The sequence below is a fragment of the Ochotona curzoniae genome, unplaced genomic scaffold (genome assembly GCF_017591425.1).
Source record: "Ochotona curzoniae isolate NIBS_2020 unplaced genomic scaffold, NIBS_Ocur_1.0 contig_3498, whole genome shotgun sequence".
In the NCBI taxonomy this organism is placed as follows: Eukaryota; Metazoa; Chordata; class Mammalia; order Lagomorpha; family Ochotonidae; genus Ochotona; species Ochotona curzoniae.
The window spans coordinates 29649419-29931679 of NW_024465885.1; the positions used below are offsets into that span (position 1 = coordinate 29649419).

At 38.0% G+C, this 282261-nt stretch overlaps 1 protein-coding gene and 2 non-coding genes across 15 annotated transcripts; 2 read left to right on the forward strand and 1 right to left on the reverse strand.

The window, feature by feature from the left end:
• Nucleotides 1-115723: 115723 nt before the first annotated feature.
• On the forward strand, nt 115724-241729 carry USP25 (ubiquitin specific peptidase 25). Of its 13 annotated transcripts, XM_040980653.1 has the most exons (28): nt 137465-137562; nt 137909-137992; nt 145500-145577; nt 146824-146886; nt 148193-148337; nt 158565-158701; nt 170386-170548; nt 173582-173668; nt 175669-175806; nt 178023-178099; nt 182459-182532; nt 187981-188129; nt 194043-194170; nt 194477-194572; nt 196081-196242; nt 197801-198027; nt 202400-202470; nt 203511-203739; nt 204464-204664; nt 213379-213518; nt 218223-218336; nt 220394-220489; nt 228285-228463; nt 230247-230325; nt 233624-233703; nt 236732-236855; nt 240876-241071; nt 241370-241729. In XM_040980653.1, exons 5-28 carry the CDS (start codon nt 148242-148244, stop codon nt 241540-241542), a joined length of 3216 nt encoding a protein of 1071 aa, XP_040836587.1. In that variant the 5' UTR covers nt 137465-137562; nt 137909-137992; nt 145500-145577; nt 146824-146886; nt 148193-148241; the 3' UTR covers nt 241543-241729. The 13 variants fall into 13 exon arrangements, with proteins under 13 accessions (XP_040836580.1, XP_040836587.1, XP_040836588.1 ...); XM_040980646.1 differs by lacking the exons at nt 137465-137562; nt 137909-137992; nt 146824-146886 and adding an exon at nt 115724-115869 and having other exon boundaries at nt 158578-158701; XM_040980654.1 differs by lacking the exons at nt 137465-137562; nt 146824-146886 and having other exon boundaries at nt 137865-137992.
• A 22275-nt stretch (nt 241730-264004) lies between these two features.
• On the forward strand, nt 264005-264074 carry LOC121156988. The gene has a single exon (XR_005883966.1). It is a non-coding gene; the product is annotated as a small nucleolar RNA SNORD104 (small nucleolar RNA).
• Nucleotides 264075-277306: 13232 nt separating this feature from the next.
• Nucleotides 277307-277380, reverse strand: LOC121156989. The gene has a single exon (XR_005883967.1). It is a non-coding gene; the product is annotated as a small nucleolar RNA SNORD5 (small nucleolar RNA).
• Between the last annotated feature and the right edge of the window lie 4881 nt (nt 277381-282261).

The window sequence follows — 282261 nt, forward strand, 5'->3', positions numbered from 1 at the left end:
AATCCCTGGCTCATGCAGACCAATTGTGTAATAGCCTAGCTTGACTTGACCTGTGTTCCATTATGATTTCTGTTCTTTGTGAGTTAAGGTTTGCTCGGCCCTGCCCGGTCCGCCCCCTTCCAGTTGCAGCTTGGCCCACCTCACATCCTGTTTTAGGATTCACATTCATGTGCTGTTGCCTTGACCTGCCCAGACTGTTGTTGGTTCTTTTACCTCTAAATGATGGTAGGTTCCACGGTCACAACTAGCTTAGCCCATCACCACCCCTACTCATGGGCTAACCAGCAGGACTTGTATTCCACAGGGTTGGACCCACACATCCCCAACAGAATCTGCCCTCGGAACCAGTACTCTCACGTGCTGGTTAGTGACTTGACCCTGCCAAGTATGACCCATCCCCTGCTCCACAAATCAGTCAGGTACTGGTACCTAGCCCAGACAGACAGGCCCCCAGCCATGGTTTTCATGCGGACTGGTGTATGGCAATCAGTGATGCTCTATGCTAACAGGTCATCTCTGAATTCCCATGTGGGCTGGTGAATAAGTCTGGCCCAAATAGATGGACTCTAAACTCCAAATCACCAGCTCTCAGTCTCCATGCTTACCAGCAAGTTCTGTGACCCCATCACTGGAAATCACCAAGGATTCATTCCTCACCTACACTCACACTGGCCTTATCCATGGCTGTCCCTAGGCAGCAATTATATACCCCAAAGACCCCAAGCTTGCCGCCAGGCAGCCAGCAGGCAGAATCTAGTGCCCAATAGACCCACTGCCCAAAGCCTAGGATGTGGTCACTACTTGGCAGCAGTGACCATAGCCTGAGTCCCCAGCATTGGGTCCAGCCTGGCTGGGGCACCCCCTGAAGCAACCATGCTGCAAGAGGCTCCTTTCATCCCAGGCCCACGGCTGACCAGTTTGGTTTTCACTGACAACAGCTAAAATAGCGTTTTTGGAGATATGTTAGTTTGTTGACACTGCTGCTTCCTGAATAAATGAAAAACAACAAGAGCAGGAACCCCTCCAGTTCTCTCAAACTCTCCTGTATGAGCATTCCCTGAATTTGGAGTCATAAACAGGGTTTTCATTTTATGATCTGCTTGCTTTTAGTAACCAATAATTCTCCAGTCAGCATAGGAGAGGCAAAGCAATTAGTTAGAAATAAAGTTGAGAAACAAGGATCTAATTTTGAGTTTTTCATGAGACAGAACATAAAAATCAAAGTTTTGCAAGTGTCCAGGAACAATTTGTGCAGCACTGAGAATAACTCACTGGATTTCCCAAGGCCTTCCTCATCTCCACTGGTAAAGAGGACTGATTTGATGATGCAGAGGCTAAGTTGCTCACTTTCAGCATATGGATGATGAGAAGATAACTGAAATATCTCACATTTCCATTTGCTAGGACATAAATCCTTTGTAAACAGAAACCATTTCCTGGGCCCGGCGCGGTGGCGCAAGTGGTTAAAGGTCCTCACCTTGCACCCCCGGGATCCCATATGGGCGCCAGTTCTAATCCCGGCAGCCCTGCTTCCCTTCCAGCTCCCTGCCTGTGGCCCGGGAAAGCAGTCGAGGACGGCCCAAAGCTTTGGGACCCTGCACCCGCGTGGGAGACCCGGAAGAGGCTCCTGGCTTCAGATCGGCATAGTATCGGCCGTTGCGCTCACTTGGGGAGTGAATCATCGGACGGAAGATCTTCCTCTCTGTCTCTCCTCTCTGTATATCTGTCTTTCCAATAAAAAAATAATAAAAATAAATCTTTAAAAAAAAAAACAGAAACCATTTCCTATATTATTTTTATTTTTATTTTTCTGTTATTGAGCACACAAGGTCGAACTTAGAAAAATTCTGTTTATGTATTGAAGAATGTGTTTACAGAGATTTTTCACATTATTACTGTTCATAGACTTTACTGAGTTTTGCAACATAACCTGTCTGGTCTATATTGAAAAATCAGTCTTGATACAGTTTGTTTGCCTTTTGACTTTTCTTTAATCCCTAATTTAATCCTTTTAGCATCGTAGGAGAAAGGATCTATGGACTTCACTTTGAAACAGTTCATTTCTGTATCATCTTTTTAAATACAAATCATGCAATGATTGAGTTCCAGTTAGTGGCTTAATCCTCTGTGTAGTCGGTTTCAATTCTGCAGGCTGCCCTGTGCTAGTAGGTAAATTCTCATTAATATCCAGGGACCTGAAGAGGATCATTTGTAGGGTTAGGTAAAATTTTTTCACATTGTCAAACTCTATAACAATAAGATAACTCAGTGTATTATAGCATTAACATATGAAGAAACATATGGGGCTGCTAGATCTGTACATATGTGTTTTCTCAACTTTCAAGAGAGTTTCTTCCCTAGGAAAATAACAAACTCAAACCTTCGTTTACACTAGGGGCTGATATTGTGACTAGCAGGTCAAACTACTATTTATGATGTGTGCATCTCAAGTGGGCATTTGTCCTGGCTGCTTCTGATCCAGTTCCTACCTAATAGCCTAGAAAAGGCAGGGGAAGAGGGTCCAAGTGCTTGGGATTTTATCACCCAGGTAGGAAACCCAGATTAGACACCTGCTTCCTACTTTTTCCTTAGCCCAAGCCCTGAGCCTTGTGAGGAGTGAACCGACTGATGCATGCCCCATCTCTTTCTCTCCCCAATCCCTCTACGTTTGCCTATGTATTCCTCTGTAAATATGCAAATACATCTTAAAAAAAAAACCTTTAGTACCCAATGTTCTTGCAAACAAAAGTTTGCAAAGCAGAGAAATACCAACACTGCTCATCTACCATTAGGTAAACACATCAATTATGTTTGCTTATTTTTATCCATGTTTGTCCCCAATATGCTATGAATTCTGATTTACAAATAAATAATTTGGGGTTAAGTAATACACAGGTATCATAGAGATTCACGGGGATCAGAAGCAAAAGCTCAGCCCCGATTCAATCACAATCAAGCTTTTAAAATTATTATCATCACTATTTCACTTGCAAAAGCCTGCTAAATATTTCCTTTACTTGGTTTATGTCCATCTGCTGCTGCTTTCACAGGTGTGTCAGCAGGGACTGGATCAGAAGCAGAGCAGGTGGGGCTTGCACCGGTGCTCTGATATGGGATGCTGGCATCGTAAGTGATGTGTGTTCAGTACTTTTTTCTTTTCCTAATGATTTTTTTTTTAATTTTTTATTTCAATTGAATCAGCTGTTGAGGAATTTACAACTACGAAGATCAGAACAGTATATGGTTAAAAAAAATTCTGTTACTTCAAGTAAGGTGCAATTTGAGTTTTCAAAAAGATATGTTTATTGATTTTTATTCTAAAAACTTATTTCAACTTTCCGCTCTTCTAAAAACCATTTCTTCTGCATCTAGAGTAAACAAAGCAGGTAATGCAACGTACTGCTATTGTGGTATATGAGTTCCATCTAGTGGACGTCAGTGGTAACACACTGTAAAGGTGTCACCGAGTTAACATTATGTAAATTTGAAGGAAAATGTCTGATTTTATCATTCATTTTTTCCGTGACCAGCACTGCGAGAACAGGGTTGGAGAAGAGTTCACGTGCAATTGAAAGAAAAGCCAAGACACAGACACAAGATAAAGACAACGGAAGCTGGTGGTCAGAGCGAAGCCCCGTTCTCTGAGGAAGGAGGTCGACCTAGAAGGCTCCGTGCCTCAGTATTTTATTGTTTGGGAAGTCAGATTACGGGAACTGACGTGGCACAAACATCGATAACTATGTCCATATTGACATTAACCAGCTGATTCTTGATGATCCGGAAGCAACATTGTGACCTATGTATACATAGTCAGTACCGGACTGTCTCAAGCATCCCCTAAAGCACACAGTCCTGTGGCCTCGGGAAGTTGCCCCACCGGGAACCCTTGCCCACAGGCTTGGGCCTCAGTCTGGGACCATTGCCTGCAGAGTTTGACCTCAGTCTCCAGTGCCAACAGTCTGTCAACTCAAGATTCCAGCATCGTCTGTCCTGCTCTTCTTTGCTAAGTCACACCGTTATTTTTACAACTTCAGACCTAAACTATGTCTGAAATGAATAAGCAAATTTAGCTTACCTTGTGGGTGTCAAATGTTGGCATTTAGCTTAAGTAAATTGAAACATGAATCACAGTGAACATTGCAATTATAAATTGAAAGCTTTGTGGTTCCACATAATTTTCATTGGTTTACATGTTTTAAACACCTTGACATTGCCTGTATGGATGCCGTGCTGGGCTTGTTGGATTAAGATCCATGTATAGCAAAACCAAGTAGCAATTACTTGCTCTTTTTGCTACAATTGGACACAGTATCCTACATTTTCTGCTAACCTAAATCGTCCCAGTTTTATTTTTGTTAGCTTTAAAGCTTTATTATTGTTTTTTTTTTCTAAGTTTAGTCAAACATTGGATTCTTTATTTATAATGTTAGACTGTTCTTATAGGAAGCCAGAAACCAAAGTTATGGAACTCAAGTAAGTTTAGAATCATGAGTTGGACAACCATTCAGTTATTCTTCTAGTAAATATTTGTTGATTTTTGGTGTTTCCTATATGCAAACAGTAAATATGACAAAGTCTTGAATTCAAGATAATTGTAGTTTATTATGGAAACAGAAACACAGATAGACAACTATAATGCAACAACCCATGGGTTAGTGGGATTCAGGATGCAACAGCCCAAAATATAGCACCTTGGCCTTTGAGGAAGCAGGGGCAGGGGAGTCTTTAAATCACTTTGTCCTGCTCTTCTCCATTCAGTGAGTCAGAAGACGCTCATTCCTAAGCTACCCTCTCCATCACTGGAGGATCCTCTGGATGGGCAGAGAATAATCCCAACAAGCAGGCTTTTCCAGGCTTCCCCCAGTTTATTGCTATTAGATCATACTCGCTTTGCCCAGTCATACTGCCCACATTTTATCAAATGTAAACAGAAATATGAGATGCCCATGTTCTATTTTCTTTGCTAACTTGTTTTGTTCTAGAAGTCTCAACTGTGATGGAAATGAAAAGGTAGTCTTTTTCCTACATGGCGCTATGTGAAATGAGTGAATAACAGTGTCTCCTCCTCATAGGGTGTTTCTAGGAGCAACTAAGTGTCTAATGCATGCTAAGGACCAAGTATTTTGTGGATTAAAGGATACAGTATCATGACAGAGACAAGCAGAAAATGAGAAAAGACAGCTACCCACAAATGAAAAGGTTGAAATAGGCTACCTGAAGGTGGAAGCAGGGCTGGATTGCGTTTGGCATTAACAGTCATGGGAAGGTTTGGAGACATGAGTTTCAGACAGATGTTCATGATAAACAGATCTAGAGGTGACTTCAGATTTATTTCATCGAAGTCATTGGAAAAGGAAAGAAACTGAACACAAAACACTTTCCTGAAGTCACATGATGGGAATGTCACAACAATACACAGGCTGGTCTTCCAATTTTCTCTCTAATCTTGAATTTATGAGTAACTTCTAGTAGAAAGGGAAGAGGAAACAAATGGGATTACAAGAAAGACACATCTGAGGAGGAATGTATAGTATTCAGCCGAGGACTGGACACGGCTGGACAAGAGGGGTGGGGAAGGAAGGAGGAGGAAAAACAAAAGCAAAAGGCTGCAGTTGAACTTGGAGCACATTTTAACATGTTGATCACATTATTTATGCTATTCCTGTTAACAATAAGAGGAACCAAGGAGAATGGAAATACTGTTCCTGAGGGCAATCTTGGGAAATGATTGAGGGACACCCTGAGGGATGATACACAATGGTCTTGCAGACACAGTCATTGAAAACCTGCATCTCAGTGCCAATAAAGGGAAAATAGAAGAAATAGTGTCATGTTTGGGGTAGGCTATGCGCTCTTTCAGGATTTTTAAAATGTACACAGAAGTGGGTTGAAAAAGCTCCCTGGGCAACAACAGCACAGTTGGAGTGTCACAGAAGCCCATGAGTTGGTGACAGCTGTGCTGCTCACCACAGCTGTGGATTGGCCTGCTGCATCTGCATTGCTGCTTCTCTGTTGAACACTGCGGTCATCACACATCTCTGCAGTGTGCACATTTCTGGCAAACAGAAGGAAAGTATTTTGAAGACATGTCTTTTCTGCATTCTTACAAAGTAGCCCATTGGGCAAGTGGAAAAGCTGCTGTCCTTGTTTCTGTGCTTTGTGGTCCTTGCCTGGAAAATGAGCAGGTTGGTCTTTCCAAAACCACTGTAGATTCCTACCCTAATTAATATGTTGTTCTTCAGATCATACCTGGCTGTTGAAAGAAGGTAAAACAGAGAAAAAGATCAGCATGCTTTTTGCAGTCACCCAATTTGCCACCATCCCTTTCTCCCAAAAAAGGCAGGCAAAGATGGTTCTTTGAATCCTGCACCCTAGTCTGGTACTCGTCCACTGGGACCTGCCAAAACTATTGATCAAGCATAGCATTGAAAAGCCTGTCCGGAATAGGCCATGGAAAGTTACCTACGGGCATACATTTGGCATGGGTCAGGGGCAGACCAGGCTGAATCATTTCACATCATCCACTGGCAAATACAGGATTCAGAACAGTGTGGGTCGAGCCAGGTTCGGTCGTGACAAAAACTAGTGCACAATTCAGAATGCCAAGGTGAGGTTGCCTGTACTGGATGTGACCACAGTGCGCAACAGCACACATGAGATCCAGGAAGAAAATGGGGCGGAGCAGGCAGGGGAATAAGGTGGGGTTCCTTTGCTGGACAGCTACTCCTGCTGGAGAGCATGAGCTGGGATAGGGGCAGACCAGACTAAGCAGGGCTACAACACCTGTGCGCCTCATGTGGACTAGATCAGGACAAAGCCAGGCTGGGCTGATTATTCCTACTGGTGAAAACTAAATTAGAGTGGGTAAGGGTTGTTTGGGCTTAGCCTCAGCATTGGCTGACAGAAGCTGGCACTGGGGGCTACTTCTGTCAAGTCAAATCACAGAACTACCTGGAGAGTGTATAATCTGGGAGTGGGAGAGGCCTGGGAGGGAAATAGTGGGCTCATCCTTCTTGGGTTACCACTTCTATGGGAGGGCACGAAAACCAGGACCGAGGCTGGGGTGGAATGGGGTGTGGGACAGAATGGACTAGTCTGCTACACATACTGGCAAACCAGGGTAGCGGGCAGGCCTGGTGGGGGTTATTGTGGGTCACTCCAACTAGGCTGCAGCTCCCACTGGTTTATGCAAGGGCCAAGAATGTGCTGGGCAGAACCAGGCTGGACTGCAACATCCATTGGTTCCAGTGGAAGTTGGGGCTGAAAAAAGAACCAGCCCAGCGATTGCAACCACTAGCTGATTAGGGCCATGGACTGTGCCGGGCCCTGTACTTGCTAGTACATACATGAATCTGGTCTGGGAGCACCTCAGACAAAGTTTCTTTGGAGATTTCCCCAACTGAACTGCCGGAGTCAGAACCCTAACCGTGAAAAGACAGAAGACAGAACAAGTCAATCAACCACCTCAGCTATATGTTGACAGCGATATATGGAGCAAACAGAGACTCTAAGATGGACTATGTCAAACAGTGGAGTCTTCAAAGACCTCATAGTGCTTGGAGTGGCAAGATTGGCAGCAATCCATAACTGGTGAACTATCAAAACCACTTGAGCAAGTCCCTCGGAGCATACCCTACATGTGGGACCTGGGGAGGGTGGGAAATTGGGTGGGGCTTCTCCCTTAATACCTCCCTTTAAACATGAAGGAAACAATATGGAAATAATAGTCTTACCCACTTTCCTATAGCCCTTGAACCTTTTAACCCCAATTAACTATGTAAAGATTGTAAAAAATATAATTTACAAAAATGTATAAAAAAAAAAGAAAGAAAAGGCCTATCCACTCCCACTGATATTTGTGTTATGGTTATATTCTGTTTTGTGATTGGCTATTCCTTTCCTTCTTCTGATACTGCCAAGCTTTTTTCCTAAGGAAAAATACACCCCCAAAATGCTAGTATGAAGCAGGTATCTAGCCTAGTGTTTAAAACCCTGGTTGAGATGAACTTCTCCTACATCTGAGTATCTGAGTTTCACTCCTAGCTCTGGCTCTTGACTCCAGTTTTCTGCTTTGGCAAGCCCCAGAAGACAACAGCAATGTGTCAAGTAATCCGATCACAGCCTTCCATATAGGAGGCCTGAACTGAGCTTCTAGTTCCAGCTTTAGTCCTGTGTCTGCTGCGGGCATTTGGGAGAGAGTCAGGAGGTGGGAGTTTCCTTTCTCCCTCTCTGTCCCACATAAGCCTATATATATATACATACATATATCTTTTTTAACATTTCAGGATGGGAAAGATTTAAAAATAAGTGGAGTTTGGCCTTTAAGAAGCTATTGGCTTTGAGAGGTTGAAAGAAAAGCTTGCTTTTTTTACAGATGTCCTACAGAGCCCACAGCTGGCTGACAGGAATTTTTAGAAGATAATGATAGAAGATAGTGTTGTAGAGTTTAGCTGGCTAAGCAATGCTGGCATTCCATATAGATGGCAGTTTGTGTCCTGGTTACCTTACTTCCAATTGCCTGCTATGAGTGCTGCTGGAATAGCAGTAGAAGATGGTTGAATGCTGAGTCCCCTGCTCACACATGGGAAACATGGATATAAAGCACCTTCCTCCTGCCTTTGGCCTGTCCCAGAGCTGACTGTGTTCCACAGATGACTGTTGCAGGCTTCTGGGCAGTACAGCAACAGATAGAGCCTCCTGTCTCTCTCTCTCTTTGTTTCTCCCTCTCAACATATAACTCTGTCATTAAAAAACTAAAATACTTTTTAAGAAAAAGAGGATAAAGGTAAGAAATGTAACTACAGGCCAAGGCATTAAATTTTAATTAACACAGTTTTCATCCTCAGTAGGTACTTTGTAGGAAAGGATAAAAGCCATAATGAAACACCCTTATTTAATATGCTATGTGCAAGATATATTTGAAGATGCTAAATCAGAGACAATCAACTTTCATGTTTTTTCTCTGAAGAAAGAGGACTCTTTAGATAAGAATTATTCAGTAACTGTTATGGATTTGGATCAGCTCAACTGCATTCATTGCGGCCGTTTGAGGAGTGAATCATTGGATGGAAGATCTTCCTCCCTGTCTCTCCTCCTCTCTGTATGTCTGACTTTGCAATAAAAATAAATAAACCTTTTTTTAAAAAAGTCATCACTACTTTATCTTTAAAATATTAAAGGACATCTACTTTGCGTTGTACCATGTATTAGCATTAGAAAAACACTAAGAATGACCAGCCTTTGATTGCCAATGTCTGTTCTCTTTAACACAAACTATTACTCATTAAAGAATTCTACATATTCACATACGTAGGTACTTTATGTTAACATATGAATACATTACTTACATTTATATTTGTACATTTTTAGTATTTTCCTTCATTTAATTTCACAACTGCCATATGCAATATACTATCATTACCATTTTCTAGATAAAGGAAATAAACAGGATGTATACAGAAAGGAGTCAACATGGACGATTTGATTACTATCCTTCCAAATATTCGTCTATGTAGTTGGCTGCTGACTGGCATCAGGAGATTTGAAATCAAATGGTTCCAAACATTCTCAGAACTGATCCAACGCAGCTAACTGCTTACACAGCCAGGCAGACTATTGTAAACACCTGCTTTACTTTAAGTGTCTAGACTCTTGATGCCTGCTGCATAGAAGTTGTTGTCGTCATCAGTACAGCAGTGACGGTCCTGAGCACTGGGTCTCCATAGAATTGCACCGGTTGTCAATATTCCATAGGTATTTTCTCAACTCCTTGCTGCAAGAATCCAGCCTTGTGTGTCTCCACTGGGAGACCACAAAAGGAAGCTTGCACTCAGTGTCCTCCAGACACAGCCCCAGAGTTCCTTCGTTTTGCTGAATGTTCTGAGCATCATTTTGCTGTAGGAGATCACAACTTTAATTTGGCACAGTGATCTGTTGTATAGTCAAAATTGTGAGGGATATTTGGGATGCCATTCCAGTTAGAACCATTCAACATAAACACCTCCACAGCAGCTTGTGTTCCTTTAAGTCTAAGATGCATAGAGAAAGAATGCTTTGGGGCCCGGTGGTGTGGCCTAGTGGCTAAAGTCCTTGCCTTGAACGCACCAGGATCCCATATGTATGCCGCTTCTAATCCCAGCAGCTCCTCTTCCCATCCAGCTTCCTGTTTGTGGCCTGGAAAAGCAGTCGAGGATGGCCCAAAGCCTTGGGACCCTGCACCCGCATGGAAGACCTGAAAGAGGTTCCTGGTTCCTGGCTTCGGATCTGCGCAGCACCGGCTGTTGCGGTTACTTGGGTAGTGAATCAGTGGGCGGGAGATCTCTCTGTCTCTTCCTCTCTCTGTATATCTGTCTTTGTAATAAAAATAAATAAAATCTTTAAAAAAAAAAAAAGAAAGAAAAAGAATGCTTTAGTTGGAAGAGAGGAAGACCAAGAGGTGAGAGATCAGCAAGTGAAGACATGTGATTGGACTCCCCAATAAAATATAACACTCAGCTTCACAAACCCTGTTTCTTTCTGCTCTCAACATTGACTTAGCAAATGGCATTTGAAAGGGATTATTGTAAAACATTGGCCTGGTGAAGAAAAAACAGTACTGCCTGATCCAGTAACTCACACTTCAGCCTTCATCAGAATCACCTGGAGGATTTGTTAAACCATCCTGGTCTCCACACCCAGTATAGATCTCAGGTGAGGCCAAGCATTTGTACATCTGTCAGGACCTCAGAGTGGTGCTGTTTAGCAAACCACATGAGAAAAGCCACAATCTACATATCCTAGTTTGCAAAGAGATGATACCAAGCTTTTGAAGACAAGATGTCTTTATCTCAAGCATGGCCCAGAATAAAAGAATACAGAACAGCTGATTATTTAGTTATCATGTTTGCTTTAAAAATTAGGTTTCTAGGCCTTTTAACTTGAAAACATATTTTTTAGAACAACTTCCAGATTGTTAAAATTGGTACAGAGGGAAAATTTTAAGGATAAGATTAACTCAAAATATGCCATTCTCTGCTACTATTTGATATTGATTTTATATATTGAATTTTATATTATAAATTTTTAATTCAAATGAATTTTTCATGGGTGGGGCTACTTAATCATTTAAATCTCTAACATCAAGAAACCTGGTTCTTAAAACCTGTCAGATTCTTTCTCACTTCCACTATTAAAATGGATCATTTTAACCTGGAATAATTTGTTCAGTTTTGATATCTTAAAATTTGTAGTTAAAAGAAAATCATTATCATGCCTATTTCCTACATGGCAATGTTGGGAACCTTTGCGAAATTCCTTCTCTGCCCAGAGCAAATGCCAAGTCCTATTTGCCAGGGCATTTGGACAAGCATGTGTTCTGTTTCATTGATCTCAGGCTGATGAGACATTGAATCATACCGACAGGGACTAAATGTACTCTTCGTAAAGAATCATTTAGTGATAAAACCTCAATCTATTCTTTAAGTTAAATTGACCCCACTTCTTCTAATAGGGCCAATCAAGTGGCTTCCAGTTCTGAGCTGAAGCCAATCAGGCAATTTACCTTCAGGCACCTTACACACCTAATACAGCCGGAGTGAATGAGTGCAGAGAGGGTTTCCAGACTTCCCATTCCCTAGGTTCAGGATGTTGCTTTGTTTCCATTGCTTAGTTCTTGATACATTGCATTGTTGCAAATTCCCTCTGTGTCTTAGGGTGGTTCTTTTCTTCTTTTCTTTTTTCTTTCTTTCTTTTCTTTTTTTTTTTTTGCCATTTTTCCCTTCCTACCTTATGTCGCTGCTCTCATTTCTGTCATTTCCAGTGTGGATGCTGTCAAGTGCTACAAATCAAGGCATTTTTCTCCAATATCTAGTAAAATATGTAGGTTAGTGTTTCTGACTTACTTCCTTATTCTCTGTATTCATTATTTATTGCCACAATTACGTTGCCTAAACACTATGCCACTCAATAACAAATATTTTTATTATGTGTAAGCTGGGATGTTTTGGTGATTTTGTTCTATTTGAAAGGAAGAGTTACACAAAGAAGTGGGAGGGAGGGAGAGAGAGATTGATTTTATCTGCATAAGTACAATGGCATTTCAGAAGCACAAGTGATCAAGTGGACAAGAGAGATAGAAGAAGCAGTCACAGACAGAACAAATCCAAGTTGGACCTTCAAATAGAGGCAGGCGAGAGTAGATAACCTTAAGATAAAGGAATACATATTTTATTATTATTGCAAGAAACCCCTAGCAAAAGGCTTCAAAGCAAATAAGCACAGTGAGAGGTCAACACAATGCTCTAACTAACATTATCCACACTGCAATATGTAAGTGAGATTGTAGCATACTTATCTTCATTCTTGGTGGCCATTTCACACATTTGAATGTAAGAGACAGGAAGAACAGAAATTTTTAAGAAATGAGCATGGACCCTACCTCAGATAATATTGGGGTGCAAGTTTTAAACCAACACTACTGTTTAAAATCACAAATGTAGTAATTCTCCGAGAGCCCGGAGAAAGGGGCAGACGAGAGCATAGGAAAGCAAATGCAATGCAATTTTCAAATACAGTTTACTCTGCTGAACAGAGGTGATGGAAAACAAAGCACACTGCCATGCAAAGCAGGCTGTTCCAATTTCAGTTCTCTGATCCATGTAACATGCCTCACTAGCTTATATGCTCTTTCTCTGATTGGTTCACTCCACATGCCTTATTAGCATATATGTTCAGTTCCCGAATTAATTGGCCTCCTGATTGGTTTTTCTCCCTGCCTTCTGATTGATAACTATTCCACTCTTCCCCCAATTGGCTTGATCCAAATAAGGTTTTCCGAAAGGCGTCAATCAGAAGGAGCCAGTCTCTGTGTAAAAGAGCCAGTGGCCACAAACTTCTCTGACTGTTCCTGAAATGCAATCCCCTCCCCAATGCTGCAGCAGGAAATTTCTTGCTTTAAATCAATCTGTTTGCTCATAGCCCCTGTCTGCATGGAGATTCTTCTTCAGCATGAGACAAGAACTAAGAACATAATTATCCTCCTACAACAACACACTACTTCTGATATAACTAACTGTAGGTTCTACTGGAAGTGACACGCAGCACACAGCAGTTAGCAATTGTACGCTGCTCTACTTCAAATATTTTAGCATGCCTTCCTGTTTAATTCATTTTTTTTCTGGTTCTCAATATGTTAGAACGAACTGTTTTGTTCTTTCCTTTGGGGGAACACAACTCAAATCTGTGTAATTTTAATTACCACTTGTCTACTCTGTTCTTCACACCATTTGTATTTGTGGGTCACTGTGTCATGTGACAAAGCAAGCCATGAGCCACCAAATGCTGACGCGCAGTAAAGAATGAACTTAATATTCCCAAGCACATTCTGTGGCAGATTCTTAGAGCAGAGTGCGCTATATGCAAGCTCATATACCTACCATTTTCAAAATTTTTGCAAAATAAACTAAAGCAACTATAGAAGAGAAAAATATGGAGCTCTTTTTAACCAGATTAAAGTCTCGAAATGTCCCTGCCCTCCAAACCTTCCATGATTGTTCATTTTATGTCAGTTTGGCTGGACTCTAATGCCCAATTCTTTGACAACACTAGTTTGAATTCTGCTGTAAATGTATGATTTAGATGTGATTAACATCTATGAGCAGTTGACTTTAAATACAACAGATTATCTACTATAGTGTGAGTGAACCTTCTCCAGCCAATAAAGGCTTTAAAGGCAGATCTCAGGGGAAATTCCAGCCAATAGGCCACAAGACCACGGAGGGGTAAGGCGACAGTGTTCTTCAGCCACAAGAACCACAGGGGATGCCTGGGACAGGGGATGTCCATTTATGGTAAAGCAAGTACCATACAGACTAGGCACAAGGGTATTCCCCCACAGTCCTCCCACCCCACAATGACAGTGTAATTGGCAAAAGGCACTCTCTCCTTTTAGACCCTCCAGTTATGTCACAGGTCACATTCCTCACCCACTGGAAACTATATCCTCAGGTCATGGGCAGGTAGGCAGTGGGTCACACTCGCCAGGTGGCAGGCAGAGATTTAGGGGTGATCTCCCACAGGCAGAGGCCAAGTTTTCCCAAAACATAAGGAATTTTATCTCCAGAACATTATGGACATTTTTTTCCTGAAATACCAGACATCAAACTCAGCATCGAGTCTTGCCTCATTTTCTCTTGTTTACGCCTGCTCTGTAGATCTCAGATTTCCCAACCTCTCAGTTGTGTGGACCAATCCTTAACCTTTTTTTTCCTCTGCCCACAAACATGTACATGTGTGTTTGTGTGCGTGTTTATTCTATATTTCTGGAGAGCACTGACTAATATACCTGCTAAGTGATCAAATAAGAAACTTGTAGATTTCAACAATTTTAAACATATTTTATCTAATTGTGTATGAAACTCTTAACACACGTTCCTTTCAAGACAATCTTTTTAGTTGTGACTTACACATTCCATTCACCATGCAACGGCGTTAGGCCTTCTAGGAAGACATGTGCCTTCACCCTCTCAGGTTCACCCCTTTGTTTACCCTGGTCTTGCTTTCATGCTTAGCCTTGAAAAGCACTAGAATCTATTCCTCACTCAGCAAGTACAAGTAATAGTGTTGTATAATTTTTGAGGTCACTAGCACACTCCAGGCCAAGGCTTTTTTTTTTTCCTCATGAAAAAAACTTTTGCCCTCAGTGTTTCTCTTTCTCGAAAAAAACAAAATATCTCCACAAGGAAATACTACCCATTCTCTAAAACAGTTACCAAAGACCCATGTTTAATGGCAACTTACTGATGCAAATGTATTTAGAATCATTTGATGACAGAAACTTTAAGTGGTGACAGGGGAAAAAAAAATCATTTTTTGTTAGCAAGACAAATTGAGGGAGAAATGGAGATATCCAGAAGGAAATTGTCTTATGAGTATATTAAGACTGGTTTTAGAATGTTATCTAATTCTTTCCAATTTTTTTTTTAACTGTTTGAAAGGCCCAGAGATAAAGCGGGTAGGAGGGAGAGAGAGTTCTTTCATTTGCTGGTTCACGCCACAAAAGGCTCCAGTGGGCAAAGCTGGGTCAATTAAAAGCTCGGAACCAGGCACTGCATCCAGTCTTCCATGTGGATAGCAGTTGCCCAATGCCCAAATATCTGGGCCACCTCCTGCTTTCCAAGGGTCATCAATGGGTAACTGGATCAGAGGTGGAGCAGGGCCTGGCACAACAGCACAGCAGCTAAATCTTCCCTTTGAACACACTAGGATCCCAAATGGGTGCTATTTCATATCCACTTCCCATGTAGCTCCCTGCTTGTAGTCTGGGAAAGCAGTAAAGGATGACCCGAAGTCTTGTGACCTTGCTCTTATGAGAGGTCCAGAAGAAACTCCTGGTTCCTGGTTTGGATTGACTCAGCTCCCACCAATGCGGCCACTTGAGAAGTGAATCAGCAGACAGAGGTTTCTCGCTACATATCCTTCTCTCTAAATCCACCTGTCAATAAAAATAAATAAAATAAAAATAAAAAATAAATAAATCTTAAAAAAAAAAAAAAGAGGTGGAGCAGCAGCAGGATCTCTAAGCAGCACCTATATGGACTGCCTACATCAGCACCTATATGGACTGCCTACACGATGCCAGCGCCAACATTTTTATTTTCATCTCTGTCTTCTTGTCATTTCCTGGTGCAATGAGAGATTAGGCTAGAAAGTAAGATGGAAGAATTCTCAAAGGTACATTTCAAGTTGTCTCTTAATCTTTTTGCAAATCTAATAAAACTGATTCTATCACTGATAGATGTGATGGGTAATAAGCTAAGTGTAGGCAGCTAAGTGGAGGAGATGGAAGGAATGAAAAGAGAACAGTTGATAAAATGTCCAAATTGCATAATCCATTAAACTTGTAATTTTTCTTTATATAGTCACTTGGAGATGAGTAACTGTATTAGTTTCTTCAAAACACAGATAGGAAGATTTTAACAAAGTTATGTAAGTACCCACATTCTCAATGTGGCAAGAGAATTTCATCTTAGCAACTGGTACCAGTGTTCTAAAAATGCTTCATGAGTACCTTAAAATCCATTCTTATGCAAACTTTCCAGCTCTATTCCAGCATAAATCAGTAAGTCTTTGATTCCTTTTTATGACTGTGACATCCCCCAACTTGTAAGTTTTATAGGTAGCTTACATCCTTTCCTATTCTAATACCTAACTCGGGACAGATACATATAAATAAGAATACGAAGAGATATTTATGTGATGGGCTCATCTTCAAGAAAGTTACTATGATGGAATTGTAACAGAGCAATGCACAAGATACTGAGAAAGAATCTTCAGAGAAGAAAACAGTAGTTAGTTCTGAAGTAGACAATATTTACCATGAGAGGAATAAGTGCCACCTCTATGAGTATCTGCTTTTCAGATCCTGAGTATAGCCGTTTGGGGTTGTAAGTTCTTTTCTTCATACATGATCTGAATCCATCAGGAGTCCTGCCATCATACATTCCATGCAACCCTGCTTCCATATATTAGTGATAGCATTAAGGTTTCTCAAAGATTGTTCCCAAGTAAACTCGGCTTTTTCATGATTTTTTTTTTTTTGCAATAGATGGCTGAATTATCTTATTGAAATATTAATAAGATACTCAATAAGATAATCAATTGAATGCCTCAAAGACCAGATAGCAAATCTCAATTTCTCCATATTTTGACAGGCAGTGATAATGTGCTTATGCCAGTCTGGGCATTTGGCTTATAGTTAAGACACCATTTGGAACTCTGGCGTCCCATACTGGAGTGCCTGGGTTCTAGTCCCGGCTCTGTTACCAGCAACAGCCAGTTTATCTCTATTTCTTTTTGCCGGATGAATAATGAATTATAGAAAAAGTTTATTGAAAAATGTTCCAAGAGGGTAACAGGCCAGTAGTGAACAGACATGGTAACCTCTCTTCCTGGTTTGTGGTCTTTGTTCCTTTTGTAGGAGAGATATCGATTGATGTGGCTGTGATGTTCACGATTGACTTTTGACATTGACATCAGTGAGCTGCATCCCTTTGGACTTTTGGCACGTGTGGCTACAAACTACTTTTCTCTAGTTAGGCTTTGAGGCTGCATGCCATACAGAGACCAACATGCGGACAGAGTGTGCCCAGCATGGCAAACTGGGCATTATTTGGGGGGGGGGGGCCTGTAATTCTTAGTTGGCCTGTGAGAGCAGCAGATTCTTAGGCTAGGGCTGGCGGGCTCAGGCATTCCAGAGGCCTCGGTCTCGGGTAATATTGGTAGCAGCAACTGATGCCAACTCACATATATTAATAAGTTAAAAAAGCCAAGGGTCAGGCTTAGGGTGGGTCCTAGCAGAGAGCAGAATCCTTGTAATTACCACTGGAGGATTATCTTGTGGCTGTTCCATAGTCACATTTAATTATCTAGCTCATAGCTCTACTTCCAGTGCCAACTTCCAACCACTGCACACTAACAGGAGGTAGTGGATGATGGCTTTAGCACTTGAGTCCCTGATCAACATCTGGCAGACCTGAACTGAGTTCCTAGCTCATGGCTTGGGACTGTACCAGCCTCAGCTGTGACAGGCATTTAGAATCTGAAGCAGACATTGTGAGATATCTTTCTGCCTTTCAAGTAAAACAAAAATAAAATAAAATAAGTTAAATCAATTTTAAAACTTTTTAGCAGTAAGTAGCAGAAATAAGTATCGTAGCTACTTATATAAGTGTGTGCATATATAAAGACATATATACGTGTGTGTTTCTGCATGTGTTTATGCCTACACATACACACATGAGGATCTTCAAAAAGTTTATGAGAAATGTGTCTTCCCTTTCAGCAACTTTTCCATGACTATATTTAAGCGCCCTCCTAGATGTCTGAATGTGTGTATATTTGTACGAAACTTCACATGACAGGACTACATCATCGTTGCTAGGTAGTAGCCAAGTTTGCCCTCTGCTCTTGTCCTTTGCAGTAGCAATAAGCTGCAGCCTCCCAACAGCGTAACACATTGTGAGAAAGTCTCTCCAGCGGAACAAGCAAGCCACCTCAACACGGATGTTGGTTCTGAAGGTTTAGGTATGTTTACACTTAAACTCTCTTCCATTGACTTAACCCTGAATCCTTTATTTGTGAATATGTCTCAGCTTTTTACTTCCCTTAAGAAGCATCACACACAACTTTTTTCCATTGTAATGCTGAATACATCATGAATCAGTTAATTAGTGCAGTTCTGTAGGGCTATACTGAAATGGCTGTCACAAGAACAAAAGCCAAACAGCCTTTGGTCACAGAACCATCAATAATATTCATTCATTGTTTGCTGGCATGAGGTGATTACTTTTCTACTACAGAAAGGTCATTTTCATTAAACTCATATTTCCTGTTTCCCAGGCTTTTTAAGTTAGTAAGAGGGCAGGCCTCCTCACCATCTCATGGAGTGCCTTGTATCATATTAATTTGGTAGGAGTCTAACACCCTCAAATTTCTGTTTATCTGCATTCCAAACTATGGGATGTGGCAAACAGCCCAGTTATTTAATTCCAGAAACTGTTTGATGTTGTCTTGCTAAGCTTTTATTCAAGCCTTCAGGAAGGGTGGGAAACTTTTGAACTCTGGGTTTCAGTGTATTTATTAAATATGTAACTGATCATAAGACACATGCTTGTTGAATTTCAACTTTTGAGGCAAAGAGCAATAGTTTTCTCAACACAAGAGGATAGAATACCAAGAAACTCTTACTCATCACTCATTCCAAATAAAACAAGATCCAAATGATTGAAGCAATAAAGGATAACAAGCAAATCAATTAAGTAGGGGAGGCTATAAATACCATTTAGGATGTGAACATTTCATATCACAACACCTGAGTTCAAGAGTGAACTTCAATTCCTAAATTAGCTTCTCGTTAACAAACATTCTGAGAGCAATCAAGTGAGCGATTCTGGGTTCCTAGCTCAGGTGTGGCCCAATCCTGAGTATCATTGGCATTTTAGGATTGTATCAGTAGATATCCTCCTCTCTGTCTTTCATATAGACCAAAATACAAGAACTTTCATGGCTCTTGAAGCAGTAAAGATACACTGATTGGTTTTAGTTCTTTCTCATGTGTTTAAGTAAAAGTTGACCAAATTCCATGAGATTTGTGTCCTTGCCTTCAAAAGCCTAGATGATACCTTCCTGTAAAGTTACTCTGCCATTAGCAGAAACACCTATGCAAATTGACTTTTGAATACAGACTTTGTCACCCAATCTGTGTCTTCCGCATATGATTTCAATTGCCAACATCAAATATGCATGACTTTGTGTTGTACACCCAGTTCAGACCTCGGGAGAAATCATTCCCAAGATGCTGTATCCAAAGGAAAATGTCAGAGAATGTGGCTTGGGTCTTTGTACTTCTGTGTTTTAAGCCTAAGGAGATGTGCATCTATTTCTATTGCAAGTCTCCAGAAGACTATGCTCTCTCTTTCTTTCAATTAAAAAAAAAAAAAAAGATTTACTTATTTGAAACCAGAAACGAAGAAAGAGAGAGAGAGGGAGAAACAGAGAGACCAAAAAGAGATCATCCATCTGGTTCACTGCCTAAATGGCCACAGTGATTTGAACTGGCCCAATCTGAATTCAGGGGTCAGTAACTTCATCAAGGTTTCCCACATGGGTGCAAGGGATCAAGCACATAGATAAAATATTCTTTCTTAGGTTTGTTAATAAGGAGCTAGGTTGAAAGTGGAAGATTTGGAGCATCAACTATTGCCCGTATGGGATGTCTATGTTGCAGGTGGCAGTTTTAAGTGCTCTTCCACAGTGCCAGCCATAGTCTTTTTCTTCTTACTTTTCAGTTTTGATAATTTTTATATTAACATGTTCTTAGCCTCAAGTTTCTGCCTTGTTTTCATTCAGCAGAAACACTCTTCAGCTTTGCTACAGTGTACTTGCACTTTGTCACTTCCTTATGGTTCTGTTAGAGTTTTCACAGCTGATGATGTTACCCACCCACTTTTATGTGCCATCTTCTTCATGCCTTAAAGCCCTTTGCTTATTAATCATCATAGTTTTTAATTCTTGGTCTGATAATCCCAATGCTTCTAGATTGTCCAGGTCTGGCTGTGATAATTGTTTTGCTGCTTCCAACGGTGCTTTTTGCGTTTGTATTCTTTTTCTCTAGAAGGACATCTGGTACTTGTCAAGGGGACCTAAGGAACTATATAAACTAAGACTGGTAACACGGTGAAAAGATGTAAATTGAAGGAAAATATTCTGCAGTCTGATGGCCAAATCCTGCTGGATATTGAAATTTTGTCTCTAGACTGTGAATATTACAAATATTTTTCTTGTCTTTTTCAGGTAAGATAGGATGGCTAGAGTAGGCACAGATAGGCATTTGCCCATGTGGAAATTCGAGATACTTGTAATTGGGTTATATATCCGTTTAGGATTTGATAAAACTCTACCAGCTTAGTTTCTGCTGAAGTAATTTCTTCTGGTGGTGGTTAGCATTGCTAAGCAGAAAAGAATGCTCTGGTGTATTTCAAGACAGCTGTTTCTCCTTTGTCTGCTGGAAGAGTGAAGGTGTTTTCCTTTTCTGCCCTTCATGGAGAGGACCCGATAGAGCACATGGAGGAAAATTCAACTGAATTGGGGAGGGAGAGCACAAAGACTGGGTCCTGTTGGGTCCTTAATCCATTAGACTTGTGCACATTGAGTCTGCAGCAAGCTGTCATTATGGAATTACACCTCAGGTTTCCTCCTGCTTCGGTAGTGAATTTGGATTGCCTCTCTTCGCAGCTTCAGGAGCAGAGCTTGCCCTGTGACCTCACATCTGCTGTAAATCCCAGAAAGTTGTTGGTTTCCTGTTTGTTCAGCTTTGTCCTTGTTGTTAGGATGCAGCAGCAACTTCTCAACTCTTTACAAGATCAGAAACTCAAAGTCTCCAACAAGGTAAATTATTTTCAGTGTATTTTATTAAGTAATGGCTTAGGAATGAGGAAGTAGAAATATCCATACAGTTCAAGATCATTTGGCATTCCCAAGTCCATTAAAATTCCCAATTATTTGAGAAGGTGAAGGTTATGCTATAAATCATTACTTCTCCTCCTCCTTTTCCGCTCCCCTCTTCTTCTTTCTCCTCTTCTTCTTTCTCTTCTTTGCTGATCTATCAGCAAAATATTATTGCCAAAGGCACATGATCCATCCCAAAGGAAACATAGTATAGGCTTCTCGGATCTACATGAGAGAATGGCATCTAAAATTTTGGGGAAATCTATCATCTCTTTTTTTTTCTCACATGATATTTTATATTTAGGGGTAAATCTTTACAGTACCAAAAAAAAAAAAAGGCAGAGGTGACATGAAGATAACCAGAGGATTGTGTATTAATGTGACTTAAGCATTCTTACTCACATTAGAGTTACACTGGTTTTGTAGAACATTTTATGGAAGCACTTTGTTTTCTGTGCCTGTATGGCTTCATTCCCCAATTCACATCCTTCTTTAAGAAATACAGTATTCAGATTCAGTGAGCTGGTGAATACTAACAAAAGCTTTAGGACATAGAGCTCTCAGCCCTTCTTTTAATTTGCAAAATAGATTTTCTAGTAATTTTGCAACACTAGCCTACCACTGATTGCTGAAGAGCTTGTGAGATTCATTTTGTTGAAGATAAGAATGAATTATCACTGATAAGCCTCAAAATAGCAAAGTATGATAGTTTAACCAAGAGTGGAATATTTTACTTCCAACTAGATAAGGAAGGTATTGCTTTGATCCTAAGAACATGAAATTGTATACCTTAGGCCCTCTTCTGACGTTGTTTCTGGTCTCTTGGAGATAATAGTGAAATAAAGAAAACCCACTTGCTCCACTTTGTTAATTGGGATTAGCATATGTGCTATCACATTCTAGCCCCGTGAACGTCATATGAATAGGTATGGCAAAGGGTCTGAATAATGCCAATATTGCTGGTAGGGAGAAGATTCACTTTCACCTCTTGAATTATTAGGGAATACAACAAGTACAGTAATTTTGTTAAAACTTTCATCCATCACAAGAGCCTAGGGTCTCGAACATGTGCTTAGGTCCTAGGTGGGTGGATTGGGAAGAGTCCCAGGGTTGCACTTGTGCCACAGGACTGGGTCTGGGGACCTGTGCATGCACTTGGTCCCACATGGGCAGGCAGGGCTTAAGGCCAGCATAGCACTCTGCTAGAATACTGGGCAAGGGTACTCACCTACCTACAGATTCAGTTGCTGTTGATTGCTCAGAGAAGGGGATATGGGATGTGAGGGATGGGTGACTGCTGAGGGAGTATATTGCATGTATGGAATTAAATCTAAGGGACTTCCATCAATAAGCTCACTGCACATTCAGGTAAGAGAGAGGCCAGATATGAACGGGTTTGAGGAAGGAAATTGGAGGTCCTTTCTGGATCAGACTGATAACATCCACACACATGGAAGGCCTGAACTGGGCTAGTTAGTATCAACCACCACTAGCTAACCCCCAACAGCACACATAAAATCTAGGGCTGGGCAACCCACCTGACAGAGCTGGACCACAGTACTCACCAATGAGTATCAGAACAAGGGATGAGTCACATTAGCCTGAACCATGACACTAACCAACACATGAGAGAATCAGGTCTGGGAGCAGATTCTGTGAAGGATATGTGGGTTAACCCCTGTGGAACTGAAATATCTACTAGTTTGCTCAAGATCTGGTGGTGGTAACGGGTTGAGCTAGGCATGATCATGTAACCACCCCCCTACCCCCGCCACCTCAATACTCATGGGTACTGGGGTTGGGAACAGGCCAGCTTAACCCAGAATGTTGCACTCACAGGTGCACCCAAGAATTGGCTGTGGGACGGTCTGGGCTGCAACATTCACCAGCACACACAATGGCCAAGACTACAGGTAGACAAAGCCAGATAAGGGCCCACACTGGCTGGTATGCATGAGATCTGGGTCTGGGAGTGGACCAGGAGAACTTGGCAACTGAGGAACTCCCGTTGTGAGCTATGGCTCGCTCTGGTGAGCACATGAGTCAGGGCTGGATGTTGAACAGGCAGTGCAGGTGTATGGGTTGACTCTGGGAAGGGCGGACCAGGCAGGGCCAAGCCAAACCATAGCGCATTGGCATATTTAGGAGCCAGGATGGGGTGTGACCATGCTGGGCTATGCTGTCATAACTACCAGTTTGCAGAAAAGACAAGGATGGGAGCAGGTTAGGCAGGGCTACGGTGCAGCATCCACCAGCAAGAGTTGGAACTAGGGTCTGGCCGGGCCAGGCCTGGCTGCAGCATCTGATGGCAAAATCCAAGGCAGAGGATGGGTTATGCTATGCTTGGTGAGAGCAATTACTGATATGCACAAGATCTGTGGCCTGCAGCCAGCATGCTCATGGAGCTAAAGGGATGTCCCTGCTGGGCTGTGGTTCTCACTGATGAACTATTGGGAGCTGGAGTGGAGGAAGTGAACTCAGTTGGAAATGGCTACATCACCCCTATGCATGTGTAAGGAACGGGTCTAAGGTGTGCCCGACTGGTCCAGGCTCCAGCATGTGCTGGTGCTTGTGACAGTCCAAGCGGGTATAGGACAGGCTGGCTATGTCCCAGCACCTGCTGAACCAAGTGAGATCCAGGTCTGGGTGGGCCTTTTAGGGCTGGACTATATTCCCCACCAATAAGAGCCAGAAACGGGGTGGACCAGTCTGGCAAGACTGCAATATTCACTGATGAATGCCGGGACAAAAGGGTCAAGTCATGCTGAGCCAAGCACCCACCAGTGTGTGCCTGGTAAAGGATCTTGGGGAACTCCTCTATTAGGATGCAGTTCCTGCTTGTGAGTGCAAAAACAGAGGCTGAGAGCAGCCCAGCCCATGCCAGGCTACAGTTTCCACGAGCCTATGTGTGGCTCAGGTCTGGGGTTGGGCTTAACTGGGCCAGCACATAGCACTCACAGGCAGATGTGAGAACTGGGATCAGTTGTGGGACAGGCCAGTCTCAGCCGGCTGCAGCACCACTGGCAAATGCATACATGAGTCAAGCAGTTAGACTGAGCCACAGTACCCACCATTACATGCAAGACTTAGTACGGGGATGGGGACAATATAGGGTGTGTGAGGGTGACCCTGCTGTGCCACTGCTCCCACTGGTGATTGTGAGAGTTTGGACTTGGGGGCAGACCAAGCTGGGCAGGGTTACAACACCCATCAGCCTGCATGTGAGCTAGGTTACGGGGAGAACAAGACTGGCTAAGCAAATGTATCCACTAATGCATGCATGAACCAAATTAAGTGTAGGCTGATTGGGCTTTGCCACAGCATCAGCTGGCAAGTGCTGGGACTGGAGGCAAGTCCAATTACACTAGACCATAGCACCACCTGGAAAGTGAAATATCTGGCACTTGGAAATGAGAGTAGGGAAACTGGGTATTTCTCTGATGCACTGCAGCTCCCCCTGGTGAACGTGAGAACCAAGGCTGGGGACGTGTCTTACTGGACAAATAGTAGCACCTGCTGGCCTAAGTGTAGGCTGAATGGTGGGTTTGTTCTAGCTGAGCTAAGTTGCAGCGCCCATTAGTGTGTACAAGAGCTGAAAGGGATACAGGATGGACTGAACCAGTCTGCTACACATACACAGGAACTGAGGCTGGGGGCGGGCCTGGTTGAGGTTATTGGGGGCAACTTTGACTAGACTGCAGTTACTGTTGGTGTTGTGAGCACCAGTTTTGGTAGGCAGAATTAGGCTATGCTGCAGCATCCATTAGTTTGTGTATGAGATGCAGCTAGGAACAGAACTGACCAGGTGATTTCACCACCAGTGTGTGTAGACTAACATGGGTGACAGGTGGTACTGGCTGGCACACACAGCAGTCCAATCTGGGGTCACCTCTGGTGAGTTTCTTTAGTGACCGCCCCCTGCCCCCTATCCAAACTGGACAGTTGAACTTAAAACTCGAACCGCAGGCAAACCAAAGGATCTATCATTTGATTGTGGAGTACAGTGTCAGAGCTGGGCCTCCTTAGTCACTGAAGATTGTGCAGTGGACAGAATGCCCACATGTACATGGAGGACATGACAGCTCACTGAGGCCTAAGGAGGACAGCTAGTACCATGACAGAGGATGGAGGGCAGAACAAATTGGGCAAATCTCTGAGCCAAACTTTGACAGCAAGTACCTGGATGAGTGGAGACTCTAAGGTGGACTATGTCAGGCAGTGCACCTTGAAAGATTTCTTCAACCTCAGGCCAACTGAAATCAACAGCATCTCAGAACTGTAGAATCCACTTAAGCAGTACCCTCAGAACATGTTCCACATCAGGGATTCTAGAATGACTTCGAGTAGCTCTCCCTTATCTCCAGGTGCTGCTATGATTAGGCTGATAAAAGCAGTCCTCTTTCCTTTCATCTTCTTTTTTCTCCCAGATGTAGGAAGAAAAAAAATGGAATCAAAAAAAATAAATTCCAGCAAAAAAAAGAAAAAATTCAACTCATGCTCACCATCAAGTAACATAGAGGTCCTTAGAAGAAAGAAAGAGGTATTAAGCTTTAGTTTAAAAGTAACTTTTTTCTTCAATAATTAACTACCTTGGAATTCAAGAGTTAAAAGTAATCTGCCATACACAAAATGGACAAAAATTTTTCAGAAAAAAATGTCTAATTGTCTAACAGCAAAAAGAAGAAAAATAACTTGCATGCACTAAACGATCAACAATATGCATATCAAAAAAATTGTAGGAGAAGGGCAGAGTCCTTCCTGCACCTTATGTTTCTTAATTTCCTTCTGTTACAAATATCCAATATGCAAGGTCTCATTAGGATACTTTATCCTAAATCCCATGACCTACTTCATTATCATTTGAAGAAGAAATTTACCAACAAGAAATTCCTGAGTTAAAGGATGTGACAAAATTCTGTTCACCTCACTATAACTTGAGGAAAACAGTAAGTCCCTCCTTCCTTACATTTTAACTTTTTCCATTTTTTTTTTTTTAGAATTATTTGAACTACAGAGTGGCAGAGGTGGGGAAAAGGAGACAGATCTTCTAGCCATTGGTTCCCTCCCCAGATGACCACTTAAGCTGGGTTGATTTGAAGCCAGAATCTTGGGAAATATATGAGTCTCCAGGCAGGGTACAGACCAAGCACTTCGCACATTGTCTTCTGGCTTCCCAGGCATCTTGGCAGGGAATTGAATGGGAAGGGGAGAAGCTGAAACTGGAACTTGTGCTACAGGATGACCATATTCTAAACAGTGCTTAACCCACGGTGTCATGATGACAGCCCCAACTGTGTGCATTTAAATCAAAGCCTTTCAAATAAAAATTATGAATGCACTTGTGCTGTGCTGCATTTCTAAGCTTCTTTGTTTAATTGACCATTCTGAAGTCTGGGTGAAGGAACATCCATACGACCTCCTGGAGTGGAGGTTAGGTTACAGCCGACCAGCCATCAATCAGAAGTGGACCAGGAGCTGTTTGTGTTCGACTGTGGAGAAGAGGAACCAGTCATCTTTGCAAACAAAGCAGCTTATGTTGGATGTAGGAAGTAATTCACATTAATACACAGTTAGTCTCTACCAGGAATCATTTTAAATAGAAATGCTCCCTGATTACAGAGGACTTATTGCAGATTTTGTAGTGTGATGGGTATTAAACCAGGTATGTTTTGACTTTGTCTTAGGATCTTGTAGCATATTTCTGTATTTTGCAGCAAGTCTATGAGCCTGTCCGCTGTGCAATAAACAGAAATGCTCATATAAAACATTGAAACACAAAGAAGTCTGATGTTTGTTCTACATGGTTACATAAAAAATTTGATAAAGGCTGTAGCCTAACACAAAAAGGAAAATCCCCCAACATATATAGATCCATTTTAAAACAGTAACTAAGTTTTCTCAGATATTTCCTGTCTCTCTCAAAAATCATGACATTTCAATTTATTACACTTTCTATGCTGTATTCAAGTTTTAACTCTTCCTTGATGGCCATATTTTACAAGTTATCAACAATATTTCACCCTCTTTTAAAGTTTCCACAAACTAGAAATATTTATTAAAAAAGAAAAGAATAATAAGAGTGCTGAGTGTTGAGATGGCTTATCAGAGAATGAACTATCTCCATTCACGTATGTGATCAAATTTACACCTGTTTTAGTCTTAGTTGAGGCTACTACACTAAAACATTATGGACCAGGTAGCTTATGAACAAGAAAACTCATTTTTCTCAATTTTAGGGTTTGTGACCTCCCAGTTGAAATTCTCGCGCTTTTGACATCTGATAAGGGTCTTCCCGCCGGCTCAACGGTGACAGCTTCTTGTTGTGTCCACATGGCAGAAAGGGGAATGAGAACTCCTTCCAGAGCATTTTGTAAGGATACCAGCCACTCTATTTTTTAAAGGATACACCCTCAGACCTGAGCACTGTCCCTAAAGCTAGGCTCCTAAACCCTGGAGATTAGGATTGCAGAGAAGGAATTGGGCACGTGGCGGGGCAGACATACTATCTCAACATAGCAATTGTCTTATGTTCATGCTAGTTGAAGATCAAAATGAGTCAATCTGAAGTGCACCTTCTTGGTCATTTTCACTCTACTTTTCCCATGTCACATCTCCCTCTCTCTGCTTAATACAACCATCATGCTTTTATATTCTTGGATGTTCTCAAGTTTACTACCTTCCTTCTGGGTCACTGTATTCATTTAAACCTAAAAACACTTACTGCCACTGAGATTTTTCTTACGTAGCTTCACTCTGAGTCTCCCAAGCTGAATGTCTGCCTGACTCCATCACATTCTTTTCCACTTTGACCCGTAGCTCTCCAGTCCATCGGAATGTGGGCTGGGGTTTATGAGCCTTCCATGTATCATAGTTCTTACACAAAATGTGTCACTGAACAATTGCTTAAACAACATTTCCATACCTAATTCAGTTACGGAGAGAGAAAAACACCTTCCTAGGTGGTTACAAATGTTGTGAGACAGAAGTCTTTATCTTTCGATCTCAGTTTTAATTTAAGCAAACAGCAGAGCTCTCAGATTCTATAATAATAGAAGTGACTTACTTCTTAGTGACTCCAGAGAAAGCTATGGGCAGAATGAGATAATATCAATATTTACCAAGATCTAAAAGAAGGAGCTGTTCTCGAAAAGAAAACTTAATTATCTCCTCAAATTAAACAAAAGAACTTATCATTAATTCTTGTTACATTGCTATGATTCCCAACTAGCAAATTTCTTCTCTAGCATAATTGTGTCAGTACATGAAATTGTTAGCAGAGCCCAATTAAAAAGAAAGAAAATGAGAGGTTTTCCTGAGACATTGCACTTACTTTGACATAAATCATTGAACCATTCTGATTTGTTCGCATTCACTTACATAGGACTAAGCAAATGCTTGACAAATTGTTTTGGCTTTATTCCTTTATGTTCAAGTTTGACAGAAAATTAATTCCTATTCATCTTTATTTTAAATTTAGTTTGCTGATATATCTTAAAGTAATACTGGTCCTCCTTTCTACAACTTCCCAGTCCAGCTTTAATTAATACATTAATATGTCTTTTGGAAGCATACAAAAGACATTGACATTTCCTTATGTTCACTATTATTTTATCCAGATAAAAGATCAGGGAAGGAGGAAGTGTCTTTAATTGTGAACCTGCTGTTTTGTCTAAAATGACCAAACCTCTTTTGACTGAAATTTTGGTAAAAATAAATATTATATATAAAGGGAAGCTGCAAGTTCAGTTAAGCTCTTTAGTTATTAAATCTCATTTGCAAAAAGGACCTGACTGAATTAGAGCTTTCACATAGAATAAATCAAGTGCTGGTGGTGAAAACAAATACTCCAAGTTTTATGTAACAGAAGATGTTGCTTTAGAGATGCTGTTTCTTGTGGATCACAAACTGAAAATGAAAACAAAAACTGAGTTTTAAACATTAACTTATTACACTGCATTGGAAGCTACCAGATGGTCTTTGGGAGTCCGTGCCCACAAAGAAGTCCACGGAAATAAAACAATATCAGACTGATCATGTTATAAAAACAACAGCAGCAAAATGGCAGTAGTCACTTGATGATCCATTGTTCCCAAAATATTTTTCAGGCAAATTGCATTTTATTTCAGACAAATACTATCCTTCCCTCAGTTTCTTTAAAACAATACATAATAGAATATGGCAATAATAATATTGCCCAATTTTTGACTGCCTATGGTATACCAGATGCTAATTGCTTGCCCCCTTATACATTAGCTCAGGTAGGAAAGGTTCATGTCACTTTTATTTTACAGATATGAAATTTAAGCAGGAGAGAAGTTAAATGATTCGCTGACCTTCTCAGAAGTCGAGGCTGATGTTGTGACATTGTAGGTTAAGTGGCTGCCTACAGTGCTGGCATCTCATAACTCAGCACATATTCGAGTCCTGGCTGCTCTGATTCCAATCTGGCTCCCTGCAAATGTCCGTGGGAGATCTGTGGAAGTAGACCCATGATCTTGGATTCCTGGAACCCACATGGGAGACCAGATGGAGTTGCTGGCACCTCACCCTTGATTTCAGCCTAGCCCAACATTGTTCATTACTGCATTTTGGAGTGAACTTAAGAGATGGAAACCTCTGTGTCTGTCTCATCCTCTCATGCCTGTTCTGCATTTTAAATAAATTTCTTTTTAAAGTTTCAGAAGCTTTACAGGATAGGAATTGGGATTTGAACAAAAATCTGATTCTAAATTCTGTGTTTCTTCTCCTAGACTTTCCATGTCACAGTTCCTTTTATGTGACAGAAACGAATAGATACAGTAACAATGTCAGTAGTTTTCAAATAAATCACTATGTCAGCAAATCTGTATGTAGGATGGACTTGTTGCTGATGATCTGTGTATATGTCATCACATGGAGATGGTTTCTCTCGTTCACCTCTCACCTGTTCTCCCCACAGGCTGATACACTGAAGCAAACCCTGATGACGAGCCTTAGGGGAGAGCAGGCAGGCCAAACGCCTAGGCAGGAGTCTATAATTAGCCCCACTCATTCATGTTGTGACATTTCATGGAGCCACAAAACACTTCTGACCTTTCAGGAGGAGTAAAACTATTCAGTTTGTTTTTAATTTGAGGTTTTCTTTTTTTTTTTTTTTTAACATCCGTGTGCCACAAACTTCCTATCTATCAAAGTACAATCCAACAGGTATTTTGTGAAATCTGTCTGTGTTTTCTTCTTTCTGTTCCAACAGGAACACACTAAACAGCTGTTATTCATGATAGAATCAAACGAAATAGTGCAGGAAAGAGGAAACACTTATAAACAAACAATAATCGATCTGAAGTTGACCATGACAATCATGGAAAGTATAATCTCTCATGCTTCCAAAAGAAAAGCTCTAAACTTTACTGCGTGTCCCTCATCCCGTTTTAAATTTCCATCCAGTTTCAAGTACCTAGCATTAAAGTTAATTCAAGCACTAAGGCAGAGGCTGATCTTAAGGCTCAGCAGTTACAGTTAGCACTCTGCTTGGAGGAGCCAGTGTTGTGGCTTAGTGAATTAGGATGCCGCCTGGGACACCAGCTCTCAATAGAGGCATGGATTCACCTGGGTCCAATTGTTAGCCACTCCACATCTAATCCAACATCCTTGCAAATGGACTGGAAAAGCAACAACAATAACAATAAAAAAATGGCCCAAGTGTTTGGTCCCTGCAACCTTTGTGTGAGATCCAGAAAAAGTTCCTGGTTTCCAACAGGGCACACACCACATTCACAGAGAGAAAGGCCTTTTCCTAGTTCCTGCAGCCTCACTGAGTGACTGTGTGGGGTTCGTCTCACTCCCCTTGTCCCTGCTCCTGTGCCCTAAAGCTTCCTTTCTATCCTCATATCTTGGCCCTCAGTCCTGCAGGCTCAAATAATAAAAATTAAGACTTGTGGCTTAGGCTGGCTCAGACCCAGCCATTGCAGCACAGCAAAGAGAAGCTTAGAATGTGGGTGTGGGTGTTAGTGTGGGTATGGATGTGCATGTGCATGTGTGTATGTGTGTGTGTGTGTGTGCATGTGTGTGCACATGTGGGTCTGTGCATGTATCTCCGTTGCTCTTGCTCTTGCTCAAAATTCTCTCACTCTCACTCTTTCTCCTTGTAACTGCCTTTCAAATAAATTAAAGGATTAAATCTTTAAATTCCTTTAGCTGTCTTTCAAATAAATAAATTAAGGAATTAAATTTTTGAAAGTCTTTACCCAATATTGATGTGCCTCTGATCAGCAGGAAACAGCTGATGGCTAAGTATTGGGTTCCCACAACCCATTTGGGGAGCTGGATCAATTTCCTGGCTCCTGGCTCCGGCCTGGTATAGCCCAAGCTATCGCAAACTTCAAGGGAGTGAATCAATGAATAAAAGATTTGTTTCTGTCTTTCAAATCTAATAAAAATAAATAAGCAAAGTTCAAAAGTTAAAGTGATGAATGAGTAGAAAAAAATTCCTAAACAATTTCCCTGTTTTAAAATGTTTAATTTAATTATCTTTATTTATGTTAATGTTGATAAAGAGAGGGAGACAATAGGAGAGAGAGAGTATCTCTTACCTGCAAGTTTATTCCTCCAAGTGCTTGAAGAGCCAAATTATGTTACGGTGCAGCCTGGAGCCCCTAACTCTGTCTAGGTCTCCTGTGTCGACAGAAGAGACCCAAGTACCTGAGCTGCCAGTTACTGTCTCCTCAGGTGTGCACCAGAATGTAGCCTGATCAATAGTACAGCCAAGAAATGAACTTGGCGCTCTAGTATGATATCATATCACAACCAGCATCTTAATTGCCATGCCACACACCTATCCCCTGAAAGATACACTTAATACTCATGAAGTTTTGCATGTCTAAGCTCAGAGGTAGTAGGAATTGTACCACAAATACATGTGATTAAAGAGGAAAAAAAAATCTTCCAAATTATTTTTGCAAAGGTTAAATAAACACTGGTGCATTTACTTGATGGAATAGTTGACACTAAACTTGTAGCTCCAATGCATCAGATAATGGTTTGAAGTAGGAAACACACACACACACAGAGCCAGGCAAAGGAAAATCCTGCAATATAATCATTATAAACAACACTATGTTTTTGCTCAAAGTAATGGAATGATAGATAATTCTGTATCCCTTCTTTCGTGTATCCACTTTATGGAAAGACTGTTAAAGGGAATGACTGGGTCTCTGTACTCCTGGACAGAATTCCTAACTAGAGCTTGGCACATAGACTCCTCCTCTGCCTAAGGAAGCTATACGACATCACACATTTGAGCTGTTATTTAAGGAGGTTGCTAGGCAAAGTGGGGGAGGCAGCTTTCCAGACATGGAAGAGAACAAAGTGTCTGAGTAACAGTAATGTGTTCTGTATTTGTGATTAAGCCATGATCCCAGTAAGTTTATCCACAAGTGGATCTTAAGCAAGTAAGAATATATGCAAGAGGAAATACAATTTCATGAAAATACACTATCTTAAACTATTTTCAAGTAATTTTGACAAGGGTATTATACTTTAGCCACTTTAACCACTTGTCGTTCACCTACCGGATTATGCTCACTTATTTTAAACAATGTGCAGTAATTGTAATAAAGCAAGACCACAAGATGAGGTTCTAGAGAGATGGACTGGACCACATATGCTATGCTCTCTTCTCAACTAACGCCAGCAGGGGCTTCTCAGAAGGTGGGAAGGGACAGCCTTAGATTTACTTCTGTAAGAAGCAAATTCTTGTAGTGTTATGAAGGGTGATCCGAATAGATACAAAGCCAGAAACACAAAGTTCAGAGGGAGAGCCATTCAAATGGTTCCAGGGCAGTAGGATAAAGATGACAAGCAATAATTGTGACAGATTGCCAAGTTAAGGTCCCCTCAGTTAAATTGCTTCCTAATTCTCTGGCCTTGTATAAAGCTTCTACATCTTTCTGCTTTTATCTATAAATGGACATATAGAGACCCTCTTCAATATACCACTGCAAGGAGAAAAAAGAGTGAATATCTTATGATCACCTTAAAAGAAATAGAAACAGCATTAGAGATGCTCCATGCCACCTGACCAACAGAAGCTGTGGAGCTACAGATTGCCTGGAGAAGGGGGTTTCGGGATAGCCAGGAGTGGGGGCCACAGGTGTGGAATGACTTCTGGTTGGTTCCAAGAGCTGGGCCACTAGTTTGTTGGTAAATGGGGGAGCTGAGATTGTGTGGTTTAGAAAGGGGAAACTGGAGGGCATGCCTGGGTCAGACCAAAGCAATGGAAGATCTTGGCGGGTCTGAGCTAAGTAGCATCACCTGCTACAGTACATGTGAAAATGAACTGAGGTGCCTCCCTGGCAGGGCTAGTCCATCATACCCACCAGTGTCAAGCAGGAGATGGACTGCATAAGCTTTTGCTGTGTCACCAACCAACATGCTAGAAAACCAAGTCTAGGGGTATTTCCACAGGGGATTTGGGAGCCCACCGCTGAAGGACCACAGTACCCACTGGTTTGTGTGAAAGCTGGGAATGGTGATTGATCAAGCTAGGCAGGACCTCGGAATTCACTGACACTCACAGGACCTGAGTTTAGGAGAAAGCTGGGATGGGCCTGCAGCACCTGCCATCACATGCAAAGACTGAGACTTTGGGCAGACCATGCCAGGAAGTGCCTAGCACTAGCTGGCATATGTGAGATCTGGGACTAAGAGTGAACCCCGTAAAAGAACTTGGAGAGGGCCCAGCGCGATAGTGTAGTAGTTAAGGTCCTCACCTTGCACGCCCGGGATTCCATATGGGTTTCGGTTCTAATCCCGGCAGCCCTGCTTCTCATCCAGCTCCCTGATTTTGGCCTGGGAAAGCAGCCAAGGACGGCCCAAATCTTTGGGATCCTGCACCCATGTGGGAGAGTCGGAGGAAGATCCTGGCTCCTGGGTTCAGATTGGCTTGGCTCCAGCCATTGTAGCCGCTTGGGGAGTGAATCATCAGACGGAAGATCTTCCTCTCTGTCTCTCCTCCTCTCTGTATATCTGATTTCCCAATACTAACAAATCAATCTTAAAAAAAAAAAAAAATTTGGAGAATTCCCCTGCTCAGCCATAGCTGGTGTGCACTACAGCCAGGACTTAAGGTGGACTAGGCCAGGCAGGTCTGCAACATTTCTCAGACTGTATATGGGGTAGATGTAGGTACTGGTCGAACTGGTCTAGGAGCGAGCAACAATTTTGACTTGCAAAACCCAGAGTGGATAAGTGATGGGCCAGGTCAGGCCAGACTGTCACAATCATTAATAAGTGCCAGGACTGGGGCCAAGTCATGTCAGGATAGAAAGCAAAACAGGTTGGACAACTCTCCTGGCCAAGCTTTGTAACACGTTCCTGAGTCTGTGGATGCACTAAGCTGAACTTTGTCAACCAACAGACTAGGAAAGATTTTCTTAACCCTGGAACACCTCTCAGCATTATCAAAACCACTCATGTAACACCCTCTGAACATTTTCCCCTACATAAGAATCTCTAAGGCATCATCAAATGACTGCCCTTCATCCCCAGGTGCTGATGTAGTTTGACAGCAAGGAGCAGCCCCCTTCCCTTCAATCTCCCTTTCCCTGCTGACACAGAAGAAAAAACAGTTTGAACATTTATCCCAACCACATTCCTCTTTACCTCAGTCCTCCCCACCCAAATTAGAGGCCCACATGGGCTCACATCCCGCTCAACTGTGTAAACAATAGCAAAAATAAAAGAAAAAAATTTTTTATGTAATTCAGTATCTATTCAAGAATGAATTAAGTATAGAAATAGTATTCTTTATCATAATAAAGGCTGTGTGTGACATATTTAACAGGAAAAAGCCAAAGCCATGTCCTGTATTATACAGATATAGACATAGATACTATAGATATTCCTGTGTACAGTCAATATACATATATATGCCTGTGTATAGTCAACATTATTCTATATATGGAAAAATCTAAAGATTTAAATAAAGAGTACTAGAAATCAAAAATTCAGTATTGTCCAGTATACAAAATAAGCACCCAACATCAGATTTTAAGATATCATTAATGAACCTGTGAAGAAGGAAATTATAAGAACAGTGCTACTCAAGTAGTTATAAAAGTTAACTACCTTAAAATAAATTTAAGCAAAAATATGTAAGGTATCTATGAGGGAAATTTCAAAATAAGAATTAGTTATTGAAGAAGACACCAAAAAATGGATTCTCCATGTTCATACCTTAGAAGGAGTAATATTATTAAAACATCCTTATTGCCTATAGCCATTTAAAGATTCAATGCTATTTCCAGCAAAATGACAATGACATTTTCCACAGAAATAAGAAAACTTCTAAAATGCTTTGGAAGTATCAAAGATCCAGATCACCAAAGTCACCTTGAACAAAAGAACAAAATTAAAGACATTACAATACCAGATTTCAAGACTATAAGAGCTATTACCAAAACAACATTGCACTGGCATGAAAAGCCAAAAGCCTAAAAGCCAACAGAGCAGAGACCTGAGAAGCAATTCTCAACAAAGACATCTCAACTGGGCACTGGAGAATGAACAAGTTCTTCCAGAAACAGTGCGGGGAAACCTGGCTACCTGTAGGCAAAAGACAGAAATATGGATGGCCCCATCTCTCACATTTCTCAAAAACTAACTCAAAATGGACCTCAAAGACCTAAAACTACTAGAAGAAAACAAACAGTTCATACTTCAAGGTATAGACAAGATTTAGACAAAGCCTCAGAAGTATAGGAGACAAAAGCACATCTAAGCAAAATGGGATTTGATCAAGCTAAATTTAGATAAATCCTGGCTCCCAGCCCGTCTGCAGAAAAAGCCAGCAGATGCAGGCTCTCTCTGTCTGTCTTCTCTCTGTAACTGGCTTGCAGTCCCCAAAAGACAAATATTATATGTTTTCTCTTATCTGCAATAAATAATACATAGTACAAAAATGTAGTCTATATGAGCAAGATTGACATTCTGGGATTTTATTATTGTTCGCTTATAGCCTCTCCTGAGTAACAGTGAAGGTTTTGTTTGCCTTTTTTTGCTATCTGCTACAGCTTGATATATTTACCTAATGGGGTGTCAAGCCTGTGATTGTAAAGCAAAATGAAAATACTCAATTGTGAAAATTAGGTTAAAAATTAAGGAAGGAAGAAGGAAGGTGAGGAATGTGGTCAGGGAGGGCAAGTAGGATGGAGAAATATCTCTATGTTCCTAAATCTATAATGTGAAATTTTTTCACTCATTTCAATAACAAAAACAAATCAGAATCATTCTTAGAAAAATAAATATTAGGAAAAAAAAGAAGCATCTTTGCTAGCAAAGAAAGCATCAACAGAATGCAGACAAATGTGAGAAATATTTGCAAACTATTTATCTGACAGATTAATATGTAAATATATTACAAACTGAAAAAGCCTTTAACAAACTGTAGAAAATAATTCAGTTAAGAAATGAGCAAAGGATCTGAATAGATAATTCACAAAAGAACAAAAATCATTTACATATAACATTAAATATAAGTAAAAGCCAGAACAAATGCTTTAAAGTTATAGTGTATATGCAGACCAAAAAAAATGAAATAAATTTTCAAGTTAAGTTAAACCAAACATAAACTGTAAGTATTCAGACCAATAACTAAATATGACAGATAATATTAGGTTTGATGAAAAGGTGGTGTAACCTTAGCTTTATTTTTTTAGCTGATATGTTTCTGAATTTTTACATGAATCCTACCAATCTAAAATCTGCCTATTTACATTTATATACTGTAGTCCCAAGACTTCCAGCAGAAAATAATCCCAACTTACCTAACAAGAATTGCAACTGTCAGTCCAAGACGGAAAAAAACTGGATGAAGCTACATGGTTCACTTCAAACTGAGGATAAACTTTGTGGCTTTCTTAAAATCAGCATCCATTTTTTTCTACCTTATTGATTACTGGAGTTGCAAGCAGCAAATTTCTCCATGTTGTGTTTGTTCCTCATTGTTTGTTTTATTTTGGACCAAGTTATCAAAAGCCAGATTGAGAAACATTGATGTAAAACAGCCACTTGCCAAATGAATGAGGTAAACACGTACCAGTTGACTCCAGACTTTAAGCCAAAGGATTGTATCGTGCTATTATCCAAACCACACGAACACTGCCACGGTAAAGCATGAACTTGAACGCCACAGTGAGCACAAAACACAGGATTCAAGGAAAGCAACTTCTGATCCTCAAGACACCATTGGCCAACTTCAATCTGAGACCTTTTAGGGAAACTCTGATTATGATTATGAAAACAGAAAAAAATGATTGAAATTCATTTCCTTAGGAAAAAAGAAATATGATTAATTAGATTAGACTGAATTAGAGCAAGTGCTACTGAACAGACAAAATGCAATTTAGATACAGAGAAAACTCACCTCCCTGTATCCTGAAAAACAACAACCTTTGTGGCTCAGGGAGAGAAGAGGTTGAAGTGAAAGCAGCCTGAGAGTCTTAAAAATTGCACACGCACATATACTTTCCTTGATTTCTTAAGGTCAATGCATTGTTGGAGAAAAGACTATAGGAAAATAAAAACAAAGTGGACCTGGTGCAGTAGCTTAGTGGCTTAAGTCCTTGCCTTGCACGAACCAGGATCCCATATGGGCACTAGTCCTAAACCTGGCAGTCCCACTTCCCATCCAGCTCCCTGCTTGTGACTTGGGAAAGCAGTCGAGGATGACCCAATGCCTTGGGACCTCACACCCCTATGGGAGACCGGGAAGAGGCTCCTGGCTCCTGGGTCAGCTCAGCTTGGCCACTGTGGCCATTGCAGCCACTTGGGGAACGTACCAATGGATGTGAGATCCTCCTCCTCTCTGTATAGCTGACTTTCCAATAGAAAGAAACAAAAAATCTTCTTAAAAAAGTACACAGTTTTCTTGGAAATGTAGTCATGCTGAGAATTCCCTCATAAACTACACAGAATAATGCAGGCATATGCAAATAGGCTCCCTTTAAAGTGCGGAATCTGGGAAAACGTTTCAAAAGCAACCAGCGTCAGGCCGTGTAGATCACCTTTTTGTTTGCCAACGCAGCCCTGACCGCCTTGGACAACGGCGTGATAACATCAAGCCTTCGAAGATCAACTCGGATCCAAGTAGATTTTAACTGAGAAAATCATGTAATATGCTAATTGTTGACTCACTTATTGTCAAAGCAAGGTTATGACTTTAGTATTGCACATTTAAGTTAATTAAGGACTGAGGCATAGGACATCTATCCATTTTTAAGTCGATAGTTTTATTCTATTTCTACTTTCCTCAGTGTGTGTGTATGTGTGTGTGTGTGTGAGAGAGAGAGAGAGAGAGAGACAGAGAGACAGAGAGACAGAGAGAGAGAGAAAGAGAGAGGCCAGAACTGTCCAACTTTAGTCAATGGAACAGGTGATTAATTCTTAGAGCATTTTAGCTAACACCAAATTACTATATGTTGGACTAAAACTATCAAATATTGTGGCTTTTTTCTCTTTTTTTAAAATTGACACCTCTAAAAACTTTCAGGGAGAATATTATTATACCTTTCCTGTACTTATGCAACACATAACTAGAAACAGAATCACTACAGAACCAAAGTAGCTGAATACAAATTGTGCATTGAAGAACACCATCAACAGGGTGAAAAGACACACCATGGGATGGGAGAAAATATGAATCCTATAATAAGAATAATATGAATACAGGATGAAAGAATCAACCAAAAACATTCTTTCTCTGCAAGGGTCATAATTCTAAAATCAACTTTTTTGTGAGGAAGCTATTCAAATGGCCCATAGTACATGCAAAGGTTTCAACATCATTAATCAGTAAAGAAATACAAACAAAAATGCAATAAGATATCGTTCCATGCCTTTTACAATAATTACAAGCACTCACAAGAAAGTATGTTTATGAGGATGTGCAATGCAGACCTTTAAGTAAAAAGACAGTGCTCCCGTGGGAGAGCATGCTGGTTCCTCACAGAATTTCTATCTGATTTAGCAAGTGTTTTAGTCATGCACTCAAAAGAGTTGATGACAATGGAACATATTATTTTTATATTGAATTTGCACCAGAGTCTTTCATAAGAGACATAAGGTTAAAGTAACCCAAGTATCTACTGGCAGATAAATAGATGCAAGAAGTGTGATTTGCATAAATAATGGAATATTTTCTAGCCTTAAAAAAAAAGCTGGAAATATAATACAAGACAGGTGATTTTTGAAGACATTATGCTAGGCAAATCTGCCAGTCATAAAAGTGAAACTATTGTGTTATTCCGCTTACATCAGGTGTCTAGAGTAATCGAATTCATACACACAGAATGATTTCTATCATGATTGGCGGGGGGCAGTCAGGGACTAGAGACGGGTGATTGCATAATGTGCACTGAATTTCAGATTTCAAAAAATGAGAAAGAAAATACTGTAGGTGGAAATTGTTGATGGCTTCATAAAAATGAATGTATTTAACATATTAATGCCATTAAGCTATACACTTAAAAGTGGTTGAAATACCAAATGTTAAATGTACATCTTTGACACCTTTTTAAAGAATAAATAATAATAAAATTATATTAAGTAGAACAAAAAGTTAGGAACAAAATTTGGACTCTGAAAATATTTTCTCTTTCCATAGTAGTTATTTTTCTCTGGATGACTCATATTTTTAAAAAACACTATCATATTCTTGCCTTGTACAGTAAGAGAGTGGTATTTACGCTGCTTCTCTTAACCCAAAAATGCATTTTCTAGTCACGGATTATCACTGAGATCAGCCACCTGAGAGGACATCTATGAGCAAATGTGAGTTTCACAATGAAAACGGCATATCATAAACAACTGTCTCACGATTAGTATCGCTACAATTTTATTCTTAAAGATGTTTATTTCTGCTTCTGAAACTTTTCCACACAATTTTAGAATTTTACAAGGTGGTGAATTACCTTTATGCTTCAAAAAACTTCATTTATTTTTAAAATGATGCTTGTGCTAACCGCTCAAATACTTGGCATCCTCATTACAACCACCCTATCCTTGTTACAAAAACTGAAATGAAGTAAAACATGTAAAGTAATCCCCAAAGAAAGAAAAACTAGAACCTGTTGTCTTTGCTTATTTTCTGCAAATAGAATTGATAGTTATTGTTTGACTGTTGTTTTCGTCTACAAGTCAATGTAAACCTATGCTTTGATTATCTCCATAGTATGTCAGCTTACCAAGTCAGAGTACAAAGATTCTCACATTGTAGAGGTATCCTTGTATTATGATGTTCGCATGAGCACTGCCTGTGAACTAGACAGCCAGGTTTCAGTGCTGCTAGTATGCTACACATACATGACTGATGAAGGAACCTGTTGTATTATGAGAAAGATCAAGCAGACTGGGACGTCTTTATTAGGGATTTAATTAAGAAGTGAAGGAAGAGTGTGAGTGTGAACTATCATGGCTTACCCTTAACTCCTCATTCTAGCTGATTCTCCCTTCTTATTCTTCTGGGTGGTGAGTTCATAAATGATTACTGCTACTATCTAATATCCTTTGTTATTCTTAAACATTGAAACATTTTCTGGTTACCTTTTTGTGCCTGGAGCTTTATATTTTGGGAATTACATGTGCTTCATGTTGGTTTTGTAGACTCTGTATAATTTTGACACTGATGTCACATTTTTAGGAGCCTGTAAATGGCTCCATACAATATTGAAGGTTTGTTTTGCATGCATAAAAATCTTTAAATATGGATGTTTTTTCCTGTAGTATGTTGAAATATCTAAAGATATCACTAGTTAGGTTTTTAAAGAAGCCTACAAACTCAAACTAATACTGATTTTTTTTTTTTACCTTTCCTGAAAATACAATAGCTTTTTATGAGACAGGAAGAAGAACAGTTTACAAGGGAATCATTATGGAGTTACTTGGTAATTAAGATTTGTGAAGTCTCTTTTCTTCACGATGGGCTTCACAGGATGACTGCCTCCGGAGCCCAGATGGGTCTCTACACACAAGCCACTGATGCCACAGAGAGGTGATGCTGTGGATATCGCCCGCTCCGTCACCCACGAATGAAGGAGAGTTGCTTTAGCAATGTGTCTTTTTAAATAAGTGTAATGCTCAGCTTCTCGTAAGCTATTTTAGCATTATTGAGCTTGTTTTTTTCTTTTAAGTAGACAATGAAGAGTACAATAGTGAAAATCATTGAAGGCTGATTTTCTATGTACTGGAATCTTCTCAATGCAGAACTACAAGGTCCTTCATAAGTCTTAAAGTCCAATTAAATATTCAGTGTAGAAATGTTTGTAAAATATATTCTACAGATGAAGTGGAGCTTCAGCTTGGCTATCTGCTAGACGAGAACATATTTTGCTCTAATAAAACACTGACAGATGAGTAAAATGCAAAACCATGGTTTGCACAAATGCTACATTTTACACTTTCCTGTATCTACCTCACTTGAAATTCCCAAGTTTAAAGAACAAGGGCACATCAGAAATTTGTGGAAAAAAACCACTGAATTCAAAGACATTTATTTTGGTGCAAAATTGTTGGAAATCTACATGGAGCTTTTGGAATAATATTCCATTTCATTGGACTTTTTTGAAGACCTCTCATGCTCCTGCCTTGTGGAGTGTTACTATAATTACATTTGGTTTAAAGAGGTAAAAACGGAAATAAAGGTAAAATTTGGAAGATTGACTTCTCTAGTTGATTCCTTTTTCCTTCCATCAGTGTGTCACAGGTGCTAAGCAGATGCATTTTAATGTTCAAGATAAACTCAATAAAATTCTTCTAGCAGCTACAGTGACATTCAATCCCCCACTCTAAGTCACGGGATTCTTGATTTTGCTGTGTCTACAAAATGGTGTAATCACCCCCACCGTGTAATTGTAAAACATCCCCAATCGATCACTTTCAAGATGTTTTGTTTAACTTTAGATATTCTGTGTTTCTTAACAAATGTAAAAGACTGTGTTGAGGAAAAAAAAAAAAAAAGAAAAAAAATAGCTCCACATTTGACATTTGGCATGAAGGAAACAATAGATAATTATTTTGTTTTCTTATTTTAGCAATGTCTGTGTTTTTTGCTTTTTTTTTTAACCCTCAAGGTTTCATTTTCAACCATGGAGATACTGGAAAACAAAATATACCAAACACCAAATGTAATTACTACATTTTTAAAAACAACAAGAGGCAGGGCCCAGCGGCCTGGCCTAGCGGCTAAAGTACTCGCCTTGAACATGCTGGGATCCCATATAGGTTCTGGTTCTAATCTCCGCAGCTCCACTTCCCATCCAGCTCCCTGCTTGTGGCCTGGGAAAGCAGTCGAGGACAGCCCAAAGCCTTGGGACCCTGCACCCATGTGGGAGACCCGGAAGAAGTTCCTGGCTCCTGGCTTCAGATCGGCAGAGCACCGGCCATTGTGGTCACTTGGGGAGTGAATCATCGGGCAGAAGATCTTCCTCTCTGTCTCTCCTCCTGTCTGTATACCTGACTTTGTAATAAAAATAAATAAATCTTTACAAACAAAAATAAGAGGCAGTGTTTATAAGGCAAACTTCTAACATCATAAAGCTTTTTATAATTCTCCTTTGATGGATTTAAATTACTCTAAAAAGAAAACAAAGTTTCTTATGCTTACTCCCCCCTTCCAGTCTGTCAGTTCTCAAGACATTTTTTCATGTGATTTCAAGATAGTAGTGTGTTTCCAGTCTCTGCTTCAACATGAATAGTTATTTGATGTCCTAAGTACACTGTAAAACAAGAGATGCTACATTATAGTATGTTCTAGAATAAAATATGCATTCCTTTCCTTTACATTCACTAATCTTGGTAATTCTAATTAGTTTTTGTGATTTGGATTTTTTTAGTTGCTATTATATGAGTTAGAAGAAGGTCAATGATCACCTTATATGATGGATTTAGTAATATTTCTTTATCTTGATTACCACTGCATTGGGTTGTCTTTGGCAATTTTTACCTAAACATGATGTAACATTAGTACCAAATCAACAGTGTGCATGCTTTTGAACTACTTATTCTAGATTTTCTGTCATGATTTTTTTCTCTGATTTTCGAGTGTTTATCTACAGAACACATTAAAGAAAATGTTTCAGAAGTAGAATTTTCTGCATCTCTCTGGATCTAATAGACTAAGAGCACGGCTTTACTAAACATGTCAGGTGATCCCTTATACAGATGCCAGAGAGAGTGAGAAAGAGAGAGAGAGAAGCAGGATCTGTGATTTTCAGAATTTCAAATTACAATGTTTCAGTTAAGAGATGAAAGTCATTAAGCTAAAGCACCATAAGAGCAGAAACTGTATCCCTGTCTTGTTCCCCACCCTTTTCCTGGCACTTACTGGCACATCACATACAAACAATGATTGGTTAAAGACAAAAACATTTATTTATGCAAAGATTAGATCTGACATAAAAAATAAATACTAGCTAAAGCAATTCAGAAAAGCAATAGATATTTTTGTATGACTATTGTAACAGATACCTGCAGTTACTTTAACACTAAGAGAATTCTAGACATCCTGCTTGCATTTACCTTTCTGGGTGTCCATTACAGCAACAGAAAATAAACAGGAGCAGAAGAGGTTTGCAGGAACCAATCCTGTATCATTTAGTACTAACTTGAAAAATCAGCTTTTCCAGAATGTTTCGCAGTAGAACAAGAACCTAGACCTAATCCTGCTTGCTGTGCTTGTTTTTCTGAAGGAATGCTATGCACACTTACTCACTCAGCCAGGTACCTGTTGATGTAATTTTCTAGGGCAGGGCCTCACTTTGGAAGAGCGAAGCCCGCATAGCTGGTTTCCCTGGCAGCGTGACTGGAATTCTTTCTGAGCCTTTGTGTTCACATAAAATGTTACCTTAATCTCAACTGACAAGTATGTTCTTAAAACAAAACTCAGGGGGCACAGAGCTGGAGAAATGCTTCGGGGAGCTCCAGGATAAGGGAGATGAATTGGATCTGTACAGCAATTGCATTTAGAAACTGAAACTTGTTACTCACAATTTAGGCGCCATATGGAAAAGACAAATTGTTCTTTCTATTTTGGGGTGAAGATTTTAATAGATCATAATAGTGGCTTTTCACATGAAATAATGTTTTCCATTTCTGTAAAGGAGGTTTTAATGCCAAAAATGAAGGAAAATTACTTAGTCATAGTAGTGTAAAAAATAAACTCAGTAGTAGCAATAATTTGTTTATCTCCCTATCCAGCAGTTGATTAAAATGAATGATATACTTGCCAAAGAAAGAGAAAGATGTTCTTGAAAGGGGAATCGGGCACTGTGGAAACCTTTAACCAAAGGGTACCTCCAACCAAAGAATGAGATAACAGGGACAGATACTTATAAATGGACAACATGGAGATTTTGGACATTGAATCTGAAGCATTTGAAAGAAATACAAAAAAAAAATGTGTACATTGTCCTAATGCTATGATGGGAACCTCTGCGTGTCTGAGGCATACATTACTCAGAAGAAGAAAAAGCAGCCCAGTAATCATTAGAGGGACAGTGAGTATCTGATTTAAATCTCTCTCATCATCCCTTCTCTATGAATCCCAACAGTTGATCTTCACACTAATCAGATTCTATGCTGAGAGCTGAAATTAGGAGCGGAGGAACGCCTGGAGCACACTCCTGGCTTATAAAGCCTTGCGAGCTTATTTTTAATTTTAGGCATCAAAATTATAAAAAGAAGGACTTGTCCCTGCTCTAAGGCGCAAGGACACGCTTCTTCCTCCCTGTTCCTCCTCCTTTCGTAATTCCTTCCATTACTTCCTTTCGCCCCTCTCCTCCCTTTTTTCTTTCCTCCATTCTACTCTCTTCCATCTCTTTTCTTTCCATTCCTCTTTTACTCCAGTGTCACTTTTTTCAGCTTAGCCTCAGACCTCTAGAAACAATAAGCTCGGCACATTGCTAATGGTTCATCTTTTGCATCCACGGCACAAGTCGCAGAGGAAGCACCAGTCCCTGAGGGATTTCCATAGCAGTTACATAGGGCTGGGATGTAGGTAAATCAGCAGAAAGCTATTTGTAATTAGTAAGGAAAGAGGAGTTGAGGAATGAAAACAAAGGGTAGGTTGGATGGATGTCATGTTGTCAGCACTGATGATGAAGCCAACCCCCTGAACTGTGCCTTGGATTCTGCACACTCCCAACCCCAGTCTCCAGCCCCTCCCCATTAGTCTAATTCATACTATTAAAAGAGTGCCCCAGCTGGCTGTATAATCAGATGGGAAGTCCAAGTCAGGGCAAAAAACACTAATGCACACTTGGTCATCATAAACACTGCCTGAAGAATGTTGTGTCGCCGCCCAGCAGTGACACTAAAAAGATGAGCCACACTCTTGAGGGTCTGGGAAAAGCCATAACAGCAACCGGACCCCTCACTGCCAAAAGCGGCTGTGTTTAAGCCCTTTTATTCGCTGCCCATTTTCCCATTGGCCTTAGCTTTCCTCTGCCACTTCTCCAGCCCTCTCTCCACCACCCTTCTTCATTCTTGTCCCCGTTTTCTGCTGCATTTCTCCACTCTTTTCCCCAAACTTAGGTCTTACTACTTCTGTACCGCTTTTCCAGCCCTCTCTCTGCCACTCTTCTTCCTGCCCATCCTTCTTCTCCCCGTCCAGTCTTTCTCCATCGCAGTCTCTCCATCTTTCTCGTTGTCGTCCGTCTGTCCCAGTTTTTACAACGGCTACTTTTATATCGTTCTCCACCAATCACTTCTCCCCATGGGTCCACTTGGCACTACGTGATAGGCCAGTAGCAATGACATAATCGCAGCAAGGGTATTAGCCTATCCCTGTGACTTCCTCTTTACCTGCTGGCGAGACCAACTCTGCCTCCTGGCCCTGGGCCAGCCTCCATCTTACAACGGCCCTTCCCAATCCCAGGAGCGACATCAGCATCCTGCTCACCACAATGTTGCATTTCTGATCAATCAAGATCGTGGACACATCTGAATATGAAACAGGACCAGTTAACCACTATCACTCCAACAGGCCCCTTATGTCCTGGCAAGAGGGCAACAGGTGGTGGCCCCTATCTTTTATTCTCTTCACTCCTTTCTCCTTCTTTGTGGTATCCCTAGAAATTCCAAAAGATGCTCACTCAGGAGCTGGTTAGCTCTTGATCCAGAAGTCTGCTATCCATTCATCTGTCAATAGATGCAACTTTCTCTTTCCTTTACACCCAAATTTCATTCCTGCTATTTGATCCAGCACTGTTGATAGAAACTGAACATTCAGTAACAATGTTACATTTCAATCCTTTCTTACAGAATGCAAAGGTTAAAGTAATAAAAAGTGATGAACAATAAAATCTCCAGAATTATTTTTGTTCCATTTCCCAACATTCTGTCCTTTTGAAACTATCAAAGTGAAGAGAAATCTTAGGCCGAAGGCTGAAAGGAAACTGATAATTGTGAGGAAAAGTTTTGGGAAAATGAGAGGGAAAATGCCTTGAGAATACCTTACCATACCAGGCTGGAGGTGACTTAAGAGAAAGAACTAGAAATACAGGGCACAGCGCAGTAGCATAGTGGTTAAAGTCTTCGCCTTGCATGCCAGTATTCCATATGGGCAGCAATTTGTGTCAGCGGACCTGCTTCCCATCCAGCTCCCTAACTGTGGCAAAGGAGGGCAGTCGCTGAGGTCCCAAAGCCTTGAGATCTTCTATCCACATCAGAGATCCAGAAAAAGCTCTTAGCTCCTGGCTTCCACGCAGCTCCAGCTGCTGTAGTGACTTGGGGAGTGAATCATTGGAAGGAAGATCTTTTGCTCTGTCTCTGCTCCTATCTGTGTATCTGACTTTCCAATGAAAATAAATAATATTTTAAAAAAGAAAGAACTAGGAATGTAACAGCTTTGATCATATGCTCACTATAGTTAAGCAGTAAATTTCCACTTTCAACCAGTGTCTCAAACACCACTGTTAACAGGATGGGAGAGTGTTTATTCTGACAGAAGTCCTTTCCTGGAAAATCTCTAGCTAAGAAGAAACTACAAATTTCTTGGAATAGAATATAAAGACTGTAGGGTAACTGAAGGAGGCCAAGTTGACCCTTTAATAGTCATCAGCTTCTCTTGTTAAATATTGACAGCTCCCAGCAAAAAGGTAGGTGTTGACTGACAAACCATTTCCATAGAACGATGCTACCCTTCTGAATACTCACAGTGAAAACAGGATTTAGGTGAAGATTTGTCACACATTTACTAACAGATAAGAACTGCTCTTGCAAGCTTGAGGCACCAAAGCTAAGACTTTCTGAAGCCTGAGCAGCCAACATTCCAGTTTGGGTCAAGCAACATTGTCCTCCTTGAAATGAGCAGGCCTGACTGACTAGAGCTATGAACCCAGTATGCTGTTCCGAAGATGATACCACCATCAAGAAAGGTACCATTTCTTAATGGGTGCCAGTACCTTTATGCATTATACTCAATCATAAATGCTGAAGCACAGTTCAATTCACTGTTGTAAAATCATTTCTACTCTTTTATGCTGATTAAAAGCTCTTGGGTATAGGTACTTACAATAATATTTGAAGCTTTTGTATAATTATCTGTAACACCTGAACACCTGACCAAAGTACTCTAAATATTCAATACTCCCTTATGATAGTGAACTTAGCAAGCATTCACACGCTAATTATTATTATTATAACCCTTATAATTAACAGGTTTGTCAACTTCATCTCTATTATATTATATGACATGTTCAGCTGTCTCTGCATATTTAACTTTCTCATTAAGTCAGTGTTTTTCAAATCTACTATAGACTGTAAAACGAATTCAACAGTTTCTATGTAGTATTTTAATGAAATAGATAAGAAGAGAATAAAAACATCAGAGTGCTTCTGTTTTTTACTTCAACCCAGTTGCCATCTAAAGCACCACTTCTACTATGGATCATGGTCCAAACCAAAGCTCTGAGCTAGTTGGTATGGCTCACAAAGACACTGTCCGATTGATGCTGGATGCTCAGCCAATGCTTGAATATGAATTATTCTTTTCTTCAGTTAAGAGAAATGTTGCTGTAGCGTGAAGCTGAAAGATATTGAGACCTTGTTGCAAAACCTGAATCAGAACAAGTGTAAGAAATTGTCATTTGTAGGTCAAGGAGTAGATATGCTTCTTTGCTGTTCTGTTTGAAGGAAGCTGTGCTTATGACACTCCATGCTGGACAACTTTATAGATCTCTCCTTCCACCCTTTCAGAACTCAATGTTTAAAAAATAGAAATTATCCCTAAAAACTACATTATTGAACTCTTCGTATTAAATTGCAAAACAATGCAGTGAGAAACAGCAGCAGACAGTTATGTAGGATGGAACATGGCAGAGGTATGGGACTAAAGTGTTACAATGTAGAATATTTTAAATCAGTAAAGGGTAATAGCGGTCTATGTAAGATGTATGTGGATATGTATATATCAGGAAATATGCACCAAAATATTCCCAGGCACTGCTTGAAATAGCAAAAAGACCTAGAAACAATGAAAATAATATCTGTCATACCACAATAATACCTAACATTGTAAATAAAGCAATAATACTGAGAGCAAAATAAGAATACTTTTAAGAATTTTGAGGAAAAATGGAATTTGCTGAGGAATACAAATAGCCAGATTTCTTGACATAAAACTTTAAAACAGAACTATATAATCTAATTGTCAAAGTGACAAAGGTTGGAGAAAGAGCTATGTCCTGAATATTGCTGCCTTCGCCAAAAATGATATGTTGAAATAAAATCCCTTTTATGTTGATACACAGAAAAGGTGTTTTTGAGAAGTGTTTAGGTCATGAGGGTGGAACCACAAGAATAGTATGAAATCTGTTATTATGGTGATTTTAGTAAGGATGTTTGCTTCCTCTCAGGTCTTTATCATCTGCTCTTCATCTTGGAAGAAGAGCATGAGCCCTCACCAGACACTGGGTTCTTGATCTTGAACTTCCTAGTGTCCAAAACCATAAGCATTAAATTTATGCTGTCAGAGCAGGCATTTCAACAGTGATGAAGGCACATATGTTCATAGCAGGGTGCCTGGGTTCCAACCAAAAGCCTGACAAACCTAATCCTTCTAGCTATAACGTCTTCGTAAAGTTGTATAACACACGGAAAACTTCAAAAAGCATGCAACACTCTTCGTTTCTAACTGGATAATGATCTCACGGATGTTTATATTCTTACATGTTACATATGATCTAAATATAACATTTAATAGAATAAACAGAGGAGTAGTTGTTTTGCCTGCTGGTTAAGATGCTTGTGTTCTTAATCAGTCTGCGTGGGCTAATCGCCCACTCAGGCTCTACACTTCAGCCCCCAATCACTGAAACCCTGGGTGGCAAGAGATCATTTAAGGCACTGCGTTCCTGCCTCCAGGGTGGAAAACCTTGATAGAGCTCCTGTCTCCTAAATGAACCAGGCAGATGAGAAATGAACCAGGCAGATGGGAGCTCTCTCTTCTGCCTGTATCTCTCTCAAATAAAATAATAATAACAACAACAATTGTAGAAAAGAAAGGAGAGAGATGGAGAAATGGGAAAAGGAGTGTAGGTTTTCCCTTTCACTAGCAGAAAGACTCAGGCAGCATAGTAACCTGAGTGTACAAGGGATTTCCAATGTTAGAACTAAATGTATTAGTCTGATTGATTTCATGGCTTCTTTTAATTGCTACCTGTATTAAAACTCAGCTTAAGCTGGGCCCAAAGTATAGAAGTAACATCTCTTCGTTCTAGTTCAGCCTTTTGTGACAAGTCCTAGGCCTGATCCCACACCAGCTGTGTTAGAGCCGGAGCCTGTACTTCTCCCCCCATTAACAGAACAGAGATTTAAATGTTTCCTGGTACACAACTTTCTAGCACTGTAATATGCCTTGCTAACTTCACCCCCAGCATCTGGGCTGCCTTTTTCTCCCATTCTAGGACTTCCTGCCTCTCATTATTTTGTCCAAGGCCATCTATGCTGTGGTAGAACCATTTCTCCTGTAGATATGACCGATTGTCACCTTTGTATTTCTGCTTAGATAGCTGCCTAGCTAAAATTGTGATGTTAAAGAAATGCAGCCCCTCCCCCAAAGGCAGGCTTTTATGTTACATTTGAGAATGTCTTATTCAGTTAGAATACCAGAAGGCAAATGCTTGAGCCATGTAGAGACAGAGAAACCAGTGGACTAATTCAAGTGAGTGAAGATGATCTCAATATAGACGATGAATTTTACACAAAATGTACATAGAAGTAAGAGAATATATCTAAGGGAAATTTGCAAGGAGCCTTCTTCATCAGTAAACCAAGAGCTGTCTGGAGAAAAGGCTGTAAAAGTGAGCCATCATTTCCATGACATGGCAGTGGGCAGACAGATTTCAATTTCAAATCTAAGCCTATTGTCTACGATGAAAAAAGCCAAAAAAAAAAACCCAAAAAACCCCAGCACATTTGAAAACTGCATATTACTGAGCAAAGTTGTTAACTGAATGCCAAGTACCATTACTGCCTGCAGGAAGCAACAGAGCGAGAGCATTATTACTTGTCATCTAATGAAACTGTAACAAATCAGTGATGACTCGTGCTCATGACTTGCTGTAATTATTAGTATTAAACACCGAGTGAACTAATTTTTGGTATTTTGCAAGGATTCAACCTGCCTTTTTGGTAATTCTCAGCTATTCCCATTTATTTGCTCTTGTTCCATGGAAGTGAAAAGTAGATTTACACTCTGGAAAAACATGGTGATGACTCAGTGTTAGTGCTTTGCAAGTGGACAACTTATTCCTGTAGTATTTATGAGGACTTTCTGTGAAAATAAGAGAATTAAGAAAAAAATATTGTAAGTATAAATAGTGATAAAAACCCAGAGAAAAGAGGTAGGGTAGGAAACGGCCTGCTTACATCAACGAAGTTCTACTGTAGATAGTCTTAAAAAACAGATTCTGAAAACAAGAGTTGACACACATTATTTTTTCAAGAAGACTCAAGACAGCATTTTAACCTTGAAAGTAAGAAGTCAAGTACATTTTATGATTCATAGTTTATTCTAAAATATCTCAAGGTCAAGTATGTATATCTTCCCATGAGATAACCATATTTTTATAACAATTTGGCAGCCACTTTACTATCATGTTAATCTAACAAAGAAACTACTTGGGAAAAATTATTCAAATATCCTTTAAGAAGAATTCAAATTAAGTGTGGAGTTTCTTGCCTCCCTTCTATAGTAATGCTAATGTATAAGTCTGTGTTTAGTAAAGCTTACCTCAAAAATGTGAATTCCTGGGCCCAGCACAGTGGCCTAGCAGATAAAGTACTCGCCTTGCATGTGCCAGGATCCCATAGAGGCACTGGTTCTAATCCTGGCATCCCACTTCCCATCCAGCTCCCTGCTTGTGGCCTGAGAGGGCAGTCAAAGACAGACCAAGACCTTGGGACCCTGCACCCATGTGGGAGACTGGAAAGAGGCTCCTGGCTCTTGGCTCCAGATTGGCTCAGTTCCAGCCGTTGCAGCCACTAACGGAATTAATCATTGGACAGAAGAGCTTCATCTCTGTCTCTCCTCCTCTCTGTATATCTGATTTTCCAATAGAAATAGTAATGATAATATGCATTTCCTCTAGAAAAGATATTTCCTACAGGCTGTGTCTCATATATTTGTCCCACAGCAGATATGTTAATATAGATCTTTAACTGTTGCTGTCATTGAATTACATAATTTTTTAGTTAGTTTTCTTCATTAGAACAGTGGACAGGGAAGGTATTATGACTCTATGGACTATCCTTTGCAAAGCCAGCATCCCATACTGGAGCATTAGTTCAAGTACTGGGCTTCCAGTACTAGCCGCCTGCTGATGCACCTGGAAAACAGCAGAAGTTGCTGCCAGCACTCGGTTCCCTGCCACCCACATAGAGAACCAGGATGGAGCTCCTAGCTCCGAGCTTCAGCCCGCAATTGTGGGTATTTGAAAGTAAACCAACTGACAAACATCTCTGCCTCCCTCTCCCTCCCTCCTTGTGCCATGCCGCCTTTCAAATAAATAAGTATGTCTGTTTTTAAAAGACGCTGAGGACATAAACTGGCTTTTTACTATTCACTGTAGTTCTTTGAACAATGCACAATACACAGTAAATGCTCAGCTAATGAGTATATATGCCTATAATGACTATTCTCAGGATATATAACTTTACCAAAAGTTGCTAATTCTGACTATGGTGGATAACACAGGCATTTTTGTCTATATCAAATGTAATATAATGACTGCTTAGGATCTATAATTTTATATGGTATCTGTAGAGAAAGTTTTGATCATTCTGAAAATACTACATAGATTCTAGAAACAAGAAAACCTCTAAGTATATTTTTTCCATGAAATGTGATACAATTAGGCGAATTTCTCATATTTTTTGAGAGGGACTATCTCATCCAAAAAACACAATGGAAAGACATGAATTTTAACATTTTCTAAAACACAGCCCCCAGGAGTGTGAATCCTCCCTTGTTCTCAGACATGCTTATTCTGCTCTGTGGGTTGCTAAGATACACTAAACTTAAAAGCACAGAAATGCAATTTGGCTCTTTAAAAATAGGCTAGGCAGTTTTCTTATTTCTGACAAAATTAATCTTGAGGGAATGCACACAACCTTAGTACAGTCACTTTTTGGCCTTATTAATTAGTGTTATGATCAGCAAAATTATTTGCAAGCATTAATCAACAACTATGCTTTTGGTTTCCCACCTTTCATTTAGGTACTTGGCAGAAAACAACCAGAATCTAGCCCATATTACAGCCCCTGATCCTAATTTCCACAAGCAGCTAATTCGTGTCCTCTTCCATTCCTTTTGCCTGAAAAGTTACACCACAGGGTGAAATCAATGTATTTTGAGGCAAGGTGGTAGCGAAATTAGTTGGGAATACCATTTGGACTGTGAGAAATCTTTGCCAAACATATTCTCCCAAATGACCCAGATAAATTAATGACTTGTTGAAGGATTATACTATTGTAATACTATATGAGAAAGAGGGAGATTGGAGGGAGAAATCCCTTAGCCTATGGGACTGTGTCATGAAAAACAAAAATTTGGAAAAAAATGATCTCTAAATTATGTCTTTGTCTACTACACTCTTAATTCACATATTTGAAGCTCTATTTCCCAGTGTGATATGCATAAAATCAAGCACTCCTAGCACTCCAGGCTGCTTCCTTCTTTGTTGCCCTTGATTGGGAGAGGGGAAATGGAAATTTACAAGTGTAAAGTTTTTACATCACACATGAGCTGTTACAGTATTATGTTGTGCTAGATGAAACTATGTAAAAGATGTGTAGCATAAACAGTAGGGCAACACAACAGTATTGCAAAGATAGCATCTCTCCAAACAGATGTCACAGAAACTTGTAGCAGCCTGTGTGTGGTACCAAGTCTGTTAGTACTAAGGAGATGCTTGGAGAAAGATGGTCACCTTATTGTGCAACAAAATGAAAACAATGTTATATAATGGAAATAAACACAAATTGTAACCATGGAATCCGTACAATTTCTGGGAGAAGAACACATCAAGAAAATGGAGGCATTTTTGCATATTTGGGAAGCAGAGAGATTGAAAGAGATAAGTCTCCCATTTGCTGATTCACTTGTCACCATTTGTTGATTCACTTGTTAAATGTTCAAAACAGCCAACATGGATCAGGCCAAAGACTGAAACCAGGAAAGCCATCCAGTTCTCCTATGTGGGAGACAGGAAGCAGTAACTTGGACCATCATTGCTGCCTCCCAGGACCTGCATGTACATCATAACTGCAATCGGGAGCTAGAAACAGAAATGGAACCAAGGTACTTTGAAGTGAGATGCTGGCATTTTCATGAGCATCTTAACAGCAAGGCTGAACACTTACTCAAAAATCTTTCAATACAAAAAAAAGTAGTGTCTTAGTTCCCCTTTTTTCTTTGTTGTTAAACAACTTAGGATGACAATTTAGTTTTTGCAGATACAAGAAAAAGAAAAAAAAATAATTGATTTTTGAAAGTTGTTCAAGCCAGACACCATTCTTCCTTTTTGGTCTAATCATTAGTTAATCTTTCCCATATTCCCTTGAGCAAAATAGCTATTGCCAAAACCAATTTCAAACATCTGAATACAAAAGTTCCAGAATGTTAAAAGTTCCAGAATGTTATAAAGGCAAATGTGCTGTATTTCTGGAGTTCAAATCTGAGGACACACAGGCAAGGAAGGAACTACCTAGATTGGCACAGTCCTGCTCTTGCCTGAGGCTTTAGAAATCCAAATGGACTATTTGGCATTTCTTTAATATATTATCTCATTAATTTTATTTTATTGCTCAAATGTCTTCACAAGAGAACATAAAAGGATTCTTGATCAGATCACTTGCTTTTCTCTTGCATGCTGCTCGGGTGCTTGCTCACTGGAGGTCACTTTGTTAGCCCTTGCCAAGAGACTTCTGGTGTTGCTGATGACCTGGCCCTGCCCTGGGAATGCCTGTAACACAGCTGTCACCACCATCTGGAGAATTTCATTATCTCTGTGAAATACTTTTCTCCCATTCGTTGATATGACCTTTGCTAATTACTCCAGAGGAGTAAAAAAATTTTTTCCCCATCATCATTAAATCCTGTTTGCTGGCATGTGATTCACCCCTATAATTTCCTTGAAGAACTGGTAATCCAGCTTTTTACTTTGAGTCTTTATCATAGCTTTTGCCTCCTAAGCACTTCAGCCATACTCCAAAGTGGACTAGAAGACAGATGAAACTGAGTGTCACACCACTATAGTGTACTGGTTACCCAAAGAAACATTCAAATTATTCATCTTTCCCCATCGAAGTGTCCCTGAATGAAGCTAATCTTCCCATGTTTGACATTGTAGGATCATCTATACTGACATCGTCATGTCTCAGCTGATCTCTTCTCAGTGCTCCTTCGTAGCGCAACATGCTACTGATGTTCTTTTACTTTCTTGTATCCACCTGTAGCTGATGTTTTCAGCAAGGCAGGTCTGTGCTTGCACTAAATCCACATGCTCTCTGCCAGAATTAAGTAGGTACTGAATTACTATCCCATTTTGCAGATGCACAAAAGAAAGCAGAGAGCAACTAAATAATGCACACCCTCAACATTTAGCTGTGGAACCGGAATAAGCAGAGCAGAAGATTCTGCACTCTCAGCTGCCACTAACCTATCATAAAATACATTCCAACAACTCCTTAAGCAGACCTGTTGATGGATATTCATATTGCTATCATGACTAATTTCATGTGTGCACCATTTCACACATGAAAATATGTCAATCCAACAAACATCCTGAAGTCAATTTTTTTAGTCAAAAACCACGACATTTTATATTTTGATGAGTATTGCCAAATGTTCTACATTAGCTATAGTCAGAATTTATTTTCACAAGAGCCACATATTAAAGTAAAGCCATGCATTTTATAAGCTTCAACTTATTTTAGAAGTGAATCTACATGTTCTTTCCTTTCACTCCCTCGGATTCCCTCCCACACTAAATTGATGTCATTATCCGAGGACTTGGACACAAAGATTTTTGTTCAAATGTGCAAAATCTAGGCAAAGGTAATATTTTAGCACTCTGAAAGAGAGGGATAAAACTCTGGGTAATAAGATCTCCATATTTTGTCTAGTATATTTAAATTTTCAGATGTTAAACTGGGTTATCCCTTTATCACTCAAGATTTTGATAATCATGTATCAAGCAGACATTATCTGTTGTGATGCCCTATTACAAGATCTCCTTTCTTTCTTGAAATGTATTGGAATTTGTCTGAAATATTGGAATATTTCATTTTTTCATAAGTTTCTGTACATTTTTACTATGTCCAAGGACCTTGAAAGCTTGAAAAATACTAGAGCAATGCTGTATTTCCATGCATATAAATATATGTAAAATATTGTTCTATTTGTGAAGGAATCAGAAAGTGCAGCCTCTTGTTGTTCTTTGGGGTGCCTTACATATCAATATTAGTGACTGTTTCATCACCATGACAAAGTACATGACAGAGGTTACTAATGAAAGAAAGCAGTTAGGATTTTTTGGGGGGTAAATATTTGTTTATTTTGAAGTCAGAATTACGTAACAAAAGACAGAGACAGAAATTCTCCATCCAACAGTGCACTCCTCAGATGGTGCAACAGGCCAAGCCAAACCCAGAGCGAGGAGCTTCATCTGGGTCTTCCACATGGGTAGCAGTGACCTAATAAACACTTTCATTTCCCATCACCTATCTAGTACCATTAGCAATGAGCTGGATCATAAGTAGAGCAGACAGATACAAACCAGGGGCCACTTGGGATGTTGATGGTGCAGATTATGGCTTTGCGTGCTGCGCCACAAATGCTGGCCCCAGGGTGTTTAATTTGACTCATAGTTTTAGAGGTTCATAGTACAAGATTGGGAGGGCCCATTTGATTCAGCCACCAAGTGAGGCTGGAGAATGGCACTGAAGGAGCAGATGAGACAAAAGTGACACTTGGCTAGCCAGCAGGCAGAAGGAACAGGTAGGCCCATCTCAGCTTTCACTCTCATCCTTCTTGTGAGCTCTGCCTTTAAGGACAAACTTCAGTGACCCGCAGGCTTGGCCTCAACCCTACCTCATACCAAGCTGAATTTAATATTCTAACTTCTTACAAACATTAACTTATAATTTTGAGGAGTGAAACTCCTACCAGTTGGGCCAGCATTTTGGAGTATCAAGTTAAACTTCTGCTTGTAGCACCTGCAACCAGTATGGGCGGTTCAAGTCCTAACTACTCCACTTCCAATCCAGTTCCCTGCTACTGTGTCTAGGAAAACAGGAGAAAATAACCCAAGTTCTTGGGCTCCTGATCCCAAATGTGGAACCAGAAGAATCTCCTGGCACCTGGCTTTGGCTTGGCGAAATCCCAGCCATCGTGGTATTTGGGAATGAATCAATGGATGGTAGATCTCTGTCACTCCCTCTCTCTCTGCAACACTAATTTATAAATAAATAAATATTCACAAAACATATGAGTTAGAAGTCATATTCTAGTTCAAACCAACCATTATGTATAAAATTATGAATGTTTTTAATTGATGCCTGAGTCCCTAGTGATGGCTAGAAAAGAAGACAAAGACTTGTTTTATTGTTCTTCATTTAGTCATAACAATTTAAAAAGAGCATTAGAATTATAGTATAACATGGGAGAAGACAATGAAGCAATAGTTTTCATTGCTGTAATATACTTTTAAAACAAAAATAGTGCTTAGATTTAATAAAATATTTTATGTAAACTCCAATAAAGACTGACCGAATGAATATATATAGGTTCAATTCATACTTAGCTATGCATTGAAATTTAAATACAAATAAAATGGATTCAGTGGATGCACTGAATGCTAGAATTGAATTAAGCTGAGTTCTGTTTCTTCATCTTAATAGTGTGCTGTCATTTTTATTTGAAGCTGTTATTTAAATTTGGAACATGTTCTACCATAGTAGTTAAAGAATCAATCACAAAGCAAGCTCAAACGTAGCAGAGTATGTTTGTGAGGTGTGTATCTAGGGGGAGGCAGAGCTTTTCAAAGAACTTTCCAAAGCAATATTGTACAGCACACAAGGAAAACATCCATAATAGAAAACTGTTGTTCTGAAGCTTGCATGTAAGCTACTAAAACTCAACAGTAACAACACCCTGTAGAATTTAGAAGCATAAGAGATATTTTTTCCCATGAGGGTATTTTTAGCATTGCTATTATCTAGAGATATTGATGTCTGGTGATAAGAAAATGTAGACTGACTGTGGTCAGATTTATTTTTTTTTTAATCTCTCCAGGCTGAGCAATTCTTGATTCTGGCTTCTCCCTTCCTATTCCACTGTCTGAGCCCTACTATGCTTAACCCAGAGAGTGAATGGGAAAACCCCATCACCTGGCTTGCAGGAGTTATTTTCCAGTGGTGAGGACAGTGGTGACAGCTAATCCTTGGCAAGGTCTATTCTTTGTGAATTAAACAGATGATTCTTTTAAAAAACTTCTGGTTAAACATGTTATATTAGAATTTTTCTTTGAACTACTACCACAAATAGACATCAGCTATTGTTCCTATGAAATGGTGGTTATTTCTTTTTTTTATGCTCAAATATATAGCAGTCCTCAGATGTCAAAATTACCAAAAAGCCTTTTAACAAATTACAGTGGGCAATTTCAGTATAGATCTTAATGCCTCGGCTGTTCCATTAAACCTATCTGTGACTTCTTTTCACCAATGTCAAAAATTATAAGTAGCGTGACCTTGGAAAATGTCTTAGTATCTATAAAGCCACATAAAATTGTTATTTCTTCTTTTTTTTCCTTTTAAAGATTATTTGTTTTTATTGAAAGGTCAGATTTACAGAGAGAAAGAGAGATAGCGAGAGATATTTTCCATCCATTTGCTGAGCTGAGCTGCTTCAAATCCAGAAGACAGGAGCTTTTTCCAGGTCTCTCACGGGAGTGCAGAGTCCAAACTTGAGCCATCCTCTACTGCTTTCCCAGGCCACAAGCAGGGAGCTTGATGGCAAGTGGAGGAGCAGGATGTGAACCAATGTCCACATGGGATCCCAATGCATGCTAGGCGAGGACTTCAGCCACTAGCTACCATGTTGTGCCCATAAAATGATTATTTCAACTGCGTTTGGTTTCACTGATTTGTTGGGGAATAAATTAGGAAATGAATGTCAAGTATGCCCCAACATATCTGAGATTGTGAATAATGATATATTCGAAACTGTTAGCTGCTCTTAACAATTAAAATTATAATAAAAATCATATATTAAACGTGATTGTATATCTAAACCATATTAATTAAATAAACCACAGGAAGTAGTCGCTAATTTCTCCTCCTCCTTCTCTTTCTCAGTGATACATTGCTCTTGCTGCAAGAAGGTAGAATAATCATAAAAAATGGCCAGGCCTGCTGTTTTCCACAATCTATTTTTTAAAATATTTTAATTTAATCCAAGACATTCTCCTGTCACAGGAAGCTAGTAGTTCTTTTTCTGTGACACACACTGTATTCACAATTTCCATTTTACACTTTGTGTAAAACACTAACCATTTTGTCAATGGCATATTACTATTTCCAGATTTAAGAAAAACCTGATATTTGCTTCACTTAGATTTTAGTGAATCATTTAAAGTCAAGAACTCAGCTTATTTTAAAAATAATAATAAATTTAAAAAATAATAATAAATTAAAAGCTGAACCATAGGCAATCTGAAGATCTAGGCAGACTGGTACCATATGCATCTCAAAAGCAAATCAAGTGTTGGTACAGTGCAAAGCCAGCCACACACACACACACACACACACATTTCCCACAACAATTCCAAGCAATCTAATTTTAGTCCAAAGATTTTCAAAATCAGTAGAATATGAATTTGAAGCTGGAATCGCAGCAGTATCTCCACCGATCAATAATGAAACTGATGATGATGATTCTAATCTCAAAATATCTTATTTGGGAAGGTCAGGGAGTAAAGCTCAAGTTGACACTAACAAAAAATAATTGCCTCTTCAAAAACAGAAGTCTGCTTTTAAAAACTAACCTATATTTTTAAAAAATATTTATTTATCTATTTTTATTTGCAAGATAGATTTTACCATAGGGGACGCAGAGAAAGAGGTCTTTTCTCTGCTGGTCCCTCCCCAATGGACTATAATGGCTGTAGCTGAGCCAATCCAAAGCCAGGAGCTTTCTCTAGGTCTCCCATGTGGGTACAGGTACCCAAAGATTTGAGCCATTTTTTTTTTTTTTTTTTTTTTTTTTTGCTTTCCAAGGCACAATAACAGGGAGCTGGACAGAAAATGAAGCAACTGGGACACAAACAGGTCTCAACTGGGGTAGCAGTGCTGCCTGCAGGGCTTAGCTTCCTATGCCACCACCTTGTTCCTCACAAAGTCATCTCAGAAAGTTATCAAGTAAGACAGTGTAGAGAGGTCCCAAGATGGTAAGATGAACATATTTCAATAGTCTAAAAGCAAATTCATAATAATCATTCCTAACTAAAGTCAGAAATATTTCATCAGCTGAAATTATTTTCTTCATTTAAACTATGCCTATGACTCAACTATGACACAGTCAGATCCTACTGTTGGTTGAAATTCAATACTATTCCATCTTGATAAATCACAACTGCATTTTCCTAATTTTATATAGTGCCAACGTTATTTTTAATTGAAATTTTGCTCTGATTAATAGTACCTGCTAATTATTTACCTTAGAATAATGATGTAGTTTGGTTCTTTTGTTATTGAGCTGAACTTATGAAGTCAACTCTTACCATACTTTTATAAGTATCTTATAAAAGTAGATGCCTATGCAAAATATTTACTACATTTTATACACAAATTAATTGTTTAGTACCAGGGTTTAATTTTATTAAATTTAACATGAAAAGCTGAATATTAGATGAAAACCTGGTCATAAGAGCAAGATTTCACTATTTCTCAAATTTAACACTGAGGATTTAAGGCATTAAACTAACTATTCATGTTATCTCTTGTTCCAGAGAAAATAGAGTATTTAAAAGTTCATCTTTAGCACTTTTTCACAACTCAACTGAGCTCATTCCACCTCTGGTTAACCAGGAAAGATGCCACATTAATGTATGATAATTAGCACCTTTTTTCCACATTAGCATTTTTTTTGTGTTTACAGAACTCTGTTTTTTGATTTTCAATACATTTGATTATCTACACAAATCTAAATATGTATAATTTTACGTAACATTCACTTGCTCTGCCTATGAAAGTCAATTAAATTCTGTTTATCTTTACTTTTGAAATTCAAATATGTTCTAATATAATGATGTTCAAGAAAACAAGAAATGATTCCACGAAATGTTTTTGATGTCACCTTGAAGAAATTGTCACACCATCTGCCAGTTAATTGAGCATCCAGAATGGCGATTTTGATGTATTCTTCTTTAATAAATGATACACATGGACAAAGACACCAGCTATATCCTAGTGACCAGAAACATAGCAAGGTGCCTTCAAACACAGCCAGCATAAATTATCCATGTGCCTTTTGCATTTGCACAGTAACTAGTACCATAAATAATCTATTTTGGTTTGTGCTATGATTCATTTTTGCATGTTAGTAGGTGTGTCTTTCAGTCTAGCTCAGAATGAGGCAGGCTAACAGTTTTCCCTGCTGGCATTGTCCTTGGAGGGTTGTCATCGGAGAATTCTTACCCTATTTCAAAGGTAACAGGCTGAGGAAAGGTCAAACCAGTAGTGCATCAAAAATAATGTAGGGAGCTTTCTCTGTGTTTTATTCCTTGAACTAACATAAGTGGGGGGGAGGAGGGAGGAATTTACAATGCCAACCTGATAATGCAGACCATTCAATGCATCATTAAGATCAAACTTTTTCATGACTCCCAAACAAAAAGATGACAAAATCTAATTCTAAACCAAAAAAAGTTGGGAGTCCAAATGTGGGTGATGAGAAAGCCATTGCGGTGCAGTGAGTTAAGCAGCCCCTTGAACACTCTCATACTAATTTGGAATTCAGGTTAAGTCCCAGCTACTCTGTTTTGGGGGGGTTTGCTTTGTTTTTGTTTTTTTCAAGATTTATTTTTTCATTGGAAAGACAGATTTATAGAAAGAGGGAGAGACACAGAGAAAGATCTTCTCTCATCTGGCTCACTTTCTCATCTGGTTCACTTTCTAAGTGACCACAATGACCAGAGTCGAGTTGATTCAAAGCCAAGAGCCTCTTCCAGGTCTGCCACATGGGTGCAGGATTGCAAGGCTTTGGGCCATCCTCTACTGCTTTCCCAGGCTTCAAGCAGGGAGCTGGATAGAAAGTGGAGTAGCTGGGATGCTGCACCCATGTAGGATCCCAGTGCACGCAAGCTGAATATTTAGCCATTGAGACATCATGTAGGGCCTGCTACTCTGTTTCTGAATCGGTTCCATGATAGCAGATATTGATGAAAGTGTTTGAGTTCCTGTCAAAAATACAGCAGACCTGTACAGAGCTCATGGCTTCTGTCTTTGGCCTGACCCAGCTCCATGGTGTGTCCGTTTGGGAATGAGTCAGCTGACGGAAGGCCTTTGGATCTCCACCCTCTCTAACCTGACCATTCAGTGCTTCAAATTAAAACAACAAATAAATAAATAATAATAAATCAGCGACTAATTGTCATATTCAAAAAATTAGTTTTCATGAGTCATGTGAAAGAAGATCATAGAATACTTCTAGAACTTACCTTATGAATATAAAGACATAAAAGTAATTAAGTTAGCCAATTATTGTTCACTAGCAATTTGCTTTTTCTTTATAATTGAAAGAATGAATCAGAAATACATTGTCAGTCACACTAGGTTAAGTTTTTTTAAAAAGGATTAAATCAGGGAAATATGTGAAATCTCTGAAGGAACTGGGATTCCGCACATTTTCAAAACTTGTCTAAAGGTTGTAACTTCTGTCAGGATTAGAAAAGCCTGGAAACAGGAATTGCTGATAAAGTGATGTACACGTGTGTGTGTCTGTTGCAGTGATTAGTTCAAGTTTGTGGGTCCCTACACCCAGGTGGGAGAGACAGATTGAGTTCTGGCTTCCTGGCTTTGGCCTCACTACGCCCTGTCTGCAGGAGGCATTTGAGAAGGGAGCCAGTGGATAGAAGATAGCTCTATCTGTTTGTATCTCAAAAAATTAAAAACAAACATTCTTTCAAAAAGTCAATGGAAAAGAAATCACTATGCCTGTTTTGCAGAGGAGGAAATCGGTTGTTTGAAGTTATTCTGTCTAAACTCATAGATGGAACAAGTGCTTGAGATGATAATTTGACAGCATACAAGTTTGCTTTGAAATCACCTTGATTAATCTCATGCTGCTTCTATAGATGTCTGACAAGTGAAATCATTATCTCCTTTGTTGCGAACAGCTATAAAAGAAAAATCCATCTAATTACATCAGAGAAAATTAAGATTATTACTTGTAGCTTGGCAGCTTCCACTCCTCTAAAATGCTTCTTTGGAAACCCTCCTCTGCAAGATGCTGAAATTAAGACATGGAGGACCTAAGGGGATGGCTATGTCACATAATTATTGGAAGTGGTGCCTTATTTAAAAGAACAGGAGAGCTAAGAACACACACATTAGTCAGTGGAAGTGGAAAGCAGGCCCTGACAGTGTTGCTTACAAGTTACCTAATTCATGATACGCAGGTTGAACAAAGACAATTATTCAGAGTAAAAATGAGAAATATGAAATGTTATGTTCTGCAATAGAATGAAATACAAAATAAATTGAGCCAAAAATGGTAACCTGAAAAGTAGCCAGGTATTCAAACTTCTGACATAAGAAATGTCCATTTCATACTTCTTTTAAATGACAGAAGTACAATATCATTTTGACTTGGAAAGAATATGTAAAGACTGCATCAAAACTAAGTGGCTATCTCTACACGGTGGTATTTCAGTGTCTTATGTCCTGTGATTTTATCCCTTTTCTGAATCAACACATTTTATTTTAAAAAATCAATAAACACTACTCTTAACACAAGACAAAGCTTCTAAGAGCGCAAAAACCTTAATAAATAATAGACAAACAAAAACGTACCTGCAGTAATAAAGTCTCTCTTTAATAAAGAAAGGAGTTGAAAAAGGCTTAAGAAACATGTAATAACAGTGTGGTTACTATTAAGAAGGAAAAAAGGAAAAAAGAATATGTCCTCAAATAAGTGCTAGAAATATTAAGATTTTTACATATACTAACGGAAAAATCAGACTTTCTTATAGTTAGTTTATTTTTCTTTTAGTCAAGAAATGCAACCCACATGCCTTATTTTAGAAATCATTTTTGTAAAATAAAATATCCTTAATATAATATTGTTACAGGAGTTGAGAGTTGGCCTTTTGTCTCACAGCTAGAATAATTATGACACAAATAATAAGGGCAGGTGAACAAAGCAAGTGAAAGTAGATTTTATTGACAGAGACTTCTAGTATGAACTGAGCTGCTATCAACATGGGGCTATGGATAACTCTTTCATATGCTGCCTTCATTTCCTTTAGATATATTCCCAGGACAAGGGTGCCTACATAACATTGTAGATCCATTTTCAAACTTCTACGAAATTTCTATAATGTCTTCCATAAGTTTAAATTTACACCAGCTTAAATTTCCACCAAGAGTATTTTAGGGTACTTTGTCCTCTATATCCTTGATTTTGCTATATTTTTTATTTTTGGATGATTGCCTTACTGAGATGAAGTGAAACTTGATTGTGGCTTTTATTTGCTTTTGCTTTTTCTTTGTCTTTTGTTTTGTTTTGTTTTGTTTTGTTTTGTTTTTAGATTCATGTATTTCCTTGAATGTAAAGTCTGAGAGAGAGGCACAGAGAATCTTCCATCTGCTGATACACTCACCAGAAGGCACAACTGCTAGGGTTTAGATGGAGTGAAACCAGGAGCCTGTATGCCCATCTCCTCTGCTGCTCTCCAAGCAGATTTAGTAAGGACGTGGATTGGAATTGGAGCAGCCAGGGTAGGAATTGTCATTACTCACATGGGATGCCAGCATCACAAATGGCAGCTTTGTGCCACAAACCAATCTGTATTTGGTTACCTTCATATCCTTTACTCATTTGACATGTAATCATTCAAATAATCTTTAAAATATTTTATTCACTATCTTGCATTATTCAATATTTGTAACATGAATGTCATGGTTTCTTATAGCAATATTTTAGTAAGATGAGTACTTTGTAAATTTTATAACAATTTTGAAAACATGATTTACACTAACCAATCTGTAACAATAAAAGTAGAAAATAATCTTAGTTGAGTGAAATAATCAAATAACATGAGACATGATAACTGGAAACTTCACCCACAATTTTCTTTAGTTTCAAAGAAGGAATAAGAGGCTAAAATTGTAGGCTATATAATGTCTCAAATTATAGAATGCCATTTATGATTAATCATTGGATTTTAAGATTAAAAAAATAATCCTGACACAATATTTTTCTATGAATTCCAGTCTGCATCTATAGTTCAACAAATGGAATGAGGAGGAAAATGGAAATATTCTTCATAGCCGAGTGATTTTAAGTGATTTCCAGAAGTAAGAGAACCATAATGTTTCTACTTATCCACTGAAATCCATTAAAGCTTATTCTCTAAAATTTAAAAAATCTAAAAATATGAACATGTAATCAATATTACTTAACTGGAAAATGATTGATCATGGTTATATATTGACTGATTTTTTAATATGATGGATTTTTTAATATGGTTCAGCACTCCAGATAATATTATGTAGTCTATTAGTCTGTTCTTCATTAATATATAATTTATAAAATGTATAAAGCTGGGTAGCATTATAAGAAAAGAGGCATGTTTAGGCTCACAGTTCAGAAAGCTAAATATCAGCATGATGGGAGCTCTTGAGAGAGCTTCCTGCAACTGCCTGTCAACTCAAGGCACATGGTAATGGGAATCCATGTGTAGCGACAAATCACTGTTCAACACAGAAAGTCAGAGGCAGGCCATGGTGCCACAATTCCTTCAACGGGCATGGCCTGAATTACCCAAGAATCTCTTGGAGGTCTACAGCCTTGATGATTCAGCGCTGTCTGTATCACCACAATGAAGGCCAAGCTTTCAACACAGCAATCTGGAAGGCAGATGACCTTCAGATCACAGTAGGATATAAAACTCCAAAACATAATCAATACTTGCTCTCATAACGAAAATTTTGAGTCTGATTATCTTTGACGTCATCATGTACTGAAAAACAAATCAATGGAAATAATTCCTTTGATTAGGTTGTTACAATAAAGTATGAGAGGGCTTCATAAATCATCATCAAAAATGTTATTAAAAGTGTATTTCTGTGAACTTTTAAAGACCCCCTCATCTGCTTGTATTCCATTTTTTGTAACAAAAATAAATTCACATTTTAATTTCCTTTTCCAATAACTCTTTCATGTACTCACTTAATCAATCATTTAATACCCAAGAAGAATCTAGAAGTAATTATTGAAGTAGGACATGTACAGATGCTAACAGTTATGATTTTTGTATAATCTAGGTATAAGTACACAATGTACTTTAATCATCTGGTTTTTTTCCCTCTAGCTTCAAATTCTATTTTTGTAACAATATCTTAGATCAAGAGGTTCATTATTAAATCACAATTAAACCCAACATATAGGGCCCGGCGCGATGGCGCAGTGGTTAAGGTCCTCGCCTTGCACGCCCAGGATCCCATATGGGTGCCGGTTCTATCCCAGCAGCCCCGCTTCCCTTCCAGCTCCCTGCCTGTAGCCTGGGAAAGCAGTCGAGGGCGGCCAAGGCTTTGGGACCCGCGTGGGAGACCCGGAAGAGGCTCCTGGCTTCGGATTGGCATAGTATCGGCCCATTGCGGAAGATCTTCCTCTCTGTCTCTCCTCTCTGTATATCTGCCTTTCCAATAAAAAAAATAATAAAAATAAATCTTTAAACCCAACATATTTAAAATACAGAATTTTATTTCAAACACTCAAATTATGACCTTTCTGCATGTACCAATAAAAGCAAGATAATTTTTTAATTCTGAATTCTTAAACCACATATACAATACAATGCATATAAACATCCACATACATGAACACATACAAATGGTTCTGGTTAGAGAATATTTTAAAAAAAATGACAGCTTGGCTGTGCTTTACTACACCAATCAAAAAGAATTAGTCTGTTGTTTTTTTCCTTCATGAGTATACTAAAAAATAATATTATTATTTCTCAAATTACCTTTTACACATTATCTTTAGAGCATAACACACAATGTGACTGCATCTGGGTTATTGGATTAAACTTTGATTTAAGGGGTCTTCTTTAAAAATCAATAAATATCATACAGATTTGATTACAGGGATAATTTATAGATTGCTACGTCAAATGTTGATGAAAGCATTTGAGAATAGATTCTGGATTGAGCAGAGATGAAATTTCAAGTCGGTTGAATGAGGATTAGCTGCTACTGTTTTGGAATCTCAGGCCTATGGAATGCTAGCCTGTTACACTGCCCTACTCAGATGAGCTAGCTCAACAGACTCACAATGTCAGAGCCACTCATCCCAACCACCTCTGCCTACTTTCCCCAACAGTCTTTCCCTACGAACATCTCTATCACCATTTCCTAATTGTTCAGTCTTCCTCCCACAAATATGTTTATATTTTTCAGAAATAATCGTGTTCTCCCAAGCCCATAATCTCCCTGCCTTCTCAACTCAGAAATGGATGTTAGCCCAGACATTCCTAGTGGATGATTGGTAGTCTCCATTGCTAATATTAGTGGCAGCACTGAAAACCTGGACGATCTCAGAAGGCACTCCTATCATTTTCATACCAGAATCAACCCACTGTTAACATCCATGCAGCTCAAGCCCTTCCACCAACTCACACAAGCAATATTTTCAATCTTTTTGTTGTTACGGAATGCCAACTGATTTGACTATTTGAGTTGCCAGCGCCTAGCTTCTACCTGGCCCAACCCTGGCTAATTTGGGTATTTGGATGTAAACTAGAACTCTCTTCATTTATCTCTTGGGCAAGAACACTCTCAAATAAATTTAATTAAAAGTGTGAAAGGAATTAAGATGCGTGACGTACGCTGGAATTTTATTCAGACAAGATAATAAGTGTGAGAATTTAGATATGTTAAATAGTCAATCTCATTAAGTCCATCTTCCCTAGATTTTTCTCTAGTTTTTTTTTTTTCTTCCACCATTTGTTTTTCCCCGTTTTACAGCATCACAGAGGATATTGGAGGTTAGTTAGGTTAGTTAGGTAATCCTGAACCAGGGGAATGCTAGGAAGAAGAGAGAATGCCTTAAAACGGAATGTAGAGGATAGTAGAGAAGGTGAAAGGACTAATTTTTCTGTTGTCACTGGGCAAGTCAGATTAAAGGAGCAGCAAGGGCTCCTGCTGTGGCTGCCAAACTGGTGATTTCACTTCAAAGGCAGCTGTAACAGAGCTCCTTCCAAAGTAGGAATTGGTAACTGGTTATGTCAAGGGCAGGATTGCCCAACTCAGTCTCCAGGGAGTTATCTTTGCTATTTCTGAGAGGTGTGTCAGAATGTTTAAGGACTCCTACACTTTGTGATTACAGACAATGAGTGGAGTAAACATTGTTGGAGGCAGGGAGAGATGCTTGACACCTACTTTCTATGCCTTTCAGAGAGGGGAGAAAAGAGCTTTTTCCTCACAGGCTCACAGGATAATCCTCCACCTGCAAGCTCTGGCTTCCCACATGGGTAGCAGTTCCTGTCCTACCTGCTCCACTTCCAATCCAGTTCTCTGTCCATTACCAGAGGAGGATGGCTGAAATCCTTGAGTCTGGCACACCCTCAAGGGAGACCAGGAAGAAGCTTCTGGATCCTGGGTTCAGATTGGCTTACCTCCAACTGCTGCAGTTGTTTGGGGAGTAAACCAGAGAATGGAAGATATTTCTCTTTCTCTCTCTCCTCTCTCTAAATCTGCTTTCCAAATAATATACCATATTTGTTAAGTTATTTACTGTCAGCAGTGTGGAAGAGCTGTCAAAAACGTAAAACATCAAAAGCAGCTGTTTGGCATGACTGTTAAGACACTAGGTAACGTAACACATCCCCTGTCTAAGTGCCTGGGTTCAAAACACAGGTCGTGATCTTGATTCCAGCTTCCTGAGAAGTTGGATCCTGGGAAGCAACACGTGATGGTTCAAGTAGCTAGGTTCATATGGAGAACCAATATTGAGTTGCAGATTTTCATCTTTGACCCAGAGTACTCCTGGCAAGAATTTGTGAATCAAATAGGTCGTACTTCCTAAACACCATGATAGGATTTAATTTTTACTCCTCTTGGGATTATTCATTTAAGATTCTGGGGCCCGGCATTTATATAATCTACTCTATGCAGGGCACTTTTGGAAAAATGTTTAAAATGTTATTACAGTTAGTTAAATTTGTTTTAATGTGGCATATTTTTAAATCCATACAGTTTCATCATCATATATATTTCCTATGAACTTTTTAAAGTATTCCATCAGCTCTTGCTTCAAACATTTATGCTTTAACAAGTAAACCTCATTTATGATTTCTTTACCAAAAGTATTGATTCATATGAAAATAACATCAAAACATATTCTGCTGTTTTTCACAAAAATTTTGTTTGGCTACCATATTAATCAATAATATCAATGTGCAAAATACTAGAAATTTTACCAAATGTCCTGTCAATGTATAGTTCTTACCAGTACAGATATGAATAACAACAAAATCCTAAGCTAGGAGTCTGCAGCATCAACATTTATCAATAAGGAAAAGTAGGTCAAATCAACCTTGAATTTTTAAGCCATTTTAGGATTAAAACTTCTAACTCTTAGGTTATGCTAAAGATGAATACATTTGACATCTGTATTTACATCCATCTACCTATATAGACTATAATATTTTTCACTCTCAACTGGGAATGGTTTTTGTGTAATTACTTCAGCCAATTTCCTGCTAAATATAGTGGCCTTGGTAAAAACAAACCTATTAACTTATCAAATGAAAAGTGTCAAGCAATAGGTTAGTAAAGAACTGTGAGAATTATAAATATACTTTCAATGTTTATTGAATCTTTTGCAGTTAAGCTTAGAACTTTATGCATTTGTATGTTAAGCGTTCCCAATTATTATGAACGAAATTACATAACTTTATGCATAAAAGAAATGTTTACATAATTTAAATTTTAACACAAAAAGGTATAGATAATCCTAAGCTGTTTTTGAGAAACCTAAGATTTCCAGACAAATTAGTAACAGGAAAATCAAATCAAATCATGTCTACACAGACACAACATTCTTAAGGACACAAAGAGTCAGTTACAGAAGGACCATTCAACATGCAAGAATGCAGTCTAAAGACATGAGGATGTTCTTATCACAAACGTGAGCTTCCATCATGCAGAGTACTTTGCTCTGAAATGAGAAAATTCAACTCAGAGTGGCTGAAAATTTAAATAGAAAATATTATCTCATGCAACAACAACAATTACAAAAAAAAAAAAAAGAAAAACAAATACAGATGTTGCTTAGGTGGGGCTTGAGCTGTCTGTCTCGTTGTCTTCCCAGGCTGCCTCCCTGAGAGCTGTGATCCACTTCCTGTCATACCATGATGACTGATGACTGCAGACTGATTCCTGGAACCCATGTTTCATAGAACACATTTGCACTCTGGAGGAGAGTGTGTATCAGCATTCTCAGCTACTGTCTCAACATCTGCTGTCTTTACAGTGGCTAATACTATTTGTCCACCTCCTGCTTCCCAAGTTGTATCCCATGTTGAGTGATGGAATCAGCTAATTGAAGATGCTTAATCACATACTTCATACTTAGAGTTCTATTTTACCTTCCTTGACAACATAAATAAACATACACACATGATCAAACACAAAATATGACACCATTGGGAAGACACACTATATACTGCAAAGGCATTCATTTCATGGTCATGGTGAAAAAATGGTTCCCCTCATATCTTTTTTATTCCTCTCATATAGGAAAAGCTTTATATAATGAATACATAAAAGAAAAATCATACAGAATACATAAGTAGAAATTTTATCAATAGTATCTACATCATTTAGTCTATTGGAGTACCTTTGTGCATAAGTACCCAACTGTATCCTAAGTCAAGCTCCCTCCTCAGATTCAGCAATTGTGGGCACTTGAGGCATTGAATAGGATCTCTTTCTCTCCCTTTCAGTCACCCAATTAAATATAATAAAACAAACTTATCGAGATAGATTTTGAAGAAGATAAAAAGTGGTCACACATCTGTTATGTATGGATCAAAGATGAAGTAAATAATGAACATCAACTTGTTAATCTCACCATGTTTTCTAAACGTTTTTAATAGATAAGGAAATAATAAAATATTAGAGAAAAATAAAAGCTGTGACACCAGAATACATTTTAAAACTTACATACACAATCCATATTTTGCAAATAACATGGGCACTTTTGATCACTGTTAGTTCTCCAGTAATATTTACTTAACTGAGCAATTAAATCTGGAGAAGACAGCAAGAAGAAGAAAAACATCCTCCCAAATCTAAAAAATAAGTCATATTGATTTAGAATTGAGTTTTAATTTAACCCATTGAATATGAACCTTAAATCCCTCATTTCCTTTTCATTGAATATCCTAAAATTCTTATTCTGCAGTTATTAATAAATATTAAGTTTCCTAAATTTATTAAACTGTATGTGGGATCAATAGTTTGGTGATGGGCTCAGTCATTGTGTCACCAACTAGAACACCTGCATGTTATATTAAAATGTCTGAGTCTGGGTCCTTGCTGCATGCCCAGTTCTGGTTTCTTGCTGTTTGCACATGCACTGGAAAAGCAGCAACAATGACTTAAATAGTCCGATCTCTGTCCCCTGTGTGGGAGATTCACAGTGTGTTCACAGCTCATGACTCGGGCCAGGTCCAGAGTGAATCAGCAAACGGAAGATCTTGCTCTCTTTGCTCTCTCTCCTTCTCTCTTTGTAAATCTGTCTTCAAAATTAAAAATAATAGAGTGTGACACAATGATACAGCTGGCTTGCCCTCTGCCCTGCAAAGACTATAACCCATATAGGATCCAATTCATGTCCTCAATGCTCTACTTCTCATCCAGCTCTCTTCTTGTGACCTGGGAAAGCACCAGAAAATGTCCAAAGTCCTTGGGAGCCAGCACCCATGTGGGAGACCCAGAGTTCCTGGATCCCAGCTTCAGATTAAATCAGTTGAGTTCTGGCCATTGCAGCCATTTAGGGAGTGAAACAGCAGATGGAAGATCTTTCTGTGTGTGCTTCTATTTCTCTCTCTGTAAAACATGCCTTTCAAGCACAGATAAACAAATCTTAAAAATAAATGGATTGAAAAAAATTATTTCATAAAGAATTGTGCACTTCAACAAGAATGGTATTAGGAGAATATAAATCTTTAAAGATCATTCCTTGTTCCTACAGATGTTTATAAATTCAATTGTTTTATAAATTTAGTCTCATTTAGTAATATGTAATTTATTATGTAAAATATCCTTTACATAAGTTGTACTTTGAGAAATGAACGAAGTGTTGGGTGTTATACAGTGGTGATTAATAACCTCAATATTCTTTATCACTGAAGAAAATAGGCTGTAATCACAATCTAGAATGAAGATGTGAGTCATGTTTATCCAAAGAATTAATTTATACTGAAGCACTTCATTTCTTTTTTTTTACATTTCTTAATAAATGTGGTTATGTACAAATATTTTAGGCAATTATTTGAATACAAGAGTAAAGCAATAACAGCAAAGTTGTTCAATATTCCAAGTATTAATTGATATTACTTATCTGAGTATTTAGAAATTACACTTTAACCTTTAAAATATTGAAGGGGCTAGTTTTCATTATCAACCTGTGAACCGTTACTTCTTGCTTTACAATGAGTGCTTTGATGTGCTGTTATTACTCTTTAATTTGTGTTTTTTTTAACTGTGGTTTCCAAAAGTTATAATAAAATCCATTCCATTTTTTTAATTTGTTGGTCCATTTATGAGTATAGGCAAGTATTGACAAGATGGGTGACTGAATGCTAAATGCTCTCTTTGTTAAGCAATAAGTCAATGTAGGGAATAAAACTATCACTTAGGCACAAGCATAATATATGTTCAAGAACGGCCACTGGAGAATGACAGTAACCTGATAAAATGCCTTCCTTTTTAAGATTACTACTTAACTAGAATTAATTTACCTTATGTGTATGATTACATTTTGTATCAAAATTTCCCTTCTATTCTATGCCTGTTGCTTTGATTCATTGTACTACCCTTTTTCCTTGAACTAACACAACATCTAAATAGATCTCCCTGAGTCTTCTCTTTCTTACTTAAAATTCATTTTCTACATAGCACCAGAGCAAATGTTAAACATTGCAGATTATATGCTCAAAATCCTCCTGTGAGCTTCAGTCGTATTTAAAATTGAAATTGACATGATCTGACTGCACTCTCCTTCTGCAACTTTGCGCCATCAGCTATCTTTCTGCTTTTCAGACATATCAACATGGATCCTGCCTTGGCTCCTCTGCATTTTTTGCAACATGTGCTCCTTCCCATCATCTGAATCTATCTCACATATTTCCTTTATAGACCTGCCTTCTCTATGAGTTTTTAAATGTACTATTACACTGTTTTCATGATATGTATTACTATACACTACCTTATTTAAAGCAGTTTAAAATATTTAGTGTTCATGTTGTCATCTCCTTTAAACTTAAAAAAAATGTATAGGTAAAATTACATTTTGTGAGTTTCAGGAAAGTTTCAAAATATCTGCCTTGTGTTCAAATTCAATTATAGTAGAAATCTTGTAACACTAGAGTTATGCAGCTGGTAAGCATTATTTTTCTATAAGAATTTACATAACTCAGATTCTGATCATTGTTGAATTTGCAAACACTCAACAGAAAGAGATGTTGAAATATAATATCTTGCTTCATTGCAATGGAATCACATTTATCTATTTTATGTTTAAAGCACTGAGCAGACAGCACACACAGGTCTTCTAGAAACATTATGAGTCAGATCCCAACCATGCACTGCTGGCATATTCCCTATTGTAATCACAGGTTCAGACACAAATGAAAACGGTGCATAAACTTTCCTCAGGTGACTTGAGCATTGCACAACCAACAGGAATTCTTCACTTGCGTCACCTTCCCCAGAAAGGGAACAAAGCTGGGTCTTTATCACATTGTCAATATTTGGAATCAGATCTGTTGATGAATGAAAAGTGGCAATAGCCAGCATCTTTTTAATCAGTCATTGATAAAATGAAAATAGTTTGTCCTAAAATTCCATTTCCACACCATTCATTTTTCTCTGAAAATGTATTTCCCTTGTTCTTTCTCAGCTGGTGCAATAGATCTAGACTGAAAAGTGCTTGGACCCTGGTGGGTCAGTTTGCTCCAGGGGAGAGGCTTGGGTCTAATGATCTGACCTGATCAGGTGACAGGGCTCAGGCCAAGTGGATTGCTTTGTCCTGGACGTTATTCAGGTCTGGATGGAGGCCTGGGCCCATTGACCTGCCATGTGCTTGGACCCAGGTGTAGTCCCTGGGTGGGGCTTGGGTGTGATGATCTGAGTCATTTGATCTGCCAGGTGCTTAGAGCTGGAAGGGGCTGGCTAAGCCTGGTTCTGAGCTCCCAGGTGGCAAGACTCAAGCCAGGTGGTCCGAGGGCTTCACCAAGTGCCTTTGGCACCCAGATCACCCAGCAGTGGGGACTTGAGGGGTAAATGCAAGGGCCTTTACAGTTCAGACCAAAGCACCAGCCCTTGTGGGATAGCAGGGCTGGATTAGTTAATGTTATCAATGCCAAATACTGCTCACCAGTACACACTAAAGCTAGGGCTGGGGACCTACCTGGCAGGGCTAGATCACAGTTCTCACGAATTAGAGTCAAAGCAGGGGACAGGTAATGTTAGTCTGGGCAACAGCACTAACTACCATGCAAAAGAACTGGCTCTTGGGGCAGATTCTGAGGGAGTATGTGGTCCCAACCTTATGATCTGGGGCAGTGACAGGCTGAGCTATGCATGAACATAGAATCCATGGGCACCCACGGGTACTAGGGTTGGGTAAAGGCTGGGTTGTTTCAGGGTTCGGCACCTGCAGACACACCCAAGAATATGGTGTTGAGTGGCCTGGCCGAAACATCCACCACTCATACATATGCAGAACGGAGGCTGTAGCCTATGACCGGTAAGGGCCTATGACCCATTGGCATGGGGAAGATGAGGGTCTGAGAGTGGGTCTGGTGGAATAACAAAGGAAACACCCCTGAGGTGCCATTGCTCCCACCAGTGATCAGGCCTGGGTGTTGGTCAGACTGAGCAGGGTAGATCCACCTGTCTGCACATGTGTGGGGTGATTTTAGAAGGGGGTGAACTGGGCAGGGCCAGGCCAACCTTAGCTAACTGGCAAGTGCAGGAGTCAGGCTGGAATATGGAGTATGCTAGGCGAGGCTATCAAACCTGCTGGTTTGAATGAATCAGAGATGGGAGCAGACTGGGCAGGGCCAGACTGTAGCACTTGCCAGTGAGGGTTGGGACTGAGGGTGGGCCAGGTCAGGCCAGGCTGCAACATCCAATGCCAAAGGATAAGACAGAGCTGGGTCACAGCATCCACTGGCATGTCCAAGATCTGGGGCTGGGAATAGGCCTGGTTGCAGAGCTAAGGGGATGGCCCAGCCTGGCTTGCTTTGAGCTTTGCTGGAACATCAGATCCCAAGTGTTAGGACTGGGAGCAAGTCTCGTCGAGCTAGACTACAGGACCACCTGGAGAGTACAATAGCCAGGGCAAGGAGTGGGTCCATGGGAAGGTTGTATGTGCTTCTCTGATGTGTTGCAACTTACACTGGTGAGCATGAGAACCAGGACTGGGGATGGGACTGGCTGGATAGATCCTGAAATGAATGTGGGCTGGAAGGTAAAGTCAGTTGGATATAGTTAAGCTTCAAAGTCCAATGATGTATATGAGATTTAAATGGGGTGCAGGGCAGACCAGACCATTCCACTGCACTGTGGGCAAACAAAGGAACCACAGCTGAGTGGCCAGTCCTGTGGGGGTTATTTGGGGTCACTCTGATTGTACTGCATCTTCCCTTGTGGTATGTTGGAGCAAGCACGTGTTGGGCAGGGATGGGCTGGCCCACAGAGCCCATTGGATTGCTGAGGATGGAGGGCAGAAAAAACTGATCAACTACCCCAATGAAGCTTGACAGCAAACATCTGGGCTAGTGAAGAGGTGGACCATGACTATCAATCAACCCTGGAAGGATTTTCTTATCCGTGGGGCATCGATATCAGCAGTGTCTCAGAACCATCAAAACCACAGGAGCAGAACCTGCAGAAAATGTGCCACAAAGGAGACCCTGGGATGACACAGAGTAGCAGTTCCTCATCCCCTGGGCAATGCATGTGGTTTCTCCTCTTATATCCCCCTCCCACCCATACAAAAGAAGAAAAAGAAAATATGCAAACAATGACATCACTCAGTATCCCCTGATCCTTCACTCTTCCAACCCTAACCAACTATGTAAACATCAACAAAAATAAAATTTGAAAAATATATGATCCAGACACCAATATCAAGTATTTTAGTGTTTATTAGAAAGTTATAATCTGGAACTTGTAAACCTCTGCCAGAGGTGCCAACATCCCATACAGTTGCTGGTTCATGCTCTGGTTGCTCCACTGCTAATCTAGCTCTCCACTTAAAGGGGAAAGAAGTGGAAAATAACTCAAGTCCTTGGGCCCCTGCACCCACCTGGGAAATCCAGTGGAGGTTCCTGGCCCCTGGCTCTAGATATGTCCAGCTTCAGCCATTGTGGCCATTTGGGGAGTGACCCAACAGAGGGAAGATCTCTATCTCTCCTTCTCTAACTCCACCTTTCAAATAAAAATAAAGATCTAAAAAACAAACCAAGAAAAAACAGAATCTGACCCCTCAAGCAAATCTAAGGAATATGAATCAACTTTATAAAGCTCTCCAAATGACTTGTTTTCACATTAAAGCTTAAAAATAATTGTCCTAGACTTTTATTTAGTATAGATATCTCATTTGATTAGTGAAAGAATTTCATTACATGCTATTTTGTCCAAATTTGCTAAATGTAACTCTCTGCCCCATAGTATGTGGTTATTTAGCATTGAGTTGTAGAGGCTGGCATTTTTTGCGTAGTAAGTCAACTGCTGTGATCCTGGCATCTGATATGGGCACTTATTGAAGTCTGGCTTTTCCATTCCCAATCCATTTCCCTATTAATTTACCTCGAACAGCAGTGGAGGATTGCCCAAATGCTATCTGGCAATCCCAGATGGAGTTGCATCCTTCTGGCTATGATCTGTCCAATCTATTGTGGACATTTAGGGAGTGAACCATCAGATGGAAGAACTCTGTCTTTCTCTCTCTTTCTGTCTCCCTCTGCAACTCTGCCTTTCAAATAAATAAATGAAATTTTAAAGCTATCGAATGATAGGGGTCAAATTGTAATAGCTAAAGAAGTTAGCATTTTTGAAAATATCTTTATTCCTCAAACTTTTCTTTTCCCTTATCTTCAATATACATATACACAGGCATCCCTCTTTAAAACACACCAGCAGATGTTTGTACTACCAATTAAGATGTCCATTTCACAGGGAAAGACATTTAGCACAACAATTAAGCCACTGCTTTGGCCTCCCACAATCCATATCTGAGTGCCTGATCTTAGTGACTTAGTGTTGTCTCTGCTTTCGATTTAGATTCCTGCTAAATTGCACCCTGGAAAGCAGCAGATGATGGATCATCAAATACTTAGTCCCTACCATGCATGTAAGAGATTCAGATTATATTCCAAATTCCAAATTCCTGGTTTGAGTTTGGCCCAGCCCTGACCACATGACCATTTTGGAAGTCCAAAATTTCTCTCTCTCCCTCTCTCTTTATCCCATTGGTCATCTTCTATGTTTCTGTTCCAGTAGCAGACTTTTTTGATACCAGTGCCCTGTAGTATGCTTTGAGATCTAGAATTGTGATTCCTCCAGCTTTATTTTTATTCATCAAGATAGCTTTTTTTTTTAATTGTGATTTTCTATGTCTCACTTTAGAGTTGATTCCTGTTCTATAGATGTTTTTGTTTTTTCTTTGAGCCTTGATATTTAATGAAAAGTCTGTTTCAGGGATGACATTTTGGAAACAAGGAAGAGAGAAGTTAATGTCTACTCTCTTGACCAAGCCTGGGGGAAATTCAGCCTCAGAGAGAAAGGGGGCTGCAGGGTGATAAAGATTAGAAAGGACTGTGAACCATGCTAGAAGGAGAAATTCGTAGCAAAAGAGTCAATGGAAATCAACTCCAACTCTATATGCCACCATGCTAAATATTTCCAGCGACATACAATTTCGATTATCCATTTCAGCTTAGTGGAAATGATTTACTGATTCTACAAATATGGAGTTTCTCATATTAAGCTCTGATAAATGAGGGCAAAGAAGACAGCCTCCTACTTTCACAGTGTTTGCAATGAAGAGAAAGACACTTAGAAATAGATGTCCATCATGGGACACCGCTCAGATCAATGCACAGGGAGAATCTGAATACACAAGGAAATTGTTGATGCAGATTACACATGTCAAGGATGCCTTTACGCAAATGAGGCTCAAGTAGTCTATGAAAGGATGACTAACAGTAAATATGTTCAAGCAAAAGTCACATTTCACAACCAGCAACTAGCAATGAGTACAGAGGTACAATTTTCTTTAAAAAAAAAAAATTGGCTTCATTTATTTTGAAGTAATGATCCCCCACTTGCTGATTCCTTTCTTTCGTCCTGACAACGTCCAGAGTGGGGTCTAGCCAAAGTCAGAAACTGGAAAATTAGTACAGGTCCCCTACAAGTGTGACAGAGACTCAACAATTTAGACCTTAACCCTAAAATTAACAGAAGACTGAAACTGGTAACGCAGTTAGGACTTGAACTTAGACAATCTAATGTGGGATGCAGGAGTCCCAGGAGGCGTCTTCATTGCTACACCAAATGCCCAGCTCCAGATGTGCAGTCTTCATATAAATACTAGAAACATGCTTCAACAGTATTTGTGTTGTCACACAGCACTCAGGAATTTCTCTCTCTGCAGAAATGAATCCTATCCAAATCCATCCAGTCCTGCCCCTAAGGATCTATCAATGCTTCAGTGACATTTTTTGCCACTAGGGTCTTCAATTTTCCCTCTTTCCATGTTCCTTCCCTTCTGTATGAAATTGCCTCCTAATGTCCCCTGTTTTAAATCTGATTTAGAATCTCTGTCCCAGTCTTACGTCCCCACGCTGCTGCTGTCTCCTGTCTGGTTCATTTTCTGCCAACCATCTCAAAAAGAGGAGAGTTTTAGAGCTCCTGTTGTCCTAAAAACTGAAAATTTTTGTCTTAATTCCAAATGACCCCTGCAAACCTGTCAAAAACCGATATCACCCAAAATACCCCACAAATGCTTTGTTGAAATCAAACATGCTTTTTCAGTTTTTATTCTTCTGAACTATCAGACACTTCTAAAACTGTTACTGAATTCCACAGGTTGATTTCTTCCTCTCTCTTCTAGAGCAACATGATTGTACTTCCTTCAAATTGGATGGCAAGCTTGCAGCGATCTTCTCCTTCCTCTTTTCCTATACCTCCAGTAATAATTTTTAACATACATCTGCTATGATCTGATTGTATTTCTACCAACATTCATATTTGAACCCCAAAAGCCAATGAAATAATTAAGCAGGCCTTTGGGTGCAATTAGGTTATGAGGGTTCTGTCCTCACGAATAGAGTTAGATCTGTAACAAAAGATCAAAATAGATGATTTGTCTCTAACATGTGAAGATGCAGTGGAAAATTGTCATCTGCGAAGCAATGAACAAGCCCTCACCTGGCAATCATTCTTCTAGTGCCTTGGAATTGAATTTCTCAGCTGACAAGATTTTAAACAATTTTCTAGATCTAACAATGGTCCACCTTACAGTGATTCATTAGAATCTTGAATAGCCCAAGATAGCTTTTCTTAATAAATTTAGGAGATGATTCAATTAAATGGATACAGTGTTTAAAAATATTTAAAACACTTCTTCAAATTCATTCTAAGAAGATTCAACCTATACATACTTGGTTCAGTTACCACAAATCACACCACAAAGGTCTGACATTGTCATCAGAAAAATAGACTACAGAGAGTATAAGCAACCTGGCTATCAGCACTAGAGTATGAGAAATGTGATGGTTTGTGCCACTTCATAGCTACATTTTTCATCCTAGGCATTTCTGTAACTGTTTTGTAAAAGTAAATATGCCAGCTTGATGTGAAAGAACTTTGTTGAGTAACAGTGTGGGAAAAGGATAAGCCAGTGGAACAGAGGGAGCAGAAATTAATTGTGGGTTATGAAATTCACTTTGGAGTCCTTAATGAGTGTCTTAACAATGATCAAAAGTAAGATACCAATGTTTTTTAAATACAAATTTCATTTTTAATTAGTAGCAACTTTTTTCACAAGACACAAATGGAATTATTAACGATAAATAAGTTGCGATCTCTATTTCTTCTCAAATGCTTTTTTTTTTCTCTAAATAGAAAACACCCCTTTGAAAAAGGTCAGGATTATTTTCCTTGTATTCAAAAATATTTTACACTTACAGGACTCTGCCCACATGAAGAATGGCTTTGAAATAAAAGTTCATTTTGCTAAGGAAAGAGCTAGCCCAAGTATCTATGCATTTTGAAAAGATTCGGTGGGCAGGATCTTTTGAACCCCAGCTTGCTTAGCAAAGCAAATACTATGTAAATTGGAAACACAGGGCTTGGGTAATTCAGCAATTCTCAGTAAGATACAGAGTTGTTTTGCACATGCAATAAATAACTGACTTTGCAGATGCCTCTTTGAAGTAGAGACGAATAGACTCCAGGTTAGAATCATATTAATATTAAAAAATTTGGGCTTAAAGTCTACAGAAATGTAGTAATCACAGTAAAGATAAGTGGCATCATGTCTAAGTTGTGTAAAACTCAAAATGGGTCCAGGGATTATTTTTACTTCATAAATGTAATCATTTTTTTTAAGTTGATGTATTATTTTCCATGATGTGGTTTTATAGGCATAGGGGTTTGCCCCTCGCTTGTTATGGGGTGCGAGCGAGATCATACCAGTTATGTCCAAGGTTTTATTAAGGAGTCTTTATTAACCAAGCTTGGTGACAATAGAGCATACTAAAAACAGCAGATCACAAGTCCATAAGGCAATCCAACCAATCATAATCCAACCATAGTCCAACCGAACATAATCCAACCAAACATAATCCAAAGGGGTCAATCCAAATGATCATTACTCTAAAGTCCATCCGTTAGGCTGAAGACCTGTGTCCCAGCTTCCACAACAATATGCAACAAATGTCTGAGAGACATGTAAAGAATAACTGACACACACTTACAAAGCTACAAACATTCACCTTTCCTTGGCTTCTCTGCCCACATTCCATCACTGCTAGGCCTCCCCTCTCCTGGAACTCCTGATAGTACACAGACCAGAAACAACATTACGATATTCCACTGTCCCATCTAAGCAGTACACAGGGACCATGCTCAGGGGATTACCTGTCCTGGGTCAGCCAAGAGTTGAGGTGCCAGAGTAGTGGAAACACCTGGCCAGAAAGAGAGTGAGCCCCCACTTCATGGGCCTTTTAAAGGGGCTTGTGGGGGGAGTGGTTACACAACAATGCAATTCCATCCCCTCTCAGTTGGTAGGTGCGTCACAGGTGGGCAGGAGCGAATACCTAAGTGTTGTGAGTTAAGGAGTTAATTGGCACTCACTGGGATGGGCAGGAACAGGACCTGGGCTTGTAGCTAAAAAGACTGATTGGACTCATCTGCATCCAACATCTCTGCCGAATTAGGACAGGTGAAGGAGCAATCAATGGCTGCACTCCATAACATCCCCCACTTCTCTTCTTTTTTTAAAAAAAGATTTTTTTTTAATTGAAAGGTGGTTATACAGAGAAGAGGAGAGACAGAGAGGAAGATCTTCCATCCATTGGTTCACCCCACAAGTGACCACAACGGCTGGAGCTGAGCTGATCCGAAGCCAGTAGCCAGGAGCTCTTCTAGGTCTCCCATATGGGTGCAGGGTCTCAAGGCTTTGGGCCATCCTCTACTGCTTTCCTAGGCCTCATTCAGGGAGCTGGCTGGGAGGCAGGCCACCGGGATTAGAACCGGCGATTATATGGGATCCCAGGTGTGCAAGACGAGGACTTTAACCACTATGCTATCGTGCTGGGCCCACCCCACTTCTCTTCTAACACTTGAGTGTAATCATTGACTCAGTCACATGTAACACCCTCAGTGCTCTCCTCCTCACCATTTTCCCCTCCTGTTGTTTGTCCCCATGTCATCTGTGAAAGTGTAGTCCCTCAGTTCACTGTTATAAGCTCAACTTCTGATATTTAAATAAATCATGATGTGGTGAGTATAGGAAAAAGAAGAAAATATATTATCATAATGTAAGGTAAATTTACAAGTATTATTTGGTACTATCTAGTATGCATCTGTACTCCTGAATAAAAGCAATAATTACTTTTTAATATTCAAGACTAAGCAAATATTTTTAACACATTGACTCTGAATGTGACTAGTTATAACATTCTTATGTTGTTATAAATTAATAATTGTTTTATGTAAAACCTCCTTTGTAATTGCCTGATGATTTGCGTCTGAATTCAGCTTACAATATGAAAACCACAGTCAGTACAGTCCGTTACAATCCCTTATGTTTCCTATAAAATACAGTCCGTGTTATTTCTAAGCCATAGCTGAATACATAGATAGCCATTAGCATAGTAAACAGTCAACTTTCCCTTTTGGCTGGAGCCAGGCTGCTTCTCCGTAATGATCTAATGTTGCAGTTTGCTTAAGTGTAGGATGCTTGGAAAGAAACATGAGGTATTAAATGCAGAGCCACAACTTGACGGGAGAAGATGCATTTCCAGGACAGGCCCATGAAAACTTAGCAAAAAATAAAACCTCAAATTTATTTATCTTTCTTTCTTCTTCTGTCCTTTCCTTCAATATCTCTTTAGCCGTTTTTTACAGTATACAGTTTTCTAGGTTAGCCATAGCCAAATTCTATAGAGTCACTGTCTGAAACATAAACATTTCCCCTACAGTTCAGGATCAAGGCAGCAGCACTGTTTCTTCTGAGGGTTCTGACCTTGGTTGCCAATAGCCACTCTGTTGGGATCTTCACATGGTATCCTGGTGTGTCTGTGTTTTAACTTTCCCTCTTTCAAGTACAACAGCCATGCTGGATGTGGGCTTTCACTAACAAAGTCATTTTACCTTAATTATTTCTTTAATGATTTCATCTCTAAATACAGTCCCATTTCAAGGCACTAGAAATTAAGAATTTTAACAGATATGTTTTAGGGAAACACAGTTCTTCACCTAAAATACTACTCATTTGATCTCTTTATATCTGCTGACAGGCATTGTCCAAAGCATTAAACATATCTGTGAAATTTGTGAAAAATTTTCATGCATGCATATGTATTGATCTAGTGTTAGATTCTCAACATGAAACAAGTGTAATTTTTCCTCCCAGTAGTCATTTGTCCCTGAATTAGTGTATTTTCTCTCACTAAAATAAAATGCCTCAGACTGGGTATTTCATTTGAAAATAAGTTTCTTTAGCTGACAGTATTGGAGGGTTCAGGGAATGGCAACATCATCGACTCAGCTCTTGTGAGTGGCCCTTTGACCACACCACATGTTGGATGACATTTTCATGGTGAAAGTGCATTTTTATGGTGAAAGTGCATATCAAAAATCATGTGTGAGACAGGAAGCAGAGACTGGGTAGGGCAACAATTCTCTCCTGACACCTGACAAGGGTCTCATGAAAACTACAGTAACCCCTTTCAGGAACAGCACATTGAAATCACCTCTTACAAGGCTCTACTTCTCACATGATCAGTTCATGCACATCACCGCAAAAATGCTTCCAACACTTGAATGTTTATAAGACACATTCAATTCTTATCCAGACCAAAGCAGTCCTCCAGGAAACATTTGCCTGGTAATATTTTAGTTAAGACTGAGACAAGGGGTTTTATTACAACTGGTGGATGGAGGACAGGATGCTGTTATTCACCCTACAAGCAGAGAACTATTCTTCCTGGCAGAGAATTGTCCAACTCATAGTGCTGACAAACATCAATGTTGAGAAACCCTCACGGAGCTAAACCAGAGAGCAACATTATATTGGCTTTTGCTACCCATGGAAATATGAACAAGGTACTACATAATATTATGAAGTATCTATCTCCATTTCTTGTCTCCTTAGACTTTTTTCTTATGCAAATTGTCCTTTTAGAGTTTAGTAAAAATTTTCTTTCCCATCATTCATATTTGTACTTTTTGATCACAATGAATCCTGTGGATTCACCAACATTCCAAGTGGTTTCAAGCCTGGAAAAAGAGAGTTTAGGTAAAAGGTGAGAAGAAACCATTGTTCCTTTGGTCACGGTTATGTGTCTAATCAAGGGAGGTCATTAAATTATATTGTCTTTTTTTTCTCACAAAGAAATGAATAAATATCTCCCAAATGAGGCAACAAAACTGCAGTAAACTCAAAAGCCATGATTCTTAACATATAATCACACAGAACCAAAGGAACACTTCCAACAACTTATTCCCTTAAAAATGAATTATAATATAGAAAAGACATTGTTAGAATTTTTAATAGGGCTTGCTTTAAAATTATGATAAAGAACATCATTTAAGATTCACAATAACTAATAACATAATTTTCAAAATCTGTCACCAAGTATAAAAATTTGCTGAGGCAAAAAGAAAAAAATCACAACATAAAGCATATAAATAAATAATAAATAAAGTAAATAAATAAATAAAGCATCAAAGCATTGAAATTTCCAACTGTCACCCCATATGGCTTAAAATTCTTTTATATGCCTCCATTTTACATTGCATACTAAGACTATAATAAATATTTCATGAATTATTAGATATCTTTCCAGGTGAGATGTTTGAACCTCTTAGGTGGTTCTTTAGAGGTTCAGATTCCAGTGTTCTGGGTTATTGATTGGCCATGACCAATGTCACCACTAGCTCCATCTGCACACCACTGCCACCATCATTCCACAAACTCCACCACTACCCCTGCAACATTTCTTCCAACAACACACCCTGACCACTATGCCAATCATCATCACCATTACTATCAAATACATCTTCTCTCAGAAATAATTGCTCTGTGTTCGATCATTTCTGAATCTTAAGATAGCCCCAGATAGAAATTTGAATCAACTGTTGACTGAAGCAAACAGAGCTAGGGAATATAGATTTATGAGTACTTTCAGGCCAGGGACTTGGCCACCGGAATTGCTGGTAAACAATGAGACTAAAACTGGATGGCTTGGAAGTGGAGGAACCAGAGGACCTGCCAGAGTCAGAGACACTTGTCCACATGGAAGACCAGGGCTGGGCTAGCTGGAATCTATCATAACCCACTAGTGCACATGCATATTAGAGCTGGGAGGCCTGCCTGGCAGGACTGGACACAGTACCCATTAGTGAGCGTTGGGGCAGGAGGCAAGTCATGTAAGGCTGGGCCATGATACTAACTGGCACATGAGAAAGCAAGGTCTGGGGGCAGATTCTATGGGAAACGTGTAGGCTCCTCCCTATGGAAATGCAATACCAATGAGTTTCTGTGAGGGCTGGAGAGTGGTGATGGCTGAGGTAGGTATGACCATGGAATTCACCAACACTCATGGGAACTTAGGTTTAGAGCGGATTGGATTTGCCCAAGCTACAGCACCCATAGGTGCACCTAAGAATTGGGTTTGGGGACAGGCTGGGATGCAACATCCAGCAGCACTCACAAAGGCCAAGACTGGAAAATGAACTATGCTCAGCAGAGCCCTAGTACCTGCTGACACAAGTGAGATCTGGATCTGGGAGGAACTCATGGGCTGTAGCTTGCTCTGGTGAGCTCAAGAGTTGTGGCTGGGGGTAGGCCAGACCAAGCAGAGCCACTCCATTTGTTGACAGGTGAGTGGGTTGGCTAGGACAGTGCAGCAAGCAGGCTAGGCTTAATTGTAGCATACACTGGCATTCATAGAAGCCAAGACAGTGTACTGCCATATGAGGTTAGGGTTTTATATCCGCCTATTTGGATGAGAGCCAGGGATGGGACAGACTAGGCAGGGCTAGGTTGCAGTATCCTCAAACAACAGTTGGGACTGGTGGTAGGTCAGGCCAGGCTAGGTTGTAGCATCCAATGGAAAAGGCAACATGGAAGATGGGTCATGCCAGGCTTGGTCCAAGAAACCACCGGTGTGTGAAAGACCTGTGGCTGGGGACAAGCCTGTTTGGGAAGCTGAGGCAATGCTCCTGCTGGGCTGCAGTTCCCACTGGTGAATGTAAGAGGCAGAATGGGAGCAGTGAACTGGGCTGGGCGTTGCTGCAGCATCTCCTGGCATGAATGTGGACTGGATCTGGGGTGTGCCAGAATGGGCTAGCCTTTAGTACTTGCTGGAGCTCACAAGGGCTAGAGTGGCTGTAGGATAGGCTGGGATAGGTCTTGGCACCCATCTCACCCATAGGTGAGATCTATGTCTGGGAACTGGTCAGTGGTGCTGAGCTGTAGCACTCTAAGGTAAAAGTTAGAATGAGTGTAAGCCGGTTGGACAACCCTGCTGTACCTGCCAGTGATGCCAAAATGAAAGGCAAGCCAAATCAGGCTGGACAAAGAACCCACTTGTGTGTGCAAGATCTGTGACTGGAAGGTGGCCTGATAAAGGAGCTTAGGGACCTGCTCTGCCAGGGTGCTGTCCCCATTAATGAGCTGGTTAGTACTATAACCAAGGTTGAGAGGAGCCCAGAATGGGCTGGGATATCGCTACAGCACCCGCCAGTATGGGGCAGGTCATTCAAAGCCAGGCTGCAGCACCCACTGGCAAATGCCAAGGTGAGGGGAGCTATGCCAGACTGGGCCACAACAACCACTAGCATAGACAAGACCTTGGTTGGGGGCAAGCCTTATAGGGGGGCTGTGGGAAGTACCTTGCTGTCCACTGCTCCAACTGATAAATATGAGAGCTTGGACTTGGGACAGACCAGGTTGGGCAGGGCTACAAAACCTGTTGGCCTGCATATGAGCTGGGTTAGGAGGAGAGCCACGTTGGGCAAGGCAACCATATCAGTTGGCACATGTATGAGCCAGAGTAAGTGCAGACTGTTTTGGCTTTGCTGCAGTATCAGCTGGCAAGTGCTGGGACTGGAAGCAAGCCCTGTCAGATTAAACCACAGCACCATCAGAAAAGTGAAAAATCTGGGACTGAGAGCGGGACTTGTAGAGAAAGTGTGGGCTTTCCTTTAGTGGGCTTAGGATGCTCAGTGTCTCATACAATGACCAAGTTCAAGTCCTTGTTCCATTTCTAATTCTAGCTTTCCTCCAACATGCATACTAGAAGGCAAGAGATGAAATGCAAGTACCTGGGTCCTTGAAATTCACATGGGAGGCCAGCCCTGGCTTTGGTCTGGCTTAGTCCTGGCTATTGTAGACTATCAGGAATGAATAGGCGGATAGCTGGAGTTTCCACCTATCTCTCTTTCAAATACTTTGTTTTTAATTTTCTAACATTCAAGAAAAGATTATATTTCTTGAAGGCAATGTCATTCTTGGGCATTTGTCTATCAACGTAAATTAAGTGTTATTCCATAACCCAAATTGTGTTCTTCAGCTTGACTGTCTTTCCCTAAAGCTGCAGCAAATTCCAAAGGGTCTTTCCTCTGGCACTATGTCGAGCTTTGGAACCCAGTCTCCGAGCTGCATCTGAATGCTGAGCTGCATCACATCTGCAGAGCCAGATGCTGACTCAAATCTCTCTTAAATGACAGGACATAAGTAGTGCCTTTCATTTTAGAGAGACAAAGGAAGAGAATGATAGCGCTCACTACTCTAAAATAAGAGAAGTTTTAAGTTTAACAGGTACAGCTCTCACTGAAGAAATTAAATCAGTGTCATATTTTTATAAATTTTAACTATTAAAACTTTTTTAAAAGACCTTTTAATTTTTATTATTTAGCATCTAGTACCTGTAATATAAACTTTATGTATATTTCAAAAGGATGGTGGAAAATCAAGCTAGAAGATCACTTTATGTTGATATAAAATTTGAAAAACATATATATACAAGAGATCTTTAAAATGAAAAACTCATATTATGGAAACAATTGCAAGAAAGGATACTTTCAAGGAGTGGTGAGAAAAATAGAATTCAGAGCATGCTGAGTCCTGGCATCAAGCAAAAACAGTGTTTCCAGAAAAAAAGTGTGTTCATTCGAGTCCAAAGTTGTTTATAGATTGCAATATCACAATAGAGGAGATTATAATTTTTGTCCTCATGGAGTTCAGTCGCTACCCTGAACAAAATTACTTGTGTAAGTGAAGAGATGGGACACTGATTGAAGCAGTGTTGAGAGAAATTGGCAAGCAGTATTTGTAGGTATTGAGTACTGACAGTTGTATTTAAAGGGGATAGCTGTTATGGGGAACCAAGGAAAAGGAGAATGGAATTGAAAGAGATATTTTCACTATCGAGAAGAATATAGGATATATGAATACATATGCCAATACAGATGTCTATTTGTCCCATGAAATAAGAACCAAGTCAATCAGGTTAAAGGAAGAAGCAGATACAAACTTTAGAGACTTTTGTCAGAGAATGTGTAAAATAGTTGTGAGAATAGGAACTTGAACTGAACTGTAAAATTCTTCCAGAATGTTCTGTCAGCTCAGATACCTATCATGAGGATTTCCAGGTTAATAAACAGTACGGGCCTTTTAGTGTGCTCTGTTTCACTGGAATTACCAAGGAATACTAATTACTTTCCAGGCTTTATAAACTACATCATAAAGACCTGATGAAGTAAAATATACCTTCCTCCTTGGCCAACAGAATTTCAGGGTTTACTCAAGTTAAAGCTATACTCACATTTCAGTTTATTTCTATTTCAGCCTACATTTATAGAGCAATTCAGGAAACCGCTGCACCTCCTTCCCAGTATTTATAGACGGAAACCACTGCCTTGAACAACGGGTCCCATCTGTGCCCAGATTTGGCTTGGAATCTGAAACAAAATATCAAGTTACCCTGGAGCAGCTTAAATGAGAAAAGAGTTCATTAGTCTCTACCAAAATAAAAATCTCTTAAACTTGTATAATATACATTTGTCAAGGACTACGCCCAACAAACAGAAAATTAAACATAAGAAAATACTGTGATATAGTTTTCCTTTAAAACTAAGAAGTCTCAACAATAAAAACAATCCTGAAATTGTGTGGCTGTTTGTGATGTGAAAAAATATTTTAGGTCAAGAACACAAAAGTGAAATGTTGAACTTGGTCAAAATTTTCAGGTATCTCACCCTATTTGTTAGTATTTGTTTATTTTTATTGGAAAGGCAGGAGTACAGAGAAGAGACTAGAAAGAAAATTAATCCATCCACTGATTGACTCCCCAAGCGTTGCAACAACCCAGAGCTGAGCCAATCCAAAGGCAGGAGTCAGGAGCATCTTTCCAGTCTCCATGCAGGTACAGGGCCTCAAGGCTTTGGACCATCCTTGACTGCTTTCCCAGGCCACAAGCAAGGAGCTAGATGGGAAAGTGGAGCAGCCAGGATAGGAACCAATGGCCATATGGGATCCTGGCTGGTACAAGGTGAGGTCTTTTGCACTAGGCTACTGCATGGGGCCCCAGATATCTCAACTTTTTTTTTTTAAGACTTATTTTTTATTTTTATCGGAAAGGCAGATATACAGAGAGGAGAGACAGAAAGGAAGATCTTCTGTCCGATAATTCACTCCTCAGGCAGCCGCAACGGCTGGAGCTATGCCAATCCGAAGCCAGGAGCCTCTTCTGGGTCTCCCACACGGGTGCAGGGTCCCAAAGCTTTGGGCCGTCCTTGACTGCTTTCCCAGGCCACAGGCAGGGAGCTGGAAGGGAAGCTGGGCTGCCGGGATAGAACCGGCGCCCATATGGGATCCCGGGTGTGCAAGGCGAGGAACTTAACCACTGCGCCATCGCGCTGGGCCCAAGATATCTCAACTTTTAAAAGAAATAGTCTAATACTCTAAACAATTTAATAGAGTACTATTAGATAAAATATGACTCATGATTAATGGAAATTTAAATAATACATCTACAGAGAAAGTTTTTACAAAGTGACTGATTCCGATTGCTGCACTTATGACTGCAGAAGCAAATATTTTATAAATTAAATAACTAAAGTTTTAACTAACAGTTTAGAAATCATCAAAGATTCAACATTTAACTCCAACTAACATCAAGCACTAACAGGTTTAAACAGTAATTTTGAAGTTTTTTTTTAAAGATTTTTTTAAATTATTTTGTTTATTGGAAAGGCGGATAAACAGAGAGGAGAGACAGAGAGGAAGATCTTCCGTCCGATGATTCACTCCCTAAGTGAGCGCAACGACTGATACTATGCCAATCCGAAGCCAGGAGCCTCTTCCGGGTCTCCCACGCGGGTACAGGGTCCCAAAGCTTTGGGCCGTCCTGGACTGCTCTCCCAGGCCACAGGCAGGGAGCTGGAAGGGAAGCGGGGCTGCTGGGATTAGAACTGGCGCCCATATGGGATCCCGGGCGTGCAAGGTGAGGACTTAACCACTTGCGCCACCGAGCCAAAGATTCATTCCAGTGTAACACCTGAAAATCTTGAAAAATTATTACATGTGGCTACAAAGTAACATGATTGGAAATAATTTAGTTAGGCTTCTGACTTCATCTCTGAAACACAAAGAGCTTAAAATGTTGTTACTGTTATTCTAACAGATAGGAAAAAGAGACAAATGGAAAATTAGTAACCATTGTTGAACCCATCAAAAAAATTTTTGATCCCATGAGAGAACTGAGGTTACACAGCAAATTTTACCCAAAACTGTAACACAGGCGCTATCAGAGAGACATAGTTGAGATTTGCTTATCTGTAACCGAAGCTTCAGGAGGCAGAAGCAAGCAGGAACTTGGAAATGGTGACTTTGAAGAACGACTGGAGGCCAAGTCTGAACTAAGTTGGACCACTGTCTTGAGTGACTTTTCATACTCTGCTTCCAGTACCATCACCATCAAACAGCAGGGCCAGGAGACGTGGCCTAGCAGCTAAAGTCCTCGCCTTGAATGCCTGGGATCCCATATGCGTGCCAGTTCTAATCCCGGTGGCCCCACTTCCCATTCAGCTGCCTGCTTGTAGCCTGGGAAAGCAGTTAAGGACGGCCCAAAGCCTTGGGACCCTGCACTTGCTCGGGAGACCCAGAGGAGATGCCTGGCTTCTTGCTTTGGATCTGCTCAGCTCTGACCATTGCAGCCACTTGAGGAGTCAATCATCAGATGGAAGATCTTCCTTTCTGTCTTTTCCTCTCTGTGTATCTGACTTTCAAAAAAAATCCAATATCAATTCCTATGTCTCTGACAGTCCAGGGGCCAAGAGGGGCAGGAATAATTACCATAAAGCAAGCCTTTTCTCCTTGGGAAGGGATATTGCCAGAGTCTATTCCAGAACGTGCAGGGAATTCAACCTACCCACTCCAAGATTCCTTTTTAACCTAAAGAGGAATGGGGGGGAGGGTTTGTGGCAACGAAAGTGGATACAGTCTACAGGGGCAAGGGTAAGGGCTTCAAATAAATAGATTGCATCCGGGGAATGCCATAGGAGGTCATGTACAGTAAAAATTATTATTACTGGAAAGATGCTTGTGTAAGCCACAATCCAAGAACAAAGGCTCACTAAAAATGCTTTTTTTAAAAGAGACAGAAACAGAAAAGCACTCATTTTTTACTTCATTCCTCACACAGGATCTTCGAATTTAACTCTGATATTTCATGTGGCTGTCTGCCATCACACTTGCCTTCAGCTAAGCAATAGCAGGAACCAGGAATCAAGATCAGAGGTGAGAACGAATTGGGGCACTGTGAAATAAGATTCAGGATACCAATAGAAATCCATACCACTGTACTAAACACCTGTTTAAGATACAGAGATTTCATCCGAAGGTTATAATAGTGTGGCTATTTGGCCTGATGGTTTAGATTCTGAGTTGTGATGCCCACATTCCACCTTGGAGTGCTGAAATTTGAGTTGTTCTGTTTCCAATCCAGCTTACTGTTAATATGTCCCCTTGAAGGCAACAGGCTATGGTTCAAGTGGTTTCCTCTATGCTGTGAAGCCTGAACTAGGTTGTCAACTCCAGGTTTGGGCCTGGCTCAACCCAGAGCGGTTCTTGGCTTTCCAACAGATGAGAAGGTTTCTCTTTCACTTTGCCTCTGTCTTTTCTTTTTTTTCTGTGCCTGTCAGATAAAATGAAAATAAATATACAAAAATTCAAATAAGTAAATAACTATAAATTTGTATAAAAAGATTCCTGGGCGTTCCTACTCCTTCGTGACATGCCATACTAATAGACTGAAAATCTAGGCAATCTATGAGAATGGACACTTTGTGAAATCTGTAAAGAAATCAAAAGAAAGGCACTAGAATTTTAAGCTTCTGGCCCCTATAGCTACAGCAAACATTACATGCAAATACACTAACAGAAATTCCTGTGCTGAAGACCTATGTTAGTTCCTATTATTCATATGTATTAAGTTCATCTCTCAACTAAAATTTGCAAAGCATGCCAAAAATCAAACAAAAAACAGAGAGAAAAAGTGAGAATTAAAGCCAGATTCAGAGATCACACATATTTTATAGTTATCAGATATTTAAATATGAGTTAACTATGATTATGGATTAAGTATCCTAATGGTAAAAGGAGATGCAAGAATAGGTCAGAATTGTAGGAAGAGAGATGGGCGGGGGAGGTGAGCATGAGAAAAATCTCTGTGCCTGTGGAATCATATCAAGAAAAGTAAAATTCATTTTAAAACTTCAGAGCTAATTTGAAAATAAGAGATGAAAACCCTAATAAGACTCCAAAGGAAATTTAAGAAATCAAGAACACTGCAGTAGAAAAAAGGAATGATGAGATATGCATCAATCAGTGGATCCAACACGGTCCGACTACAGACAGGTCAATAGGAGTAATTGAATCAAATAAACTCTGAGTGTTGGCAGAGACATTTCAGAAGTGACTAGGATGTCTATTCATTTACTTTCGGATGCGTTAGATCAGATATACATTCTCTTCACTGATGAGATGTGTGTTGTGTATTCATCTAATCACTGCTTTGAAGATTTGCAAATAGCAGCACATAATTTTAACACAAGTAGTAAAGATGAAACAAATTTAGTTCTTCCAATACCATTTGATCGCTAAATAGCATGCGACATTCATATTATATACACAGACATTACCTTTCTCCCACCATTTGTATATTATGTTGGCCAAATTTTAAATGTCCTACACCCTTCCTGTTATATCCTTTGTACTCAGCTACTGCTACGTTGATCCTTTCTGAGAATGAAGGATTAGTCGTCGAGCCCTGAAACTATGAGCTCTGATTTACAGCCTTGCCTCCTTGGACTCCAGGATTGAACGTCATTCAAGCCCGTGTCAATTTCAGTCCAGCTGTTCATGTTTGAGCATTTAGGTAACTTGCTTCTAAATATTCATGACCTATTAAAGGTCAAATGACTGCTAAGTGGACTTTTTAATACTATAATAACAGAATTGTGTGCCTGCTTTTAATTAGCTTTTCCTGTTTTCACTGACTATAATTGGTATTTATGCTCTAACACATAACTGTTTCATATATATGAAATTCATCATGCTCAGTGAAATAAGCCAGTTCCAGGAGTATAAATACAAAATATTCTCTCTGATATAAGGCAGCCTTCATGCAATATTCAATATATACATATATAGAGAGAAAGAGAGAATAAAAACTATATAATAAAAATTAGCATGTAAAAATGTGACAATACATATCATATATTACACCAATACTCCCAAATAAAGGATGGACTGCCAATGAAACTGCTAAATGTATCTTGACCATAGGATGCAGGAATTTCTGCCATTGTCTATATCTGAAATGTCAGGATACATTTAAATAGCAGAATGATGAACTTGTGACTGTTGCTGAAGGACTTTACTATTGCAACAATATGAGAAAGATCAGCTGGGGGAGAATGAGGAGAGTGGGTGGAGAAATCCCTGAACCTATGGAACTGTATCAAAATAAATTATTAATTTTTTTCAAAAAAATCTATGCTTGTGTAGAGATGATTAAGAAGTGTCCCCGACCCTTTATTTATTTGTTTTTATTTGTTTGGCACAGAGAGGAACAAAGAGGAGAAAGTTCCCACCTGCTGGCGTGCTCCTGTCTACAGCTGCAAGATGTGGGACAGCACAAGAGCCAGGAACTCAATACACATCTCCCACGTGAGTGGCATGGACCCAATCACTTGTAATACTGTCTGCCTCACAAGATCTGCATTGGTAGCAAGTTAAACTCTCAAAACAGGACCAGATATCCAATCCAGGTCCTCTAGATACAAGACATGGGCACCCCAGCCAGCATCTTAACTGCCAGACAAAATGTGTGGCCTCTACATTTAAGACATGATCAGGTTTTATTTGTGATATTAGAATCACCTTGGAAATTTTAATAAATTCCTGTCATTCGAGTCTGCTTTAAGTTGGAGCTTAAACATTGATATCTTTTAAGAGCTCATGTATTATTTTCAACTTCATTCAGGATTAGAAATACTGACCTACATTAGAAAAAATTACTGACCTACATAGTAAGAAAAGAATTACATATTTTTTGAAGTAATAGATAGAAAAATGTCAAGTGTCTTTCTCACACACACACACTTACACATTCATAAGATTTCAGAGGTTGGAGACATCACATCCAATATAAAATAGCAGAAACCTTTCTGAGTTTGAACAATTGTAAAGCGTTTGAGAATGACCTGGTTAAGTGGAGGAGCATTGCTGAAGAGGCTATGAAAAAACAAGAGTGTCAAACAAAAGTATTTCATTTCTGAACAACATACAAAAAATGCAACAGGAAATTGTTGGATCTTACACAAAACAGAGAACCAGGTCCTAGATTGAGTTTCAAAGTAGTCAGATATCAAGAAGCTTAAATCCGTCATCCTGTTCCCCAGTTTGAAAAGTAAACATGGTTAATATGATGGACATCCCTGTGATGTCATCCATAATCACAACTGTTTCCTATCAACAAAGGTAATCATTAGCATAAATGGGGTGTTTATTATTCTTAGGCAATTCTAATTGCTCCAACTGTATATGTGACCTTAAGCCTACCTATTAATGTATCAGGGAAACTGAAAATGGTTTTAGAAAACAGAATTAAAGCATAAATTTATTTTGCAGCAAGAAAAATTGAGACCTTATACAAATGAGTAAAGGAAGTTTTTGTGTCATGGAGGAATACTTGGAACAAAATGAGAAAACAGACTTGTAAGAACAGGGTTGAATTTCAAAGAATAGAAAACAGACCTTGATGCTTTCACTATAGAGTGAAAGATCAGGATGAGTCAAAGCAAAGACACTGGATTTCTGTCCTGGAAATTAAAGTGATGATCTTGTATGGACAGATCCAGTGAATCATGCAGTAGGGTCTAGTTTCCAGGAGTGTAAATGTTTTGTGGACCTTGGCCCTGCTGCCTATTCCATAATTGTTGAAGCACTCTACAAACTTGTATTCTACCATCTCTCTCTTCTGGCTTTCTTTGTACCTCTTCATTCCTTCAGTCTTGTTTATGCCCTCCAATGAATCATGGAATCATGAGCTTCTTACAGCTTATACTCTCCTCATGGACTCATCTCCAAGCCTTGCTGTACAAATACTGATGACTTCCACATGTGTAGGGTCCCCACCTCTGATTTCTCACCTTTATGTATGATTTGTAATTTGTTAACAATATCCATCTTAGCAGCCACTTTTAACACATTCAAAGTTGGTTTTCTTTCCATTAAACTTGCCCTTCTCTGTTATTCACCACTTTCAGTATTGCTTATTTATTTGTTCTGTGATATAGAAGCAAAAACCAGTTCAGATACATTTCTTCTACTGGGCACACAACACAGATAGCTTCAGACATGAGATGATTGGGAGGTTTTTTCTACGTGACAAGCCAATAAGCAGTACATTCTGCAGCATCTGACAGCAGCTGGCTATCCTCTAACTCAATTTAAATTTGACACTCTGCCTAGAGTCACAGCTAATAGCATCAGATCCCAGATAGAATGCTCAGCTTCCAAAAACCTCCACTCTCTTCATAATACAATCACAAATATCAGGTTTGTCTAACCTACTTGCTATTAATCTGGGTTTCTGTAGTCACCTCTTGGGTTCAATTAATTGACTTGAATGACTCACAGAAGTTAGAGAAATGCATTTACAAATTATTACCCAGGATGTCACAAATGGTAGGAGTGAAGACATGCATTGAACTAGAATTGGGCTTCCAATACTATATTGAAGAATAGTGGTGAGTGGACATTCCTGTCTTGTTCCAGATTTTAGTGGAAAAGCTTCCAGTCTTTCCCCCATTTAGTGTGATGCTGGCATTGGGTTTTATGTAAATTGCTTTGATTGTCTTACAGAACGCTCCTTCTATGCCTATATTTTTAAAAGATTTATCTTATTTTTATTGGAAAGTCAGATACACAGAAAGGAAGAGAGACAGACAGAAGATCTTCCCTCCACTGATTCAGTTCTCAAGTGGCTGCAGTGGCTTGAGTTGAGTCAATCTGAAGCCAAGAGCCAGGAGATTATTCCAGATCTCCTGCAGGATTCCAAGGCACTGGGCCATATCCTTGACTATTTTCTCAGGCCACAAGCAGGGATTTGGAAATGAAGTAAGGCCACCAGGATCAGAAACAGTGCCCATATGGATCCCAGCACATACAAAATAAGGACTCTAGCCACTAGGCTATCGTGCTGGGTCTTACGCCTCTTTCTTAAGGCTTTCAGCATGATGTGGTGTTGAAGTTTATCAAATGACTTATCTGCATCTATTGAGATGATTATATGGCTTTTATTTTTCAATTTTTTGATGTGGTATATTACATTCATTGAGTTGTGAATATTGAATCCCTTACATGCCAGGGATGAATCCCACGTGATGTGCGGTTGCATCCTGTTGGCTAGTGTTTTGTTGAGGATCTTTGCGTCTATGTTCATCAAGGATATCAGTCTGTAGTTTTCTTTTTGCTTTGCCTCTATCTGGCTTTGGTATTAAGGTGACATTGACTTCATAAAGAGAGTTTGGAAAGATTGCCCCCCTCATCCCATGTGTTTTGATGTTTGTTTTCATTTTAAGTTTGTTTTCTCTTGTTGAATCCATCGCTGGCTCATGGATCACACGGTGGCATAATTTTCTCCAAGATGCTTTAGCATTTTCTTTTCTTTACCCTTGCATTGGTTATTCAGTGGCACATGTTTCAACTCCATGGTGCTGTAAATGTTTTGTTTTAACTTCATAGCTGATGTTGACTTTGTTTTGTGGCTTCTTATATGAGGGAATGTGTAGTGATGATATAATAGAGACTATCATATTGAGATGTGAAGATACAATGCAGTATGCTTCCTTATTTCCAAATCAAAGATCAACTCCCAATGAAACTGTTGGACATATCTAGATAATGGGACACTGGACTGTCCGACATTGTTTGTACCTTCAATGTCGTAGCACACTTAAATAGCAGATTGATAGAAGTATGACTGCTTATGAAGGATTATACCACTGTAATAATATGGTGAAAATCAGTCAGGGGTAGGAATTTATGGTGTCTTCAAGAGAAGACAATATTTCATGCTCATGTACATTTTACTTCCATTTAATAATGATGTAGTCCAAAATAAGGAAAATACACATTGTTTTATCTTTCTTGAGAGTTCAGGAGTGAGAATATATAAAATTTCTTACACCTTTGGATATCTATACACACTACGTATCTTATTTTGTTCACTGATTGCATCTCTAAGTGCGATTTCTTGATATAGAGTATTTTTCAATACAATTTTGAAACACAGGAAACCAATTCTAATTTGGTTTAGTGTATGCCTAGTATCAGAGTGCTTGACTGTTTAAAATTTAAACACATTAATTAATATTTAAACAGCAAGGTACATCTGTGGGGTAAATTCTCACTGACCTAATAAAAATTAATTTTCCCTTCTAGGATTTATAATTCAAGTTTTAGGGTTCAAATGTTGAAGTTTTTGGTATTTGTGTGTGCTTATTCAATAATTTTTATCTTACTAAACATAATTTTTAGATTAATTTTCATCAAAGTTAAATAAGCAAAAAAGCTAGTTGGAAGGGTAAGGTGTGTCTCGAACTTCATTTATCTATATGTCACTTAACTAAGTCATTTTAAAAGAGAAATAACATCTTTATCTTGAATTCTTAGCTATTTGTATATCTGCTTTTTTTTTCCTTTACATACCTTAGCTAAACGGTGAATTTCCTGCCATTAAACATATACAGGTTAGAATCTTTACATTATTAACATTTGCAAATAAAATTTTGCAGTTATGCCCCCTGATATATACAACAAATATCTTAAGTGAAAATAATAACAGAGTGTTTTTTGTATTTCCTAAATGACTTGTTTGGTTTATTATGACAAAGGCTTTGATATACCTGGCAATCAAAGTAGGTTAACTGACAAAAAAGGGTAATTTATTTTGGTTCATAAATTTTGGTTCGTAAGTAAGGACAGATTCTTAGTTAAATAAAATCTTTTGTAAGTTCTTATTCCAGCAAAGAGCTGACATTCATTCAATTGAAGTGCATTGAGAGCAGTTTTAAAGCCATTAATGTCCCAAACACATGCTTTGAAGTGGAAAAAAGCAAGCAAATAATGCAATTTATAGGGTGCTGTCTTTCTCCTCTGATTTGAATATGCTTGGATTTATGCACAGATTATATCAACAAAAAGAATAGTTTTTCCATGAGAACAAAGGAGATGATTAAATAAAAACATATTTTTAATATATCCTTTTGAAATTAAAAAAAATTTCTTATGCTTGTTTGATCCATTGGAAAAGTCTACACAAATGATGAGGGCACAACTGTACTGAATTAATGTCTCTGGGATCTGACTAAGACACTTGAATTCTGATAAACTTTAACTACCACGTGTCTTCCCTTAAAGGATGTTCATATAATAATAAAATGCATAAGTGTCTAATCAGAAAGACACTTTGTGTTGGTGGCAGCAAAGATGTGGCTTATGTTCCCTGTTGCATTCCAGTTACAGTGAGAAAGGAATTTGAAAATAGATTTCAGCATGACTGATCAGATCATTAGAAATTTCGCTTTTAATTCTGTCAATCAAATCCAGCAAGTAGCGATGTGTGACATTCTGAACAACTTGTGTTTATGAAGAGCATATTGTTGAACTGAATCTCAACAGCAAGCGCAAACTGTGAGATCTAAAGCAATAAATGATGTCATGGGGATACGTTTTTCTTTCTTTCTTTTTTTTTTTTATTAATTACATTGCATTATGTGACACAGTTTTATAGGTACTGGGATTCCCCCCACCCCATCTCTCCCCACATGGTAGATTCCTCCATCTTGCTGCGTTGCCATCGTTTAAGTTCAGTTGAGACTTTTTCATTGCAAGCATATACCAAGCATAGCGTCCAGTATCTTATTATCCAGATAAGTTCAACGGCTTCTTGGGGAGACCATCTCTGGTCTGAAGGCAGAGCCGGCAGAGGGGGATACGTTTTTCACGAGAAAAGTGTCACGAGGAGTGAGACTTTTTGTAAAAGAGTAACAGAGGTCAGAGGTCAGAGGGTGTGATGGTTCCTTGACTTCTCTTTCGTTGATAAACCCTCAGAAGAATACACTTGTTTATGTTTTGGGGAGCTTCCATGAATATTGCTACACCATTTTTTTAATACATGCTGAAAACTTCCTTTCTTAATAACAACCCACATGGCACAATACTTGAGGGCTGGGCTCCCCTTAGTTCTGTTCTGTGGTTCTCTTCTCTGAGCACAAAAACACTTCTTGAACATTCTTTGAATAAATTAATAAAAATAAATTAAAATTCTTCTTACAATTCACTTTATTAAAATTAATTTCTTTTATGTAATGCTTCTTACATTCAGTTCATCTGCTAACCAAGGACTCTTTCCATGTCTGAAGTTTGTTTTGTCCTTTAACCAATCTCAACTGAGGAACAAATAGTATCTATTAGCTAGTCTAGCTTTTGGATATAACTGATGACTCTGAGCATTGCATAGTCTGGTATGGTCTTAACTTCTGGGATTTGAGGATTCATACAAGCCACTAAAATAATGTGTTTTCTTTCATATTCATTTATGAAAATATTCTGCCCCTGGGATATCATAAACTGTCACTTGCAATTTTTAAGACAGTTTGAAAAATGTGTTTCCCTCTAAAATTGACATTTAGAAATGCTGTTCCAATATACCAATGTATTACTTCTATTCTGTAACTTGGGGAAAACTGAGCCAGTAGAACATTATTGTTATAAATGGCAGAAATCAATTCTGCCTTAAAAAAAAAAAGAAATGTATTAAAAATATACTTGACAATTGATGGATAAATGGGAGTGCTAAGACTTTGGCTTGGAAAGTGGGTAGGAGTTCAAACTTCATTATTAGCTTGTGCAGTTTGTTGCTACATGTTTGGCTGGACAGCGTGGCGAAACCCTCAACACCATGATCCCGCCTCCAACTACCAGAATACATGTTAAATTCTTTTTTTCTCTGCCTCTCAGCTAAAGTGCATCCCGAGGAACATTTAACTGACAGTTTGTAGCATGGATCAGAGAAGCATATACTTGGCATTTGTTATTGCTGTAGCAGTAGCTGGAGCCATACATTGGATCAAGAGCCACTGCTAAGGTTTTCAGACGATTATTCTCCTCTGAAACTCATGTTGAAACTTTGCTCTTATTGTGGAGGTATTTGAATATAGGGCCATTAGAAAATGATTGGAACATAAAGATTCTTCCCTTATGAATGGAATATTCCATTCCAGGACTAAGCAGTTGTGGGAATGGCTGTATTGCAAAAGAGCTGTGTTAGGCAAAGCTTACCCTGTCTTGCATCTGCTATCCTCAACCATACTGAGATGTAGCTAGAAGACATTTTCCTCTTAGATGTGGATCAAGTGTTGGCATCATACTTTTATTTTTTTTTGCATTTTTTTAAAGATTTATTTTTATTTTTATTGGAAAAGCGGATATACAGAGAGGAGAGACAGAGAGGAAGATTTTCCGTCCGATGATTCACTCCCCAAGTGAGCGCAACGGCCGATGCTATGCCAATCTGAAGCCAGGAGCCTCTTCTGGGTCTCCCACGCAGGTGCAGGGTCCCAAAGCTTTGGGCCGTCCTCTGCTGCTTTCCCAGGCCACAGGCAGGGAGCTGGATGGGAAGTGGGGCTGCTGGGATTAGAACCGGTGCCCATAAGTGATCCCGGGCGTGCAAGGCGAGGACCTTAACCACTTGCGCCACCGCGCCGGGCCCTGGCATCATACTTTTGAACTTTAAAACTCCAGAGCTAAGAGCTATTCCCCATTATGTTTTGTTCAGATAACAACAGAAAACAGATCAAGACGTTTGTATCACAGTCAATTTTTCAAGCTTGGGATTCAGATATAAGCGGTTTTACTCAAGGCACAAAACCTGATCTATACAGTAGAAAGTATCAGTATCTTCAAGAAATAGACTTGGTTTGATGGTATTGTTGAAAGAAAATGTGGAGCAACCTACATGAGTTTAAGAAAGAAAAAGATATTTGGAGCATTAGGATAAATTATGTAATGCCCAAGCAGTGGATCACTCATGATAATAATTACAGAAATGAGTTGACACAAAGTGATTCTGGACTCCCCAAGACTGCTGATTATGGCACAATAATGGATGATTCTGATTGTAATGGGGATTCTATATTTTTCAACAACCCTGATTATTATTTTCAAGGATTTTTATCTAATGTGTTATACCTGACTGCTATAGAGACTCTGGCAGATCTCTTATTCACTATGTCCAAATGAGTTATCCTAATTGACACACGTGTCATGTTGGGACTAAAGTCAATGCTATCATTTCATTGTATCCCGTTCCTTCTTTACTAAGGCCTGTATTAGTTGCCACCTTCTCTGAGATATCTTGCTGTATTCTCCCAGATGGATCCATTTCTCTTTCCTCTGATTTCTAATAATTTGCAAATAAATATGTAAGTGAATGTCACATTTTCCATATTCCTGACTCTACTATCAGATTGTGACCTGTGTCATAGTAACAAGCATATTATTTAAGCAGAGTTGGGCATTCCCTACTCTTGATTTCCTTTTCACATTGAATATCATGAACATGTTTTCTGTAATTGTTTTCCCACCAGTCTAATGGATCTTTCAAAAACGTTATTTTTATTTTTGTCTGTAGTACTGAAATTTTTCTGTTGTGTGGGTCACTTAGTTTGTCTTAAACAGATTCATAATACAAGAGGTGGACAGAATTTCTATTAGTTTAACAAAAAGTATTGCAATTCAGGAATATCAAGGAAATTCGGATATGTGATTTCTAGTCGTAGAAGTGAATCACAATATGCCAGGTTAAAGACAGTTAGCATTACATCACTAACTCTTTGAAGATGGAAAAGCTTTTGATGATTGAGTATAAACCCTTAATGAAGGAACACATATCATCTTTGTCTGTTATCGCTCTCCTGACAAAGATTTGCCTAAGTGAAAGCTAAATAAACAGGAAGATACACCTTTTTCAAATTCATTTCAAGTAACGAATGCAAAAGAGACACTGTTGCAAATTCATTATGGTCTTTTAAGTCATAAGAGTGACTTATCTTTATTTATTTTTTTTACTTATGGTAAACATATTTTTAAATTTTTTTTTTTACAATCTTGACATAATTAGGGTAAAAAGGTTCAAGCGCTACAGGAAGATGGGCAAGACAATTAGTTTCGTATTGTTTCCTTAATATATCTGATGTAAAAGGGGATATTCAGGGAGAAGCCACACCAAGTCTCCTGCCCACCCCAGGTCCCAGATGTGAGGCATGCCCCGAGGGTCTTGCTCAAGTGGTTTTGATAGTTCACCAGTTATGAATTGCTTCCACTCTCACCACTCCAAGCATGATGAGGTCATTAAAGAATTCACTGATTGACATAGTCCATCATAGAGTCTCCATTTGCCCAGTTTTTCACTGCCAACATATAGCTGAGGTGGTTGATTGATTTGTTCTGTTCTCTGTCTTTTGATGGTTAGAGTTCTGAGTACGGAAGCTTGATTGGTGGCTCCCCAAAGAAAGTTTGTCTGAGGCGTTCCCAGACCAGATTCTTGTATGTACTAGCAAGCACAGGGCCCTGCACAGTCCATTGCCCGGATCAGCTGGTGGTTGCAATTGCTGGGTTGCTTCTGTTTCCATCTGTGTCTTCCACTGGAACCAATGGGTGCCACAGTCCAGCCTGGTTCTACCCAGCACATACAAAGCCTTCACACAAACCAATGTGGTCTGCAGCCTAGTCTGAGCGACCCACAATAGCCTCCACCAGGCCTGCCCCTGCCTTGGTTTGCCAGTATGTGTGGCAGATTAGTCCAGTCTGTCCCATATCCCCTTCTGCTCTCATATGTCAATGGGTTTAAAACCTTGTTCCATCTAACCAGCTCAACTACCCAGCCTTCACGGATGTTGTTGGGTGTCTCTGTCTAGGCACCCCAGCCCCTGTCCTAGTTTTCATACCCCGCACCCGAGGGGGTGGCAACCCAAGAGGGAGGTGCCCACTATTTCCCTCCCAGGCCACTCTCACTTCCAGATTATGCACTGTCCAGATAATTCTGTGGTTTAACTTGACAGAACTAGCCCCCAGTGCCAGCTTCTGCCATCTGATGCCGTGGCTAAGCCCAATCAACCCTCACCCACTCTAATTTTGTTTGCACCAGTAGGAATCATCAGCCCAATCTGGCTTTTCCCTGATCTGGTCCACATGAGGCGTACAGGTGTTGTAGCCCTGCCTAGTCTGGTCTGTCCCCATTTCAGCTCAGGCTCTCCAGTGGGAGTAGCTGTCCAGAAAGGGAACCCTCCCTTATTCCCCTGCTGGCTCTGCCACCTCCCTTCCTGGTTCTCCTGTGTGCTGGTCAAGTACTGCAGTCACATTTGGCACAGGCAACCTCACCTGGGCATTCCATGTTGTGTACTGCTTTTGTCGCAACCGAACCTGGCTCGACCCACACTCTGTTCCGGTGCTCAGATTTGCCAGTGGATGACATGAACTGATTCAGCCTGGTCTTCCCCCGACCCATGCCAAATGTATGCCAGTGGGACAATTTCCATGACCTCTTGGCTGTTCCCTTCCATGCATCTTGCGCTTACTTGTAGGATCTGTGTCCTGCCAGGGGCGTTGCCCAGGCTTCTTCATCAGAACCCCTCTGAGTGCCAGATTTCACACATACCAGTGGGCCCATGAGCCAGCACCACTCAGTTCACTTCCTGTCCTAGCAGGAACAGTGGCTTTTCCTAACTGGCCTTCAACCCATTCTGGTTCTTGCTGTTGGATGTTTCAGCCCAGCCATGGTTTGTCCATACCCACATACAGCTCATATATGGCTCAGTCGGAGTTGAGACCTTGCCTAGTCCATCCCACCTCTACCCTGGCCCTTCAGAACACCAGAAGATGTTGCAGTCTGACCCAGCCTGGTGTGTCTAGTGCCAGTCCACACTTGTGCCAAGGGATACTACAACTGTATCCTGATCAGAACGCAGCCCCATTCCAGCTGTGCGCCCCTTAGTGGGAACCTCCACCCAGTTAGGGTGTCCCCTTAGCTTCCCAACCGGGCCTGTTCCCAGCCAGTGTTCAGCATGAACTGGCTTATCTTTAAATGATTTGTAATCTTTATTTCTTTATTCAATAAACAAGCATGAGACCTTATGCTAAATGCAAATTTTCACACCATTGTAGCCTCCCTGTGTAATATCAGGAAATAACTCAGATACTCTACAGCTGGAGCTACACATTTGTGGAACAGAAACAGACCGTGCCCAGCCTTGCAAAATAGCATTGATTACAGTGGAAATCAAATGAGACACCTGGTTTGTTCTAGAGACTTATATATGGTAAAGAGTTTAAATAAACAAAGTTATTTTTATGTTAGCATAATTTTAATACAGTTATATGTTATATTAGCTGATAAGATGATGTTTATTGAATGTTACTACGGTTATGTATCAGCATCAATTACCTACATCCACAATTTCATTGCCACAAAAATATTGTAATAGCTCAGGATCATATCACAATTTTGACTTGTCCATTAGCATGTTCAGTGTATTTTCACATGTTTTATTTTGGTCCTGTTTCTGTTTTATTTGCCAGTGCAAATATTTCCAGACTGTGTTTCCTAGATATGTAATGCTTCCAAACTAAAGCTCAGCTAGCTTTTGGTAGTACAAGAATGAAGAAGAAATTTTGGTTCAATCTTTTTACACATAAATTTCTTAAACACAAGATATTCAAAACATCCATACAGACTCTGCTTTAAGAAACAACTATGCTACTGCTTTGATCCAAAGTAAAATTCTTTTTTAAAAGATTTATTTTTATTGGAAAGTCAGATTTACAGAGAGGAGGAAGAGATCTTCCATCTCCTGGTTCACTCCCCAAATGATGAGCAATACTGAAACAGACAATCTGAAGCAAGGAGCCAGGAGCTTCCTCTGGGTCTCCCATGTAAGTGAAGTGTTGAAGCATCCAGGCCATCCTCTCTTGCTTTCTGAAGCCATAAACAGGGAGTTGGATTAGACACGGAGCATGCAGACACAAATCAGTGCCCATACTGGGTGCCACCACTGCAGGCAGAGGACTATCATGCAATGCAACCATTCCAACCACTCGACAAATGTTTAAATGATGCTTAAGAGACAAAAGAAGCTGTGGTATCAGTTTTATATTTAGCTCTTGAAAACACCTGGTAACAGTGGAAATCTGTAGCAATGGGTCATAACTTTTTGGCCTACAACTGCATAAAATTCTTAAATTTTTTGAGGACTCCAAATGTTTTTATGTATATAACTTACAGCTGGGATTAATTATTAAATAAGAAGTTAATGTTCAAGTTTTTGAAAATACTTTTATTTATTTTCATTTTATTTAAACATCACAGAAAAAGAGTGAATGAGAGAAAACTAAAATTTAATCTAGTTTTGCATGTGGATATGAGGGGCACAAGTACTAAAACCACCCACTTTAGGGGGAATTTGGATCAAAAGTAGAAGGCCTGTTAGGAGATGCAGAAGTGTTACACATTGTGTCAACACACTCACCACTAAGAAAATGCAGATTTACTTAATCATTTAGTTATAAAATCAGATATACATTTTACTTCTCAGAAATAATAATAATGAAAAATAGAAATATTTTCTAAAACTAAATAATAGTGGGGAATATGGCATTGTTTTATTCTTTCGCCTATCTCTAATGTTGATTTAACAGAAGACAATGGTATTTCCCATAAGTGGTCTCTGCTTTCAATCAGTCACCATATGTTGCCTGGATTAAAGTATATGAAGAAAAGCTGGCAACCTCTACATATAATTGAATATGTTTCCCATTGATAGGATTTGAAGACCTCTGGTAATGCATCAGCCACATTTTGTGAATGGCTGGTTCTATCATGTAGGGGGTGAAATTCAGAAGCAGTGAAGTCACACAGATCTGCTACCTGGTTCATTCTGGTTGAACAGGTTGTGTGCCCTTAGGTTATTTACCTTAATTATCAATCTTGGCTTCATCCTTAGCAAAAAAAAAAAGTGTTGTAATTCTAACTTTGTAAGATGATTGCAAAGATTAAATAAATAGAAGTTTCTTAGCAATGATTTTAGCACATAGACAGTGCACAAAAATGGCAGTTGGTTCACAGGTTGACCCCATATCCCTCTCATAATGGAAGCCCTAGACCTGCCTTCCAAACTCACCTGACAGAAAGGGTAGAGGGAAATGCTTAAAATTGAAACACAAGGAATCTAATTTTAAACTATACTATTTTTGGGCACAGCGTGGGAGCCTAGTGGCTAAAGTCATTGCCTTGCACAGTGCGGGATACCATATGGGCGTTGGTTCCTATTCTGGCTGCTCCACGTCCTTTTTAGCTCCCTGATTGTGACCTGGGAAAGCAGTTGAGGATGGCCCGCTGCCTTGGGGTCTTACACCTGTGTGGGAGACCTGGCAGAAGCTCCTGGCTCCTCGCTTCAGACTGGCTAAGTTCCAATCATTGTGGCCATTTGGGGAGTGAAACAATGGATTGAAGATCTTTCTCTCTGTCTCTTCTTCTTTCTAAAATAACCTAAATTTCCAATGAAAAAATAAACATACCTAATATATATATACTATATATATAATATATTATATATATTATATATAGTATATATAATATATAATATTTTATATATAATATATTAATAATATATAATATATTATAATATATATAATTATATATAGTGTATATTATTATATAGTATATATAGTATATAGTATATATATATATACTGTTCTGCTTTATGCTCATATTTTATTCTCAGTATTCTCATATAATTATGGATGTTAATCCCTTACCCATGACTTCTTTTTCCACCATGTCAATTATGTGAGACAAATTATGTTCTGAAAATATTAAATAGAAAATTAGGAAAATAATCTTTAAGTTTTAAATTAGGTGCCATTCTAAGTGGCATGTTAAAATCTATAACTACCCAGCTTCATCTTGCCTGGAACGTGAACCATGTCCTCACCTAGCATAGCCTCACTGTACATGCCAGCGCCTGTTAGTCACTTACTAGTCATCACAATCATTATGATAAGCCATGTTAATATTGTAGTACTTGTGCTAAGGCAGCTGGCTTTTTTTTTTTTTCACTTAGTGAATATCTCAAAGTACAGAAACACTGAGTCTATACATTCAGATAAACTGAAGAAAAGCTATAGGATTTCTCTAAATGAAAAATATAAAAGCACAATATTTTATACTATAGTATATGTTAGTAGAATTATTTTATTTATTATTACATATTCATTATTGCTTACCATGCATAATTTTAAAGTAAGCACTATCATAGGCATGTATATATAGCAAAAAAAGAAACTATTGGTGGTTTCAGGCATCCAGTGGAGGGTCTTGAAATATATACCCTACTGGAAAGTGACAGCTCAAATTGAAACTTATAAGAGAATTGCAAAGAACTATGCAACCAACATTTTCTTAAAACAAAATTCCATGTATTATTCTTGATGGAAGAAAAAACAGGCCAAACTCATAAGCTGAGTTAGTGGTAGATTGCTCATATTTTAATTCTATAAGGTGAATTTGAAAGTTGTTGTGGCACACTTCATCTATTACTAGCGATGTCCAAATGCTTGGCTTTAAGTTTCACCTCTGTTTCTCCAGATGTTCAGACACAGATGTCTTTAATTGTTAAAAATATATACTAGAAATATGGATTGGATTTTAGAGAAACATACTATTAGCCAGTTGAAACAAGTGAAAACAAGTTTTAGACAAAAATGTTTTGGATTCTGCACAATGACCTTTATATTGCAGGGGTGTAATTCTTTACCCATTGTACTGTATTTCATAGCAAAATTCCAGGGAAAATTTTGCCTGCCACTATTAAGAACAAACTAGCATTAGAAACCTATCAACATTCAAGAAAAGCACCCACCGAGACCTATTTGAAGTGCTTCCAGACCGTTATTATTCTTAGTCATTACATCTATTGTATTTGGGTGATATACACATAGAGGATTTTCATGTTAGTCATGCAGAACAGTGTTGAGCAACTGTTTTCTCTTTAATACCGTATCTAGTCCTGGCACTTCTCTTTTAAAAATTAATCAGTTACCAGGTCCGGCGGCGTGGCCTAGTGGCTAAAGTCCTTGCCTTGAACGCGCCAGGATCCCATATGGGCGCCAATTCTAATCCCGGCAGCTCCACTTCCTATCCAGCTCCCTGCTTGTGGCCTGGGAAAGCAGTCAAGGACGGCCCAAAGCTTTGGGACCCTGCACCCCTGTGGGATACCTGGAAGAAGTTCCTGGATCCTGGCTTCAGATCAGCCCAGCTCCATCTGTTGTGGTCACTTGGGGAGTGAATCATCGGATGGAAGATCTTCCTCTCTGTCTCTCCTCCTCTCTGTATATCTAACTTTCCAATAAATAAATAAATCTTAAAAAAATTAATCAGTTACCTTCTTTTTGGGATACCTTGTTTTCTAAAGGTGTTTATAACCAATCATGTACTGAAAAAAAAAGAATAATCTCTGTCCAGTACAAACTCAGGCTGCTTACCTAGAGTCTGCCACTTTAAGTCCAGCCAATGTAAGTTCACTGTGTAATAATAAATTAAAACTGACTCTTATGAAATGCAGAAGACATAAATACTGACTAGAATTTGATCCTGTACTTGTGTCTTTCAAGCTTACATCCCTTTTTGCAGAAGCTGTTTATTTCTGTTGGCAATATAGAAAGACTGTTTTTTGAGTGTGGTATGAATGGAAAGAAACGAAGGAAAGGAAGGAAGGAAGGGAGGGAGGAAGGATGGGGGTTTAAGACCTCTAGCCACCTGCCATCTGTGATTATGACTGTCATCTTGTTAAATGTAAGGCAAAGTAAGCAAGGTACACAATAAATAAGCACTTTTGAACTGACTTTCAGTTGATGAAATGTAACATTTCTCCATATGAAATTTGCTTTCTGAGTAGACCCTGAAAACAACAGTTCATATTTCACAAAATTTCATTTTCAGTTCTAGAATTCTTTCCCCCAAGAAATGATTCCAGTTGGAAGTGTCAACATAGTCAGAGAAATGTGTAAAAGTAGTATCCTTCAAAGTGTTAATGTATTTCTTACCAGTCTAAAAACTCATGGGATTGGATGGGAAAAATTGGTATTTGAAGGCATAAAAGTATAAATGTGAGATTTAGTGAAGTTGATTGAATACGGTTGTTCTCAACTGTGTGCACTAGAAACTTACAGATGTCTAAATCTCTGCTGTCTTTGCGTATATTCCTATTTCATAGTGAAAGCTATAGAAATATGATCAAGCTAAAATTTGAGAGGAACCATAATTCAACATGACTGGTGTCCTTAGTAGAAGATGAAGAAATACCACGGTGGGCATGGCAACAAGGCATGGTTCTCGGCAAATAAAGGAGGAAGTTTCTAGGAAACAGTTCCGCTGACACTTGATCTTGGGTCTCCAGTCTCCAGAAGTATAAAAAAGAAAGTGCTATTTGAAAAAATATTTTAAAGATTTTGTTTTTAATTAAGAGATAGAATTTACAGAGAGAGGAGACAGAGAGAAGTCTCCCATGTGCTGGTTCCTTCCTTAAATGGCTGCAATGGCCAGAGCTGAGCTGATCCAAACCTGGGAACAATTATATATTTTTTTTATTTTGGATGATCTTTGCATAGTTGATTAGGGCACAAAGGGTCAAGGGTTACAGAAAAGTGGGTTAGACTATTATTTCCACATTTTTTTCATCCCCCCCCCCCTCCGTATCTGGGGTCAGGGGAGAAACAAAGGGAGAAGCCCCACCCAGCCTCCCACTCATCCCAGGTCCCCAATGTGGGGCATGCTCCGAGGGTCCTGCTCAAGCAGTTTTGATAGTTCAACAGTTCTGAATTGCTGCCAATCTCGCCGTTCTAAGCACAATGAAATCTATTCAGAATCCACTGGCTGGCAGTCTTTTCATGGTTGGGTTTCTGAGATCAGCAGTTCAATTGGAGGGATCTCCAAGGAAACTTGGTCTGAGGGGATCCCAGACCTGATTCTTGTGTGTGCTGGCCAGTACAGGGTCTGGCACCGTCCTTCACCCCAATCAACTTATGCACATGTTGGTAGTTGTGATTGCTGGGTCAGTTCTGTTTCCAGCCCTGTCACCCACACAAACCAATGGTAGTTGCAGTCTAGCCCGATCCTGCTTACTTCATACTCGGCCTTCACACAAACCAGTGAGAGCTGCAGTCTAGTTGGGGTGACTCCCTATAACCCTACCAGGCCTGTCCCCTACCCTGGTTCCTATGCTTGCCAATATGTACTACAGATTTGTTCAGTCTGTCTGTGATCCTATTTAGCTCTCATACATATCAATGGGCATTGAAGCCTATTTCAATCCAACCAACCCTATTATCCAGCCCACACACATACTGGCGGGTGCCTTTCTGTCTAGCCACTCCCGCCCCTGCCCTGGCTTTCCTGCTCTCTAATGGAAGTGGTAACCCAAGAGGGAGATGCCCACTATTTCCCTCTCCCTGATTATGTAGTTTCCAGGAGGTTCTGGAGTTTAACTTGACAGAATTAGCCCCTAGTTCTAGCCTCTGCCAGCTGATGTTGCGGCAAAGCCCAACCAATCCTCACCCACTCTAATTTTTGCTTGCACTGGTCAGATCAGCCCAATCTGGCTTTTCCCTGGTCTAGCTAACATGAGGCCCTCAGGTGTTGTAGCTGAGCTGTTCTGATCTGCCTCAATCTCAAATCATGCTCTCCAGTGGGAGTGGGTGTCCAGCAGGGGAGCCCTCCACATTCTCCCTGCCAGCTTTGCCCCCTCCCTCCCTGGTTCCCTCCTGTGCTGGTTGGGTGCTGCAGCCCAGTCTGGCAAGGCCCACATCACCTTGGCACTTGCCAATGGGTATTATAGCCTGGCCCGGCCCAGCCCACCCCCAGTCCAGCTGATGCTGGTAAAGGTTATAGGGACCAATTATTTTTGCTGTGAATTACCTTTTAGCACTCCGTATTCATTTGTGTCTTTTTTCAGTAAGTCCTTGTGATTTATTCATAGATCATTCATGTAAGACATTTTGATTATACGCACCTGATGTTGTAAATTCCTTTTCAACACTGTTTTTGCTACACCTGATGGGCACTGTTGTTCTTGTGTTTATTGCCATTTCTTCAGTGTATGGGTTATGCAATAGCATTTTCTACAAGATGATTTTTAATTTTTTTTAACCACTTTAGCAACACATTGGTTATTCTGTGATATGTTATTTAACTTCATGTTGTTGTAAATTTTCTGTTTTTCTCCCTGTTGTAGATTTTGCTTTCTGGCTCTGTATTTAAGAAGATGCATAATAGAATGCATCCAGAACAAGGATGGACTTCCAGAGAAACTGTTGAAAATAGCCTGATAGCAGGGTGCTGGACTGTCTGACATTGTCTGTGCCTACAATGTCGGGAAGCACTTTCATAGCAGAATGATGGAATTATAACTGTTCATGAAGGACTACCCATTGCAATTCTAGAGGGGGGAAATCAGTGTTGGTGGGTGTGGGGACAGGGATGGGAAATTCCAGAGCCTATGGAACTATATCACAAACTTAAAAAAAAAAATCTAGGACCACAAACTTGTAGTCTCCCACATGGGTATGATGGCCCATTATCCATTATTTTCCCAGGCCAGAAACAGGGAGCTGGATCTGAAATTAAACACCCAGGGAATACATTAGCACCTTTATAGGATACTGGCATTTATAGGTAGAGAATTAGCCTGGTATGGCACCTTAGAGGCCCACAAAACACAATTTTTTCAGATATGTACAGTCTGTTGTATTTGGTTATGTTAGCCCTAGCAAACCAATGCAATAGCAAAGGAAGAAAAAAAATATTAAGTTCTGGAGAACTTCAGAATATAAGGCACTGGTGTTAATTAGAGATATTAATAGATACATGTCTTGTCATACAGCAAAATATGGCCAGTTATTGGAACCAGAATTTATCACTTCGGGTGGTTCCTAGAACTGGGGAAGCGTGTGACAGAGACAGAGCTAGAGAGAGGATGGCTAACAGGTACAGTTGGATGGAAGATACATATAATGTTCTGTAGCACAGTGGGTTAGTAGGGGTGACTAGTATAAATGGAGTATTTCAAAAGACCTAATAGAATTTTGCATGTTCCTAACATAAATACCCTGTGGCAGGTGATAGAAAAGTAAATTACTCTGATGCGATTGTTACACGCTGTGTACACATAGGGACATGACACAGTGTCCTGCTTAAGTATCTAGAATTACAGTCAGTGAAAAAGTATTCAAAACTAAGACACTGTTTCCACTGGCAGCAAGTGAGAATTGGACATGTCAAAACAAAAATGCTTTCTTTCCTTAAAGGTTATTCATTTATTATTTTATTGTGCAGCACTAGATAGGCAACACTTTTAAGGGTTCTTATCCATTAACACCCTGTTACTAAACAGACCACTTTCTTTAAGATTTATTTATTTTTATTGAAAGGCAGATATACAGAGAGGAGGAGAGACCGAGAGGAAGATCTTCTGTCCATTGGTTCATTCCCCAAGCAGCCACAATGGCTGGAGCTGAGCCAATTTGAAGCCGGGAGCCAGGAGCTCTCCTGGGTCTCCCACGTGGGTGCAGGGTTGCAATGCTCTGGGATGTCCTCCGCTTCTTTCCCAGGCCACAGGCAGGGAGCTGGATGGGAAGCGGGGCTGCCGGGATTAGAACCAGCGCCCATATGGGATCCCGGCACGTTCAAGGTGAGGACTTTAACCACTATGCTATCGTGTCATGCCCTAAGTAGACCACTTCTGACATCATGTATTGACTGGGGTGTCCAACACAAGGGGAACAGCATTTCATATTAGCCTCCTTCCTGTTTCATCCATGGTAAGAAGGCAGACGGGCAGGCCATTTCCAATGCACTGTATTAGCAGCCGTCATTCATGAAGGCCTAAGCATTTGTCATTAAGCTTCACCTGCAGATACTATGCTTGTGGAACTGACTTCATTACTGCCCTCCCCTCCCCCCCCAACACCTTTAAGCCACAGCAGGGTTAACAGCTGAGTTTTTTCATTTTATTGGGATGCCGCTGTTTAGGAGTTACAAATCAATATCATGGTCATGTGTAAGTCCAGTACCAGGCATAGGAAAACTGACCCAGGAACAGCATTGACATAAGCATACATTTTGGAAGTAACTTAGGAAGTTCTGGAAATGGATTTTATTCATTCCTTTATCTCAGTTCCTCCATCCTTTATTCATTCTGAGTATTCTTAGAAAGGAATGTCTCTGAAAAAACTTGAACTTTTCAAAGATCTCTTATAATAGAAATTAAAATAGTAAACATGTTAAAACTTGTTAAGAACAAGTAGGAAGTAGTCCTTAGTAAGCCGGAAATGAGTAACCCAAGTAGGCAATTATGTCTTCCCTATAAAGAAGCACTGGTGAGTCTTTTTCATTGAAATCAACAAGTTTAACTTAGAACACTGAATTGTCAAATTTTTGAAATTAAACCTTGGTATCTGGCAATACTATTCTTAGTGCTACATTTTCATGCTAAATTTAACTTTCTTAAACTAAAACATATAAATTTGACTTTCTTTTTGGAGCAACACGAGTATGTAAAAGCGAAACTTATCTTTTATCTGTGAGGCCCATGGGGATCTGACACATGATCCTCTTTTCTGTCTCGGCGTTTTCATAAGAAAATCTAACGCACTGCCTCAGAATGGTTGCATAACCCCCCAACATGCTGGTTTCCCATTGTAACTATTCAAATTTTTTCTGTCCAAGATGTGGGACACCAGTTACAAAGTAACCAACCAATGCGATCCGCTGGAAAGCCCACAGAGATGGTCCGTTAAGGCCTCCAGAAGGGTGTCAGGTGAACAGCAGGATGAGAACTGCAGCCAGGCTTCAAAAAAATTAGGTAACATTTCAAGGATCACTTAACAAGCTTTGCTAGTCATGGCATTTAAACAATTACTCCTCCATGTGCCTGTGTGTGTTACATTTGTGACAGTGTCCCTGTTTATCCCTTCCTCTCCCAGCGCAGTATTTGTGACTTCCGTTGCCAGATTTAGCTCGTGGAATTCAGGATATTTTTTACGACTACGGATTGCTTCCTCACAGCTTGGTTTTCCTCCCAATTCCTACGGGCTAATTATTCGCTTAATTTGATACCTTGGCTAATCAGAACATCACCCCGACAGTGATACTTTTTGGTCAAGTTAGTTGCTGTGTCCAGCCTGTTTCACTTAGCATTCACTAAGTAAACCTTATTTCTCCCTATAGCCTGGCAGTAACTGGCACACACTGGAACGAACGAAGTAGATGCCAGATGTCAGCATTCAATTACGCAATGACTAGAGCAGGAAAAGAAGTACAGTTCAGCTGGAGGACTTCTGCCAAAGCCCTTCGCTTATTTGACTCTTCCTTTGGGAAAAGTTGAGTGCTCCTTCAATTCCTAGAAAGGCGAAGGGGAAGGTGCGGGAGACAAGGGAGGGAGCCGGACCCGGGGACCGTGAGTGCAGCGGGAGGGGGCTGCAGGCTTTGAGAAAACGACCACCCCGGCAGCCCAGGGCGGGGAGGACCGGGCTCTCGGTCAGCCCAACGCCGGGAGGACGCGGCCAGCAGGGCTGCCCTGCGCGCGGGGAGGACGCGGATATCGGGTCAGCCCTGCGCGCGGAGGACGCGGATATCGGGTCCGCCCAGCGCGGGGAGGACGCGGCTCTCTGGCCCCGGGCGCCCGCTCCGCGCAACCTACCGCAACGTCCGCTCCGCGTTCCCGCCCGCGCGCGCCTCTTTCCCAGCCAGAAGCGCCGGGCCCGCGGGCAGGGGCGGAACCCAGGCCTGGAGAGGGGCGGGGATATCTCGAGACCACGCCCCTCGCGCCCCGGCCCCGCCCCGCCCCGCGGGTCACAATGTAGGGTTAGGGCGGTCGGTGGGCGGGGCCTCGGGGCGGGGGCGGGGGCGGGGGCGGGGCCGGCGGCTGGGGGCGGGGCCGGTGGGGAGGAGCAGTCTGGAAGGGAGGAGGAGGGAAAGGAGGAGGACAACGCCATTCGGCCGGCCGCTCCCTGCCGCCCCTCTCTCCCCATCCCCGCAGCGGTCCGCCGGCCCCGAGCGCGCGACCCCGTGACGCTGCCCTGCCGGCCGGCCCGCGCCTGCCCTCCCTCCCGCGCCCGCGCGGCGTCGTCCTGCCGCCCTGCCGCCCCTGGGCCGGGCCGCCGCGGGCCGGGCGCGCTGAGGCGGGCCGCCGCCGTGGCCCTGGCCGTGCGCGCGTGGCCGCCTGGCCGCGGGGCCGGCGCCCGGCGAACGCCGCCGTCTTCGCGCCCGGCTGGCGGTCGGCGCGGCTCTCCGGAGCTCGGCGGAGCGTGGCAGGCTGGGCTGGCGGGGGCGCGAGCAGCCGGACGCCGTCGCCGTGGGGGCCATGACCGTGGAGCAGAACGTGCTGCAGCAGAGCGCGGCGCAGAAGGTGAGGCGAGCCCCCCGACGCCCGCTGCGGCTTCCGACGTGCGGGGCTGGCCGGGGGCGGCCGCACGCTGCGGGGCCTGGCCGCCTGGCCGCGCCCGGGCCTCGGCCGCCCCTGCCCCTCGGCCGCCCCAGCCCCGACCCCTCGGCCGCCCCTGCCCCTCGGCCGCCCCTGCCCCTCGGCCGCCCCGACCCCCTCCGCCGCCCCGGCCCCTCGGCCGCCCCGACCCCTCCGCCGCCCCGGCCCCTCGGCCGCCCCTGCCCCTCGGCCGCCCCGACCCCCTCCGCCGCCCCGGCCCCTCGGCCGCCCCGACCCCTCCGCCGCCCCGGCCCCTCGGCCGCCCCTGCCCCTCGGCCGCCCCGACCCCCTCGGCCGCCCCGACCCCCCCGGCCGCCCCGACCCCCTCCGCCGCCCCGACCCCCTCGGCCGCCCCGACCCCCTCGGCCGCCCCGACCCCCTCCGCCGCCCCGACCCCCTCGGCCGCCCCGACCCCTCGGCCGCCCCGGCCCCGACCCCTCGGCCGCCCCGACCCCTCCGCCGCCCCGGCCCCTCGGGGGGCGTACGCCCCAGGCCGGGCCCCGTGTGGGGAGCCCTGCACAGTTTGTGGATTTCAGTCGGGTTCTTTCCTACTGTTTGTCTTGTAACAGAAGATGCCAGGTACTGATAGAGACCCTCGCATTCCTGCAAGTCTTCTGTGTGGCTGCTTCTTTAAACTTAGGCTCCCTCCTCTGTCCCCTGTATTTACAAGAAAATAGGAGAGCTAAGTGCCCTCCAGGTGAGCGCAGTTTGGGTTTCCCCGAGGCATTGCTGGTGGAACCTGTGCGGGGCTGGGTTGGGCTGTCTCCCATTTAGGTTTATTTCATTTTATGTTTTTTTCTTCTTCCTTTTCTCACCGGAGAAGCCTTCGCTTCGAGGCAACCTTCTGGCTCTGTTATTCCAATAATCTGTTGTCCCCTAAGTTTGACCTTGTTCCCTCTGTCACCTTTTGCAGCGCTCATACATTCGCATGGTCACTCACCAAAGGGCGAAATAAATGTTGAAGCTTCAGAGCTTTAGGGTTGAGCACTGGGACACCATCGCTTTCTGTTAAAATCTGCTTTCAGATTTTTTAGTGCACTATCATGGCTTTTGCCACATCCTGAGCAGTAGTTGGTGGTGACTTCTCTCCCCACCCCGTGTGAGAAAAGTCCTTTCAGCAGAAGGGAGACAGTTGGCCTAGCTGTGTTGGAATTCTGGGGACAAGGTAATTAGAGTTTACTCCGAGCAGCCACCAAAGCTGTGTTTAGTTGATCTGGGTGAGTAATGACTGCTCCACCCTGTTGTAGTATTGGCACAGATGGTTCCTAACCTATGCTTGACTGGAGGGTGAGGCCTTCCGTCCTAAAATGGACGATCTCTGCTCTCAGCCCGCTCCGTTTCTGCTTTAGGATTATTTTTAGAATTTCTTGGTACTGTTTGAGATAACTGAAGATGCGCAAGGATTTTGAAAGCAAAGGTAGTGCTTTGTTACTTCTGGCAGGTTGAAAGTGGACTTTGAAACTCTGATGCACCTGTAAATTTAGATTATTGTGGACCGTAATTTACCTGTGGAGAAATGATTCTGGGTTTTATGCTGGGAGTTTGGAAGAGTTTACTTCCTCATCCTCTTTATTCTGTTTTTAAAGCCTTAAACTTTAGTTTTTGGTGTTGAGTATGGCCAGGAATTAAGACTGATGAAGCATCACATATTTGACTAGTAGGCAGTAATTAACAGTTTGATGTCATTCTGCTGATCCTTGTATTTGGTGTTGATTTTTGAAACTTGGTTGTTTCATTGTAGCTCAGGCTTAAGCACATCTTACTGTTAACTTTTTGCTGGTTGACTTTGACTAAACTGCACCTTTAGCTAGAGTCAAATACTGAAGATGCGGTTGTGTGGCTCAGAGAGGTTTACACACGTACAACTGTAGAATAAAGAATCAAGTTACTGAAAATGGTATTGGCTTGTCAAGTCTAATTTCCCAGTTTCATTGCCAGTGGAAAGGGTAGTTGATCCAAAATATTACCATTATGATGTTAATTTTAATGTGTTTAATGTTATTTCATTGATACTGGGGACGTTTTCTGGAGCAACATAATCCTTACTATACTCCCATTATACTTAATTTTTTAAAACTTTTAATTTGCTTTCCATATTACTATATAATTACATTGACATTCTATTATGGCATTTAAACTATTTATATAAGAATACATTCTTTTAAACTGTTTACCTCACACAGGTTTATAGTTGTGAATCCGTTAAGCTGGTAACTAGGAAGTGAGCTTCATTCTTCAGGAGAAACAAAAGTGAAACTCGGGTGTATATTGGTTGGCCAAAATTTCAGCCAGTTTTCTGCTGTTTTTAAAAGAAAATGTGTGTACAGGTAATTGGTATTTCAGAAAGGAACAGCTGTTTTATAGTTATCAGAATGATTTTCTATAGATTCAATATTCTTTTTTGTTTGTTTTGCAGGGGGATGGGAGATTAACAGTCTGTTTTTGAGAAAGCCACACTACTACAGGAAACTTCAGAGCAGCTTGCCACCGTGTAGTGATGAGAGGAGGGCTTAGTTTTCCTCCTGTGTCCTTCGTTTAAATTTGTTCAAGCTGGACAATTAAGGCAGTAAAATTTTTTAGAAAACTGCTTTTTTTTTTTTTTTTTTTTTTTTTTTTGCAGTGAACAGTTGCCAGTAGATTTAACAACAGTTAAATCCTGTGCTAATTTTGGTTTTGAACTTGTGTGTTCAGCCTCTGTGTGCTAGCATCCCTACTTAGTAGAGTTAGCTAGTAAGTAACCTGTTCAGTTAGTAGTGTCCTTAGATCTCAGAAATTTGAGACTGATTTGAATTCCAGTCTGCTTTAGGGCTTCCTGTAGGAGGTTTCCTCCAGGCAACAAGTTGATTTAGAGGGAAAGTGAGCAGGATAATGTTTACATAAAATGTATCTCTCTGACTTGATTGAAGTGCAAGGTGCCTAAGAGTAGTTACTTTTCCTGTGTTTCACTGGAGAGCTTAGAGCAGTTCCTTGAGCTCAGTAGAATTTGGCCAATATTTGATGAATGAAATACTGCGTGGATGGTTTCTGAAAGAAATGCAACAATAGTTCTTGCCTCAGTTTCTGAGATTCAAAAAAAAAAAATGTTCATGCAAGGAAAATAGTAGTGGGAATGAAAAGGGGCATGAGTTAGATTAGGTCACTCTTCTGTGACCTTATGCAAGTTATTAAATCCTTCTGTGGCCTTCTTTTCAAGCCTAAAGCTGGTGTGATGAGACATAACCAAATTTAGGTCTGAGTAATTAATGGCACTTAAGAAGTATTCTGTCTAGGGTGATTTTTTTTTTTAAATAGTGGAATATGTAAAGAAGCTTAGAGATCTGCAGTCACTTTAAAGAAAGGTTTTTTTTGTTTTTTTTTTTTTTAAATTTTATTTTTATTGGAAAGTCAGATATCCAGAGAGGAGAGAGAGAGAGAATGAATTTCCATTCACTGACTCAGCTGGAGCTGAGCTGATCCAATCCGAAGCCAGGAGCCTCCTCTGAGTCGCCCACACAGGTGCAGGGTCCCAAGGCTTTGCACAATCCTTTACTGCTTTCCTAGGCCAAAGACAGGAAGCTGACGGGAAGCATAGCCACCAGGACATGAACCTGAGCCCATATAGGATCCTGGCATATGCAAGGAAAGGACTTTAGCAGCTAGGCTAAGGCACTGGGCCATGTATTCACTTTGCATTACATTGTTTCAATAATAAGAGTTAGGAGAGATGTCACAAATTAGCCAAATTTGAGAGTCAAAAAGCCTCTGGATCTACATATAAAGTGGCTTCATTGTAATTTCTTAATTAAAATAACCTGAAGTTAGAAGAATATACAGTATAGCACTTGACAGTTAACCATATTTAAATCACTTTAAATGTTATATAAAGGAATGCTCTTTACTAGAAAAAGTTGTTGTCTTGTGCCTCCTGTCAGACTTGATTCCCACAGATGACTCAAGCTGCATGGTTTCTTATTTTTTTGCTGCCTTGTCTCCTAGTTGTGGTTTGTGTAGTAAAATTGCCACTAGTTTTTATGAATTCTAATTTGTGCTAAGCTAATATTTACATTTTTCATCAATATTTTATGTATAGTCCATACAAATAAATCTGACCTTTTAATGACAAGTTATGTTAATTTTCTTGTTTCATTTCCATTTGCTGAAGATATATTAGTAGCATTAATGTTAGTTTCTGTTGCATGTTATCACTATTTGGAAACTTATTCTATTTCCTATAGGTTTCCAAAATAAATTTAGGTGTTGATGCTTCTCAATTTTTTTTCTTTTGTGATGAATGATGATGTATTTCATGTGTCAGTAGTATGTTAAGAACAGTAATTGTAGTGGATGACACAAATATTTACTGTGTAGTGTTAGGCGCTGTGCTGTGAGTCATATACCTTTTTTTTTTTTTTTGAATATTCTCTTCCTGACCACCTTAGGAAATGAGCACTGTTCTTTTTTCCTGTCTTATACATGAAGGGTCTTAACAAAGTTCGTGACAACTATACATGGATTTCAAAATTTCTTTTGCACCGAAGTGTATCTATAAATTCAGTTGTGAAGTGCCGTTGTGTTACTGAGTGAGGCAGCATCTCATCTCCAGTTGCTGCAGAGGGGGAGTTTACCTCAGTGACTCCTTAGACTCTGCACCTGACCGCAGTGCAGTGCAGTGTTGACCTTGCCTCTTTGGTAAAGTACTGATAGTGATGCATTGTTTCAGTGTATTTCCGTATTTCCAACCTTACTACATTACATTTTAATGTATTATTTCGCATGTTTGTGCATATGTGAGATTAATTTGAGATACTGCTTCTCAATATATGAGCTTTTAAGATAGGGTTAAATCATAAATGATTAGAAACCTGTTTTTTTCCCATGCTTCTCACATTGTTTAGGATTAGATTAACCTATTCAAAAATGATCTTCCATCACTTTTTTTTTTAACATTTATATTTTTTGATGTGAGGGTTGTTGTGGAACTCTGATGCTCTGTGCCATGCATTGGTTCGGCTAAAATACCTAAAGTGGAGCCAGAGACTCCACTTGGTCTCCTGCAGGTCCCAAGGCTTGAGCTGTCCTCCGCTGTGGCCTCCTGTGGAGTCAGGAGCCAGTGTGGGAGGAGGCGAGGGGGGGGGGTGAACTCAGTCACTGACACAGGATATGGGCAGCTTACCTGGCATCCTAACAAGTAGACAGACTTCTGCCCTGTTTGTTCATGTTTGGTACAAAGATTACTTGTTGCTTTGAAGATTTGGTGAATATGACATAGCAGGCTTGTTGCTTATACAGAGCGAATTTCAGTAAACTTTGTGAATTTTACTCTGTTTTTATGCTCTAAACTCTTTCATTCCAATTTAAAATTGATAGTTTTAAAAATTTAGCTAATTTCTTTTCATTTCGTTTAGATTTCCAGTTTTCTGCCTTTGTGAATATCCCTGTTTTTGCTCCTCTTGCTTTTATCGGTGTTCAGCAGGTGCTTCCCAGAATTCAGCTCTTTGCTTGATTTGTCAGTACTGTTTTGTTTTCTAATTCATTTTATTTGTATCGTTATTTCAGTTTTCTGATCTGGTGGTTATTGAATTACTATAACTTGAATGTTAGGACTCTCACCATTGTACTTAAGTGAAAACGTTTTGGGTAGGGAATGTTCATCTTATTTGTTGTTTGGCTTTTGACCTTCTTTATTAACTTTTTTTGGGGGTTTTACTTTCCAAAGTGATATTTCTGAAGATTGATTTTAATTATTGATTTTATTTCACTATATTGAGAATAGAAGATACAGTTTGGAATAGTTTTGCAAATTTGTTAACACACATGATCAAGTACATGAGATATTGATGACGATATGAAAGAGCTATGTATTTATATAAATGGAAGCTATGTATTTATATAAATGAAATGAACACTTATTGTTTGAATTGTGAATAGTTTTTTTGTTAATTTCTGAGGGATGTACCTCTGCTTTTAATATGCTTTCTTCAGATTTGAAATTTGATTTGTGCTAATTCATCTTGTATTTCTAATAGATATCCAGCTTTACCTTTTTGTCTCTTAGAAGTTCATGATTCGCAGGTGGTAACAGAAATACATTAAATCTTCTTATCTTTTGGCTTTGTGTTTGTTGTATATCTTCTTCAGCTTTGTGGAATGATGGAGTTTTTCTTACATCATCGCCTGCACTCTTGACTTTTACATTTTTAAAAAATTTCTGCTATTTTACTTTTAACCAAATATATTATTTACATACATTTTCTGATAATTAGACAATTGATTTTTAACTCCTTCCCCTTGTCCCCCTAATCAGGCAGGATATGTTAGCACATCTATACAAGTGCTGTGGAGAGAACATGTAATTGCAGTTGTAGATAATGAATTCTCTTAACTGTGCTACAAATACATTAATACCTGACTCATTTAAAAATTAATTTGATTTTAACTTTGACATTGTGTAATATTGTTTGATGCTTTGCTGTCAGTCTACTGTTTTGTAGATACATTTTTAAACTTTTTGTAAACTTTAAAATTTTCTCTAGTTTGAGAATGTAGTAATATTAGTATCCGTAAAAATGCTGACTGATTTCTTTTTAAAACATATTTGGGTGTTAAGAGGGTAAGAGAGAGGATGCGGGGGAGGGAGGGATAGGGATAGAAGGAGGAGGAAGGAGAGGGGCGAGGGGAGGATCAAGCAAGTACCCTAAATGCCTGAATCAGCTAAAGTTGAGATCCTAGAACTCACTTCAGGGCTTCCATCTGTCACAGGAACCCAGCATTTTGAAATGAGGACATAAGTCTCTTAATTGCTAGGCTAATTGCCCGCTTCAGATTATTTTGTAATACTGGTTTTATAAATTTATGTTTAAAATGTATTTTTGCTTCGTTGTTAAGTACAGAGGAGTAATATATCAGTTGTTTCATGAACATTTAATACTTGCTCTGAAGTGTAGATTACTCTGCTTCAGGCCATGAACCTTTTGTGTTATAACATTCTTAAGAATCTCAGATGAATCTTTTGCACTTTGAGTTTGAGAACCACTGGTTGAAGTTAGTATTCTCAAAGATGGGAATGCCCTTAGCACTTATTTGAAGAACTTTAGTGTTCTTTGGGGATTGGATTATTGTGAAGCATCCAGTTTAAATATGGGAGCAGAGTCTGAAACATGTTTACATATTCTCATATTAAGTATTTCACCTGTGTCCTTTGCTTTCCACTGTAGAGGAGCCGAGTCTTCTCTCAGGCTTTTTTAGCCAACCTGCTTAGGGGAACCCAAAGCCTCAAGTGCACACAGATGGGATTCTTGCTCCTCTCATTGCAGTGGGGCAGTTGGTCTTCATGTGTTGAACCTGTGAGTCAAGGAGTTGGGAAGTGGATTATGTTATGCTAAAGTAGTGATTTTCCTTTTTTTTTTTTTTTTTGTAATCTCAGGTTCGTGCACACACAATTTATAAAGGATTTTTGGTCTAATATGGCATATGAAAGTGCATATATAGTTGAAGAAATATATTAGAATTACTTTTGTTTGTACCACTTTGGATATGAAGTTGAGTATTTTCTAGAAATTTGCATTATGTCTCTGCCAAATTGTGTCTCTCTCACAGGCCCATGGCTGCTCTTAACTGTTTCTCAAATTGGTGTTACTATGATCTTAACAAGTAAGAATGAGATGAAAGTACCAATTTCAAGTGTATAAATAAATAGGGAATATAGAATATTTTCAGTGCTAAAGAACATTCTTGTGTCACCCTTATCCTTCTCATTGTTATCACCACACTCCTTATTCTTGGTCATTATTGATCTGCTATTTATCCCTGCAGTTCAGTTTTGGCTCTTCTTAGGTTTTCACATAAATGGAATCATTCAGTATTTTTGTTTGTTTCATCACCTCTTGCTTAAAAACATGTTGTCAGGGTTTGGCTATCTTTTGTTGCGTGTATCAGTTTGTGTGATTGCTTAAGTAACATTTAGCTATGAATATTCCTGAACTGTGGATTCATGTACTTATTGATGTAGAGGTTGCTTCTGGGTTTTTACACTTAGGTATGATATCATAACACAAGTGTTTGTAAGCAGATCTTTGAATAGACATTTTCATTTCTCTTGGTAATAATACACAGAAGAAAATGATTGTGTCATTTTATGTTTCCATTGGTAATCAATAACAGCCTCCTTGGTCTACTTTTTTTTCAACAGTGGTATTGCTTACATGTTTATTTCAGTGAGTATAAAGTGATACTAATTATATTCCATATAGTGATAGTAATTCTTATTTTCCTGATAGTTAAAAGTGGTTGGAAGTTTTTGCTATACTTATTGGCAGTTTTTTTGGGGGGATGATATTAAAAATATCACTTCTCTTATTAATTTTTATTTTGAGGATTTATTTATTTGAAAGTTACAGTTACAGGGAAGGGAAGAGAGTGAATGAGAGGGAGGAAAAGGGATAGAGAGGGGCAAGAAGTGAGAGGGAAGAAGGGAGAGAGGGGTCAATCTTAAATCTGCTGACAGAGTTGAAGTGGCTAGATGAAGCCAGAGTATTCTACAAGGTCTCTGCCACAGATGGCAGGGACTTAAGCACGTGGAACACCTTCTCCTGCTTTTCCCAGAAGTGTTAACAGGGAGCTGGATTTGAAGTGCAGGAGCTAGGCCTTGAACCAGTACCTCTCTTGGATTCTGGAGTTGAAAGTGGCAGCTTTACCGCATGTGCTACAATGTTGGCCCCTTATAAACATTTTAACATTTAATAGAACTCAGCAACCAAAGTTGCTGTCTATTCTTTCAATCTTGACAATGACAAAAACTTTAAGTATGTTGCCAGTTGTAAAATAGTGGCATGTTACAAAGAAAAAATGATTTTGCACAATTTTTCCTGTTTTGTTTCCTGTAAACTAAGGTGATAAAAAAAGACTCACTACTGAAGAATTTACATTTACAGTGAAAATTTGAATGTTTTTATGGTATCTATTTTGCTGCATAATTTACAAAACTACTTCCACATTTTGGTTTGAAAGACTTTCAGCACCAATGGAAGGGGGGATGCAGTGATCTGTGGAGTATGGTAATTGTGTGGAGGAAGTCTTTATAATTTCTGGTCCAGCTAAGAGTAAAAAAGAAGAGGGTTCTAACTTCAACTTGAAAAAATACAGTTAGTTATGTATCTTTTAAAAAGAATTATGCATTTGTTAAAAAGTTAGAGAAATATTCCACCTGCTGGTTTACATGCCAGATAACCACAACAGCGCACACTCAGCTAGGCCAAAACCAGAAAATTCTTCCTGGTCTAAATGAGTGGCAGGTGCTCAAACATTTGGGCCATCTTTTGCTGCTTTCATAGGATGCTCTCGGGGAGATGGATCAAAAGTAGAGCATCTGGGAAATGACTCAGCTCCCAAATGGGATGCTGTGTTGCTTGTGGCGACTTAACTACTTCACCTCTACGTCACTCTCATTAATTGCATTTTTGTTATTACTTTTCTGTCTGCAAGCAGGTAGAAGTATGTTGAGAAGCACTGGGCTGTTGGGGCTGAATTTACTACAGAAGAAAACTAGGTCCTGATTTAAAAAGCAGGTTGGGTGCATGGGGAGGGAGGGATGTGGATGGAGAGAGGGGCCAGGACAGATGCCCTTTCAGAGCCTAGAGCCTATTGCTGTAACACTGGTGTGAGGACTGACCACAGGCTCAGAGACATTTATATCCTGATCTGTGCTAGAGTATACACAAGCTCAATGACTCATTTCCTTGGGCTGGAATTCTAGAAGCACAGCAATGGGAGAGCTGGGCTTTCTGTGTCCTCTGAAGCCGCAAAGCTAGGTTTGGAGTGTCAGTGATAAAGCTCTGAAGGTTTGTGTTAGGGCTTTGGAGCTGAGAGGCCAGAGCCAGAGGGTGAAAAGGAAACTAGAAGTGATAATGCGCTCTCAGGGTTAGAGATGCCATGTTTAGGAGGAAGCAGCCACTCTGCGCAGGCCACCTGGGATCATTGACCCCTCTTTGTGCTTATAGTGGTGGCACAATACAGACTTTTAGAACTGATTCCTGAGTTTCCTTCTTAGGGGACAGGACCTTCAGCCAGTTACTAAACTGCAGACCAGTGTAACTGACAATTTTGCATCTGTGGTGGATGGCATTTTAAGGGAAAGCACCAATGCACCTGTAGGCTGGGTAGGCAAATGCAGCCTATGAGATGTCCTGGCAGGTGCTGTAGTATCTGTCTTGGTGAGTGCACGGTCAGGGCTTCTTGGGATGCAGGGATCAAAGTCACCCCTAAGATCCTGGCACCCTGGAGTAGAGGATGTGGTTCTAGGTCTTTGCGAACATTGGTAGGCTTTGGTGTTATCATTAGCTTATTCTTGGCCTTGTTAAATTTGACTTTGGTAAAACTTAGGGTCTGTAGTTTTTGCATTGAAGTGAATACTTTTGTAAGCAGTCATGACTAGCCGAAAAGAGCAACCACAAGGTTCTTTATGTTTAATGTCAAAGTGGATCAGGGCTGGCTAACAAAAGGGATTCTCTCCCTGCACCCCTTCCCTGGCCCACCTCCTCTCTCCACCCATGATAGTGGCTCCTCAGCCACAGAATTGGAAGGGAGTCATTTAATGATGGCAGGGAGGAGGGAGAGACAAGAAAAGAGTCAGGTAGCCCTCTACCTTTGTTTTCCTTACCTATAGATTTATATAGGCTTTTTGATCTGTTTAGATCATTTGCCAATTTCTTAACTGGTTTATCTTTTTGCTGTTGAGCTGTGGACTTCTTTACATATTCTGATTGTCTTTTTTCAGACATGGTTGTAATTTGCAAGAATCTTCTATCAGTTTTTGACATGACTTCTTACTTTCTTACCAGTTTCTTTTGAGTTGAAATGTTTCAAAATTGATAAAACTTAATGGTTAGTATTCTGACCTAATTTTAACTTTTATTTTGTAAGCATTTTTGCATATGTTTTATTTTTAAAATTTTGTACTTTAGCTTTTTTCTGTTTGTGTGTTTGCTTAGGTGTGTGATCCTCTTAAAATTAGGTTGAATGTGCCCTTTGAGAGTTACTCTTCATTTATTTTATATAGACATCTGTTTATTTCAGCACTTTTCTTTGAAAAGCTTATCCTCTTTATAGAAAATTAATTGATGAAATATAGGCATATATGTTTCTGAACTGTGTGCTCTTTTGTGTGCTGTGCATGTTGTCTTTAAGATTTGTTTTTATTGGAAAGTCAGAGAGGAGAGACAGAGCGGAAGATCTTCCGTCTGATGAGTCACTCCCAAGTGGCTGCAATGGCTGAAGCTGAGCCAATCTGAGACCAGGAGCCAGGAGCTTCTTCCAGGTCTCCCATGCGGGTGCAGGGTCCCAAGGATTTGGGCCGTCCTCTATTGCTTTCCCAGGCCATAACCAGGGAGCTGGATGGGAAGCAGGGCTGCCAGGATTAGAACCAGCGCCCATATGAAATCCCAGGCATGTAAGATGAGGACTTTAACCACTATGCCATTGTGCTGGGCCCGCATGTTGTCTTGATTACTGTTGTTTTCAAATGCAACTTAGAACTGGTAACAACATGCTTGTTGATTTTGCATTTAAAATTGTTTTGTCTATTATAGGCATTTTGGTACAAATAACATTCTGAATATTTTGTACAGTAAAATGCCTGTTAGACTTTTTTCAATGGACTTTTATTGGATGCATGCAAGGGCCTCAAGAAGTTAATGGGAAAATGGAAAGAAGTTTATTTTGGGGCAGAAATATTTTTTTTTTAGATTTATTTTTATTATTTTTTCATTGGAAAGGCAGATATACAGAGAGGAGAGACAGAGAGGAAGATCTTCCATCCGATGATTCACTCCCCAAGTGAGCGCAACGGGCCGATACTATGCCAATCCGAAGCCAGGAGCCTCCTCCGGGTCTCCCACGCGGGTGCAGGTTCCCAAAGCTTTGGGCCGTCCTCCACTGCTTTCCCAGGCCACAGGCAGGGAGCTGGAAGGGAAGCGGGGCTGCCGGGATTAGAACCGGCGCCCATATGGGATCCCGGGCGTGCAAGGTGAGGACTTAACCACTTGCGCCACCGCGCCGGGCCCTGGGGCAGAAATATTTTAAAAAATGCATAAACTGGAACTTTCAAAAGTTATTGCCAAGTGTTTATTGTTAAAAACTAGTGGATATAAAAGTTGGCATGATAATAAACTTAGCATTTAGCTTCATGTTGCCACAACCTTGATACAGTATCCTTAAATATATCATTTTCTGAGTGAATGGACATCTTAATCGTATTTTAATTTTTCAATCCAGAAACATACTCTATTGTCACATTCCCTCAGGTTTTCTTTAATTTGTTTTACAACAGTTAGTAGGTCTTTGCATAGCTTCTGTTACTGTCTGTGATACTACTGTGAGTTTTGTTTTATTAAGTTTCATGTTCTTATTTTTCTTTGCTGGTATGAAGAGTGCATCTTTTTATATATTAAGATGTCATCTTGTGATTTGGCTAAATCTATTGTTTCTGATAGTTTCCTTTATACTCTTTTTGAATTATCTTTTTCCTTTGTTTTATTGCCTTTTCTGGGGTCTCTTGCAAAAAAAGTGATGATAACAGACATACTTGCCTGATTCCTATTTTTACCTTATTTGTTTATTTGAAGGAGAACCATAGGCAGACAGGTGTCTTTCTTCTGCTGATTTCTTTGATGTCTGCAACAGCTGGGTTGGGCCAGACTGAAGCCAGGCCTTGGACCTCTGTTGATGTACCACAGGAGTGGCACTGAGCAAACTGAGCTGTCACCTGATGCCAGTGCCTTCGCAGAAAGCTGGAGCTGCAACAGAGGACGAACTGAGTTTCAGTCATTGTTGTTCTGATGTGGGATGTGAACCTTCTAGACTGTATCTTACTATTATGTCGATCCCTGCTCCATGATTTCTATATGGAAAATATTCAGTTTTATATTACTAAGTATGATAGTAGCTTCATTTCTTTCTGTAGATAACTTCATAAGGTTGAGGTAGTTTTCTAGGTGGCTAATAGTCTGTTAAAAACATTAGTTTCCATTACTGATATTTCTGACTTTGTGTACATTAAATATTCTCTATTGATCAAAATTTTGCTATGCTTTTCATAGGTTTAAAATCTATTTTGGTTCTTTACTGTAAAATTTATACTTGGTTGTTTTGTCCATTTTCTAGAAAATTTGTTTGTGAAGCAGATAGAATAGTAGAAGGAGAAAGAGTATATTTCCATAACCAGTGTGCTCTCCAAATGCCCATGTGAGGTTTGGCCTGGGGTGAAAAAATGAATCCTTGTTTGTTTCCTGTTTGTTTTTGTTTTGTTAGTTTAGGAGATTTATTGCATTTGCAGATTCAGTGCATGAATGGCTATAGTGGCTAGAGTTGGCCTCCGGTAAAAGCTAGGAGTCTGGAACTGCATCTGGGTCTTTCACATGGGTTGCAGGAACCCAAGAACTTGAGCAATCTGCTTTCACAGTGTGTTAGCTGAACTGCATTGGAAATGGAGCAACCAGTAGCCGAACTGGAAGTAATTCACATAGGCTTCTTGCTTGGCAGACTGCAGCTTAACTTGGTATGCTCCTGGAAATTAAGCCTTGTCTTCCCCTTGATGGTGGGAACCAAATCTGAGCTATCACTACTGCCTCCCAGGGGTTAACAGTAGAAGGAAGCTTGAATGAAGAGCTGGAAGATGGAGGTATTGAGTCCAGGTACTTCAACATGGATCATCTTAATTTCTAGGCTAAATTCCTCCCTTTCTCTCTCTTTCTTCTTTAGGGTTTCATTTAAGTGAAAGGCAGAGTGACAGAAAGGAGGACGAAACACAGAGATGGGTATCTTCTGCCCTCTGGTTCACTCACTAACTATCTGCAAGACAAGGATGACGAGGCAGAAGGCAGTGTCCATCAAACCTTAGAACATCTTTCTGTATTCAGTAAATGTAGCAGGTCCAACATTTGCTTAGGAAGAGTGTTGTACAATTAGGTATCAAGTGAAATACCCTTCCTATAAATAAGGGTAACAATTATTGTTTACTTTTAAGTTAGTGCATTATAATATGTATTTGAGCCTGTGGGCACTTTGCCCATATGTGCCTGGCAGTCCAGAGAACGAAATCTTGATGTGTGGCAGGACAACTGCCTTTGTAGACATGAAAGACTCTTGTTGTAGGGTAGTAGTAATTGTTTTGTATTAATCATTGCCTCTCTTTACCCCTGTCTGCTCTGTGGGAGTGAAGGTTTTGTTCAAAGCTAATTATTAAAAGACACAGCAAAGTTGAGGTAAGAAAGCAGTAGCAGATTGGCCTAGTTACCCGGCAGTGTTTCCCTGAGCTTGTCAGCTTTTGCTGTGTGAACTTTATGTACATATTTAAACTGTTTACATATGAGTTATACTGCAGGATAACATTTGGCTGCTAATAAAACATACTGTTTGTGATTCTTAACCATGGGAATTTTCCAAGATATGGTCTCTGATTTTCAGCTTTTTAAATGAATTCTGCCTTTGAGAGTGTGTATTTTCCCAGGTACCTATATTTATCAGTACCAGATTTGCATGCTCAAAGTAATTTTGATGTTACATCCTCCCATAAACTCTACTTTCAGGGTTTAAATTACCTGTTACATATTTCCGCTTTAGATAAGCAGGTGGCACTTAATGGCAGCATGTCTTTTCAGTCCCTCTTGTTTTAAGGAGCTTGAGAGAGAAGTGAAACACAAAAAGGACTACACTTTTGTGTTGTTAGGAAAGAAGGTGGTTTTGTAAGGAAGGGCTAAGGAGAGGCTCTAGGGAGAACTGGCAAAGTCCCAGTGGACACTGGAATGAATTGGAAGAGTATTCCAAGCAAAGATAAGCTTCTGAGCAAGGACAAAGGAGCAAAAGTAATTTGTGCCTTCTGTTATCTACAGGTAACTCTGTGTGGCTGCCTGTGATACTACAAAAAAAAAAAAAAAAAGGTGCTTGGACTTTTCCTAGTTATTGGAATAGCACCCCTAAAAGTCATTGGAATTTGCTGCCTTTTGGGAATATGACTCGAGGGCCAAGGAGGAGGTGGAATCTGTATAGCTCTGTAATACATCTTGAAAATCCGGCATTGCAATGCATTTGGCTTTGGTTTCATAGATTGATTTGTTTTAGCTGTTTAGGATCTTTTGTGTTTCCATATGAATGTAACATTTTTCCCTAGATCAGGGAAGAATGTGCTTGGAGTTTTTAATGGAATGTCATTAAATCTGTATATTGCTTTAGTTCTATGGACATTTGATGACATTAATTCTTCTAGTCCATGAACATGGAACATTTTTTCAAGTTTTGGTGTCTTTCTAATGTTTTATAATTGTGGTGTGAAAGATCTTTTATGTCCTTATTTAAATTTATCACAAGGTATTGAATGGCAATAATCTTTGAAGTTTTTTTAAAATTTTTGCCCTGATTTTGTTTCTGTAAACAAATGCGGCTGATTTCTGTGTATTTTTATACCCTGTAGCTGTTTTTTTTTTTAAGATTTATTTTTTTTATTGAAAGGCAGATATACAGAGAGGAGGAGAGACAGAGAGGAAGATATTCCATCAGTGGTTTACTCCCCAAGTGACTGCAGTGGCTGGAGCTGAGCCAATCCAAAGCCAGGAGCCAGGAGCTCTTCCAGGTCTCCCACATGGGCACAGGGTCCCAAGGCTTTGGGCCGTCCTCAACTGCTTTCCCAGGCCACAAGCAGAGAGCTGGAAAGGAAGCAGGGCCACTGAGATTAGAACTGGCGACCATATGGGATCCCAGACATGCAAGGTGAGGACTTTAAGTACTACGCTATCGCGCCAGGCCCACTGCAACTGTTTTTATAAATATTTATATTTGAAAGGCAGAGTTGGAAAGTGAGAAGAGACTGAGAGCTTCCACCACTAGTTCACTCCTCAAATGGCTGCAACAATAGGAAGGTACTGTGCTGGCCGAAACCAGGAACCCGTACTTCTTCTGGGGTTCCCATATGGGCTTAGGAGTCCAAGCATTTGGGCTGTCTCCTGCTTTCCCAGGTTCATTAGCAGGGAGCTTGATTGGATATGGAACAACTGGGTTTGGAACCTGTGCCCATATAGGATACTGGCATTACATGTGCTGTCTCAACGTGCTGTACTACAGCATTGCTTCCTATATCCTGCAGTTTTGCCAAACTCCTAGAAAAGTTCTGATAGTCTCGTTTCAAAGATTTATTTATTTGTTTTTGTTGAAAAGGCAGATTTACAGAGAGGCGGAGAGACTGAAAGATCTTTACCCACTGGTTCACTGTAGAAATGACTGCAACAGCCTGGGCTGAGCTGATCTGAAGTCAGGGTGTTCCTTTGGGTCTTCCACATGGGTACAGGGTTCCAAGGCTTTGGACCACCCTCCACTGCTTTCCCAGACCGTATGTGGGGAGCCGGATGGGAAATTGGCTAGCTGGGGCAAGAAGCAGCACCCATATGGGATGACAGCTGTAGGCTGAGGGTGAGCCAGTTGCACCTGGTGCTGGCCTCAAGTTCTGACAGTTTCTTAGTGGAGTCTTTCGATTCCCCCATGTATAGCATCGTATTATCTGCAAACATGGATAATTTGATTTGGGCCCAGTCACAAAAAATAAAAACGAGGATATAGAAAGTTTACTATGAAAAGTACTGGCTAATAAAAGATTGATTACTGAAAGACAAGGAAATTCTAAAGAATAAAGGAAGGACTGAGTATGGGAGAGCCACAAGTGTTTGAGATTTTCTTTTGGTTAGAGAGGAAGTGATCGATGCTGATTGTGGAAGGGATGAGTTTACTGAGGCATCTTCCCTAAGGTCTGGGAAAGAGAATGTTTTACATCATTTTCTTTTAAACTGCTAGGTATTACATGAGTGAGTTTCTCAGGTAGTACCTCTCGTTAAGTATCTAGGGAAGTGTTTGGTCATATCTAGAGTGAATAATGTGTGTGACCTCATCCTGAATTTGCTTTAAGCAGTCATTTGTGACACATGTAACTAAGAGGTTATATAGTATTCCACTTTGAAGATTCTGCTTTCACAGATATATTTAGTAGTATTAGAAAACTGAGAATTTAGACTGTAAACGAATTGAAATACTTTTATTTATTTTGGGCTGTAAGTTAATACAAAATTTAATTGCTGATGCTAGATATGGAAAAGATTTAATTGGACAAAAGAGAGCGCTAATAGTAATTTATTCACACCAGATAGGGATAAATTTTGTTTAAATAGTAGATTTGGGTAATTCAAGGATATGAGTTGATTCATATAAGTTTTGTGTTAGCTACATGTTTTCTAGAATGTAAGCATTCCTATTTAAAAACAGACTGTATCCCAAACAATGTTACAAGTTATATTTTTGGAAGTGAAAATATATGTTCCCATAGAAACCAAGTTTCTTGGTGTGGGATTTTTATTTGGTTGTGGAATGCATTTAATTTTTGTGTGAACTTAGCTTATATTGCTATGTAGCATTATTTTTGGGGGAGAATTGCATTTGAGGTTTTTAACTTATGCTGTATATTTATGTATGTTTTGGTCTGCCTGTGAATAGTCTGTATCATTCTTCTAGGGTCATGGATGTGTAGGGTTGAAACACTGGGTGACAGGTAGGGACAGGAGCTTGTGCCAAAAAAACCTGGGCATCCATGGTTTTATATAGGGTCATGTGCTTGCATTGCCTGTTGGTAGTGATTTTCCTCAAAGCATCTCACTTATTTTCCCTTTCTTTTTTGAATACATAAATGCTTACTCTTATTTGTAGTTCTTGGATGCTATAGAAAGGATGAGATTTTTAAAATTCAAGTTTCTGACATTAGTGAGGCCAAATGGAATGAATAAAAATAAAAATACACCTTCAGATTTATGTGCTACAGAAAGGTAAATGAGCTGTTTTGGTGTGAAGGTACTTTTATTTCAGAAAAATGGAGCAGAGCTTTGTGATGGTAGGTAATAACAACAACATTCATGGGGCTATGATGTGGATTATTTTTACATAAGTAAATAAAATGAAGAACACCTGGGTAGACAGAGCCAATTACACCTCCTCAGTGATTCAGAGGTTGCTTGATTTGCACAACAACAAAATTAAACTGACACTGTTTATTTAAATGGCTAAAGAAAGACAGGACTTAAATGTCACCATTCAGAAGTACCCAGCAAACTTCTGATTATATAACCAGGTGCTTTCCAAGAAGACAGATAACTATGTAACCAAGCAAGATAACTATGTAACCATAGCCAGTCAAGTATTTTCTTTGTTGTACTTCTGTGTCTGACCTTAAATGCTTTTCTCCCTTGTATTTCCTGGGTGGATGTACCAGAACACAGGGTTGGAGCTGATTGAACTTCGAGCTATTTGCTCAGCATTGTTATTTGCTTAAACATATTATTGTGTCTTGGTTTACCTTTTAAGTTTGAAAAGTCGTGTATTGAATGCTTACCTTGAGGTAGGATTGTGATTATAGCAAATGTATGCACACCAAATACCAGGGTACCTGTCTGTTTAAAACAAATTCTAATGCATTTAAAGTAAGACATAGACTCTAATATAGTAGTTATGGGGAACACAACCCCTCACTTTAATAAGTGAACATACCAACTAGAAAAACGGCAGAAGCAGTGTTAAGAATGAGGTTTAAAGCAATAAGTATAGTTATTATAAAATTTCAATAATTTGAGAAGCCATTAAATGATCTGTTAGTGCATCCCAAGGATCTAGGACAAAAAATTAATAGGAGGAAAAAGTAATTAAAATTAGAAAAGAAACAGACCAAAAGATATACAAAAAAATCAGTGAAATTAAGAGCTGATTCTTTTGAAAAAATAAAATGGTAAACCACTGACTGAACTACCTTTCACCTCCTACAAAGAAGACAAATTAGTGCAATCAGGAATGCATGAAAAAAGAAGTTACAACAAACACAAGAAAAAAAGAAAAATGAGGAATTACTGTAAATAGATATATGCCAGCAAATTGGAAAATCTAGATGTCAGCAGACTTCTGAACACATAAATAAATCAAGTCATGTGAACATAGAAAAATTATGTGGACCCATAACCCAGGTGGAGATTGAGTCAGTAATAAAGACACCCTCCCAATAGAGAAAATCCCAGGGTGAATGAAGTCACTGCTGAAGTCTACCAAAATTTCTAACAAGAACTAATTTCAAATACTTCCCAAACTTGTATGAGGCCATGAACACCTTTATTTCTTCAAAAGATTTATTTATGTTGGACCTGGCACATTAGCCTAGTGCTAAATGATTGTCTTGCATCCACTGGAATCCCATAAGGGTGCCAGTTCATATCCCGGCTGATCCATTTCCCTTGCAGTTCCCTGCTTGTAGCCTGGGAAATCAATCAAGCAAGGCCCAAAGCCTTGGGACCCTGCACCTGTGTGGGAGACTCAGAAGCAGCTCCTGGCTGCATGCTTTGGATCGGGTCAGCTCCAGCAGTTTTGGCCACTTAGGAAGTGAACAATCAAACAGAACATCTTTTTGTCTGTCATTCTCTCTGTAAATCTGCATTTACAATAAAATTAAAATCTCAAAGAAATGCTTATTTTTATTGGAAAGGAAGATCAGATTTAAGAGTGAAGAAGAGACAGTAAGATTTTCTGTCTACTGGTTCACTCCCCCCAAAGCCATAAACTTTTGAGCTGAACCCATTTGAAGCCGTCATCTTCTGGGTCTTCCACATAAATGCAGGGAATCAAGGCTTTAAACCATCTTCCAGTGCTTTCCCAGGCCATAAGCAGGGAGCTGAATGAAAAGTAAAATAGCCAGGACAGGACACAGTACTCGTGTGGGATCTCAGAGCTTGCTTGCAATGTAAAGATTTAGCCATTGTGACCAGGCCCCATTACCCTCATTTTAAAACCAGAAAAAGATAAAACAAAGAAAACTCTAGACCAATATGCCTGGTGAATACAGATGTAAAAATCCTCCACCACATTTTAGCTAGGTGAATCCTGCACCACATCAGAAAGATGATCATGTAGAGCAAGTGAGATTTATCTCTTACATTAAGGGATGATTGAAGGGGCATAGTAAGTGTACTGTGAAACACAATTTCAAATTGTCATTTGTTAATGTGATTATTTTAGTAAATGCAGTGAAAGTATCTGATAAAATACAACATCGCTTCGTAATAGGAACCAACAAAAACTTACAAATGGAGCATTCCTTAACACAATCAAGGCAATAGATCAGAAACACCTAGTGAGTATCATATTCATTGGGGGCAAAATTGCAGGTATTTCCACTAAGAATGGTTACTTATTTACCTGAAATGTATAGGTTTCTTGTTCATTACGCCATTAATTAGTGTATCTTTTCTTGTGATCTGACTGTACCAGTTCTCTGCTAACTCTGCTGTGTTCATTTTTTTTTCAGTCATTATTGATTGAGTACTTATGAAATACATCAGATACTGCACTAGGTTTCCTGAGTAATAGTAATGAAACAGTAACTGCCTCGGTAAGGCCCTATTATCTGGTGATCAGCCACAATGCATTATCTTACTGAGATCTGTGAGAAGTAATAGTATACTTTCTAACCTTAATAGAAGGCACCTGAATGTGCCGAGACTGGCTTTTCACAAGAACAGTAGTGGTCTGAGGCTATGACATAAAAGTTAGAAGGGAAGAGAAGTTTGGAAGAGAGTAGTATATGTCCGGAGGAAGCATTAGACGAGAGCATGCAAAGCACACGTAAACTATGATAAGGATTGTACTGGAAGAAAGGTTCTTCAGCAATAGTCACAAATCCTACATTCTTTTAGTTAATTGTATCATGGAATTGAAGTATAGACAATGATAGACAGTATCCTATTGTCAAGGTGTGTCTAATAATTTCATTGGGAGTCCTCCATTTATTCAGGAGTATACAAGCATACTGCACATAAACAGTGTGAGGGGGTACCAAAGGTGAAGAGGCTTCTCTGCTTTAGAGTTTATCTCATTGCTTGTCTTTTGTTCTTTTTTTTTTTTTGCTCACTTAACTAGAAAAATTATTTCATCATATTCCCAACCAGCAAACATCCCTCTCTGAACCTTTTTCTGTTTTATTTTCAGTCAAAATTTATGAAAACAAACAATTTTGGAGATAACAACTGGATTTGTTTTCTGGGATTCCTGGCTGGCATTACAATAAAAGATGAATGCCAGTCATAACAGAATTTCATGAAATATATCTGATCCTTTGTATAAAATATTTTATTTTTTCATTTTGTGATGTGATTCCGTAGGCTCTGGGACTTCCCTTAATAAATCCACAAATTCTCTAACCTCAGTGATTTCTCCTTTATTATTACAGTTGTATAGTCTTTCATAAGCAGTCATATGTCCACCTGACATTGCAGGTATGGACAATGGCAGACAGTCCAGTATTCTAATTTCAAGATATAGTTAACAGTTTTATTGAGAGTCCATCTTTGATTTGGAAGTAGAGATGCATATTGCATTATTTCTGCACATTTGGATATGATAGTGTCTATTATACAGTTATATATTTCTTTAAAAGGTATAAAACAAAATCAACAACAGGAACAAAGTTAAATATTTTAACACTGTAAAGTTAAATAATATGCTACTGAGTGACCAATGTGTCGATGAAGAAATGAAGAAAACGAAAATGTTCTTGGAGAAAATGTTGCTACTGTTGAACCTGTAAGTCACTGAAGAATTTAGTAAAACTATTTTGAAGAAATGAGAATTAAAACAAAATTATCAAAGCCCATGAGTTTCAGCAAAAACAATATTGAAATGGCTATTGATCTTATATTTTTCATGAAGGTTGCCTTATATCAGTAAGAACAGATGATATTTGTCCTTTTGGGATTGGCTTGTTTCACTGAGCATAATGGTCACTAGTTGGGACCATTTGGTATAAATGGTACCATTCAATTCTTTTTAATGGCTGAGTGGTTTTCCATGGATTAGATACAGCACAGTTTTTAAATCCGCTCCTTTTTTGATGGGCATCTGAGCTGTTTTCATGTGTTTGCTTTTGTAGATTGTGCTGCTGTGAATATAGGATTACAGATCCCATTTACTTTGAGTATATTCCCCACAGTGGAATAGCTGGGTCATACAACAGGTTTGTTTTCAGTTCTTTTATCACTCTCCATACTGACCATACTGTATATGGTCATTCTATAGTGTTGTACTAGCTTAGACTCCCACCAACAGTGAAGGAGGGTATTTTGCTGCACATATCCATGCCAGCAGGTGTTGTTAGTAGAGTTCTGAAAGTAGACCAGTCTCATTGGAGTTAGGTGGAACCTCAGTGTGGTTTTCATTTGTACCCCCCCGACAGCTGGGGAGCCTGAGCATTTTTTTCATCAAACTACGTCAAACTAAAAAGTTTCTGCACAGCAAAGGAATCTATCAATAAAGTGAAGAAGCAACCAACAAAATGGGAGAAAATCTTTGCTCACTACACAATCAATAGGGGACTAATACCCAGGATTTACAAGCTTCAGAAACTCAAGTGACAGCAGAAGCAAACAATCCTGTGAATAAATGGGAGAAGGAAATGAACAGACGTTTTTCAAAAGAACAAATTCAAATGACTAGCAGACAAATGAAAACATTCTATATTCTTAATGAAAATTTCTTGCACACTGAATCAGTTACCTTATAACTCAATAGTACATTGAAACACTGACATTTAGTTTACAGATCTCCTGGTTGGCTGGTGTGGGGCTTTTCTCCACATGGCCTCATTCTCCAGAGGCAGGTAGCCTAAAGAGATCATACTATCTCAGAGAATTTGAAGAACTTCAAGAGGGCACACCCAACCACATGAGCATGTTTAATGTTTGCCTGCAAGCTGTGTGCTCACATGCCACTGGGAATGCCCATCATCATGGCTACAAACACACAGATGGGTGTCATTTAATAATAGGGACATGATCTGAGGAATGTGTAATTTCTTTCTGCCATTGTTATGTAAATGTCTTAAAAATACTCACTTGGACCTTCATGGTGTAAGTTACTCTACATAACCTTGTTTTTATTGGGTAAGATTTATTTACATTTTTTAATTTGAAAATCAGAGAGAAAAAAGGGAGAAAAATTGATATTCTAGTTTCTGGTTCTGGTTCACTTACCAAATGGCTCCTGCACGTAGGGCTGGGCCAGGCTGAAATCTAGAGCCAGGTAAGTCAACCTCATTTCTCATTTGGTGACAGGGACGTAAGTACTTGTGACATTTTCCAGTACCTTCCCATAAAGAAAGCAGGAAGCTGGATCAGGATTGGAGCAGCAGCAGCAGCACTTTATCTGGTACTCTGATGTGAGATGCGAGTATTGCAAGCTGCAGCTAAACCTGATACAACATTACACTGGTCACAATCTATTGCCTCTGGATATAATCAAACAATGCAGTAAACACAAGATGAATGACATTGTTGCGCTGGTATCAGCTTATAGTAGTGCAGTAAACTTTTTCTGCCTATAAAGGAGAACACTCTAAAGTAAGCGAGTGTAGTGTGAAAGCCAGTAACATAGAGTACAATAGTTGCTTATTGTCATCATCAAGTATTAATGCATAGTTTATAGTTGCTTGGGTTATGCTTTTTGTGTGTGTGACTAGCAATACATACAATCTTGTTTCCCAGTATCCCCACAAGCATGGGAGGAATGCATTGTTCTGCAACTTGTTTTAAGATTTATTGTTTTACTTGAAAGAGTTGCAGAGAGAGAGAAAAAGATGGAAGAGAAATATCCATCTTCTGGTTCAACCCTGAATAGGAGGTTGTTCTAGTCTATTATGTGGATGCTGATGCCTAAGGCCTTGGACCATCCTTTGCTGCTTGCTCAGGCTGTTAGCTGGGAGCTGGATTGGAAATGAAGCAGCTGGGTCTCGAATCTGTGCTCATGTGGGATGCCAGCATGTGCTATCCATTTATATGAGCAGGAGCCTCGGAGCATGCCCTGCGTCGGGGACCTGGGATGGGTGGGATGCTGGGTATGGCTTTCCCTTTATCTCTTCCCTTACCCCGGATACAGAAAAAAAAATTAATGTGGAAACAATGGTCTTACCCACTTCCTGTAGTCCTTGACCCTTTGTGCCCTAATCAACTATGTAAAGATTACCCAAATAAAACATTTAAAAAATTAAAAAAAAATTGAAAAACATTTAAAATTTTATTTTTTAAAGATTTTTATTGGAAGGCAGATTTATAGAGAGAAGGAGAGACAGAGAAAAATCTTCAGTCCACTGGCCCACCGCGCAAGTGGCCACAGCAGCTGGAGCTAAGCCAATCTAAAGCCAGGAGCTAGGAGTTTCTTCTGGGTTTTCCACATGGTTGCAGGGTCCCAAGATGTTGGGCCATGCTTGACTGCTTTCCCAGGCCACAAGCAGGGAAATGCAAGGGAAGTAGATCAGCCTGAATATGAACTGGTACCAGATATGGACCCTGGTGCATGCAAGGTAATGGTGTAGCCATTAGGCTACCACTCTGAGCACATTTTTAATTTTTTAAAAAATTTTATGTATTTATCTTTTTAGTGCCAGCCTCATTTTACAGCGTTTTGATGGCTGTGATATGGGTAGACTATAGGAATTTTTTCAGCTGTATGTAACATTTTGGTAAAAAAAAATTAGTGACCTAAATATCCTTATAGATGCATCACATGTGAAAAGAGGTGGAAAGTTATACATACATTGTGGATATTAGGAGCCCATTGTATTCTGTGCAGTCTTTATTGTCTCTACATCTGTTTCTGCATTCTACCTTGTCATCGCTAGTGGTATTTATACCGTTTTATATTCTGCTTCTACGTAGTATAATTTTGTGGAGATAATTTGTCTAGATTATATACTCTTTTTTTTAAAATGGTAGTTTCCTTGACTTAAATTTTGTTGATAGGTGTGTCTGCATCAACATCATTTGAAGTGCATAGTAAAAATAACCCCCTGGCCTTAACTCAGAAGTCCTAGAATCACAGTATTTGGTCCTGGGGCCAGGGAAACTTCATTAGTAAACTGAATCATCAGGTTGTTCTTGTTCAAATTTGACAGATGCTTCTTTAGTGTAAGGAGATTTGCCTTGTATTGATTTTTCCCACATTTTAACTAATAGTCATCACTTGTTGAAATAACTAGTTTTCTTGGAGTATTCTGTTCGGTTTTCCCTAATCCAGGTTTTAATAATTTACAGTTGAGGAAAATACTACTTTATGCAAAGAATGGCTTTGGGATGCTAGTAAACATGAGATGATAAAGGTTACCAACTTGAGGGTTTATTTGTTGACTGATGAAAAAGAGAGTGATAAAAGAGTGATAAAAGATATCTCTGTTTTTTAATTTGTAAAGTTAGGGATTGCATTCTTATTCTGCTAGTTGCTGGTTTTCTAAAGGAAAGTAGAAGAGTTCATATTATGTATTTATTTTTCTCATTAAAGTTTTGTAAATTTGACAAATTCTTTCTGCAACTTTTGATATTTTTGGAGTATCTTGTTTTCTCACTTGGATACTTTATTATGTGTTGTGCTGTATTAGGAAATGAAATTATTATTATTATTTTTTTTTTTGCAAAGGGAATTTCTTTGATTACATGACAGTACTAATGCTGCCCACAGAAGCTGAATATCCTTTAGGAAATGGTGTCATCAACAGTTGTTTATATTTTTAAATATTTACATGTATTTAAAGAGATACCTTGAGGATGAAACAGTTATCAGCCATTTTATTTACTCTATACCTTATACATATAGTGCAAAGATAATGTTGCACAGGATAGTGAACCTGTGTTTTGACCAGCATCCATTAAGTGTGAGCCTTTCCTCATTATAGTATCAGTGCTCATCAAGTTTCAGATTTGGAGAATTTCTGTTTTTGAATTTTTTGGGCTGGGAATGCTGAATCTAGGTACCTTCTTCTTTCTTAACATGACTCTAATTTTGTTTTATGGCAGCTTTTTTGCCTAGTTGAAAGTTAGATTTCTAGCCACCTCTGAAGCTAGGAGTTGCTACACAGTTTACTTCTGCTCACTGAAGCCTTTAGTGAAGGCCTGTTGGGTGGGACTCAGTAAAGAAGGCAAAGTGAGTGCAGATACTGTGATCACCAGCCATCCTCTTGCAGGGTGGAGAGCATCTTGTGATAGTGATAGACATGTAAGTAAGTAGAACATGGAAGGGTGTTGTAGTGCAAAGATAAGAATGTGGGTCTTGGACACCATGTTTAATTTTGCCTGGAATGTTTACTGACAGTAGTTTCTGTACAGTGGGGCAAGAGGTTAAGACCACATGAATGCTCAATCTGTAACGTACATTGAACCCTGTTACATGTCATTGACTGCAATTTCAAATGTTGTCTTTGTAAAAAAAAATATATAGTCTTTGTAAATCTACTTGGACTCCTTTATCTGAAACTTCTAAAATTTTCTCCCTGTACCCTCAATTCCTGGTCTGCCTCAACCTCTATTTTGTCAATTGATTAGGGCTTTTGACTTTGGAATGTTTAGATGTAATTCTTACTTAAATTACCAGGCATGTTTTGAAGTGCAGTTTATGACTTTTGCATCAAATGATATGAATGTAGAATACCTTAATGTTTGATTTTTTTTTTTTGAGATTTATTTCCCTTTTGAAAGTCTGAGTCACAGAGATAAAGATATCTTGTTCACTTCCCAGATGGCCAGTATGGCCAGAGCTGGGTCAATCCAAAGCTAGGGGAGGAGCTAGTTCTGTGTATCGTCCCTAGGTGCGGGAGCCCAAGGCCTTGGGCCATGCTCTGCTGTTTTACCAGGTCATTAACTGGCAGCTGGATAGGAACTGCAGTGGCCAGGGCTAGAACAGGCCCTGATTGCACATTGCACACTGATTAGCCTGAAAGGATATTGCCCCTGTTATAAATCTTTAATTTTGAATTAATTTCCATTTAAAGTTATGATACCATTAGAAGTAACTTTAATAACTTATTTTTGTTGAACCAGCTGAGAGTAAACATTCCTCTCTTCTTTAAAGCATCAGTGTTTTTAAATATTTAGCAACAAAATGGTTTGGAATATATTTGATAAGAAAATATTGTCTTATGAAACTGTAGATTGACAAATTCAAAAATTTAGTTTTAATTCTGTATCATTGCCAAGCAGGACATATTCACCTGTGTTTCTCCATTTGTTCCCATAATGTGCTGCATAGCCTTTGGGATGAAGATGCAGTCCCGTTTCCTGTGCTGCGTTTACAGCCTTTGTCTCCTTCACTGTGGAGACTTTGTTTTGGTGAGGTAGATATTTTCAACATAAAAGAGCAGTTACTTTGCACAGTGTCCCTCAGCTTGGAGTTATGTTTTCTCAGGACTAGATTTGGTTGTGCTTTTGTGGCAGAATGTATACAATGAGTAGTGGGTCAGAAGGCACACTTGTCATCTCATTTTTGGTAACCTTAGGTGGTGATAGGTTTTTCACTGTAATGTTGTTTTTTGTCTTTTGTAATTTGTGAGAAGAGAGTTTGAACTGTGTCAGTATTCTGTTTCTCTTTAAACTTTGGCCTGATGGTATTAGCCTCCATTGAGATCTCTGACAAAATTAGTACTGATCAATGTAAATCTTTTTCAGACACATCTGCAGATCTTAACTTATTTAAGTGACTGGGCTTATTTTTCCTGTTATATCCATGGAACTGTCTTTATTTCATGGTATTGTTTTATAATTTTTAGAAACTTGTTTTAAGAAATACAAAGGTATTTTGCGTGAATATTGTCCTTTGGGGATTGACTTATTGATCTGCTATAAGGTGATATTCATGTAGAATATAGGACAAATAAATATAAACATATATAAAAATATATTCTCACAAATGAAATGTATAATGGGGACTGGCATATTGGGAAGTGAAGATATGTTACAGTATGCATCTTACTCCCAAATAAAAAGAGAACTGATTCCCTATGAAACTATTAAATATATCTTGACAGTATGATACTAGGTTTTCTACCATTGTCGATACCTACAGTGTCAGGATACACTTAAATAGCAGAATGTTCCATTTGTGACTGTTGCTGAAGGATTATACCATTGTGATAATATAAAGGGAAACACTGAGGGGAGGGAGTTTAGGGAAGCAGGGATGGGAGGTGAAGTGTGTAATCCCTATAATTGCAAAACCGTGCCATGGAAAAATATATGAATATTAATGCTGAATATCATCTATACTTCATGAAATGGTTCAAGAAAATGTGGCCAGGTGCATGTGATTATCTACTGGATGTGTGCTGCAGAAAGCAGTAGAACATGAGTAATTATTATCCAGACCTTCCTGTGTGCATGGCCTTCAAATAAAGGGCTTAGCTTGTTTTACAGAAAGAATAAAATAGGATAAAGTAAAATAAAATAAAAACAGGGCCCGGCGTGATGGCACAGCGGTTAAGGTCCTCGCCTTGCACGCCCGGGATCCCATATGGGCGCCGGTTCTAATCCTGGCAGCCCCACTTCCCATCCAGCTCCTGGCCTGTGGCCCCGGAAAGCAGTTGAGCTTGGCATAGCATCGGCTGTTGTGCTCACTTGGGGAGTGAATCATCGGACGGAAGATCGTCCTCTCTGTCTCTCCTCTCAGTATATCCGCGTTTCCAGTAAAAATAAAATCTTTAAAAAAAAAAATAAAAAAAGTAAAAACTAAAAAAGAAATATATAGGTACATGCAGGAACATAGTTACTAACTCAGGAAGGTTGGAGAAAGTTTTGGTAGTGAAATCCTAAGCCGCCTCTTCTTTTTTTTTTTTTTTCCAGAGAAGCACACAGATGGTATTGACTGTCAGAGAATTGAGGTAGATGGGGGCAGATATTCATTCACCTCAGTCTTTTATGATGGCTAGGTTGAAGAATGGCATGATCCTTTCCTTGCCCTTAATAAGTCCTGGGCTTCAGGCCCGGCGTGGTGGCGCAGTGGTTAGGAGCGTCACCTTGCACGCCCGGGATCCCATATGGGCGCCAGTTCTATCCCAGCAGCCCCGCTTCCCTTCCAGCTCCCTGCCTGTGGCCCGAGAAAGCAGTCCAGGACGGCCCAAAGCTTTGGGACCCTGCACCCGTGTGGGAGACCCGGAAGAGGCTCCTGGCTTCGGATCAGCATAGTATCGGCCGTTGTGCTCACTTGGGGAGTGAATCATCGGACGGAAGATCTTCCTCTCTGTCTCTCCTCTCTATATATCCGCCTTTCCAATAAAATAATAATAAAGATAAATCTTTAAAAAAAAATAAGTCCTGGGCTTCCCATGATGTAATCACCCACAAGCTCATGGCCAAAGTGTGTGTGTGTATCAGCTTTGTCAGGGGCCCAAACGTTCTTCCATGTGTTCATAGTGCAGACCCCTTCTTGTTGGGAGACATAACTGGGGACAGAGTTGAAACAGCACAGGAAATGGTTATTTCAGTAGAATTCCTTGTAAGTAGTAATATGGACTCTACTTTTCAGAGACCTGAGAATGGAATAAGAACTCTCCAAAATCATATGCCTTTCTAGAAGATTGAGATTTTCTTTTGAAATGACATCTGTGTTTCTCTTCTTGACTCTGATCTACATCACACTCCTACCATCCCTCCCTTCCAGGTTATTAATTTTCTTCTCTGTAATGATTTTTTTTTTCTGCTTTTCTCCAGCATCAGCAGACATTTTTGAATCAGCTTAGAGAAATTACTGGGATAAATGACGCTCAGATACTACAGCAAGCCCTGAAGGTATGGCCTCTATTTTCTAACATACAATCTGTGGTAATCCTTCATCTTTACTGTATATAATAGAAAGCTGAGTTATTTAAACGTGCGGGAATGGATGTGCAGAAATATATTTTTTAAAGTAACGTCCTTGCTTGCTATGGCTGTGAGCATCTTGGCTTTCAAGAATCTAATGTTTCCTGGTAACTTGGGAGTGACAGATACCATTTTCCTAAATAAAACAGTTTTCATGCATAATGGTGGACTCTGAATACTAAAGATAATGGTGATTTGTTTGGGAGCCATGATTTTAGGGATTAAAAGGTGTAATATAGCATGAATTGAGAGGAAGAAGTGAAGAGAAGGGAAAAATTGAAAATTTATACAGGGGTGAAGTGTAAACTTTTCCTCCTAGAATAGAAATATAATTGACTTCCATTCAACCAATGCTGTGTTAACATTTGCCTTGAAATTCTTCAGCTTACACAGCAACCGTTTTGATGGTAGCTTAGATGCCTTTTCCCTTTTCATATCGACACACAGATCAGTGAAATCACATGGATATTCATGTTATAAAAGATCAAGACATTGAAAGATGTTCAAGAGCTAGAATTTTTCATTAAGATGCTTTTGTGTTTCACTAAAGACTAAAAACACTATAGCATTTCCAGCACTGTGTTCATACACCTAATTCCAGTCCTTTGGAACTTGCTCCATGAGACAAAGTTGATTATGTAATTCCCTATTCTGAGCCAAAGTATCTTCCTTTGTTTCTAGAAAAAAATTATCTTCTAGATGGTTAACAATCAAAATCATCATAGTGGTGATGGCTAGCACTTATTAATACATAGTAATAGTGGACACTGTTTTAAGTAGTTTCTGTGATGTAACTGATTCTCTGTACTCTGTGTGGAGAAGCTTCTAATAGAAGACAGACAAGTCTCTAGGGCTCCAGGGAGCCATTGGGCTTATTTGGAGAGGCAGCAGGAGAGTGCCTCCTTTTCTGTGATCATATGATCATCAGTCCTTCATCATTGCTTGCTCATTGTAAATCACTGAGTGTGACTCTTCATCCTATCACTTTTGACAGGGTAAATTTGGGGAATAGCCTTTGATTCCTCTAGCTTGGGAAGCATGTAAGTCAAAGATTTATTCACTTTTTTTTTGACATAAATTGTGTGTAAGGCTTTTTATTTTTAGTTTTCGAATTTCCTTTTATGGACAGATATAGCCAGGCACATTTCTTTTCATTTTTTTTTTGTTGTATTAGAAGTCTTGTTACAGGTTACTCTAACATATGTTTTCCAAATGAACTTGAAACTCGATATTCCAGGTATGACCTTGATGAGAATTTTGTAAGATTGATGATGTATTTGACATAGGTACAATATCATCTTGAACTGTATTCAGTATTTCAGGTTAGGAGTTCTGTGTGTCTGTCAACTATCAGGCCTCAGTAAATTTTGCTGTTTCTTCATGTCAGTCCTTGATTTTTGCTTTTTAAGTCTGCGCATCGATATATATCTTAATACCCATTAAAGCACATAATTTAAAGGCAGATGTTTGACTTAGCAGTTGTCACTTGGGAAACTTGGGTTCCATATTGGAGTGTCCAGGCTGAGCTGTGGATTTGCTCCTAATTCCAGCCCCATGCTAATTTAGGCAAGACACAGGGGTTGACTCAACTGTGTGGGAGACCCAGGTTGAGTTCATAGCTCTCAGTTTAGATCAGTGTTGGACCCTGTGGAGTGAACCAGTGAATGGGAGTTCTTTTCTGTGAGGCTAAAAAAGAGAAGTTATTGCAAAACTGTATTAGTTTTGATTAATAAAGGTGTTACTATAGCATATTCTATATATGTAGATTCACTGTGTTAAGCTGGAATCACTTATGGGGCAATTTTACATTAGAAAGTTAGTTTTTTTTGTTTGCTTTTTTGGCTGTATCCGATGTGTTTTGATGTTTCTTCTTAATTTGTTTGGTTTATTCCAAATAATTTCTTTTTTCTTGTTGAATTCATCACAGACTCAAGGATTATATGATGGCATCGTTTTTCCCAAGAGACTTTTGTGTTTCCTTTTTGTCACCCATGTGTTGGTTACTCAGCAGCACATTTTTTTCATGGTGCTGTAATTTGTTGTTGATGATGTTGTTGTGGCTGTTCTAACTCATACCAGTTGGTGACCTTGTTTCATAGCTTCCCACTTATGGAAATGTATAATGATGGAGTACTGGGGTCTATCATATACAGACGTGGGGGTATAATGGAACATGCATCCCTGCTTCCAGACAAAAGATGGATCACTGTGAAATTGTTGGAAAGGTGTAGACAATGGGATGCTGGACTGTCTGACATTGTCTGTACCAACAGTGTTGGGGTACACATAAATAAGAGACTGATAGAATTATGATTCCTTATGAAGGACTGCACTATTGTAACCAAATGGGAAAAATCTGATGGGGTGGGAGCTTGGGGGGAGAATCCCAGCCTATACAAAATTGTACCACAAAATTTAAAATAAAAATATATTAAAAAATAAGGGTATTCTATTACATAGTAGCTAATATGGAAAAAAGAAGATAGACTTTGTAACAATGTATTATTCCCAAGTAATTGAAGCCCCTGTCTTGATATTTGAAGGATAGTAATGGAAACTTGGAATTAGCAGTGGCTTTCCTAACTTCGAAGAATGCCAAGACCCCTCAGCAGGAAGACATTACGTACTATCGCTCGGCACTTCTTGACAATGACAGATATATCAGTGTGGGAAGCCAAGCAGATACAAGTAAGTCTTCTTACCTTCCTTTGTATTTAATAGAAAATTATAAAAAAGTTCTCCTTTGTAATGTTTTACTTTTTGCTTAGGCAACAGTGTATACTTTTACTAGCTCAATATTTTCCACAGATTAGAATAAAATATTTTATTAAGTTATATATTTTCAGAACATTTCATATAGTATTCATTGCTTTAACATTTAGAGCAGGAACATGTGTCATAAAAGAAAAATACCTAGAATTTTAAATGTATTTATTTATTTGTTTTGTGGATTTTGGTTGTTTTGGGTGATTATTACTTTTGAGGATTACATATTGTTTGTTTTTATTCAATTTTCCCGTGACTAACAAAAGTGCATTTCCTTCTCTTCCCCTTTCTGTATAAAGATTTTGGAGAAAAGGTTTCTTATCATGTAAGAGAATCCTCCTTGAAAATGATGCTTAGGAGATAAAAAAAAATTTCACTTGTGACTCTAGATGTTGTTTGTAATATGAATATTTTAGACTTATTAGAACTTAGTTTTTTTAACTTGTAGTATTTTTATTTGATAATTGTTATATATATAAATAGATTTATGCATGGCTTTGAGAACTTTGATTACTGGTATGTGTTTGCACTGAATTTCTGGTTTTGTTTGTGGACCTTTCTAAAGTTAAGAAGCACATTCAGCTAAGTAATGAATGATGCTCATTATAGTTTATTTATAGATGAAATATTTTCACATGCAACTTTTAGAGTAATATTTTTGCTCCATAAGTGGTAGAATATCCTACCTCACACAATTAATGAAAGATGGTCTAAGTTTTGCTACAGAGGATATGTTTGTTTGTTTTGATGTCCAATTGTCTTGACTGAATCTACATTTCTAGTTTTATTTCCCACTGTTTTCCTCTTCTGATTTTGTACTGTAAAATACAAAATGGCTTTAAGTCTCGTAGATCGTGTCCTGTTTAATTTCTCTGGGTTTCCACTTGCCCTCCTGCCTACCTGGAATCTGCTCTGAGCTTTCCCTCCCTCGCCTAATTTGTTTTGGTGTCGAAAAATTTTACTTAAGAACCAGTAAGTGGAGGATGATTTCCCCAGTCTCTGATTGGACCAAGAGTTTCTGTAACATACTGGACACACTTCTGTTTTACTTAGTACTGTGTCGTTTTGATTGATTTGAATATATTTTGTGTTTGCTAAGAAGTGTTCTATGAATTACTCTGTGAAAGTGTATGGAGAAAAGCTCATTGGAAAGAATGAAACAGAATGAGATTAGAAACTTCCAAAAAGTTGGAAAAGCAGAAAAGTTGTATAATTGCAAGAGCATTTACTAGTACTGGAAACCTCTCCTGTGTTACAAGGTTCTGTGAATTGTGTACAGTTACAAACTAGATAGGTAATAAATGGCAAAAATAAATGGATTATTTTGATTGAAAGCAACTGGCCAAAGTAAAGTAAGCATGAAATTGATTTAACTGAGTGCTGTAGTGAAAGGATGAAAAGATGTTAGAAGGTTGGGAACTCACTGCTCATATAGATTGTGTACTTTGTGATGAGAAACTTTCTCTGTGTGTGAAGGGGAAAATTAGGATTGTTAAACTTATGAGGCAAAGTTTGTTTGCTGTGTTAGAATAATCAATTGTTGTTTAACCAACTATTAATGTCTGTTGAAGACTTGATTTCATTAGTGCAAATGTTATGGAAGGCAAAAAGAGAAATTTAAGTCAGTGCTCTCAAGAAGCAGACAAGCTGATGCCCAAGAAATAGTCATATTTGTATCTTTTACATAGACCCTCGTAGTTAATTTTATTTCCATTTAAATCAAAGATTGAAAAATAGTGTCTGATATCATGTTCACTGATCTGTTGTCATTGACTAATTGCTAGCTGTTGTGGTTTCTTTATAAAATGTACTGTCCTTCTAGTCAGGATTCTCACTGGGATCGTATATCCATATGTGGGCTTTAGATTATTGAGAAGTGAACTGCTGTTGAAAGTTCATGTGCTTCTGTTGAGATTGTGTCAGTATCAGATTGGAGAAAAAATGGCTGATGAAATAACAGTAGTTTTCTGTGTAGCATATTTGTACCTACTGTGGAAAAAAGTGTTAAGAAGTATAATTACCAGTGGGCAATAATAATCATTCAGTAATTAAATTTAGTTTCCTGCTATTACATGGCTTAAGACTGAATGTAACATGAGATCATGCATTTAACATGTGCTTAAAAGTGTTACAATCACTCTTTAAAATTTTTTAATACTCTTTCAAAATTACTTTGCATTCATTGCTGGGAAGTGAAATCTTGTGCATGTTTAGTTCGTGGAAGGAGCAGTTAAACTTGCATGTGAGAAGACAAAATATTTACAAGTGAATATACATTCAAATGTGGGCCTATGTTTTAAAAATTGCTGAAATGCTGGAGGAAAACCGTATAGATGAGTGGAGTGTAGTTCTTGCAGGTTTGTTGTAGAGATCAGTACTCTTTTTGAGTATCTTCTTAACTTTATTTGAAATTGTTATTTGAAAGTTGATTACACTTTTTTGGCAGGGTCTTTTTTTTTTTAAGTGATTTGTTTATTTTGCTTGAAAGAGTTAAACAGAGAGAGGGAGAGACAGAAGAGACAGAGAGGCAGAACGAGTGAGAGGGAGTGACAGGGAGTGATCTATCTGCTGATTTTTTGCCAAATCACCATAATTATCAGAACTGGGCTGATTAGAAACGGTGAATCAGGAGCTTCTCCTGTGTCTCCCGTGTGGGCCCAGGGCACAAGAATTAGATTTTTTTCTGCTGCTTTCTAAGGATATTAGCAGGGTGCTGTATTAGGAGTGGAGCAGCCAGGACATGAATCACTGTCCACATGGGATCCAGTACTGCAGGTGGAGGATTAGGGTTTCATTTTTAATCTATTCACCCAACCCCCTTTTAAGTGCAGACCCTAAGAACCAGCATAGGCACAAAAAATGTCATGCTAACTTGAAATGCGTTATCTGCTGGTTGCAGTGTGGATAAAACATCTGTGTTTTGAAATAAACATCTGTAATACTAAAAAATATCCTTTCTTAATGTTATAGACTGGAGTGTCACTGCTAACAACTGTCCCTTTCAGAGGAGTAAAACACTTTCTTGTATAACAAGAAAGAAATTGATTTTTAAGTTAGTGTGTCCAAAAGTCATGTGGATAATTTTTCATTTATGCATAACCATTATGTATTAGAAGGCAGAGTGAATTATGTCACTTCATTGGAAAATCATGTATGGTTATGGACTTTGTTTAATAGTGAAAACATTTTTAAGTTACTAACACGGTAATCATGACCTTTGGTGCATATTCTGTACTTTTGAGAGAAATGGAAAATGTTTAAAGGAAACCCTATACATAATATACATAATACTTTAAAAGTAGTCTATCTGCTGTGTTTGTATTTGGCAAAAGACTATACTGTCAGTTAATATTCTGTTGAATTCATGGAAAACACCCAAATCATTTGCAGTGTAGTTAGGAAAACAAATCTAGGTAGCGTTTACAAATTATTGCTTACATCTGTGGAAATTTGATGTTACAGATTTCCAATGAGTTCCTCCTGCTCCCAGTTTAAATTAGGAATGGAATTTTATGTTACAGATTTGCAATACAAAGCAATAATGAAATAGGACATAATTTGTTGCAGACAGTAAGTATGTTTCATAGTCAGGGAAGACATTCTGTGAAGTTTGGATCATGGCAACATCTGTCATCATGTGGCATATGAGACCTTTGTTCCACTTGAAATATTGTAGTAATAATCTTTGTTTTATGACCATTAAATTCTTGTGAACTTTTTAAAATAGGAAAAACACAATATATGCACATCAGAACAAGATGCATATCAATTGAGTAATCAAAATAATCAAAATGAATCAAAGAATTAAAGGGGCTTGGTAGATAATTTTAATGGAAACCAATAGCAGATATAAGCTTAAATTTTAGGGAAACTCATGCAACACGTTGGAAGGAGTGTTTAGTGCAGTTTCACTTAAGAAACATCTTGAATAATTTGGAAAGGTTGCAGAGAAAGAGAAGCCTTCATGTTCTATTCTGGAATGGTAGTTATAGTTAAAGTAGTTGATCAGTCTATTAGTGATTTAGAGAATATATTGATAAATAGGTCTCTCATGATATTAAAACAGGTTATCTGAGAGAGAGAGAGGAAGAGAGACACAGAGACAAGTTTATTCCCAAAATGCTTGTAGCAGCCAGTGTTTGACGAACCTGAAGCCAGGAACCAGACTCTCTTGGTTTTCTACAGTCCAGGTAGTTGAGCCATTATCTCATGTCTTCAGGCACATTGGAAGGGAGCTGGATAGAAACATGGGAGCTGGGGCTACAGCTGGCGCTCTGATGAGTCATTGTAGGGGCTTTAACTCATTGTGTCATAGTATCACCCTAACCTCCCAACTTCTTGCTAAGGGTTTTATTATTCGAACACTGGCACTTTTCCCATTCTCCAAGTTTATTAAATAAGTGACTTCACAAAAACTTCAGATACAAAATGAGAATGAAATGAATTCTAACCACTTTTGCTTTAGAAACTTCTAACTTATAAACCTCATATATTATGATGTTTTTGGGTAAGGCACTTTTGACTTTTAAGCAATTGCATCCTTTTGGAGTCTTGTGCTGGTGACTGATAAGTTTTGCTCAATTCTTAGTTTCTTGGAAATTGGAAAATTTGTGACTACAGTGTATTGATATGTATATTTCTAGTTTTATAGGAATTTTTTTCAGATTTATTTTATTTATATTAGAAAGTCTGATATACAGAGAGTAGGAGAGACAGAGTGGAAGGTTTTCCATCTATTGATTCACTTCCCAAGTGGATGCAATGGCTGGAGCTAGGCTGATGCGAAGCCAGGATCCCAGTGGCTCTTCCTGGTCTCCCATGCCGGTGCAGGGTCCTAAGGCTTTGGGCCGTCCTTGACTTCTTTCCCAGGCCACGAACAGGGAGCTCAATGAGAAGCGGGGCTGCTAGGATTAGAACTGGCCCACATGGGATCAATCCTGGTGCGTGTAAGGTGAGGACCTCAGCTGCTATGCTATGATGCTGGGCCCTGGAAAAATATTTTAATTTGAACAGCATTACAACTTAAATGCTTTTGTCATGTGACTTATATACAGAGCTGTTGAGCTAATACCCAACGCACCCTGAATATGCTATAGAGTTCTTTGTGACCTCTCTGATATTTGAGCAAGTTATAAAAACAGTTTGGCTCTGGCATTCTAATAGAATGCTTACAGAAGTCAAATCTGAATTTTTGACTTCAATTAAACTATTGGAAATTTTTTATAGCTATGTGTCTTTTCTGTTCCTTTGGGTAGCGTGGGTGAAAATTGGGGCTTGTTTCATTGTAAAGTTATTCATTCAGTATGTTTTAATAAAAATGTTTGTTGCTCTAATTTTAGAAAAAGGAGAGATCCAGCTACATTAGCTCTTGAAATAACATTTAGCCTTCTTAATATCTGCTAATTCCAAATGAATAGATGGTAAGATTATCTTAGATTTGCTGTATTGTTCTAATATGCCCTATGGAAAGAATTGGCTTCAAGGAATAATGAGCACAGCATGGAAAAGCTTATTATAATTAGATAATGGATAAGCTTTCTCCACTTCGTAAAGGAAGACAATGCCACTCTTGAGTTAAGGGTTGATGATGGTCTCAGGTCTCATCCTGTCTAGCACTGGCCATTGCTGTTAATCCATAGCAGGGGCTCTAGGTGCAAATTCCAGTGAGAGATGGAACACTTTCACTATTGGAGATACTGGGAGAAGCTAGGATAGCTGGTAGTTGTTCCTCATGGGATCCAGATATGTGCAAGGCGAGGACTTTAGCTGTTAGGCTACTGTGCTGGACCCTAAATTGTTACAAATAAAATGATTGCTTTGTGATTCCTTTTACAAAAAGTTTGTATAAGAATGTGGCATAGTTATTCTTTTGTTTTTGGTCTCAGAATCCATGTATAGTCATAATAGACACTGAGGAGCTCATTGTGTTTTTGTCTTAGTATACAAAATACTTTCTATATGGGAAATTCAAACTGAGAACAACTTAGAATGTTAATTTATATGAAAATACACTTCTGATTTAGTGTTTGCACAAATTATTTTATGAAGCAAAATAAGTAATTAAGGATTTGTTTTACATTTTTGCAGTTCTCAGACATCAGCTTTGGAAAGAGCTGGAGTCACAGATCTGCTTCTAAAGAGTGTTTGTTCTGTTGCAATATTCTTTTAAATATGAGAACATATATCTTAATAAAGATAAAATCAGAAAAGAAAGGAGTAGTTGTGCTTCAGGTTACTTGTTAGAGAGCAAGAGTGAGTGAGTGAGCAAACTAGGAAGCCAGAGTGTGTCCTCTGGTTCTTAGCCCCAATGACCGGAAGCCGTTGAGCTGAGCCCTTAGCATAACCCAAGTTTCTACTTGAAAGTAAAGAATTCTGTTACCTTAGCCATCACCAAAGACTTCTGGGGGCTGTCTTGGGAGCAAGCTGGAGTCAGCAGTAGAGTCAGATAGATATTGAACCCAGCTTTGTTCTAATTGCCTGCTCAAGGAGGATTATCTTACCCAACTGGATATATTCCTTTAAATGCTGTGGTAAAATTTGAGAGCTATTCATTTTTAGAGATTGGTTGAAATGCAGAACTAGAAATTACATCAGTAATTCTATGGAGCAACTCCTGACCTTTTTGTGCTCTGTTAATAAAATCCATTAGTTTGTCTTCGTATATGAATGGATTATTTTAAACCCACATTTAGATTTGTGACACTGTTCGTTGGTAATTTGGAAAATATTTTGTTTCAAATGTTAGGAGAATGTCTACTATAGTATAAAATGACAAATCCTAGTGCTGCTTTAACCTAAAAACCACTAAGGACTGGAAAACTGTCATTCTTATAGTAGCAAAGGCTAGTTTTTCTGGATTGTGATTTTGCTTGAAAATTTCATATTATACATAGTTAACAAAAATTGAATTATGAATAATCATTATGTAGTTTTTAAATTTGTTTTTTATGACATGGATCCTATATGGCGAGGGAGAGAATCAGTTCAGATTACAACTCTTCACTGAAGGTAGCTAGTGGTTTTTTTGAGCAGTAGCATGTATCAGATATACGTTACAAAAGTCCTTTGTGTATATTTCTTGTTCTATAAGATTTGGTAACATGGTCTAAGATTGAAGATTTAATGATAGTAATCTATATTTTCATCTATTCCTGTATCTTAAAACTGAGTTTCTCAAAATGATGTGTGTAATGTTGAGGAGTAATGCCTCAAATATTGTGCAGCCTGATGTAGCTACTTTGATTTGTGTTAAGTTGCAGTGCTTTTACACTTTGTTACTGCGCATGTGACCACAGGAGAAGAGTCCTAAACATCCGATAACATAATTACTTAAGGTAACCCCTTTCTTAAAATGTCTTGGAGACTCCTAATCAGTTGATCACACTTAATGCTAGTAAGGCAGGATGACAATTGTATTGAGAGGAGTATTTAATTTGATACTAATGTACCATTTGAGATTCTTATATTTCATTTCAAAGAACTTCAGTTAACTTTAATGAAATATTTTAAAAGCTCATCTTGTTTCTTTTGTGTTGCTTGAACTACAATTGCTAAATACTGAAAAACTGTTTAACTAGATGGTATTTTTATATAAGTTTCTGTTCCATCTGGTTTGTCAGTCATAAAACAGTGAACACTAGCTGTTTTCAAAGGGAGTTAAAAAATAACAAACAACAAAACAACAAAACACTGCAAGGATCAGAGAGTGCTCTGCAGCTCAGCCTTCTGAAATGACTCCAAAATCATTGCAGGTCAGGTCAGTTAGGGTAGTTATGCCCTCTGCCATCCTCAGGAATGTTCTGTAGGACTCCAAAATTTCAGAACATCTTTGTAGCTGTAGCCCAGGGAACAGAAAGCCAAGATAAGGCAACTGCCAGTGAATTGTGCCTGGACATCAGAATGCAGAGTCTAGCTGCCACCACTATCACTAGACATCCCAAAGCTGCACATTGAATATGGGAAAGCTGCTGTGGATCAAGGGACATGTGCTCAGTCAGGCTGGAGAAAGCAGCCCGGCCAGCTAGATGATGATTTCTCCTTGTTCTGTCTTCCAAGTCCCATGTCAGTGCATCCAATCAGTGTAGCCTAAATTTTTTCTGGAGCCTCAAGTACAAGTGAACAAAGAAGACTTTTTTTTTCCCACCATAAGTTTTCCAGTGTTTGTAGTTGAAGAAAGCACAGCAGGAAGGTGTAAGAATAATCTGAAGAACAATAGCTCCGAAAATCTGCATTGCTTTGTGATTTTTGAATCATTTCTTCTTTCCTTTTCTTGCCATTTTAATGACCACGATGGCTCTGAGTGTTGTGAATTTCATAACTCTATAGTAATAACATCAACTTTATCAGCATTTTGAATAAGTTGGAATTCTGCATTTAGATGGCACCACATGGTTCTGATGTGAGTGGACTTGGGTTTTGTAATCATTCTCACGGAGCCTTTAGCTTGCTGGCGTGTGTCTGATGCACCATCAGTCCAATGGCTTTGCTTTATAAATGTGCTTCATATTTTACTTCATTGATTTTTCTTGAACCTTCCTGCATTTTCATGAGGTTTCATTATACTTTTTGTTAATGAAAAATACACTTAGAAAAATATACTTTCTATGGCCAATTTTCTATTTTAATTATTATTGTAATCTAATGGTGAAGAAGGAAATGTGACTAGAAGTAGTAGATTTGAAACTATCTTTTTGTCACTGAATGTGGAGCTTTTTTTCTGTGTTTATGCCTGTAGTAAAACAAAGGCACTTTGACTTCAGTCTCTTCCTTTTGCTTGTTTTTTCTCATGTAGTAGTCTGTTGTCTCCCCCTCCCCCAACAGCTTTATAACATTTTTTAAAAGTTTAAAGTTTTTGATTAGGATAATAGAGCCATGGTAGGAGGAGAGAGAAAGAGGAAGAGAGAAATAGAGGACAAATATGAACATGAATAATACACTGGTTTACTCCCCACATATTTACAACACTGGCTGAGACTGGCCCAGGCTCACACTACGAGCCAGGAGCTCAGGCGTGTGTTCTGGTGTGGCAGGCAGTGACTCAGCTCTAGTTCTCTGGCTCCCAGGATGTGCAGTAGCAGGAAGCTAGAATCGGCTGTGGAGCTTCAGGGTGAATCCAGATCCTCTTACACAGGATGGGGGGCTCCCAGCTGGTGCCTTAGCTCCTAAGCCCAACATCTTCCCCTCATTGTTTGTTTATGAGGGTTGAAAAGAAAAAAAAAGTTTAACATGTCTAAAATACAGATAACCAAATGAATATAAAACGTGTCCAACGTAACACACTTTTTCTTACCATGTGTTTGTAACCTGGTATCCTTCCTCACCTGATGGTACACCATTGTCTCTGTTTTGTTTAAATGTTAATAGAATAATGGAATATTTGTCACACCTTTTGGATTGAGAGAGTTGGATTACCGAAGGGGACTAGTAGCTGTAGCCTTTATTATTGGGAAAAATAACCATTATTTGGAGAATCAAAGTTGTTAGAAGAGGAATAATTAATTCATTTCTGTACTTCTAGAAAGAGAATGTTGTTTTCAATTAAACTGCATGTTTTTTAAGAAGTCAAAATGCTACATATGTGTTTAAAATATAAAGTGTCTTTTCTTTACACTTTTTCTTTGCTGTTTTGTCGTGGTTAGCCCCCGTTTACAGTTGGGCCCCTTCTTCCAGTCTTCCTGTTTTGGTTTAGCATGTAACTATGATTAATTTCTCTTGCACCAATTTTGGAGAACCCACATGTTTATGATTATTATGATGACTTTAAAGATGATAGCTGTTTGCTAGGATGTAAAAAAATGTAATGCATATGTAATTGAGTTTATTTCACAAAGTATAACGTGTTTCTTCTATTGTTGATATGCCATTGTCAGTGTTCAGCAGCTTCACTTTTAAAAAGGCCTCAGTAAATTCTTAGATTATTTTGCAGTATTTCTGCTCTTTCTGCTTTAGCTGTATTTTGTAGATGAAAATAGTATGTTGTCACATATAATCAGTTAAAATGTATTTGCCCCACTCCCTTTTAAAATAGGCTTTAAAAAAAATAGATACGTAAGATGGTGCTGACTTTGGTTTGTAAGAGTATATATTTGGTGTAGATCTCCATGATAACAGTACTTTTCATTTTGTTTGTCTTAATTTTGAGAAAGATAGTTTTGCTTTTCAGATGTGATTGATCTTACTGGAGATGATAAAGATGATCTGCAGAGAGCAATTGCCTTGAGTTTGGCGGAATCAAACAGGGCATTCAGGGAGACGGGAATAACTGACGAGGAACAAGCCATTAGCAGGTAAAAGCATACTTGCATAAAGCAACTCTAAATACTATTTGGCTATAGTTATTTTTAAGGAGCAATGAGATATCCTTTATTTATATAAACTATTAAGATATTTCTGTATTGTTATATTTATGTAACCTGAAGTATTGATATTTCTTTGTAATTCAAATGAAGCTTAGAATTTAGAATTTCAAAATTGCATATTAGAGCATTATTTTAAGTGTAGCCTGTAGTGTTGGAAAATTGAACTTGGATATATCTTTCTGTTTAATGTGGAATCATTATTGGCAGGTGTCAGCAGATTTTATTGTGAAGCAATAGTGTCTTGGGGTGTGTTGGTTGTAGTGTTTGTTGCAACTAGTGAATGCTAGTCTTAAAATTAAATCAGATGCAGATGCGTAATATAATGCTTATGCTGAATTCGAATAAATCTTGGTTGACAAAAACAGGCTACCAGCTAGATTTATGGACTATAGTTTACTAAACATTGCTCTGTTATTTAATGTGTGTATCCATTTGTATGTATTGAATATATATTTAAAAATAAGATGCTTCATTAAGTTATTTAGTAAGAAAAATGTTTAATTCACCTAAGGATTAACTAAAGCTAATCTGTCATATAATGCTGTTGATTTGATCCCTCTTCCTAGTATGGTTCTTCCTCCCCGACACTCCCTGTCCCCGCTTTCGTTGCTATACATAGCTGTTTGGTAGCAGGTGCAGTATTAATTTTCTCAAATGATTGCTTTTGTTATAATATCATTGGTATACCCCCTCCTTAGTAATCTCAGACTATTGTGGGGGTAAAGGATACCTCACAATGCTGTGTTTGGCAAGGCACTAAGTTTTTCTTTTCACTGATGATGTTGGCTTTAAATGCCTTTTTGGGAGCTGCTTTGGAAGATTTCATATTAAGTATAATTACAGTGTATTATGGTCTTCTTTAATTGTGGCTGATACTTAATGCCAGCAATGTTAAGTGAATGCCAAAAATGCATAACTTAAACTTGGATATTTTTTGTTAACCTTTTTTTTAATGAAATATTTGAGATAATTATGTTTTGTCTTTTTAACAATATTGATTAGAGTTGATAATTTTCTTACATAATTATGAAACTTGATAATGTTTAAATTTAATGGGTAAATATATTAAATATAAAATATTCAAATTGTATTAAGTAAATAGGAGGCATGTTTATTAGAATGACAGGTTTGGAAACAGAAAATATTGTACTTGTTTTAAAACATTTTAAATGTGTATGTGTATTTTTATGTGACTTCATATTAAGTGAATGGATACAAGAAAATCTTAAAGTTAATGTACCAAATTAGTATTAGGTGTTTCATATCATGTTTTCTAATGAAAACAAGTGCTAATTATTTAATAAAACAGTAAAACTTATTTAAGAATGGAATAAGTCTTTCTATTCTGATAGTGTTTAGTGCAGTGTATATTGTTAAATATATTTTTGTTCAAATTGGAAAAATATAAAAGTTTCTTTTGTTCTGCTTAGTTTTTAATCTTAAGATAGTAAATATTAAATATTTTTCATTCAAGATAACAGATTTAGCATAGCTTAATATATTATTGTTAAAATACTCAGCAAAACAGTTGTATTAATTTGCCATTACATAATCTTTCTTAATAGTAGATTTTATAATTTTTAGTTAACAATGATATTAAAATATAGTTAGCTTTCATATGTGTATCACATATTAGAACAAGTGAGTGGGAGAATTTTAGCTAAGAAATTGAAAGAGATATTTTGGCTTTAATAATGCTGAAGATCCTAAATTCAAAAGGAAACCATGTATTTCTAAGGATGAAAATTATATATTATGCCTAAAAGTAAATTTAACAATACTAGTTATGTTCATATGGAAAAATCTTGTGAAATTAATTCCCAGAATCTTTTATACTCTAGTTTTCAGTAGACATAATCTAATATTCACTTGCACTTTTAACTTACTATATTATGACATAAAATATAATGAAATGAAGCCTCTCCTTTTGTGTCTTTAAACTCTAAGTTTTGCTTGGGCACCTATGATTTTTATGGTGCATTTATCAAGTATAGTTTAATATATGCCTTGTAAACATGATCTCGTGAATGTCAAATTGAATGTGCTTATTATGATTATTACAGTTTGCTGGAGCTCAGGTGAAGTATGGATAGTTGAATTATGATTTATGGATTATAGTGGTCATGGCTCATTTTCCTTCAGGATGATTTACTTCATTAAATAACTTCAAAGTAGTTTAGTAGAAGGTAAGGCTAGGTACTAGTTAAATGTTATTAGTAAAAAGCCCATATGTTTCAAGAAATGATCGTTAAGATTATTAGGTGGAAACAAGAGATCCTTGTTGAGTGTAAAATACTTAAGGAGAGCCTTGTTCTGATGGTCAAGACTAACATGGAGAACTAACTGCAAAGCAAAGCCTGGAGGCTGTGAGGAGCCAAGTACAGAACACTGAGTTCTGTACTTGGTAGAATTTACCTCTGTGTATAAACTTGAACTTCACTTTTGATACCTCTGTTGAGTGGGGCAAGAGAGGTCAGACCGTTGTCAGTAAGAGGTGGGGAGGTTTAGTAAGAGATCATGTCTCTTACTAATTGATATGTAGATAGGTGGCATCATCACGGTAAAGGGGGATTATAAGTGTTTCTGCCGTTCATAGTCTTTGGAAGACTACAGCATCATATCCAGTGTTCATTTCAGGAATGTTATTGGAACTCATCCTGAAGAGCTTGTGTTATGATTTTGCTGCTCAAATTTGTGTCAGTTTAGTGATACCATAAATCATAAATTGGGAATTTAGTACCTTTGTGTTCTTGTTGAATCAAACAGATTATTTTCTTAGGAAGATATTTTTATTTTAGACCTGTGTGAATACTCTTCAGTAGCTTTTAAAGCTCTACTATACCACCATTCTAAATTACCAAGTACTTATGAGAGAAGCAAACAATAGGCAGCAAAAAGGCACTTGTAGCTATTATGAATTGTGCAACAAAGCCTTAACTTTTCTTAGGAAGTGAGAAACATCTTTACAATGTGGATGTTGGAAATTAAAATTGGAATAGCATGTGAAAACAAAGAATGCCTAAAACATAGATTTAAATAGTGGATTAGAAAGAGCTAAAGCACATGGCATTAATGTCGGAGATACATCAAAAGAAAATGCATCCATCCTGTAATTCATACAGTTGGGATAGAAAGTATGGAGATTTAAAAGATATGATTACAGTAAGACTAGTGTGTGTCAGTTGCCAATCCAAAATAATAAGAGTGGATGTCAGAGGCCAAATATAAAGATATAAACACTGAGATTTTTTTTTTTTTTAGAAATGAAACAATAATTTATCATTTCAAAAATCCAATGGCTCCCACTCAGAAAATTAAAAGAAACGCACTCCTAGATTTACTATAATAATACTCCAGTAAATTTAAGTCTGAGAAAATCTTAAAAGCACTCCTGGAAGGGACAGGCACAATGGCTAACCCTTTGCCAGCTGTGCCAGCATCCCATATGGCCCCAGGTTCTAGTCCTGGCTGCTCCACTTCCTATCCAACTTCCTGCTAATGGCCAGGCAGTGCGGTGGCGGATGGCCCAAGTGCTCAGGCCCCTTGACGCCCAGCTGCATACAGGACCAGCTCTATCTTTTGTGGCTGTTTGGGGTGTGAATGAGTGGGTGAATGATCTCTCTCTTTTCCTCTCCCTCTGCCCCCTCACTTTCACTTTATTTGTGTAGCTGTGATTTTCAAGTAAAGTAAATATAGCTTTTAAAGTAAAGCACTCCTGGAAAAAGACATCATCCTAAAAAAAATTAAACAAAAAAAAATGAAAAAGAAAGGAAAAGGAGCAGATGATACAAATAAAATTGAATAATAGATGAGAGAAAGTAATAAAATAATGTACAACGAGTGAAGAGAAAGAACTGCCAGAATTCTATAGTTAATGAGGAGATATACGGTGTGAGAGTCTCACGAGGGTGCTTCTTGAGGAAGAATTCCAAGGATATTTTTGAAAAATAACAACAATCCTTCTTACTCCCTTCTCCCTCAGTACCCCTAGATGTGGGGGTGGTTTTACTCAGTCACAAAATCAGTGTGGATGATTTTAGACTTCCGAATAGCTTCTTCCTGGCACCCAACTCATTAGTTAGACGATCTGGCACAAAGACATTTTTAATACGTTTACAGGGACTGATCCTTCCTCTCTTTGATTAACAGCATTCATTATAGAGGTTTCCAGTGAGTAGTTTACCCGATCAAGCGATTGATTCTTTGTGCTCTTCAGAGCATTGGTTTCCATTTCATACGGGCATCTAGACTTACGAACTGGAGCTAAGTTTTTTTCTGGTAGCCCTCTTGGAAGAACAGCATAGATTTGGTAATGAAAAAAAAGAAGTATCTTGTCTAGGAATAGTCATGGCAGAATTTGGAATTTTACATATAGGAGTATATAACTCCTACTCTTTTCATCTTCACCAACACCCAGGGAGCAGCCGTAAAGGGAAAGTGCATTACAAAAGTTTGTGCAACAGGAGAAACTGAGGAAGGAGAAACTAGAAATCTTTCTGAATTAATTTTTGAGTGGGGTGCCAGTGGTCAAAAAACTATCAGCCCATTTACAAGTGCCTGCTGTCAAAGAAGTGCATCATGGCTGAGAACAGATTCTCTGGAACAGTTGAAAATACAACACAGATAAGGTTCAAGAGCTACAAGAGTGTCATTGGCTGAGTAGGTGGGAACAGTAACTTAAGTGTCAGTAGTAGTGGGATATCACTTAGTGCTCCAAATGAAAGGAACAAAGGTCTGGTATAGATGGTTTCTCAGGAGTCAGGCAGTAGTAAGGTCCTATGCAGAGCTTGCCTTCTTAACAGTAAGAAATATGGAGTCACATATTGACATTGACATGTAGTGGTGGCCCTTTGTGTCAGAAATATGGGATCCTTAATGTAGAATTGTTAAACTGCTATGACTGAATGTGTAGCATTAATGGTGATCTGAATGTTGCAAGGTTGATGAAAAGCTTAGTTCTAGAGAAATCCTTAGGATTTGGTACAACTATACATCTAATCACAGTGACTCAAACGAAAAGGACTCAGCCAACTGACTGTTGGGGCCCAGGCAGAGCAAGTGTGGCATAGCCACCTTGTGATACTGTGGGATCTAAAGACTTAATCTGTGCTGTGGTAGAACTCCTCATTTCCATCAATGAGTGTTGATTAATGAGAAAATAGTATGCAGTGGCTGTATTGATTGTAAGTGAAATCTAGAAATCACAAAATATCCATAAAATGAAATTCTGAGTAATATGTATAAAGCGTTACAGGCGATTAGAGGGTGTGGCAGGATGAATCATACAGAAGCATGTTGTAAAACTCCACTGGTATACAGAAGTGACTGTTGTAAGCTTTAAACGAAGGAGATGACAAAATCCTGGAATTTTTCATTTGTCTACCATATTTTAGCACCATTATTTTGGTGGTGTACATAAGGCATATATTTAATAAATTCATTACTTTAAAACTTTCAAAATAACTTATGGGCAGTGCAGCACATACGACTTAGGAGGGGAATATCAGGTAACTGAGGCACAGTGAACAGTGTGCATCTGTTGATCTGTATGCAAATAGTTTCTACAATTTGTGCTGAATTTGGTGTCCATAAAGAAAGCTACATAAAAATTTTGGGAAAATGATGCTTTGATTTATATCCATGACTTTGTATAAAATAGTGTAGGTGAACTTCCTGTTCCCTAGAAGGTAACATTTGTGACCATGCATTCTTTTGTGATTATGGGGAGAGACTTGGCAAGGCAGCTGAAAACATTTTTGTTGTCTCCTTATGTGAATGTAATTTTTTTACATGATTCGTGTGTGTGTTTATTTTTTGGGTGTGTGTGTAGGAAATGAGACAAATGCAAATGACTCATTTAAATAAAAAACATCAAAAGAAAATCTTCCTGATATTTGATAATGTTAATAATGTTACTGAGATGTGGAAAAAATAGTTGTGAGAGTGCAGGCTAGGTTGTAGATTTGAGATGATTGTTGGCATTGGCGGTTATCTGAGACCTACTTTTGCTCAATGTAATGTTGGCCTGAGTCCTAATTACTTATTTCTTTATGTTATTTATGGATTTTAAGTTTTGCAGATTGGGCAAATTTTACAGAAATAAGAAATTATCACACTTTCCATGACTGTGTGTGGATTTATCACCTGTTGCTTGTTCAATATGATGTATGTGATTGTATCTGTTGGTGTTAATAAGAAATTTTTTTTAAAAAAATTATTGGAAAGTCAGATATACAGAGGAGGAGAGACAGGAAGATATTCTGTCTGTTGATTCACTCCCCAGGTGGCCACATTTGCTGGAGCTGAACTGATCCAAAGCCAAGAGCCTCTTCAGGGTCTCCCATGCAGGTACAGAGTCCCAGGACTTTGTGCTGTCCTCGACTGCTTTCCTAGGCCACACACAGGGAACTGGATGGGAAGCAGTTTCCAGGATTATAACCAATGCCCATATGGGATCCCAACACAGGCAAGGCGAGGACTTTAGTTGCTGGTGTACTGCCCTGGGTCGCTAAGAAGGATTTTTGTTAATGCAACTATAATTACTAGTTAGAATACAATGCAGGAGCTTCCAACTACCAAGAGATATATGATTTAGCTTAGTGCCCCCAGAGTGTTGACTATTATAGAAGCTAAAAGGAAGGAGGAATTTATCAGCTCTCCCAATTCCATGTACTGTAGCTTAGAATATATCAGCTTGTCTCCTGTTTTGACGGTGGATAAGGAATTAGGAGTACTTGAAATGTGGTACCATACCCACCAGGATAAATGCTACTATGAGGTAGGGCCTTTTGGTTCCTGCCTCAAAATCAGTATCTGCAGATTAAGCCTTTAGACTCTAAGCCAGCTGGTGTCAAGGGAGTGGCTGTGCTACTTCTGCCCCAACTTTGGACAGTCAGTGGAACAGGATTCCAGCTCCTGAAGGGTAGGCAGGCAAGCTCAGGGCTGTGCCTGAGCTCAGTGTTGAATGTGCAGAAGTGTCATCTGTGGAAGAAATAGCCCCGCAGTCTGTCTCTCCAGGCCAGTCTTCACAGGCTCATATTCTAGCATCAGTTGTAGCATAGGATGGGATGCTGTTCTAGCAATGAAAGGCCAGCAGCATAATAAAGTTGGAATTGCCATAAAGCACAATCTGGGGCGCCATCTAGTGCTGAAAGAGCAGAAGTGTTCTCAGGATCAGAGAAAATAAACAGCCTAGACTTGCTAGGGCACATAAATACAAGGTGTTACTGAAGTGGGAATTTTTTCCAGTTCATCAGAGTACAGATGATAAAACATAACATTAAGTATCAAGAGCTAACAATATCCAGGTGTCAAAAACTCATTAGACAGTAACTAATACCTACAAATTCTGAGATTCAAAATTTGAAATAACTTTTAAAGTAACTCAGTGAATTTTAGGGAAACTATTAGTAGTTTAACAGAGAAACTTAAATAGATGGAAACTTTTTTAAAAAATCAGATTTCTGGGCGGATAAGTACACTAAATGAAACTAAAAATGATAGAAGTCATTAGAAGCAAAAAAGAACAAGCTAGAGAAAAGAATTAGCTTGGAGGAGGCCTGCGAGAAAATGTCTGGAGAAGACAAAATGAGAAATTGATTGAAGAGAAATAGAATACTATAGGAACTTTGGGCAAGAAAAGCAACAGTGGAAGAGGAGTAAAGAAGCCTGGCAATTCTGAGGCAGCATTATTTAGAGAGCAAATGTGTGATTTAGGAGAGGACTCAACAGAAATGTAAAAAGGCCATAACATAGAAAAAGTGTTCAAAGATAGTACTGAAAACTTTCTTAATCTAGAGAAAGGTAGGACTGTCCACAAACAGGAATATCAAAGGTAACTGATCAGGTATGACTCAGTTAACTCTACCCCAAGGCATATTGTGATCAAACTTGCTATGAGGAACACTACAGCGAAGTTGCAAAGCTAGAAGTGAGAAGATGCAGAAAGAAGCAAATTATAACTGTTCTGATTTGCCCTGCTCCAGATCTTTATAGACTAGGATAGAATTGGATGAAGTTTACCTAAAACAAAAACGGCTAACCAAGAATACTGTGTTCAGCATAGCTGTGTTTTGTATAAGAACAGGTGTAATAGGTAGTTTCAGAGAAGTGAAAGTTTTATGAATTTATCACCACCAGAGCTTGCATATACACAACAAGTGGTCAATGGAGTGTTTTTTTAAACTTGGAAAATTACATTATCAAGTAAAAGAAAATACCAGAAGTTAGAAAAAAATTCAGAATAGATTGCCTAGGTATAATCTGATGTAGCAGTAGTGCTGAAGAGATATAAGTACAGTGTTTTTCATAACTTTTTATAAATATTGCCAGGAAAATATATACATGTGGAACTTTGAAATTATAATCCTGCCTTTCACCATACACAAAACAATGTAAAATTGATTAAAAGTCTAAATATAAGATATGAAACTAGTAGAGAAAAAAAAACATGATGGACTCCCAGTAAAACTGTTGGGGATGTATCTAGACAATGGGGTGCTGGACTGTCTGATGTTGTCTGTACCAACAATGTCGGGGCACACTTAAATAACAGACTGATGGAATCAAAACTCCTTATGAAGGGCTAACTATACTATTGTAACAATATGGGGAAAATCAGCTGGTGCATGGGAATTTGGAGTGGAGGGAATCCCAGACTCTATGGAACTGTACCATAAAATTCAAAATTCAGAAAAAAACAAAAACAAGAAAGGCTTGAGGGCCTTGGTTTGGGTCGTGATTTTATAGATGAGATCCAAAAGCACAAGAAACAATGACAGTGGTAAACGTAAGGGATTAAACAAAAACTAAGAAGTTTAACAGTGGGAAGGAAAATTAGAGTGGAGAGGTAAACTATAGTTGGGAGGAAATAGTTGTAATTTGTATGTGTATGGATTAATAACCCAGATATAGCGGAAACTAAACGTAATAGGAAATACTTCAAGTAAGATGGACAGCTGGAAATAATCATTCTTAAAAGGAATAGAGACAGATGCTGAATGGGTACATGAAAAAAACATTCAACATCACTGGTTACAAGAGAAATTAAAATTGTACCCATTTTAGGTTTTCTCCTCAGTCTAGTTAGAAAGACTGTTATCAGAAAGACAATAGATAAGTGTTGGTGAAAAATGTATGAAAAGGGAAAATTGCAGTCTGTTGTTAGTAATGCAAACTAGTGAACTATTGTGAAAAATGAGGAGTTTTCCTAAAAATAAGAAAGCTAGACCAACCATACAATCTTGTGCTTCCTCTGTAGGTGATAGTCAAAGCACATGATGTCAAGTCTATCAGATATGTCTTCACGCTCATGTTTGTTGCAACACTATTCACCATAGCCATGAGATGCAGACAGCTTAAGTGCCCATCGGCTGATGAAAGGATAAAGAAAATTGGTACATATTTGAAAGTGAATAGTGTTTGAACATAAAAATGATAAAATTCTGATACTTGGAATAATATAGATGGGACTGGAGGTTTTAAAGTGAAAAAGCTTAGTCTCAGAAAGACAAGAACCATATGACATCATTCACGGAATCTAAAAACAGAGTGATTGCACAAAGCCTGAGAATGGAATGGTGCTTACCAGAGGCTTGGGTGAGTTGTGGGTGAGGTAGAAGCCAAAGCAGTTCATGTATGTGTTTACTCAGACATATCCTAGCAGTTGTTGGGCCCTGGCACTGTCTCTGGTGATAACTTGTACCCGTTGTTATTTCTTGTGTGCTATTTCTTTCATTTTTAGAATTTATTTCCAATTTTGGTTCAGTCCTCTGTTTGCAAGAGTAGAAATAAATGTATCTCTACTTAGAATGTACATATCACAAAAAGCAAAATTTCCTAATGAAAACACTCCCATTTCCATAAAAACTGATGAGTTGAATATATCTTTCATGTGCTAATATTGTTATGTTTTTCTATATTGTGCAATAACTTTAACTTTTTCTAGTTTTTTTGTAAAATTCAGTGTTTCATGTTGCATTATTTATTACGCTATGCTGAGCTGCTCAACTTGATCGTTAAGTGGTCTCAAGTTTTTTTTTCTTTTTTTTTACTTTTAAAAATTTCTTTTTTTTTCTCTTAAGTTACATTGTGGTGAGAGTTTGTGAAATATATCTAGATGTATGCCCAACTTGGAATATCCTGGAAGGAGTTCTGTCTGCTAGTTGAAAAAGGCTTTATTATATATGAGAGTTGGGTTTTTATCAAGGAGTATGTTAATCTAATTTGTGTTATACTAGGGAGATAGCAGACTGTTGCTTTATAAAGAAGTGAGGTTTATTTAATTCATAGTTGCAGAGGTTCAGGGGGCTACATCTGGTGATGGTTTTCTGGTTGTAAAATGTGAGATGGCACAGAGCATCATAGTGCAAGAGACAGAGAACATTCACATCTGGGGTTCTTTTTTGTCTTCTTTATACCGTAAGCAGTAAGGACTCATAGTATGGCACACTCTGATAATTTTATCCGGTCCTAAGAGTTACCACATGGCCTGCCTCTAACGCTGTGGGTATACCTCACAGCAGTGTATATGAATCTCCTTGGGGCCAGTGAAGTGATATTGTTATCCTGCCGCTTTAGTTGGGGCACTCTTAGAGGTGGCAGGCATGTTAATGTCTTATATCTTATGTATATGAGTGTCCGATCTTTGTTTTAACATCATGTTGTATTGGTTTCCAGACTGTCCTGTATTCATAATAAGCTATACTACGAGTGACATTTTGGGATTTTACCACATTGTATCTGATATTATGTTGTGAAACTCCTGATAGAAAGAATACAAGTTTAACCATTCATCTGATAGCACAGGGGTTTTGTTGTTGTTGTTGTTTATTTACTTTAAAGATGGTTTAACATGAATGAGATGGCCTCTTTAAGAAGCAAGAAATTTGGAAAATTCACTTCGATTTTGGTAATTAGCACACACATACACGAAGTGTTATGAAATCTGGTTATTACTCTTATTTAGAATGGTAACATATTTCTTGAAAAGACAAAATTCTTCATTAGTTTATGTATGGAAATTAAGGATTTCTAGTGGTGATCATAGATATTGTTACAGGCTCATGAGCAACAGAAACATCTGTGTTGGTGAATTAGTATTACCATTGTCATGTTCATTCTTAAAATATTCTGTAGTTGAATTCATTTGGGAAAGATAAATAATCTTTTATAATTTTTAGGCAGGCTATTGGGTGAAAAACATGTAATTATTCTCTTTGTAAGCGAGCTGTAGAATTGAAAGAAATCCTAGAATTTATATCTTTTTTTTTTTTTTTTTTTTTTGGTTTAGGGGGAAATTAAGGACCAGAGATGTAGCAATAAAAGTTGTTCAGTTTTTAATGTTTTATTATTTGAAATAATTGTTAGAAATTAGTCATTATATTTTAAAAATATACTATAAGATAGTGACTACTCAGAAAACTTGTCTAGTTGCTATATTTCTGATAGTTTTAATTAAAATGATTTAACATAAATATATACATATATTTAAATATATATCTAAATCTGTTTGAAAATCTAAATGCTTAAGAGTTTATGGTATGCTATGATGTAGAGCCCAGCATTATATAATATTGTGTTTTTTCCCCTATCACTTTCTTCCATTGCTTAAGAGTCCTTGAAGCCAGCATAGAAGACAACAAAGCAGGTTTGAAGAGGACACCTACAGAAGTTTGGAGGGATTCTCGAAACCCTTATGATAGAAAAAGGCAGGACAGAACGCCTGTCGGGTTAAAGAATGTTGGCAATACTTGCTGGTTTAGTGCAGTTATTCAGGTAAGCATCTGTATACAGGTTTTCTTTAGTGAGAATGATAGCAGTCAAAATTAGGCTCAATTGTATATTTATTTTCAGTTAGTAAAAGATTTGCGATGTCATTTATCCATCTTGAGTCATCACTCCTGCATTGGGGTTTCAGCAGTAGAACCCCAGGCCTTTTGCTTATTTTGAATTAATATTTGCTCCCTACCTGTTGTTAGCATTTGCTGGTGAGACGGAAAGGCAATATTTTTGAATATATTCCTTGAAAATTTAGGAAAGCATTGTCAAAAAGCCCATATGATTTATGGTGAGTGAAAGGCATGAGATGCTCTTACCATCATAGTGATATCTAAAATATCTAAAATACTGAGAGCATTGAAGAAAAATACTGCAAGTTTCCAAAACATTTTCACGTATCATTTAGAATATTTTCTTATATTTCTTGCTCTTACCTTTTACTTGCTCAGTTTTCATGGAGAGGGAAGAGAAGACGCCAAATTCAAAGAGAGGCAAACAACAACAACAACAACAAACAATAAAAAACTTACAGCTGTAAAAAGCCTACAGTGAAAATCAGTGGTTTTCCTCAGCCCTGCTTCTCAAAAACACCTGTAGCCAGTCTGTTTGTTTTGTTCTCTTTGGTTTCCTTTTTTTCTTCTTTTTATTTTTAAATTTTAATCTTTTATTATTATTATTATCATCATCATTTTATGATCAGTTCCATAGGCCCCTGGGATTTCCCTTAGCCCTTCCTTAAATCCCTCCCCACCTACCCACCGTGTTCCCCTGTATCATTACTATTGTGCAGTTCTTCATACACAGTCATAGGTCCATTATTGTGGGCATGGACAATGACAGAGAGTCCATCATCCCGTTGTCATATAGTAAACAATTTCATTGGGAGTCCATCTTTAGTCTGGAAGTAGAAATGCATACTGCATTGTGTCCTCACATCTGGATATGGTATTCTCCATTTCAGTTATTGTACATTCTCTTAAATGGAAAGTCACAATACAAAATCAACAATAGGAAAAAAAAATAGAAATTTATAATGCCAAGAAGGTAAATAACATGGTCTGTTATCTTCAGTTTCACGTGTTGTGTTTCCCTGTTGATATGAGTTTGGGCTTTCATGTCATTCAGCTAGAACTCCTTTTTATGTTACTTCCTGACATATCACAACCTCAAAGTAATTACCAATCAGTATTCACATTTCTATAATTTGTAAACATTAGGAAGATTCAGTAGGTTTATGGCCCCATAATCTTTGTTTTCTTGCTTTTTCCTCTCTTCTTCCTTCTTATCTTAACCACTTTCTATATATTAGTATCTCTGTTATTATCAATATGGCGTATATGCTCAAGTGTATTTGCTCTATTTTTCTTCTTGGAGTCCTTTCTCTCAGAAGATTTCTGTGTGTCAAATTGGTACTGAATTCTCATTCTTTGTGAAGCATGGTTGTTCACTGACCAAAGGTAGATCTGTAAAAATGGGGTGGTCCCTGTGGTTGTCTGTAAATTTTCACAGAAACCAGATGCAAGAGGAAGCAAGTAGTACAAATCTGAAGTATATTGTTAAGGGAAACACCAGAATAAAACAGAAAGGCTTAATAGAGAAAAAAATGTCTGAAAGTGCAGACACATAGAAGGACTTGTCACTTTCACAAAAGAGGGGAAAAAAAGCAATAACAGCTAACCTTTCAAAGGTGATACCCTGAAATTGCTATAAAAAATTAGCTTAGTAGAATACTGTACCTGGCAAAAATATTTAAAAAGCAGCAACAACCAGATTCCACTTTAGCAACAACTTGGCACCAAATAAAATCTTAACTGTTCAGGAACTAGGTGTGTGATCTCTGTGGAAAGTTCAGGAAGTAGGAGAAAGACTAGGGTTCTCCAAATTTGTCATTGTTCTCTTTCTTCTGTAAAGTTTAAAGATTAGTTCCACAAAGGTAGAGACTGCTGAAGTACCAATTTTGCTCTTCCAGTTTTCAGGCACATAGGTATTGCATAGATCTTTAGTATGTAAGTGAATGATTTCATATGCTCTGAATGTCTAAATAAAAACCTCTTCTATGTTGCAGTAAAAACATCGTATTTTCCTACCATTTATTATTACTGTTGTGGATTTTACCTTTTCTATTTATGTCTTAGTATACCTATTTATCTGTCCTTCTTTCTTAATGTACTGAACTAGCTTTTTCAGTAATTGGCTGTTTTCCAATTGGTTTGTGCTAGGGAGGGAACACGTTGGTCTATTATATAGATCAAATAATCTATTAAGATATATTATTACATCTTACATATAGTAATTTTTAAACCTTAAAAACTATTCTCAGAAAAACTTATGTTGTAAAGCCTTTCAGACAACTGTATGAAGAGTATCAATAATGTACATTTAAGAAAAAATACTTTATTGAATAAGATACATTCTGATTTACTTCATTTCTTTCACCTCATTTGTGAAGTGAGTGTTCATCCTGTAGGCATTGAAGAATTACAAGGTATAATCCTGATTCTGGGAGCCTTTTTATAGGCCTGCTTCAAGTGTTGTGTTCATTATAGTCTGTTTTACTGTAGTAGGAGTCACATGTCTATTATAGGTACTAATATTCATCCTCTTTCTAGGTTGTGTGCATTTTTGTGAGCATGGAGATGCTACATATTTTTGCTTTTTCTCTTCTCTAACATCTGGTGAACAAATTTATCTTTTATTTCTCTAGATAATTATGGAAAATGTAGCATGCGTAAAAAGTCTTAATTTTTACATTTGATACTTTTATTTGAGAAAATTGCTTGCCAAGCACATAGTAATGTAATGAGCTTTTAGTAATTTTAATATGTGCTAATTTTTGTGTATAATTTTGTTCAACAGAACAAATATTGTTAGCTATCCAGAATTGATGAAGTATAAGAAATTTGGCTTGTTTTTAACTTCAGGGTCAAAGTTCTTTTCTAGGTTTCAACAGTTCTGTGTCTAAACAGTACGGTTACCAGAAGTAAGCCCCTGAGACCCTTAGGTATCTTAAATTGTTGTTTGTTTTTTCAGTCATTATTCAATCTTTTGGAATTTAGAAGATTAGTGCTGAATTACAAACCTCCATCACATGCTCAAGATTTACCCCAAAACCAAAAGGTAAAGTTGTAGCACTTGTTGAAGCAGAATATCTATGTTCTGTTTGGTTTTCTGTGATTGATTTGGAGGCATTTATATCATTAAGTCTCAGACTGTCAGAATTTTAATCTCAAATCGCTAATCTCAGTTATCATAGTAACTTCTGTCTTTTGAGCATATGTTGTAAATAGTTTTTTCACCTAAAGATTACAATAATATTCCAATTTGTAATATCAGTTGACTGGCTTTTCTCCCTTTTTTGACTACTAAATTTCAATAAAATTGTACAGATTGCAATTTGCGGTTTAAGGTCAATCCTCAGTTCTGAAAAAAAATATGTAGAAACCAATTCCCTTTTTAATTGCTTATGCAGAGCAGTCCTTTAAAAATTTAATTTTGTATTAGTTTCTTTGCAGTGCAGGTTTATATGTTCTGCTTGGGCAGTTGATACTGTCAGGTAGGCAGTATAAAACTGCACAGACAATCAACCTGCTTGGGTTCTAGTGTGAGCCTAAGGAAGTCATTTGTCTCACTCTGTTTACTTGCCTTAATGATAAAGTACAAGAATTGACGAGAATGTTCTCATAGATTGGCTGTGGGAATTAGAACATGGTATGGATGTTTAAGATGCCTATCTCGGACACCCATATCTCATGTTGAAGTGCCTGAGTTTGACACCCAGGTCATCTCCTGACTCCAGCTCCCTGCTAACACAGACCCTAGGAGGCAGCTGTGATGGTTCAGAAAGTTGGGTTTCTTTCAGCCAAGTGAGAAAAGAGATTGAGGTCATCGCATCTGGCCTTGTCCTGGTCTGTTGCAGGTGCTAAGGGAGCACTTTTCTCTTTCACTCTTGCTCTTTGTCTCTTTCAGTGTGTCAGACAAATAAGTAAATAACAAACTTTATAAAAAGGAGGTGAAACATATTAAAGTTCTTAATACATAGTTGTCTGATATTGCTAATGAAGATATATGTACTTTTAAAAAATAATATATTTGAAAAGTACAATGCATATCTACATACTTATATAAATTCATTAGTGGAAAAAAATGGTTATGGATATGATGTCCTTTATAACTTGCTATTGGTGATCTTGTCCCAAACAAGCCCTGTGGCTCTAAAGTTAACTTGATGCTAAGAAAGTGTGAGATTTTATAAAAGTGCTGAACTGTGACCTGTTGTAGTCATAGTAATGGATTATACAATTGTATTCTGCTTTCAATGTTCAGTTTTTAAAAACACTTTTATACAAACAAGAAGCATATGCAATACATACTGTTAGGAACGCAACTTGATTTGTAACTATTTTAATGTAAATGGTTAGTGATTGTTAATGTAAATTATTGTTTTTTCCTTGAGTTTGGGTAAATCAGGCAATAGGAATTGAATGTGTAGTAACTTTTGGTAGAGAAACAGAAGTCCTTTTTTTTTTTTTTTGCTTTAACAAGTACACCATATTTTGAAAAACAAAATTAAGGTTTTAAGGATATTTTGAAGGATGACACATTAGCCTTCCTTTATGTTCTGCTCTAATAAGCTATAATTAAACTGAGTTAAATATAACAAAATATGAAAAAACTGATTTGTGCAAGTAAAATACATTACTAAAATAATTCATTAAATATAAATTTATTGAGGTCTAACAGTTAGGAAAGGTCTGGAAAGGTTTCATGCAGGGGGAAGACATGGCATCCAAGCGTTTCTTGGGGGTGGGTGATATAGTTGGAACAGTGGCTTGCTGTGAGCCAGCCCTGAGGAAGGCTGGCTGTCACTGCATTTGCTGTGAGCACATGCCATTGATGCTGACACTGTGCATCCAGCACTGTTCTGTGCTTGGGATTGATGATTCCTATGAGCCTTGTGGGTGGTACTAGTATTCTTTCTTCAGTTCTGGTACAGAGTGTAGGGTGCATCCCTAATTTATATCGGTTAGTTTAAATTTTGGCCACTGTTAAATATATGTTTACCAGTAAAAATTAATATGTTGCTCTTCAGCTTTTTTCTTTCTTTTTTTTAATAATAGGAACATCGAAATTTGCCTTTTATGCGTGAGCTGAGGTATTTATTTGCCCTTCTTGTTGGTACTAAAAGGAAATATGTTGATCCATCAAGAGCAGTTGAAATTCTTAAGGATGCCTTCAAATCAAATGATTTACAGCAGGTAGTTTTTGGTACTTCTCTGTCAACAATTTATATTTAATCTGATCATTCCTTACACAGTTTTTCTGAAAATCCACGCCACAATTAAATGATGTGTATGTTAAAATAAATTCATATTAGAGTTTATTGTATAGTTGAAGCTACTAAATGAATATAGTGAATAAACAACAATCAGGTAGTTGAAAAGAATAGCAAATGTCTGATAGACTAATCAGTATTGTTACTGGATTTAATAGCAGGGAATAATTTTCCCAAGGTAGGGAAGGTGTTTGAATTACATTTTCTGTAAATGAGGATCTTCTAAATTTCTTTCCATTTCCTTCCCCATGTTTTTTGCTCCTTGCTTTTCTGGAAGTTTATCTTACACGATGAAAATAAATAAGCAAAGATGGTACTCAAAAGATTTTTAAAATATCAAAAAAAATTCTAATCATGAATTTATACAAAGGCATAAAAGTTATTTTAATGTACTAAATTAGTTTACGGGGTATCTTAAATTAATATGAATTATATGAAAACAATAAAAGGTGGGTCTGGTGCTGTGGCACAACTGGTGGTGCTGCTGGTTGTGTTGCTGACATCCCTGGTGGGCCAGGGTTCAAATTCCGGTTGCTCCATCTCCAATACAGTTCCCTGTAAAAACAGAAGATGGCCTGAGTGCTTGGGCCTCCCATCCATGATGGAGTCCTTGAGAAGTTCGTGGCGCCTGTCTTCAGCCTTGATCAGTTCTGGCCTTCGCAGCCTGTGGGGGAGAGAAGCAGCAGATGCAATATTCTCTTGCCTAAAATTTTGCCTTTGAAATAAGAGAAATCTTAAAACAATAGAGTACCCTCCCACAGTTCTAGAGGCTAGAGGTCCAAATGAAGGAGCTGGCAGAGCCATGTTACCTCTGATAGCTCTTTTGTTGTGATTATTTTTTCTTTCTTCTGGTAGTTCCTCGTAATGTTTGGCTTGATACCTTCAAGTGGACTATTCCCCTGTGTGTCTGTGTGTCCTCTTTTTCTATTTAAGTATATCCCTGCTTTAATTTAGGGCCAGCCATTATTCAAGATGATCTCATCTGGAGATCCTGCCCTGCTTTTATTATTATTATTATTATTATTACTTTAACCACATCTTATTTATTTATTTATTTATTTATAATTTTTAATTATATATATATTTTTAATTACATTGTATTATGTGACACAGTTCTATAGGCACTTATATATTTTTTTAAATTACATTGTATTATGACCTGTCCTGCTTTTATGCACAAGGACTCTTATTCCATGTGGGATCATTCTGAGATCTTAGGCTGACATGTGTTTTGGTGGACTGCCATTCAACCTACTGGAAGTGTTGTGGATTTTTTAACTTGATTTTCCTGCTGATGGCAAACCTATGTTGCATTGGAACAACTAAAGTCAAGCCTATTTTAGGTGGTAGTTTCAAGAATGGAAAGGTTATATGTTTGGTCTGTATGATTTTCAAAAAAAAATTCTGTTGGAAAAATATAAGATTGTGTCTTTCATGTTTAGAGTTATTTGTTAAGGGAGACTACACTAATTCATTTTACTTGCAGTAGTCTCAATGGAATGAATCTTTCCTATGGTTCTGTGTGCCTCTGTTCTAATTCATATTACTTTAGCAATTATGATTGTTCAATGCAAGTGCCACAACACTCCTTTTCTATGATAGAGAGTCAGAGACAAAGGGAGAGGGTCAGTAGGAGATGACGTGTATGCTTGTGTTACACTCATGATCCAGGGGCTGACTCCAGGTCAACAGGCCAGAATAAAGGTGAATTCGGTTTAAATAATTATATGTAAACATTGAATTAGGAGATGGAATTGTCTACAAGTGCTAATCTTCCTTCAGTGAGTGAAGCCATTAATTTTTTAATAAGCAACATTTTACTAAGAAGTATTTTGTTTTTTTGCAAAGATTCATTACAGAGCTCTGTTGGAGTTAACTGTTTAAAAAAATTCATTTATAAATTGAATTTTAATGTTCATACTATTCCCAGTAACATTAGTGATCTTGTTTTCAAATGATTGATTGTATGGTTTTTAAATTTCATACATTTCTTGCATTTGATACGAAGTATTTTACATGATACTTTCATGAGAAGTAATTAATCACTCATTTCTAAAATTGGTTAGAAGTTTTATGTTACCATGTGTAGCTTTATAATTAGAAGGCTAAAATATCGAATAAGACTTTTTCTTTCCACAGCAAGATGTGAGTGAATTTACACATAAATTATTGGATTGGTTAGAAGATGCCTTCCAAATGAAAGCTGAAGAAGACACGTAAGTTACCATGAAGCTTATTGATGGAGTCTTGTGAAGTCAATAAATGATAATCATTTTTCCTGTTTTTGTTTTTATTTTTAACAGAGAAATATGAACCTAATACAGACTTTTGAGAATCCCAGTATTATTTATATTATTTACAAGCTGTTTGAAATTTGTGGACAGAAGTAAATATGGGTAGCTTTAAGTTCTAACATAAAGTTGGAATTAAGTCAGTCAAATCCAAACTGATTCCTGGAAGGACTATTTTTTTAAGATGTGTTTTTATAGGCATATTTTACAGAAAGGAGGGGACACTGAGGGGACTTCCATCTACTGACTCTCTCCCCAAATGGCTGCAGTGACCAGGTACTAGCTTAGTACAAGGTAGAGGCCAGGAGCTTCCTTCAGGTCTTCTGTGTGGATGCGCCCAAGGACTTGAGCCATCCTTTGCTGCTTTCCCAGGTCATAATCAGGGCACTGGATTGGAAGTATACCAGCCAAGATATGAACCAAAGCCTATGTGGGATGACAGCTCCACAGGGGGAGGATTAGCCCGTTATGCCAGCACACCAGCTCCTGGAAGGGCTGATCCTACAGGACCACTTCCTGTCCTTAGATTCAATAATCACCTTAGAATCAGTAGTCATGGCTCCACTGTGGAGGGATGGGTTATTGGTAGGTTAAAGTAACAGGAATAGTGATTCTTGTGAAGAACTAGGGTAAGGAAACATGAAGGCAGAGATTAGAATTTCTTCCTTCATATTTCCTACTACTAATATATTTTTATTCCATAGTCTTAAACTGCTAAGGCCTTGGTTACTCCAGAATTATTTCCCATCTCCATGGAAGTAAAGATGGTTTTGGGGGAGGTCCTTCTCGTATTCTCACAAGGCCCTTCTCATATCTTAAGTACCTAGCAATTGTCACATGTGTATTTCCTTGAACTATAGGTGAACCGTTTACATTGTAACTTCAAGACTATGAGAGGAAATTAATACACATAGTCTAACTAAGTAGAATCAGAGCCAAAAATCTAGATTGAACATTCTGTTCTCCTTATTCTGCTTTTTTAAAGATTTATTTATTTTTATTACAAAGTCAGATACATAGAGAGAAGGAGAGACAGAGACGAAGATTATCTGTCCAATGATTCCCAAATGAGCACAATGGCCGGTGCTGTACAGATCTGAAGCCAGGATCCAGGAACTTCCTCCAGGTCTCCCACACGCTGCAGGGTTTCAAGGCTTTTGGGCCGTACTTCACTGCTTTCCCAGGCCACAAGCAGGAAGCTGGATGGGAAGTGGAGCTGCCGGGATTAGAACTGGCTCCCATAAGGGATCCCGGGCACGTTCAAGGTGAGGACTTCAGCTGCTAGGCCATGCTGCCGGGCTCAGCTCCTTATCCTATTTTTAACTTCTGCTCATCCTCATTGACCAATCAAGGTCTTCTAAATGTGGCATTTCTAGCAAAAACTTTTATTTTGTTTTTGTTTATTTTTTAAAATCTGAATCAATATTGCTGCAAATTAAAGAAAAATTTAAATCTTGTATACTTTTATCAAGTCAGTAGTTTAAAATGTTGTATGACTATAGAAGAATGAGCATAGTATCGCTGTAGACCTCATTTAGAACAATCTTTTCTGGGTGATGAGGTTGGCCAAATTTTTGATGGCCTGTGGTCACCTTATAATTCACTATATATGAGTGAAATGGTAATTTTTTTTCATTCAAGTATTGCTTATAGCCATTTTTTATATTTTCTTTTTTTTTCCGAGCTTCCTATTGGGTGAAGCATTGAGTCCTTTTTTCTGTGATATAAATTTAAAATATAATATTTCAAGAAGTAAAAACAAGGAGAAAGGGGAAGGAAGTAAGGTGGGAGAGCAGTGGAGAAAGGGAACATTGTCATGCTCTTAGAATTGTATCTTAGGGCCCAGCAAGGTGGCCTAGCGGCTAAGGTCCTTGTCTTGAACATGCCGGGATCCCATATGGGCACCGGTTCTAATCCTGGCAGCTCTACTTCCCATCCACCTCCCTACTTGTGGCTTGGGAAAGCAGCTGAGGATGACCCAATCCCTTAGGACCCTGCACCCATGTGGGAGACCTGGAAGAGCTCCTGCCTTCTGGCTTTGCATCAGCACAGCTCTGCTGGCCATTGCAGTCATTGAGCGGAAGATCTTTCACTCTGTCTCTCCTCCTTGCTATATATCTGACTTTGCAGTAAAAATCAACAAATCTTAAAAAAATAATAATTGTATCAAAAAATTGTCTCTACAAGTCATATTGAATCTATTAAAACTAAATTAAAAATGATATTCTGACCATTTAGTGTTAACGACCCAGTGATGCTTCCCAAACTTAATGTAGACACATCACTCTGTATTATCAAAACCCAGAAAACAATTACATTTCTAAGTGATAACTCTTTGGTCTTTTGAGTGTAAAGTTCAGAAAAATTACATTAAAATCAGGTTAATTTGCATTCTGTATTTGAAATCTAACAAAATAAAAATCATTTCCTGATCTCATAGTATGATCTCAGCATGTCATTTGTGTGTCTGGATTAGTTTGTTCTGCAGCTACAGCCATCACTTTGATTTATATAGTACTTTAAATGTTAAATTTTACATGCATTTACTTTAGGTTTCAAAGTATCATTAGAGCATAAATGATTAACATTTTGAAATTTTGAAATAGGCAAATCTTTAACCTCTTTATTTTTCAACTAAACATAATATTACTTTCTCCCTTAGTGTAATTTTCCTCAAAATGTTGCCAAACACTATAGCAAAAACTTAAGATATTATGGTAACTTGAGAAAATCTCTTCATTTTAATTCTGGTACAGTGCCTGCCTTTAATGACCAGTTGATTATAGACAAAACTTGTATTAAGTTTGAAGAAAACTCTGAAGAGATTAACTTTGTGCTAAGATTTTGATATTGGGGAGAAAAACCCATGTGGTTGCAAAATCTGCCACAGAGTATGGCATATGAGTGCTGCTTTCTTGTTGGCGAGCTTAGAAGCTGATCATGCCGGCTTCGTTGGTCATGGCTCTCTTCTTTTTCTATGTATCAAAACTCGTTGTGTTCTCCTTGAGAGATCCAGTTTGCCAGAGCATGCTGCATTAAGTAGAATCTCAACTATTTATTTTTTGCCACAGTGGCTAGAGATACTGTGTTTTTGTTGAGAGAGAGAGTATTGTAAATGCAGAGGATGCATAGATATCTTCAGTAGGTTGGTTCACTCTGAACTCTGTTTTACGCTAAAGGTCTTACTTTCCTATTCGTATCTATTGAGGTTTTCTGTGAACATGTCCTGGCAGTGTTCTGCCTAGGTGCTGTTTCTTTGTAGCCTACTGCTTTCCTCAGTCTGTATTTGTTCTGTCTGAATGTGTGAGTCTATTCTGACTGGAGTTCTAGTTTACTGCCTGCATTTTAAAGTCAGTTTCTTTTGTTCTTAGTCATATTTTTTAGTTTTCATAACTATTAAAGTTACCACCCTTTTTCTAAAATGTTCAGAAGAAGGTGGAACTTGTCTGTTTTTTCTAAAAACTTTTCATTTACAACATGACCTTTTCATTGTTCCTTTTGTCAGTATTTTGACTTATATTTTTGAACCAGTGTGCTTTGCTATTCTATAGCAAAGTTGTTTTTTTTTTGCTTCTACTTGCTTTGTCATGACAAGCCAGGAGGTATGTGGGAGGATTTGCCCTGTTTCTCTGAAAATATGAAAATGTCATTTTATCCTAAAGTTCTTTTCATGTTTTATATGTATATCAATAGCATTAAAGTATTTGAAAGCATTGACTCAGAGCATTCAAATGTTAAAATTCTGGCAAATTCACAAATACTAATTACAATAGTGAGACGAAATATAGGATGGAATGACTGAGCGAGCGCTGGTCTGGTCAAAGCTGTTCCTATGGTGGTGATGGCTATTTTAGGAATCTTTGCACCAAGGTGGGTGCAGGGGATAACATATTCAAATTTTGCATAAATCTTTCTTGATTCATACTGCTCTATCTCAGTCCTAGGAAGTCCAGATAATCATGTGTTATACGGATTCAAATGCAGGCTGCACGTTATGTGGCAGTAGAACAGCAGGTACTTTGTGAACACAGATTGTCAGAGTTCCTTCTTGACCTAGAGTTTCTTCATTTTGACCCTGTCACAATCCTGTAAGTTCAGTTACCATAATTATGTTCAGTTGACATGAGAAGAAACGGGAAAATGAATTGTAGTTCTTTGTCCAAGGTGACACAGCAAATATTAGAACCACATGTATGATAGACACATAAATGCTCTTGTACTTTTAATGTCTTATTTAAAGGTTGCATAGTTGTAACCACGTTTCTGTTTCTTATCTTGCTTTAGGGATGAAGAAAAACCAAAGAACCCCATGGTAGAGTTATTCTATGGAAGATTTCTGGCTGTGGGTGTACTTGAAGGTATAGTTTACCCATTTACTCTTTTATTACAAGAGATTGTTATTTGTTAGTTCCTTTACTTTGATAGTGCTTATGGATTTAAATTTATTTGTTCTGCAATTTCATGGCTCCAAATAAACATTTGCATATTTGGGTAAATGAAAGGGAAGGTACAAAATGCATTGTCCCTTGCTAATTAATATTTACATCTTATTACACTAGTGTCCTTTCCAGTTAGAGAACTTCTGTGATGATCTCAGTTGCTGGGATATGAATTACTGCCACTATAATACTTTAATGAGTTATGGGTTTCGTATTTCAGACTTCTAGCTTTGGGATTAAGGACATTTAGTAAAGCCTATGTAGAAATTCCCGAAACTAATATTTTAAAAATTCCTGTGATCTGAAACAGGGCTGGTCTAGGCTTTTCAGAGAAGGGGTACCCAGCTTGGATTATGGCTGAATATTGGCCTGAAGGTGATGCTCAGTTTTTTTTTCCCTGTATTAAAATTAGAATAAACATGATGTTAGAGTTTGCATTTATTTATTAATTTGTTTATTTTAAAGGTTTATTCATTTACTTGAAAGGCAGAGAGTGACACACAGAGACAAAGAGAACATGAATATTAGTTGATTTAACTTACGGTCCATTGATTTGTTCACTGCAAGCACTGGCACCGGGCCAGACTGAAGTTAGGAACCTTGAACTCCATCTGTATCTTCCGCCTGGGTGGGAGAGGCCCAAGCGCCTTGGCCATCTTGTGCTTCCCCAGGTGTGTTAGCAAGGAGCTGGATCTGAAGTACAGTGACGGGAATAGGACTGGCATTCAGGAGATGCGGGCATTGAAGTGGTGGGCTATACCGGCTGTGCTACCGTGCTGCTCCGAGTGTTCTCATCCTTCAAGCAATTCTATAGTTTCTTAGATTGTAGTTTTCAAGAAAGGGTTAGGTTCCATGTTTTGGATAAATCATCTGAAAGTGATACTGCTTCATCTGTTTAATTACCTAGAATTAAAATTTAGGCTCGTGTGGTTTCTTTCATTTTCTTAACAAGAGAAATAGGAAAAAAAGCATCTTGATATGTAATGATATTAAGTCTCTAAGCATAAACATTTGAAAATATTTTTTCCTAAGTAACTCAGTGTTTCAACTCTGAAGTTACTTTTTCCAGATCATCTAAAATATAAAAATCTGGGATTCCCATGAAGTTTTGTTTAAATAAAATTTCAGGTTATATTCAGGCATTCTGAAGCTGTGAGTATACCTGGTGAGGCTATACCTGGCCACTGTTATGGCCTGCATCAACATTTTTATTCATGTTGCATTTTTTAAAAGACTTATTTGTATTGGAAAGCCAGATATATTCAGAGAAGAGGAGACAGAGAGGAATATCTTTTGTCCATTGAATCACTCCCAAAGTGGCCGCAGTGGCTGGAGCTGAGCTGATCTGAAGCCAGGAGCCTGGAGACTCTTTTAGCTCTCCCACGCAGGTGCAGGGTTGGATTCTTAAAAATGGTTATCTAAAATAATTTGTCCTTCAGGACTGAAAATTGGTTCTAAGTTTGGTTGTATAAATGTTGCTTCAATAGATTTCCACTCCAATTCGTGCTTCATTAAACAAAAACACTTACTTTACAACTTGTTCTTACCATTCCTGTCATTTAGCTTCCTAATATTTTCCTTTGCATCAGTGGTTCGCTACAGCAGATTATCACCTTGTTGCTAAAGCACCTTGCTACACAAGCCCTTAAGCTCTGAGAATTTCTGGTGCCTTCAAGCTTACAGTTTGCTTCTCTCAGGCCTTTGCTGAGCTACATTTCTTTCCCTGCTCATCATTAAAATCACCTTTGTAAATACCCAAATGCCTTTTGTCTCCATTCCTTCAGGTACTACCTCACTGGTAATGATCTGGCCCTCCTTAACTACTGGTATTTTCACTGCAGATTAAGAGTGCCTGCTTGGTGCTGTGGAAAGGTGACCCAATGGGCTAACTGTAATAGATCATAAATCAATGGAAACTGCATAGGAAGTAAAACTGCAACCCTCACTGGAGTTGGCAGGGGCAAATGTGCTATCTGCAGTCCTATAACCCTAGCAGGCATTTGTACTTGTTTTGTATAATCACTGCCCTGCCTCTCATTTTCTGCAATAATTATTTTATTGTTTCCACTTACTTCAAAGCTAACTTCTTTATCTCTTCATTCTTACCATTCTTCCTATCATTCTTCTTTCCCCTTTACATACCTTTTTCATTCTACCATTTGCAACAAAATGGCCCCAGCTAGAGACCATTATGCTCAGTGAAGTAAGCCAATCTCAAAAGGACAAATATCATACATTCTCTCTGATATAAGGCAATCTTCATGCAAAAATACAAGATCAGCATATATAATATATATGTCGGTAAATATGTGTATACATATATTCATCTAGAGGAACTGTACAGTGGAGATGAGTATACAAATAGATACATCTTTATTCTTGAATAAAAAAATGGACTTACAATGCAGTTGTTAAATATGTCTTGACCACAGGATGCTGGATTTTCTGTCATTGTCTGTATCTACAATGTCAGGATACACTAAGCTAGCAAAACGATGGACTTGTGAAGGACTGTACTATTGGGAAAATATAGGGGAAAAGGGAGCAGGGAGTAGAAATGGGAAGAGAGGAAGGTGAAACTCCTGAACCTATGGAATCATATCATAGAAAATAATATTAAAATAATTATATGTAACTAAATAATTGACTAGTAATAAAAATCTTTATTTCAATGTCTTGAATGAGTGATTAGACCTTAATCATCCCCTTGTCTGTGTGTCATCAGCTACCATCTTTCCACTGTTAATTCTCAGTATTCGGACATGGACTGTTTTCTAATATCTTGAAGTTAACAAAAACACTATCCTTTCCCATACTTTACCCCCTTTCCTTGGAAATGAGCTTTTTTTTTTCATTCTTGCTCAGGGTTAAACCCCTTGGAAAGAAAGCAGACACCACTTTTAGCTTCTATTTAACTTGCCTTACTTTAGCTTCTGCCAACCACTCTGCAAAAAAGGGGTTGTTCTTAAGGTCATTGATTTCCTAAATGTAGTGAAATCCATTGCATCTGATTCAGTCTTCATATTGAATTTTTATAAAATATTAATGCTGTTAATATATTCATCCTTCCGTCTTCTCCTCCTCTTTATGTAAAAGCATACTTACCCACTTTCTGTGATAACATTCTCTCGGCTTTTCCCCTTGGTGTAAGTTAAATTTATAATCTCTTCTTGCATCTGAAAGTAGGAGGTCCTTGGTTCTTAACCTTCTTCCTCTTCCTGTTTCATTCCCTTGGCAGTCTCAAATTAACTTGAATTCTTGCTATGCTATCAACAATCCAGCCATTCTCTAGCTATTTATATCCTGTGATCAAAATATCAGTCTTAGCTATAGTCTCATGTATTTAGTCCTTTTGTCAAGCTGAAATCTTATAGGCCATTTTTAACCAACAATGTTTTTTGAAATTGTGCTATCCAGTGGCAAACTTGTTTTTTCCCCACCTTTTTTTTATTATAATTTTGATAATCGTTACATAGTTAAAACTCTTCAAGGGCTACAGGAAAGTGAGCAAGACTATTATTTCTACATTGTTTCCTTTATGTATATGGGGTAAAGGGGGGTATTAAGGGAAAAGCCTCACCTAGTCTCCCAAGCACCCCAGGTCCCTGATGTAGGGCATGCTTTGAGGGTCTTGCTCAAGTGGTTTTGATAGTTCAACAGGCATGAATTGCTGCCAGTCTCCCCACTCCTAGCACTATGAGGTCGTAGAAGAATCCACTGATTGACATAGTCCATCATAGAGTCTCCAATTGCCCAGTTTTTCACTGCTAACATATGGCTGATCTGGTTGATTGACTTGTTCTGTCCTTTATCTTTTCATGATTAGGGTTCTGAGTCTGGCAGTTTGATTGGGGAGATCCCCAAAGAAACTTTGTCCAAGGTGTTCCCAGACCAGATTCTTGTATGTGCTAGCAAGCACAGGGCCCGGCATAGTCCATCACCCCAATCAGCTAGTGGTTGCAATTGCTGGGTTGGTTCTGTTTCCAGCCCTGTCTTCCATTGGAATCAGTGGGTGTTGTAGTCCAGCCTGATTCTGCCCAGCACTCGCATAAACCAGTGGGAGCTGCAGCCTAGTCCGAGCAACCCATAATAACCTACAATTTTAATGCTGCTGCCTCAAAACAAAACTAAACTGCTGGCTCAAGTGCTAGAGCTGTTGTTACTGTCATGGGAGACCTGGATAATTCTGTGCTTCTGGCTTCAGCTTGGCCCAGTCGTGGCTACTCTGGGCAACTGTGAAGTGAACCAGTGGATGAAAGATAAGTCTCCCTGACTATGTTACTCTCCCTTTCAAATAGATGAAAATAAATAAATTTTTAAAAATATATGAAAAAATTAACTTGGTGTTTCTGCTAAGAAAATTTGTGTCATTCTTGATAGCTTTATTTTCCTACAGTCTCCAATAATGCTTTCAGGTTCCTTAAATCCTTTTAGATCTGGGTTTTTTATGTGAATGTAGTGCATTTAATTTCATTTGTTTTGTATAATCTGTTACCACATTCCGTTTATTTCTGGATGCATCCTTTAGTAGTCCTAACAGTCTCATGTATATTCCACAGACACCATAAAAGTATTTCAAAAGCACAAATCCTATTCTGTCCTTAGATGTAACAATCCATCCTCTTTTCATTATGCTCAGAATATACAGAATGTATTTTTAAAAATTAACAAAATTACCAACCATGTAGATCTTGACCTCCTACCTGATGTTTTATTTTCACTTCCTGCTACCCGACCAAGGCCTGAGCTTCCTTTAGATCCTCAAACACGTAGCCTTTGTCTCCCTTTTCACTTGCTCAGTATTCGCAGGAACACTTCCCAGCTCCTCAGTTCTGTCACCTTGCTTAATCCTGCTCATCGTGCAGCTCTCAGCTTAAAGATCACTTTGCCATGGAAGCTTTCCCTGCTCTACCCTCCTGCTCCAGACTCAGCTCTCCTTTTCTTACACTCGCACAGAACTTACTGTAATAAACAGTTTGTTGCTATGAATACTTGCTGTTAATGTATATATTTAATGTGTATACAGTGTGTTCCCTACAAATGAGGCTAAGAGTTTCCTTACATCAGAGATCATGTCTGTCTGCCTCCTCATTTGTTTTTATATGAACTCAGTGTTTACCAAACTATCTTGCCATTGGATAGTGTTTCTTGTCAAAACAACCACATATACATGTTTGTGTGTAATTATTATCCGTGACAGTCTGTGACACATAGGGATGTTCTACCGTTTCATTATTCTCGGGAACATCTTAAGTGGTCACTTTTGCAGCCTTTCAGGTTCAGAAGAAAATCTGTGTATATACTTGTCAGGTGCTAACAAGCCGTATTGTGGAACATGAATTTAATTAACTTTACCCCTTCCTGTAGGTAAAAAATTTGAAAATACTGAAATGTTTGGTCAGTATCCGCTTCAGGTCAATGGGTTCAAAGATCTACATGAGTGCCTAGAAGCTGCAATGATTGAAGGAGAGATTGAATCTTCACACTCAGAGAACTCAGGAAAATCAGGCCAAGAGGTGAGTTTAGCACTTTCATATGTCCTTCCTTTCCCAGTCTCTTACAGTGCTATGAAGCACAATGGAAGATTCTTATTAAGTAACTTACAGAAGACAAAGAAAAATGCACTTGAATTTAATGAAGACATTTAATTATGACAGTTTAGGAATATTTCGAATATATACTTAGGCAGCATAGTCCGTGATCCATGTTAATCCCGGCTTCTCAATCAAGGGACAGTCACAAATGAGCAGTATGGTACTCTAAAAACACTGATTAAGGGTGATTTTATATAGGTGCATGCTACTTATACCAAATGTTGGAATTTGACCAAGCCTGTATGAACTTTCTGCTTGGGGGGAAAAACTCCAACAGCTTCTAGTACAAAAACAAACCCTTAAACTCAGGTTGTAAGTGTGTTTGTCTGCCTCCGCTGGCCTCTTTCCTGCCACTCATCTCTGTCCATCCACCTCTCTTGCTCTGTATATTTGTCAGTCCTGGACTATTGACACTACCACAGAAAACAAAGGCAAGATCACTTGTCTCTGAATCTATTACTGTTAATCACCATTGACAGTTGGCTACATAGAAGTTCTGTGCCTGAGGATAAGGGTTTTCATTTGTGTCATTAAGCACTGTATCTCTGTGGGATACTGTGGTGACTATACATAGAAGTAGATGATAGGTATTTATAAAGTAAGGAAGTGAAATATAGCAGTGCCCATCAAAAAGGCTTCAAAGATCTTTGTACTGAATAGATGCATAGTAAATATTAAGTAATAATATATCTGTGTTCATCTAACATGGGATTAGGTTCTTATTTCTTTGAGATTAAGCTTTCATTTAGATTATAAGATTTTGTAAAAAGATAAAATTAGCCTTTCCTGTCAGTTGCTTGCAAACCTCTCTTTCCCAGTTCATCCACATATTCTAAAAAAATAGTGTCTGCTGTGTTTTTGGTGGGTGAGGGGTGTTTGAGGAGTAGGGAGAAGAGATTCTGTTGAAGTGTTTCAGTCATAGCTGATCTGCTCAGGCAGTGCGTAGTAGGTGCTGATGTAACACTGCAGAGCTGTCTGACCAGCACGCGAGATGGAGAGAGGGTATCTGGACACTAACATTTCACAGATGGTTTAGTATGACTCTTCAGTTAAGAGAATTGAAATTCAGCAGATTTATTTGACTGAGAAGCAGGTCTCTAAACAAAGGAACTTTTGAAGAGACTCCTCAAGGGAACAAGAAAGCAAACTTGCTGAAATCTGCTTGATCTGCTTACTGTTAAATAAAAATATAATAGATTGGACAGGAGGACAGAAAGTGGGGAAGCAACTTTTAAGTGAAATATAGTATGGGATGTTGGTAAATAATCTTTCTTAGATATTCTTAAATTTAAAATAGAATAGACTTGCTTTATTTATTTACTAAAAATGCTATTTTTCTCCTTTGTTGCTGGCTTCATACATAAAATGTATATATTTTCTGCTAATTTTTTCCATTTATTCTAATAAAATTAATTTGTAATCTCATGAATTAGCAGTTTCTAACCGATGTCAATACTGATATATTTTATCACATAATTTGTGCTATAAAATGTGTACATTTGCTAGAGACAGAAGTTTCAAATATTCAACATGCTTTAAAAAACTCTTCATTTGAGTGTAGTATGTTAAAAGTTTTAGTAATGTTTACGATCTTTTTTAAAGATTTATTTATGTTTATTGGAAAGTCAGATATACAGAGCGGAGGAGAGACAGAGAGGAAGATATTCTATCTGCTGATTCACTCCCCAAGTGGCCACCATGACCAAAGCTGAGCCAATCTGAAGCCAGGAGCCAGTAGCCACTCCTGGTCTCCTACGTGGGTACAAGGTCCCAAGGCTTTGGGCTGTCCTCGACTGCTTTCCCAGGCCACAAGCAGGGAGCTAGATGGGAGGCAGGACTGCCAGGACATGGAACCAGCACCCACATGGGATCCTGGTTCATGTGGGGCAAAAACTTTAGTGGCAAGGCTACCACGCTAGGCCCAATGTTTATAATCTTAATATATTCTTCAGAATAACGTGTCTTATTGAGTTTCTGAAAATTAATAATAGCATAGAGTATTTTTAACTTGCAGCAATCTTTGATAATAGTTCTTCACAGTTTTATTTGCTCAGAATTATGATTTTTCTTTGCCACAACAAGCATCATTGTTAAAATAGCTGTAGCCAACCAGCATAGAAATATCTCAGATTTTGAGAATTAATTGAGTTGATTATCTGGAGGTGGGTATTTTCCACAGTTGTTAATACACTGTATGGGACCCCTGTGTTTCAGAGTTTCTAGTTTGCATCCCACTTCAGATCCAAATTGAGTAGATGATGGCTCAAGAATTTGAACCTTTGCTACCTACGAAGCGATCTAATTGAGTTCTGGACTGCTGGCTTTAGCATTTTTCAGCACAGTTGTTAAAGGAGTTTGGGATGTGAGCAAGTTGATGAAGATCTCTCTGTCTCTTTTACCAAGTCTGTGCATTTCAAATAAAAATGAAAGAAAACATCCAATTATCTATAAGAATGCCAGTTTTTGAAATGACATACCAAGAAACAAGTTAAAATTATTGTGTGAAGTTGGATTGTAAAGGAGATGCATCATTACTGAGAATCATGGCATGTTTGTATATATGCATAGATAGTGTAGATCAAGTACTATACAAAGCCTTATAATTCAGTTAACAGAAGGGGTAAGCACGAGATGTATGAGGCAACTAGTGACCTAATATACCGTACATTTTTATGGTAATTTGTTTTCTGGTGAGTAAAAAGAGCATATATACTCTATGGATAAAACTATTAGATGAAACTATTACTGTTGGTTACCAACATATGCTGTGTAGTAGATCTATGTACTACACTTAACTCCCAACTGCTATTCTACTCTCCAGATGTGCTTCTGGGGCTTGAGCTGTGGCCTTGGAGCCAAGAACCCAATGCTAGTCACCGTGGTTATACCAGAAACCCAGTTACTTGAGCCATCGGTATCTGCTCCCAGGGTTTACCTGACTAGGAAACTGGAGGCAGGAGCTAGAGCCACAGGTCAAACCCAGATACTCTAATGTGAAATGTTAGCATCTTCATCTGAAGTCCAAATGCCTGCTGTGGGCTGTAATTTTATATCACTTGAGGCTTAATAGTTTTGTTTATAGCAGCAACCAGACAAATAAGACAGTAAGGTGTTGCATTGTGTCATCTCCATCCTACAAGGTCACTAAGTGAAATAAATTTTTCAGCTCCATTATATTCTTGTGCAGTTATCATTATATATACACTCCATTGTTGACCAAATGTCTCAATTTAGTGTAGGAATATACTTTAGAACTGTTATTTAAATCATAATAATTAAATAGTATGCAATTTATAGATAAGTAAGGCTGCCCCCAAAACTGGGGAGACCAGGTAGGATCAGAAGTGCCTAGGACGACAGCAGATCAAAGATCTCTGTCTGTCTCTGTTTGTCTCTGTTGTTCCTTCTCCCTCTGTCACTTTGTCTTTCAGATATAAGTAAGTCTTACAGTAAAGAAAGGACAATGAACTGGTCATAGTTTTTGCACTAAAATAATAATAAAAAAACCTGCTTGTTGTGGTTAGTTTACTTCTTAGCTTTACTTAGTTTCCAATGAGGAATTTGTAGTGGTAGTTGTGTTTTACATGTTTTTTCCACATTTGTATAATGTGTCCAAAAGGCAGCTATTTTCAGCGCTTTGAAACTCTTTTACAGATAAGCTCAGAAGCACTAATGCTGCCAACACTAGTTATGTTAAATCCTTTATTCACTAACTACAGGAATCTAGTCCTTCCGTGTGTTGATTTTATACTACAAAAAAGTTTAGAATTAGTGGAAAAAAGGAATTAGTGGAGAATAGCATCAATTTTACTATTTATCTTAAGTATGACATTCCAGATAGATTACAGAGGTGTGTATAGACATTTCTCATTGCTGGTGGTCTATTTTTTAAAGATTAGTTTAGTCTTTATTGGAAAATCAGATATACAGAGATTATGAGAGACAGACAGAAGATCTTCCGTCCCCTGGTTCACTCCCCAGGTAGCCACAATGGCCAGAGCTGAGCGGACCTAAAGTCAGGAGCCAGGAGTCTCTTCTGGGCCTCCCACATGGGTACATATTCCCAAGGCTTTGGTCCGTCCTCGACTACTTTCCTGGGCCACAAACAATGAGCTGGATGGGGAAGTGGGGCTGCTGGGACATGAATAGCAACCCATATGGGATCCTGGCACTTGCAAGGCAAGGACTTTAGCCACTTGGCTACCATGCCAGGCCCTTTTTTTCTTTAATTTAACTGAATTATGCTGTATTTTTCAAATTTTTAAAGTGTATAATGCTATAATCACAATATTAGTGTTGTAGAGCTACGCACACCACTTATATTTTAAAAAATCATTTAGAGTACCTGATTATCTCCTTTTGTCCCCAACCACTTTAGAATGAGAAAATAAAATCCTCCTATTTTTGTATAGGAAAATCCTGCCATTGCTAGTGACAAGTGCATTCAAAACAAACTTGTTACACAACGTTTTATGATCTTCCTTTCCTAAAGCATACCAGCATTGGGTCATTTCATTCTTATGACCATTGTAGATTGCTGTGAACTAAAATGTACATTTCATTTCAATGATGACATTTAAAATATTGCAATAAAATATAAAGAATTGGAGAATACTACTTGCTTGAGTTGAATATAAAATGAAGAGAATGTTTTTCTAAGCCATCAAAACTTTTCTTCCTGATGTATATGGAGTACTATTTCAGCTCTTAATGCTGATTAAGAATTGATGCTATACACACCTAGAATCTATATGTCTTACTCATTTGAGAGGCAAAGAGCCAGAGATAGAAATGAGACTTGTGCCATCCACTGGTGTACTGTCCATGTACCTACAACAATGCCAGCTGGGCCAGGCTGAAGTTAGGAGCTAGGAACTCAATCCAGCTCTTCCTACCCTGAAACTTCCTGGGGATGTGCCTTGTTATGATGCTGGAGTCAGGAGAAAAGCTAGGACTTAGTACAAGACAGATGAATCTTAATCACGAGCCCAAACATCTCCAATGGTTGAAACTTGACAAAATTGTGTGTGCAGTTTTTGAATTGTTAGCTTGTGGTGATGCAAGTAAAAATGGGCAAGTGTTTGGCTCAAGGTTGGTGGGTGCACCATATAAAAGACAACTGAAGCCAGTTTAGAATGTAGGGAGTCTTTATGAACCAGCTGGCTTCTGCCTCCACTCAGAACACCCTGAACTTTCATTGGCAGTGAACTTTTAAAGGAAAAAAACCTACTTACTGCCGGCCTTTACACTGATAAGCAAGCAAGGGTACAGAGCTGCAATAAGCAGGTTAGAGCCAAGATGAGCAATTCTGTAGTTACAGTTTAACTTCTTGGAAATCAGTTCCATTTTTTCATGGGGCTCAGTTCCCAGGCCCTGGTTCTTCCTTTCATGGGCCTATGATCCCAGCACCTGGTCACTCTCTAGGGGAGGAGGATCAGTCTAACCCAGCCAGTGACTGTGGGATACACTCTAGCATTTTTCACTCTGTCAGTAGCAGTTAGAGGTCCCACTTGGAATGCTTGTTAAGCCAATCTAAAACCAGGATCCGGGAGTTTCTTCTAGGTTTTCCATGTGAGTGCGGGGTCCTAAAGCTTTGGGCCTTCTTCAACTGCCTTCCTAGGGTGCTGGAAGGGAGTTGAATGGGAAGTGGGGTATCCAGGATATGAACCTGCATGCATACGGGATCCCTGTGTTTGCAAGATTAGGACTTTAGCAACTGCACTGGGTCCAATTGATTAAAAATAAATAAATAAAAACTTATATCAACATCCTGTGCCTAAAACTGAAATGAAGGAAAAATAAGGTGGTATTATTTATTGCTTTTTTTTCTTTCAGCATTGGTTTACTGAACTACCACCTGTGTTAACATTTGAATTATCAAGATTTGAATTTAACCAGGCATTGGGAAGACCAGAAAAAATTCACAAAAAATTAGAATTTCCTCCAGTTTTATATCTGGACAGGTACAGTCTGATATTCTATAATATTCCATTTTAAGATTAGTAGGAAATTGATTAATTTTGCTTTTTGCTAGTAATCATTAATTATTAATGTAATACTATTTATCAAAGAAGAAATTGCAGGATTCCTATTAAATGGAAGTAGAAAGAATTGTAATCCTGGAATTCTTAAAAGAAATACTTTTTCTATTTAGAATATCTGATTATCTTACAGAATTTCTAACAGATTGCTCTTTCATAGTGCCAGTTTTAATATTGCACTAACTATAAGATCCTTGGAAATGGTAATCATTGCTTTTTTGCTTGTAGGTATATGCACAGAAACAGAGAAATAACAAGAATTAAGAGGGAAGAGATCAAGAGACTTAAAGATTACCTCACAGTATTACAGCAAAGATTAGAAAGGTATTTTATTTTATATGAAATTGTGAGATAACTATGAGAAGTCATGTGACTGGTAACTGTCTACATTTTGAATTTTACGTTTGAGTGACTTATTGTAATATCTCATTTTAAAATGAAATTTTACTTAAATAGTTCTGAGTTTTTTTAGAGATACATACTAATGTATACTTGCATTTAGATGACTTAGTGTTTAAAATCAAATAGATAATAAAATCAACAGATAATATTCCACGTGTTGAAAATAGAAATAAAAGCAAAGCAATCTGGTATTGGATTTTCCTTTTTCATGTGATTAAACTATGCTTGAGCTTTCCATTTAAATAGGTAATAGGTGAATTTTTCTTTCTTGTTTAGATAGAGGATACAAACGGAAATGCCTCTGTGCTTCAGAGAAGCTTTCTAAATGCATCAGTCATATACAGGGTGATTGGGGCTGCCAAGAACACAAATCACACTTGGCTCTTGTCTCACTCTTGTCTGTAGCTTCTGACTACGTATTAAAGAATTCAGAATCTAAACTTTTTTTAAAAAAGATTTATTTATTTATTTATTTATTTTGGAAAGTCATATATATAGAGGAGGAGAGACAGAGAGGAAGATCTTGTGATGATTCACTCCCCAAGCAGCCACAAGGGCTGGAGCTGAGCCTTTCTGGAGCCAGGAGCCAGGAACTTCTTTGGAGCCTCCCACGCAGATGCAGGGTACCAAGGCTTTAAGCCGTCCTCAGCTGCTTTCCCAGGCCACAAGCAGGGAGCTGGATGGAAAGCAGGGCTGCCGGGATTAGAACTGGTGCCCATATGGGATCCCGGATGTGTAAGGTGAGGACCTTAACCACTACGCTACAGTACTGGGCCCAGAATCTAAACTTTCAAATGTTAATACAGAAATGTCACCTGAGGGATTCCCATTTATAATATCTGTCAATCTCTTAATTGGTATTAGATTAATACTGTTATATATGATTAACATAATATAATATAAAATATAATAAACATAATATAATATGTATAAGTAAAGTACTTTAGTGTTAAAAGTTAATAGCCTAACAGTTCTCATACAAAATAATTTGTTATGTTAGCAATTTTTGTTCATGAAAAATATCATAATTATATCAAGAATTATCAGAGGTTAAAAGGTAGGAAGATAGTAGGAGTCATTTTTTTTTGAGATTAAATGACATCTAAAAATGGAAGCAGTCTTTGAAGGCTTTAGGATTTCCAGTTTTCATCTTCCTGTTGAGTCAGATTTTAGGGGTAGCATTTAGAAATCATTAAAATGTATAAATGCATTCAGCCTCAATCACCTTTGGTTTCCCTTATTTTTATCTTGTTGCAGAACATTTAATTATTTTCGGACTTGTATTCAGTTTTGCCTTCTTTGTACACTGATGCATTTCTTTATTGAAGATTTATTTTAAGTGTTATGCCATGTTTCATATAAGAATTATATTTTTTTAAAAAAACAAAAATACTGTATAAGTAAAAGCTTCCATGTTTTATGCTTCACAGATATTTAAGCTATGGCTCAGGTCCCAAACGATTCCCCTTGGTGGATGTTCTACAGTATGCGTTAGAATTTGCCTCCAGTAAACCGGTTTGCACTTCTCCAGTTGATGATATTGATGCAAGTTCTACATCTAGTGGTTCCATATCCTCACAGACATTATCAAGGTAGAAGGGTTTCTTGATGCAGGAGACACCTGCTTCACCTGTAGTAGTACATCGTAAAGTAATTAAGATCTTCAAAGATAATTTTATATTGTAGATTATTGCAATATGTTCTTAATTCACATAGATGATTTTGTATCTTGTGTTGGAGCTTTCTTATTTCATTACTTTAGTATATTTTAGAATTGTAGATTGATGTTTTTACCATTTATTCAGTTAATTATACTTTATGTTACTTTCGTATCTAGTTATTTAAGTTTTAATTTTCTGGAAGATTTATTTATTTTCATTGGAAATTCTGACATACAGAGAGGAGAGGCAGAGAGGAAGATCTCTCTCCATTGATTCACTCCCCAAGTGGCTGCAACAGCCAGAGCTGAGCTGATCAAAATCCAGGAGCCCAGGGTCATCTCCTGATCTCCCACATGGGTGCAGGGATCCAAGCCTTTGGGCTGTCCTTGGCTGCTTTCCCAGGCCACAAGCAGGGAGCTGGATGGGAAGCGGGGCTGCTGGGATTAGAGGCGGCGCGCATATGAGATCCTGGTGTATTCAAGGTGAAGACTTTAGTGGCTAGTACCATGCTGGGCCCAAGTTTTAATTAGTTAGTAAATAGTTTAAAAGCATATCAAGATTTAGAAATGGACAGATATGTTTCATCTACTGATTCACTCTGCAAATGCCTGCTACAGTTAGAGCTGGACCAAGGACCTGGAATGTGGCATATTTCTGCTGTCTGAGTGGCAAGTACCCATGACACTGAATAATTACCTGCTGCCCCATAGGATTTATAGAGCAAAAACCTGTAATTAGGCATCCACCCGGGACTTGAACCCTGGCATTACAGTATTTGATATGGTTATCCCAAGCAGCACCTTTAACTTCTGCACCAAATCCCTTGTCCCAGGTTCAGCCTTCCTTGATCCTTGGAAGCAATACTGTTAAGTCAAGAATTGTATGGCCCACATTTTGGCACAATGGATTAGATAGGCTCCTTGGAATGCCACCATCCAATATGTGCATGAAGTCAGTTCCTGGCTGCTCCACTTTTATCTGGCTCTCTGCTAATATGTATAGGAAAGCAGCAGAGGTATTCTGGATATTGGTCTCTGACACACACCTGGGAAATGTCAGTGGGGATCCAGGCTCCTGATTTTGGCTTGACCCATGCCCAGCTGTTGTACTCATTTGGGGACTGAACCAGCGATTGAAAGATCTCCTTTTTGTGTATAGCTCTATTGTTTTGCTTTTTAAATAAATAAAATAATTAAAATCAATTTGGTGAATTAATATGAGCTGCCAAGTATTATCAAGAAACAAGTCTGCAGATTGTTTTGTCACTGATTAAAAAACAAAAAGTTGTTTTCACTTTAAAGCCAACAGTTCATTCTTTTAATAATTTCATACTTATGTTATGGAAGTCTTATTATAATATTAGATTTATTAATTTTTAAAGATGTTTTCAAATTGGAAGCTACTTTAATTCCTATGTGTTTGTCATTATTTTTGTCAAGATATTCAGGTTAAAATTTAATAGTAAATATTCTATGCTTTGAAAATATAGTCCAGCAGAGCCACAGGGAGCCTCTTCTTCAGAACTGCCAAGCACCTCGCCTTCCTCCGTTTCTGCCATTTCAACGAGAGCAGTGATACACAAGCCGTTCACCCAGTCTCGGATACCACCAGATTTGCCCATGCATCCAGCACCAAGGCACGTAACAGAAGAGGAACTTTCTGTGCTAGAAAGCTGTTTACATCGCTGGAGGACAGAAATAGAAAATGACACGAGAGGTAAGACAATTCTGGTATGCCTATTAAAACTGATATAGAAAATCACCTCTGAACATCAGAAACATTTAAAGTCATGGTTTTTTTTTTATTTTTTTAAAGATTTATTCTTATTTATTTATTGGAAAGGCGGACATACAGAGAGGAGAGACAGAGAGGAAGATCTTCCTCTGATGATTCACTCCCCAAGTGAGCGGAACAGCCAATGCAATGCTATGCCGATCCAAAGCCAGGAGCCTCTTCCGGGTCTCCCACATGGGTGCAGGGTCCCAAAGCTTTGGGCCGTCCTGGACTGCTTTCTCGGGCCACAGGCAGGGAGCTGGAAGGGAAGCGGGGCTGCCGGGATAGAACTGGGATCCCGGGCGTGCAAGGTGACGCTCCTAACCACTGCGCCACCGCGCCGGGCCCTAAAGTCACGTTTTTTCCAGAAATAGTTTAATGTAAGATGAAATAGTGTGACTACTCATGCTCCTGATCAAGTTAACAGGAGTCAACAGATTTCTTGTAATATAAGTAACTGATAATGACAGATAAAAAGTCAGATGGTCTGATTTTCTGGTTTAGTGCTCTAAATTTATATCAGACTGATACAGCTTTCTCCATTGGTAAAATGTTACACAACTCATTTTTTGTACGTGTCATTTTTGTGCTTCTCTTGATGTTTACTAAATAGAGAAGCTCAAGTAATAAGAAAAAAAAGCTTTATTCTTAAGAACTAGAAATGAAAATTTCAATTTTTAAATATGTGAAAATAAAGATTTCCAAATGTGATTTATGGACATAGTACCTGTCTGTTACCGGATATTAAACCAACATAAAGCAAGTAAGGGATGTAAGGGCATACTATGTGTGTGTATGTGTTTGAGAGAGAGAGAGAGAGAAAGTATGTGTGTGTGTGTGTGTGTACAAGTTGCCATTCCATCCTTTCATGAAAGAAAATCTATAGTTTGAGTTTATCTGTTTCGTTTGTTGTGAAGATGTGCGCTTATTTTAAATAAATGAGGTGAATACTTCATAGCTTTTATAAATTATCTTTTTCTTTGCATATCAGAATCCTCCATTTTAACCTAACCTGGTTTTATGCTGAATTTTTTAGTATGTGAAAAAAAAGTGAAAATTGCAATTTTATTTTGCAGAGTTGGAATTTATTAGATAATGCTGATGGGTTTTATATTACCAACTTTTTACTCTTAATAAGGGACAAATTTGAGAGGGAATAAGTAGGTAATTATAGTGACTAAAGCATCCATTAATATGTGTATAGATTTTTCTTACTTTTTATATGTAAAGCATTTTTTTTTTTTATATTTAGACTGTTCAACAAGAACTGATTCAACATAGAATGTTTACCAAACCCTGCTAACTGTTGGATGATTTCCTGCCAATATTGGCAATTAATTTTTTAGAATTAAATTCAGAAGGGTGAAGGCTCCTCAGCTTTTAATGGTCAAGTAGTGGTGTTTCTCCTGGGAGACTATTGAGAAATGTGGGTCAGTCTTATGTATGCAATGGACAATGGGTTCAGGTGTGATTCTTAGTTCTTAATGATGTAAGAAGCCAGATGGAGTGTACTTGACAGAGGGATGGAGCTGCGCATCCCCCTCGATCAGGAGAGGGAATAGGAATGTGAGTTCATATTTTTAAATAGATTTGTTTTCCTTGAAAGTCAGAGAGAAACAAGAGACAAAGATCTTCCATGTATTGACCAGCTCCTCAAATGGCTGCAACAGCCAGCGCAGGGCTGGCCTGAAGCTGGGAGCCAGCTGCTTCTCAGTCTATGTGAGTGCTGGGGCTTAGGCTGTGCTCCATCCTCTGTTGCTTTCCCAGACCAGCAGCAGGAAGTGGGATCAGAAGAGGACCAGATAGGACAAACTAGCACCTATGTATGTTTCAGGCACCACAGGTAGAGGATTGGCTGACTATACAACTACACAAGACCCATGAGCTCATTTTTGACTCCTAGTTTGAGAAGTTTAATGGAGATTTGCATCATAAGGTATAGATTAGGAATGATTTTCCCTGGAAATTTTGTGTTCTGTCTTTCATCCTTGTTGATAGTAGCTGTTCACATTGTTTTTAATTATTATATAGTACTCCAATTGATTTGTAAGATATAGTTTACTTAATTTCCATATGATAGTTGCTGGTCTTCTACGCACATACATGTATAATCTAGGTTGTATGTTTAGTATTTATTTATTTCCAAGGCAGAATTATAGAAAGGGAAGGTGGGAAATATCTTCTATTAGCTCACTCCCCAAATAACTGCAGTGGCTGCTGTTAGGCCACGTCAAAACCCGTACCCTGGAGCTCCATCCAGGTCTCCCAGCTGGGGGACAGGAAACCAGGCACTTGGGTCGTTATCTGCTGCTTCCCCAGGCTCAGTTAGGAGGGGGCTGGGTCTAAAGCGTAGCAGTCAGAACTCCTAGCATTCTTGCTGTCTGCCCACATTGCAGTCGGCAGCTCATCTGTACTGCAGTGTAACAGTGCTATTTTTTATTCTTAGTGTATACATCTTAAATTTAATTACTATTTTAAAAAATTGCCTTCAAGGCGGCTTCTGTAGTGTAGTGAGTTAAGCCAAGGGAAAATTGTACTCGCTCGCTCTCTCTGCCTCTCTCTTCCCCCCCCCCTTCCCCACCCCCTCTTTTTCTGTTTTCCATTCTGTCACTCTGCTATTCAATTAAATAAATAATGAATCCGTTTTAAAAATTCTCAAAGCTTACAGTCATGTGAGTTGCGTGTGGAAAAAGTCTATCAGCTATTCCTATAGTTTTTGCTTTTTAATTTTTGGTAACTTAAGAGTAGCAAAAAATGATATTTCAGTGTCTTACTTTCCTTAATGGTAGGTGAAGTTTTACATTGATATGTATAAGTGAATCTTTAACTTAAAACACGGTGACTTTTGCTACTATGGTTTTTCGTATTGCTTAATAGACAGGTTAATGTGTTTTGAGTGTTAGCTTTTGGCCAATAGTGTAGTTTGTCAATTTGACAATACTTTTATTTATATTATCTTTGTTATGATAATGCAGATTTCTTATAAGTTTTAGGTTTGAAGGTCTTATATTTTTCTTTATGTTTAGTGAGATGGGGGTGGGGAGAGAAAAAGAGATACTGAGAGCTAGCAGACACATGCCACCTCTGCTAGTTTGCTCCCCTTATACCTGCAACAGTTGGGACCGAAGTTGGCAGCTATGAAGACAGGCTAGGTTTCCCGTGTGGGTGGTACGAACCTAGTTCCCTGAACAATCCGTGCAGCTTCTCAGGATCCGCATTATCATTAGCTGTAGTGGGGAGTGGGAACCAAGATAAGTCCAGCTATGGTGGGTTAGGATGCTGGCATCTAACTATTAGGCTAAAATGTCTGCTCTTGGTCACTGGATTTTTATCAGACCTGATGGCTCTTTTCCCCATTTTAAAGTTAATAATATTTTCTCATAGTTTTCATGGCATCTTTCTAATTCTTCTGCACAAGCATCATAGTATCAGGTGGTTATAATTTATCTGTTTTTATTTAGAGATATTTAGAGAAGCTCCCATTTAAAAAATTATGAAAATTATAGATGTGCCCATTCTTATGTATGGCTAACTTTGCACAATAATTTTTACTTGAAATGGAATTAATGTGTAATGGAAAGTCCAAACTTTATTTTTTATGATATGATATTCATGTGTGTATATGCATAATCATGAAATTGTAGTGCAGTGATTTCATTTTCTCCCTAAGTTCTCCTGTTTTTATCAGTATGTAAGGTTTAGTTTTAACTTTTATTGAAATCCATTTTTATACACTTGGAAATAAGTCAATTTTATTGGCTCTGTATATTTTCTAGATGAATAATGTTCATCATTAATGTTTTATGTGTTTCTTAATTTGAAAGGGAGAACAGATAGAAGGAAAGATTTTTGCATCCTTTGGTTTTCTCCCCAAAATGCCTGCCCTAGCTGGGCCTGAATCAGTCCAACCCAGGAGCCAGTAGCTCCTCAGGGATCTCCCGGAATGATGACTTCCTCGAGTGTTTAGGCCCTCTTCTCTGGCTCGGCAGCTGGCATTGGCACGAAGCTAGAAGACAAATGAAACTGGGACTTGATTCTTGGTAGTGTGATGTGAGATTCAGATATCTCCAGTAATGACTTAATGAGCTGCACTACAACCATGCTCCTGTTTTGGTTTTTAATAATCTATTTGTGTTGTTTTATTAAGGAGAACTGTATCTCAGCTTTTACAGACTCTAAAAGTAATAGTCTTAAAAAGGGGAGGAGAAATTGTTCTTATTTCTTGTCATGCTTATAATTAGAACTTTAGTCCTTAGTTTGTCTCAGTGAAAAACACACTTGATATTAGTCATTAAATGATACCTTATAATTTTAGATTTACAGGAAAGCATATCCAGAATTCATCGAACAATTGAACTAATGTACTCTGACAAATCTATGATCCAAGTAAGTGAGATTTTGAAATATCATGAAGAATATTTGCATGTATTTTAATTTATTGTGATATTATCTTGATCTTTTCAATGTTTCATGGCATAATTTGATAAGTATGTTATAAAATAAACATTTTGTTAGGGAAAAGGATAACTAATAGTTTGAGAGTACAACTGAATGAAGACAATTTTACAAGTTTTAGAACTGATTTCCCTCATCTGGTTGTGTTCCCTTCTTGCCCTATTTAATTTTTTTTAGAAACATATTTGTTTATTTATTTGCGAGTCGGTTGGAGAGAACGTAGCAGAGGCACCGATACATCCTCCGTTAACCGACATTCTCCTCACAAGCAGCCACAACAGCCAGGCCAGGCCAGGCTCAGTTCAGGGTGGCGGAATACTGACTGGGGTCTCCCACGTGGGCGGCAGGAGCCCAAACACTGTGGTCACCTGTTGCTGCTTTGCTTGGGCCATAGCAGCGATCTGAACGAGAAGTCAGCAGCCAGAAAATGGAGCAGCACCCGCATCTGCAGCAACGCAGATGGCAGCTTTACCAGCATGCCATGTGTTCTGTCAAGCTTTTTGAAAAGCTCCTACGTACTGTTAAAAAAGTAATGTTGCCTAAGGAAGAAAAATTGTGGAAGAAACTCAAGGCTCATTTATATTTTAACTTCTGGTATACATTTTGTAATCCATTTATTGAGTCATAAATTTATGATTGCAAATATTAGACATTTCATGTGTTCCATATAAAAAGTTTATCCTAAGTTTTTTATTTAGAAGAAATAGAGTTCAATAAATATATTTGCAACAAATACATTTTTCAAATTTGAAAAATAATCTTCAAAAAAATCTACACATCTGCTTCATTGATGTGTGTTTAGTATATTTAACTTCCTTTTTTGATGTAAGTCTTAAGAAATAGTCTCGTTAATTTTCTCATTTAAAAAAAATCTGCAGTTATCGTCAAATACATATTTTGTGGGTTTCATGAACTGTTATACAATAGAAAAGTAATTTTGGTTTAAATCGCCACCTCCTACCCCTTTATAGGTTCCTTACCGCTTACATGCTGTTTTAGTTCATGAAGGCCAAGCTAATGCTGGGCACTACTGGGCATACATTTTTGATCATCGTGAAAGCAGGTGGATGAAGTATAATGATATCGCTGTGACAAAATCAACATGGGAAGAGCTAGTGAGGGACTCTTTCGGTGGCTACAGAAATGCCAGTGCCTACTGCTTAATGTACATCAACGACAAAGCACAGTTCTTGATACAAGGTAAGATAGTGAAATAAATAGGTTTAAATATAGCATTCTTTTTTGTCTAATTTCTGTTCAGCTCTTAATTTGGTTTAAGTGTCATCTCCCCAGTTGAGTTTTTTTCTTCACCTTCTAGAAAAAGTGTTTACTTGTGTTTTTGTAGCGTATGTATTTTGGACATTTGTTGTTGCTTGTTGAAACTGTCTGTGGGCTGTGTGCTTCTAAAGATTTGTTGAAGCTGATAAAATGAACTTTACTTTTATGTGTCAATATGTTTAACTTTAGGCAGTCTATTAATAATAGGAAAGATAAAGTTGATATTGCATGGTCTAGTATTTTTGTAGTGTTTTGAAAAATTTTGCTATTGATTAGCTTTTGTAATTGCATGTTTTTATCACTATACTACTTCAAATGAAAAACAATTTTAGTTCCATTGCAAGATTATGACTTTCTTTTCATGTTCTGAAAGTTTTATTTTATTAATAATGAAGTATTTTTTAAATAAGTTTTTGAAGTAACAAAGCTATAATTTTTACTCAAATTTTAAAAATCTGACAATTTTATCATTCAGAGATATTACATCATTTTTCTGGATATTTGTTTTTGTTTTTTAAAGTTTTAAATTACAATTTTCCTATACAAGTCATAGTTTAAAATCCCAATTCGGACATGTTTTATTTTGGACTTTGCATTTTTTCTTTAATTCATGATCTTATACTAGTTTTTGAAATATGATTTGCAGAGGAGTTCAATAAGGAAACGGGGCAGGCTCTTGTTGGAATAGAAACGTTACCACCAGATTTGAGAGATTTTGTTGAGGAAGATAACCTGCGATTTGAAAAAGAACTGGAAGAATGGGATGCCCAGCTTTCCCAGAAAACTCTGCAAGGAAAGCTTTCAGCATCTCAGAAGTCAAGGGAGTCTGAATCCACTGTGAAAACAGGTTTGTCCGTTTTTATTAAGTTGTATTTTATTTATAATCAAGGCTCTTCCATTTTTTTTAAAATTTTGTAAATAAAAAGTCACAGCCAACAGTTTTGTTTCCTGCTTTGCCAGATAACACTTGCTTAAACAAGTTGAGTAGCACTTACACAGTGTGGCCAGAAGTTGTTCTGAGGTTTTTAGATTTTGGAATATTGACATAAACTTTATAGCGGTAAACTGTCTGAAATCTGAATATGAGAAATGCAAAATATTCCAAAATCAGAAACTTTTGGGATTTTGGATCTCCTGGCTAATGATGCTCAACTTCTGCGTATCCTTTTTGGGTATCTGAGATACTTCATTGATTCTGCCTAGCCTGCCTACTCTTGTGTGAGCTTGACTCTTCAAACTCTTCAAACAGGCTTTGGAGATAACGTGAAACATAAACTAATTCAGAACTACAATGTGAACTTTAGTAGCTTTAAACTAGAATAAAATAATGCAATTGATATACCCTTGTGTATTTTATATGGTGCTAAAATAGCACTTTTAATGGGGAATATATATTTCCCCAAAACTAAATATTTGATATATTCCAAGTGAAAATGTATAGAACTTTAAAGCAGAGATAAGCATATAGAAATAAACATAAAAATGTTACTAGATAAACTGTTAGCTGATGAGAATAACAGAGTATTGCAATTCTTACTGTATAAAAATGATGAAAGTATACTTTTTAAATGGAAATGGTTCTTTTAATTTTTGAAAGAATGATTCTGTCATCTGATATGCAAAAATATATTACCTTTCAAATGTTTCTCTGTTGTAGTTTAATAAATAAGATAAAAATTAAACCCAGAGGTTTTCCTCAAACTCATTTATTTTAAAAATAGAATGGTAAGTTTTTTGAGTAAACTTCTTTGTTTTTGTTTTGTTTCGTTTTTCTTTTATGCAAGGTTTATGTGTTTTGCTTTTATCTAAGGAAAAGTTTCAGAAGTTTGATTGTTACATACATCATTACTTTTGTGAATTTTACATTATCATTTTGGACTTAAGGAATTATTCTTTTCATAGAAAATTTACAGTGCCACAATACAGCATTGGCAGTAGCACAGACATGTACAGCTCTGTCTATATTTATTGCTTATTTTCATGTAAGTTGAATAATTGTCACTGATTTTGATATTGAGGAAAATAATTCAGATTTTCCAAGGTAATGGTATTGTACAAGGAAAGATGCTAACACATCAGTACTTAAACATCATATGGTATATACCCTTACAGTATCTACTGAGTTAGATCTACACCTGTTCATTGAGCTTTCTTGTTATGTATTCATGGATGTCATGTAGACTGCAGTGACATCTGTGGATCTACAACAGTTAGCTGTCAGTGAGTATAAGGAGTTTTTTTTTTTAATTCAAATCAAAGTGACCATATTATAGTTCCTTTAATTTAGAGACCTGTTCCATCCCTTGGTGACGTCTTCCTTTGTCTTCTGTAATAGACTTCCTGCTTACACTGTTCCCCCAAACTTGTCCCAGATGGAGCTAATGTGTTGTTCCCCAATAGTGTTCTAGCACTGTGTTTGCATGTAGCTGTCCCTGCCCTGCTGTTATAAATGGAAGGAAGTGACTGTATCCTTGCAGTGTTAGTAAGTGGCACCTGAGCATTCACAGTCAGTCTTTGTTGATTGATTAAGCTTCAACCATATTCCTGGTTCTATGTTTTGTGATAACAAAATACTAAATTCTTCATCTTGTTAGTTTATCATGAAGCTCTCTAAATTGACAGAGTAAGCACATTTTATTTCTTCCAAGTCAGACTTATTCATATTCTCCCCAGTAATACACCTAGCTGATAAGGACTAGCCTCTCGACATCTTATTTCTTACCTTTCATGTTTGTCATCCTATTCTCTGTAAAAAGGCCAGATTACATGCCCTACACTCTGTTTTCTCTTTTATGAATAGTGCCTCCTACCATGTTCTCGAAATGCTGTTTCTGTCTTTAAAAATGTAACACTAAGTATTGATCATATGTATCCATGTGTCTTTTTTTATTATGTCAAACAAATATGAAGCCAGTGCATGTATTTCTAAGTTAGACTAGCTTGGGAGATAGATGGCCATTGTTAGTTCATGTGTGATAGTTACAGTAATCATCTTCCAGACTTGGCTTTAGAAAGCTGCAGCAATACGTCTTCGTTAGGGAGCTTTGTGTCATCCATAGAACAGACAGAAATATGTATTTTGTGTGAGTTAGTAGAAATAGAATGCATAGTCAGCATTTTGAGATTAAGGTTACTATTGAGATTGCTTTATGTTATTGTGTTGTCTTGGATACTGTATTAAGTAATTCATTCTCTTATGTTGGGGAACTTATATCACACATGAATATAGCTAACGTTAAATGAGAATGACTCAGAATGACATGTCTCCTATCATTAATAGAAAACTTTTTATTTTAATGTTCATATCATCATTTTCCTACTTGTTTAAATAGTTTTCAAAATAGTTTTATTTGGTATGCTTCCAGGACCTTAGAGAGAACCTGTGTTTAAGTCTCTGTTTTGTACTAGGATAATGAGTGAAGAGAAGTAACAAAAATACATCATATTCATAAAATCCAGTGGAATGATTTTTCCTTCTGTCCTTGAGAAACATTTTCAATAATGCTGTGCGTGAGAAGCAGTAAAATCTATCATATATAGAAAAATCAAATACCATTTGTACAAATATATATGCACACACATATCTGTACTCTAGGCCAATAAATTTGTGTGTATCAATTCTCCGCCCCCATTAATACTTCTAGGCAACAATTTTTCACTGGAGCTTTAGACCTCAGAATTTCCAGGAGTGGGTGGGGGGTTCTGTGTATTAAAACTCGATGTAGTTACTGGATTCACAATCTGTGGAGGATAGTACCAGAATATATGCTGTTGAAAGGTATTTAGATAATGCTAAGATGTACTTCATGTTAAATAGCCTGATTGTAGGTTTATGAAATGAAAAAAATATTCTGAAAAGCACTGTGAAACAGTTGAGATCCTTATATATAGTACCCTTGGATTTTAAAGCTATATAAGTAAGTAAGAAACTGAAATAAGGGTAGAAGAGAATAAAGTGAATATGGTGAATATATTCTAAACATACACCATAAGAATTTATAAAATGTCTTGAAGTAGGAGGCTGAATTGATCTGGGGCATCTCTGGGAACACTGTTGACAAGTTAAAAATAGGCCTGTAGGATGAACACCGTTTTCCGCATTTTGAGGAACGTTGAGAGCATTGACTATAGTGTTCTTAATTTTACCTCCACATCAGTGTAATGAATGACATATGGTAGATGTCCCAAGTTTCTTTTTTAAAAAATCATTTGTTTGAAAGACTTACAGAAAAAAGAGGGAGTGGGAAGGGAAAAACGAATAGAAGTAAGGAAGGAGGGCGGGGGGAGGGAAAAGGAGAGAGAAGAATTGAGGAGGAGTGAGAAGCCTTCTGTCAGTTGCTTCACTCTCGAAATGGTCCCATCAGTGAGTGCTGGCCCATACTGAAGCCAGGAGCCAGGAGCTTCCTGTGTCTTCCATGTGAATGCAGGTAGCCGTTTTCCCCGCTATTAGCAGGGAACTGGATTGGAAGTGGAACAGCTAGACTCTCACCAGTGCCCAAATAGAATGATGGTGTTACAGCTTGTGACATAACCCACTTCACCATGATGCAGACCCTGCTACATGTTTTCTCCATGGAATTTTCTACCTTTGGAGATTCCAATGATGAGTAACAAGGGGGTGTGTCTCAATCTAGCAAGATGTGAGATTGTAAGGTATAACCAGAATTTTATACAGTAGGAAGGTAAGATTAAAAACTGTGGTAAGGATGTAGCTCTGTATTCTAGATAAAATTGTAGGCTTGCCTGCTGGTCTCTCAAGTTATCTTTGTAGTGGTACCCATGTATCTGAAGTTGCAGAAGTTCTACTGGAGATTTTATGCAGCCACTCTATAGACTGCTTTCAGGGAATCATTGATTTCAAGTTCATTCCTAGAAATAGATAAACTTCATATATCTCAATCAATACTGTTTTTTAAAGAATTTATTAATTTATTTGAAAGGTGAAATTAGAGAGAGGCAGAAGCCGGGAGCCAGGACTGCATCGAATTCTCCCATGTGGGAGAACATGAAAGATAAACCGGTCATGTGTATGTAAGAGTATAGACCATTGCTGGAAATTCTTTTTTTTTTTTAAGATTTATTTATTTATTGGAAAGTCAGATATACAGAGAGGAGGAGAGACAGAGAGGACGATCTTCCATCCGATGATTCACTCCCCAACTGAGCGCAACGGCCGATGCTATGCTGATCCAAAGCCAGGAGCCAGGAACTTCCTCCAGGTCTCCCACATGGATGCAGGGTCCCAAGGCTTTGGGCTGTCCTCGACTGCTTTCCCAGGCCACAAGCAGGAAGCTGGATGGGAAGTGGAGCTGTTGGGATTAGAACGGGCACCCATATGGGATCCCAGGCATTCAACTCGAGGATTTTAGCAGCTAGGCCACGCTGCCGGGCCCATTGCTGGAAATTCTTATGTGGAGGTAGGACATTGGAGGATCCTGGTGAAGCGTCTGTAGAGTAAATAAATGATCAGAGGATACTTCAATTGCAAGGACATATGGTACATCAGGCATTGAGAAATTAGCACATTTTGGAGTTTGTATTACAGGTGAATATCAAAGACCTCTAGGAGTTAAGAATAACAAGTACTGCAGAAGTAACTAGCTATTTTTCAAATTGTAACCTGAAAAAAAATATATTAAACTGGGGCACCAGTTACTGTATAAAGTTTAAAAAAAAAAACAGGTGGTGGGGGGCATAAACAGGTGTCGAAAAAAAATGTTTGCTATTAAGTTCCTACCTGACCTGAATCATTGCAATTTTTATATGGTTGTAGCATGAGCAAAAAAATTGTATATTTCATGATAAAACCAAACTTTGTCTGCTAGTGTGTTTAGAAAAAAAAAATATAAGTATTCACTAAAGTATTGTGTGCTTCCTGCAAAAATATGCACCATAACTAGAAAAGTTACATACTGAATGCTTAAGTTGACACCATTTTATAGGGATTACTTTTTATTCTTTAAGTATGGGTAGGTAGGTAAATATATATATGAGAAATATTAATGGTGCTTATTTTGAAGCAGTGGAATGTGCTTTAAATTTTTCTTATTTTGCACTTTTTACACACTGGATAAAATGAAGATGATGCCTCTTTTTTTTTGAGACTTTTTTGTTTTAATCTGAAACCATTCTAATACTTTCTGGATTATTTTTATTTGAATTCCCTGTATTTCTACCTAAACTAAATCACTTATGCCTCTTGCATTTCATTTCAGACATTTTTCTGTTATCAATATTATATTGCTTGTTCTTGAAAAGGTTGAGGCATCATCAATAAAAATTTCCCATTCTTTTAAGATTTTCTTCTTGTCTCTGAGTCTTTATGGATCATTCTCAGGTCATATTCTTCTTTGTGTTGTACTGATATTTTGACTTACCAATAGCAAGGATCTTTGGTGAATGTTTCATTACTTCTTATCTGTTCTTACAGTGCTTTTGCATGTGCTCTTACTTCTGCCTGGAACCCTGTCCTTTCTCATCCTGAAGATAATCTCTACAAATCCTCCAGAACTCTGCTCAGTTTCCATTTCTGCTAGAAAATATTTACTAACGTGTAACATTATCTCAAGAGTTTGTATTCAGTCTAATGTGGGCTTTAGAGAACCCTTGTATGTAACTTTGTTATTATATTTAGTGCATTGTATTTTAATAGAGTACTTGCTTATCTAATTTTGCTGAGAACTTCTTAATAATGGATTATGTAAATTAACAAATTAAAGCATTGTGCAGTGCTAAAAATGACAGTCAGTAAATAGGAATGCAGTTGGAATGATGTTACAGTCTCCCTGATGTGTTCAATCTTTTTATGTTTACCTATGGTGATTACCACACTATAGTTTCTGTTGGAAAGTGTTTGGGGGAGGACAGGATGTATGTATGATGCCCTCTAGGGAAAATAGTTCTGATTGATATCTAGAGAAAATCAGTTGTCACTACTTATGTTATGTCTGGACCCAAACGTCTGTGTGGAGGTATTGCTGATACACTAAAATGTATTTGGCTGTATTGACCAGCTAATATTAAATCTTAATTCTAGGGAGTTGTTTTACATAAATTCCAAGTATCTGTAAGTTGGACCAGCTTCAGAGTAGATGTGTTTCTTGGCTCTCATTGCATTAGGTTCCAGTTACACAGGCAATGATTGACATCATTTGTTATTGTGGAAAGGTATAAATGACAAACAGGAGGGAATGCAGTTAAGTCTTAGAGCAACTGTGTAATACATCATTCATGAAATTGTCAATTAATACCTGCACTGCTAAACCAGAAGTAGTTTGTTTTCACTACCCTTCCTATCATGTAAGAACACTGAAAGGGTATCAGTCCAAAGCTGCTTCTTCATTATATAGACATTCATTTTACATCTGTTTTTCTATTTACCCTTGCCAATACTTGGAAGTTATCTGAATGTGCAAGTATCCAGACCTTTGTGTCTAATGGATGCTTTGAGTCTAACAAATTCCTTTTACTACACTGTTGCATTTTATCTAAAAGTATAGTCTTTCCATCTTGTTCTAATACCTTCTAGTGGTTACAGTGGCTTCTGGTTATATTATTCTTTGCAGTGTGGCCAGAGTAAACTTAGAAACTTTTCATATTGCCGTTGTATTTAAAACTTCATTTCCTGACACACTCAAAACTTTTAAGTGACTTGAAGCTCCTGATTTTCCCTAGCTGCTCGTGATTTTCCCTAGCTGCATCTCTTGCTATATCTATACTCTTGTACTATAGTCTAGTCACACTTTTCATTGGGTCTTTATTCTTCCATCTGGCAAAGCAACTGCCTTATCCTCCAGCTTAGAGATCAGTTTGTCATGTAGCCCACAATCTAATTTGCACAGCCACCACCCTATCACCATCTATCCCTAGATATTTGCTTAATATGGTCACACTTATATTTGCTATTCTTTGGTTACTGATTTTTTCCGTGGTTGATGTAAGCTTTTTGGAGGGAGAAACTGGTGAATTCCATGGCATCAGGAGTCCCACAACCTAGTGTAAAACTTGGCTGTTGGTAGAGGCTTAAATGAAATTTATTGTATAGATGAGTGACTTTACATGTACAATGGAATGATATGACTTCCTTTTTAATAATAAATAACTTGGCAAACATTTGAAATGTTGGCGAGCGTGATAGTTTGTCAGCAAGTAGTTAAACAAATAATTAGTTTCAATAATAGAACATTTTAGTGTTTTCCTCATATCCAATAATCAGTTTAGTTATTAGTTCATTTGTTCCATTAAGTTACTGGATACCTTTCCTATGGTAATGTTAAAGAATTAGTAATGCATAAGCAGAAGAACAACTTTGGTCTTAATATGCGTACAGTCTAACAATGGATGTAGACTGAACAAACAGCAGTAATTAAATTGTGACAGTGTGAAATGCTTTTTTAAAGGAAAGTATAAGTTACTCTATTGCAGTGATTTTCATCTGCAAGTTGCTTTTTATCCCTCAAGAGGCACAACTTCAGACATTATTGGTTGCCGATCAAGAGCAAGGTTTTTAGTACATCAGTCACATCAAGATGAAGCTTGGCAGTAATATTGACTTGTAGTGGGGAGGTGCTGAGTTCACAGACAGCCTTCTACTTAACAAAGTCATCTGAACCGGAAGTCTTAGTAATGCTGAGGCTGGCACCTGGCAGTCCTTCTGCAGCAGTGGAATGATCAGCCCTATAAGAAAATGAGTAGAAATTACCAGATTAAGGGAATGAAAGAATAAGTAAACATATAGATAGGAGGAAAAATAGAAGAGGAGACCTAAAGTTTGGAAGGGGACTTCTTGGGAATATTGAAAGGTTTAAACCAAAAGGTTGGTGTGCCAGCATTTTTTAACAAAGGGCAAAATACATAAGATATTGTTGTAGAAAAAGACAGAGATCCACAAATACAAAGTCGTATGCATGCTATAAAGGGTTGGGGTTGCTGGAAGTAGCCGGGTTACATAAATAGAATGTTTTGGTATGCTAAGTTCTCAGGCTCCGATAAGTAAGAATTTGAGATACAATTTTGAATGTTCTTCATATGATTGACATTTAAAGTTATGAATTTTCATGGTAGTGGTTTGCCAACTTGTGCTTGCTTTTCTCGTGTCAATATTTGGCTATTAGAGGTTGATTCAGAAGATAGACGGTTAGGTTTACTCAATCATAGGGTTGATCTGGTAGGTGTGAAAACTGTTACCTAGTCAGAGAAAAACAATTACTGTGCTCTCTGGGAGACCCAGCCCATAACTGTTACATGAGCCAGCTTCATTTTTATATATTTGGTAAACTGCCTGTTTTTTTTTCAAATTGAGATTTTGATACTTCACACAGAAGAAAAATTTACTGTGAATTTCTTACATAAACTATTACCAGTGCTTTCTTTAGCAGTTAATTGAGTATATCTTGTTCTGCATTTTCGGTGTTGTGTAAATTTTAGGGGAAGGGAGGGAAGTAACTCTATTGAAAACTAAAATTGGTTATTGTATAATTTCCGAATTAGAAATAACAGATTCATCTTAGTATAGACTCTGTGATTTATATTAGAGATACAATTGATTCTTTTCTCATAAAGCGCAAGCAGGAGAACCAGAATATCTAGAGCAGCCATCAAGAAGTGATTTCTCAAAGCACTTGAAAGAAGAAACTATTCGAGTAATTACCAAGGCATCACATGAGCATGAAGATAAAAGTCCTGAAACAGTTTTACAGTCGGTAAGAACTTTTCTTTTGGCTCTCTGAACACCTTCCTGCAGCATAGTGGGACAGGAAGCAGACCCCAGTGGCCACTCAGCCATGAATGTAATCCAGGAGCGCTGGGGAGCCGCCTAATCCTGGTGCTGTCACCTCCTAAGATACTGTTACAAAGTTACAGAGTTCTGAAGGAACTATTTGATTTGGAAGAGAGTACTGAAATTTAGCATTTCTCTGCCCTTCCTCCTTCCCTCTGCCTGTAATCTGATGGCCATGGAATCTTTAGGAATTTCGGATATAATTTTCATTGTTCCATGAAATCTAACTATCCTCTAGGTTAACCATACTCTAGGTTAAAGTGTTAACTAGCAAGGTACAGATGATGTTCCAAAATAGTTTATAAATGATAAAGAAGTGTCCTTTAGAATGATCATTATTTCCTTACCAGATTGTGGTTTTCAGGTCTGTCCTTTACACCAGGAAACTGAGCATGTTGATATTGTGCCATGCAACCAGTGAGCAGGACATTCAGAGAAATGCTGTTTCAAAATGCGGTACTAGAAATCAGTCCAGTTTCTGTAGTCCTCTAGGTATTATTAGTGAGCATGCACGGCTCTGAATGTGAGTTTTATGCTAGCTCCTTATAGCCCTTGAAGAATTCCTTCTTGAAAAACTAAAGAAAGTAGATCTGTCATAATTTTATGGCGTAACCTTTTACTTACTAAGTGAACTCAAGTCTAGTTGTAACCTGCTAATTGCAAGGAGACCTTTAATATGATAAAACTTCAATCAAGAATTTCAGTGAATAGGATATTGTTTCTTGAACTAAGCTTGTTAAACTAAATAATCACATTGTTATTTAATTTCCTGTTTATAATGTTTGAAAATGCATAATGTATCATATTGTCATTTAAAATATATTAATATAAGTAGATTTTGATGGTTTAAGTTTTGCAAATGCCTTTGAGGCTTCACGAAATTGAAGTGTACGTGCGTTTAACTCTAGAACTTTTCTTGGAAAATACTTGGTGGCTCTGTGATATCTTCTTACTGGGGGCATCGGAAAACCTGGGGAAGGGGGAAGGACAGAGGAGTAGATATAATAATGTAGAGATATTTTTCCTAGTATAAAAAATGAATTTACAGTGACTGATATTTACAACTTTTGTTAGTCTACATTTTCCTTACTAAATGTCATCTTTTCAGTTAATAGAAAAAAAAATTGTTAGTGTTACCTAGCTTAATAGCTTTCATTTTCCTAGTTTGTCTAATCATATGTAATTGACATTGATAGAAACCAACATTTCATTTTGTTTACTCAGTTTTCCTTGCATGAATATGATACTATAAGCTGGGATCATAGCTTGATCCTGCTTTGGGAAAGGAGAATGTCAGAGAATGAATGTGCTAGACAAAGAGTGTAAATATTTTTTATTTCTCTTGTTTTCCAGAGTAGCATCTAGCTGTTCTCATTATCTGTTTCAATCCCAAAGCATATCTAAGAACTGTGTTAATTACAGCTATCTGATGTGACCTCTGGGGCTTAGCATTGTGCTCAGTTGCTGATGAGCACTGTAACCTCATCATACTGCTTTACCAGTGGAAGTTGAAATTGGTACTTGAGCTGGAACTTGGACAAAAGACAATCTCTTACAGCATCCTGACAATCTGCCCTCTAAACTGCCAGGCCAAGTATCTGGCCCAGAAACATTTTTTAAAAATACCTAGTTTGGCTTATAGAAGGCACTAAGTCTGTGTGGTTCCTTGTTTTAATTAAATTATAAAAATTTTATTAAAAGGCACTGTATTCTTACTAGTTAACCAAAGAATTCCCTGGATAGCTTAAAACTTTATCAGTGATAGATGTTCTTCCAGTGTTTCATCTTTTTTTTAATTTTTTTTAGAAGAAAGTCTTATTGGGTCCAGTGTGATGGCTCATTGGGTAAATGCTTACATTGCATTTGCCAGGATCCCACGTGGGCACCAGTTCATGTCCCAGCTGCTCTTCTTCCCATCTAGCTCCCTGCTGGTGGCCTGGGAAAGCAGTTGAGGATGGCTCAAATCTTTGGGACTCTGCACCCATGTGGGTGATCCAGAAGAAGCTCCTGGCTTTGGATTGGCTTAGCTCTGGCCATTGAGCCCACTTGGGGAGTGAACCAGAAAATTTCTCTTGGTCTCCCCTTGGCCTCCCCTTCTCTCTATAAAATCTGTGTTAACAATAAGGATTCATAATGGTTTTTTTTTTAAAAGAAGAAAGTCTTTAAATATTTTAGTCAAAGTGAAAAGAGAAGCATATGCTAAGAATCATGCATAACTTCATCCACTAAAGTTACTTATTTGTTGTATGTTGATATGTTATTTTTTTACTCTTTTGTACAGGCATTGCTACAAGAAAATTTTATCTTTCATTTATTACTTTAAACTTATAATAACTTGTCTATGACCGTACCTCCCTGAATGCTCCCGATCTCGTCTGATCTCGGAAGCTAAGCAGGGTCGGGCCTGGTTAGTACTTGGATGGGAAACTTATCTTTCCATGCTATAAACTTGGTAAAAATGTTCAATGGATGAGTATTATTTCACCGGTATTAAATTTTTATTTATGTACCAATTCCCTCATTGTATATTTGTTTCTATTACATGTTTATAAAGAGCTAGTTGAATTTAAAACAAAAATTAGTATTTCAGGCTATTGACTTACAGTCGATTTCCCTTGGTTGAATTACTGGGTTAAAGGTATTGATGTATTATTTGGGCAGAGGAATTTCAGTTAGGTAGCTTTCTGTTACACTTCTTATGAAATCACATTTTATGATTCATGAATTTCAGGCAACAACTAATTGAAAATTATTTTTGCAACAGATTAATTAAAATCTTTAATTTTTAAAATGTAGATCTTGTTAATTTGTTCACATATGCCTTGAAAATAACAGGAAAGATAAACATATACTTTACTTCATTGTGCCTGTAAATTCTTTACATGAAAGATGTTTTTTTTCTGTGCAGGACAGCAGAATTTAATGATTACTGCAGAATCATATAAATGAAAGATTCTTCTCAACTTTTATTCCTATAAACACAGTTTTGTTTTTCATGAAGAGATTGTTATTTTATATGTGTTGCATTTACTATTTGCTATTGGTGTTAAGTTTATATTATTTGTTCTGGATGTATTTGATACTCTTTCAGATGTCCAATACAAAAGCCATCACAGCAAACTTCATACTTCCCGTTCACCTGCCTGTATTGACACTTGGGGACAGATCCTTAACTCCCAGCATCAGTTTTTGTCTTGTATGCTAAAAAGATTAAAATGCTTAATTAAATGTCATGGATCAACTATAGAATGTGTTACAGAAACTTTCTGTTACAATTACTCAAATGTAAGCAATTTAAAGTAACACAATGCACCATGTATAGGTTAGCTGAATAGCGTTTGTCCTAATCCTAGCAACCATGTAGATTGCTTATTCCCTCAAGAAAAGCTGAGACTTCAGAAAGAGACCTTTTCCAAAATATGGAAACCTTTTCCAAAATATGACCAAAAATACCATTTTTTTCCTAAAGACTGTATATATCAGCCTTGACTAACAATCTTTGTTTCCTTGTTTCATTAATATCATTCCACATGTATACTTCTAAAAATTGGAAATATTGATGTTACTGAGACCTGTATCTTAAGTGTTAATTAAGCCCCTGTAATTCCTCTTTAATAACTTAACTCACTTTATCTAAAAATTACAATTTTCGTTGCTTGTGAAAATTTTTTATGATGCAAATGACAATTACTTAAGCCACCTGCTTTTGTGAATTTTTCACTACTTTTGACATTTGTTTATGGATAAACAGTGGATATGCTGATTATAAACCCATTTGGTGAAATTATGTTTCCTTATCAAGTTTGTACAACGATGGAATTAAAACAGTTATCCAGCAGTTCCTAAAATCAGTGCATAATTTTCGTAGTACAAATTTTAATGCAGTGTTTTAATATCTGCATGTATACATATGTACATATATACATATACTTGTATAGATTTCAGGATTTGTTTTTTATTCGGTTTTTAACTTGACTGTGTTGCCCGTCTGAGACCAAGTTTTTTGGGTGAATCAATTTATAGTTTTTGAAGCAGCTTTTTTGATTTTGTGTGGATTTTTTCTTTGTGTGAATTACTGTAATTCATTAGGTTTTGAGTTATTACCAACAGCTTTGTTAAAATTCTTCACAAGAATTCATTCGATGAGTAGGATTAAAGACTCATATTCTGTAATGGACTAGAATGATTTAAACTGTATCAGTTGTAACTGCATACGTGTTGGTAACTTGAAAAAATGGACAGGTAACACTATAAGCAAAATACCCTCTGTGTTCTGGGATTTAGAAGATGTCATTTTCATATGCTAAGAAAGATTTTCTAGTAGTATTGGACATTTTAAAAATTGTCAGTACACAGCTAATAGGTATCCCAGCTGCAATATTCTTTTTAAATGTTTGGAATCCAAATTGCTTCTAGTTTTAAGCGTTTGGAAAGCAACGTGAGTGTGGTCAGTTGTTGTATTGCCACTTGACTAAAGTATTTGATTTTAACTTTCCGGTTTTAGTTGGTTTCATTTTATACCAAGCAAGCCCAGGCATTTTAAAAAGGTTTATATGACTGTGCCCGTAGTCTTGATTCCTTATTGTTTTAATTCCTAATGTTCATACCAATAATTTTTTTTCTGCAGAAACCTGAAAATGCCACAAGCAAACCAATTTCTAACCAGCGAGTTCTCGAGGTGGCGATTCCACATGTAGGGAAATTTACGATTGAATCAAAGGAGGGGGGTTATGATGATGAGGTACCTTTACCACAGTTGTCTACACTGCTCCTGCTTATTGTCTGCAGTTTAATACAAGTACCTGGGGCATGCCTGCACCCGCACACTTACATGTGTTGCTGCCTAACATTCAGCTTCACCACCCATGGTGTGAAATTTCCAATTACTAACAGAAATTTGAATTTCAAAAAGAGTAATTTGATATGAGTTAATTCTTTTGTGGAGACATAGGATCAGTTTCCTTTCTAATTCCTAGATTGTATAGTAAGGTTTGTTTGATTAAACAGTAACAATTGTTACATTTGAAACAAGTGTAACTCCCTGTTCCTGTTTTATCTGAGTTATGTGTAGTGCTACTTTGCTGCCCTCACCTAGTGGACAGGATGCACCTGACTGCACAATGAGTAGCTGGTGTTTTTACTATTGCAGCCTCTACGCATATGACTGGATGAACTGATTTGTTACTCAGCATCTGCAGGTGTTTTATGTACTGTGGCACCTCCATCTGTTTCCGTCTTACCATTTCACTGTTCATTCTCATCTGCTTAGTTTTTTTGTGTTTTTTTTTTTTTTAGCATTATGAAGGCATTTTTGGTTCTGCTCACAGATTTCTTAAATTCAGATGAAAATGATCTGATTGCTGTCTATCAGCTTATCATCAGACAAGCTATTTTATGGTTTTTCTCTTGCTGTTTTTTTCCCCACGTGTGAGAGTTTTATAAAGCTATTTCTCAATAATTACACAAAAAAAGGCCATGCTATTCTAGAGGGAGAATGGTTTGAAAAAAATACATATATATTTTTAGCACTTTATGGATATTGATGACACTGAATTTATGATTTTTAGATGACATAGTTACTTAGTGTTTGAGAGATTTATAGACAAGGAGAAAGAGATCTCCTGTTTGCTGGTTTTCTCCTCAGGTGGCCTCAAAATGGCTAGCACTGGGGCATTCCAAAGCCAGGAGTTACCTCTGACTCTCCCATGTGGGTGGAGAGACCCAAGAACTTGGACCATCTTTCACTGCTTTCCAGGCCACTAGCAGGGAGCTAGATTAGAAGTGGAGCATTCCAAACATGACCTAGCATCATAGGGAAGCTGGCTCTCAGTGGGTGTCTGCCCTCTGTGCCACATTGAAGGGGCCGGGATATTTTTTCCAGATAATATTTTTTGCATGTTTATCCCATGTTTACAATTATTAAAAAATTTACATACGAATGTGAGAGAGACCGAAAACAAAATAAGACTGCATGTTTGCTTGCTTGTTCCCCAAATGCCCACAATAGCCAGGGCTGAGCCACGTACAAACCAGGAACCCAGGACACTGACCCAGGTCTTTCCTGTGGCTGACAGGCCCTCCCTCCGTTGTCTCCAATATAGGATGTACTGGCCTTACTGACGATGCTGCCCGTATTCTCTACAATCTTAATTTATGGAACAAGTAATCAGGGTAAAGCTTCCGGCCTTAAAGAAACAAAAAGTTAGGAATGAAGTTAATCATATAACACTGTCTTGTGCAAGTGCTTCTGCTACTGGCAAAATTGTGTGTTCTTTTGTTTAATTTATTGGAGTGACAGTTTAACAGTGCACGTGTCTTTAAATTTTACAAGTGATGTATGTGGATGCAGGGCTGCTGCTCACAAAGTACTGGTTGTACAGTTGTGCAGGCGTACTTCACTGAGAGGGAGCAATGGGATTGAATTCTTCACATGCTGAACTTCCCACGCCTTGAGGAAGAAGCACCTTTTTGATAAAAAAGGAATGCTGCTTCCTTGAGTAGTCCTCTGAAAGAACACATCTTATTTGTCCAGCAGGGGGCGCCTTTTAAAATTTCTCAGTTGAGAGAGATGCCTTTTCGTAGTTTGCATGAAGGTATCTGTAACCCTGCACTATATGGATGATTTTGGAAGATGCCTACGTGCATATTGGGCCGTATTTGCTATTTATACACATATTGGACGTATAAGAAAGTAGAGAACAAAGGAATTTGAACTCACATGTGAAGAAATTATTTTAATTTTTAGAAAAAATATTTATGTTACTGTTCAAAAACTGTTATTTTAAATCCCTGTGGCAGATCATGCTGACACCGAACATGCAAGGTATTATCATGGCGATAGGTAAATCCAGGAATGTGTATGACAGGTGTGGTCCTGAAGCAGGGTTCTTTAAGGTACTATGCATATTTTCATTCTACTTTTCTTTCTCTCTCTCTTTTTAATAAGTTAAGAGTCTTAAAATGTTTCATTTGTTTAAATAAAATTTGGTTTCTTAATGTAAATTATTTTCCACTCTTAGCCATGGCCACCTGATACTCTGGGTGTTTTTCTTACGCAGCTCTGTGTCTGACTCTTTCCTTCTAATGCAGATAATTAAAGCAGAGCAAAGCATTTTAACTGAGTAACCGTAGCAGTGTGTCTCTAAATTGTTAACAGAAATTTGAATTGTATTTTGCATCTGAAGGAAATAAGGGCATTAATGAATAAGACCAGGAACTCAGTGCTTTTGACAATAGTTCTTTTAATTCTCTTTTAAGTGTATCCTGCCATTGTAGGTATAGACAGTGGCAGAGAGACCAGCATCCTATTGTCAAGATATATTTAACATTTAACTAGCGGAATGATGATCTTCTGACTTTATGAAGGACTGTACTTTTGTGACAGTGAAGTGGAAGGCAGTGGGGAGAGGGAAGGGAAGCCTCAGAGCGTACAGAACTGTAACATAACGTAAAAATAAACTAAAAATTTTAAAAATCTTCAAATCATTAGTAAATATATTTTCCCTTAATTTTCTCAATATTTAATAATAAGCTGCTTCCTTTTTTATTTTTATAAAGTGCTTTGTTAATTTATTATTATGTGTGTGAGTTTATGTCTTCATCAAAATTAATTTTGATACCCTGTGGTCACTTTAATACTTAAGGCTATTGTACCGATCTGTTCAATTTCATAACCACATGTCTCCTCCTATGAGACATTACAATATTTTCTTTTACATATTAGAAACATGTAAATTGCATATACATTTTGTCATTTAATTTAGCAATTTTGAATGTTTCAACTATCTTCCTGTATTAAGCTCCTTTTTGACAGTAATATTTCAGACATTTTCTTCATTCTTATATTCTTACCCAACTTGATCTTCATGACCTTGGAGTTCTGCTTTTGTGTTTTCATTGTGCCTTTTAGCATCTCGTGGAAAAAAAAAAAAGGAAGACTTGTACACAGTAGTATTTTTCTTTTTGGATTAGAATGATCCATTGCCCAAGTGCACCTGGTGCTGAGGTGTTTCCAAAAACACAAGGGTTGAAGTACTTGACTGTTCTAGACCGATTTTTTTTAAATGCAAGTCTCTTATCCTAATAAGATCTCATTGGAAAGGGTGGAGAACTTGGGGCTGGCACTGTAGGCTTCTATGCTTCAGCCTCCACCAGTAGAGTCAATATCCCATACAGACCTGATTGAGTGCTGGTTTCTCTGCTTCAGATCCAGCTCCCTGATAATGTGCCTGGGAAACCAACAGGTGATGTCCAAATCTTGGACTCTGGCACCCGTAGGAGTCCTGAAAGAGGCTCCTGGTTTAGGAATGACCCAGCCCCAGCTGCTGCAGCCATTTGGGGGGAGGGTGGAGAGTGAACCAGCAGATGGAGGATCCCTGTCTGTCCTTCTCTCTCTGTAAATTTTCTTTGAAAAAAAAAAAAGTCTTTAAAAATAGCCTGAAAAACTACTCTGTTAGAAAAAAGTAAGGCTAAACAGTTCTGTCCCACATTCTCAACTTTGATTGTTAAGAATGTATCCTTTTCTGCTGAAAAATTAATTTTGCATTTTCTTTTTCTAAAGGTATGTTTTATTTCGAAGGCAGATAAACTTTACCTCCTCTGCTACACTCCCCAGATTATTGCAATTCCCAAGACAGGGCCATGCCAAAGCCAGGAGCTAGGAACTCTTCTCTGGGTCTCTGATGTGGTGGCAGGGTACCCGATACTCAGCCCTCAGCTGTTCCTTCCCAAGAACATGAACAGAAAGTGGTCAAAAGCACAGAGTTGATGACACTTAATGGTATTCTAGTTCTTGTCTCTTCATCAATACTCTACCCCAAAGTAGCCATTTGCTGGGCTTCACTCCAAGTAACATGAATTTATTTAAATGTCTATACTTGGAAACTTTTACTCTAGATATCATTTTTAAGTCTCTGTTTTTACTTACTAATGTGTTATTTCATGTATGATGTTGAATATTCCCAAAATTGTAGTTTGTCCTTGTGGTATTTCATTATTTGTGTCATGTTTTCCCATTGTATTGATGATACATGCATGTATAGCACAGATGTAAATCCAAAGGGTGTGGTGGGATAGTTAGGGATTTCTGCATTAATGACGCTAGTTCCAGCAAGGAGGTAAACGTTATTAAAAATTTTAATCAGTATGATGAAGAAGCAGTTTGATAGAGAAAACAAATATGAGAAAACAGAACTGGTACCTTAAATAATTCCTAGAGAAAGCATCATTTAAATTAATAATGCTTATTATACCAAAATCTAGAAGATGAAAATTTTTCATTTTGCAATTCCCATTCCACAGTTTGAATTGTGTTAATTATTTCTTTATCATCATAGGTAAATAGACTAGTTTATACTGAAGCATTAATCCATTCATTAATAATAGAAATCAAAATATAAACAAAACTTTTACTTAATTTTTACTGTATTGTTGTGATAATTGTTTTCTGCATCAGGCTTTGTGGATGTATTCATCATTATTATTATTGTTATTATTATTTTCTGTTGAGTTTACCAGAACTTATTTAAATGTTATTCCAAAGCAGGATATCCCAGTGTTTTTCCATATTATAACCAATATGGAAATGGTAATATATACTCCAACAGTCATAAGTCTGATGTCACTGGCTGATAGGATCGATGTCTCATCTCCTCAGTTATCCATGTCCCAGACTACCTGTCACTAGCAATGACTCTGTGGATACGGATTCAGGTTTAAATTCTGGCTTTCTCACTTAGCCATTCTGGGACCTTATGTGATTTCTTAAATTATCAAGCTATGTGTTTAATTTACAAAGGAGAATTTAAAATGTTGATTAATACAAAGGGACGACCAATGTGGAGCTCTGACAGTGTATCACACAAAGGGTACAAAAATATCTGAGCCATTATTATTAAGACTTTTGTTAGCATCGTTGATGCTGGATGTTGCTGTTATTTCCAGGACTGTTGTAAAGTCTTATATGTGTGTTACTGAACATTTCTGAAGGTAATAAATCCAAATCAACAAATCAGACTGCTTTTAACTTTTAAGTATTGATGAAGGTGTTACATTACCCTCAAAATAGCTTAAGTTTATTTTTACTCCTATTGATGTTTGTTTGACAAGATGATATAGAATGTATAATTTCTTTATAAAGTGTGTTTTTTCTGATCTTTCACTGGGGAATCTTTGTGAATGTTTTAGCAGCTCATATTTATGTTGACAGTCTTTAATTCTGTACATTTTTCACATGGAGTTTATATTGTCAAGTAAAAGAAGAATTTGATATGCTAATATTATCCATTTATAATTTGCAAGTTTTGAGGTTAATAATTTATCTTTTATAAACTTACATTTGATGTCCTCTGCAGAGCTTTTGTACTTACAAAATATGGTCCTATGCAATCATTTTTACAGTTATACAAATATTTAATTTCAACATTATGATTTTACTTTTTGCTTCTTCAAATAGAATTTCTCCAAGTAACACCAAAGTAAAAATTTCACTTTTGTATCCTTTACATATTTTCTTGAATCGGCTGCATACAGCTATCTATCTATGGTGGTTTGTATTGGATTTTTGTATTGCATTGATCCTTTTTGTTTGTTTTTTATCAGTTTTGAACACTAAGCGTGTTTGTCATAAGCTCTTTCTCTTTGGTAGCAGGAATGCTTACCACATGTGCTTTTATGTAAAACGCTTTTCAAAGCCCCTTCTGCATTGATGACTTTTAGAATCACCTGCTGAGCCCTTGCATGCTCTAAGAACTGATTGTACTTTTGCATTAAGTTGATTACATTGACGTAATAATTTAGTATTAGGCAGGTACTTTTTTTTCCGCCTATCTCTTAAAGTAATTCTAGTAATTTGTCTTCCTGGGAAATCATCTGTTGAAGTGAAATTCTTTGTTGATAAAGTTATATATTTGGTAATAAGTTGAGTTCTCTTCCTTCTCCTGCTCTACTATATATAATATATAGAGAGAGGGAAACAAACAGCATTTGGTTATGAATTTGACACATTATTTCCCTGACTTTTTGTTGGTTAATTTTCTATATTTTTTAAAAAAAATTATTACTGTTTGAAATGCAGAGTTAGAAAGGGAAGGAGGAGGAGACAAGAGATCTCATCCACTGATTTGCTCCCCAGATGGCTGTGGCAGCTGGAGTTGAGCCTCTCTGATGCCAGCAGCCACAGCAGCCCTCGAGACCACATCGTACTAGCCACACCTTGGCATTTCCCTTACTTGGGGCTGGCTGGCATGGACGGGGGCTGGGGGGATATTTGTGTTAGGAGGAAAGAGGCTAAAGGAAAAGTGTGGAGACCGTGGGATTGGGCATAAAACATGGGGCGACATGTACTGTGAAATGAAGACAAATGCTGTAATTGATGAGGAGGAACCTACCTTGGGTTGTGGGGGAAGTCTGAAGGGGGGTGCCTTGACTCTGGTGTCTCTGCTTGTCCCCTCATTCTTGTAGAGGCTGTTCAGGGTAGGTGGGCATGAGTGGTAAGTTGGTAGGATTTTTTTTTTAAACCAAGGGCTCTAGAAGGAAACCACCTGCGTCTGCTTGTTGCCTTGCCTCTCTCTTCTCTCTGTGGCTCACAGTCCTCCTCCTGCCTGCTCTTGTCCTGAAATGTTGGCCATTCACCTGGTCCTTCTTTTTCTAGCTCCCTTCCTCTCCAGCCTTCCAGATTGCCTTATAATCTGTTTTGTTTTCTTTCTTTGCTTTTTACTTTTTCTGTCTTGAGAGTGTCTTTGCAGGGCTCTGAAGACAGATCTGTGTTCTGTTCCCAGATGTTCCAGTGTAGTTTCTTTCCCCTTGGAAAATGCACTTCCCTGTTTGGGGTGACTTATGTTTATTATTATTGTTATTATATAGGCAGCTGCACTGTCACACAGGTATAGTTAACACAGAGTTGGCATTAGCCTGGTCCAGCATGTCAGCCAGCTATTTGCTGGTTTTCTCCCAGCAGTTTAATGCTTGACTAGGTGCAAGGAATCCTTAACACTTGCCTGGAGCTGGGGTTCTGGGATACGATGTTAAGTGTCAATAGAAATGAGATTACAACATCATGGCTCTTAAAGACAGAGAAGTTGAATTGAGTTAAAAGAAATACCAAAAAAAAAAAAATCAAAAAACAAAACTGGGGAATGTTCTCTTTTTTTCTGTTGCTTTCATTATTTTGTTAGAAAGGGATGAAGTGGAAACATGTATTTTTGAGTTCATTTAGGGAGGATTTTTTTTTTTAGTGTATGTCAGTAAAGTTTTTTTTAATTAAAACATAATAGTGTTAGCTTGGGCAGCTATCGTTTATTTTCAGTTCCTATTTGTATTGTATTGTGGTAAGATAATAAATGGCATTTAAGATTTCAATTCACTCGAATTTGAATTCAGGCTGTATTAATGTTGTGGCATGCTTTTCATTTTTGTAAGATGGGTCCATGAGCATATGCATTTTCTTAACTATTTCAGAAATAATAGTAATAGTACTTAAGATGAAATTATACATTTATGCTGTGATTTTATAAAATAACTTAGAAAAATAGAAGTATAGGCAGAAATTATTTGGATTTTTAGAACTAAACATTTCAAAATATATAGGCAAACTAGTGTAAATCATTGGATCATCAAGGGAAATGGATAGTAAAGAATCTGACACTGGAAGAAAACTTGGGAAACAAAGACATATGTCAATTTGCTGTGAAACAAAGCTGACCTGTGTATAGGAATTCTTGATTAAAGAGGAAGAAATAAGATGCCTAGGTAACATTAAGTATGCTTGAATATCTGATGGTAACGTTAGAAAGAAATACAACTAATTCTATCACCTAATGAAAAGCAGCACATTTAATGTGGCATATGTATGGTGGTTTTATTGTGATATGTACAACAGTTAAGATAGCTTTCATCAGAGGTAGCCAAGATTATAATTATAAGGATACTGAAGTAGTAGCTTGATGCAAGCTTAACATTATGTTGACTTTACTCAATGGCAGATTTATGGAGCTCTGCTGATTATAGCAACATGGAGCATCTGTTAAGAACTTTAATAGACATGATTCTTACATAGTTTAAAAGTCATACAGTTTCTTAAAATGAAGTTTATACAAAAGGGCTGAGTGCATTTTGTGCTAGCAAAAGTGTGTGTGCGTGTGTGTATGCGAGAGAAAAAGTTCCTCCTAGAAACTTAGAAGTGCCTTTCTGCCCTTCGAAGACTTTCGACTGAAAAGCACTGCGATTTTGGCATTCACTGGAGAAAATTAGGAGAATCTTAAATGGAAAAAATCAAGAGGTGGAGGTCTAATCCTAGAGAATAAGAGGCATTTCTGTAATAGAAATCTGTTTTAAAAAGTCACAGCTCCTATTTAGATAGTAGATCAGGTGATAAATAGTACTAACGTAGTCAATACAATGTTTTTTTGGTCACACAGATTTTAATTAAAACATATATGAAATATTTATTATCCAGAGGTTGTCTTATAGTTTGGAACAATAATTGAGGCCATAACAGCAAGAAATAGTTATTGTTTGTAATCTTGTAAGTTTATTTTTAAATTTATTTAGTTTTGCTTATTAAATGAGCATGTGGTGTTTTTTTGTTGTTGTTGTTTATTTCCAAAGAAGGTTTTATAGGGCTTTAGGTAATGTATCTTTGTAATAATTAATCGCAGCACTATGATTGGGAAATATATATGTATATACAGAGTGAAAGCTATTTCTTTAACAAAGGCAGAGTGATTTTGGAATAATATCTCTTAGCTTTTAAAAACAGTTCTACCCATAGAATGATCAGTTATTGAAATCACTTATCAGCCTTCCCTTTGAAAAAAGATGGCATTTCCTAAGTAGAATATTTCATTTAATATTTATTTGCTATATTTTCCTTTCTCCTAAAAAAAATCCTCATGGGCGCTCACAAGTATATGGATGGCCAAGAATTATCTAAGGAAAGAGCATGAACTAAAGAAAAATGCATCTATAATTGAATAGTCTTAAAATCTTACATGTGGTTTGAAATATCTTCTAGTAGTAGAGCTAGAATTTAGATAGAAGCCCAACAGCAATATTCTTAAAAATGTTAATTAAGATTCTTGTGCATAGCATGGTTTGTTGTGTAAGTCTACAGATATTTTGGTCTGGTCAGATATTTTCCATATGTGTTAAAACATTAGTTGTTATTTTCTGTTAAAATTATTGATACTGCAGTGTTGGTTTATAAACAAAAAAGGTAAGCTCAAGCTTGGAGCTGATAATACTGCACGTTCATTGTTATTTCACTGGTATAATTCAAAGACTATCCAAGTAGTGAGGAGTTTATTCTGCCATTCTTAACAAGCAGTATTTCAATTCTAAACCTGATGCTGGAAGGATAAAATGGAGATTACCGTGTCCATGCTGTGATGTGTTTGAGTAGGTTTTTGATAAATTCTGATGAATTTGATAAAGTTAATCACATTATTAGCTTTACTGTGTTATTTTGCAACTTTAATTATGGGAAAATACTCATACATAAGTGAATGGACAAAGAAGGACCTGTGTGTTCTTTAGAAAATTCTGTGAAATTATTAAACTTGAAATAATGCTCTGTTATACTGCTTTGTAATACTTTAAAAATTAAATTTGACTGCAGGAAGAATTACAATTTTAACATTGAAGGAATTTAATTATAATTGACCAACATTATTGTTTTTGTTGCATTTTCTAGGCAATTAAGTTAGAGTATTCAAGATTAGTTAAGTTGGCCCAAGAAGACACCCCACCAGAAACAGATTATCGTTTACATCACGTTGTCATATACTTGATCCAGAATCAAGCACCAAAGAAAATCATTGAGAAAACTTTGTTGGAACAATTTGGTGACAGAAATTTGAGTTTTGATGAAAGGTAAGGTGAAAATGTAAAATATTTAATTCACGTGCTTCTGTTGTTTTTGTTTTATGGATACCCATTCCCATTTTTGAGACAGATAAATTGACATGTTTGGACGATGGAATGAAAGAGATGGATGTTTCACCTGCAGGTTCATTGCCTTAGCTGCTATGGCTAAGCTAGGGTTGGACTGAAGCCAGGAGCTTCATTTGTGTCTCCCACAGGAGTGTGGGAACTAAGAACTTGTGCCATTATCTGTTGCTTTCTAGGCACATTAGAAGGAAGCTATATGGGAAGTGGAACAGCCAGAGCTGGAACTAGTACCCATGAGAATTGCTGGTGTGCTAAGATTCAACTTTTCTCACTATACTACAGGGATGACCCCGCCCTATTGTAATTTTTATGTTGATATATGCAAAAACATTGTAGTAAACACAGCACAGAATTTTGCCTTGTCTAATTTTCTTGCTTTTCTAATCAAATTTGTTCTTTAGAATTTGATCTAAAAATTATTTAGAAAATTCTAATGAAGTTTAGCAGTAAGTCATGTAATCATTGTTTTAGTAAGATGTGGTGTTTTATAGAAAACAAAAGTGACTTCAAATCAGGCACAGCCTTACTGATGGGTTTGCACTTCATTGGGGGACACTGAGCAGCGTCCTTGATACTCACCTGTTAAATGGCAGTAGTCTCCCAGGTTATGAGCATCTAAAATGTCTCTAAGTATTACCACATAACTTCTGGAACCGCAGTCATCTTTCTGTAAGAGTCATTGGGTAAAATTTTTAATTGTGAACACAAGTAATAATTAATGAAACATTTGGCAAAAAAGCTTATGATGGTGTTATTTATTGGGTTTACCCAAACATATTTTTTCTTAGGAACTACCATAAACCTAATAAGGTTAAATATTTAAACATAAGTAACTAGAATGAATAGCATTTAAGAAACATAGGTTCTGGGGTTGAGGGTTCAAATAATGGGTTTTTAGTGTATGGAAACATTTAAGATGCATCCTTGGAATTCATTATTACAATATTTCAAGTCTGGAATAAACTGTTCTCATGTATCAGTTTTAAAATGTGTAGATGAAGCAAATGGAAGAAAAAAAATTTAGAATCCAAGTGTAAGATCGCATGAGATAATAGAAGTGAATGAACAGTATGCAGTGGACACTTGTGTGCTCACTGGATTTGGTGTGTCTGTTAGGAGTATGAGCTTCACCTGTGTTGTCACATGACTGACTTATGAGTTCTTTTGTTGTGGCCATAAATGCACTACGTTCTAATGATTGTAGAATGTTGAATTTGGGGAAGAGGTTAAGAAGTTATCACATAGGCTTTTCAGCCCTTTAAAATGATCAGTCCTGAGGACCTTAATTGATTAACCATTTTATATGTAGCATCTCTTTTACTTAAAAGATTTACATGCCTGTGATTAAATATATTTTGCAGCACATTGCTTTTTTCCCCCATTTTCTCCTTTTTATATATGAGAAGCAGGGAAGCACAGAGAGAGGGAGCCAGAGTAAGCACTGCCCAGAACAAAGTCTTAGAAAACCACATGCAAACAAAATAAGTACATTTGAATGTAATTATTAATCCTCTCTTTGTAAATATCCAACACTGATTGAAGAAATAGATCCCATTTAGGCTTCTATGAGGGAATTTTCTTAAAGCTACTGTTCCATAAAGAGAGACTTTGCTTTTGTGTATGTTTGGTAGTTGAGTTGTGTTTCAGTGTTTTTGACTTCATAGATTTTGGTTTGAATACATAAATGTTTTTCTTTTATTTGTAGGTGTCACAACATAATGAAAGTGGCACAAGCTAAACTGGAAATGATAAAACCGGAAGAGGTAAACTTGGAGGAATATGAGGTAATGTGATTTTTGAGAGACTGAACTGTAGATTGAGGTGATCTGTTTATTGATTTCCTCTGTTTTCAGCCTTACTAACTTTGATATTTGGCCATGATACCTAAAGATTAAACATCTAAGTCACTTTTATGAATGATTAATTTTTTAGTTTTTAAAGCCAAAAAAGAAATTTGTTTTCCCCAAGCGTTCCCAATCAACAGGCCAAAGCTTAGAACCATCCAAGTCTTCCCCTGGGGGTGGCTGGAACCCAGTTATTTGAATGTGTGTTAGCAGGAGACCAGGAATGGGAGACGAGTCAGGGTCTCTGGCTCAGGGACACTGATGTGAGGTATGACTGTCCCCAGCTGTGTGTTTTACACCAGAGGAAGCAAGGGGCAGAGAGAGAACATTATCTAAGTCTTTCATAGCAAGAAGTTGATAACTTAGCTAACAGAACCTGTGTACTTCACCATACTGCGCTAAAGTTACACTGTATTCTCTGTGTTTCCTCCACCATTTTGTTGGGAAGTTAGAAGCTTGTTATGGTCATCTCTATTTTATGTCATATTTTTGTTTTGCTTTATGAGGCAGTGATAGATGTGAGAGAACACAGACACAGAAGCCTGCTTGCAGGCTGTCCTGTGCACAACTGCCTCTCTGCATTGACACCGACGCTGAAATCAGCACTTTATTGTAATTGACCCATGTGCCCTCCAGCTTTTATATATTAACTTTACACACTGTAATTGTGTGTAAATATATAACTTTAAGTTGATTTCTTTAAGTTGATTGCTTCCTTTGATTGCTTCTATTTACAAATTTAGTTTGGATTTTCTTTCTTTTAAAATTTGTTTTTATTGCAAAGTCACATATACCTACAGGAGGAGAGGCACAGGAAGATCTTCCATCGGATGATTCACTTGCCATGCAGCCTGTGCAGTGGCCAGAGATGAGCCAATCTGAAGCCAGGATCCCTTGAGCTTCCTCCAGGTCTCCCATGTGGGTGCAGGGTCCCAAATCTTTGGGCTGCTTTCCCAGGCCACAAGCGGGGAGTTGAATGGGAAGCAGGGCCCATATGGAATGCTGGTGCATTCAAGGGTGAGGACTTTAGCCTCTAGACTACCGCATCGGGCCCCAAATTTAGTTTGGATTTTCTAAAATATTACTATAGAAGAGCAAAGATAAACACTCATATGAAAAGTCTGCACTAACCTGTAGTGTAAGCTAAAGCAGTTGATCAAAGAGCATGTCTGAAATAAAAAACAAAACACAATAAAACTACAGTAAATGCACAGAAAAGGGAAACATAATTCATTGTTTATAGATTTTAAACCTAGACATTCAAAGAAAATTTGCAAATAAAAGTTCTTAAGTGAGAGACAGGCAGTGTGAAAAGATAGTACTGGTTTCTAAATACAGTAAGAATTACAAAATAAAACTTAACAAATATTACACCATTTGCAATAGTTCCTTGAAACTAAGGAATGTACAGAAATAATTTTCATTCAGTTCTTTTGAAGATTTTATATAAAGTCACAAAGTGTCATGTTTCACAGATGAGATTTAAGAGCCTTGCGGTGCTTTCCCACCCCTCCTCCCCACATTGCCCGCATGCTTTGATTTCACTTCACAGTCACAGGCTTAACACTCCGTATCAAAACATACCAATGATATTTGCAGAACTGGATATAATTTTCTTCCAAATGATTTATAGATTCTGTACATTCCAAGGGAAAATGCCAGTAGCGTATTTTATAGAGTTTTATAATCTGCATGAAAATTTTATAGGAATAAGATCATAATCTAAAACAGTCATAAGACTAACATACAGTCTTCACTATTAGATCTTTATAATTTTAAAATTATTACAGTTGAGCTAGAGGGCCTGAATTGTAACATTGTAGATTAAACTGCAGTTTCTGAGACCAGCACCCTATCCTGGTCTTGGCTACTTAGTTTCTGATCTAACTTCTCTCTAGCTTGAATGGGCAAGTAGCTGAAGACAACCCAATTTCTTGGGCCCCTGCCGCCACTGGGGTGTAGTGTGGAGTTCCCCGTTCCTGCATTCGGCTTGGTCTGACCCTGCCTGTTGGCAGCCAGTTAGAGTTAACTAGCAGATGAAGACTCTTCTTCCTCTTCCTCTCCTTTCTTTCCCCTCTCCATGCTGTTCCCACCCTTCTCTGTCTCTGCCTAGAGAGACATTCTACTGCCATTCTACTTTTCAAACAATAAATTAAGAAATAAATGTCTAAAGAGACATCTTCATTGAAAGGATTAAGAGGAGATCAATTCAACATCTCAGTAAATGCATTTTCAAACCTTAACATTTGAGATTAAATAAAAATTAAAAACCACTTTTCTGTATATTCTTTGTATGGGCTTTTACTGGTGTGTATATAAGAGCCTTGCCACTTTCCTCTCAGTATTCTGTTTTACATTAATCCTTTATTGTGTCCTACTTATTTTGATCACATCAAATTTCTTATTAAATAAGTTGACAAAATCTTGTAAACTTAAAAGTTTTATGGTATCATCTCAAAACCATCCTGCCCTATTTTGTGCCCACATAATGGTTTCTTTTCTGGGGAGGGAAGACCGGTGGAATATGAACAGCTCACCTTTCATCTTATATCAAGTGTAAAAATTATTTGGCTACCACACGGAAAATGGTATTTAGCACAAAGTTAGAGACTAAATATAATATCTTTATTTCAGGGTCTTAAAATTCTGTATCAACCATGTTTAAGTCAGTATTAAGAGAACAAATTCCGTTATTCCTGCCCTTAAGTGTGGTGATATGTATACATTCTCCCAAATCCCAGAAGAGTTTTTAAGCATCAGTGTAACACTCAAAATGCCTTGAATTTTGTAGTATTTCAAAATTAGGAGTGCTCCTCTTCTAGGATTCTTGAGACTTAGCTCAGGGTGAGGATGCTCGATCCATGAAGAAATTCCAAAATATGAGAAAAATCCAAAGTCTGGAATTCTGTATTTCCATCCATTTTAGTTATGGAAATCTTATCCTATACTATATTAAAATTTTAATAATTTTGTTTTATATGGAAGAATTTTTGAAAGAAAGAACTGATTGATTGCTCTGCTTTTTTCTCACAAGATCTTTGTTTAATTTAGTAATGGCTAATATGTACATTTCATTTGGTTAATCTGTTGTCTTTGTCAGAAAGCAAAGTTTGATTTAGATGTAGTTTATCCTAATTTTGACTTTTATGTTTCTACTAATTCAGATAGTAGAAGAGTATGTTCACTTTTTAAAAAGTTTAATTGAAATTTTAAAATCTGTGTTTTGAATTTTCATTAGGAGTGGCATCAGGATTATAGGAAATTCAGGGAAACCACTATGTATCTTATAATTGGACTAGAAAATTTTCAAAGAGAAAGGTAAGGTAAAATTGCTAAGTAAAATTGTTTACTTTTTAATCAGTTTTGCTTATGATTTCACATGTGCAATAAATAAACTGTATTAATAGTTGTGGATATATAGAGAAGATATATGTTCAGTACAAGGAGTCTCTACATATCTCACAGGAAATACACTTTCCATTTTAAATTAAATCTGCAAAGTTAGCATTTGTATCTTATTTTCAGTCAGCTCTTAAATAACATTTATAGTAAATAAATGTTCAGTAACATTGACTTCATATTATTGACTCTGTAGGCAGTCAGTATCTTTGAACTTCCAAGTACCATGAGAAGTGATATTTTAAACACATTTCTGAGTAGTTTATTTATTTAAAGAATTTTTACCTTAGAAACCATAATATCATAAATTTAATTGTTACTATTAAAATTTTAGTGACAAAATGGAATTTTTTTTTCTGGAGTTGTACTGTTCAACATGGTGGCAAGCAGCCATTAAAGATAAAAATTTAGTTTGTCAGTTACAGTGTCCAAATTTCAGATGTTCAGTAGCCATATAAAGCTAGTGATTATTGCATTGATTAGTTTAGATGTAAAAAAAGTTTCACACACCATTATAAAAAATAGTTTAGGACAGAGTATTTCCAGGGCACAGTGCTAGCTCTCATTTTTATGATTATCAAGACTCTATGATACCAAGATTTTACATGCTGGCACACAAACGGTAAACTGGTATTTAATGTGGCATCCAAATGCCTGAAATAAGTTTTTATGTTATTTCTGTGCTGATTCAGTTTGGCATGTAAAATAGAAGACTTCTTTGGTTCATCTTGTGTAAAATATTGTATCAAAGTTTTTACTGCTTTAATAGGAATATTCAAGTTCAGTGTTAGGACTTCTGAGATTTGTGTTGATGTAAGGAAAATCTTAATATGATTCAACAATGTACTGGTGTCTTAGATCAAAGCGGCATTTTAGTTTTACAAAGAATGAGAATGTAGTAGCTTTGTTAAGATCATATAACAATGGAGAAGAATAGTAAAATGGACATGCCTGTATTCTAGAATAAAATAATTAACTCAGATAAGTACAGAATGTGCTACTTCATATCACGTGCTGACAGTAATGTCTGTTTGGCTTCTTATATAACTTCTGTTTCAGTTGTTTACAGTTAATTTGTTCATTTGTTTGAAAACTTTAAAATAGTTTGGATTTATGTTTAAATGCCATAACTTGTCATTTATAAATTCAGCAAACTGATATTTTGATATAGTAGGTGTTCATTAAATTGGAAGCATCAATTAGAAATTTGGAAGGGTGGCAAATAATATTTATGGACTGTGAAAAAAAAGGTATCAGATTTATCACCTCAAATACAGAGGATATCATAACTCCTATGTATAAAATATTATCACAAAATTCATCAAACAACCCAAAACTTTGATTGGAGTACTTACTGATGAAGAATCCAACTTGTCAGTTGTGTGAATAGTGTAGTGAAATCTTGCATTTAGAAAACACAACTTTAGACTAGTGGTGTGGCCGTAGTTTTACAGCGTGATGGAAAATGGAAGAACCTGCCTCTCAAAAAAAAAAAAAATTCTAATTTTGCTTAGGTAAGAATGTGGTAAACAGGATTATTGAAGCTTATTTTAAATTTATTTGAATGTATATTTGTAGAAACTTTGAATTTTGATAAAATGTGGAGCGTTGTGTGCACCTCTGTAGAAGACTGTGGCTTCTGAGCTGCTCCTGGGGTGGTGGCTCCAGTGCATTAAGCTACATATGTGTAAGCGTAAAGGTCATTCAGGAGACACCTAACAGGAAATGTTATAACTGTACAAAGACAAGACAGATGTGCCTGTTACTTATTAAGTGAAAACCCACCCTGACTTAATGTGTACAGTAGGATTTAATGTTCGTTTCTTACTTCGTAAACAAGAAGTCTTTAGTTGAGGTTGTCCACTAAGTAGAATCATGTTATTTCTGTATTCAAATTATTCATAAATGATTAAAATGAATTTACTTCATTTGCATACTTCAGTTTTATCAGCAGTGTGTACATTAATTTTTTGGCATTATTTTAACATGTAAGATATTAAATAGATCTGTTTTGAAGGTAAGTGCATGAAATGAATAATCAAGTATAAAATTGATAATAAATTATGTTTGTGTTGAGTCATTTTATTTTGCTTCTTGGGATCTGTGTTTACCTGCTTTAGTCTGTGAGAATCTATGATAATGATCATAACAGCCAACGCAGAGGAGACACTGTGAATAGTTTTCATATTTTAGGTGTATTTACATGTGACTCAGTATTTTTTCCTCTACTTTGTTAGGACAAGGTAATTATTTTATAGGCAAACATAATACTGCATTGAAAGGTTTCCTTTTCACTATGAAATCTCCTTTGACCTCTGAAACATCTGTCATCTGCATTACCAGAACACAGAAGCCTACTTGATCAGATATTTTTGTTAATTTTTACCTTGATTTGGAATCATTTTTCTACCTTTGTACATTCTCTACCTTATCTTGATATTTTGCATTGTATCTTTTGCATTTCTTCAGCGACTAGAAATGTGTCTGCTTGAACAAAAACTCTGAAATTGTCACTGAATGGGCCAGCTGGTTTGTGATCATTAGACAGAATAACATGTTGTTACAGTCACAGAATAAATAATAATGTCTATTCAACAAAGAGATTGTTGTCTTTCCAATCAGGCCTAATTTTCAGTCTAAATAGAACTCGTCCTGAAAATCAGTACTGAAGAAGGACCTGAATTTATTAATAATTCTCTCTTCCACTTTTTTTTTTCAATTCCTAGCTTCTATTATGTTTTACTTTTTTACTTTGAAGGTATGACTGTATTTGGGTTTCAGAATTTCTTTCTAAATATATAGATTGTCTTAGACATAAAGTACATGAGGTGACATTGTTACAATATGTTACCTATCTAAAAATGTATATGCTTAAAATATCTCACAATTATAGTTGACTTTATAAAGATGTAGAAGTAATAGTGTATGTTTCTTTTTAATTTGTAAGTTATATGGATTCCTTGCTGTTCCTCATCTGTGCTTATCAGAATAACAAGGAACTGTTATCCAAAGGCCCGTACAGAGGACATGATGAAGAACTGGTGTCGCATTACAGAAGAGAATGTTTGCTAGTAAGTCAACACATATAAGACACGTTTGTTATTTGGCCTTGCTTTCGGAAGGGTTTTCCAGTGCATCTAATGATTTACTACTCATTCTGATGGGTATAAATTGGATATATAACCTGGAGACGGTAAACACCTTTATCTCCTCTTCATAGACATGAGTGCTGCCAATGGTAAACCAGAAATTTTCGCAAGAAGGGATAATTTTCTTTACATTTTTACATTCATGTTTCTTAATCACATTAACATTCACTTTTTTATGGGAGAAAAGTTGCAAAGATCATTTAGAGACATTCTTGAAAACAAATCACAGAGTTTTCTGAGGTTTAATAAATGGTATTATACTTGATTTGTGTGATGTCAGAGGAGTTGCTATCACATACTCTCGTTCTTTGGACCTGGTGGTATAATAGTTTCTTTCCTCAGATGTTTTCAGGATTTGATCAAATACCACCATTGTTAATATGCCTGAAAAATTATTTTTAACAGTATTTTGTGACCATTACCTCTAGCTGCCTAGATAACTTTATTCATGTTCCTTGAATGAGCTGCCCTCTTGATTTAAATCACAAATTCCATTTTATTAATTTTTATTGTATTTTATTCTCAGGTATCTTAGCATCACTATCTCTGTATTTTAACTTCTAATTTTTTTCTAGCTAAAAATATAGAGAAAAACAATGATATTCACAAATATTTCTTGAACTTACATGGTTTAAGGACACTTAACCTAGATGATAGTGTTGGTGAAATATTTAGTTTCAGTAGAACTACACCGTGTGCACTAATTTTGGTGCAGGATATGTTTAAAATGTTTGAAGGAGAACATCAGAAGTTTGTGATTTCTCCCTTTTTCTCTTAGCTGATTTTACTTCATTTGAATGCATTTTAAGAATTAAATTGCTGATGGTTTGTACTCATTCAGTGTCGCTGTCCCGCAGCGATGGACTTGGTACACAGAGCTGATAATATTCCACCAAGTGTCCTCATTCACATGCTGTCCATTCAACATGTTCTCATACAAATGATATCCAATCAGTTATATAAAAGGTATCCATTTGGTCATTCTCATACAAATATTATCCAATCACTTGTAATCCTGTGCTCGCTGACCTTCCAGGATCATAATTACAATTCAGTATATTATTATTAATTTTACCAGTTTCAAAGGTTTCTCAGTCTGCCTCCCAAGAAAAACACCTGAATGATATGTAATTCATCCTAACAAATAGAGACAACGTCACACTTGAAAGTGTGACAACAATCGTTATTCTACTGAAAACACTGGATTCTTTGTGAAAATATTTTAGTAAAATTGATTTTAAATACAGCCCAGCCTTTATGTTTGATTGGTAACATGTTCAGAAACGGTAGAATGTTTCCCTTACTGTTCCCAGATGTATTAATAAGAAACCAAATTGGAAGCCTGCCGCAGCTGGCATTCTGGGAAGCAAGCATCTCAAGCTGTGCCATCCAACCCACATGGAGGAATTTTTAAGCGAAACCCCTAGGGTATAATTTTTCTATATTCCTTTCGTATTATTCATGTGTTTATTTCCTGAATACCAGCTTCCGAGGCATATTTTCTTGTCCAAAAGAACTCCATCTTGTGAAGGACGTACACACATAATTTGTTTTGGTGTAAGATCTTTAGCACTAAGTACACAAAATAGGATAAACGCTAATTTGCCTCTGCATGAATAAATTGGGAAAGAATAAGAAAATTCTAGCTGAAGGGACACCGTGTGTAAAGAACTCGCTATAATACAGCCAACACCGTGTGTAAAGAACTGTAGTTGAACTTGTGGTGACTCTGTTATGAATGAGTGAAATTATCATAGTTGACACATGTTGTAAGACTGTCAGGAAGCATATCCGCCATGATAGTGAGTCCATGCCAGTGTGTGATCTCTTTTGTTGTGTTTTTTAACAAAATAATTCTGGCAGTGCTATAAGAGAAAATGGAATGGAAAAAAAGAGATTGAAGTCAAAAGCTTTTTTTTTTTTTTATTAATTGTACTGCATTATGTGACACAGTGTTATGGGCACTGGGATTCCTCCCCTCTCCATCCCTGAACCCTCTCCCCATGGTGGATTTCACCACCTTGTTGCATTACCACAGTTCAAATTCAGTTGTGGTTCTTTCATTGGAAATATTTACCAAGTATAAAGTCCAGTGTCTTATTATCTTAGTGGGTTCGGCGATTTCTTGGTGAGACCATCTCTGGTCTGAAGGTAAGTGCAGCTAAGCTTCATCCCGAAAGATTAAAGGCCCCGACATGCCCTCAACAGCCATTTACAACCTCATAGCATCAATTGACATGACATTGATTAATAGTATGTTGATGGGAAGATGTGGTTTCTTAACTACATCCTGTGGAAGTCAAAAGCTTTTAAAGAGATTAACATGGAGGAAGTGGGGAGAGAACCTCATTAAGGTGGAAGTACAATGAAATGAAGGTATAGAATATGGTAAAGGAAAATGAAGGACACTATTATTATATGAATAAGATTCTGTCGTTTACATTTCAGACTCTCAAGGACAGTGTTGAATTAAACAATGTATTTAAGATCTAGTTAGGACATCTTTGCCATGAACGTTCATAATAAGTTTATTTAAATATATATGGCTCAGTGGTAGACAATATCTTTTTAAGTTATCCTTAGGGTATGAAAAGGAGATAATACTGTTTTTGTTTTTATATAAATATCTGCAACTAAGTGATTGAACTAAGTTATTCAAGATTGAATAATAACTTAATGGTCTGGTTGGACTTTTGGTACAAGCTTCTTTTCAAAGGCAAAATGAATTTCCTAAGATTTGTACAATTTAATAGTTAAATTTTTGCATTCAAAATTCAGCTTTAAAAATGATACTTATTCAACAAACATACGATTTCAAGTATGGACACTTAAATATTATAACTTATTATAAATCTGTTTTGTTAGTCACGTGTGTGTGTGTGTGAGTGTGTATTTTGTCTCATTGACTTCTCTGTTTTACAAATTAAGGGCAGCACTCTATGACTTCAATTTCAGTCTACCACTTGTTTTTATAAATAAATAAAACTGTTGAAATGCAAGCATGTCCCTTACATATAACTTAGCTGTGTTTTTTTGCAACAAATGGCAGAGTTGAATATTTGCAATAAACTATGTGGTCCTTGAGCCCTGAAATATTTCTGTCAGGCCCCTTATAGAAAAGATTACCCCTCCTTATACACAATTATAAGCTCCACGAGAGTTTTCTCTATGACTCACTTGGGTACCTTCTTCTGGAACAGTTTCTGGTACGTGGATTATAGTCAGTAAGAATTGGTTGTAAGTAATAAGTGAATTGATAATCTGTTTATTTTTCTATCAAAGAATAACAACTGCCTTCTGGAGATGTGATTCTGGATTGCGAATTTATTTTAAAATCATTTTGCCTGCGACGACTATAAATGGGCTATGGCTTGTGTTCAGGTCACTCCCCTTCCAAACCAGCTTCCATCTCATAAGCCTGGGAAAGCAGCAGATATCTTCGATGCCTGAGCCCCTGCACCGTGTGGGAGACACGGAGGCTCCTAGCTCCTGACTGGGTTCTGGCCCAGCATCATCTATGATAGCCATTTTGGAGTAAACATGTGGATGGAAGATCTTTGTCTCTTCCACTCTCTCCGTAACTCTGTCTTGCAAGTAAATAGAATGAAATCTTGAATACATGGAAAATTTTGGCTTGTAAAATTTCAAAATTGAAGGAAGTCAGTCTCTGGACTAAAATGCCCATCCCTTCTAGTGAGATAATCAAAGCATTTATAGTTGGACATAAACTTCAAAAGCACAATATTTTCATCAATTTTGGTTTTTGTTTCTGTGATTAAATGCAATTTTTAAAAAGAGCTTTGACTGCTAGATTGCGGTAGTTTTTACTGATGATGACTTGGTATTCTTTGTGAGCTCATATTGTTTTCAGTAATAAGACTTACAGGTGTGTTATGTAATTACAAAAGGAAACAAAAACATTCTTTTTCTCGTTACATTAAGAAATTAAATGAGCAGGCTGCAGAACTGTTTGAATCCGGAGAGGATCGAGAAGTCAACAATGGCCTAACCATCATGAATGAGTTCATTGTCCCATTTCTGCCCTTGTTACTGATCGATGAAATGGAAGAGAAGGACATCCTTGCTGTGGAAGATATGAGGAACCGATGGTGTTCCTACCTTGGACAGGAAATGGAATGTAAGTTTCAAGCATGCCAGTGGGCACTGGATTTGCTGGTATTGAAAGCAGTGAAAACTAAATGCTAGCTATTTTTGATTTTTATCATTTTTGTCTTCTGTAATATTTTTACATTTCTAATTTACCAAACTGAGCACATTAATGTTGCCCTTCATATATTCACCTAGTCCCTTCAGGGAAGTTATTTTCTTTGTTTGAAAGGAAATATCAACTAACCGTGGCGGGTTAGTAAAGCTTATTGAAGACACTCATCAGATAATTTCTGACTTCGGTTACATCTAGTCATTTGTATTTACAGCAAACCTCCAAGAAAAGCTGACAGATTTTCTGCCCAAACTGCTTGACTGTTCAACGGAAATTAAGGGTTTCCACGAACCGCCGAAGTTACCTGCTTATTCCACGCATGAACTCTGTGAACGATTTGCCCGAATCATGTTGTCCCTCAGTCGAACTCCTGCTGATGGAAGATAAACTGCACACTTTCCTTAAATACACTGTACAAACTTTTTTAGTTCTTAACCCTTGCCTTCCTGTCACAGGGTTTGCTTGTTGCTGCTATAGTTTTTGACTTTTTTTAATTTTAATAACTGCAAGAGACAAAATGAATATACAGACTTCTAGCCAGATGACAGATAATAAAGCTGGGAATCGCATGGCATTCAGACTTTGTTTTAACCACAATTGGTGTGTAATTACAAAATCATTGATTTTAATAAGGTAAAACTACGCTTTTGCCACCTTCTGGTACAGTGTTACATTGCTTTTATCTTTTTCTTTTATTTATTTTTTTTATAAAATTTTATTTTGACAATCTTTACATAGTTAATTAGGGAAAGGGGGTATTAAGGGAGAAGGCCCACCCAATTTCCCACCCTCCCCAGGTCTCGGATGTAGGGCATACTCTGAGGTTCTTGCTCAAGTGGTTTTGATATTGCAACAGTTAAGAATTGCTGTCAATCTTGCCACTCCAAGCACTATGAGGTCTTTGAAAAATCCACTGATTGACATAGTCCATCATAGCTGAGATGGTTGGTTGACCTGTTCTGTCTTCTCTCTTTTCTTCGTTAGGGTTCTGAGTCCAGCATTTAGATTAGGAAGACCTCCAAAAAAGCTTCTTGTATGTGCTAACAAGTACAGGGCCTGGCACCATCCATCGCCCCAATCAGCTGGTGGTTGCAATTGCTGGGTTGGTTCTGTTTTCACTCCCGACTTCCACTGGAACCAATGGGTGTTGCAGTCCAGCCTGGTTCTGCCCAGCACATACTTGGCCCTCACATAAACCAGTGGGAGCTGCAGCCTAGTTGGAGCAACCCACAATAACCCCCACCAGGCCCACCCCCTACCCTGGTTTGCCAGTAAGTGTAGCAGTAATCCAGTCTGTTCCACATCCCATTCCACCCCAGCCGCTATCTTTCTTTTATGTCCTGTGGAATTGGTAACCCAAGAGGGATGAGCCCACTATTTCCCTCCCAGGCCTCTCCCACTCCCAGATTCCAGCTGATGCTGTGGCTAAGCCCAAACAACCCTCGCCCACTTTAATTTTGTTTGCAGCAGTAGGAATAATCCGCCCAGCCCGGCTTTTCCCTGATCTAGTCCACATGAGGTGCACAGGTGTGGTAGCCCTGCTTAGTCTGGTCTGCCCCCATCCCAGCCTATGCTCTCCTGCGGAAGTAGCTGTCCAGCAAAGGAACCCTCCTTTATTCCCCTGCCAGCTCTGCCCACTTCCTTTCTTGTTCTCAGGCTGGTTGGGCGCTGCGGTCCCTTCCGGTACAGGCAACCTCACCTCAGCATTCCGTATTGTGCACTAGTCTTTGTTGCGACCGAACCTGGTTTGACCCACACTGGTGCCTGGATTTGCCAGTGGATGACGTGGACAGATTCAGCCTGGTCTCACCCCATGTCTGCCAATTGTATGCCAGTGTGTAGCTTTCCATGGCTTTTTCTGGGCTGTTTCCTATCATGTTTCTTGCGCTTACCTGTCGGGTCTGTGTCCTGCCAGAGGAGTTGCCCAGGCTCCTCCATCAGAACCTCTCCCAACGCCAGGTTTCACGCTTACCAGTGGGTCCATGAGCCAACCCTATTCAGTCCTCCTCCTGTCATAGCAGGAACAGTGGCTTTTCCTGACTGGCCTTCAACCCAATCTGGTTCTTGCTGTTGGATGTTTCAGCCCAGCCATGGTTTGTCCGTACCCACATATGGCTCAGTAGGAGTTTGAGACCTTGCCTAGTCCATCGCACATCTGCCCTGGTCCTCCAGGACACCACTGGGTGTTGGGGTCCGGCCCAGTTCGGTGCATCCAATCCCAGTCCACACTTGTGCCAAGGGAGACTACAACTGTTTCCAGATCAGAACGCAGCCCCCCCTTCCAGGCCATGCGCCTCTTGGTGGGAACCTCAGCCCAGCTAGTGTTGTCCCCTTTGCTCCCCAACCGGGTCTGTTCCCAGCCATAGATCACTTGCCTGTCAGTGGATGCCCTGACTCAGCTTGGCCCAGCCCCTCCCCTGTCCCAAACTCTGCCTTAGACACTGTGGCTTAGAGTCCCTGGCTCGCGCAGACCAGTAGGCACAAGAGCCTTGCTCGGCATGACCTCTGCTCCCTCCTGGTTTCTAGTTTTACTTGTGGGCTAAGGTTTGCTCAGTTGTGCCTGATCTACTCTGTTCCATTACCAGTTGACACATTAGCCAGCTGTTGGAGCTCCAACAGCTCCAAGCCATAGCTTCTGCATGGACTGGTATTTGGTGCTCAGCATTATTAGTGATTACAAGTTTTAGAAAGGAAGAGTTACTGCCTGTTTCAGGTCCAAGAAGCACAATGGGTTCAACCTGGAGCTAATTAAGCAGCGACTCAAAGAACCAAATCCCCAGAGCTCCCTGGCCGGGCGACCAGCAGGCAGAGCCTGGCACCAAATGGCGCACTGGCACCCCGGGAAAAGCTCACCATGTGCCCATGGCGGCTGTCTGGGATCCAGGCATGAGACGCCCCGTCCTGAGACCCACCCTTATCTTTTCTTTATCAAAGGCTTTTCATTCAGTCTGGATACTTCCATGTTACAGCCATCTATGTGTTCCGCACTGTGTATGATTCTTCATATTTGGTAGCTTGTAAATGAAGTTAAAGAATAAAGTTTTATTTATGGCTACCTACATGTTTGTAAGCAGGTATATTGTATAATAATGTTTTATTTTAGCCGTAATATAGAAATGAATTTTGTCTGGGGATTAAGATTGGGTGATTTAATTTTGCTCTAAGGAAGTTTACTGAGTGACACTTAAATATATGCATATATACATATATATGCATATATATATATATGGGTTTTTCCCCCACTAAGTTATTAAACTTACGTGGCACTTAGACCTGTTTTGAATTCAATAAGATGTCATGAAGTGAGCGTGTGATTTTTAGTCAAACTACACTGTAACTTTTAGCTTTTCTTAGATTGACCCTTTTTTTAATGTATTCAAAAATAATATAGCAAAGTGATTCAAGTAAAACCTGAAAAAAGTACTTGAATAACAGCTTTTTAATTCTGAAAGTTAAGAGATATGTATATACACAAATGCATACACACATATATTATTCTTCATAATGGAGGACAGTGTTTTGCATTATATAATCATTCTATTTTTGTAAATTGTATACCACTTTAATTGAAAATGTTAATTACTGATCAGTGCTATGAAATGAAGTTGATGTTCAATTAGAAATTATGAGTATCTTAATGCTTTTATTTTTCACAAAGGAAACAGCTGTAGTACACTTTGTAGATGAAAATTGCTGTTAAATGAAATAATATTGTGATTGAAAATCAAAACCAAATGATGTTACCAAAATCTTATTTTTGATTTATAAAAACTTCTTCATAAATGATGCTTTGTTAGCATAGTAAAATATATTCTGTGTATTTGTGTTACAGCGTCGCCAAAACATCATGCTCTTTCTTAGTGCCTCTCACAAAATTCCAGGATGGGATAGGAACAAAACATACCTGTTGAATCATGCTCTTTATAAAGGCATTGATGTACTGCTAAGATATTTGTGAAGAAGACTTTGTCATTTTCCTCTTACAAAATTAGAGCTTTCATATTTTAGCCATCCAGATGTGTTTAGGTTTAGATTTTAATGTCTGTTCTGGAAAGAATTTTGCAAGGCATTTCAATTTCTGTTTAAAGTTTAGAAATATCATATGTATCATTACAGCTTTTGTAAAATAACCTCGCTATTTTATGGTGTTTTGCCATAACAGTAAAATCTTGTTGTCTGTATAATTGACTGCTGAGACAATGTATTCAGATATAAGGTAGAATTATTCCCTTTAAAGGCACATCTTGGGAATTATGTGGTTTTAGTGTTAAAGGTATGTATTATTATTGAAAAGCCAAGATGTTCTGAAATAACTCACTTGAAGAAGTAACCTTTTCAGTACCCAAGGAAGCAACTCATTTTTTATGTTGGCTTTTTTTTCCTCCATATTTTATCTTTACTTTTATTGTACAATTCCTCAGACTCTGGGATTTCCCCCACTCCTGCCCAATACTCCCTCCCCAGAGCTTTTATATTGGCTTTAAAAAAAGAGATTTTTATTTTTATCAGAAAATCATATATACAGAGAGGAGAGACAGAAAGGAAGAACTTCTGTCCGCTGATTCACTCCCCAAGTGGCCACAATGGCCAGAGCTGCCCTGATCTGAAACTAGGAGCCAGGATCCTCTTCTGGGTCTCCCATGCGGGTGCAGGATCCCAAGACCTTGGGCCGTCCTCAACTGCTTTCCCAGGCCACAGGTAGGGAGCTGGATGGGAAGCAGGGTCACCTGGTTTAGATTTGGCACCCATATGGAATCCCGGCACATGCAAGACAAGGATTTTAGCCAAAGGCTACATTGGCTTTTAAAGTAGAGTTGAGACTGAGTGAAATGTTTTAAAAGATTATTTGAGTTACATATAATTTATGGTTATTAATTAATTAGAACTAATGTTCATGTCAGGTTTCAATTTATTTTCAGTCTCTCGTGTTTGTATTACCATAGTATGGCCTGAGGATCTTATCTAAAATACTTAGGACAAAAAAAGTGGGATGATTTATTATTATTTTTAATTCTGGGAGATTTGGATTTTAATAATGTTGTCTTGAGTAGGGGACCCAAGTATTAACAATGAAATCATTTGTTTCTAATTCACCTTACATATGTGATTTGAAGGTAATTTTAAACAGTATTTTCATAGTGCTTGAACCAAGGTATCAAGAGGTGGACTTTTCCACCACAGTAATCATATTGTTGCTCAGAAAGTTTCAGATGTGGGAGTATTCTGTGTTTTTAGAATATGAATAGTCAAACTACATTCCTTTTCTCCTCGATTCTCAGTCCCAACTCTGTTTACATTTTTTTTTTTTTTTTTTTTTTTTGTGGTTTGAAATCAAATAGATCCAGCATGAGATCTCAGGGAGCTTATTGTCAGGAAAGCTTTGGGTAACCCAGTAGCCTTGCACCTTGCGTGGACTTGGGGGGCCCTTCTCATTTTTCCTAGATTCATTAAAATACAGTGGTTCTCACACAATAGCAAATCGTTCTTTAAGTGTGGTCTCCAAAGCAGCTGCTCCAGCAGCATCTGGGAACATATAGAATAGAGAAATGCTGAGCCTCTCTGCAGAACTACTCAGTCAGAAACCTGTCGAGTGGTTTGTGTTCTAACAAGTCCCTCAGAGGATGCTGCTGTCTGTGGAAGTTTGAGAACCCCACTGCACTAAATAAAACCTGATGCAATTTTATGCTCCTTAAACTGATGCTTATTGATTACCATTCATTTCTGATCCTTTTTTGGAAACTTTTGCCCATTTCTCTGATTCCAAATTGCAAGAAAAATGAGCTGCATTTGTTTTGTTTTGTTTTTACTTGGTTGTAGATATAATTGGGAATGATGTGTTCTCATGTACCTGCTTACTCAGAAGTTGAGTATCTGCTTTGTGATATATACTTGTTATCCTCAACCCTGTGTTTTCCTGTTATACCCTGAATGTACAGTGACTTGGACAGTGGGGAGGTGGTGTGGGAAGAATAAAAATTAACCATCAATAGTCCATTAGATACTATTTGCTTGGTCCATAGTTTCAGAATGTTTCATGTACTTTCATGTGCTTGAAATAGACTGAAACAGCAAGCGGTAATCCATCTGTTGGTGCATTGCCCAAATGTTCACAAGAGTCAGGCTTGAGGCAAGCCGAAGCCCTCATCCAGGACTTTGATCTGGAATGTGTGGTAGGGACCTAAGTGCTTGAACCATCATTTGCTGCCTCTCAGGATGCATTATAAGGAAGCTGGATAAGAATCAGGGGAGTGAAAATTAGAACCAGCACTCCAGTTGGGATATGGATACCCAAACGAAGGCTTAACTTTTTGTGCCACAATGCCTGTCTGACACATAATGATTATACCCAAATTTTTAGACATCAGTGTGCTAGTGCTTCCATAACAAAATGTAAGAATAAAAACGGCTTTCTGGGTGGCAGCAGTTTGAGATCAAGGTGCTGTCAAGATTGTTTTCCCCCAAATCCTCTTTTGGCTTTAGATCTCAGATTGGCCTATTCCCTGTGTTCTCATTGGCTTATTCCCTGTTTCCTGTTGCTGTTTGGGTACCAGTCAGAATGGATTGAGATCCCACCAGCACAAATTCACTTAGCCTTAATGACCTCTTTAAAGAGTATTTCTAAACATACTTGTGTTAGAGTTAGAATTTCAGCATCTGCGTTTTTGGGGACAGTCCACAGTCTAAAAATGGAGTAGCTGCATACACATTGCTGCTTTCTGTTTCACACTCTCTGATCTCACTGTCATGTTTTCAGTCAGTCTACAAATATCCACTGGTAAATCCCAGTCTTAAATTTGGTGCTGCTCTGAATAGCTTGATGAAATCTTGCAGTGTCCAACTCTGCTCAACTGGGACATGACTCATCCCAATTCTCACTGTACTTTCTACAAGGCTGGTTTAGACTGCCTGCCAGCTGCTTAGTAGTTTTGTTCTATAATAACGTTACAGTGCTGTTTGTGTTTAAGTCGCCTGTGTTTTACATAATAAAAACCCTAAAGCTCTTGATGCTGGCAAACCTAACCTACCAAAGAGACATGTTCAAGTGAAAAAATGATTTTCTTACCGTGCCTTATTACAAATGATCACAGGAGCAAACATAAAATAGGGTTCAGTGTTATCCAAAGTTCTAGGATTCCGGTGGAGAAATCTGCTCCTTCTGGTGCAAGAAGACTGCTGTATGTGACAACCCACTAGGTTATATGCATCATTTCCAGAGTGAGAGAGTGCTTACTGCCATCTACGCTTCACTTTCCAGTTGCAGTGATAACTCTATAGTTCTGCCATTGTATCTGCTTCTTAAAATTATTTTCATTTATTCTAAAAACTATGCTAATATTATAGCAGTCCTGGTTAGAGAATGCTTACAATGTATTTGTCAAATCAGTTCAGTGATTTAATCAGACTTTTATCAAATAGATGCAAATAGTTCTGAGTCCTAGTACTTGTTCATGTATTTCCTTCAGTTTCTCTTTGCATTATTTATACCATAGACGTGTCTTTCGTAGTGTGCATATTCTAACTGTCCAATGACTCTTGTCTATTCTCCTCGCTACCTACAATCTAGAGATGTATTTTTCTCATGTTTTCACAACCTTGTGTAATGTATTAGCATAAATCATGGTACTTTGTTTAGGTGAAGCTTGTAAGAGTTGCTTGAGCTGAACTACCACCTGTTGTATACATCCTTGTCCTTTTTTTCTCCCTGTATTTTCCAACCTTCATTTTTTCTGATTAGTTTTAATAGGAGTGTCTGAGAGAAAAAAACATATCATTTTATTAATAAAATTGAGTCATGAAATAGGGAACTATATGCAATGAACTGACTGTACAACACACCATTTGAAATTCCCTCATTGTGTGGAGTTTTCAGTGGTTATGAGGGACTTTGAAACAGTTCTTGAGGAATGCTTATTTTGAAAAGCTTATGCATGAATTATGAAAGTTTTCAAATCAAAATTTAATTCTGCTTTCCACATGCCTTAGGAAACATCTTTTATTTAAAACCTTCGCTACCCTCCTTAACTTCCTGTTTAATAATCACTCCTTTCACAGTGGATGATCTTTGTGTTAACCTTTGCATGAGAGTTGGGGATATGAAGTTTGATCCTCCATTCAACTCTACACCACTCTACCTGTAATCTTATGGCTACTTTACAACTAACAAGCATATAATCAGGATTGAACATTTTTAATAATGTAATATTATTAAAATATAATTACAACCAGGCAAAATAAAACTTTTTAAAAATTAAGATGAGTTTACGATACACCCACTGGCTTGTGGGGGCATATTTATTCTATAGAGCTAGTGCAAGAAGTAAAATTTTTTTACTGTGTACTGGCTAAAAACCTGTACAACATATCTATCTGTTCATTAGCAAATGAAATTGTTGCTTATTCACGCTGTTCAATAGCCGCGTGTGTTTACTGCTCACTACTGTACAACATGTTTTAAGACATTTCTGTTATGCTAAGTTCCATTGGATGGGGCAGTTTCAGTCCCTTGTTGACATGAGCATCTTTCCATATTAACACTGCCTTAAAAATTCAGACATACTGAAGAGTGCTAATCTGAACAAATTGTTCTGCATTTATGTCTTGCTGCTAGCAGAATGTGATCAATCAGGAAACTCCACATCAGGAATTTCAGCAGAGGAATTGGAGGGATCATTATTACAGCATGCAGCTATAAGTCTTATCAGTAGGAATACAGAAAAGAAAAAATCACGGAGCAACAAGGAAAAACAAAAAGTGGTCCCGTTACATTGCTACTGAATCAGCAGAGGTTTCCCACTTGGCTTATTGTGGTGTTTCTGAGATTCTTCATAGAAATCTCTAAGTTCAGGAAATGGTTGAAGACTGAAATAACCATGTTAGGTCAGCGCTGATGGTGTTAAAAATCAAAAGCAAAGTAGATCTTGTTTCTGCCTTCCATCTTATCTCCAATAATTCTTGCTGGTAGAACCTAACAGGTAGCAAGGGGTCAGAATTAGGAAGTAGTACAGTTTGCATAGTTCAAACCCAGTACAATAGAATAGAAGATGAAAGAGTAGAATTGGAACTGAGGCAGGATAACCGTGTTTTCATGTTGCCTTGTTCTGAAACTGTTTAGGATGTTACACAGACTGCTTTTAAGGCCTCAAGACTAAATGTGCTGGTTCTTACTTGCATTCTTTAGCTCTGTACTAAAACTTAGACCTTTTGGGAGATGATATTATAGTAAACAATATTCACTTGTTTTCAAATTCATTGCCACATAATCTGTCAGGTGATGTGTAAATTGAAATTTGTGAAGAAAATACAACTAATAATTTATGTAAGTCCATTATCTATACCTGCTAGCATTTTTATGATGATGCTTCTGGACATCATTGTATCTGTGCACATGCATGCTTTTAAAGTGAAAGTCAAAATTTATGTCCCTTTATAAAAATTTTTATTTTATTTTTATTATTTTCAGTAAGATGTTTTTTATAGATATAGGGATCCCCTTGTGCCATCATCTCTCCTCCTCTGCAGTTTCATTCTCCACACCGTTCTGCTTTCCTGCATTTTGTTACAGTAGTATAGTCCTTCAACATTAGTCACGAGTCCCACATTCTGCCCTTTAGTGTATCAAGGCATTGTAGGTATAGGCAATAATAGAAAACCTAGTATGCTAATATCCATGTGTAGCTTTTAAGAGTATACCTGGTACATGTCTAGTTTCTTGAAATAGGCATTAATTGAAATGACCTTTTGTATTAACACCATCTTGATTGTGTCCCACAAGGTTTGATATGTTGTCTTAAAGCCCTTATTTGTTTCAAGCTAGCTTTTATTTCTTCCTTGATTTTATCCATAAACCATCGCTTATTTAGCAGCAAGTTGTTCATTTGCCAAGTATTTGCATTTCTTCTGGAGTATTTTGACTTGTTGGTCTCCATTTTCACTCCAAGATGGTCTCGTAAGATGCATGTATGATTTTGATTTTTTTTTTTTTTAATTTGCTGAAGCTTATTTTGCAGTCAATCCTGGAGAAGGTTCCAGGTACTGATTTTTAAAAAGTGCGTTTTATGTTTGTAGGATTGAAGGTTCTGTAGATATCAGTTAAGTCCATTTATTCAATTGTGCGGGTGAGCTTTGTTGTTTCCTTGCTGAGTTTCTGTCTTGTCAGTTGTCTGTTGAAGTTAGTGGGGTTTGAAGGTCCTCTGCTGTTACTGTAGTAGTGTCTGTTTCTCCCTTTGAATCCATTGATAGTTGTTACATGTGCCTAGGTGCTGAGGCACTGGGTGTGTATACATTTACAGTGACATACACTTGCTGAATGGATCCTTTGATTATTATGTAGTACCCTTCTTCATCCCTTTTAATGCTTTTTCACATCGAAATGTATATTATATTAGAGTTGACTACTGCAGTTTATTTTTTAGCCTTAAATAACATTTTTCATCCATCATCTGCACGTCTTTGTTAGTGAGATGTGAGTTCTATGGGTAATAGATGAGTCCGATTTTAACTGATGAAGTTAAGCCATTTATGTTCAGAGTTAATATCAACAGGCAATGATACGGTCCTGTCATTCTAGCGTTGGGCTTCTCATTCTTTGATTTGGATTTCTTTTGTGGTTTTATTGGGATGTTCTCCACATTTGCCTGTGGATTTTGTAGGTGTTCTTTTTCTCTGTAGCTCCCATTCAGCAACATTTGTAAGGCAGGTCTGGTAGATGCAAAATCTTCCAGTTTTTATTTGCTTTAGAAGCATTTTATTTCATTAAAAAAAAAAGAGGAATGATTTGCTGTGGGTTATTCTGACATTTTTTTTCAGGCCTGGAATGTATCATTCCATTCTCTTCTGACCTAAAGGATTTTCTCTGAGAGATCAGCTATGAATCTGGGTTTCATCTATAAATTGACTTTTCTGACATGTATATTTAAGTGTTTTTATTCAACTGGAGAGAGCTGATTACTGTGTTGTGTGGCAAGGATTGATTTTGGTTGACTTGATTCGGGGTTCTGTGCACTTCATGTATTTTGTTTCCAAGTTATTCCTCCTAGTTAGAAAAGTTCTCCATTATTTTATTGAAGACATCTTTTTTAAAAGATTTATTTTTATTGGAAAGTCAGATATATGGAGAGGAGGAGGGACAGAGAAGATCATCTTGCATCCACTGATTCAACCCCAAATGGCTACAATGACTGGAGCTGAGTCAATTTGAAGCCAGGAGCCTTGAACCTCTTCTTGGTCTGCCAGGCAGGTATAGAGTCCCAATGCTTTGTGCTGTCCTGGACTGCTTTCCACGGCCACAAATGGAGCTAGGTCGGAAGCAGGGTGGCTGGGACATGAACCAGTGCCATATGGGATCCCAGTGTGTGCAAGGTGAAATCTTTAGTCACGAGGCTTCTGTACCAGGCCCTGAAGATATCTAACCCTACTCTCTTCCTGCATCATCAGAAACTCCCATAGCTCTTATTTTTGGGATTTTGATGGTATCTTTTTATTTCTTGGATGCTTTTTTCTTAGCTTTACTTAGGCCTCCTCTGGCCTTTTTAATGTTTCAGTATTATTTTAGGAGATGACTTCCAGTTCTGAGATTCTTTTGCCTCTTTCTGTTATTGAGACTTTCTATTATATTTTTAATTTGATATATTGTATTCTTCATTTCTAATAATTCAGCTTGATTTTGATGTTGCTATTTTCTGTGAACCATTCTTACATTTCTTGAACTCTTGTATGTTCGCCTTGTTTTTAAGGAACTTTGAAACTTAAAAAGAATATATCTTTATCTGACAGTTCCTTGATTTCCTCTTCAATTAACCGTGAGGTCGACATAGTCTTTTGCTCCTTTACAAGGGAGGCATCACTAACCTCATTGATTGTGCCTATATCTCTTCTTTTGTCCTTGGCCATTGCAACTTTGATTGTGAATTCTTACTCTTGGAACCAGTTAAGATGTGTTTTCCACAGGTCTACAGATTGACTCAACTGATCCCCTCCAGTGCCTAATTCTCTGTGACTCCTTGTAGTCTTGGGCTCCCATGCTGTACATATGCCATGGCCTACACAGATACACCACCCAGGTCGCCACTCTCTGTTCTTCATGATTTCATGCTATGAGGAATCCTTATCTGCAATGATGGAACCCATGGGATTGCCACGTTGAGATTATTTTCCCAGTGGGACCAATGCAGTGAGTTAAGCCTGAAGTGAATTTTAGTGATAGTTTGATTTTTGCACCTCCTTCCCCACCCACCCCAGCCCCAGAGCCTTTGCCATAGAAGTCAAAATGGCACCCTACGTAGTACAGTGGAGATCTAGACCATGAAATGCACCCTATTCCTATACTCATCCTCCAGGGCTCCACCAGTCAGGGCAATCGATGGAATCAGCAATTCTGTGACTAATTCACCTCCTGAGTTCCCAGTGAGTTCCTCTTCCCATCTGACTGCTTTTGTACATTGATGCCCACTGGGCTAGCTGTTGGCTGCAGCACAGCTCCACCATCTCTGCTGTTTCCCCTTACCCATGCATCTCCAGATTTCCCTCTGCTTGGCCTGACTTCTCCCACTTTCTGGGATGGTAGCCTCTCTGCTTCTCCTCAGCTAATCCTCATCTGTTTAAATGTGTCCTCACCCGATTCCACCATCTTGATCCTCCCAGCATTTATTTGCAGTTATGTGAAAGGCAGAGTGATAATGAGAGTGCAAGATCTTTCATCTACAGGTTCACTGTCTAAACGTCTACAATGACCAGGAACTCCATTTGCGTATCTTACATGACTGGCAGGTGCCAGTCTTTAACAGGAAGCCAGATCAGGAGCTGAATGGCCATTATTCCAACTGGCATTCTGATGAGGGATAATGATATTTCAAACAGTAACATAGCCCATTACACCGTGATACCTGTCTCCATTACTTTCTTTGCATTATTTTTGAATGGTTATATTTCTGTGTATTGGCTGTTTGTAGTTCTTACGTAGTTAACTAGTTATTTAGACTCTACACCTTTTAGATGGACATGTTTATACATTTGTATTATATATTGGGCCTGATTCCTATTTTAGTCATATTGCTTATGTTTTTCTGGCTTTCTTTTACGTTTCCTTATTGCTATCATTTTTTTTACATCATTGAGTCCATGGACCTGCTTATTATTTTATGTCTTTGGCATAAGGTTCAGCAAAAGTTACCCATGACTAAGACATGTTTTCTTCTAATGCTTTTATTATACTTTGATGTTTAATTTTTAGTATAAGTCTTTAATGTAGTTGAAATATTCATCTGGCTATGCTGTCCTATTGTCATACTACCCTTTAAAAGTAATTCCTTTCACCCCACTGAGGCAAAATACAACCCCTGCAAGGTAATTCTCATGTTTGATACTTATCAACACTGTTCAGTTCTGTTTGTCTTTTTGTTTGTTTGGCACTATTAATAATTTCCACAATGCATATAGTTTTAATATTTGTTTTAAGATACTTGTTTAATCTAAATGTTTATAGCTAACAGGTATTCTATAACGCAGGCACACTTTTTCATCATTGTCTGTAATGCTTGGCAATTTCATTTTTGAATTTTGTGACATAAAAAATCCAGTGACATTCTGATTATAGCTATAATGTGTATAGATAAGCTATAGGAAATATAGAGAAATTGTCGATATTTAATACTTCTATCAAAAATATTCTTTGCCATCCTGCATATCTCCCTCAGCTGAACAAAATTGTTTAGCTTTTTTTCTTTAGTCAAATCTTGATTTAGAATCACAGTAAGAAATTAATGAGATCCTTTTCCATCCATAAGCAAATTTTTTTTTTCCAATGAAACTTCTTGTCCTGGCTGCTAAACTCCCGATCCAGTTTCTGGCTAATGGCATGAGAAAGCAGCAGAAAATTTCTCACATTCTTGGGCACCTGCACCTGTGAGGGAGACCTGGAAAAAGCTCCTGGCTTCAGATGAGCTCAGCTCCCACTGTTAATGATAATTTGAGGGGATAGCCAGTGTATATGTAAGATCTTTCTGTTTTATTTCTCTCTGTAACTGCCTTACATATAAAAATAAATCATTTTTAGTAAAATAAGTTAATTAAAACTGTCCCAAACCTTCAAAATAATTATTAAAATTATATTGTGCTCACACTTGCTCATAGTTATACAGAATTAACCTAAAATTTAAGCCACCAAACACTAAAATATTTTTTGAAATTAATTGAATTTTTTTTCACAACAGTCATACCAGAGGACTTGGAAAATACATGTATGAGTCCCAAAACAAGTTGTAATGAGACTAGTTTAATGTACTTAGAAGGATAAGTACATCGATTTATGAAGACCCCTTTCAGAGCAGCATATTCTGCTAAAATTATCACAAAGACAAATATCAAATTGATAGTTAAGCATGGCTGGAAATGATGAAATCATTCTGTTTTACAGGGCCAGTTTCCCAAATAAATCATTTGTTTAGAAATAAATTGTTAGATGTTATTGAAATTGATTAAACCCACAGTGGAAAGCAATCTACATTAATTTGCAGTGAAAACAAGCAAACAACCTCTTCTAGCCTTATTTGAAGAGAACTGACAGCAGTAGAAGCAATAACCATTTCTGTTGGTTCAATTTACCTAATCGTAGCTGATATCTTCAGCACGAGTTGCCAAAATGTAGCAGTCAAGTTAGCTGCAACAAGATTGTCATTTTTGATGAAAACTTTAAGCAGGTTCAAACCTGAAGTGGTTCGTTTTTTTATTGTTGTGTTTTTTGTTTTTTGTTTTAATTGGAAAGACGGATATTCAGAGAGGAGAGACAGAGAGGAAGATCTTCCGTCCGATGATTCACTCCCCAAGTGACCGCAACGACCAGTGCTGTGCTACACCGATCCAAAGCCAAGGGACTCCTCTGGGTCTCCCACGCGGGTGCAGGATCCCAAGGCTTTGGTGCATTCTCAACTGCTCTCCCAGGCCACAAGCAGGGAGCTGGATGGGAAGTAGAGCTGCCGGGATTAGAACCGGCGCTCATATGGGATCCCAGGGCGCGTTCAAGGCAAGGACCTTAACCACTACACTATCACGCCAAGCCCTGAAGTGATTCTTTAAATACTTAAAGCAGGAGAAGTAGTGTGTCTTTTCGGATAAGGTTCCAAGACTATGTACAATCTAAGCAATGGCTACCAAGCAGAGGAAGCAGTCTGTTCAATGTGAAAGTGTACTGATGAGGAGCAAAGGTGGGGCCAGAGTTAGTACTGCACGTTACAATGCTGGGTGTGATGCTAGCACCTTTGATCAGCCAGTCTAACTCGTTCACTTCTCAGGCTTCTTGCCAGTGTGCCTGTGAAGACGGCCCAAATAGTTGGGGCTCTGACATCCCTGTGGGAAACCAGGGCAGAGTTCCAGGTTCCAGTCTTCATCCTGATTCAAACCCAGCTGTGGTGGCCATTTAGGGGAGTGAGTCAGTAAGAGGAAGATATTTCTCAATTTCTGTCTGTATCTCTAGATACCTTTGAAATTGAATCATTTTTTAAAATAGGGCTAAGTTCGTGGCAATCTTTTGTTTTGACATGTTCAAGTCATTTTGCTTGCTGACTTTGGAGAAGAACATCTGCTTAACATGAAGGTATTTGAAAAAATTAACAAAGCTTCAACACAAAAGCACCTAGGAAAAGTTCACTAGAAATTCCTTTTCCAGCACAGAACCTGTTAATTTTCTCAAACAATGACATCTATGCAAGAGCTTCTTTTAGAAATCGCCCACATTGCCGTCCTCACAGACTTAAGAGATTCTAGGAGTCAACTATTTTTCTTCCCTTACAATACTAATAATAGTAATAAATGACACATTTTGGTTTCCAGGACATTTAGACCTTCATGGATGAGCTAAAAATGGCTGGCTGGAATCATCACCAAAGTGTCTTACATTTTATTAAGCTTATGTTGAGAAATAAAGTTTATCTTTTTCATGAGTATTAGCAGTCCTGTCAGATGATTTGTTGGCAATGTAGATAACTCATTGGCAGCATTGGCTAGCTAGAGGTAACGTGCTTTGGAACTTCACAGTCCCTCTACTAGTCCTAGAAATGTCAGCTCGTAAGTCAATTACTTTTTACTTGAGTTGTTCTTCACTTACCCATATTTTGAAAATATCTCTAGGAAAAGAGCTTACCTGTATCACAATCTTGTGATATTGTCCAAGCACCGAAGAGTTGTATTCTTATCCTATTTTATCTTTATAAATGTTTATTCAGATATCAGCTATTCCATGGAGATAAAGTCACCATGGAATGTATAGATTACATACCACATGAAGGATCTTTAAGATCTTGAGATCACTGGTTTCTTCACACACAGAAAATTTTGTGTATAACAAAAAATATTCAGAATTTTTAAAATTAAGAATCCTGTCCTTCAGAAGTCCACTTAATGGAAGAAGGTATTGCAAACTGAAAAGTGATGGTGAATTTATAATAAGCAGGTGAACCTAAGTAAACTAATTATGATGCCAAACATAAATTTCCCTAGATTGTTTTATAAAGAATAGTGAAATAAGCTAGCTACAGGAAAAATGAACAGGAATCACATTCAGAAAAGTTATATTAAAACATTTTCAAAAATCATAAAATATACCATGGCTTTTTTTTTTTTAAAGTAAAGATCTTCCATTCAATGCTCACCAACTAACCAAGCTGAGCTAATCCAAAACCAGGAGCCAGGAGCTCCTCTGAGTTTCCCAAATGGTGTAGAGTTGCAAATCCTTGGGCCATCCTCCACTGCGTCCTCGGTCACTAGCAGGAAACTGCATGGGAAGTAGAGGAGTCAGGAGATGAACTGGCACCTGTGTGGTAATGCTGTCATTTGCAGACAGAGGATTAACCAGTGAGCCACCAAGCTGGCCTCAGAAAAACTGTTCTGGTTGTTTTGGGTACACATAGGATGTGAAGTGATAGCTGAGTAAGGTTAGAAAATAAAGCAGTTATAATGCAGAAGAAAAAATATATACATACACATGTATATATGTGTATACACACGCATATGTGTATATGCACAAACACACCTACACACATATACATGCATGTATATACATTCTTTATAAGATTAAATGAATTTAAAATAGATGCTTCACAAAATACGTGATTAGTTGTAAACATGGAAAAAATTCCTAACGTATTAGCAACAAAAAATGCAAATTAAAACCACAAAGAGGTAAAACAAAATGCATGTAACATCTCATCTCTTCTCCTATCACCCCAAATAGCCCGAAATTATAAGAGCAGTTTTGTAAAGTACAGCTATGACATTGGCATTGTGTCATATCACCATTTCTAAAATCTGAACATGGGTGATGTCTTAAGCATCTGGGTACGTACATACCAGTTTGTATGTGCCTAGTGTTTTTAGAGGCACTGTTAATAAAACTGGAAATAAATCTGGAATCTGCAATAGTAAGCTGATGAGTTATAACCACATAATTGAATATAGTGATGGTAGGAAGCTAAGCACAGCTCTTTCTAGTTCCAACATGGGTGAATTTTACCAGGAGTGAATGAAGCAAAAGTATGGATGAGTGCAGTGTGAACTGTCTTCAAAATATGTAAAAGAGGTGAAAACTCTGGAAAGATTTAGAACTTTTATACTCAAGTTTTTAATGCTGTTTTATCACAAACTTTGTGAGATGAATTTTCATTTCTTAATGTTCCAAACATCTCAGTGTAAAACCAAAGTATACAAGAATGTGTTCATTCCAGACTCCTCATGTACACCAGTGTGTGCAGGCCTGCATTTGTGGGAGCTAACAGCAAAAGAGTAAGGCAAAACAAGGATTACTGTGTAAGGTAGCCATAATATTTTTAAATGTTGGTGTGAGGAAACATGACATTTGAAACAGGATCTTGGTTGTAACATGATTCCATGTGACAGTTTTTTTATGTGCAATTTCAAATTGAAGTTCTAAATCGATTTTAGAGTTTCATTTTTTTTCTTGTTGATAAAACTTTCAGAATAATTTTCTGTGAGGTTCGTTTATGGCCAAAAGAATCCATGATATCATGTAAACAGACAAGGTATATAGAAGACAAATGGGCTCTAGACTGAGTTCTGGGGAGCATAAATTATCTGTATATTCTAGGAAAAAGAAGAATATCAAATAAAGCAGGGAGGTCCAGGGCTCCTTACTCCTACTGAAAAAAATTTTTTTAAGCAGGACATTATTATTCAACATGGAGTGCTAAAGTATAAATCCAAGACAGAATGATTGAATTTTTAGTAGAAGTTGTTACAATGAGGGTGACACGTTTTGAATGGCTTCACTGGGGACTTCTATTTTCAGTAGCATGGCTGACATTGTGCTGGAAAACATCACTATTAATGATGGCTTGTTGAACAAAACAATGAGCAAGTGCTGCTGGATTCCTTAGCCTGGGAAGAAAGCAAGTCATGTCCACAGCAGTCCAAAATTAAGAAAGCTGAATCAATTTTGACCAAGTAGGGAAAAAGGAAAATAAGTAATTTTCCTAATCTCTCCTAATTGCAAAATTATTAACATATGAAGGAATGCAATAAAAAAAGGTAAGGTATAATGTTATGGCGGATGACTTATGTGATGATATTGTTGATATCTGCCCTTTTTATAATTTAAAAACTAAATATTGTATAATTTCATATTTTTCAATGAGCATTCTCCCACTACATATTGGATCCTTCGGCCCCTCAACGTAACTCAATCCAGTAACCTGGGGCGGGGAGCACCTAAATCAGAGAAATAACATAAAAGGCAAATTATCAGGAGTGAGAAATTTTAGACAATGAAGAAATTTGTCCTTTTTATAGTTCATCTTCGACAAGGAAACAACCCACATGCTTGGGTGTAGCAAAATAAATCATTTTTGTTATTCAAGTCATTTATCCTGAGAAGGTTGAAAGGTTTTTGTTGTTAAGTATTCTACCTTGGCAACCATAGAATTTTAGTTATGTCAAATAAGACCAAGAAACGGATAAAAGATGTCTGAATCCTTTCAGATGCAGATGTTGTAAAAGAGTATGCTTCAACTTTGATGGCAGTCATGCATAAGCAGCAAAGAATTTTAGATAGAAAGGATGAAATATTGTGTTCAGTATTAATCATGGATATCAGCTGAGTAATATACTGTGAAACATGACCTTAAATTGTTCTTATACCAATTGCCTAATCCAATGTGGAGTTGCACTTGGAGAAGAGGCCTCAGATCCTCTTTCAAGGAAGCTTATTGTCCTTTGGGTTCGGCCTCAGCTACAAAGGTCAACAAGAACATTCTTTCCTACGGTTGCCCACATCCAGGATGCTGCAAATGCGTGGATTGTAGGAGAGGTCATTTGGCTTAAACTAAGCCGTGTACACCCCAGAGTTGACCACTTATTTGGCAATGACTTTAAGATCACAGTTCTGCCTTACTACCCATCCTAGGTTTTTTGCGCATCTTTTCACAGGTACTGATGAACCTCAATATGGCTTACAGAGAACCCAACCTATGCCACATGATTATCAAGTCGGTCTTCTCTGGTATTCTCATGCCAGAGTAGAATCAAATTTATCTTACAAGCACTAATCTCTCATAATAGGTTAGTATATGAATGTTTTGTTTAATAAACAAGAATATCAGTTTCACTTAACCAATCAAAGTTCATTAGGTTATGAATGTTCTGGCTAAAATATTATACCAAAATATAAATACCAAATATAGTGAATATAAAAGGTTACATTAGAAGCTGCACTAACATGTAAATTTGGTAATTTTACCACTTTCTTCTATGTCCTTATCATTGTTCGTCTTTTGGCCATTCTTTTAATTGCCGTGTCTTGCCTGCTTTCTTCTAAACTCCCAGCAGGTGGTGTCATAACACTGTGTGTAGGGAAGTTTTTTTTTTCTTTTTGACATGAAAAGTGTTAAATATTCTTGCTCAAAACTCTGCACTTTCATTTTGAAGGCTGCTTTACAGTTTTCCTTTAAGATGACACTATTATAGACACCTTAATTATAAGTTTCTTCAATTTGCATTTTTTCTGGAAAGTCTGTACTAAGTAATAATCCTGTGTTCTCCAGGGTTATGCAATATTACACAATTAGTCAAAAGTGTAAAACAAAGAAAAAATTTCCATAACTTTTTTTGTTCTCATGTCACAGACACGTGAAAAATGAATTGTATTTATCTAAGGCAACTAATGGAAATGTGAAACCTGATATTGTGACTGTCATAACTTTAATTCAGCATTTAAAATGTTTTCTATTGTTGGCTATTCCTCAACTATCAACATCATAAATGATTGTTAACCTTAGTGGAAATTCAGCTTTTCTAGTTGAAGTGCTGCTGGTTTTATTTTTCTTCATTTTATCTCTATATTCATTATGATAGTCTTGCAATGACTATATGAGCTCAGGCAATTGCAACAAAGTGAGGTGGGCCCTGTGTAAAGACAATGTCCAACAATTTTTGAGAAAACATTCCCTGGCTTTAGTTTCTCCCCGTCTGGGGAATAAATTATGTTAGGACTATACCTGTAGGTTGGTATTTTCTTTTTGAATCTGCTGAAACGACTTTTAAATAAGGCAAAGCTATAGTATATATTTGTTAAATAAAAGCTGAATAACATGTGAAACTATATTAAGTCTAAATAGCTGCTTCTCTCAATTCTTCTTACCCAGTGTGAGATCTACTGTTACCGGAATTTAGTGCCTGTGATATTTCCCACAATCAAGAACCTGAAGCTCTGTGCTTTCATGGGTTTATTTGTGAAGGAATGATGTAAATTCTTTTGGAAAAAAGTAATTTCACTTATTTTAAAATGTCTCCCTTGAGATGTGCAATGATATTCTACTCTCTAGTATTTTCTGAAAATTAAGAAATTAAGATTAAGTGAAAAATATTTGCTAGAGCTCTTTGAAATCCTATTAAATTCAAAGAAATGTTGAATATCCAAGCTTTCAAAAGATTAGAAATTTGGCAATCTCAGGGACTTTAGTACTAAGTTTGATATACGCTAGGAATGCCATTTCCTTCTGAGAATTTTGGGTTTGACTCCAAATTTTTTTTTACTACAGGTGTGTGGAAAAAATGACATGTTTTCCTGAGAGCCAAGGTTCCTTAGGTCAGATGTAAGGGGTAAACCGTGTACACCCGTTCAAAATTGTTACCTCCGAACGTAAGTTGTATTTAGATATAGAGGCTTTAGAGAAATAATCAAATTAAAATGAGGTCATTAGGATGGACCTTAATGCAATTGAATCAGTGATCATATAAGGGGACACTTGGAGACAGAGATGGAAGGCCAAGTAATGACACAGGGAGGAGACAGCTATCTATGAACCAAGAATAGAGACCTCAGCTTGACAACAGTGCAGGGGGAAAGACGATCTCGGACTCTATGTTTATAAAATGTGAAAAATCTGTCTTTGTAAGCCACCCATTTTATGGACTTCGCTTTGGCTGCCCCCAGAAAGCTAATATACTAGCCAATACTTAAAACTATGTTTTTGTTCCTTCTACTTTTACAGGATTTATGGAATAAGTTTGTTGGCATTACAAATAATCTGTATCAGCAACTGTGAAACAAAGCCCAAGATTCAATATCTGCACACATACGGGGGATTGTCACAAATTCCATCTGTTGTAGCATCAGGAAGTCAACAATGAGATACTGGTGTTATCTTTTCCAATTCCAGTAAAGTTCAAATATGTCCTCTAGTAGAAAATGACTCTTACTCTGGGTAGATACTACTCTTAAAAATCAGATTCATAAACTCAAGATCGAGAACTGAAATTCTCAATAGAGTTTTTATTTTGAAATTGGTATATTCAGTTACTTTAGTTACATACTGTGTAAAGAAGAAATAGATAATTGAATAATGTTTCATGTATGTATATATATTTGAATATATATACACATATACATATACCTTCATATATAGGTATATATGAAGGTGTGTATATCTACCTTTTATTACTTATGTATTCAATAAGTAATAAAAATTAAGGATTTAGGGAGCTAGGCCCCAAGAAAGAATGGAAGTCCATACAAATAAATTCCAGACTCACTTACTGCTTTTCACTTCAATATGTTTACCACTCCTCAAGAGGCAGCCATGAGGTGGGAAGCTGAGAAATGCTTTAGGATGACTCACAGGCTAGGAAGTAAGGAGAAACAGTACTTGGAGCTCAAGGCAGATCTATGATGACAGGACTTAGGAAAACCTTTTACCGACACCTACAAGGATTGCACAGTAAGAGAAACAAATATCACAGCCCTCAAAGGGACCAAACCCTGGAATGAGTAATTTCAATGACTGATGACATAAAGAAACTAGGATGACCAAATCCCCCTATGAAATCCCCTATGAAATCCTGCCTATGAAATCCTCCGTGAACAATGATAGCATGTAGCTCAGACCCTGAGGTTTTTATTTAAGAACTAAATTGCAGAATACTAGTGGGTTGATAGATCTGAAGAAATCCAGAGGGAATACTATCATAACAATTTTTAAAAAGTATAAAAGGATATAAGAAATGCTATATTTCATGAAAAGGGCTAACATATATTTAATTGGAGTATCAAAGGAAAAGAGGATACAGAAAGTGAATACTTGAAGAAGGACTATGTATGATTCTTTCAAAGCTAATAAGAGATCAAGGGACAGATTTGAAAGGCATGACCAAATGTCAGTACGATATACATAAGGAAAACCACCTCTAGGTGCAGCTGAAACTGCAGAGAACAGAGATGAGAGAGTCTTAAAAGTTACCAGAGTATAAAGTATCCTTGAAGAGGAAAACAAGACCTAAAGCTCAGTTCCTATGATAAATCGTTGACGGCAGAATAGTGTGTTCAGATTGCTTAAGGAAAAGAACTAGAATGGCTGTGTTAACATCAAAATTAAAGCATGTGTTAGACTGCTGATGCAAGTCCTGAGAACTGGAGTATGAACTAAGAATAATATTAAAGAAAAACTAGAAAATTGTAATTTGATGCAATGGAATTAAGGCCACTTTTAGACAAGAGTAAAGATTTCTGAAAATTAATGATTGGTTCCCTCAAAAAATATTGAAAACAGCAAGAAAATAGTTAGAATCAATCTTTTCAGGACACTAGAAACCAAGAAAGTCATCATGTAATACGAGGAGAATTTATTCAAGAAAATAACTCAGTTTCAGTGACAAGAGTAAGTTCTACTACCTAAAGTAAAAGAACTCTGAGCCATAGTGGAATAGCAGACATGGGATTCAGTCATCATTTCCATACCCTGAGTATGCAGATCATTCAAAGATGGAACAAACCTGGGAGAAATCTCTTTCCTGTCATGTATGAGATGGGGGCCATGGATTTGACCCATTACATGGTAAAGTTCTCTGAGGTGTATTGTCAGCAAAAGTAACAAGGAACTTCTGTGGTGCTTGAGACACTGTCCATTACAAAATGTTGAGGAATTTGCTGGTAAGCTGCTGATGTCCTGGAAAATTACTCATGGGACACCCATGCCATACAATGGGATTCAGTGGAGAAGGCCCACTTTGGGTGTCCCACGTATTGCTGGAGGTTGTACATCCCAGAACCAAGCAGAGAAAAATTCAAGGGAAACAAGCCTCCTTTTCTTGCAGTATTCTCTAAAGCCATCTACTGATAGCACACGATGTTGTGCATTTGACAAAGGAGACATATTTACAGGGGTCAGTGCCAGTATCAAAGGGTGGACTTGGAGCTATGAAGCAATAAATCATCACTGGGACCAAAGTAGACAAGACTTTCTTTATCCAAGATGTGGAACCCAATGATTTATCCAACAAGGGAAATGAGTCCTTTGGTATAATTTTATGTATATGTGCCTTTATGTTGTTATTTAAACAGTATAAATAAGAAAATTAAGCTAACTTAGTATATCTAGCTTTTAGATAGACAGTTTTTTTTTAATAGCTAGATACTTTAATGTAGTAAATGTGTCAGAATTCTGAGTTCAAGTCCTAAAATGCTCCTTTAGAGAATAATTTTCTTACAAAAGTGGCTGTTTGGCTGCAAACAGACCTTCCTTAAGGGAAAAATCTGTGGTTTCTTAAAAAAAAAATGAGTTAAGATTGTATTTGCATGGTTAGTGCCAGGCTGATTTTGTGTATTGCTGAATCATCTAAAACATGGAATTGTGTTCAATCCAACATGATTGGATGGGGCCATCCATTGAAGTTATGTGTGTAGCAGATTGTAAACTGCAGAGTAGCATGCCAAAGCTATTAGAGAAGGATTTCTGTCTTGATAATGCTAGTTTTCTAATATTATGAACTCTTATTAAATTCTTGCATTTATTTCTGGGAAAATGAATCTTAAATGCTGCTGAAGACACATTGCAGAGCTCACCAGGTAGGAAAATTGAATGTACTCTTTATAATTCTATGTGACTATATGGAAAACAACAGATACTAGAAGCCATATACTAAAAGCCTAACTCCTGAACATTGAGAGAACATCAAGCTGCGGATAACCTTAGGCGTTTCTGCCACAGTCCTGGCATTTCCTACCATCCCTGTAAGTGCTCTGGGCCTTTACTGGCCAGAATTTGTCTTGCTGTAGCTGCAGATCCAATCAAAGAAACTTAAATTGAAGCAAGGTCTAGAGATTTCCCAGCATATGCCCAGAACTATAACTGAATCCTTAAAATCAAAAAATGTTTTGTACAGTTGATCTATTTTGTGATAACAATATGCATAATCAATTTATATTTTAATTATAAAGAAAAACATCAAGAGGAAAGTTGAAGTGTTGATGTCATTCTTCCTGTTTAGAGTGCCTGAAAGGATAGATCGCTTAGAAACAAAGAGTGTGGGCCATCTAGCACATAATATTTTTGAAACGAACTACAATAAAATTACTATCTAATTAACTCACAATATCGCTCTCATTAAAAAAAAAAAAAAAAGAAACCAACCCCTGGGATGATAAGCCATCTCTGTGAAAACCATTTTTTTGTTTTGCAGTGTAAAAACCAGTTTTATTGTACTTGCAAGTAAGTTTTTGCATCTCACATGTTTGTAGATTACACATTTTGAAAAAAATTATAATCTTGATAGTACTCTAGATAACTCTACAGAAGTACAGAATCCAGGGCATAAAAGTTCCATTTTCATAGTTTTAAGCATTTTCAAGAATTTTTATTTACAACACGATCAAATGGTTTTATCTATTTTATAAGGATGTGAATAATTCCTTACAATTATGGCACCAAAAAAAAAGAGATAGTAAGGTTTCCCTTCTTTAATATTAAAATTGACCCAGCTCTTTCCTAACAATATCCACCCCTGAAAATCACATTACGTCAAGTAAAATCAGGAAATGTAGGAAGTGATTCTTCTTTATTTGTTTAAATGGAAAAGATAGTCCACAATATATTTTTTTTTTCTCTTGAGAAAATGAACCAGGTGAAAATGTGTTACAACAAATGAAGACACGAAGATATCCAATGGTTCTGAAATCCTGCATGGTCTGCCAATTCCCACCTTTTTTTTTTTTTAATAATTACATTGCATTATGTGACACAGTTTTATAAGCACTGGGATTCCCCCCACCCCTCCCATAACCCTTCCCCCATGGTGGATTCCTCCACCTTGTTGTGTAACCACAGTTCAGGTTCAGTTGAGATTCCTTCATTGCAAGCATATACCAAGTATAAGGTCTAACATCTTATTATCCAGATAAGTTCAACAGCTTCTTGTGGAGAACTTCTCTGGTCTGAAGGTGGAGCCAACAGAGTAAAATCCCAATCAATTAAAAGCCACAACATAACATCAGCAACAATAAATAATGTTATGGAATTAATTGACATAGTATTGAGTAAACAATATGTTAAAAATAAATGTAATTTCTTAGCAACAACTTGTGACGACTACAATGACATTTCAACAATTGAGGTGCAAAACAGTTTTAGGAGGGGTGTGCAGAGAAATCTTCCATATCTGTGTGAGGAGTACTTACTCTTTGTGTCCTACCTAGTAAGGTATGTGTGAGTCCATGCTGACCAAGCTTTCCTTGTTCTCTGCCTATCCTCGTGTGTGTGTGTGTGTGTGTGTGTGTGTGTGTGTGTGTATGTTTGGAGGGGTGGTGGACTCTGGAGTGACCCTGATGGTCATTGCAGAGAGGGTGAAGACCCAAAGTTGGAACTAAGTAAGGACCAGAGAAAGTTCCCACTTTTAAGAGTGGAAACGTTTACAAGAACTTTAGTAGTCTTATCTCAAAGTGGAAACATTCTATAAAAAGGCTTACATTGCTTTTGGGTTATGCCATTATCTCATGAATAAAGATCCAATAAAAATGACTGAAACAGGAGAAAAGTAGTGGGATTTTTAGCGAAGTAGCATCTTAAAGATTATCAAACAAGGAAAGACTTTGGGAGTTGTGTTTCAATACAAAGAAGTTTGGAGTAAAGTACAGAATCAGTAAAGATGTGAAGAAGTTTAGAACAGTAGGAAATTAAGTATTTTACTTAAAGAATGAAGATTGAGTGTTTTTACCAGGTTCCATTCTCACACACAGTATCCATAATTATGTTTGGCAATGTTTGGGAATTCTAATTTGCCAATGATTATATATATGGGTACTTATAGCTTATTATGGGACATACAAGATATGTGGGTACTTATAAATTATTAGGAGACATATATGTACAGGGTTGGGAGCGATGGTGAAAATAAATCTGGAGATAAGTGTGACAAATGAATTTCAGTTCATACTCAGCAGACACTAGTTTGTATGGAGAGTGGAACATGGGTATCATGGTAGAGATAAAGTAAGTGTGGGGATGGGAGTTTCCCGCTTGACCTTTCTGTTTCCTGGAGGAATGTCTTGCTGCTTCCTTTATGATCCCCACTGACACCGCACTGGAGTGGGAGCATCCTTGTCCTGCTCTGGGCTTGTGTCTCTGCACGAGACACCTGAATCACTGAGGGCAGGAATTGCATTCCTTTAGGACTAGGTTGGAATCAGGATTCCCCTGCAGTTTCCACAGACACTGACACAATCATTGGGCAATCCCTTAATGCTTAATGGAGAATTCTCGGCTCACTTTGTCTGCTCTGACCCCTTTGCTATGGTTTATTGGACCTGGAAGAATAATCTCTACAGCTTGACTACATTGGAAATTAAGATTTCATGCTCTGTTCTTATAGACTCTGGAAGGCATGAATGGGGCTCCAATTTGTGTGTGTGTGTGTGTGTGTGTGTGTGTGTGTGTGTGTGTGTGTGTTATTTGTTTTGAACTGACCAGATATTGCTTTCTAGTCCAAAGAAAAGAAAATAGGTTTTATTAAAGCTTTCTAGTTTGCAAGTATTAGCTTGTTAAGATGCTTGGTTTTTCTTCAGTACCAAACATGGAATGCATTAAACAGAAAGAAAACTCAGCTATTGTGCCAATGACCTCCTTTCTTAGCACCATAGTCCTAGGCCAGTTTACCTTCTTCTCTGTATCTTTCACAACTTTTTTTTTTTAAATATAGTCTAGGGTAATTGTACTGAATGAGAGAAATAAGTAAAAGTAGCTCTCCATCTTTGCAACAGGAGAATGATTTTTTTAATTGCTTAATGCTAAAGGAACTAAGGGAAAATAAAGCTTGAGATACATGAAAATGGAGTAGAAGATAGTACAAATGTAAAAAGCAAAAACAAATCTCAAAGACATATGGGGTTAAAATGGGAATTTCTTTGACTGATTATGGTGAAAATGCACTGTGGAAGTTGTTACCAGGATGTTCCCACAGAAATATTTCCCAACTGTGGCTCTACTGTCCGCAAATATGTAGATTTACCCCCAAGCTTTCCTGCGTGGCCATGGGATGTGAATGCCCAAATCTTTGGGGAGAAACTGGCTGAAGCAGTACTAATGGCTCATTGAAACTTCTTCCAGGATTCTCAGTTAAGTTCTGGGCAAATCTGGCACCCAATGTGAATGCCTATTTGTGTAGCTATGTGATAAACAAGTGTCATTTGTTTATCTTTTAATTTTCTCTACCCATATCAAAACTTCTCTCATTATGGTTTCAGGTAAAAGCGATGCAAAACTTTGTGTTACCAGAAATTTTGTTTAAGAAAGAACTTTGTGTTTAACCAGACTTGGGTGAACTGAGATTTTGCTTTAACCCATAACTTATAACCTCAAAATATCTCAGTTCTCATGGATCAAGTTGTTTTCGGAAGAAGGGCGTTCTCAAGGTACTTAAAATCCCCTATCTTTCATTTCTCTGATTTTCTAGCATTGAAGTCACAAGTCCCTTATTCATTACATGAAAATCAATCTTATTTTCATTTCTCACTCTCAGCTTACCCAGCTGGGGTGAGACTTTGTACAATATGGATTGATTTTTAAAATCAGGATATGATGATGACTGAGAAACCAGGAAAAAAAAATTACTTTGTAAAACCTGACACCCAACGTATCACCTGGGATCAGTGTTGAAATTTACTGTGCATATTTAATCAGGAAGCTATAGTTTATCCAAGCATTTGCCAAGAATACATTTTCAATATGTGCTCTTTTACTTCAGTTTAAGAAGTGAGTCAGGCCATGAAGAATTTCAGGCAATGGGCAATTTTTATGTTTGGAGATGTCTGAGTCTTGCTATTATCAAATCCTATAAATATTCACTGAAGATAACAATGGGGTAAGGAGTCTTGTCTTGATGTGAGAACTTGACTTTAAGAGCTCTTGGTATCCATTGCTTTCTAATAGCACTACACTACACTAATAACATTTATGCGAATGACTACAAAGAATGATAGACTTTATAAAACCCTAGATCTAACTTTACCAATTCAATGTGTATGCATTGTGATGTCAGAGAAGGATCACTTAGAGTATTTGTGTTTGGCAGAAAATGGAGATCATCAGTCTTGTGGTACATTTCATCTTTGGACATGGTTGGTAGTAGTAGCTATTTAATAAACAACTGCACTCACTATCACAAAACAATCAGCTTCAAGTACTGCAGTTCTACCTGGGGTAAATCTCAAGCTGGTTACTGAGACTGCAACTGTTACTTCAGTTCTTGGGATGTGTTCCATTTGACAAGGAACTGCAAGTTCCATGGGGGTAATGCCTTGAAATATTGATAACTATTTCTTATCTGTGAATTCCTTTGCATGTTGTCTTTTTTTTCTTTTTGCCCACATACAATCCATTCAGGCACAAGTTTCATACAATAGAAGGCATTATTTTAACATGCATAATGAGATGGTTTATATACTAATTAGGATACTGTAGCCCATGTTATCAACCATAAGTAGTAGCTAAAAAGAGAAGCTCATTTCTTGATCAGAAATAGTCCTAGTGAATGTCCCAGATGCTTGTATTTTGTTTAGAGATTTTAGCATGAAGTGGTGTTGGATTTTATTAAATGCTTTCTCTGAACTATTGAAACTATCATATGTGTTTTGTTCTTCAATGTCTTGATGTGATATATCATATTTATGGATTTGTGTATGTGAAGCCTTCCCTAAAAGGCAGGGATAAATCCAACCTGGTCTTGGTAGATGATCTACCTGATAGGTTGCTGCATTCCATTGACTAGTTTTCTGTTGAAGATTTAGTGTCTATGTTCACCAGCGATATTGGTCTATAGTTTTCTTTCTCTGTTGTGTCTCTATCTTGTTTTGGTATTAAAGTGATATTGACCTCGTAGAATAAGTTTTGAGGGATTGCCTACCTTTCTGTTGTTTTAAACAGTTGCCATGTTTTTAATTGTGCGCATATGATCATGGGTCCTGAAACTCGCCAATAACCTTGCAAAGTATACATTTATGATTGACAACCAAAACTCTGTAAAGGTACTGTATGAGTCATTGAACTCGCACTAACAATGAATCTAGGAAACAAGTCTTAGTTTGCATTAATCACCTGACTCTCTGCTATCTTTTATGTGTTTGCAACACTTCACTGTGAAGTCATTGATGTTCAGATATATATTGCTCATGTTTAGATCCCTAAGGCCTCTGTCAAAAAAAAAAAAAGATTCAGGATAACTATGAGGTTTATTTAAGAAGCATTTATTATCTTGGGAAATTTCATGTTGTGTAGATATGAATGTCAGAATATACATGTGTATATGAATCCTGGGGTAGAAAGAGTACCACACCCTGATTATGCTAGTTTTAAGAGCATTAGCTCTATTTAAAACAAATCCGCACAATTTTCTTGTCTCATTTTCCTCATCTGTAGAAGAGAACTTGAATATTACCGAAAGACATCTGCTCAATCACCAATAAGATCAAACATCACAGCTTGAGGGACTCAGTCTTATTGATTAGTTAATAGAAGTACAATAAAGCAAATTGACAGCATTTAGAAAAATGGTCATCTTTGTGAAGGTAGCAGGGAAAGACACAGGTTGTATTCATTCATATAATCATGTTTTTGATGACTAATTAAAGTCAAAGAAGGGTGACATTATTCCCAGAGTGTGTTTTGTGATGTTGGCTACATATCCATGTTCACTGAAGCAGTTGTCACTGGTCAGTTAAGTTTTTAAATCATTTCTATATTCCCTTGTTACCAGTGCTGCATAACTGTCACTGATGGATTAGACAGCTTTTAAAACAGGTTCTGCTAGTTGTTGGTTCCCATGACTACAAAATAATCACTGTGGCTTTGAGAGTTTGGGCCTTTTAATTCTCAAACTCTATTTGTCATTGCTAAACCAACTGGAGGAAAAAAATACTACAGACCAGTGGATGCCAATGAGTCTTTATCACTGTCACTGATTTTTATGAAGTTGGAGTATAAAAACATTCTCTTTTGTCTGGAATACAAGAGAAACAAAATGAAAACTAAGCCTTGCATGGAGAGACTTTGTGGTGATATGGAACCATGGTGTGCTTTTTTGAGCTCCGACCAAGGAAACAGGAAGCAATGACTTCTATATACACATTGTTTTGAATGCAGGTTTTGTTTTATTTTTAAATGAATCACTATTAAGAAATAAAATACATGCAATATTTTGCACATATATTAATTGTGAATTCTTGGACAAACACCAGGGTAATTAATAGCCACAGGACATTTTCATCGCCTAGAAAAATTTCCTTATATCAAGTTGCAGTTCATTCCTCTCCATTCACCACTAACCTAGGTGATTACTTCTTAGAATTGTTAGTCTGTTCTATAATCTCATGTGAATAGGATAACATAGAATATGAGCTTCATCTCAATGTCTATATTCTTTTGAGTGTATTGATTATGAGATTCAACCATGTGGTCTGCATTAATAGTCTGTTACTCTAATTTTATTAGTAGTACTCCATTTTATGCAGACACCATTATTAGTTTATCTGTTTAACAGCTACCAAGCACTTGTGTTGGTTCAATATCTTACTTGAATAAAACTCTAAAAGATTTCTTAACAAGTCATTTTTTTTTTACTTTATTTCCCTGTTGAATAACATAGTACATAGTTCCCCAGATCCTATGTTAATGGTATTGAAAGATGGGACTTTAGTGAAATAATTAGAAGAGGTTGTGAGGCTGGGATACCCAAAATTGCAATGATAGATTTATAAGAAAGGAAAACTTAAGCTAGCACCCTCTTGCTTGCTCTGTCATTGGGTGACCTTCACCTTACCACCAGGTGATGATGCATTAGGCTAACACCAGATGAAACAGGTGTCCATGCTGTGCTCTTGGACTTCCTAGATTCCAGAATCAGGACCCTAAGTGGACTTTTATTCTTTTTTTTTTAAGGCTAATCTCTTCTTCTTTAAGAGCTATTTATTTATATGGCTTGACCTAATGACCCTTTGTCATAATCTCCAGCCTCCCTCAGGTCTTCATATGAATTTTACAATTGTATCTTCAGTTTTTCTTAGAAAGTATTTATGTCTATTTTTGAAAGGCATAGGGACCCAAGGAGAAGAAGAGACAAAAGGAGAGGGAGAAAAGTTCTATCTGCTGATTGATTGGCTAGATACCAGCAGGACTAAGCTGAAGTCAAGGACCCAGAATTGCATGTGGTTCCCCCACATTGACAGGATCCCAAGTGCTTGAGCCATTATCTGCTGCTTTCTCAGTGACATTATCAGGAAGCTAGATCAGAGTCAGGATTGCCAGGACACAAACTACCTCTATAATGTGGAATGCTTGCATTTCAGCTAGTGGTTTATCTCTCCTAGCCTCAACACTCACTTATTCACTTTGTCTTTGATCATATTTTGCTAATGGTATCTGATGTTTAATTCTTTTCTTGGAAGCAGTTTAATCATGCTGTCATCTTCTGAATGTTTCAAATGCAGCAATCCGTGGATCCTTTTTGTTTAATGGCCTTGTGATTACATTTCTTGTTTCAGATTTTAACTTGAGCAGTTAGAAGAAAGAAGGTGACCACTTCAAAAAAGTCTAACGAAACCATTGCGATTATCAAAGGGTAAGACTGTCACTTAATAGCTCATCACAAGTAGAATATATTGCTCAATTAAGAGTAACTAAGAATACTGAAAATGAAGAGAATAATGTCTTGAGCTTATTTAGGAAGATTGGAAGGGATTTTTTGTTGTTGTTGTTACACTGATTGTGGAGAAAAGAGTTGTCTTGCTGTGCAAACGTAAGCTGTGCTGGTTACAGATGACTGATCTCCATAACGAATCAATGATTATATTTAAAAGAAGTTCTAGAGTTCTTTCTTATTACACATTTTATTTTCAAATTACACATTCTCCAGAGCATTATCAAAATAACAACTTCTGTCCTTCCAAACTACTTAAAATTAACCTTTCTGTTTAAATTATTCTACTCTGTCATTTTTTGTTCACATTCTCACATTCATTTCTGTTTATACCCGAGGAAATTTCTTTACTTTTGTAATGTGTTTAAACCAAAGTTATCTACTTTTCTTTTACAGCTCCCTTTTCTCTCATGCCCATTGCCTTCTTAAATTAAATACCTATTAGATCTTTAATTTACTCGATTTCTATAACCTCAGTCCATGAGTTCTCTTGTTCAGGATAAAAATAGTTTAATGATTACTCTGTGAATTGCAAAGCAGTTTTGGAAGATAAAAGCATTTTGTTTAGAATAAAAAACACCATGAAGTTATTTATATATTTCTAAAGTGTTTGAAATGCAGTTGTAAAGAAATGAGAACATGTATCACCAAACTTTGTTCTGTAACTAACCAGATAATGAACATTTTAAACTGCACAGGCTAAGAGAAAAACATGCTAGGATATTAGGATATTCTTTAATAATAGGATGTTCTATATTAATATTAATGCATTAATTAACATTAATGTTCATATCACTATATTAATATAGTAATATATTCTATATTATTCTATATATTCTATAATAATAGGATATTCCATAATAATAGATTCGAAACACAATACTATTTGACTATTTTGTAAAATAAATTGACAAATGAAGAGAAGTAAATTCTGGAGTCATATTTTGCTGAGTTCAAGTTCAAGCTAGTTGAAAATGTTCCTTTGTTAATGTGGATCTATAATGAGATTTTATGTATTATATCTTAGGAAGTATATGTATATTTTAAAATTTGTTTAATTGGACAGATATATGTGCAGAGAGAATATGCAAGAGAAAGATCTTCTGTCTGCTAGTTCACTTCCCAAGTGGCTGTAAAGGCTGGAGCTGAGTCAATCCAACACCAGAAGCCAGAAGCTTGTGCAATACATGAATGATTTAAAGATTATTATTAATATGATATTAAAGCAATTAGCTAATTGTGTAAAAGCATTTTAGAGATACGTTTTGCTAAAAAAAATCTTGTCAGGGTTATACTAATGTCAAAGGTAGGGCAGCATAAATCCTTTTTCAAAACCTCTACCCATATTTAAGGGTCAATCCATCCTTGCATTGAGGGGATCATAAGACAGACCAATTATTTGGTACATCATTTAAGGGTCCTTGTTTAGGTAGCATGCCTTGTACTTTTAAAATGCCATATATTTGGAAAATAGAACACAAAAATCACCCAAATTTATCATTTTATTTTCTGGAAACTTTCTTAGCATCTTTGTCATAAAATATGTTTGAACTAAATGAATTGAATTTATTTACCAGCATTGTTCTGTATCTCTGTTTCCACATTGGCAAAATAATAATGAAGCTTGATTCGTGTGATTATCAGAAGGATTAAATGGGAAAGCTCTGGAAAGTTTGACAATGTATCAAAACCCACAAATAGTAATTTGCTTTCATGTTTGGCACCAGCGTGTATAGTATATAGGTGGTAGAAATGATACTTTATCTCATTTTTTTCAGAAATCAATTTTGCTTAATTAATAGAAAACCTAATTTAGCTAGTATTGACTAGAAGTGTACATGGCTTTGCTTCCACAGATCATGGATATATGAACTTTAAAGTTTGCTGTGCACTGAAAAACTGGTTTAAAATCTTTATTTATTCAATGGGATAATAGAAAATGCCTAATTGAGAAACGACATGTTTTGAAATCCTGCATTCTGATTGCACCAAACACTTCTGCAAACAACATTTAACACACTCTGTTGAGCATGAGTGCATTGATATGCTCTGAAGACTTGATTTGTTTCACATAGAGTTAACATCGATTGGGAAGCAGTGTTTCAGAACAGTAAGAATGACGAGACGTAAGGTGGGATAGCAACCATTTCAGCATGGCATAAATTCAGTCGCCTCTTACATCATAAGGTATAATTAGACAAAAATTAGATTGTGATTTTAGTTCCTGTAATTACTGTGGTAAGAGATGCGTTGCAATGTTTGTACAAAGTACCAAGAGTTTTCCCTGGGTTTCTTGTTCTGATTCAGTTACAGTTTCTGCTGCCCAGAGTGATTTTCTTTCTCATTCTCCCCACAAGGTTTCTAAAGTTTCAATACATACTTTTTCATGAAATTTTAACATAATTTCATTTTCTGTGAAAGAAGAGACAGCTCAAGTTATGAAAAGAGAATTACAATATCAGTCTTTCAGGGGTTGGGAGCATCCAACCCGTGGGCCGCATAAGGCCTGTAAAACCATCAGGTCTGATTGTGCTAAGACAACAGTAAGCGGGTCAAAATTCAGACATCTGTAATAGCGTGATGTTTTAGCTGGTAACTGTGTATGGCCCACCAATGTTGTTCTAAATATCGAAATGGTCTTTGGAAGAAAAATGCTTCCCCATTCTTGTGAATGGGAACAGAACTGCATGACGCTCCCTTCTAGCTCTCAGAGAACTTAAACCCTTCCTGTAATTTTGTGTTAGATATTCATACGACGTGACCATTGTTTAAAGATGTTAAAAGACTTGTCATCTTTTAAAACCTGCTATGACAATAAGATGATGTTTCTCATTTCATTTTTCTTTTAAAGATGTATTGATCTCCTGTTTTCCAATCCCAAGTTAATACAGAGACAAAGAAAGAGACCACAGGGGGATCTTTCATGGCCTGGTTTATTTGAACTTGGCCACAGTAGGCAGATCTCAGCCAGGCTGCAGCCAAGAAGCAGGAAGCAGGAGCTTCACTGGAGCTCCTTGTGGGTGGTAAGGTCCCACGAATTTGTGGTGTCTTCGCTGCCTTCCCATGTGCGTCAGCACGAAGCGTCAGCAGAAGGAGAGGAGCCAGAACTTATGTGGGATGTCAGCGTTGTATGTGGCAGCTTAATCTAATGTATAACAACATTGGCTTTCTGATTATATTGGTATTACGCAAAAATGCTCAACAGACATAGAGAAGGTTGTAGACTTTGATCAAAACAGAGGAAAATAATTTCAAAATGTGTGTGTTGTGTTTCCAAGTTTTCTCTGAATTACGAGCTACCACTGGCCTTAAGTGTTATGTGTTGGAATTGGCAACACATATATGGTTATAGTTTTAAATATGAATCTGCTAAATTTTTTAAAAATCATTTAGTTTAAAAACAGGAAAGAAAACAATATAACACTAGGTGTTTTAGATGTTAAAGAGTTTAATTTTAGATTGATGTTTTCGAGTTAAAGCAATCGTTGCATTTCTTTAGAGGCATTTAATTCTCTTTACAACATTTCAACGTATCAATAACGCAGCATGCAATATGCACTATGTTTGCCTTTTCTGAGGTTCCAATCATACGTGGGTAGGTAGTCACACTCTAAAGCCTTTTGATAGAGATTGATCCACTGAGTTTCACTTCAGTGTATTCTCACAACTTTTCCTTGAAGGTTGTCTTTTTTTTTCTCTCTTTCAGAATTAAGTTTTGGTTCATGTCTGTAATCATTCAACAGTTGAACATAAATTCGTCATCTTTTAAATAATGTCATTTAAGGTGTTTTTTCCCCCCTCTTAGCAAAATCTGTTAGACTCTTTTAACTACAGGAAATTTTCATTGAGATTAAAATAATTATGTTCATATTCAACTTTAGAAAATTAAGCTTTGAATTTATATCTTATTGAATTATTTGATAATTCTAATAATGCATCAAATTAGTTTGCTCTTAATATTTTATATTATAGTAGGGAATATGATATTTTAAATTGGACCATTTGCTTTTTTTATAATCATTGTAGCCACTACATGATAAGAGAATAAAGTTTTTTTGTGTGTGGTCATTCAGCCTGATCAGTGGAAAATTATGTCGAGATCCTGTAATGATCAACTCATATCTTTGTAAAAGAATTCATGCCATGTCAGACACCACTTGTTTTTGTTGCATGGTTTCCTTTTCATGTCCTAAAGAAGTAAGGATCTTGCAGCTCTCTGTGTTTTTGCAGCTTCAGCAAGCAAAGGAATGGTCAGAAGGGAGCTCCTGACGGGGCCCCTGCGTGCTTTCCCACCCAGGCAGGGGCAGCCTCTCAGCCCTTCCGGCCTTCGTGAACACTTTTCCAACAGTGACTCCTTCCAGTCCAGTTGGCCACAGATGAGCCAACCTTGTGTTGAGTAAAATGAAGGTCTACATGTTGCAAAGGGTAGTAAGAAAAAGTTTGTTAATGCACACTTACGACACTGGGTTTGGTGAAATGAGATAATCATGAGGAACTCCTCTGTGTTGAGATAACAAATTGATTAGTGATAGTCTCACTTCTCTGACTACTGAAATATTGATAAGAGTAATTGCATCATAAATACAATGTAAGAATGTCTTAAGATTCCAGCACAATTATTTTCAACCTAGAATGTTACTGACAGAAAAGTGCTTGTTTTTACTTATTTCCACTTTACTTGAAAGAGATATTGACATCTTCCATCTACTGTCTCAACTCAAATGGACACAATAGCCAGGACTGGGCAAAGTTTAAACTGGAGCAGAGAGCTTGTTCTGTGTCTCTGGGTCTCCTGTATGGGTGGCAGGGATCAAAGTATTTTAGCCATTATTTGCTATCTCAGAAGCTGCTCAAAAGCAGAAAGCTGATTCAAAGATGGAGAAGTTGGGGCTTGGGCTGATTCCTATGACACGTGACTCAAGCATCACGAGCAGACTCGTAACCTACCTGAAAGATTATTTTATGTAATGAATAAAAGCAGAAGAATTTGTTTTGAGAGCTGACCTATTTAGAACAAACCCTACAGAAACCTCTGAAAGAAATGTGTGTGGCTCTATAACTAAAACCTCAGGCAAGAAACAAACTAAAAATCATCATAATAAAAAAATGTTTTCTCAACCAAATATGAGTCACTTTTCATAAACTTATTTGTTTGCTTTTTCAGCTGGGAAAGTGTCTTATTTTGATTAGTAACTTAGAATTTTTGTACCAAGGGATTCTTCTCCAGAAACATGCTGTTGAAATACAATTGTCAAACACAATTCCTGTTTATAAGGTTAGAATACATCAGATAAATATGCTGATTGATAAAATTCTGTTTTATATACACATTAAAAACTCAACATGTAACACATATGCCATTAACCTCTGTAAGTTTGAACTTACAGTTTTTAGAAAATCTTGGCAAAAGCATTTTTTGTAAAGAAATAGCCAACTTTATATACATTTGACTATTTGACAATTTTACTTTTCCGTTTGTAATAGTTTACTTGCCAAACTCTCAGAGTATAAGTGTTGTAGGAAGCACTGAAATTTGCTGAAAATACATGATTAACTTATTTCTCCTTATTCTTCACTCTTCACTTGGTTTTATCTGTGCAATTCATATAAAATTATTCAGGCTGTATTGTATTCAATACAGAAGGATATCAAGCTGCCAATTGAGATGCCTATATCTCATACTGATTTAAGTGGCTTATTTTATGTTCTGGTGCCACTTGGAATTTTGGCTTGCCTCTAATGTGCACCCCAGGAGGTGGCAAATGTTTGCCAAAGTAGTTGGGCCCCTGGCACCCTGGATTTGAGATCCCAGCTTCCAGCTTTGACCTTACTTTGCAATGGCCATTGTGGAGTTGTGAGAGTGAACAGCTCGATCGGAGCACTTTCTCTCTCTCGCTCGCCCTCTCTCTGTCTCTCCCCCCGCCCAAACAAATGAGTAAATATAAATGTGAAATTGAAGACATATATTTGAAAATGACTTATGGATTTGGTTGAAAAAAAAAAGCAGCTTCTGTCACTCATCATGGCTTTGTTTCAGCTTCTCCTAGCATACTTAATTCACATAACTGGTCCTGTGAAACATTGTTAGGTGTTACAGAAATTTTAGGTTTAGATTTGAAGGATTGTGAAATTATCAAAGTATACCATTTTACATTCCTGCCAGCAAAGTGTGATTCTGTTTCCAAATATTTATCAGCATTTCATGTTAACACTTTAAAAAATTTTTGCTATTTTTGATTGGTGTATACTGGTAATTCATTTTCATCACAGTTAATGATGGTGCACATGCTTCATGTACTTATTGGTTGCCTTTCAATTAAATACCTATCCATGCCCTTTGTCTAATTTTTAATTGGATTGTTAGTTATATTAGTATTGCATTTGAGAGTTGTAAATATTTCCTGCTTACTAGCTTTGTAAACATATTTTTATCAATATTTAGTTTGGGTTTTCTAACTACTAACAAGTCTTTTACCAAAGAAAATATCTCTACTTTCTATGTGCTCCAACTTATCAACTTATGGTAAAGCTGGTATCAAGTATAAGAATTCTGACTAGTTCTCCATTTGTTAATTTCCTCATATATATTTTCAGTCCTATAATTTTACATTTAAATTTGTAATATATTTTTACCTAATATTTGTATAAGTTGTGAAATTATAGAAGAGGTTTTTCTTTTCTATAGATTTCAAATGTTTTATCACAATTACCTGAAAAGATTTCTGCTATGGTCTGAATATGGCTTTATTTTCAAACTCACATAGGACTTCAAACCTCAAAGCTATAACTCACAATATTAGCAGGATAGAAATCTGATCCGATATGGGAGGCAGGCGTACTTAGAGATCCTGAGGCCTTGCATATCTCTGGGTCTGTAATGATAGAGGAGTCCTTAAAGATTTCTAAGATGCCTTGAAGGTCTTTCTCCCTGTATTGTGCTTCCTTCCACCTCTGCTAATCCTCTCCACCAAACTCTGTGAATGAATTGTGTGTTGTGTGTGAGAAGGACATGCATTTCATGGACCTGCAGACAGAGCGCTGTTTTGAAATTCATTTGGTTCTCAAATTCACACAGGACTTAAATTCCCAAGTCATAAATCAATGGTACTAGAGTGAAAATTTGATTTGATGGGTCCAATGGCAAGTCCTTAAGTTATAGAATCATTCAGTTGAAACATGGCAATTCTCATGAAAGAGTTGCATATAAAAGCCCGAGTTATACATTGTGTTCTTTGCTTTCCTTTCTCAGCCTATGACCTACCTCTACACACACTCCACCATTGCCATCTGCCACCCTCACTAGAGGGCGTTACAGCTAGGACTGCCTGATCTTCCACTAGAGCCCCCCAAAGCTATTAACTAGGTAAACCTTTTATCTTTATGCAGTTTTTTACTTTCAGGTGCTTCATGGTAGTAAACACACAAACGAACCCAACCAACTCACACATTGGATTTTTTTGCACCTTTACAAAAATAAAATATGCTGGTTTGTCTGAATGCATTTCTGGGTTCTCTCTATCATGTCTTTCTCCTTAACCCCTACCATCAGTTCCTAATATCACACAGCTAAAAACCTTATGAATAGCTATCATCAAAAAGTCTGACAATTGCAAGTATTGTCAAGAATTTGTCAGAACTGAGATGCTCATACATGTTGATGGAAATGAACAACGGCAAAGACACTTTGGAAAATGGCTTTGGTGGTTTCAGAAGCATTCACTAGATATTTTGCACATGAGCCATTCCATTCCTCAACATCTACCCAAGAACACAATTCCCAAAGTCCTGTTTTTTCAAACACGATGATATTCAGACTTAGAATAGCAACACTGTAATTCCCAACAACTGCACAATGAGTCTATAAGATATGGCATGTTCATACAATAATGGTCTTTCATTATTTGGTGATTAAAAGGAAAAGAATAAATTACTATGTGAACAAACTTTATAAATAATATGCAAAGGGAAGGAAGGGAACATCTTACACACTGTGTATTTCTATTTACATGAAATTCCAGAAGAACAGAAACTATAGGGAATGAAATAAGAGCAATTTTTGGCTTAGGTTGGGATAAGAGCACAGACAGATTGCTCGCTGGCATGGGGGAAGATGCAGAGTTAAGGGAATTGTTGTAAAACTGGCATGTGGTGATGGCTGCACATCTGTACACATTTACTAAAATCTCAATAAAACTGTAAAAAAGGAAACATTAAGGAACAATAGCTTTTAACAAGTGGGAATTTAAGTAGGCTATTTATTTGGTATTCAGTTGGAAATGATTGCTTAGTTTTATTTTTTCCATTTGCCATCCCCTCCCCCCCAAATTCTATTTTATTAGCACATCAGAATGATTTTTGGAGAGTTATTTTAGTAAACAATTTTGCTCCATTCCATCAAAAATAAAATATACAACCTTTCTGCTGCCTTCAGTAAGGACACGTTCCTTTTGAGTTCCCTTCTGGTTCATCTCCTGGACTTTGTTAACACATGGGGAATGCTACTATTGGATATTGCTTTTCTATCTCTTTTCTCACATATGCTTAATTATATGTTAAAACCCTGAGTTAAAAGGAGGGCCGGCTCCTTTTAAATCATCTATTATTTAACTATTTCATCATTCTGTGTTTTAGGAACAGTTTACCTTTCTGGTC

Bases quoted from the DNA above. Each gene is read 5' to 3' on its own strand.
- USP25 (XM_040980646.1), top strand. From the start codon at position 115,825: ATGACCGTGGAGCAGAACGTGCTGCAGCAGAGCGCGGCGCAGAAG. The intron at 194,573-196,080 runs GTATTTTATTTT...TATGCTTCACAG, and splicing joins TTACAGCAAAGATTAGAAAG to ATATTTAAGCTATGGCTCAG. The intron at 204,665-213,378 runs GTTTGTCCGTTT...TTTCTCATAAAG, and splicing joins TGAATCCACTGTGAAAACAG to CGCAAGCAGGAGAACCAGAA.